Source organism: Trichosurus vulpecula, chromosome 2 (genome assembly GCF_011100635.1).
Source record: "Trichosurus vulpecula isolate mTriVul1 chromosome 2, mTriVul1.pri, whole genome shotgun sequence".
In the NCBI taxonomy this organism is placed as follows: Eukaryota; Metazoa; Chordata; class Mammalia; order Diprotodontia; family Phalangeridae; genus Trichosurus; species Trichosurus vulpecula.
This window is the reverse complement of record NC_050574.1, coordinates 233,569,918-233,820,144: the sequence shown is the minus strand read 5'-3', so window position 1 is coordinate 233,820,144 and position 250,227 is coordinate 233,569,918. Positions and strand designations below refer to the sequence as shown.

Genomic DNA, 250,227 nt, shown 5'->3' with positions numbered 1-250,227 from the left:
ATCACAGATTTGATTTAAAAAAATTAATAAGGAAAGAAAATAAATGAGGGCATAGACCAATATACACCTAGATTTGGGTAAAGCAGATTTCAAAGAGTTCAGAAAAAGATTAGTGGGAGCCCATGATAAGACTCTAAAAGGGAAGTTGATTCAATAGGAATAAGTTTTTCAAGAATGACATCCTTATAGCATAGTCAATTATTCTAATGGATGAAAAGGAGTGTCTAAAAAACCATTTTAGATACAAAAGCACTTGCTGAGAAGCTTGGGTTTTAAAAGAATACGTGCAAGGGATGAAAAATAAAGAGAAGAGAAAAAAGTGAAAAAAATGTCACTGTAAGAACAATGTCCAATGTCAGGAATACTAAAGTCAAGCAGTAGTTGAGATGAGAAGTGCTATAGACAATAATACATCTTGTCTGTACATAGTTGTTTGGGTGTTGTCTCCTCAATCAACAAATATTTATTAAGCTCCTACTATGTGCCAGGCACATAGTGCTGAGCACTGTGCTGAGCAATGGAGATACAAAAAAGAGGTAAAAGACAGTCCTGTCCTCAAGGAGCTTACAATCTAATGGTATAGAAAACATGCAAACAGATACATACAAAGAAAACCATATACAGGACAAATAAGACATGATTAACAGAGGGAAAACACTGGAATTAAGAGGGATTGGAGAAGGCCTTCAGTAGAAAATGGATTTTAGTTGGGACTTAAAGGAAACCAGGGAGGTCAGTAGCAGGAGTGGAAGAGGGAGAACATTCCAGGCCTGGGGAACATGCTGCTGCCTCATAGCCTAGCTCACCTTAGAATATCAGCTCCTGAGGGGAGGGAATATTTTTGCCTTTTTTTCTGTATCCTTAGTGCCTAGCACACAGTTCCTGATAGATAGTAAGCTCTTACTATATGCTTAGTGACTAGCAAAAAAAGTCTTTTTTTTTTTTCTTTTTAGCTATGTTAAAGGAAAAAGAGAGAGAGAAGAAAAGAATAGAACTATTGTTTTGGGTGGGGGGATGGAATGAAGATAATGGATGATGGAGAGATGGCAGAACTACTCAACTCCTATTTTGCTTTTATTCTTTCTACCACAGATAATGGTCTTCAAATTGGGAAGAGTATAGTAAAAATTGTTAATAGGAATCTGAAACCCAAGATAAGTGAGATATTATCTCTTCTTAGTGAGTCCAAGTCACTTGGGCTGAATCATTCCATCAATTAGTCAATATTAAGTACCTACTATGAGTCAGACACTCTACCAAGCACTGGTGATACAAAAAGAGATAAAAGGCAGTCACTGCCCTCAAGGAGTTTACAATCTAGTGGGAATTATATCCCTGATAATGAACAAATGTGCAAATGCAAATGCTGAAACTTTCAGTGGTATTTAAGGAATCCGGGTGAATGAGATAAGAAAGGTGCCACAGAACCAGGAAACAACATTTTCTTTCAATTTTAAAAAAGGAGGACAAAATGGCTTTTTGAAACTATGGACCCATCCAAGCATTCGTACTATAGGTGTTATTGGGAATGCCCCAATGTCCAAAGATCCAAGCCTTTGGTAAGACCAAATGTGTGGTCCCCTGTTTCCCATCACATACAACTTAACAAATGAATGTCGTTGAGCTGTGTCCAACTCTTCATAGCCCCATTTAAAATTTTCTTGGCAGAGATACTGGAATGGTTTGCCATTTTCTTCTCTAGCTCACTTTACAGATGAAGAAACTGAGGCAAACAGGGTTAAGTGACTTGCCCAGGGTCACACAGCTAATAAGTATCTAAGGTTGGATTTGAACTCAGCGCTTTACCCACAATGCCATCTAGTTGCCTCAACCAAATGAATGCTGGTTCCCTGATCCTCGGACTAGCGATTCCTACTGCCCCGGAAGGACAAGATTGGTTTCACAGTTTCAGTTCCTGGCTGCCTCATGCTACAGAAAACACAGGTACAGACACCGACTGGAACCTCAAATGGTAACAAAGACTTTCAGGAGACACAAAGAGAAATTAGAGAGCCTTTAAAGGAAGGGAAGCCCCTATGATCAAGATGCTACTTCTATCCATGGTAAGGAACCACTCCACATTCACTGCCTTGTCTCATGCTCTAAAACTATACTCTGCCAGTCAGACTCAGGGCAGCCAATGCCTAATTGTGGTGGGAAAGTACACTTGGATTCTTGACATTAATGCCAATAGAGCCCAAGCTTGGTCAGCTATGGGCTTGCTCTTATTTGCTGTCTAAGGGCTCTTTATTCAGATTCATTTTAGTGCTCTGCTATGACCCATTCTTCTGCATTCCTTCTACCCCTCTCTCTGTTCAAATGTTGAATTTCAGACTCTCTCAAGCCATCTCACCGTCCCCTGGACAGTTCAACAGATCACACAGAGAGCTACAAGAAGAATGTTGTCAAAAATATAATTTATGGATATGTAACATACCTTATAAAAAGCTATCTCTCCTCAGGTCAAATTTTGATATTTACCCTTTTCATCTTAGTCAGGAAAGCCAGCTACATTAAACAGTTACATTACTTTTAAGCATCTGTGATTTAGAACAGTATACAAAAACCAGATGGACCTGGTAAGGACCCTGATAAGTAAGCCCTAAGAAAACAGGCCCCAGATGTTGAATCTTACATATTTAAGTTTTGATTTGATAATGTATCATTATAAGCAGTCCAATAGCTACTGTATCATCAACTTCTGACTTCTCTCATTGCCCTTCATTTATTAGTCAGGTTGGCACAGCAGAAAGTATACCTAGTTTAGAGTCAAAAGGTCTGGGTTCAGAGTCAGAAGGCATGGGTACAAAATCCTGTCTCTGCCACAAAATTTGTGTCTGTTTAACTTTGGACAAGTCACTCAATCCTTCTGTGCCTCAGTTTCTTTATCTTTAAAATAAGAGCACTAGATGCTTTCTAAGGTCTCTTCCAGCTCTAAGTCTGTGATCCTATGACCTTAGGACTACCCTGGCTATATATGGAGAGGCTTTCCTGTAGAAGGTTGGTCAATAAGTGATGATATGTTTTGACTACAGCCACTCACGAAGACAATAAAATCATGAATCTTTTTGATAAACCGTTACATTAACAGCCATCTACAGCTTAAATCCTTAGTTTAAAATCTTGTGAACCTTTAGCATTATTATGGAACTGTTGGCAGGCATGCCTATACTAGCAAACTCCACATGTGGTTGTACTTGCCCATACCCAACTAGTCTCAACAATCTTCAATTCCAAGGCTACTAATAGTATCCTCACTCCTTGGGACACTTTCCTTTATCCGTCTCCAGGGAAGAGGGTGTGAAGGGATGGCTATGCTTGATTCAAGTGCCTTTGATGGAATTTTGCTGCCAGGTGGAAGCTAGGAACATAACAATCTCCCTTGTGTGCTCATCGAGCCCATATCCTTTTTAGTCCACAAAGCAGTATCATATTTCTAAGTACTGACAACTGGAGGGAACAGGAAAGGCCTTGTGGAGGGGGTGGCACTGGAGCTGACTTAAATGGAACTATGGATTCCGGGAGGGCAGAAATAAGGAGAGAGAGAATTCTCTGCACAAACCCTGTGCTCTAGTTTAACTTAGTCTAATCATTGGCTACCTAAAACATTGTCTAAATTCTCACCTCTTCTCCTTTGTTCATGCTATTTCCGCTGCTGAGAATATAATCCCTCCTCCTCTTGTCTAGGTCAACCTCTTCTTTCAATGATAGCAGTAGCTCACATTTATATGTGCCTCATGGTTTGCAAAATGTCTTCAATATGTTATCTCATTTGATCCTCATAACGATGCTGTAAATCAGGAGCTGTCATCACCCTCATTTTACAGGTGAGGAAGTTGAGGCCAAGACAGGCTAAGGGATTTGTCCAGTCACACAGTTAATAGATCTCTCAGATAGGATTTGGACCCAAGCCTTCCTGACTAAATCCAGCATTCTATGCGCTACACCACGAGAGGAACTCGTTTTAGCTTGTGGTAAACATATCATGTTCTTGCCAAATGTTAATCTTGGAATAATATTACCTATATGAATACATATACATGTATCATATTATATGAACACACATATATACAGATACACGTATTATGTATATGTATATATATGTAAATATACACGTATACATGGTTCTGATATATCTCTGCTCATCTTGAGATTCTCTGTATCACAAGAGCGGTTCAGAACCAGCTCCCTGATCATTTTGACACCAGACAGGGCAACGAGGGCCTCAGGAGTGCTGCGCTGTGGTTTTAGGGAAACTGATAAAGAACAACTCATCCTAAAACACCATCCCACTGGCCTACCCAAATACACGGAATTTAGTAGTGATTGTTTGCCCGATAATATCAAACAGCTTTTCAAACCCTAAGTCTCTCCCATTTTCCCTTGTTGATGAGTGGGCAGAGAAAGACAGTGGCAAGCTCAGAGAGCAAATTCCTTGTCTGCGCTATTAGTTTGGTCTCGTTTCTGCTCCCCTCGTATTAAGGTAGCTAGGTGATGCAATAGATAGAACGCTGGCCTTGGAGTCAGGAAGACCTGAGTTCAAATCCAGCCTCCGACACTTACTAGTTAGACGACCCTGAGCAAGCCATTTAACCACTGCCCGCCTCAATTTCCTCAACTGCCAAATGGGTATAATGATAGCACCTACCTCCCAGCATTGCTGCAAACTTTAAATACTGTAAGGGAGCTTTAGGGACTGGCTCACTGCCATAGGAAGCAGGGAGGCATCAGAGACAGGATTTGAACCCCAGTCCACTAACTGCAGGGTCAGAGCTCTTGCCATTGTACCATACTACATTGCACGCAGTAGGCTCTCACACAGTAGGTTTGCTGGTAAGGTATCAATGGCATGTTATCTATGCCTAATAATTAATGATGGGACTTTGATGTATTTTGTTTTTGAACTGCTCCTGTTACACAGAGAACTTTAAGAGGAGCAAGGATGGATCAAAACTATGTATACATAGACCCACACATACACGTACACACATATGCACACATGTGTGTATGTGTATACCTGTCTGTTTGTGTACATTTGTATCTTATCTACCTCTCTTATTGTTCAGTTGTTTCTCAGCAGCATCTGATTCTTTGGGATGCCATTTGGAGTTTTCTTGACAAAGATACTGGAGTGGTTTGCCATTTCCTTGTATAGCCCATTTTATAGATAAGGAACTGAGGCAAACAGGGATAAGTGACTTGCCCAGGGTCACACAGCTAGCAAGGGTCCGAGGCTAGACTTGAACTCAGGAAGACGAATCGTCCTGACTTCAGGCGCAGCACTCTATCCATTGCACCACCCACCTATATGTGTATATACACATGTTTACACATGTACACACATGTATGCACATGTACATATTTTATCCTATCACATCACATCATATCATGTTATATCAAGTCGTGTCATGTTGTGTCATGTTATATCATATTACATTATGTTATATTTATACTATATTATATTGTATTGTATTATATTGCATTATATTGCATTGTGTTGAGTTGCATTGCATTGTATTATAATATATCATATTGAATTGTATTATATCATATCATATCATTATTGGATTGTATTATATTGTATTATAATATCGTTTGGATATTGTTCTCACAAAGCAGCGAAAGCCAGAGACTAGCCAAGTGGAGAATAAAGTTCATTTGTTGTCTTATCCTAAATCAACGATTTTTTTTGTGGTAATAAAAAGTAATTACATTTAATAATAACTTCTCTAAGGGGTTTCTGTTCAAGAATTGAAATTCATTTAATTTGAAAAGGGACCAGTGTTTAATTTCTCAGGTTAGAATCAACAACTTTGACTTGGACCCTAAAGGAGGCTTCGAACAGCAGAAAGGAAATTTCTGTTTGTGTGTGCCATAAACATGCTGTGTGTCCCCTCAATAACCGTCCATGTATTTGGGAAATGTTCTGCCTTCAACACTCTAAGTGTTTTGAGTTTGAAAATTGGGTTGCAAGAGTCCATGCAGCTGTGCTTTTGAGAGTAGCCTCAGCCCAGTCCTTGATGATATTAATAGTCTTACGAAATTAGTGTTTTTCTTATATCCTATTAATGTTTAGTCCTTTAGCAATATCAAAAAAATGTGAGATAGAAAAGGGACTGTTTCTTTGAGAGGCTCATACGGAAACTTACGTGTTTCATGTTTATAGAGCACTTTGAAATCTTTAAAGCCCTAGTGTCAGTGATTATTCTTATTCTTAGTATTTCCTGTCTATATCTTTCATTCTTCAGTAACTTCCTTTTATTGAAATCTTACCTGTTCCAGACTTTTTTCATTCTGCTATTGTTTCACTTTTCTCTATTTGTTTCTTTCCTTATTGAACAGCTTTCAATCTGGAGAGGTAGGAAAAAGAAGGCTGAAAGCAAGACTTCTTTTTTCTTTTAGTTTTTAAAAATTTAATAGTATTTTATTTTTTCCAATTACATGTAAAGACAATTTTCAATATTCATTTTTTGAAAGACTTTGAGTTCCAAATTTTCTCCAAAATTTTCTCCTTCCCTTCTTCCTCTTCCCCCTCTCCAAGACAGTAAGCAATTTGGTATAAGTGATGCCTATGCCAGCATGTAAAACATTTATACATTAGTCATGTTATGAAGGAAGAAATAAAACAAAAGGAAAAAAATCATGAAAAAAAGAAAGAAAGTGAAAACAGTCTGCTTTGATCTGCATTCAGACTCCATCAGTTCTTTCTCTGAATGTGGATGGCATTTTCCGTCATGAGTCTTTTGGAATTGTCTTGAATCATTGTATGGCTGAGAGGAGCTAAGTCAAGCATAGTTGATCATCATACAAATGTCGCTGTTACTAGGTACAATGTTTTCCTGGTTCTGGAAAGCAAGACTTCCTATCATAGTGGCAGGTAGAAAAATATAGTTGTGAAAAATTTGCCCATTTTTATTACCAAACATTTACCCTACCTTGTCCCGAATATGTTTGCTCTTGTTCTAATTTTTCACATGCTCACCGTATCAGCAAGCATCCTGCTTTTCCCATTTGCTCAGGAAAAACTGAATATCATTTTCCACACTGCTGGGGAAACAGGCTATTAGAAACCTGAGAAATAATGTCCTTTTCATATAATAATAATAATAACAATGAGCATTGACATGGTTCTTACAATTTGCAGTGTTTCCTAGCAAATAAGAACTCGTGCTATCTGCTGGGGATACAAAGAAAGACAAACCCAGTTGTGTCAGGTGGATTATCATTATCATTACCATCTTACAGATGAGGAAGCTGAAGCTATTCGGGGAGGGAAACTGGTGGAGGGAAACTTTTCTTCCCTTTGCAAAATGAGATTGCTCGCACATTCTTTGAGGTCAAAGAAAGACATTAAGTTGAATAATTAACTTTGCTGCTGGATTTTCAATAATTTTTTTAAGAAGGTTGGAATCTTGCCTTCTCTGTGAAATGTTGAGTAAGAATTCCCTTAACATTTGGGTTATATTTTATACTTGGCTTTTTTTTTTTTTTTTGAATGAGCCACATCGTAGAAGAAGGACATTTGAAAGTAAGTTTTTTGGTGAATTAGCTTTTGTGTCTCTACTCAGCAAAGGCCATTCACAAATCTGTCTCAGAGGAGAAGCAGATTCATTCTGATATCTTAAAGCAGTTAATATCTCTTGATTAATAACAGTCCTACTGAGCCCTGGCTTAGCAGGTTTTGTGCACAAGTTGTGGTTAACTGTCTTCTGTGAGTTTGGTTACCATGATTTCATAGACCTGATGGACCACATTTGTATCTATATTCCTTTTAAAAAGGGTTCTGAAGTCACATATATCCTAGGAACACTGGTGTCACGGCATGTTGGAGTCAACTCTAGCCAGCTTGGGAAAACATGTTAAATTTTCATTGTGAGCAGTTGCACCTTAATTTGCAACCAATTTATTACTTTTTGATTCTCTAGACTTAACAGAGTTTTAAAAATGCAGATTAAACTTAAAAGTGTGTGAGCATACTCCCTGCCCTCCACCCCACTACCCCCCACCCCCAGGGACTGTTGTTAAACATTTACTAGCACACCTCTATAATTGCACTCTAAACATTGCTTGAGCTCAATAGGCACACAGTGGAAGGCTCAGTGAATGAAATCATTATCAGACAGAGGCCTGGTTACTGGAGGCTAAGAATAATAACTGATATTTATATACTTACATAGCACTTTAAGGTTAACAACATGTTGTACATTAATTTTCTCAGTGGTGTCAAACTCAAATAGAAATGGGGCCACCAAACTTTACATGAGAATCCCTGCAGGCTGGATATTGATTTAGAAAACCACATGTTAATATTCTCTATATTTTCCTGTATCTTCATTTACTGTGTTAAATATTTCCCCAATTACATTTTAATCTGGTTCTAGCATCACTTGGGAGTGTTGTATACCACATTATGTTCTTCCTCTCCAACCGCCCGGGTGTTTGACACCCCAGAGTTATCTAATTTGAGCCTCTCAACATCCCTGACTGGTGTTCTGAGAAGGTAATTGCTGATATGGCCACTGGTTCATGCTTCGATAGTCTAATTTGGGAGTGGGAGGTTCCAAAGGGATCCTAGTTATGACCACGCTTGCTACAACTACAGGGATAGGGTCCAGGAGCTTCTAAGTAAGTGCTGTGTTCCCAAGTAACCTCAGATACCTACCCCCCATCTTTCCCCACTGCCTCTCTTTCTCATCCACCATGTGGATTTTTCAGCGGAAGGGAGTTTTGGTGGGCTTAGGAATCCCATGTCCTGGGAAGGAATCTTGATATGGAGATGTGATAGTCAGCAGGGAATAAATATGGTGAGTAAGGGATATGGCCCAAGGTTACATATCCATATACATACAAACACACACACACATCCACATATACATGCATGTAATATATTTACACTTACAGAGGCATATGCATCTACACATATCTTTTTAAGGAATGTAAATACTAAAGATCAGACAACATTTATTTTTGAAATGAGTGATTTTGCCCCCTCTGATTGTTTTCTCCTTCATTAAACTATCAAGAAGAGAGAATGAGATAGCAAAGTGACTACACAGGCTAAATCGGGAAGTTTCATTTTTAGACATCAGAGGAGTGTTTTCCAACGGGAACATGGAAACGTGGATGACACTAGTTGCTATTTGACCCTACTCTGGCCTGCAAAGAATGAGCAGAGGCAATATTTTTAGCCCAAGCCGGGGTGGCTGTTACATGGTTGTGCATAGACAGACAGCTGGAGAGAAGGAAAGGAGATACCTAACAGGTGCACCATATTGCTGTCAACTGTGGCTAGAGGTGATCTTTCTCCAGTCTATATTAATAGCTCACTAGCACTTTGTGGTTATAAGAGGAAGTAGAGTATAGTGGAAAGAAAGCATAGGTTTTTGGAAGCAGGAGACCTGAATTCAAGTCCCAGTTCTGGCGTTCATTCGTTATATGACCCTGGATAGATCACCTCTGTGGCTCAGTTCCTTTATCTGTAAAATGAGAATAACCATCTTTGCATTACCTACATCATAGACTTGTTGTGAAAAATTGTTTTATTTTAAAAAATTCTCATAACAACTTTGTAAGAGTAATAATTAGTGATTACATTTATATCAAACTTTATAATTTATAAAATGCTTTCAGTGTTTTATCCTCATTTTACAGGTGAGGAAAAAGAGTCTCATGGAAGTTAAATGACCTGCCCAAGCTCTTACACTCTATGATCTTGGTAAAGGTTGCATAACTTTCTCTAAGCCTTCACTTCCTCATCTGTAAAATAGGAACAATATACTGAAAGTACTTTGTAAAGTGAAGAAGTGTTATATAAAAGCAAACAATTACTATTACTGAATCTCAGGTACTCTTTGACTATACCGTACTGTTTCTGTATATGAATTGATGCCCATCCATGAATGGAAGACAGTAGTATCATTATCATTATTATTAATAGTATCACTTACTAACTGTGTGACTCTGGATAAGTCACTTAGCCCTGTTTGGCTCAGTTCGTCATCTGTAAAATGATCTGGAGAAGGCAGTGGCAAACCGCTCCAGTATCTTTTCCAAGAAAACTCCAAAATGGCATCACAAAGAGTTGGACACAACTGAAAATGACTGTACAACACCACAAGTATCATTATGTGTTTGTATGTCACAATTGTCATGAGGGGCATTGACAATCACCTATGCACATAGAGTTATAATATTCTCATGCCGTATGAAACAGTTTATGGTAGTGAATTGCAATTATTGCGGTAAAGATTACATGTGGATTTCTATCACATTGCTTTAGAGATAAAATTGTCAATGATCTCTTTAAAAAAATACATTTTATCCATGCCTTTTGTCTTTACATCACAATCATTTCCCACCCCCATTCAGACTGAACCTTTCCTTGAGTAAAAACATTTGATTCAAAGATTGAGTTTGGTAATCTATATTATAGGGAGTTCTGGGTCATGGGGCCAACATGATGGAGGATTAGACATTTTCTCTGATCCTCCTGACCTTTCAGAATTCCTCCAAATAAGAATTATGTGCAAAATATAAAGTAATTGCAGCTGTTCCCTAGTGGTAGGCTGAGACACCAACGGTTCTAACCACATGATGAATGAACCGCAGAGAAGGCTACTCCATAATCCACTCCATTAGCACTCCTTCTCCTACAATCCCGTATGCCATGGCACAGCAGTACAATGGAACCCACAGGCTTGTACTCTGGCATCCACTAGGAACTTTCCTTACTGCTATTGCAGACTCTACCAGGATACTCTGCTGCTGCCCTCATCCCATCATATGTAGCAATAAGCAACAGAACTCACCTTTGGTTGTACAGAAGAGATGGAAACATAGGAAAGTGGAATCATGTAGGACTCAGACCAGTGAAAATGAATTTGCAAGCATGGAAGGAGGCTGAGACAACTTTGAGGGCCAGCCCTTGGGAGAATCTAGCATCAAAAAGGGAAGGAGTCAGAAAGTAAGTGATAGGAGAATATAAGGAGAAAAGACTTAAATCACCGAATATCTTGGGAGGAAAAAAATTCAGTTAATAATCTTGAGCACAAGCAGATAAATCAATAGGGAAGATATTAAAAACAGAAGGGAAGATGGCCAACAGGACAACTAAAGAAGTCCAAACATCTCTGAATAAATATCGCAAGACAAAAGAAAATTAATCAACACCTGATGAGGCAGAGGACCCTGTGGACTTTCAAGATAGCATAGAAAGACAATACGTTTTAATTTAATGGTTCAAGAGAGAAATAAAAATTGTGAAATCAGAACTTATAGAATGAACAGCAGAAATAATTGACTCTATAGGAAAACTGGAATCCATGATGATGAGTCTCTCTGAAGAAATGAGAGAGAGAGAGAGAGTAACCAGGAATACAAATCACAGAAGTGAAGGACCATCTGGAAGAAGAGGAAGAAAAAGCAGCAATCTTAACAGAAAGTGAATATTCTAAATGAATTATTCTATCCTCGTAGTCCCCCATACTTCTTCCTTTGAGGGAGGAGATACGCTTCCTCAATTCTTCTCCAGGATCTTTGCTGGTTTTTCCATTACCTGAGTAATAATTCACTTTAATGATCTTTTTTTAAATATTGTTTTAATTGTGTTTTAACTACTAATTCCCGTGGCCTTTACTCAGTCCTTATTCTTCCTGATATCTCCGTAGCTTTTGACACTGTCAACCATAGCTCCCTCCTGAACACTTGTCTCCTCTTTTGTTTTCTCAGCAGAGACAGTGTCAACGTGGACTTGGGGCAGAAAAGCCAGGATTCTAATCTTGCCTCATATACTTGCTAACTGTGGGATCCCAGCTAAGTCATTGAAATGGGAACCGCCATTTCCTCATCAGTGAAATAGAGATAACGTTAGCCACTACCCATCTTAGGATTGTTGTAGCCAGTGCTTTAAGCCTCCATATAAGGTCTGGTTGTTGTTATTGTTGTGACTTTTCCTACTTTCTCTCTGACTGTTCTCAGTTTCCTTTGCTGAATCTTCCTCCTCCTTAGGGCAGACATCCCCAAAGTCTCTTTTATCTCTGCACTTTCTCCCCTGATTATCTGATTAGCTCACATGAGTTTAATTATCTTTTCTATGAAGATAATTCCTAAATCTACATATCTGGCTCTCATATCTTCTGAAATCTGGTCCCATATTACCAATTGTCTGTTGTATGATTCCACATGACCGATTTTGTCTATTAAACATTTCCACCTGGAAGTTCTATAGACATTTTATATTCAACATATAAAAAATAGATCTCACTACATTTCCCTACCCCCCAAACCTGTCCCTTCTCCAAATTTCACCTCTTCTGTTGATGACACCGCCATCCTCCTAATAACCAAAATTTACAATTTCAGGGTCATTCTTGAGGCTATCCTCTCTGTCACTACTCACATCCGGTCATTTGCCCCTTGCTTTTTGATCCTGCATTCATATCAATCACATCTGTTCCTTTCTCTCCCCTCCACACAATTTCTATGTTAGGCCTTGGTCATTTCTCACCTAGAGTTGATTATTACAATAGCCTACTAATTGGTCATCTTCCTTCCCGAGGCTCCCATCTCTAAACCTTCTTCTGCACAGCTGCCAAATTCATATTACTCAAATAAGAATCTGGCCATGACACCTCCCTATTAAAAATCATTGTCTTTCTATTGATCCTAAAATAAAGTACAAAATCCTAAGCCCCTGCATTCATGGTCCTCCACAACTCAGTTCCCAGCAACTTTTCAGTCTTAGCTTATTTTACTTCCTCTTACATTTAGGGTTCTTTTCAAGTAGGTTGCTAGCTATTCTCCTTCATTATATTAAATTCCTTGACTTTGCAGAAATAGCTCCCCATCTCTTTTTTTTTTGAGGCAACTGGGGTTAACCCAGGCCATAGTCACAAAGCTAACAGAGACCAGATTTGAACTTAGGCCCTCCTAACTCTAGGGCTGTTGCTCTATCCACTGCACCACCTAGCTGCCCCCAAAACTGCCTCTGTTTTGACTATACTCCCTCTGTTCCTCTGCTTTACAGATTCTCCAGCTTCTGTCAAAACACATCTCAGCTTCCTCCTATCACACAAGGCTTTTCCTTATTCACTATACCACTCCCTATCCAAGTGTAAGACTCTTTCCTATTGAAATTATTTTGTATTACTTTGTATATATTTGAGATTCTATTTATTGGAGCACAAGCTTTATTATTTTGCTCCCTTCTCATGGAATGGAAAGTTCTTCAGGACAGGGAGTATTTTGTTTTTGAATTTGTACCCTAATGCCAGCACAATCCTTGCCACAGAGTAAGTGACTAATAAATGTACAATTAAATTGAACTAGTCATTGGTTGATTCAACTCCAAAGAAAAATTGGTTTTTAGAGTTGCAGTGGGATTTGGCACAACTTTTGAAAACATGTGTTTTTGGTTTGGGTAGGTTAGAAAGAGATGAAAACCTATGATTTAATTTGTGACATCTCCTTAAAGCATAGTTTTCTGCTGCATTTGGGGCCATCTCCAGTCACCCAGATGGCTCCAGAGGAGAGAGTGAGTCTGTAAACTTTGCCCAGCCCTCCTTCACTTAAAACCAATTCACTTGCAAGTCATCCTCCCTGATGTCATGGTCCTCTTTGAGAGTGAAGGACAAACAGCAACCTCTGTGAGTTTTCTGCAATTAACCATTCTCGTATCATCAGAGCCAATTGTTAAATTTTTACTATGAGCATTTATACCTCAGAAATTGGCAAACTCTATAAAATTAGGGCTTGATTTATTGTCTCGTTGAGTTTCTAGAGTTAAGAAAGTGATGGAGAAAATATTAATGATGCAGATTAAATTTAGAAGTGCAGTGTGTCCATGTTTCGTGTCCCCCTCCCTGAGAGCTGGATTGTTAGACATTTACCAGCACACCACTGCACTCAACTCTTTCAGACTTCAGGGGATGAAGACTGTAGGAGAAGAATCAGACGGACTTAGGCTGAATAAAGAAGAGAAAAAGGAAAGATTTGGAGGACCTGGGGAATTTTTCATAAGGCCAGAAATTAAATGGGGGTGGATGGAAATCTAGGAAGTTGATGGAGGAAAAAGAGAAATTGGACTAAAGAATAAAAAGCCTGGAGGAGGAAGAGAAGGAGGAGGAGGAGGAGAGGAAGAGCCAAGGAAATGAAGAATTCTAATAAAAGGAACTGAAGAAAAGGAGAAACAGCAGATGGAGAAGATGAAGGACTCAAGGTTAAGGTAAAAGAGAAAGGCTTGTGGAGAAGAAAGAAGAGTAGGTCTCAAGGAAGTTAGCAAGGTAAAATAAGGAAGACATGGCAAGAGATTAATAGGTCAAGAGAAAGGAAGTTGAGTGTGGCTATCAAACAAGGGGACAACAAGGTGAAGAAATAAGTAGTGTGCCACAAAAGTTCTTGAAGTGGGGGGGGTATTAGGGAAAATAGCAAATGACTGAGCAAGTACGGAAAGTCAGACCAAATTTACAGAGGCCATGCATAGCCTGTGTGGTTTATTATTTCTGCCATGGTTAAGGGACTTATCTATGCTCAAAGTGAAGGATGGTCTCTCCTCTAGAAGAAAAAGTAAAGGAACTAAAGAAGCACCTTCCTAATCTCTCCAGGATATCAGAGAAAATAAAGTATTCCTTTAAAAATAAATGGAAATAGAACTTTAATGTAAAAAGAAAGGGGCAAAAAGGATCTGAAAGAGAGGGGGCTACTGACCTGTGGCAGGACATTGGATGGTGTAAGAAAATGGCACAAAGGAGAAAGAGAGGATATACCTCTAAACCACTCAAAACTAAATAATAGTTTAGGCTTTCCTTGAAGAGGAGGGACACAGATCTTTTGAGGAGAAAGAAGCTGTTTTTTCTCTAAGGAATGATGAATGTTACCAGCTATGAAATCATCTAATAAAGAAGAGAAAAAAGAAGAGAAGGGTCACTGTGGTTGGTATATCGCTTTTGAAAAGTACCGAAATCACCGGCTTTTTTTTTTTTACTTAGTAACAATAGAGAGCTCTCTGATCCTCTCAAGGTATGTATCCAAGTAATAGAGTGCTTCCCAAAATGTGTCAAATGAAATGAGTAATACCCACTTCTGGTAATTCACTTGGGCACAAATGGTACTGCCAGATGGAATCTAGAAAGCATTGCTAAAGATCGTGAAATCTTGGGTAAGAAACTAAAGACCTAAAAGGTATGTGTGGTATTTACCGCTGCTGATAGAAGGCTAAGGTTTCAGAAGATAAAGACAGATTTAAGGAGGAACAGCTGGTTAGGAAGATCGTGTCTGAGAACAGCATTTGTATTTCTGGACCACCGCTTGAAATATAGGAATGACAGATTCCTGGCCAGAGATGGAGTATACTCAATAAGGGTTGGTAAGGATAGAGTATACTCAATGGAGGTTGGTATTAGTCTGCGGTCTTACAAATCTAACCAAATAGACTCTGAACTTAAAAGGAAGGGAAAGGGAAAGAAGTTTTTATGTGTTTGCACAAAGCAAGACATACTAGAGAATAGATGAAGAAGTAAGAATAGTAGTAAAGATGCACTGAAATTCACAGGAGACAAAATCCAAGAAAGGAGCCCACAACAGAACCCCATGGTTTCAGATGTCTATATACAAATTCAAAAAGTACGGGTAGTAATCAAAGTGAACTAGAGACTCTAACTTAAGGAGGGAAATTTGATTTCACAGGTACCATCAGGGCTTGGTAGCATGAGATCCATGGCCGAAATATGTCTCTGGGAGGGTATAACTTGTTCAAAAGGAACAATATAAGTAAAATGGGGTGGTGGAGTAATAATATTTATATAGCAATTCAAAGTTTGCAAGGCATTTACTTACCTTATTTCACTTGGTCCTCGTAACAACTCAGTAAGGTAGATGCAATTATGATCCTATTTTATAGATGGAAGGATTGAGGCTGGGAGAGGTTAAATGACTTGCCCAGTATCACATGACTAGTAAATATCTGAAGGTAGGATTTAAACTCAGGTCTTCCTGATTCTAGGTCTAGCAATCTATCCACCATACCATCTATTAAACACTTGAGGAAATACAGGAAACAGATGGGAGAAATATGCTGAAAGGCGTTTGGATGAAGTAGCGACAGTAGCAGCTAACATTTATGCAGCATTTACTGTGTGATTATATATATAGACACTGGACTAAGTGCTTTACAATGATCTCATTTGATCCTCAGAACAATGTTGGTAGGTAGGTGGCTGTTATTGTCTCCATTTTTCTGATGAGGAATATAAGGCAAAAATGGGTTAAGTGACTTGCCCAAGGTCACACAGTTAGGATATGTTTGAGGCTGTATTTGAACTCAGGCCTTCCTGACCAGCGCTCTGTCCACTGAGCCAACTAGTTGTCCTAGGTGAAGGGCAGCGGATGCATAGGCAATATTATCATCAATGTAAGACCTCTAGTGAGGGGGTGTCCCACTACTTCCCAATGCAGCCCGTTCGATGTTGTCACTCATACTTTTTACCCATCTACTCCCTCTTTTCTTCTAACTCTTGGAATCCCTGATTTCTTTCAAAGCTCAGTCGGCATGTCACCCCTACATGAGGCCTTTCCTGATCACCAGCCCCCTCAGCTGCTAATGTCTCCCCCAAAATATTATCTTATATTTATTTTGTGTATTCTCGTATGTGTGTATGTTGTCTTCTCTGACAGAATGTGAGCTCTTTGAGGGCAGAGACTTACATTTTTGTCTTTGTATCACCAGCTTGTTATTTGCTTAGTGTTACACTTGTGAATATGTTTTGTTTCAAACTCATGTAAGATTTTACATTTATCCCTATTAAACACTAATTTATTAGTTTCAGTTCAACAGTCTCACCTGTCAAAATCTTTCTGGATTCTGATTCAGTCATCCAACATGCATCCCACATGTCTCCCATTTTTGTAGCACCTGCAAATTTGAGAAGCCTATGACCTGCGCTTGTATCCAAGTCACTAATGAGAATGTTAAACACCACAGAGCCAAGCAGAGATTCCTGGTACACTCCATTATAAAGTTCCTTCCACGTTGAAATAGAAATGCCTACCGTGAATGCTGTCATTCAATCAGTTCTGAAAATCACATGAATCTACCAAAAAAAAACAAAACCAAAAACAAAAACAAACACCTCCTTCCCCAGAAAGTGGGGCATGTGTAATGGCTACAAGTAGATAATTGGCACTATCCGGTACATAATGGCTATAGCGTGGGGATTTGGGTTAATGGGGTTAGGCCTTCTGCTAGCAGTACAATTATGGATTTTAAACATGAGAGATTTGGAAGAAGACCAGGTGAAGAAGAAAATGACTTCAGTTGTTAATGACCATTTTTTAAGATGCATAAAGCAGGAAGAAGTAGCCAGATGAATTTGGAACATCTTGTCAGGTCCATTTCTGATTGTTCTCCTTGCTTACAATCTAACATCTGTGACCAATTCTGCCTTATGCTGTTTTTGCTGCCTGGTAATATACAGGGGAGCCCTAAGCACTGACTGCATGGGACTGAGATAGAATTTATTTCCTTACTCTCTCCCTCTTTCAACCCCTCCTCCTCATTCTTCACAAGCTTGCATGTTTACTATCTGAGGAACGTGCCAGCTAGCTCTTGTCTGGATTAAGCTTCAGGAATAAAAATAAACTTCATAGATAGGGCTTGGCAATTTGTACAGATGGGTTACACGTATTTCAGTGTCTAAAGAATAGGGGACTAAAAAATTCCAGGGTCTAAAGAATAAAATATAGTGTCATGAAATCATGGGCAATGCTGGAGATAGTGACTAGCCAGTGGGATTGGTCAGCAGCTTATAGCTACTGAGCTGGGTTCTTTAAAACAAAACAAAATGCAACATTATGGGCTAAATGGCCTGACCTATTGAACATAACAAAAATCAGTTAACCTGACAGAGAAGTGATAGATTTAAAACTGATTAAGTCATATATTTTTGGATATGGCCAATACGGAGATTTGTTTTGTTGGACTATCAATCTATATATTGAAGGATTTGTTTTTTGAGGTGTGCTTTTTCATTTGCTCAGTTGGGGATAGGGTAGGGTAGTGGGAGGTACAGATTAACAACCACCAAAAAAAGAAAAAACAACAAAGGACATTTGTTCTATGCTATGCCACATTTATTTCAGTATAATTTATTTTTGTGCAGGGGTGCTGCTCTGAATTAAAACTCGCATGTCGAACTACACTACCAAAGAGGAATGGTGAAAATAAATTACATCATCTTGCTACTAAAAAAATGTATTTCAATGCACTGACTTAAAGGGATAGGATTGCTATTGATAGTACTGGTATCAGGAATAAATGGAGAATATTTATTAGGAAAGAGAATGCTAAGTGCACAGGATTTAAAGTAGATACTATTTGTATTTTTTAATCACTACATTGCTAAGGCACATATGCTTCATAATAAAATAAATCAACAACTATTTTTAAGCCCTTACCATACATCAGGCATTGTGTTAAACTCTAAGGGTACAAAGGAAAATGTAGTCCCAACCCTCAAGGAGCTTATAATCACTTGTATACTTCCAAACATATAAATCACTGGTATTAACTCTACTTTACTATGGAAGTCATCTCATGGAAAAATGGATTAAGCTGTGTCCTGTGAGTGTCATAACAGAGCTGAACAATCTTGTTACCAGTCAGTTGGTATATATTTTTTCTTTGTGTGATGCTGGAGGCAAAAGGCTATGCTTGGGGAGCATCCCAAGTTGCTCTTCCTTCTCATTTTGGAGGTGGTAGCACATCTTAGGGGAGAGTGTTTTTGTATTTCAAGGTAAATGTGTATATTAAATGTTCCATTATTTCACCAAACTGACCTATTTCATGCAGTTCTTCACAAAGGACATTTCATCTCCTCCCTCCATGTTTGCTTGGAGTGTTCTCAATCCTTGCCTTTGCTTCTTAGAATCCATAGTTTCCTCCTAGACTCAGCTCAGTTACCACAGCCTACAGAAACTTCCTGACTTCCTAGTTGTTAGTGTTTCTGACCTCCTGAAATTTATTGTAGCAGGGGTCCAAGAGACCAATCAGGAGCTTCTGGTCATGCACATCTTTTAGCAAAGGGCCAGAGCACATATGCCACCAAAAGTAGCCTGACCATATGCTCAGGTCTGTGGGAAATACCCTTCCTCCACCTATATAATATTTTTTGAGATCAGGGACTGTTCATTTTTGTCTTTATATCTCTCTTTAGTGCCTAGCTCAGTCCCTGGCATATAGCAGATGCTTAATAAATGCCTGTTGATTTTAATTGAGTTGAAACTACAGAGGTTACTTTCTGTGAAGTCAGTCAGGTAGCATTTATTAAGCTCCAACTATGTACCAGACACTGTGCTAAGCACTGGGGATACAAAGAAAGGCAAAAGGCAGTCCCTGTTCTCAGGCAATTCACAGACCAAAGGGGAGACAGTATTCAAACAAACAACTAGGAATGAACAAGATATAGACAGGATAAATTGGAGGTAGTCTCAGAAGGAAGAAGGTACAAAGATGAAGGAGGACCAGGAAGGTTTTCTTGTAACAGTTCATGACAAAAAGTACTATTGCTTAAACCTGGGATGGGAGCCTAGAATGGAGCTGGGTTTGGCCAAGAGGATGCAGTCATATAGCTAAATAGGGGTAGGAGGTGTGAGAAAAAGAAGAGTGACTGGAAAAGAGGGCTTGAAGCATGACAATATGGTGGTCAAAAGCCGAATGTGATTTTGAGCAGAAAAGATAGGGGCCAGAGCCCCCCTAGGATAGTTCAGCCACTGAATATAATGGCACACTTTTTGAGGGATATTTTGGTTAGGGTTTTTGAGCTTTTTTTTTTCTTTTCTTTTTAAAACTATTATAAAGGATGTCTCAAGAGTATGGGGTGTAGGAAGGAGGAATACTTTGGGAAATGTAGATGATGTAAAAAGAAAATAAATCAATAAAAGAATGATAAAATCAATTAAATAAATAAAAATTAAAAAATCAATAAAAAGAATAGCTCAGGATTTTTTGTGCCATGTGCCCCTTTGGCAGTTTGGTTAAGCATATAGATGGAGCTCTTCTCAGAATAATGTTTTTAAATTTTATAAAATAAAACACACAGAATTACAAATTAAACTGATTTTGTTGAAATAGTTACCAAAATATTAAAAAAAATAAGTTCACAGAAAATATAGTTTACAGATCCCAGGCTTTGAATCCCTGCAGTAGATAAAGTCCAGAACAATGTATTCAGCATACATCTACAGAGAATTCAGGGTTTATTACATGAATCTGAGAGTTAAAGAGCCTGGTATTTCCCTAGGTGCCAGACCCCTTAGGAAGATTCCCAACTAACAGTGAGAAGGTAGCATTAAAGTGAGAATTGTTTTTTTTTTTTAATTAAATTCTGTTTTTTCAATTAACCAAATCTGTCTTCTCTCCTTTCTTCCTCTAACCCCAATTGAAAAAAGAAAAATAAAGCCCTTGTAACAAATATATATAGTTAAGCAAAACAAAATCTATCTATATCTATCTATATCTATCTATCTATCTATCTATCTATCTATCTATCTATCTATCTATCTATCATCCTGCATCCTGAGTCCATCACTCCTCTGTTAGGAGGTAGTTAGGATTCTTAGGTCAGGATTCTTCTAGTTGAAGTCAGAGGGGTGAACCTAGAACCCAATAGTTCCAGGAAAAACTTTTCTTCCTAAGATTCAGAGTTAGAAATTTCAGAGAGGCAGTGACTGAAATGTTAATGAAGTTCTGACCAAAGTCTGAGGATGAGACTCAGAACCTCTGTAGAACTTATTAAGAGGTGAAGGTGAGGGGCAGAAGGCAGGGAAGACTTACCAGGAAGAGAACCCAACCTTGGATGAAAAGGAGGATTAGAAGAAAGGGAAAATATGATTTAGACTTCTATAAGACAGTCAATACAGCTTAGAAACCTGAATAAGCAGATCCAACTGAGTAGTAACCAGTACTGCAGAACCCCCACACTGTGGATTCCTATCATTTCTTAGTATATGTTACTGTGCACGTGGGTTGTACAACATTGTAGGTAAGAAGAATGGGGACGGAAATTTTGGGATACCGGGGGCAGAGCTTATCAGGTGACTGCCCCCTTGTGGACCTCTGGGTAGTGAACCAAAGTAGATGTAGCATGGAAAATGGAGATGAAATGGTAACACCAGGAACTTATCAGAACACCAATTTTTATCAAAACATTAGTAGAAAAAAAAAGCTTGCTAGGTTTAGGTATACTTTCATTTTAAGGACCTTTTAATGAGAATATATATATTCTCTCTATATATATACATGTTTGCATATGCATATATATGTGTATATATATATATAATATATATATATACATATATATATATATTATATATATATATATAAAAGTATATATTATATACTTTTCTATTTGAATTAGTTTTCCAAAGTACTGAGATTTGAGAGATTATGTGAGTCTAATTATTTCTGGCATGTTGGTTTTATTCTATTTTTAAAACCACAAGAAAGTTATTAATAGAACAGTGCAAGAGATGGCTATCTGCAACTCTTATTTAAAACCATGGAATGGTAATAATTTCTATACATTCAAAAATTACAGATCAGGAAAAAAAAATCAATAATGATGCATTTTTTCAAACTGGTATAGCATACACCTCATCATAGATGATGATGATGATAACTTATGTTTATATCATATGTTATGGTTACAAAGTACTTAAATATACATTTAAACATTTATCGAGCATCTTCTTTGTGCAAAGTAGTTGGAATGAAAGATGAAAAAACCCAATCCCTGACCTCACAAGAGAGAGCCCCAGAAGAGAGGACATCTTAATGGTAGGAAGCTACGGTCTTCTTCCCCCTTCTCCCTTTTCCCTGTTCAGTGAAACGTATTTCTGTATTCAATTCTGTGTGTGTGTGTGTGTGTGTGTGTGTGTGTGTGTGTGTGTGTGTGTGTGTGTGTGACTAGTTTAGATGAGATTAAGGTTGAAGTGTCAGCTGCTACTCCACCCTTTCCATCTTATTTGTATAGATTTCTACTTGTGTACCCTCATTATGTAAGATAATTTTCCAAAGGTCAGAAGCCTGGGGCTTCTAAAGGATCGAGGGCAGTTGAACATGGACAGGACTGACATGGGGAAGAAGATCCTCACAGATGCCAGGGCCCTGGGACAAGGCCCCATCCTAATCATGGCTCTCAATGCTAGCATGGTATTTGATATGTCTACTTATTACTAAAAGATTCTTATTACTAAAGATTCTCTCAATAATGTGTGGGGTGGTGAGACCACCCAGGTACTCCAATAATTCACAGAGGCTTCTCAGGTAGGGACAGAAAAGGAATTAATCTTTATTTGAGAAATCTCGTGAGATTTGGATGTCACCTCCACTAGGACAGACTAGTGGAAGGAGGTGAATAATGAAAGGCAAGAGACCAATTTATATCCTAATGCAAAAAGATTCCCACCCACCACTATTCCTCCTCTCCATTGGCTGGGAGGCAGGCTTACAATCTAGGCGCGAAAAGTTAGACAAAGAACCAGGAAATCAAGCACAGCCAATCTAAGGTGCAGAGGAGGAATGAGGGAGGGGAGGGGTAGTCTTCCTGGATTTGGTAACAACTCTGTGCTAGTTGGGGGGGGGGAGAGAGAGAGAGAGTGAGTGAGAGAGAGAGAGAGAGAGAGGCACTTATTGCCCCAGGCCCTGAATTCCTGAAAGTTAGGTAATCACATTCCTGCAAGGTTAAATCCCAAGGTCTATTCCATCCTCTCACTGCCCCTGCTTATTCCAGAAATAATTTTTATCTTTTCTCTCTCTGTGAAGTCTTCACAAGAATTATCTCCCACTCAATAAATATCTTTTTTTTGTTCACACTAAATAGCATTTTCACGTTTATATTTGTGAAGGGTATTTAATAGAAAGAGCTTAAAAGTATGTACAAAAAGTGGTCTGAAGACTGAATGTAGTGATCAAAAACAACTCAAGGCTATTTCCTACAGAATACTTTATTTACAAACTGTTACTTTGTGCAGTCTCCAAGTAGAGAGCTATTTACGAAGAAGATAGATTAGTAAGAGCATTATGGCAGATGTACCAACCTCACAATGTTCTATCAACTGGACTGTTTTCAGGATCAGATTATTTGGGCTATAAATGCATCTTCACTTTTATTTCCTAACTAGTACACCAAAGCACAGTGAGACTTTATAAATCCTGTTGATAGTTTTCACTTATACTAGTAGTTTGGCATTAAGTCTGGAGATCCTCAAAGCATCACTAATAATTTTAATAAGGTACACAGGTGGGAAATTTACAGCTTAGAGGCCACATGTGGCCCTCTAGGTCCTCAGGTGCCACCCTTTGACTGAATCCAAATTTCCCAGAACAAATCCCCTTAATAAAAGGATTTGTTTTGTAAACCTTGGACTCAGGTAAGGCCCCACCCAGGTTCCCCACCCCTGATAGCAGCTGAGCAACTTTCCTAACTGAGGATTTTTCCCTAATGCATTTTTTTTTCCTTTCTGCCATCTTGATTCCCAACTCCTCCCTAAAGCCTTTTAAAGCAAACACCATGGTGACAGTATACATGTGCAAATACTGGAAAATGCAGTAGATGACCTGCTCCAAAGGAGCTTCACATCTACCACTGGACCTCACCCTCCAGGTGCCCAGGGTAGAGGGTAGCTTACAACAAAGGTGACTTTTAGTTATCATAGATCAGAACCTAAGCATGCTGAGGGTACTACTGGTGGTAAGGATGTCGTGAATGGGCAGGAGAGTAGGGCATTGCCTCCAGGCACTAAGAGACTAGGAGTGCCTGAAACAAGACATCTGAGTTTTTATTATCTAATCTCAACTAGGTTCTTACTCCCACTTGGTAATCCTCTTAGTTTTACATGATTGACTCTATAACACCCTTCATGGTGGTTATTCTAAATCTCTACCCTATTTAAGCCTCCCACTCTACCTCCTCCTTTCTCTTCATCCAGCTCAGGAGAAGGCTTCATCTCTTACTTTCTTGAAAAAATAGATGCCATTTGTAATGAGTTCCATCTTCTCTCCTATTGCATACCTCAAAATCTGTCTTCATCATCCCCATTCTCTCTCTTAGTTTTAGTCTCTAATGAAGATGTAAGCCTTCAGTTTGCCAAGGCCAATCCCTCTACTTGTCCTCTTGATCCCATGCCCTGCTATCTCCATAGGGAGTTTTTCCTCTTGATCTTTCCCTCTCTTTTTCTCATTTCAACCTCTTTCTATCCACTGACTTCTTCCCTAGCATCTCTAAACATACTCAGTTCTTCTGATACTTGAAAACCCTTCAATTGATTCTGTCATCACCCCAAGCTATAATCTAAATGTTCATGTGGACTATTTGTGCACATTCTGTGGTAGAACCTTCTGGACTTGTATTAGTCTGGTCAGCCACAATCAGACACACTGTACCTTGACTCAAACATGGTGAGGTCATTTTGGTCCTCTTTGAGAATGAAGGAAAACAACCAACCAACCAATTCTACATTTTTTCACACTTTCACAGCCAAACTTTTAGAAAAGCCATCTATCTCCCATTCTCTTCTCAACCAAACCCTTGCAACATGGCTTCTAGTCCTTTCCAACTGAAACTGCTCTCACCAAGGTAATCAACTATTTCTTAAATGCTAAATCTAAAGACCTTTTCTTGGTCTTCATATAAGGATGAGGGCTTTCTCTCTCATTCCAATTAATGTAGATTACTTAAGACACAGAAAGCTTGATTGAATTAATCAAGGGGTAAAATAAGTACAAACTAGTCTTTAATTGAGTTGATAAGAATAAAGTACTTTGAACATTGGACAGACAGATGCCACCTAGGAAACATCTTATAATTCAGGCAATGGCTGAAAGAATCAGACGCACTTTTGGGGCAATAGCCAGTGAAAATGCTCAGATTCAGGAGATTAAGTCTTTAGTGAGGAACACTAAGAAGACAGTGAGGTGAAGCAGCGGATAGAGTGATGGGCCTGGAGTCAGGCAGACCTAAGTTCAAATCTAGCCTCAGACACTTACTAGCTAAGTGCCTCTGGGAAAGTAACTTAATTTCTATCTGCTTCAATTTCCTCAACCTTATAATGAGGATAATAATAGTACCTACCTCTCAGAGTTGTTGTTGAGGATAAAATGAGATCATATTTGCAAAGCATTTAGCATAGTGCCTGACACATAGTAGGCTTTCGTCCTCCCTTCCTTTCTCCCTTCCTTCCTCTTCCCTCCTCCCTCCTTTCCTTTCTCTCTCACTACTTCCCTCTCTTCCTTCCTTTTCTCCTCCCTTCCTTCCTCCTTTACTTTTTTCCTCCCTCACTCCTTTCCTTTCTTCCTTCTTCCTGCTATATAGAAAAACAGCAAGCTAGTTCTCAGCCAGTCAAATATTGGTTGAATCCAGAAGTGAAGGTCAGTCAATAAACATTTACTAAGCATTTACTTTGTGTCAGGCACTGTGCTAACCACTGGGGATACAAAAAGAGGCAAAAACAGTCCTAGCCCTTAAGGAGCTTATAGTCTAGTGGGATATGGGAGAAGACAACATGCAAACAATTATATACAAACAAGATGTATCCAGGATAAATTGTAGTTAATCTCAGAGGGAAGGCACTAAGATTAAGGAGGACTTAGAAAGGCTTCTTGCAGAAGGTAGGACTTTAGCTGAGACCTGAAGATAGCCAGGGAAGCCAGGAGATGGAGATGAGAAGAATGTTCCAGACATAGAGGACAGCTGGTGAAAATGCTTGGGGTCAGGAGATGGAATGTCTTGTGTGAGGAGCAGCAAGAAGGCTGGTTGATGAATGGTAGATTATGAGGAGGGGGATGAGGTGTAGAAGCTTAGACACAAAATAGGGGAGAAATGAGGGATGATAGCTACCAGTGATGGATGGATCATGTAAGGGTTTTTGGAGGATGAGGAGACAAGGGCATGTTTTTGCAAGAAAACCTTCTGTAGACAGAAAGTGATTGAAATTAATGAGAGACTAGGGATAACAGAGGGGGAAGTCTGCTGGAGAAGATGGGATGGAATGGGGTCATTTGTGCATGTAGAGAGGATAGGCTTGACAAGGGAAAAGGTTACCTCTTCACATCACATAGTTGACTCATATTGTGTTTACAATCAACTAAAAAGCTCATATCTTTTTTTGGAGGAACTGTGGTCTATCAATACCTCCATTATCTAGCAGTAATGAAGCTACTATTTTGAACCAAAGTGTAAAAATAGGAATTTATCCCTATTAAATTTCATCTCATTAGGTTTGGCCCAGTGTCCTAGGTTGTGAAGATCTTTTTTAATCCTTCATTTAGTATGTGAGCTAATCTTCCCATCTGGAAAACTGATAAACAAACCTCTTATTCTTTTATTCAAATCATTGATAAAAATGTTAACTAGTACAAGGATGTGCCCAGAGCGCTAAGGCACTCCACAAGAGATTTCCTTCCAAATTGACATTAAGCCATTAATGACAACTCTTTGGATCCAGCCAGTTAATCAACTTAAAATCCACCAACTGGTATATCAGCTAATCCACATTTCTCCATGACATCCAAAGGAAAAATAGGAGAAACTTGGTCAGATTCTCTGCTAAAATCTAGGTAAACTACACTGAATCTCTTTAACTAACTAATGAGCTTAGTTTAATATGACCTTTTCTTGATGAAGTTTTGCTGGGTCTTTGTACTTGTTTCTTATTCTAGGTGGGTCACATGCCTCTCTTCGATCGTTAACAGTAGCTCAGTGGTCACATCTGTCAATTGTTTTAGTTCTCTGGGATATTCTTCTCAGCCTGGTAACTTGAACTCATCAAAGACAGCTAGGTATTCTCTTACTATATCCCTACATATCTTGGGTATCATCTCCCCATTAACCATTTTAGTTCTGTCTTTCCCATCCAAAAATAATTTAATTGTCAAAGAAGTAAAAGCAAAAGTTGAATAACCTCACCTTCTGTCCTTGATCATCATCATCTTATTAATTCCAAATAGCCATCCTATTTATTCTTGAGTCCTCATCTTTCCCCAGTGGAAGGCTAACTTCCACCACAAATTTTTATTTATTTTTACTAAGCTTTAGCACTTCTGATACTTATAAGACAATCCACACTTTTGCATTTGTTCTGTTATCAGAAACCATTTCCACCTTCTGTTACATGTCTTTTAAATAACGAAGTTGGTCCCCAAAATCCTTGTATATCCATATTAGTCTCTTTAGAGAGTACTTTTTTCCCCTTCTCATCTTTATTGTTTCTCTTCAGAACTTCATTCTTTAGAGCTTCCAGATGACTTTTCCCCACAATACTTTAGATAATGTCATTTCTTCTCTGAACACTTTGAAATCTGCTTTCCCAAAATCTAGGGTGTATGTCAAACTATGTCTATTCTCAACTCTGTCATAAATTCCAAGATAAAGAGGTCATTTCTCCACAAAGTTGCCATGGTTTCCACCTCAAAGATCAATTCCTCCCCATTGCTGAGATCTGGATTCAGAATAGAAGTTTCTTTCCCCAATTCATCCACTTTTTGAATGATGAAATTATCGTTAAGTTAAATTAAGAAAATGTTATTGTTTCTCTTTGAGGGTAGGTATAGTTTCAGCATATGTCATCAAGTCTTCCACCATGACTATACCATGCCAGACTGGTCTGTTTCTCAAACTTGTCTATTTCTTAATTCTGTCAAGGTGGCTTGTAGTATATTTCAATTCCAGTTTGTAGTATATGCCTTTTGCTTCTGCCTCCATTAATCTTCATCCAAGTACCTTTTATCGTGCTTTCCACCTCTCATTTTGTACGATACTTCCTCATAAGTATATCTCAGTATACAACGCTACTCCATACCCCTTTTTTCTATCCTGTTATAAAGTATACCCTTCTAACCTTATTGCAGTCAGGAGTACTATCTCACTATGTCTTAGTGATAGTTATAAAGACAAATTCCCAGCTCAAATCAGATCCCTAGTTCACTTAGTTTGGTACTCTTATTTTAAACATTTATATATAGAAATCTGAGTCTTATTGCTGGCTTCTTTCTCGAATTTTATTTCTTTTGAATATCTGGGTAGAGGCAGCTATTCTTCCTACTCTTATGCTGCTATCTATGCTTAGTTTTATGAATATACACTCTCTTTTTTCTTTTATTTTAAAGTGCATTTGATTGGATTTGCAAGATTTGCTATTACCCCTTGTTTCATGCATTCTATCCCTATCCAGGTGTCCATTATTCCTGTATATGAGTTATGGTTTCTAAGTCCATATCCCATTTTAAGACATTATCTTCTTAATATTACCCCAAATCTGCCTTTCTCTTCTGAAGCCCTTGCTTTTGCGAGTGATGCAAACCTCAACTGTATCTTGAAGGTCTTTAGTTTCTTTCCCGAGGCTTCCTAGCTTTGAAGATTGCTCATCAGTATCTTTTGTGTCCATATGAATGATCAAAAATGTGTTAGTTATCTGGGATAATCCAGATCTCAAGCCTAGAGAATTTGCATAAGATTCTCTTCATTAGTGGAGAGAATGATGATTCCACTATGTGTGCCTGTCTGATTCTCTTCCTGCTTGGAGAGGATGGAAAGCTGGCTTTCCCCTATATGTCTGCCTTTCAAAGTCTGTTCTGTTTCTCCATGAGTCTCTCCCAAAAGAGTCTTTTCTAAAAACAGGGAAGAAGAAGAATCTCTCTTCTCCAATTATCTCATGTTGACTCCATACCTCACACAATGTGACGGTCATCTTTTCCACCAATGAGGAAAGTCTTACGCAAATACATCAGGCTTGAGACCTGATTTACACTGGTTTGAGAAGTCTTATGGGGTTTTCTGTCACATCTTGGATATGGTACTACCAGAACAGCAGCAGATGTCATCATCATCATCATATTATTATTATTGTTGTTATTATATCAACAAATAACTGCCCCTTAGCAGGGAATCACCAACCACTTTTCTTCCTCCCCCCACTCATATTGGTTAATTCCTTACTAGAGAGCCCCAGTGAATTCACACTGCAGTTCCTTAGAAAAGAGATAGCTTCTTTGGAATATCCAACTCATTGCTCTTTGGCAGGTGAGGCAGTGTGATATAGTGGATGGAAAGCCGATCTTGGAGTCAGGAAGACCTGAGTTCCAGTGCTGCCTCTGACACACTGTGTGACCTTGGGCAAATTACTTAATATCTTGGTGCTCTAGGCAACTCTGTAAGACCATGAGTTGCTGAACTATAACGGTAGAGAAATTTTCATCTGAGAGTTCCTTAAAACAATGAAATTTCAGGTCTAAATCTTATCCTCATTTCTTTTTTCTTGCTCCAAGTGTTCAATCATCCTCCTTTCCTTTCACCCTTCAACCTCCTGACACAGGTCAGCATTCTACCTTTTCCTCATTAACATTGATAAGTCCTTCCTTTCCACCCCTCTGCCCCTCCCCTAAATATTTTTTAAGGCAACACTTCATTCTCTCTGATATTCTGGAGAGCAGAGAGATGTTCCTCAAGCCCCTTTCTCTTCTTAAAGAGAGGACCAACTTGCACTTTGTCCATAGAAAAATCACTTGTCTATGGCAGAAATATAACCATTTTACACACTTTGGGTTAGTTACTACAAAAGCTAGTCTCCTAGCTTTCATTCTGGTCAAAAATAAGCTTTTTTTTTTTTTTTGGTCATTCTTGCAAAGAGCTTACCTATATTATTAACGAGTCCTCAAATTTAAAATAATATATAACACCAGGGAAATAATACCAAAACACAGATCTCCATAAAGAAACTCAAAGAAAATAAGAAATATCTATTAAGCATCTGTCACCATTCTTAGCACAAAGAGAAAAGATTTGGGACAGGATTCTGGAATAGCAGCGTCGAGACCAGTAGGATGACTAGCTGAAAAAGGATTGTTTGGGATAATGCCCCCGGCTTGTATAGAAAACAAAGGCATTTATTCCAGCTGCAATTCCGACAAGTGGGCAGCTGTGAAACTACAAACTGAATAGAAATAAGTGGCACAGAAATGATACTCCAAGATCTAATGACCAGTGGAAATCTAGGTTTGGAGGCGGGGAGGGTGACATTTTAAAAGGTCACTATGGAATGATTCATGATTGCACAACATCATTTGCAGAGGAAAGCTAAGAGGTGGTGGCCAAGAGGTTTCATACCCTATTTTCCTTCATCTTGCACATGCTGGCAACGGACCCAAGAGAATGAATGAATTTACCTGGAGGAAACACGTAATGGAGGGGCATATTTGGATAGAGATCACGTAAATTACATGAATTGTAATTTATTGCATGCATTGTAATTATTTGGCAGGAAAAAGATAATGGAAAGGGAGAAATGTACCACTATTTGTTAAATGTGAAATAAGAATTAAAACTAGGAAAAAATAAGAGAAACTATAGAAATACTGAAAATATCCTCAAGCCTTTTATGCCTAAACTTGGTCATATTTTGCTTAATTCTACTACTTGCTAAATTTTTCTATTACATACTACATAGATGGATAAAAATTATTTGTATATTTAAAAATTAAAACTAGGGTTCTCAAGACATTAGTGTTTTTACACTATTTCTTATTCAATTCTATAGAAAGGTCATGATATAAAGCATTGAGTGCTTTTTGTTAAAATCAGGAAAGCTTGAGCAAGCATACTGGTACTGCGGCGAGTTCTCAATTTACAGTCAGAGCAACTGGCTTCACAGTATAACGCTTGCTGTGTGACACTGGACAAAATCCCTTAGTCTCTCTTGGCCATGATTCTGTATCTATAAAATAGGGGATGGTTTTTAAGGTCCTTCCTAGCTTTAAATCTATTATCCTATGATCAATACAGCCAATGCCACTAGAGAGATGTCTCAGGCATTTCCATAGACTTATTTACTAAGTCCCAAGTGGGTGGCCATATGTATTATTATATGTATTATTGGGGAAGCTAGGTGGTGCAGTGGATAGAGGGCCAAGTTTGGAGGTAGGAAGTCCTGAGTTCATAATCCAGCCTCAGACACTTAGCAGCTGTGTGACCCTGGGCAAGTCACTATGTATATCTCTAGATTACATAGATGTTTGTGTGTTGTTTCCCTGGTAGATGTGAGCTCCTTGAAGGCAGGGATTGTGTTTTTTTCTTCCTTGCTATCCCCAGCACTTAGCATAGCATCTGGTACGTAGTAAGTACTTAATGAATGCTTGTCAACTGACTTCTAGTTCTAATGTTGTATGATTCTGTAGTTCTACATTAGTTTCCTTCTTTGCAATTTATTTCTAATTCTTTGTATTACTTTATTATGCACAACATGGAACCTCAGTCTCCTTGACATTAATAAGAGGCACTTTCAGCATGTCCCAGTTCTGTATTAACTTGTCCTTAAACTAAAACAAACTAAGCCACACGACCAAGTGTTTCTAGTGCATACACGGGAAAGGTATAAAGGATAAATCCTCTGGTTAAACTTTTGCCATTCACATCTCTTTCTGTTGTAACTGAATGCCCTTGGAGTCTATGTTGAGGGAATGTTACTAATGAAAGTGACAGAAGACCTTATGACATTTCCAATAACTAGACTTTCTTGGACAAGGTTCAGGATGGAGCCATGTTATACCAAAGCATGCACCAAGATGAGTCATGTAAGAGCAAGGCCCAAGTGTAGACACAGAATGCATTCTAGGAGAGCACTGAAACAGATCGCCGATGTGCTTTAGAAGAAACTGCTTTTGAGAATCTAGCAATTAGGAAAGCTAGGATAATATGACTTGCCTTATTTCTGTCCTTAGCCATGTATTCTCTCCCCATCCCACCTTTACCTTAATGAAGTCAATGGAGATTTGGACATCTAGAAATCATGATGAATTAATTTATTTTGAAAGTTTTATCATGGGACTAGAAACAGTAATAATAGCTAGTATTTGCACTAGCACAGTGCTTTATATATCATCTCATTTGGTCCTAAAAACCCTGGGAAGTAGGTCTATTATTAGCCCTATTTTATAGGAAAGTGAGGTTGAAAGATTAAGTGACTTGTCCAAGATGACACAGCTAGTAAGTAACTAAGGGCAATTGTGTGGTGCAGCAGGCCTGGACTTGGGAAGGCTTGAGTTCAAATCTGGTCTCAGACACTAGTTGTATGATCCTGGACAGATCACTTAACTCTTATTTGCCTCAGTTTTCTCATCTGTAAAATGGAGATAATATCAGCACTTACCTCTCAGGGTTGTTATGAGTATCAAATGAGATAATATTTGTAAAGTGCTTAACACAGAGCCTGGCACATAGTAGGTGCTATATAAATGTCAGCTACTATAATAATAATAATAATGATAATAATTAACAATAATTATTAGTTTGAACTCAGATCTTTCTGACTCTAGGCCCACCACTCTATCCACGGTGCCACAGAAAGGGCTGATTCTGATAATCATTAGGGTAGAGACAAAATTTGAGCATTCATGTGACATTCTCCACTGATAGAGGGAGAACTCTCGGATAAGAATAGACTTCCTCAGGGATTGCCAACATTTCTCAGAAATCTAAGATTACTCTTGAATTCCATATGTGAAGTTAAATGCCATGGCTAAAAGCTCTCTGATCCAACCACAACTCATGAGTTTTCTGAAGTCTAATATACAATAATATGCTTAAAAGGTGAGTTACAGATATTTTATTTTATCCTTACAACAACCCTGGGAAGTAGGTATTGTTATTATTCCCTTTTACAGATGAGGAAACTGAGGCAGACACTGGTTAAATGATTTGCTTGTGGTCACACACTAAGTGTCTAAGAAAAGATCTGAACTCAGGTCTAGCTTGACTCCAGGTCCAGTGCTCTATCCAGTGAACCACCTAGCTGCCTCACTGGGAGTTGGTCACATAGCTAAGAGTGAGGAATAACTCATAGACAGCCCATGTGTTCTATTGCTATCCTTTAGATTTCAAGAGAATGCATGGAAAGAAGGCTCTCTGAACATTAGGCTCATCCCCTGTGGTGAATGCCCATATGGAAGGACAAGATGGGTTGCCATATGAATTGCTGGCAAGGATAATCATGTTGAAGAGAAATCACAGATCCATTAGAATATACCCGAGAAATGAATGAGAAATGGAAGCTAGAAAAACTGTGTTTGAATATACTTATATAGATATAAATAAGCTCTAAAAATCAAAAGATTAGAGAGAACCATAGGTTTAGAATCGGAAGGCACCTTAGAAGTCTTACGGTCTAACCCCCTTCCTTCATAGCTGAGGACCAAAGACATAAAGTGACTGGCTCAAGGTCACCCATGTGGTAATTAGGGTCTGAACCCCAGCCCTCAAAAGTCTGGTACTGTTTATCGTACCATGTGGCTTCTGGTACTTTAGGTAGATGCTCTAAGGAAGATTTATAGAAAGATATACATAGGATTAGTATGTATAGAAGGTATGCATGTATGCACACACATACACAAACATACATTATCCAATTAACCAAACATGGCTTCAGAATGAATATCAAATCTTAACAAGTTTCTTGCTGCAAAACAGTTCTTTTGATAAACTATTCACATACAGAAATCTCAGACCTTTTGATAGTTAATTCATTTAAAATTTATTGATTTTCCTGTGCTCTTACAAATGTAACATTCTCATATATACAACATTCATTAAAGAGGCACAATTCCTATTTTGAGGTGGCACAATTTTAAACATTTTTGCAGCGAATAGTCTTTTCTTAAGAAATTTCATTATGGGCTTTTTCCTTTTTTTAAAAAAGCTCCTTGAAATACCAGACCTCATTTAAGATTAGAATCCCATACCTCATTTTAAGATTGGCTCTGATTTTCCTTCTCAGAATGACCATAAATGCAAACCATTTGCCTATGATTATTGCCTTCCAGACATTTTGCACGCTTGTTGATAAGCTCAGTAACTTTGCAGTGGACCTGTTTCAGGTAAACTATTCTTCCACTATGCTTTCAGGGAAGTAGCCCACGTGGGTGAAGATCTGACGATGTAGCTTCTTTTATGAAGTTAACTCTCAGTGATTGAAACAATTGTGAGTAGACCTTCCTGCTCCATAGTTTCAGAGAAGGCCACCCTCCTTTCTGGGATCCCATTACAAATTTCTCCTATCAAGATAGGAGAAATGCAAGAAAAAGAAACATTGCAGAGAAAGAAAGGGGAGGCTGGAGCTGGGACTTGTATGTAGCAGTCTAGCAGGCTTATGGTGTCCCATAGGAACTCACTCTAGATTAGTGATCTGGGCCATCCTTTATCCAGAATTGAATAATACTGGGTTTTTTGTTTCATCATTTTTCAGTACTCCTTCATAAGCAACACTACTGAGATGTGCTACACAAGCATCTAGTGTCAATTTTTAGTTACTGGGGAAATGAGCTAATGAGGAGGAAAAACCTTTTGACATTTTTTGGGGTGATGAGCTTTTCTACAAAGGGTTTCTAATTCCTGGAGGGGGCCTTACCTGGTTTTGTATGGTATCCTCAGCTATGTACATATTGTTACTTAATAGAAAAACACTTTTGGATAATATTGACAATCAATTGCCAGATTTGCCCTAGAACCCTATAAGGTAATGGTAGGCATAATGTACCCCCTACCACTCCCCAATGATCAGTGAGCCAAAAATGGCTGAGCTTGGGACTGGGGTGAGGATGAATCCCGTCTGTTAAGCAGTGTCTCCCACCGTTCCCCACTGGTAAGCTCCAAAGGCATCCCTTCTACATAATCTTTCCCTAGTTAATTTTTGACTTTTCATAGCTTTTACTTGAGGTTTTCATACCTTATCTTTTCATTACTGGGTAATGTTAAGTATTTTTTCATTTGGCTAAAGAATACTGAGCTAGTGGAGGTGAGTATTATGTTTCTGATTAAGTGACTAGAACTTGCCAGGGGAAGAGGCCAGTGGAAATCCATACCCCAGTGTTAGGAGGACTGACCCAGGTCCATGCACTGCCAATAGTGCCCATTTCCAGCCCAAAATTAGTTTTAACCTCATTTCTTCCAAATGCAGAACAAATGCCGAGAAAAAGCAGAGGCAGTGCAGCAAACCCCACTGAGTAGAGCAGAAGGCAATCATGTCTTGCAAGAAATAAACAGAAGTTTGAGAATGTAACCAAACATGTCAGTGGCACAGCTATTCTCCTGATAATCATTACGAACACTGAAACCACAGATTCTCAAGAGCAAGAATTCTGGACTCACACTGCTCTTTCAGTGACTATTTCACTATGGGGGGTGGGGAGAGACAACACTTAACATCCTTTGTTCAGCACTGCAACCAGTTTGGATTCCAGAAGGATAGAATTTCATTGACATAGTCATTTTGAAAGGAAAGACTTGTGAAATTTAAGATTTAGACAGAATATAATTCAAGTTTTGTTGGGCCACCTTTGCTATCACTGATTGCTATTTCTCCTACATATTGCTACTTGGGGTGTGTGTGTGTGTTTGTACAGGAGATTTTGAAAGACAGCGTGTTTATAAACACATAACAATGACCTTACATGAACTATGATGTAACCATCTTAAAAATAATTGACTTAATTTTTTTCCAGGGTGTTATTTTAATTATTAAAGATCTATGGGGATGAGAATATATGAAATATAGTTAAAATGAAGAGAGGAAACCTACTGCAATAAAAGGAAGACTTAAAAAAACTCTGCGAGTTCATCTGCTTATTATAGTGGCTAAAATCACATGAAGAAATAGGCAGTATACACATTGGATTATACCTTCTTTTCTTGAGCTTCCATTTCCCTTTCCTTGCCCCATCCCCATACAAACAGTCAATGAAAAATAGTGATGAGAGGGACAGAATAGAAAGATGAATATAAACATTTTTATGTTACAGAAAAAAAATCTGCAGAAAACAAGACATAAAATCTCACCAGGTGCTCTATATTTGAAAATAGTGAGGTAACAAGTGCTCTATAACTGTACGGCATTATTTTTAGTCTGTGAAGAGTCTCTTTGCAATAGTTGCAGTGTTTTTTTTAAACCTACAAGCATGCATAAATATTGCATATTTTACAAAAGCGGAATGTCATATAAAAAAAAAAGGTAAAAGAGAGACATATAAGTGCATCCCTATCCCTTGAAAGAGAGTTCAGGAATTAGAGGGAATACAATTCAATTAATTGTATTGAAAGATAAGAGGATGTTGAACATTAAGGGGTAACTGCTTTTAGATACAAACCAAATTTGAGCTGGCTTATTCATTCGAGTAGCATGTGCTTAAAATGTTGGCTATATTGCATTTATCATACTATCTTGAACAAGGAATTCTCCCTTTATACTAAGTCTATACTTAGGAGAGCCAATACCACCTTTTCTAGAAGTGATACATTTTGTCATTTCTTCTAAATGGACCTAAGGACAAAAGGTTTGGGGCCAAACAAGGCCTTGAAGTTCTACATCAGAAATGGATGCTGTTATTACACTTACTCATCCAAGCTAGAAGTGAGCCAGGAATAATATAATATAGACTCAACATGGGTGCAAGCACTCTGTGGTGTTTGAAATGTTAGTTGAAAAAATTACAAAAGGAATTTAATGAAAAGAATTACAACAAGAGTGGGTTGCTAGCCTTCATAAGCAGTGCATTTCCTAAGCTAAAGGGCTGTTCTGAAGAAAGTACTTTGGTCCAAGGGCAACCTTTTCAATGAGAAAATCACTAATGCATGAAAACAGATTCCAGATTGTCTTATTAGATGTTCTGAACATAGATGTGACTTTTTATAACCCTTTAACATAATGGCTGTCTTGTGGAAATGACTCCACTTTTTGTACGCAGGCTGGACTACTTTAATAATCTACTTTTTATTTGAAACTCTATTTTGTGCTGGGCACTCTCCCCATCACCATCTGTGAAGGCAGGGGACTGGCAAAGAATGGACAATTAAAATCCATATAGTGATGGCCACATCAACTGCCTTTTAGCTAGCTAAAGATTGCTTCCTCTTCCTACTTTTAACTGGTTTGCTAAGCAAAAGGGATTTGTTAGTTTTTGTTTTCATTTCTCTTAACCATTTCTTGGTGGAGGAGCTACCAACTCAGTGAAATATCTGAGAGGAAGAAGTTAGAAGAATGATGAACAAGACATGTCTGATAATTCAAGAAATGGATAATTACCCTTTAGACTGAAGGTTCCTTAGTTAGGAGTGAAAGTCATTTTTAATAGAATGGGAGAGATAAAACAACTCTCAGTGATAACTTTGAAGATAGCTTAAGTGGTTAATGGGTTTTGGAAGAGAAAGCTCTTTATAGTTAGGAGCACATATAATTCTAGAGTACTATTTTAAATTATCATGTTTATAAAAATCAGAGTTTGATTAAAGATGCATTAGCATCTGCCTTGCCACTGTACTAAGGATCACTGGGCTTTTCCATTTACCCTCCTCTATGTGTTGTTTCTCTCTAGTAGGATGTGAACTCCTTGTGATCAGGGACTATCTTTTCTATTTGTATACCCAATGCATTGCACACTGTAAATTTTTAATAATGACTTTTCTTTCATTTATTCATAATTGTTTCAGAAATTATAACAAGGAATGTATTTTTCAATCTGTGGGAATAAATTCTTTTTAATGAAAAATGTCATTTTTAAGAGAACTGGCTTATTAGAGAGCAACTTCACATGCTAGGCAGGAACATTCATGCAACACAGTAATTTGTTTTTACTGTTGCTTCCTTGCTGGGCTGAAGCACTGACCCATCTTGCACATTCACAGCCACAGCTGCAGGGTCATAATCATTTGTTCTTGCTCTCCTTAATGACTAGAAATAATGAAAGGAGAGGTGGTGAACAAATCTTTGGGAAAACACAACACTACTGGTAAAGTCTTTTGTCAGCAGAGGTCTTCTAATAACAACATAGGCATATAGAGTGTTAACGACTCCAAAAACCAATTTAAGGTTTTAATCAAAACAACTATCTGATATTACTCTTCATTTCTGCTGTTAGATATAGTCTCAATTAAACTACTGTATAAAAAAATCTAAAGATAATAAATTTCATAGTCATTTAAGCACTGCACAAATAATATATGAAAAATAAACTACTGGGAAGTATAAATGCACAGACCAATTCTAGCATTTACAGTATTTAGTGTAATATTTTTTAAAAACTTTGTTGAAAATTTCAAATGATGAGGCCTAAACCTCAAAAGATTAAGTCATATAAGTTTTTGGGTGACTTTTTTTGAAGGGCATGAGGGAGCATCCGGACCTGGGATTTCATCGGTGAGTAGAATATCCAATATGGAAACTCCCTCCACTGATACAAATTGTAAACTACCTTGGAGAATTGTCTGGGGCTCTGAGATGTTAAATAACTTGTTCACAGTCATATAATTTGTATGTGTCAGAGGCCTGGTGAGTTTGGAAACTCTAAAATGGCATGCTTAGTTGACATATATTTTATTCCTCATATCCACAGTTCCAATTGGCAGCATCAAGTTAGCTTCTCCCTGATTTCAAATCGAAACCCACTTCCTAACAAATGATCTCTTTGACCCGTCTTAGAATCCACACCCTTGGTAGAAATGTTATTCTTTCTGACTCAATTCTACAATACAGTAAGCTTCTATTTATCTTTCTTATCCTTCCCAAAGTGCCTCCCCGCCTCCTCAAGCAATCTCCAAATTACTTTTCTACAACTGTGCCCTTAATAACCCCTTACCTCCTACAACACTTCCCCTGTGTTTGGACTGTGTTATGAGATACTTCAAAGAAATAGTACTCTTAAGGGCAGAAGAGAGAAGCTTCAAACACTAATTACAGCAAGTCAGGAGCTGTTTTTATGAGAAGAGGTCAAGAGGATTCTTTTAAAAGCATACGCCTTAGGAAGCTGTATGGACAGACAGAAGAGTGGGCTGAGCATGGAAGAAGGCATGTAATCCCGTGGGTGGAACCACCCACAGATGTGGAATGGGGATAATTGGAAAAGTGGGAAGGAGACAAATTCGTGTGGTTTAAGGGAGGTGCCAAAAATCTGATTATCTGCTAATTTAATATGGTCTGTATCCTTTATGAAAACCAATGCAAAGCTTTGCCCTTTCTATTTGCATTCCTATCAGATTAAACAGGAAGCCTGAATATGTGCCCTTTCTAACAATATTGACGAAACCGGTTAGACTACGAAAGATTGTATCCCTTTTACCCAAGCTTTCATTAGCTTTTTCTCTTTTTCCTCCTGATACAGGTGTTATCTAAAGAATGGAATATACATTTTTACTTCAAGCCTTGGCTTTTTTGTTGGGGGTGATAACTACTAGAATCACTATGAGCGATTAAACAAGTAAAATTTCAATGACCTTGTTATCAGTTAAAGATAACAGCTGTAGCCCGGTTACAGGGCTCTAACTAAGAATAAATATATGAGTGTATATGTAGGCATTCTGTAAGGAAATCTCTTGAGATTTTCATACAGGCGTTAATTTTGCCATTTACATGCAAAACAAACTGTGAATACTGATGCAAGTTGCCTGCATAACCCTCCCGTGTGGTAGTGGAAAAACAGGCCCTAAATTATGCAAAAACAGGTATGGCCACTTTTGGGGTAAGCGATGAATTCCTCATCCATTCTTCTTCCATTGCTGAAAAAGAAACAAAACCTTAAGTGCTTGAGAAATAAATGGCCATCTACCAACAAAAATCTTGTTTCCTCCCTGAAAAAAACTCAGAATCACTTAATGGAAAACATAAAACACAGTTTTGCATAGGACTCATTTAGACAACACAAATAAGCAGTTATTAATGCTAATAGGTAGGTGTTCTTCTTCCTGTCCCTACTGAAAATTATCTAGGGATCCTGGGTGAGGGAGTCAGGAGGTTGGCAAGCAATATGATGACAAATCCCAACTCTAAATCTATGTAATTAAATTTCCTCTGTGCCTTACATAAAAATGACAGTTAAGATTATAGTACTACAGAGCCCTGAAGGGCTCTTCACGCCCTTCGGGTTCTCCTTCAAAGGTTTCTTAACACTGATGCAAAGTATGCAAATTAGATTTTGTCCACTAAAGGAGCTCACTTCGATTTCAAGGCCAGCAGGGATCATTTCTCAGTGAAGGGTATTTTAGGATAGGAACTTCTTAACTAGCAACCTGGATGCAGCCTTCTATTTCTCTTCTGATGGATCCCAACCCTAGCATCCATCTCATCAAAGCCAACTGTGCAGCTTCTCCTTGTCACGTGATCACCTTTTATGCTCATTTATGGGATTGCTTTGACCCCCAGAATGGGAATCATATCATGCTTCAAAAAGATCTGTTCTTCACACCAGCCTAAGAGCACACATTTTAAAATGATTTATTTTACATCTTCACATTTCTTAAGGCATGAACAATGGCATATGGATGGAACAGGTTTCCCAAAGCATTGTGTTTGTTGTTGCTGTCACTGTTGTTTAACAAGGCCAGCACAAGCGCGTCACATCAAAGGACAGACAAACGTCAAGCCTGAACTGACCCACAGCTGTGACCTAGGAGTTTATAGTATATAATCATGGCTCTTCCAGGCAAATGACCAAATTCATGTTTTATACATTTATACATATTATTTTGAACTCTCGAGGTTGGCTTTAAGCACCAGGTACAGTTTTTTTTTTCTTTACAAACTCTTCGGACTTTGGATTACTTTTATCTGCTCCCTTTATTCTGCGTTTTGAGGGTGAGGACGTTTTAAGGAATATGGCTGCAGCAAAACAGAAAGGATCCCAAAGTGGTCAGGGGCCTGGTCTAATGCACTTTTGAAAGTCCATTATAAAGATGAATAGAAAAGCAAATGGTAAGTTTTCTGTAGACCCACAAACCACGCTTAGCTATAAGAAACATCATTGTGCATAGTTATTTATTCATTCAGAGTGTGATATGTGTACTCGGATCTACAGTCTTGGGTTACCACAGTACAGGGCTTTCTACTTTGCTAAAGCCAGGGTCCTTTCGAAGCTCCCAATAGGTGTCATTAGAAACCCAGGCTTCTCTTTGATTCGCATCAATGACTTTTCTGTGAAAACATAAAAAAATTCATATCAGATTCAATGAAACTCAGTTCTAAACATTTTTTAAGTGCCTGACATGTTACAAGACATTCAAACAGACCTTGATTCTCTTTTGCAGCCATGAGACTTATTAAAAATGATGTTATTGACTATAGGATATCTTACATAGCTTGGGCACTTAAAACAGTCTTGGCCAATTGTACTTTGCAAAGTCATGGCCACTACTGATTCAGATGTATTAGCATATCCCCACTGTGACTGGCCTCATAACTGTGTCAAAGGAAAAATAATTAATGTGGAAAACCATCTGGCTAATACTTCAAAGTGGATTTTTAAATTCTCATTTTCCGCTGGACTCCAGCTGGGTCCCAATATGACTCCAATATGCTAATGGGCTTATGATCTCATCAATATGGGCATTCCCTCCAATGATGCAGATAGCAGCCTAACCATGCCTGGTGATTTTATTCTACTTTGGTTCATGACTTCCTATAAATTTGCTACAAGGGGTCTACCTGATGTGCTGGTGGATTTCCTTGAAGTCTTTTAAAACTACAGCATATGAGTATTATCAAAGTTCCACAAATATGTTAGGGCTTTCTGTGCTATACGAATTACTACTCTTCCTCACTAATTTAGAATAATCTGGAGCAGGCAAAGGCAGATTGAGTTTATGATACAGCTGAATCTTTTAAAATCACAGGAGTACTGAAGCTAAAAGGGAAGTCAAGTCAATTAATCCAGTAATTTATTAAACTCCTAGCACATGTTAGACGCTGTGCTAAGTGCTGGGAATACAAAAAAAAGGTAAAAAAACCCAAACCAGTCCCTGCTCTCAAGGAGCTCACAGTTTAATGGGGGAGATAGATAAGATACATACAGGGGAAATCAGGAATAGTTTCAGAGCAGGCACCAGAATTAAGGAAGATTGGGAATTGTTTCTTATTTAGGTGAGACTTAAAGGAAGCCAGGGAAACCATGCAGTGGAGATAAGGAAAGAGAGCATTTCAGTTATGGGTGACAGCCAGTGAAAATGCTCCGAGTTGGGAAATGTCTTGTGCATGGAGAAACAAGGAGGAAAACTTGGAGACCATCTAGTCAGAAAGTAACATTTTATAAACAAGCACAACAAGGCCCAGAGAGGTGATATGATCTGCCCAGAGTTGCCAAGCTATCGAATACAATTTAAAATGAAAGGCATTTAAAAGGAGATTTTATCCTCTTTACAACATCTTTTTTTTTTTTTTGGTGGGGCTGGGGTGTGGGCCAGAGAGGGGCAGAGATGGGGAAGAAAGGAAGTTGTTTCTGAGCCTGTAATCTTATTCCTGAGTTTTGCCTGATGAGAAGGAAGGAAAAAATACTCCCAGAAATTCAAAAGACTCTGCTTTAAAGGAAGGTTGTACACAACAGAAGGGACTTCGCGCAGTCAGGATTTGCAAGTTATGCGTGTAGTAAGGGAGTAGAAAGAAACCAGCTGTGAACCCATCCTCAGACTCACTGCAGCTACCAACAAACGTGGAAGGAGTGCCAGGGGGAGGCCTAGGCAGGACAGGACTGTGACTTTTCATACACGTTTGCAGACCAAATTCTTGCTGAAGATTTTAGGTGAAGGTGAGTATACTGAAAAACCACATCTAAGTAAAAAATGAGATAACATTCTTTTTTTTTTTCCTCAGGTAATTTTTTCATGGTACATATGGGAATTCAAAGAGGCCTATGAAATTATGAAAATCATTTATAAATTATATTTTGATTTTTAAAAAACCATACCCAATCATTCTCCTTCTGGGTATATTGCAATAACAGAGATTTGAAAATCATTGTAAAGGATCTGACATCGTAGTGTGAAAGAAAAGTAGGACAAACAATAACTGCTTTTAGTTTAGGTGAGTGAACAATTAGTTAACTGGGTTTTTGATATCTTTTTACTCACTAATTCTCCTCTATATTCTGAAGCAAAAGAGGTCCACAAGCAAGAGAAAAGCAGTAGTTTGGGGCCATGTGTGTGTCAATTTAAGTCTAATACGGATGGAATCAGAATAAAAGAAAAATGTGATTTAAATTTGATTTGGTATCTAATGCCTTAATGACAGTTTTTAAAAACATCCTAATTTTTATAACACAATCAATCAGCCAACAAGTATTTTTAAGTGCCTACTACGTGCTAAGCACTGTGGTCTATTGTTGAATATTTCAAATAAAGAGGATCATAGAATTTAAAATTAGAATTAAATTATTGTTTATTTAGAACTAGAAAATTGTTAGAGTGCACTGAACCCAACTCCCTCATTTTGCTGAAAAGGAAACTGAAGCATTGATAGGCTAGGAGTGCTGCTCATGACATCAGAAGATCTCAATGAGAGTCCCAGATCGACAACCTAGGAGCAGTGTAATCTTGCTCATGTCACTTAATTTCCTGACTCTCAGTTTTCTCATTGGAATAACAGGGATGAGAACAGTCATATCACCTACCTCAGGGGATGTGAGAAAAAGGCTTTGTCAAAAAGACTTTTATGCAAATGTAAATGGTCACTATCATTATTATTGTTACTGAAAAACATGTCTATAAAGAATGAGTAACTTTGAACATATCCATTAGAGGTTAAAATGTTGTAAAGCACATAGCCATGAGATAACAGCTCTAATGTCTACATCAGCATAGTGTAAGGCACAAGGTCTTTGACCCTTCAGATTAATTACTGTATCTACAGTGATTTCTCTTTAAAAGGACATAAAACAATTGCCAATTTGTATGACAGAGAAACCCAGCAGTGATGATCATCCTATCATCGTTAATAATCATTGCCATCACAACAGAATGGATTTCAAAGACAGTTAGTCACAAAATCAATGAATGTTGGAGTTCGAAGGGCTGTCTAGCCCAATTGTTACATGAACAAGAATGCCCATCATAAGCAATGACAAGTGGTCATCCAGCCTTTCCTTGAAGACCTCCAATATAGGGGAAATCCCCTGCCTACTTGGGCAACCCATTCTACTTCTGGATGGTTCTAAAAGTGAAATGGACTGCATATTCATAATTCAAATATCAGGTCATGATGATGTTCTCTTGCTGAAAGCAGAATAGTTACAAATTTATTGGCAAAGATGGGTGAAGGGTGATACTTTTCTTACAGAGTATCTGATCCCTAAACAAGGCATCCTGGTAAGATCTCACTTTCCTTGGCTTTGCAAGGAAGTCATCAGCATCTTCCATAGGCAGAGTAAAGAAGAAGAAAAGAATAAGCCTCTGGCTTAGCATTTTCAGGATTAGTGAGTCCAAAGTATTCATGAACACTAGGATTTCTTCAGTGCTTCCTGAGCAGAAAGCAACATTTACACTCTTAATGGGCTTGATTCCTTTGCCTTTTTACATTCTCCTATTACCATAATGTTCTTATTTTTATTCACTAGTAGTTATCTTTTATGATAATGTTTTTCCCCTGAAAAACATTGGAAACTGGTTATAGAAATGGATTGACTTACTTAAAAAATTTTGGTATATGTTCCAGGTGATTTTCTTCCATGTATCGCCTTCTGGATCTCTGGAGCTCTTCTACTCTTTGCTTCTCAGCAGCTGCTGCTTCTAAATTCCCTTCTTCCAAAAACCTAAGCACAGAATGGTTCATGTTTCAGAAGACATATCACATTAGGTAGGAGTAAAATAATTTAATCCACAGCACAAAAGTAGTTATCCTCGTTAACATGAGTAGAAAACATTGCGGAATTCTAATTATTATACCCTGCGTTGTTCAGTCATTTCTAAGTTGTGTCCAACTCTTCATGACCCCATTTGGGTTTTTCTTGGCAAAGACACTGGAGTGGTTTGCTGTTTCCTTCTCCAACTAATTTTATAGATAAAGAACAGAGGCAAACACAGTTAAGTGACTTGCCCAGGGTGACACAGCTACTAAGTGTCTGAAGCCAGATTTGAACTCAGGGTAATGAGTCTTCCTGACTTCACGTCTGGCAGCAGATACACTGCACCACCTAACTGCCCCATTATACCCTTCAGTCTTAACAATTTCCTTATTGCTATTAATTTGGATATTGTATAATATATGACACCACACACACAGGATCAATGCTATTGGGAACTTTTTTATTGAGTCTTGTCTCATCATCTGCTCATCAAGGGATAAAAAAGTTGAACTTAAGCCCTGCAAAACTCAGTATTTCTTGGTAATGTCTCAAAACTCCTGAAATATGAACTAAATAAGTAATTCCTTCCTATGTAATCTAAATCCCACCCACTAAAATTTTTCCAGAGACCAGGAAAGAGCAATGTAGAAGAGTAAAATGAAGATTAAATTTGGTGTTGGAGGATCTGGGTTCAAATTCTACCTAACACTACCTGTGTGACCTTGGGCAAAGTATTTAACCTCCCTTGGCCTTAGTTTCCTCATCTATAAAATGAGGTGGTTGGACTAGATGACCTGAAGTCCCATTTAACTCTAAATATATGATCCTATAATCTTTCTTAACTAGCAAATGAGCGACTAAATTATCAATCTATTCTTCCCTTCCTCCAATAACTGAGTGGGGCCATTTCACCACGTGTTACCCATATAAAGATCTAAATAAGATAAATAGACAATTATTTACACTAAAATATAGTCTTGTTTCACAAAAACAATCACCACAAGATTTCTCTGAATAACGAGTTTCCCTGTGTATTTGTATTTGTTTTTGGATCAACTTAATGAAGATCAGAAAAAAAAAAAAAAAACAACCTTACAGCTAATTAAAAATTAGAAATTTTACTAGTTAGAAATAAAGATAAAGTATCTCAAAGTAAAACAAGTTTGGCTAATTTTGTGTAAGGTTGTGGGATCAGGTGATTTGATTTTTCAAAATTGGACTTTCCCATAATTTTCCAGGAATACTTCTACTATGAAATGCAAAACCACCTGAGCAGAATAACATTAAGGAATCAGGAATGATTTGGCCCTTACCAGACTCTTCTGCCTCTTTTAGGATTCTAGAACTTAAAAAAGGGGGGAAATTTGAATTGCCTGATGTAAAAATAGAAAGAAAGAATTCTGTTGGGAAATGCTTTAAAAATTTATTCTCTCATGTGAACATTGGAGGATACAAAGTCAAAAGGTAGTCTTCTCTTTGTTCTTATCAAAGTGCACTTGTTATATATACATGAGGTTGTGCTGAGCATCCACAGGTGCCATTATAGGGCAAGATAGCCAGCTGTTCTCCATCTCCACTGAGGCCTGACCAAGAGAAAATGAGCTTAATGTGCATCAGGAGATACTTCCGTGACAAAGTGAAGAGTTGGATGACTGCCAAAGGTTTTTAGACACTATAGTGGATTAATGAGGAACAATGAGGAATTGGTTATTTAAAATAAAAAAAGCATGGCAATCTTCTACCCATTGATGGACATTTGGGGTTATCACTATAAAGAAACCTATTGCATCCCTTTTATGTTGAATTAAATTTATGTGAGAAAAAAGAACTGATAGAAGCTGGGACATTTTTTCCTACATTCAAAATATACAGGAAAGAATAAGTTCTGTAAAAAAGGGTAGCAGGAAATGTGTTAAAAACTCTTGAGAGAATGATGGGCAAAACAAGGCAAAGTATATCTGAATATATGAGGAAGGAGAAATATGGGAACAAAATTGAGAGAATGAATAAAAATTCTAATGGGGGGCATTAAAAATGTTAAAATTTCAAAAATAAGGGCAAAGTATAAATATATAATGTAATATTTTGTAAAGGAAGTTACTGATAAATCTAGATATCGGGCAAGAAGCAATTACTAATGTAAGCACAATGACATTGCCTGAAGGCATCTAGAAAGAATGGTCAAGGATGATGAAACCTCCTCCAAGAAAACAAAGACATTAGTGGCACCCAGTGGTTTAACTGCTACAGCTGATTGAAGGCAAGGACTTCAGAAAAGGGAAGATTTGAAAAGCACAGTGAAGATGGTGTCTGATGATGGGATTGGGATTTCTGCACCACAGCTAAACAGATAAGAATGACAGGCTCCAGACTAGAGATGTCACCAACTTAAGCTGTTGAAAATGCATTTCCAGGACTCTTGCAAATCTAATCAAATGGGCTTTAAACTCAAAAGAGAATGGAGAGGAAAAAAATTGCCTTTGTATAGCCACTAAGCTATAAAGAGTAGCTGTAAGATAGGGAGAATAGCCCTGGGCATACCCCAAAATTCACATGAGTGAAGAAAAGAGCAAGCAGTGAAACCCATGGCTTCAGGTATCCATATACAGGTGCACAAAACATAGGTGACAAGTAAGGGGAAGTAGAAAGCCTAACACAAAGAGGCAAATTTGAATTTAAAGGGATCACTGAGATACGATGGTCTGGGACTCATGATGAGGAATATGCATCAGGAAGGATACACTTTTACTCAAAAGGAATGGCATAGATTAAAGGGGTGCAAAGTAGCATAGGTATTAAGATATATTCATGTGAGGAAAGACAAAAAAAGAGATGGTAATCATGGTGGAGAACATTTGGGCAAAGATGAATAGAAGCAAAAACAAGTAATATTGTCAGTAGTGTACACTTCTGATCACTGGCGGAGGAGGAAGAACATAAATGAGGCATTTGGAAAATAAATTATAAGCATTGCATGGACACATGATATAGTAACTATGTGACCCATGGCAAATCACTTAATGCTGTTTGCCTCAGTTTCCTCATCTGTAAAATGAGCTCTAGTATCTTTGCCAACAAAACTCCAAAAGGGGTCTTGAAGAGTTGGACATGACTGAAAAATGACTAAACAAACCTTTAGGAACAGCTAGGTGGTACAGTGGATAGAGCGCCAGGCCTGGAGTCAGGAAGATTCTTCCTGAGTTCAAACTGGGCCTCAGACACTAGCTATGTGACCATGGACAAGTTACATAACCCCTTTTGCCTCAGTTCCTCATCTGCAAAATGAGCTGGAGAAGGAAATAGCAAACCACTCCAGTAACTCTGCCAAGAAAACCCCAAATGGGGCCATGAAGACTTAGGCAAGACTGAAAAATGATTCAACAACAAAAATGACACAGTAGTGAAGGGAGACTTTGGTTAGTCAGAGCACTTCTCTACAAAAAGTAAAACAGCTAAGTATTTCTTGAATTAGCTTGATAATAACTTTATCCTTAAAATGGTGAAAATACCATTGAGAGGGAGACTTTCTGTTTTAGAGCTAGTTTTCAATGACAAGGAAGAAATGGTGGCAGAGATGGAAATGATGGGAACTTCATGAGGAAGGGACTAGTATATCTTCAAATTTGTGACAAAAGGAGAGGGAAGCAGGGAACAGATTAACATTCATCCTAGATTAGGGGAGAAAAGATTTCAAAGCTTTCAGACAAAGGATTGTTGGATCATACGTCTTAAGACACTAAAGGGGAAATCAGACTTGGATGAATGAGAAGCTCCTGCAAATGATATTCTGAAGAAACAGTTTTCATGAAGAAGAAAAGAAAGGTAGGGAGGAAATATGCATTTATCAAATGTCTATGTAGTAGGCATCATGCTAAATGTTTTACAAATACTGCATTACCTTATTTGATCCTGGGAGGTTAAGTGCTATTATCATCCCCATTTTACAGTTGAAGAAACTGAGGTAAACAGTTTAAATGATTTTCTTGAGGGTCACACAGCTAATTAGTGTTTGAGGCTGAATTTCAACCCAGGTCTTTGAGACTCCAGGCCCAGCACTCTATCCACTGTGCCACCCAACTGTTTAAAGATATTGATGTGGCCACCTAGGGAACTCATCACTCAACTTAGATATTAAAAACACGTGTATAGAAAATAGACATAGGGCAGGTAGTAGAGAATAAAACTGGGAGCTGGAGTACTAAGACTTACAATGAACTGATGATAAAAGCTAAAGACAACAGAAGGGACTTGGTCTTTTTTTTTTTAAGCTACATTGGTAAAAAGAGAATGATGAAGAGAATGAAGGAGAAGTAGTACCGATCACCTGAGTGATATGCTAAGAAGTGACTACGGAGGGCAGACAGAGCTGATTAACTTTATTTTGCTTCCATTTTTCTATCAAAAAGAATGTCATTTGCACTAGAAGGGACTGAAGAAAAATGGCTAAGAGGGAGTTGATAACCAAGGTAAGTTTGGAGATAATAACAGCTATCATTTACATAGCACTTACTATCTGCCAGTACTGTGCTAAGCACTTTTTGATTAAAACAGCTACTAGACTGGTAGATGGGGGATGGTGTAGATATAGTTCACTTAAAGTTTAGCAGTGTTTGTCTGACAGAGTTTCTGATGTTTCTCTTAAGGATAAGATGGAAATACACGGACTAGACAATAACACAATTAGGAGGATGCAGAACTGATTGAATTAGGGAGCCAGGACTAGTTTCCTAGTGGAGAAGCACAGGGACCTATCCTTCGTACTAGGCTGTTTCACATATCAATCAGTGATTTGGGATAAAGGAATAGATGCCATGCTTACCAAATTTACAGATGACACAAAGCTGGGAGGAATAGTTAATCACTGGATAACAAGAGTCAGGATCTAAAAAGACCTGGACAAGCTAAACCACTGAACTGAATCTAGCAAGATAATATTTAATATTTAATCAGGTCTTAGGCTTGGGTTCAAAAACCTCAACTTCACAAGTTCAATATAAGAGAAGGTTTGATTAACCAATGACTCTACAGAAAAAAGACCTGATGGTCTTAGTGACTGCAAGCTTGATACAAGCCAGAGTGGGATAGCAGTCAAAAATGCAAACATACTCTTAGGCTATACCTAAGAGTATATTAGGATCACGGAAGTGACTGTCCTTCACTACTATGCCCTGATCAGACTGCTTCTGTACTGCTGTCTTCAGTCCTGGGTACTACATTATATGAAGGACATTGTTAAGCTGGAAGGTAACTCAGAGCCATGAGGTCACTTCATGTGGGCATTAGTCATTGAAACTAGGCATGTTTAACTTGGAGAAGAGAACCACCTTCAAGTGTTTGAAGGTGGATTAGTGTTGTTCTGCTGAAGGCAGAAGAACAGCTAGAGCTATCCCAAAGCGGAATGAAATGTCTGCGCTTCTTGGCTTCTCCCTCACACACTCCCTCACACGGGAAAGGCTGAGTGACTATTTATCTAGGACACTATAGAGGGGAACTTTTAATGGATTTAGATTTGATGTCCTTTCTCTGATTCTTTGACTCTAAACCCTAGGGTCTTTCCACTTTACTATGCTTTTCTTTTTATTTTTTCCTAGGATTAAAAAAAAATACAAAAACAAACAAAAAAAGAGAAGCAAGGAAGCTTCAGTGGATATTTTTGCAAGTTAAACTAGAAATTTAGCATATTACAACAGAGAGCATTCTGTTTTGATTAGTTTGAGTACTGTCTTGCATATAGGAAGTATTCAAAATACATTTGCTGAAACAGTCAAGGGGAGAGAATAGTTTGGTAAGCTCTGGAGATCCTGTGATGGTTTTATCAAAATCATTTAAAAATGTTAAAACTCTTACCTTTGATCTGGCCGGAATCGAGCATCTGTTGGAGGAAGAAGTTCTTTCAGGACAGGATCTAATTCATTGAGTTCAATAGCAAACCTTGTAAAGCCATAGTAGAGTTCATAATTGGTTGGCATGGAACCTGAAAGAAATTCAACAAAATAAAATATTGCTGAGAAACATTAAGAAAAAAAAAAACCCAAACAAAAAAAAATTAAAGTGTCCAGGCGATTCATTGCTATACACAGCTGCTACTGAGTAATGCCATCACTTTATATAACCATGATTGAAGTCACTGAGTTGGAAGAGACCTCATCCTATGACTGAACTACTTCAATAAGGGATAAGCAGCCTCTGTCTGAAGACCTCCAGTGATTGGGGCCCCACTACTTCCCCAATTCAGCCAATTTCATTTCTGTATCTTTAATTTTTCCATACATAGAGCCTAAATTTGTGGCTCTATAACTTCTATCCTTTGTTTCTAGTTCTGTTCTTTGGAAGCAAGTGGAATATGTTGAATTCCTTTTTCACATGGGAGCTTTTCAAATGACTGAATTCAGCTATCATGGTCTGCCTAAATCTTCCCTTCTCCAGGTCAAATATCCCCTTCCTTCAACTAATCCTTGTATAGAACAGTTTTCAGTCCCCTCACCATCCTGTTAGTATTGCTTTGGATAAACTCCAGTTTGTCAAAGTCTTTCCTAAAATATGGAACCCAGAACTAAATACCAAACTCCAATGTGGTCTAATCCAGGTGAAATATAATGAGTCTCCCTCAATGTTAGGGCTTTCCCAATATGATTATCTCTATTTCTTGTATGGACTTAGTTGTTTGCATGTTGTCTCCCCCACTGGACTGAGAGTTCCTTAAGGGCAGGAACTATTTTTGACTTTGTATTCCCAGCAGTTAGCACAGGGGCTGGCACAGTGCATACGCTTAATAAATGCTTGTTAACTTGACTTGACAGACCTTATTCTGGACACTAAGCTTAGTGATTAATTCAATTAGGACATGTGAGATTGTGAGTCTCTTAAAAAGCCACTCAGGGAACTCGATTTTGTAATTTCATAATGATTATCCCAAAAGGAAGATTTTTAAAATATATTTTAATTATTTAATTTAAATTATATATTTAATTATATCAATAGACTGACAAAAATCCAGGTTTCCTTATACACTGTTTTAGAACGCACTGACTAAATTATTTCATCATGTTTCTTTTAAAATTCAATGTGTTTACAAAATGTCAATATAATTAGCTTTATAAAAAAAAAAGTTTGCTTGGCAATGTTATGGAGAAGCAAAAAACATGGCAATCTGTAAGAGCTTTGTATTGATACTTTAACTACTTTACCAACAGGAAATGTAAAGCTTACTAAGGACTCTTGTGAAATTTCACTGTCAATTTCAAAATTACTCAAATTGGTAAGCAAACCCATAAAGTTATGGATCCACTGTGAGAAAATAAGTAACAAACATACATTTCTTTCTTTTTTTTTTTTTTACTGGTACTTGATATCAGCACTATACAATTGAGTTACTCAGATTCTACAAGAATAATGAAGTTGTTTATAGTAACTAAATTTAACAGAACTATCTCTTACTAGAGTTGAAATAACAGGGTAAATTAGCGCTGAGTGTCAATTAGAGCAGCATGATTTTTGCTGTATTCTTGAAATGCAAATACTTTTTATCATAATAAGATCTTATATTTACATAGTTCCTTAAAGTTTATAAAGCATCTTATATGCGTTATCTCATTTGATTCTCACCACAACCCTGTGGGGTAGGTGGTAGTATTATTTCCATTTTACAGATAAGAAACTGAGGCTTCAGGAGATTAAGTAATTTGCCCTAGGCAGCTGGGTGTTTACAGCACTGGACCTAGAGTCAAGAAGACCTAAGTTCAAATCCAGCATTAGACACTTAATAGTTGTGTGATCTTGAGCAAGTCATTTAACCTGTCTGCCTCAGTTTCCACAACTGTAAAACTGGTATACACTAATATTTATCTCTCCCAGAGTTGTTGTGAGGATCAAATGATAAAATATTTGTAATGCCTAGCACATAACTGACACTTAACAAATATTTGTTTTCTTCTTTCCGTCCAATGACTATGCCAAAAATAAGCGAATGAGACATGTGTATTGCTAACTCCAAGTCTAGTCAACCAGGTCCTACTACCTCTTATTTTACAAAACCAAAATATATGAAAAAGCCTTTAGGGTAACACATATTTTTAGTTATCTAAATCATATTTTAAAATTAAACCACAAAAAGGAGCAAATTTGCATGAAGGTAAATAAACTTTGATTACATGCTAGAAAAGTCAATGGAAGGTTAGGGTGGGGAAGGAAGAAAAAAAACTATTTTGAAGTTTACTGTGTAAAGACTTTCAGTAAATTATCAATTTGATTGCTATATAATCAATAAGAGGATGCCTTTTCTAACTGCCTGCTGCCTGCCTGCTCACACAGCTGAGCTCACTAGGTCCACCACTACAGTCTTATTACCTATTTCCAGCTGGGGAGCATGGCAACCTTGGTTCCCTCCCTATCATACTCTCTGCGCAAGGTTTCAAATGTTTTCTTTACTCAACTCACCTACACCACTCCCTCCTAGAAGAGTCATATTTTCCTTTTACTTTACAAAAACCAAAAAACTGAGGCCATTCATCATAAGGTCTCTTTTCTTCCCTACTCCATATCTCAAAACCCTTCAACAGTATCATCTATTCTCTAATCCTCTATTCCAGTCTTAGAGGAAAAAATGGTCTGTGTCCCTCAAAGGCCACCCCCATTTGTACTCTTGATCCCCTTCCTTTCCATCTTCTGTTAGAGGCTGAGCCTTCAATTATCCTCTTTCTAATCTCCAATCTAACATGCTCATATCTTCCCTAACCTTTACTTGACCTTGTCATCTCCTCAAGCTATGATCTAATGTCTTTCCTCCTTTTTACAGCCAAACTCCCTGAAAATTCTATGTACATTTTATATCTATATAATTTATGTTCACTACTTCCACTTTTTCACCTCACTTTTCAACCTCTCTTAGGAGACACAGAGTATCATTATTTACCAAGAAGATATATATTCACTCAAGACTACCCAGAAATGACAAGGGCAAAGAAACATGGTAGAAAGCATTTGGTTGAAGAGTAACAGCGTTAGAAACAAGAGATTTTGACAGCCGAGTTTATTAATGACCACCTTGACGCAGGAAATGGACAAGGATTAGGAAATCAAACATAAGCCTGACATGGACACAGTCATCTGATACTTCTGTTATTTGAACATCTATTGGAACTCTCTCTGTGGCCCCAGTGGGATAGCTAAGGATAGTGGCGTCTGGCTTAAAATGATCAGTTCATCTTTCAAAATGTAGATAAATCAATGAAGGTGATTTTTATTTAGGATTTGGTCCTTACCAATAAGGGAAAAACTAATTGTCTAGACAGAAATGGTTGGAACCACTGGAAAAAGATAACAATCCCATTTTAGAATTTTTGTTACAGAAGGAGAGGAAAGTTGGATATAGTCAGACCTTCACTCACAATTTAGGGATAACAAATTTTTAAAAAACAGTTTTACTTTTCTTTGAATGTGTGTCAGTAAATTCTGGAAATATCCTATTCCTCTGAATTAAATCTATTCTTTTATGAAAGAAAAGAAGTAAAGTAGGAACACACAACACAGTGACCAACTCTGACAATGCCTACAACATTCTGCTCAAGTAGTCTCTTTCCCTTACATTTATACTATTTCACAGAAGTATAATGAGGAAATCAATTTGTAAACCTGATAAATAAATGTGAACAATTATTACTACTATTATTATTTGTTTGTTTGGCTTAAGAAAAGTTAGGATTTCTCTGTTAGGATCTAAAAACTTCTTCCCTCTCCCCACTTTCTCCTTCCCTTTCACTCCCTCCCCTGCCTCCCATTTATTTGGGCACTAATATATTAAAATTTATCATTTCCAAAATCTACAAAGCCTTGGAATTTACAAGACTACTTCTGCTGAACAATTTGTAAAGCTTCCTTAAAGAACTTAAAATGTTATGCAAATTTAAGTTAGTAAGTATCATCAAGATTTACTGGAAGCACTCAGTAATAGAGAAAAACATATTTTTATGTGACTAAAATAAGCCTTTGGTAAAATTATTAGGCGTTTTCAATTAGAATTCAGAAATAGGTAGGTAAATTTACAATAGAAAATAATTTATATCCTAATGTATCAAGGGCTTCCAATTATAGAATAATTTCCTGGGCCATTCTGGTCCTGCATTAGGTCCCAATGCATTTTCCTTCCCTTCCTCTTTCTTTTTCCCCTCTCTTAGACCCTGACTGTTTCACCCCATATTTTATCCTGTTGCTGTCCCCCATTCCCAATGCTTCTAGTCAAGATTACAGTACAGATTAGGGAGCAATACAGTAGCCAAACAAATCTCCACAGTGATGTCTAAACCTCTCATAACTAAAAGATGGTAAAGTTTTCTATGTATTAACATCCACAATAAGGAAACAGGGCAGTCTGAAGTAGGGCAAAATGAGTAAGAGCTGGAGTCATGGGACACCCAGGTCCATATACTATAGCTGATACCAACTAGCCATATGGCCACGGATATAACTCACTTCATATCCTAAAGCCTTAGTTCCCTCAACTGCAAAATCTCTCAAGATTGTTCTGAGGATTAAATGAGGTAATATAAGTGTCTCACGAAACTTAAACAGGTCCATAAATGCCAGTAATTATTAACAATAGGAAGCTAGGCAGCCACTTAACCTCTATACTCTTTACTATCCCCATGTATAAAATGGGAATAATAATCTCTGCCATTTACCAAGAATTTTAAGGTTTTTAGACCACTTTTTAGATATTATCTCATTTGAGTTCCAAGACTCACAACAACCTATGAAGGAAACACTATAAGTATTATCATCCTCTTGTTACAGATGAAGAAACTGAGGCTCAGAAAAATTAAGTGACTTGCCCCAAATCACACAGCTAGCAAGTGTTGAAGGTGGGATTGAAACACAGATCTATCAGATTCCAAGTCTGGCATCCTCATATGTAGACTCATTATTTCACAGAGTTTGTTGTGAGGAAACACCAAGTAAATGTGAGCTGTTATTATAAAAACTTACAAAAGTTACCTAAATATGTATCTGCACTTACTTTTGATTAGTTACATCTTTACATTTGAACATTAACAGAAAAAATAGTCAAGAGAAAGTATATTTGTCATGTGACAACATTACTTTATTTCTGTTGTTAAAGTAACCTTTCTTGCTCTCTCCTTTCAGTACTATGCAAAGGAGTATACCTGGGAAGGTCTCACCTGGCCTCCATATGCACTTTGCTGATGGTGGTACACCACAGTATAATCCTTCATGCCACTTTCCAAAGAGACGGTGAACCACCTTTCCTTCCTGATCGATGACAACCCCTTGGACTTCATTTACATTAGAATTCCAATAATTCACCTAGAAAAAAAAACAACCCCCCTCCAAGTTGTCATAGTGCCAGTTTCATTATACAGTGATATTAAAGCCAGAAGGCTCTGTTGAAAGCCTTTGTCAAAAAATATAGCCCATTCTAACAAAAGCTAAAGGAATTTACTTAGCTGAAAAATTCAATGCCTAGACCATTTCAAAAGATTATCAAGAAATGCTTGAAGCATCATTAACACAGTTCATTCCAAATGTTTGATGAATTAGAATGTGAAGGAGAAAAGAGGTAGGCCATTAGCTAAATGTACAGTTTAACATTAGTTTTTAATATATATATTTTTCTAAACACTTGAACAGTTTTCATTTTAGAACAGAAAAAAGACTAGCATAGAATGTTAGAGCTAGAAAAACCTTAGAAAACTTGTAATAAACTCTCCCCTATTTTAGGATTCATGATAGAGCTAGAAAGGATTTCAGGGTTATCCAGTTTAACCATTTCATTTAGTAGAAGAGGAAAATGAGCTTCAAGGAGGATGTCAATTAAAGAAACTGGGAATTAAAGAGGTATGACTTGCCCAGTAGAATTTAAGCTCTTTGAGGGCAGGTAATGTTTTAACTTAAAAAAAAAAATCTCTAAACCCCAGAGAGTACTTGGTATACAGTAGATGCTTCCTAAATGCTTGTTTAATTGAATTGTCTGTGGCCACCCAGTTGGCCTACAGCAAAGGTAGGATAATAACCCAGGTTCCAATTAGTGCAACATGTTATTTTATTCATTCACTGACAATTTATTGATCATACTTTAGGTAGGATCAGGTTGTGAAACAAATATGATATAGTTCCCATCTTATGAAACAAATATGATACAGTTTCTATCTTACAGGAATTGAGACCTATGTTAACGAATCGATTAATTATTCCTTATAGTCAAATACTTCCTCCATAGTTAGTAACAAGTTAATTTCAGTATTTGAAACTTAAAAAGGAGAAACAGATCCAGAAGCCATTTTCAAAGTATTTTGGTAAATAAGTGAATTGTATTAGATCCTTCTATCTAGGGCATACACCAGTATGCACACTCATTCACATAACAGAAAAAACAATGGATTAGGAATCAAGATAATTGGGTTTACCACTAACTTCCCATATGATCTTAAAGGAAAATCATTTGTATTTCTGGGCCTTAGCTGTCTCCTCTGTAAAATGAAAGAAATGAGCTAAAGGTCCCTTTCAAATCTAACAACTCGGGCCTTTGAACTGGTCATCCCCATACTTGGAATGCTTTTCCTCCTCATCTGCCACTCCTGGAGTTCTTAGCTTCCTCTGTGACTCAATTCAAGTGACACTTTCTGCAGGGGAACTTTCCTGTTCCCTAGAGCTGCTCCTGCCTTCCCATCCAAGGCCACTTTTATGTGTAAGGTGTTGTCTTCCTCATTCAAATATCAACTCCTTGAAAGCAGGAAGTGCTTCCCTTGTTTTTGTATTTCTAGAGCCTAGCACAGTGCTTAGCACACAGAAGGCGCTTAATAAGTACTTCTGGATTGTAAGAGACTATATTTGCAAAGCACCAGTTAACATCACTAAATCAAAACATAGCCTTGTTCTTTAGCTCTGGGTCCCCCACCAAACTGGAAAAATAAATAGTAATTTTAGAGTTATCTTAAGATAAAGAGAAGGTATATAAAATGAAAGGAAACCTTCATTTAGAGCTTGGGGCAAGGGATTGAGAAAAACATGAACTAAAATTAAGCTGAAACCTGTATGCCATATTGGAACCTGCCCAATAATTCTGAAATGCTGAAACAAATGGATGGAATATTCTCTGTATCGGGGTAGTGTTTTAAGTCTACATGTAGAAAAATACAATTTGTAACTGTGACATCCCAACCAGTAATTCCAATTCAGACAGAAGAAAGGGAAGAATGCCTTTGTGGGTATTTGGGTACTTCAGGCATTTGTCATTTTAATAACTTACCTTCCTGAGATCAAAGGTCTACTTTTCTGTTGATCAAATTTCCACATGGGTCATAACAGTTGAGATAAACTGATAGTAAGAGATTGGTAACTAGTATATACTTTATTTATTGCTACATTTAAGTGTCCTTAGAAGCTGATAATGATAAACTCAGTTATCGTAAATACGATCAGCTGAAAATGGATATTGGGGGAAAGTAAATCCACGCAAAAGCTATTTTTTAAAACAATTCAACCTACTCAAAACATTACATATTAAATGTTCTGTCTCTTCCTTAGGACGCATTTCATACTATTTTCCCTGACCACATTATTTACCTTGATAAATGTGAGTTTACAGATACAAATACTGCTCTTTGTATTTCTAATAGTGATTTCTCCATAATGCTCTATCCATCTCCTTCCACTGAGGATGTTATGGATGCATGTCGTGACTTTGTTCCATACGTAGTAATCTCCATACCTAGAAAGAGAGTTTATTACTGCTAAAACAATGAAACCCACAGATATCTCTACTTATACACCGAAGGTAAACCTAAAACTAGTCATCCAAAGCTCCTCTCCCCTTACTTTAATTCTTGCTACCTCCTCCTTGGAGGTTTTTAAGTAGTCACTTATTTTTCTGATAGCAGATTCTAAGTTTCTGATTCTGACCCATGAATACGTGAGATGAAAATGATTGTTTGGAAAGAATTAATGACCTTTCCAGATAATTCCACAAAGCTGTGGCAAATTCATTGGACTAATGGAACATTATCAGCTTTTCCCCCAAGAAATATATGGAGAAATATGTTTTTGTAGCTCTTTGAATTTATCTCACACATGAATCTGCATATGTTTACATAATTTAGTAAAAAGTCAGCAATTCCAAATTAAAATAAATGAATTAGCATAGTCTAATGCACATAATATGCCAGTGCATAGACTATGCATCACCATACACATTACACATTCTTGCTTTATATATTTATATCTATACAAAGTATTTCTATCTCAATGTATAAAATTAGCTACATAGACATATGTAGATATGAGTATATATATATATACACATGAATTTTTATCTATATGTAATTAGCTATACAGACATATACATATGTATATTTACATATATACATACATATATATACAGCTTTCTATTTATACATCTACAGTAAACTATATAAATGCCCACATACATAAATATACAAATACATGTACACACATATACACTTATGTGTGTGATTACACTGGTGTGGAAACTCTCTCCCTGATAGACATTGGTAACATATATGTAACTTAAAGTCTGAGTAACTGGGAGGTTAAGTGACTTACCCATTGTGACACAATTAGTATGTGTTAGGCGCAAAATTTGAAGCCAGGATGTCCTGAGTTTGACACTGGCCCTATGCATACTATGTTATCCTGTCTCTCATACAAATAAATGACACACACAGTGGGGAAGGGAGAAATAATGGAAGGGAGGAGAGAGAAAGGACAAAACTATACAAATGAATTATTCAAAGCCACTAGAAGGGGTAGTGCTGACAGGCATCTGTGGCAGCAGCTTGGTTTCCCTAGGCTGACTTCCAAAATAAGGAACAGTTCCTCAGAACTGTCCCCAGTGCATTTAGGGACAAGGGGGTCAAAACAGGACATATTCTTGGAGAAATGAGATTGATAGTAGGCTGGACTGGACACATTTCAATGCTACACAGTACATATTAACTCTTCTTTGGTTAATTTGGATGTGGTTATCTTTATCATAGAACACAAATTGCTCAGGATAGAAAGTTTTAATGCATATGCCTGTAGAGCCTCGAATTTCCAAAGTTCCCACAGTGCATTAACAAATATTTCTAAAGCACAGACCTGATCATGTCACTTCTCTGCTCAAAAAACCCCAGTGGCTCCCTTTTTATTCAAATGCAGCCTCCTCTCTTTGTCATTTAAAACCCTTCACAACCTGGATCCTACTTACCTATCCATAAATATTTCACATTACTCACTCCACTCACAGGCTCCACATTCCAGCCAAACAGGCCTATTTACTATTTGTTCCATGTATGTGACATCCCAACTTTTATCTATGTATCTTTGCTCAGGCTTTTCCCCATGCCTAAATTTTTTTCTTCCCAACTCAATTTCCTATGCCATGTCTTTTCTGGATGCCCCACACTGTATCCAAAATTACTTTCTGTTTACATTGTTTATTTTATATTTGTTTTTCTATGAACATGTTATTTTCTTAGAGTTTAATGAACCCTCAGAAGCACAGAACTGAGAGTTGGAAGAGATGTGAGCAGCCACTGGCCCCAACCCATTCATGGAAGGACTCCCCATTATACTTGAGTTGCTCTTTGAAAGCAGGCATTGTTATAATTTGTCTTTGCATCCATAGCACTTTGGATGTAATTAGCACTCAATAAATGCTTTTTTGAATTAACACTTTAAAATCAACTTAGGTCAACACCATAATATTTATATGACCTTTTAAGATTTTGCAAAGTACTTTTTGTTCCCTCCATGGATAGGGCCTGAATCTATGATTTTATTTGTATATGGAATTCCCAGATGAGGAAAGTCCTTCTACTAGTAGAGGTTGGTACTTCCCCTGTAACTTAACAATTTTAGAGATTCCCTAGAGCAGTGAGAATTTAAGTGATTTGCCCAGGGTCACATAGCCAGTATGTGAATTCCTGTCTTCCTTTATAACTTGGCCCCTGCCTATCTTTCCAGTCATCTTATACCTTACTTGTCTCCACATACTCTACAATCTAGTGACACTGAACTCCTTGCTGTGCCTTAAACACAACATAACCTACCTACTCTGGGCATTTTCTTTGGCTGGTTGTTCCCTGTGGGTGAACTGCTCTTCTTCCTCTCCAACTCCTGCCTTCACTGGCTTCCTTCAAGTCTCAGCTAAAATATTACTTTCTGCACGAAGCCTTTCTCAGTCCTTCTTAATCTTAGTAGTGCCTTTGCTCCAAGTGTATCTCCAATTTACTCTGTCTATATCTTGTTTGTATATAGTCATGTATATGTTATCTCCTCCATTATCTCCTCCGCTTCTTGAGAGCAGAGCAGAGACTGTCTTTTGCCTTTTCTTGTGTCCCCAGGGCTTAGCACAGTGCCTGGCAAATAGTAGGTGCTTAATACATGCTCCTTGACTTGACAGGACTTTCTGGCTCCCCATCCACTACACCATGCTGTCCTTCATACTACAATAATATCAGCAGAAGTTCCACATTAAAAGAAAAGTTCCCTTGACCCCAATAATGTTTAAAAGGGCTGTTCTTTAGAAAACCAGAGAGGAAGAGAGCAAGAAGAAAAAGGGGAACCTACTTTGGAAGTGTCACATTCAGTGTTCCCACAGGTAGGATTTCCATGGATTTCCCCCAGAATTTGTTTTTCCATCTTATATCTGAAAAAAAAAAGTGGAGGACAAAAGAGAAATAGACTCCGATTACAAGAATTTATTCTCTAGCTATTCTATGCGGTTAAACATGTGATGGGGATCCTGGAACGGTAGATGTCATTTTTGGAAACAATGAAAAAGTTACTTCTGATGAAGTCAAAGATATCAGATATTAAGGCAGCGAGTCTCCTGAAGATTACCTGAGCATGAAGAGATCAGATATGACTCTGAAAGATATAAATGACGCCCCTCTACAACGGATGTTTCATATTTCATCCCAACTAATAAAATGAAATAAAGCTGTGTACTATGAACAAGCAAATGTCAAGTGCTTTGAAGTAAACAGGGGCATATATGATAACTATAAGGTGGAAAGAATAAATATGCCATATATCACTTGTATAGTTAAAATGTTCATAATGTTATAATGCCATGTATTCGTATATATGAAATATATTCCTGAAGGACATGAGAACATAAATTTTATATTTGAGACTACAGATGCTAAAAGCTTATGAAGAAATGGAGTCAGATACATCCCGACAGATTAGATGATATACAGACTAATCAGGTAATATCTGGATGATGATTCTCTTTGCTCTTAGGAAATGGGTTATATTCTTATTGGTAAGTATTTCCCTCTTCTATTCTGGTAAAATAAAGAGACATTAGTTTAATCACAGAACTTCAGCATCTTTGCTGAATGTTAAGTATTCTCTGAAAAACATTTTGTTAATGCCCTGTGTTTCTTTTACCATGGGAATATTGCTTCAGGTTTGAGTGGTTTATATGAGCAATGCAACATCCTTTAGGATATTACAAATTATATATTACATACAGATGGCTCTATTCACAGGTAGTGGCCTAATTTGGGTATTGTTTTTCACAGGAATGGTAGGTTTTATAGTTCTGCCTAAAACTTGCTAACTGGGTCCAGATTAACCTTAATTAATCAGTGATCTTAATGCTTTACTTTAGCTTTACTCAACTTTATTTCTAGCTCTGACCTCTCTTTAGAGGCAACCAGGTGGCACAGTAGATAGAGTGCAGGGCCTGATGTCAGGAAGAACCGACTTCAAATCTGACCTCAGATACTAGCTATGTGACCTTGGACAAATCACTCAAATCTGTCTGCCTCAGTTTCCTCAACTGTAAAAATGGGTATAATAACAGCACCTACCTCCCAGGGTTGTTATGAAGATAAAATGAGATAATGTCAATAAAAGGTTTAGCCTAGTGCCTGGCACACAGTAGGCTCTATATAATGTTTGTGTCCTTCCTTCCCTTCAATCTGTAACATGTATCACTTTATATTACATTATCTAGGTATGTTCCATACACTTCCACCCCACTATAGGTACCATAAAGGCAGGGACTGTATGTCTCTTATCTAGACTTTTTATGCCCTCTAGGGTATTGTGCTCTTTACACAGTAGGTGATTAATGAATGTTTGATTAGAGTGACCTCAGAGATAAATTTAGATTGTCCTTACAAACGCTGAAACTATAATCACGATTATGCAAACAAGTAAAACAGTATTTAGAATGGATGTTGTAGTCTCTCCTTCGTGATTACAAAATCTTTGCGAACACTTTATCTTTAATCTTCAGCATCCCCCAGAAATAAAAGAAGGGGAATGGATTTAATAGTCTTCATTTTAAGGACACGAATACCAGGGATATAAAATGAATTGGCCAAAGTCATAATATCAACAGTGATGCCTCAACTGAGAGTACTGCTGCCTGCTAGCCTGCATTTCTTCCTAATTCAAAGTTGAAAATTCAATTACTTAAAACTGAACTCAATAGGAATTAGTAACATCCTCTGAGATCATGAGTTGGAACTCTACATAGAGTACATTTGGAGATGAGAAACTTTCTTCAATTGCTCATCAATGCGACCTTTAAGTTAAAAAAATAGTACAAACCTTGCCAAAACACAAAATTCTTTGATTCACAATGACAGGCAGAAATGGGTGGATGGTGGCTAACCTGGTTAAAAAAAAAGAAGAAAAAGAATGACACAGAATGTCTGGAAATTAAGACAAAAACACCCCCTTTTTTGCATCATAAGTAAACTAAGCATTCTTTTTAAATGACATTTCTCCCAATGGGATAAGAGATATTCAGTTCAGCTATACTTAAATGAAACAATTTAAAAACCTTTCTCTAAATTAATGGAGGTTTGCACACAATATTTTTAAGCATTAATAAGCAACATTTAAATGTACTTTATTTTGGGGGAGATTTTTTCCTGCATTACTCACACAGCTTTCTGGTTAAAGGACTTCTGTTCCATAAAACATTTACCCACCTGTGCAGAAGAGAACTGGATAAAAGGTAGATTTACCTGCTCTGAGAAAAAACGGAATCCCTTGTCTTCTCGAATGCACTCGTACGTCTCACCAAGCACAGGGTTGAATGGCTTACTTCCTGCTCTGAAGTAGGTAGCGCAGTATCCTGAAACTGCAAATGCAGCAATGAGAACCTGTTAAAACATTTGAGAAAGAAAAATAATGTAGGAGAGGTGTAGCCAGGTGAGTGCCCCCTCCACCCTCACTCTCTAAATGTCATGAAAAGCATCTCATTTTATGGTTTTTTCCTGTTGTTTGTTTGCAGTCTTCTTCCATGAGCAAAAGAAAAAAAAAGGGTCTAAACCTTGAATGTGACAAGAAAATGCCTGGGATACTTTGAGAAGTGCCTCGGGACGGAATGACCAAGACTAACGCTTACTTGGAACAAGGCTCCGTGATCATAGGGGGACAGCCTTAAGCAGATGAGGGGACTGTTTTCAACATTAGACTGGAGTAGAGCCCAGGCAAGGAGGAGATGAATTACTTGCCCAATCCAGGCCTAAAATCCTTGTGGCACTGACCAATAGTATTTCTTGGTTTTCAGGAGAAGGAGACAGAATATGTGGCTGGGCATGTCTTAAAACTGCACGGAATACAACTCCTTTATATACTAAGGAAACTTCCAAGCTGGGGTAAATTTATATAGAGTAAATCTTTCTCAAAAGGATATGAACCTACTTGGCCTTAGTTTCCTCAGGTATTAGAGAAGCCCTTACTTAGGTGGTTTGGCCTCCTTTTACTGGAAGGACCAGATCTCCAGAGGGAGTGTGTCTACATCTACAAAGAGGCAGACTACACTAAAACTAATAATAATGATGATGATGATGATGATGATGATGATAGCTAGCATTTATCTGATGCGTTAAAGTTTGCAAAATTATATCATTTGATTCTCACAACAATCCTGTGAGGTAGGTGCTATTATTATCCTCATTTTACAGAGAAGAAACTGAGGCTGAGAAAGCCTAAATGAATTGCTCACAGTCTCAAAGCTAGTAAATCATTGAAGCATAATTTGAATTCAGGTCTTCCCAACTCTACATCCCAGTACTTTCTCCATTGAACTACCTAGCTGTCTAGGTGCTGATGATTTTAAAAAACAAACACAGCCAACGAGGCTAAGTATTCTGGTCTAGTTAAGCCCTGTTCTGAAATTAGCCTGTGGGTTTTGTTTTGTTTTTGAGGGGCGCTGCCTCGTGGCGCCAAACATTACCATGCGCTCATACGGGTCATCAGTTTCGGAAGCCTTGTCCAAGAGCTCACTGTATTCAATTTCCTCACAGAGATGCTGCAGAGTGTTGAGGGGCTCATTCAATTCCACAGGCATAGAGACCTTAGATAGATCTTTGCCAATGTTGTTTCTCAAAATATTCCACAGATTAATGTTGCTAGTATCAGGGCATGGAGCTGGGAGGCAAGTTCGACGTCCATTTCGGAACGCACCTCCCGTAAGCTCTCCATTAAGGACTGGAAGAGAAAGACAAGAATCACAGACTGGAAGATATTTTGTTCTTACTTTTTTTTCCAAAGGCAGGCCCGATAAGTCATATTTTAAAATTATGCATAGGCTGTATTTATTAAGCCTTCATTATAATGTACTTTCTTAAGTACATTTAAGTAAACTTCATTATATCAACACATGGCTATTCATTAATGCACAAACAATCATGGGAGTATAATTTATTTACCAGGTGTTAAATATATGCAAATAACATTAAAACAGACTTTCAAGAAGCAAATTAAGTGGGTGGGAAAAAGAACCAGAACTATGCCGTTTTTAGTCATCGAAAACTTTTTACAGTAAAAGTATTCTGAGTGACTTTATAAGAACTTGAAGAGGAGTCATATTGAAGAAGGATTAAATTGGCTTGCAGTATGGTCCCAGTTTGGCAGAACCAGGAACAAAGTGCAGTAGTTGCGAAAACACAAATTTAGCCTTGAAGAAAACTTTTCAACTTAAAGCTATCCAAAGGTTAGGTTCTTTCTCATTGGAAGGTCCACAGGAAGAGGCCATATGAACTTTCTGTCACATAGGTTGTGGTAAGGGTTTTTTTTTTTTTCCCTGGGGCATGGGTTGGATTTTGTGGCTACTGAGTTGTCTTCCAAGTTTAAAATTCTGTGGTTCAGTAATATGCAGTTTACTGTTTGGACCAGCTACATTAACAGAACATAAAAATTAGAAATCAATGGGGAATCAGCTCTGAAAAGATAATTATGGAGAAAAACAATGTTTATATAGTTGGGAAAGTCATTATGGTAGCAAAGGCAAGTATATAGGTTATACAAATTGAGGGTTCACAGCACTACGTACTTTGCCGGGAAATGTTGTCTGCAACACTGGTATTGTCTTCAGATATATTATCACTCACATCACTGATGTAAGACTCATCATCTGAAGCCTAAGAAAGAAAAGGAGATGGAATTCAGAAAGTGGAAATAATTAAGCCTTTAAAAAGAACAGTCAAAACATTTGGAAGATGGGTACACATGGCTGAGATGATCTAAACCATTATTCTTAAAGGAAATGTAGTTAAGTCAATCTTCCCTTCTCTTTTCAAGAGAAAATGGATTAAGATGAAATGATTATCACCAGAAAGACATTAACAATGGAAAGACAGAAAAAACTGAGGCCATCTGTCACAAGCTGCCTTTTCTCCCAAACTCTGTACCTCAAATCCTCTTAATATTATTCTCCCAAATCGCTGTTTCATCTTTGATTTCCATCCTTTACCATTTCTTTCTGGAGCTTGTACCTTTGATCACTCCCTCTTCTTCCTAATTTCTGATCTGACTGGCTCTTTTTTTGGTTATACACAAAGATGTCCAGTTCTCCCCCATCCTTATAAAAAGAGCCTCACTTGACTACCCTGTCCACTTTAGCTATGGACTTCTATTTCCTCTCCCTTTTATAGCCTAACCTCATAGAAAAAGCTACCTTTAAGAATTGTGTCCACTTTTCTATCTCCAATTCACTTCTCAGTTCTTGTAATTTGGCTACCATTCTGCTGAAACTGCTCTTTCCAAAGTCACCAATGTTCTCTTTATTCTTAAACCAATTGCTTCTTCCCAATCTTCATTCTTCCTGACTTTTCCAGTATTTGACATTACATTTGTGCACTCCATCCTCCTTAGGGATTTGTGATACTGTTCTTAGTTTTTCCTCCTATTTCCCTAACTGATCCTTCATTGTCCCTTTGCAGAATCACTGCCCATGTCTTACCTCCTATTTGAAGATGTTTGCCTAGAATGTGAACTGAGCCTCTCTCTCTATCTGGTTCACTTATCTCATCAGCTTCCATATTTTCAGTTATCATCTATGCAGATTACCCCCCCACACACACCCTGCCCAATCCAAATCTATTTATTTAGCACTCATCTCTTTCCTGAATCCCACTCAGATACTGTATTTCCCTGCATAATTGTTGCAGATTTTATGACAATTTTTTTTCATAAAAAAGGTACAGTGTGACCATTATGTGAAGCTCTTTTTAATTAATTTTTAAAAATTGTGCTGGTATTATTTAAAAATCATTTATTACTAAACTGTCTCTGGTGCAAGATTAGGATGCATGAAATACTTGTGAATATACATTAAAAACTGAATACTGACAATGCATGAGATAAATGCATATCCATATGCCACAGGTGACTACATTACTGCTCTGTTTACCTTTTAAGCGGCATTACAAGCAGAATTTTACAGGCAGATGATTACATAATGAAAGGTTATAAACCAATTTTTGGACTGAAAGTGCACACACACACACACACACCAGGGTGGGACAATTACGTGGTGAAATATAGTACCTCCAACTATGCTGGACAGCTTCACTAAATGTCCCATCACAAACTCAGCATGTTCAAAAGAGAACTTATTCTCTTCTCCTCCTAACTTCTCTATTTCAAAGGCACCACAATCCCCATTGGCCAGGTTTATAATTTTGGGGCAACCCTAGACTCATCTTTCTCTGCTACCCTTATATCTAATCAGTTGCAAGTCTTTCCAGTTTCATCTCCACAATACCTCTCACATCTGTCTCCTTTCTTGACTCACATCACAATTACCCTAATTTAGGTCCTCAGAACATCTGGCCTAGACTACAACAGTCTCTTAGTCTCTCTGACTCAAGTTTCTCCCCTCTCCAATGCGCCTTCTTAACAGCTGCCAAAATGACTTCCCTAAAATATAGGTCTTTTCTAAAATTTTGTGTCAATCCTCTAGATGGTAAACTCCAGTGGCTTTAGGTTACCTCCAGGAGCAAATATAAACTCCTCTGTTTGGCCTTTCAGGTTCCTGTTACATGGACCAGGCTTCTTATGCATTGCACCACTGCACATCCTTCTTGTTCTAGCCTTTTTGGCTTATTTGCTTGATGCTTCATTTCCCACCTCACTGTTTCCTATGTCTAAAAAGTACTAGCACCCCATCTGCATCATTTACAAAGCTCAGCTCAGCATGACACCTACATGAGGGCTTTCCTAATCCCCTAAAATGCTAGTGCTTACACTGCAATTCTCTTTTATTTATTTGCATATATGCATATGGAGGGAGATGTATATATAAGTACGTAAATGCAGTTTCTCCCAAGATAGACTATAAGCTCCCAGCTGGCAGGGACTGTGTCATTTTTGGTCTTTGTATTCCCAGCACCTAGCACAGTGCTAGGCACTTATCAGACACAATGTATGTGGATTGGATTGAATTGACTTGTTGAGACCCCATGGTCCAAGAAAATTAGGTGTTTCCCAAAAAGACCTAGGGTTTTGAATACATATGGACACAAGTATATAAGGATCAATGAAAGAAGTAAAGTACACACACACACACACACACACACACACACACACACACACACTATACTTCAAAGATTCTTAACCTATTTGGGGAAAAAATGTTTTGGTCACAGAGAGCCTAAAATGGAAAAAAAAAAAGGTGATATTGTATGTTTCTGTTTATACATCACTAACTCTTTGTGTGACCTTGGGTACACTTCAGTCTCTGGGTCTCAGTTTCCTGACCTGAGAAGTTAGACCAATGTTCTCTAAATTTCCTCGCAGCTCTATCATTCTATGACTCCATATCAGATAGAGATGGACAGATATATAAATATAGATAAAATGGATGGATGAAACAAAGAGAAGAGAGAAAGAAAGGAATAAATATTTATAGTGCCTACTATGTGTCAGGCACTGTGCTAAGTGCTTTACAAATATTATCTCATTCAATTTAAGAAAGAAAGGAAAAGAAAGAAGGAAGAAATTGTCTATTATTTAACTATTTACCTAGCTACCTCCAGAAAAAAATGCTGCTCTATATCAATGTGTGGGATTTATATGAGTTCGGGAAAAATTTCTTTCCTAACCAAGAGAACCACGGAAAATGGCATACAAAATATGAGAATATATAAATTCAATAAGCACTCAATCTCTGTGGCCACAGTTGCTTATCACAGAAGCAGCAATAGCAGTAGTAGTTGGTGACAAGACTCAGATACATATGCATATAATATACATAAATACATGCAATCCTGGCCGAAAACCAAACCAATATGTTTAAGACATTTGTTTCAGGTTTATCCCACTTGTCACTAAACACATCTTAAAGGGCTCTGTAATGAGTGACACATGGAATTTCAAGGGTACAGAGACAAGTTTAGTTGGAATGAGTGGGAGGAACAATGAAAATTACATCGAGAAAACACTGCATTTTCTACTTATGAACAGGGAACATGCAGTTTTACAATCTTAAATGCCAAAACTTATTCATTTCCTCACTTGAAAACACTCATTAAGCACATGCTATGTGTAGCCTACTGTTTTAGGCACTAGAGTAGTTACTGACTTTAGATCAGTCTTCATTCCTCTGGAGGCTGCCCTCTGAGCTTCTACCCACTCCAGCTCTTCATCCTGGAGCTTACTCTAAGTACCCTTGGATTGGAGGACTCCACCCAGAACCTCCTTTTAAAGAGGGTAGCCAGACCAGCCTCGTCTTCCTTCCACTTCAAGCTACACGCTGGACTTTTTCTAACATTTGTCCTCACTCCTCACTGGGCAGCTTTGTTTCAACACCACCTTCCCACCCTATCCATGACCCAAGCCTACTTTTTTCAGTGCCTTTTATGATTGTCTTCCTCCAACAGAATATAAGCTCTGTGAGGATAGGGACAATTTTTCCATTTCAATTTGTATTCCCAGCACTTAGCACAGTGTCTAACACAACATAAACACTTAATAAATGCTTGTTGACTAACTACTGACTGCGATAAAACACAGCCTGTCTTCATAGGGTTTATAGTACAGTAAAAGTCGGGGGAAGCAACACGTACAGTGATAATATATAGTAATTTGGCTAATACAGTAGCCTATCCCACCTACTTGCCTATAAAGAAATAAGTTTAATTGGAATGTATGAGAGAAACAAAAACAATTATTTTAAGAAAGTACTAAATTTTCTATTCATAGTGAATGAAGAATGCATTTAAGCTCCATTGACAGAACCTTTGAGATCACCTCTACAATCAAAAGAGGCATCAGGAGGGCTTTGTGAAAACCAAGTTTTGCAATTACATGTGACAAAATTCATTCATTCATTCATACAAACATATTATTGAACAGCTATGACATGCAGAGCACTGTCTAGGCACTGGATTGGAAACGCAGTTTAGATAAGACAGAATTTGCCTTCATGGTCCTTATTATAATCTAGTGGGCTTAGTAAAGATGCATACAAAAATAGTCATATACAAAAATATACATATATATGAAAAATACTTAAAATACACCCCACCCCCCAAATAAAAATAAAAATGATCCATATGTATAAACATTTATAGCAGCTCTGTTTGTAGTGACAAAGAGCTGGAAACTAAGGACTGGATATTAACTGGAGAACCAAAGTATGGTATATGAATGTAACAGGACATTATTGTGCTATAAGAAATGATGAAAGGAGAGATTTTGGAAAAGCCACAGGATTCTTGTATGAACTGAGGCTGAGTGAAGTTAGCTGAATGAAGATCACAATGTATATACTAATAAGACCACTGTGAAGAAAAATAAATTTAAAAGAAGATCATTGATCAATGAAGTGGCCAACAATGAAATGACCAGCTACAATTCCAGAGTACCAGTGATGTAACATGGCATACGCTCCGTCAAAGAGAAGTGACAGCCTTAAGATGCAGAATGAAGCAAACAATATTTTTCCACACGGCCAATATGGAAATGGCCATGGGAAATCATTTTGTTTCACTATGAATTACTTGTTACAATGGGTTTGCTTTTTGTTTCACTATGAATTATTTGTTACAATGGGTTTTTCTTCTTTTTCTCCAATAAAGGAGTAGAGATAGGAGAGAGAAAGGAATAAGGTTCTTGGCTCTCTCCTTGTCCTCCGCACCCCCACCCCCAACCCCTGCCTCCACCCAAATAAGGAAGAATAGAAGGAATGTAAGCTCATTGAGAGTAGGGATTATTTCATCTTTTGCACTTGTATCCTTAGTGCCTAGTACCTAGGCGCCTGGCACACAGTAGGTGCTCAATAAATACTTGTTTGTAGATTGATTGATTGAAGGATTCACAGTTAAGTAGGGCAGTTTTGAAAGTTATATGTTGAATTTGGCATACACTTAAAAAGAAAAGCAAGCTGTCTGTATAGACATTTGTAGTCTCATGTATATCTTTCTTCTATTCTACAATGTACATGGAAATGCATATTTTATTTGGTGTTTCTTAAGTTAAAAAAATACAAAGAAAAAAGGAATTAGAAAGTTGCAAAAACGAAGTGTCCTTCAAATGTATAAGAAAGAATTTGGCCTGTTTTAAAGAAACTCAAACGTCACTTCACTAGGACCTCTACCACCTACTTAATGCTGAAATGTGATGGATTACTTCTAAGAACTAGTTATAATCACTTAGCATAAAGAGTGATTTGTTTTACCATATGGTAGTGGGTGGTGGTTTAAAGCAAAAAAAAAAAAAAGACAAAAACCAAAAACTCAAGCCCAACCCACCTTACATTATCTAACTATGCAAAAAGGATGCCAAATATCACAATCCTCTGTCAGCAGACTCAGTGCCAGTACATAATGTGGGCATAGGGTCAAGTACAGCCTCATGTGTTCTAGCTGTTCAAGAGCAACTTACTTGAGGCGGGGAAGTACACCAAAGTCATAATAAAGTGCCAGGGGGAGGTGTATTTAGGACCAGTTTGATAGAATGTAGGAAATAATCTAATCATAGAAAGGGAAGAGTTTTCTAATACTTCATTGATTTACTTGGTTGAACCAACTGCTAAGTTCAGTGGGGTCTTCAGAAAAAACCAAATAAGAGTGAAGTAAAGCATCCACAATTTGACCCCAACACCCCAGGGAAGCATCATATGACTCATAATACAGAGAGGAGTGAGTATAGGACTACCACAGAAGTCGAATTGATTCAACGAACATAAATCCAGGACCTACAATGAAAAGAGCATTTAACTCTGGAGTTAGAGGACCTAGGTTTAAATCTTGCTTTTACTAGTTGTGTAACCTTGGGCAAGTCACTTAAGTTCTCTAGGCCTCAGTTTGTTTATCTGTAATATGAGGGAATTGGACTAGATTGTGTCTAGAGGTACCTTCCAACTTGAGATATATGACACTAAGATGTGCTAGGTGCTGTGGATATAAAAATGGAGAGTAATAAAGCTCTGACTCTCAAGCATCTTCAAATCTTTTTTTAATTAAATTTTATTTTCAGCTCCAAACTCTTTCTCCTTCCCTCCTGTCCTGTGCATTAAGAAAGCAAAAACAAGCAAACAAAAAACATTAAAAATGTGTATAGTCAAGCAAGACAGATTTTTGCATTAACAGTTATGGACCTTAAAACCTAATAGGGAGGATAAAAAAGAAACACAAATAAACATGACACAAGAAAGAATGTGAGTCCAGTCGAGAGATGTTGAGGGACTGAACTATTATGGTGGAGATAAGGGGGCATCACATCAAGGGATGATATTGCAAAGGTAAAACCAAACAGTACTACCAACTAATTGGCTATTGGGGGTTAGAGATAATGAAAAGGCAAGGATCATTGAAGCTTGAGTGCCTGGGAGAATGCTTGCATTATCCTCAGAAGGTTGAAGGGAGCAGGAGACATATGAAGGCAGCTTGAGAAGAAATCGCGGTTAAAGTAAAGTTTATTTTAACAAAGGGGAGACCTGAGGATGTTTGTCAACAGAGGGCAAGGAGGCAATGGTGTGGAACAGACTAAAGATGAAAGAGGAAGAGAAGGAATGATGGATGCACCAAGGTCACAAGGGAGCTGGAGGAGAAAGGGACTGAGGGCATAAGCAGAAGTTTCAGCTTTGCCAAGAGGAGGGCTGCCTAGTTTTCTGAGACTGGAGGCAAGGAAGAGAGAGAATAGGAAAGGCAGAGAGCAGTTTTAATTAGATAATATTAAAAAGGCCTAAAGCAAAGATAGAAAGAAACCATCTCTTTTTCACCTCTTCTTCCTTCTATCCCTATCCTCCTCAGAGGAGAGTTTATAAACAGGATACACACAACTGGGAAAGGAAAGGCAATTCCCAAATTTAATCAAATTAATTAGGAAACACTTTGTTCCTCCTCTATTCTTACTCCTTTCCCCCCTTGGAAGGCAAGTAAACACCCTCCTCCCTGCCTTCCCCCATTCCCTTCCCCATCTCTCTGTTGCCATCTCTGTCTCTCTGTCTCTGTCTCTCTGTCCCTCCCTCTCCTTCCTCTCCACCTCAGGTAACAAATGAAGGGATGACTTTCAGTGGGAGAAGTGAAAGGATCATAAAGCTAGAAAACAAAGGTGAACCTTGCTCTTTGAGGGGTGTTTTGGGGCTCTCTCTTAAAAGACACGCTCTCTTGTTTGCTCATTTGTGCTCGGTGATCTTAGGGACTAGAGAGTTTTCAGTCTTCAGGATGTTGGAATTGAAAGGCTCATAAGTCTCCTTATATTAGAAAAAACATTGGTCTTAGAGTCAAGAGACTCAGGTTGGTCATTTACTAGATATGTGACCTTGGATGATAAGAAAATAACAGTAGCTGGTGTACTTTAAGGTTTATGAAGAACTTGCCTCTGGTTGTTTCTAAGAACTTCAAAGATGCTGTTGTAAAAGGGCGGCTTATAATCTGGTGTTGGGTGGTAGATCAATCATCATAACAACTGTGTGAAGCAGGTGCTACAGGCACAATTATCTCTATTTTACAGATGAGGAAACTGAGGCTCAAAAAGTTAAAGGGCATGTCCAAGGTCATACCTATGAGACAATGGATTCAAACTGACATCAAAATGCATGTTATCTAGTGATATATTAGTCACTATTTAGCCCTGTGATCTTGGTCACACTTCACTTTTCTAGGCTTCATCTGTAAAACAATGGAGATCCTACTAAATGCCTCCTACAGTGACTTCCAGCTCAACTTTCCTATGATTCTTAGTCAGAGTTTTTTTTTTTACTCTTTTCTCTTACTTCACTTTACCTGACCAGGAATTTCAATAAACTCCTAATTCCAGAAATGATCCATTAGGAACTTAGGAAGATACATGTGCCTGCCTATCTTTTTTGTGTATGTGTGTGTGTGCTTGGGAATTATTGTTACAATTTTATAGAGCTAAGTTCTTCATGCAAAGAACTTATCTGATAGATCACTATAGTTGTCTTTCAATTAAAAGTTTTAATTGCTTATGTAAGCAATATAAATTTGAATTCTGTGGTCTAGGAAATACAACACTATTTTCTGGAAGAAACCTTTATGTGAATTACTGGTTCTCCCTGTCAAGGTCAAAAGATTCCAAGATCTCAAGTTCACCATTAAGTATATAAATAAAACGTGTTCAAAGAAGGAGTCTTGTTTATATGGAATAGACAGGTCTGAAATTCCTATCACCGAGAGGGATAAATGGCACACATATTGGTCTCATTAATTATCCCAAATTTTAATGAACTCTAAGGATAACCTCACACAGATGTTTTCTCTTTATGAATTAATGAATGCAAAATAATTTATTAAAAACACTTAATGTGAGCAAAACAAGTGTTGAGCAATAGGGATACAAATGTCAGAAAGTAGTAGCGTCCCTACCATCCTAATGGATGTTATAGATAAGTGGTAGCCAGGGAAAATACTTGTGCTTTCAACAGAGGTACAACAGCAGTTCTAATCTGATGAACAAAAGTCCATATTAGGTGTTTTTTTCTCCAACTCAAGTTGGTAACTATTGATAGGCAAGATTACAAAGAGGTAACAGCCTCATCTCTTACCTCGTTTTCTGATGAGCTAGCTGAGAGAAGCACCTCCTGGGCATCAAAGAATTCTGAGACAGATTCAGACATAGAGAGCCGGCTCTCATTAGCAGCTTGCTGTGACAGAGGGAGACTGACATGGATTTGCTCCCCAGGCTACAAAGAAACAAAATGCAAAGGTGTCATCTGTTACAATATTTCAATGTTGGAACAACATTTAATACAGGTATGAGCTGGTGTGAATGAAGCACAGCAAATAACTAACCACATGTTTCTAGAAGAAAAAAAAAATCCAGTTTGGCAACAGACTGTATGATTGTTGCCTGGAGATTGGAGATGTCCAGGCAAATGTACCAGGATGGATCAGGCAAACACACCAGGATGTCGGAGTCTGAATTCTAGTCCTGAATGGCTTATTAGCAAAAGACTGGTCACTAGTCCAGTGAGTTTTTTTGGCCACAGAAACTCATGAATAAATCTACTAAGGCTTGGAAGGTTTATCGTCTGTGTCAGGGGGTGGAACACATAAACCCATGAAATCATAGATCCTTGGAGAATGGAAATACAACTTAACAGAGTGGTGAACTAGAACTCTCCTAATCTTCATTGCTAAGGTACTATATTTTACCAGTAACACTGGAAATATTTCTTTCCTCTTGATCTCAAGAATTCAAAAGTATTTGGCAAACTTCAGGTGGGGAATGAATTGATTTTCAACTTCTAGCCAACTAAGATGGGAATGAAATTTTGTTACAGGAGCAGGTAAAAGCTGATTGTACAAAACCCCCCTAAATTCTAATGCTTTGTTCTGTCACCACTGAAATTATGCCTGCTAGGCTAAGTCTGAGAGTGTTTATGGAAACTAGTGGGGACATCATTAAAAACAAATTCAATCTCAATAAAATTTTAAGATGGATGGAGGGATACAGAGGTACTGCTCAAATTGACAATTTTACCTAGATACCATTAAAATAGACACCAAATAATTCACTTCAAGTTTATTTTCATGTACGCAAAGCTAAATTTTCTAGGAAATTATTCATATTTGATTGATCTTAGAAAATTACAATGTGACACATCAAACATAAGTTATAAGAAAATTCTAATTAAGCATATTAAGTTTTCTGGACCAGACTTATGATTTCATTGACTTAGGGCACTTCTGGTGAGAAAATTCACTCTATCAAGGCAGACCCGCACTTGCTACATGACTTAAGAGTCTTAAAGCATTGCCCGGCTCAAGGTTAAGTGACTTACCCAAGATCACACAGACAGTATATGTCACAAGTAGGTCTAGGTCTTCCAGGCTAAGCTAGCTATGTACGCTGCCATGTTGCCTGCCCCTCCATATAGAAGAGTTATGATGTTAAATTACCCAAATGCAAAGACTGTGGGCAGATAGGGACAAAATATGATAATAATGGGCATGAGGAGACATGGAGCAAAAAAATTTGCAGGACAGTGGTTTGAGGACACAATGGATGACCAAAGAGAAGACAGCTTTACTTGTTAAGCAATTAGTTGATAATACTTGTTAATCAATATTTGTTAAGCAACTAATTGGTAAGGCACGTATCTCTACTTTCTCACTTTTTTAGGAAGGTAAATGTCTGCAGTGAAGGCCTTTGAATTAACTGAAACAATCTCCTTGCGATCACATACACATGGTCTTCCTTTTCTTTTTTTATTTCTGGGAAAGGGAAATCATGTAATGCACATTATGGATATGAAATCACAGGAAATGTCACTAAAAATCATGAATTTTAGATTGGTGCTAGATATTCTCCTCCCTTCTACTGTCTTCATTTCATGCCATCACAAAGTAGACCAGAAAAGTGTTTAAGGCACTATGCTTATGGAAATTTAATTTGAATCTTCAACTAAAAATGCCTGGTGAATACTTTAAAGAAAGGGTTATTGTGACAGATTAAAAAAAATCACAATTTGGGACAGAAATAGAGACAAAGAGGCCAATCACATTATCCAAACATCAATAAAGCAGACTTAGACAAAAGACAAAGGTCATGTAAGATGTCAAACACCAAGACTGTTTTTTCACTCTAAAGAAAACAAAATTGTCTGCTGTACAGATACTCAGATAAGTCATATTTTACTAACAGTAAGGGAACTGCTAAAAAAAAAAGAAAGAAAAAAATTAAGCCATGGATCTCAATATGCTAAATACTGCATAAATCCATCAAAGACCCAAGTCTTACCTCATCAGGGCTAGGAATAATATTGACACTGACAACCTGATCACAAATAACAGACTCTGAATGTATCCGGTTTAAGCGACTCCGTAGCTCAGCATTCTGGTTAAGTGCCTTAAAACAACAAAAATTATACATGTAATTTCATATTAGTAAACAGGCATACAATAGAGCAGACACGCAGGTGTGGCAGAGACTAACTTCTCAAAAAAGCAAGGGCAGCAAATTATATCACACTCTTTTCTCAAAAGCATGCTAGTGGTGAGAAGGAAATAAATGGCCTAATAAAGACATATTCATTCTTACATGATATGAGGAGATCTACTATTTAGTACTTAATGCCATTCAGTAAATGCCATACGGCCACCAGAAAGAATTTCTATAGCTCTAAAGAATGACCCATTTAAATCCTTTTCACCAGAAGATCTAGGCCCACTATTTTTAGGCCTATGCTACCACCACATATATATTATTTTTTTTTCCAGCTTCTTTCATGAATGAAGAGCATTAGAATGATCTACTGGCAGTGAAAGTCAGTTCCTTCAATTTCTGTGCCATTTTCCAAAACTTGGAAATTATTTGAGTGAAGGATGAATATCTTGGAACTGACTTTGGAATGAAATGAATAAAGAAACTGCCTCCATTTACTGAGGCGAGTTTCAGTCTATTTTAATGAGATGAGCAATGTTTCAGTAACATGAGATACTACAGCTCCAGGGTCACATTTAGAATACGTATGGTGATAAAATCATTGAAGGTCAGTCTGCGAGTAATAAGCTGCCTATTGTAAATACACAGCTATACCAGAAGATCAGAAGTTGCCTCTTTATTGAACACCGAAAATGCAGACAGCTGCTTTAAAGAACTTAACACAAAAATCTCAGTTGCCTTAATCTCAAATGATTTAGAATAATAAACCAAAAGGGACCTTAGAGATCATTTAAACTAATCTCATTTTATGAGGAAAATGGGGCCCAGAAAGTAAGTGATTTGCTGAGGTCACACAGAGGGACCAAGTGTAGTTAGATCAAGTTGTAGAAAGCAGGTTTCCAGATTCCCAGGACAGATGAGGGTGGGGGAAGGGAGTAAACATTTATATGGTGCATACTATGTGCACTGTGCTAAGCACTTTACAAATATTATCTCATTAATGCTCATGATAACCCTGTGAAGTAGGCACTGTTATTATCCCCATTTTATTCAGTTAAGGAAACTGAGGCAAACAAAGGTTAATCACTTGCCCAAGGTCTTACACCTAGGAAAGATCTCAGGCTGGATGGATAGATAGAAAAATAGATAGATCTATGGAAGGAAGAAAGGAAGGAAGGAAGGTAGAGAGGAGGGAGGGAGGAAGGGAAGAAGGGAAGGAAGGAAGGAAGGGAGGAAGGGCGAGCACTTATTAAGTGCTTACTATGTACCAGAAACAGTACTGGAGACACAACTGCAGACAAACAAGACAGCCTCTGCCCCCAAGAAATTTATAATCTAAGTAGAAAGATCTTTCTATATTACAGTTTGCAGCTTTCCTTCCAGGGTGTACCATTCAATGCTTTGGGACTTCATTGTAAAACTACCTGCTATTGCAAGGAGTTTGGTATAAAGTGGGACCCTATTTGGACTAGAATTTGAAGTCCAGGAGCCCTAGAGGAGCCCTAGAGTATGGGCCCCAAAGAGAGTTCCAAGCATTTTACAGTAACATTGCTATAGGTAGACACACATTTTCTGTTACAGGAAGATAGTTAATTAGGCTTTGTATTCTGGTTACCTGACTTTACTCCTCTGCCCTGGAAATGTGGGAAAGAGTTGACACAAAGCTATAAGTGGCCAGGTTGAGGGCATAAGGGTGGTGGTGCAGTCAGAGAGAAAAATATGACCAAGGAAGCCTGTGCCCCACTGTGCGAAAACTGATAAGACCTCGGATGAAAACAAAGTGGCTTGCTAAGATACGAGAAAATAAGCCACCATATTGATTTTTTGCACTTAAAAGGAATATAGAAAATTTAAAGGTGCCTGGTTTCCATATTCTTGGAACTTTGGCAAGTAAAAAAGGTCACTGTATTTTTCCTTAATTCAAGATAAAATAAATTTTCAGAAGAATTTTAATAGTACACTTCCCCAAAGAGCCTTTGGCCATTTTTCCTGGGAGTGAATCCCAGTTAGTTAGGACTTTAAAATATTCCCCATTCTCTCAATGACTTTTGTAATACTTATGAATAAGCTTGGATGTTCTTACTCCATTATAGTCTGGAACATACTAAAGTTGTTCTGTGTATTAAGATCGTTGCAGCCATCAGCTATACAAACATACACACACATTTACAGAAACATATCCATAGAAAGACAGCTGATAAAAGATATAGATATGTGGCCTGCATGTGTTTGTATACTTATATATACATGCAGAGTTATCTGCTCCCTAGGCAGGCCTCAAGTGGGCCTCTAACACATACTAGCTATGTGATCACTGAAAAGTCACTCAATCTCTCAATGTCTCAGGTAACTCACTAAAACTACAAGTTATAGATCTGCATCAGTGAAGAGAGTTTCTCTATTGGGAGGTACATGTACACAGACATCCCATCCTCCCCGCCCCCCGAATTGTGTGAAAAATGTGGTTTGGTGGCTATGAACTGAGACACTAGGGGTGATTAAAATCAATCTCCAGCCACCTATTATCCAAATGGATGAGGAGTCAGTTGTTCTTCAGTTCTACTGGAACAATATGGCTAGCAGCTGCATGACAGATTAAGATGAAACAGAAGGAAAAGTTTCCTGACAGCGGGAATCTTAAAACAAATACCAATCTTAAAGGAAGTTACAGAATCCTCTTCTTTGGAAGTTTTAAAGAGTGAGTTAAACTCTTATCTGTCCTCAGGGTAAATGAGGTCTTGCCCTGAAGATTAAGCATATTAGATAATCTCTCAAGGTCTCTTCCAGTAGCTAATGACTTGGATTTTGGAAAGGAATAACTATGTGGAAAATATTATTACTGATAACATATATGCAGCGGTAGAAGAATTGTTGTTTTTAGATAGCACAGAACACAAAAATAAACATACAGTCACAGGTCGGGCAATCTCAACAGCAGACAGCCCAGCATGCAAACAGCCCAGTTCTGAGTCATTCTTAGACTGTTACCTTATTTTGTCTTGATCACTTACCTCACAGAGAGCTGTGAGGCTCACTGATATCAAGTATTAAATGAAATGCTGCAAGCCTCATTTTACAGCTAACCTCCAGCACAAACTCTGTTATTGTCACTCACTTAGACAATGCCTAGGGTTTCACTAACATTTTGTCTTTTTACTACTGGTTCCCATGACTCACTTTAGCAACTCTATCCTCTCCCTTTGTTATATTTGAGAGAATGGTATTCTCAGAGAAGTGGTGTCTTAATGAATAGCTATCAAAACAAATCAAGAGAATGGGCTCCAGTAAATGAATGGAATAATGGAGAGGTTGATACCAAAAGTATAGTGTTAACTATACTGCTGGAAGTGGAAAAAAAAAAGAAAAAGGAAACTGTTTAATGCAATGTAACACAGTGGCAAGTAAGGAAAAACTATGGTGATGTCGTGGCTAACAGTATTGCTTTAAGAGACATGTAATTCTTAGGCTCATCATCTGATCAAGTAGCATGCCATTTACAAAGAAATAACCCTTTATTCAGCCCAAATCTTGAAAAGTATATTACAAACAGTCAAATGCTGCGCTGATAAACACAAATTCATTTAAACTATTAGGTTTGGTTTGCCTCTCCATTACGCATGTTCACAAATTCCCTCTTCTTAGGGCAGTCTGAACAAACACTCAATCACATCTTGCCTATGTAAACTTTACATGACCTATTAATTTTTCTATGGCCCTTCTCCTGAGGGTACAAACAAAGTTAATGTCACAACTGCTTCCTTGTCCTTAAAAAAGTTTTGTTCTGAAAGCACTGGAACAAACACAAATGCCCAAGTCAGAAAAGCTGAACCGGTGATCCCAGATTCTGTCCAGTCCCCCACTGCCCATGTCGCTGGCACATCTGCATACTTTCCGTCACTGGGGGAAGAAATACTGTACCTACATTTTACCCAGTAAAACTTGGTTTCTAAAAGTAAACACTTTAGTTAACGTAAGTCAGATGGGAGAGAGACGGCTTGAAATTTATAATAAAATGAATTTAAGGCAAAGTTTTCAAACTGAAACTTTTTGGATAAGAATATATTAAGTTTTAGTTCAAAGAAAGTACTTGAAGTGAAAGAATGAACTTGGGACCTCTAAAAATGAGCTATGACAAGCCATTTGCTGAGTTATTTTATTTTATTTTTAAAATACATATAAGATATCTAATGAAGAAAAAAAAAGATAGCTAATGAAGAATAGTACTTATGAAACTTGACTAAGTTCCAGGAAAACAGTACTTCTATGTGACTATGCTAAGAAATAATGACATCTGGAATGGCTTTTTCAGCCCCCCAGATCTGTTATGGGTACATTGACTTCAATGAAAAAGATGGTACTCATCATATTACTGACTTTTTTTTAGGGGGAGGGAGGAAGCAATCAGGGTTAAGTGACTTGCCCAGGGTCACATAGCTAGTAAGTGTCTGAGGCCAGAGGACTGACATTTTAATAATACTATTATAAATGCTGAGTCAGTTTTTTCCTCTTACATTTTCATGCAGAACTCCTATTGCTGTGCACAGGTCAGGATCTGTGGTCATTTATCCAGAATCAACTCACCTTGCAGTAAGCACAAGCTATGCATGAGTTCTGGAGTCAAAGATAAAACCAACTGCAGAGATTAAGATCAATTTATTGAACAGAGGGGCTAATGTCAAGAGGAATGCATTATTAATTATGCTAATCCAGTAGGACCAAGGGTGATTAAATCTTTCACATGGAGGGTTCTATTTTAAAGAGAACATGCAATATGACTGATTTGGAATTTAGTCATTTATAAAGAGACACCAATATAAAATGTCCTCTTCTCCAGGCATAAATCCAGGATCTAATTTAATATCAGCCAACATCTCTATCTCCATACACATAAGCCAATTTTAAACTTTCAAGAGTATAAGCAGCAACAGAGTGTTTGTGATAAATGTCCAAACATGCATAAATGTGGGCACATATACAAACACAAACAATGTGCATAGTCTTTAGCACATAGTAGGTATGTAGGAAGAATGTATAATGAATCCATTAAATATACACACTACTAGCTGTAGAAAAAACTTTTATAAAGAGATACTACCACAAAATATCCGGTTTGATGAGTGTAAATCCAAGATCTACTTTAATATTAAAAACATTTCTGATTCTCAAAATGCAAGCCAATTTCAGGAGGATAAATAACAGGTGTGTATGTGTGTATCAATATACCATATGTGTGTGTGTATATGTATCTGTATAAATCCACACATAGTAAATGGTCAATAAAATCTTTTCAAATGAGCTCATTTAAGTTATATTAGGAAAGGAATGCTTCTTAAAGTACATCCTTAGAGTGACCAAGGTTATAAACAGCTACTTGGGTATGGCAGGTAATACTTTTGCTGAATACATAATGAAGAATATTACATGTTCTTTACATGCTACATGTTTTATGCAGTGATCAAGAAGTTTGATAAATTGATGCTGCTACTACTACTCTCATGTTTTAGAAAGTATGTTCCTCACACAACTCATGAAATAGGCAATGCAGGATTTTTTTCCCCCATTTTATAGGAGACTGAAGCTCAGGGAGGTTAAGTGATTTGTCCACAGCCACATTGCTAATAAGAGGTAGGACTCAAACCCAGGTCTTCTTATTCCAAGACCAGTGGTTCTTCTATTACATCAAGTCAGGAGACCTTTGAAATACCTGAAAGCTTTGATAATTTGAAAATATATACCTATATAATTTTAGTAAAATATGCAGTTAAAAAAACTCTGTGGGGTTTAAATAAATTGCAGAGTACAGGACAGGAAAGATGGGGCTTGAATAATTTAAGGAAAAAAGATCTGAGACTATTAACTTAATATGAACCAATGGCATGATAAGTTTGCTTTAAAAGAAAAGCCATAAACTCAATGAATCCTAGACTGCTTTAATAAAAGACAATTTCTACCTGCCAGGAAAAAAATTTTTTTCTGCTGTACTCTGTTGTAGTGAAAAAAATACCCATTATGATCATTTCTTGGTGCTACATTTTAAGAGCTACAATGACAAACTAGGGTCATCACAGTTCTAGTCATAATAAAATTTTAGAATTCGTATAGGCATAAATATGTATTACTAAGATTTTATTCTATTATTATATTCTTATCCATCAGGACTTCTGGATGGAGAACTAAGATATTAAAGAAGATCTGAGGTGAAAAAAAAGTCAAACTGGGGAATTATGCCTGAAGATGAAAGACCAAAGGGAAAAATAGCTATCTTCAAGTCTTTCTAGAAGAGTTGTCTAGAAGAAGAAGGAGCAGACCCATTTTACTTTGTAAAGGTAGAACTAGAACTGATAGGTGAAAGTTGAAAGGAGACAGATTTAGGCTTAACATAAGAAAGACTTTTCTAAAATCTACAGCTGTTTAATAATATAGTGAGGTATCTTCTTTGGAAGTGATTTCCTTGTTACTGAATTTAATCAGTACCTCAATAACCATTTGTGACTAATATTGTAAAACTTCCCATTACATATAGCAGGAGAATAGATAAGACAACCTCTAAGGTCCTTGTGAATTATAAAAACCTATGATAATTGCTCTTTGGGCCATTCCAGTAGTAATTATCATAAGATCTTAGAATCTTCAAAGGCGTAAATATGTACTACACAGACTTTATCTGAACAATTATCAAGGCTTCTGGAAGCAGTATTTCCTTTTCAGAATGATAAAATGTAGCATTAGAACTCACAAATGGGAGTGCTTTAATTTTGGGAACATTCAAATACATTCTTGAATAATTTCTCAATTCTTTGAGGGAAAGATGGGCTCTAACCATTTTTTAAACAGACTATCATGAATATAATTGTCGATATTAAAAAAAAGAGTTTTGCTAAATATGGGAAAATTATTATGAAACTAACATATGGTCAATGAAGAATTTGGCCTGAAAAAGGGTCATATAAATAGAATAATGCTATATTATTTTTGCAGCTTTTTTTTTAAATGTTATTTGGAAAGATGAGCAAAGCCCTGGGAAAAGGGCTGGAGTCTGACACTGAATTTTTATTAATACTATTCTTGCCAGAATACCTTCTAAATCGAATCTTATGAGAATTTCTAACAACTATTTCTGAAATAGAGCACCTTGGACCTGCTCACACTAACATCACCACTCTCAATTAATGCATTTGATATAATCATCTTTGTTTAAAGGGAGTGTTCTTGCTGGCTCACCATTTCTCTCAATCATTGCTGTTATCATTACTCTTAATTCTTTATCAGATTTCTCTTATGTATCCTGCCTTTTAGTAACAATCACTGTTCATACTACTTTGGCTCCACCAGTGGAAGAGGGAACTGTGATATTTCCAGTGGCAGCAAAACAAAATTTTTCACTTGTTTGCAAGATGATTACTTGTCCCATCTCTCATACTCACTCTACAATCAAAATAGTCATCCTGACCATCAATTAAATAATGCCTGAGGATCTAGTGGCCATTTGCCTATAAGCATTCTAGGAGAAACCACAACAAATTAACACTTGTAAAAAAGGTTCCTATTCTGCGGATAGAAAGTTGGCTACGTTTACTGATCATGCTATAGAAGATCCTTTGAATTTGATGCTCAAAGCAGCAATGTGTAAATTAACTGACCACACTTCAATCCCATGTGCAGGGACAATAAAAAGGAGCCATAACCAAACCTACAAAATAAGCGATACTGCAGTGGCACCAAATATAATGATGTTTGTCCAAGTCTAAGTTTTACAGACCAAGTGGAAATATTCAAGCAGAATCTGATATGTATAGGAAGCCACTTACCCAGGATTTGTTTGCTCCATCGCTCTGATCCAAGGCACCAGGAAGTGAACAATATTTTACATAAACAATGGGTTCTCACATAAAGTTGCATAGCATTGAGTTCTCACAAGACTTAATTTAGGAGGGTAGATGGATGGGTCAAATGAAGAGAAGGATAAATAAAGGTATTCAGATGAAGTACTTCTGAATGGGGTGAAAAAGCTCAAAGTACAGACAGTCTAAAGGATTTCTGGCAGGACTTTCAAATTTAATATGCACAATAATGTGATGTAAGTAAATTTCATTACATAATGCATTTTGTTGTTTAGTCATGTCCAACTCTTTATGACCCCATTTGGGTTTTTCTTGGCAAACATACTGGGGGTGATTTGCCATTTCCTTCTCCAGCTCATTTTACAAATGAAGAACTGAGGCAATCAGGGTTAAGTGACTTGCACAGAGTCACACAGCTAGTAAGTATCTGAGGCCATATTTGAACTCAGGAAGAAGAGTCTTCCCGACTCCATATATTGACACTCCATCCACTGCGCCACCTAGCTGCCCCTAGGTATAATTCATATTTATCATATCACATAAAGTTGAGTCAGGAGATAGGGGATAATTTTCTAGGTAGAAGGGAAAGAAATTCTAAGAGAACAATGATAACTGGATGATCGAACAGAAAGAAAGAAAAGAATGATAGTTATTTTTTCAATGTATTAAAAATATACTAGCTGAGGTGGGGAAAGAATCTATAAGTGAACACTGCATTCAGCAGTGCTGATTGTACATGTTGAAATGGATAGATATTAAAAGCAGGGACTTTAGATCACACTAAAAGTAGCGACTACTCTAAATGACCTTAAGAAGGCAGGCAGGTAGCAGAATTGTAAAGGGCAAAAGGATAGTATACAACCAAGTAAGGTTTTATTTTTATGAAAACTTAGAGCTTGCTTTAACACTATTTGGAGAATGAGTGTGCTCTTCTCATTCATCTTTGACCATGGTAGCAGAATTGCAGATGAAGACACATTGTCACTGAATCACCTCACAAATACACCCATGATCTGCAGAATCTTTAGCAGGGATGCTTTTGCCCCCATGGCCCCTCTACACTCAGGGGCAATGTGGCATGCATTCAGAAACAAAGCAAGAACCTACCTGAGAAAGCGACTGTCTGAGTCTTGCCATCTGTGTGCTATGGCCTTGATTGTGATCTTGTTCAGAAACCATCTGTTTTAGCTTTTCTTTCTCAATAGCTATGCTGTTAAAAGCCGACTTCAAAAGGGAATGTACTGATGAGGAAGGGAAATGAAAGAAAAAAGAATACAGTGTTTTCAGAAAGTCCAGAAAATATATATGTGTGTGTGTGTGTATAAAAATTTTTAGCAGTGGCTACAAACTATACATTAGGACATCTAAGGGTTTCCTGTTGCTGTAGAGAGTACAATAATTCTTAATTGTATCAAAGATTACCTGGAAATAAGATGCTGCTTTTCTAGTTACTAGGAACCTTTTCCATTTCTTTTTTTTTTTTTTTGAGCGGGAGAAGGCAAGGCAATTGGGGTTAAGTGACTTGCCCAAGGTCACATAGCTAGTAAGTGTGTCAAGTGTCTGAGGCCGGATTTGAACTCAGGTCCCCCTGACTCCAGAGTTGGTGCTCTACTCACTGCACCACCTAGCTGCCCCTCTTTTCCATTTCTTTTGACTAATTAATAATCAAAAATGAATACAACCTAATTAAATGTTATCCTTGAAAGAGAATGTCAGAATATCTACATTTGAGAAGAAAAAGAATAACCAATGATGCAAAAAAGGGTTAATCAGAGAGGGAAATTTTAAAGTCTAGCATCAGATAAACTAAAAAAGGGGCTAAGTAATAAACAGTGATCAACATTCAATACTTAGAAATTATTTGGGAAGGGGAAGAGGTGGCAGAAATAAAGCTTTCACTACACTAGCTATGAATTGTTATGTGAATTCTATCATCAATCGCTGCCCACAGTCAGTCCATTAATTAGTCAATAAGCATTAAATGCCTACTATGTGCCAAGTGCTGTGCTAAGCATTGGGGATACAAAGAAAGTCATAAAAGTCCCTCCTTTCAAGGAGTCTAATGGGGGAGACACATGCAAACTACATACAAAAATGATGTATAGAGATCAAATGGGAGATGGTGGAGAGAAGAGACTAACATCGAGGAAAGGTTTTTTGTATTAGAGAAGACTTCTTGTAGATGATGGGATTTAAGCTGGGACTTGAACAAAGTCAGGAGGCAGAGGTGGGGAGAGTATTCCAGGCATGGGGAAGAGACACTGAAAATATGTCAGAGTCTGGAGATGGAGTGTCTCGTGTGAGGACCAGCAAGGAAGCCAGTGTCATTGGATGGGCAGGAAGGGAGCGGTGTAAGAAGATGGAAACATGGAAGAGTATGGGTTATGAAAGGTTTTGAATGTCAAACACATGATTTTATATTTGATCCTGGAGGGAAGAGCCTTTATCATTTTGTTTCGGAATAAAGAGCATCATGCTTTCAAGTAGGGAGACATCTCCAGTGGTTCTGTCTCAGGCAGGAGAACGAAATCAACCCCTGCCTTGCATAACTGATTTAGAACACGAAGGGGCTTGGTGAATGGAGTGCTTGTTTTAAATCAAAACAAAGCAAAAAATAAATTTAAAAAGCAATAGTAAAATCTATGGATTTCATTGATTTTGAAAAACCAATTGTTAAGGATCTCTGTCCCTTGTGAAATCTTACTCAGACTGAAACTGTGTCGATTAATAGCAAAACAGAATGTGGATTTAATTTGCTTGAGAATTCTCAAATATTTATTATTTAAAAAAATAAAGTAGTACTCAAGTAATTTGCTCATTAAAAAAAAGATGTTCTTAATTTTAATAATGTTTTAAACCTAAGGCTGTTGTGTGCTGTAAAAATGAAGTATAAAAACAAAAGAATGCCATTTTAAAAAATGGCAACAGCATCATATTCTCATCTTTAGCCAGGCATTGGTATTTTGCATCTGTTCACAGAGGTCTATTCCAGTGGTGATAAATCTCAGGTGAAGAAATAAGAGCTGTAGACCTTGATCCAAGAAGCAGCCTTAAAAACCAAATTAGCCCCCATTATTTTTTTAAGTAGTTATTTCTAGAGAATTCACCTAATCATCATGAGAATGTCTTACTTTCTAGGAAGGAGGATTTATAGACTTGCACTTGTGCCCTAGAAAGAAAATGTGTTGTTTCAATAGAGGCTTTGGAATTCTATTGAAACTGGGATTTACTGAGGGAGTCAGGATTTCAAAGAACTAGACAAAGCTTACTCAGAGCTCTAATTGTCTGTCATTCTCCCATAGCTATTGGTAAGATTCATCAACATTTACCAGGAATACCTGGACTGCTAAAGGCAAAAAACTGAGTGGTTTGGGCAGTCAGTCCATGCCACCACCATGAGTCAAAAACAGCACAGCTGAAAGAGAACAACACATCTGAGCCTCCAAGAGAAAAGTCATTGAGACCATGCTAAGAAAAAGTGCCTGGTTAGATGCTTTAACCATGGCATGAGGGTCAACCCTGGGCAAAGTTGTGAAGTCAGCAAATCTGCTCCCATTTCTGTGCTAATTCTGATCCTTTTAAAGAATTCTCCTCTATTCTTCACACTCCAACTTAGTCTTCTGAAGACCCTGCCACTTGTCTGTCCAGGGTCTGCATCCTTGGCATTGCACTGAGGTCTACCTCACCTAAGAGTGTCTCATTCTTTCAAATTATACCGACTTCTAGCCCAGCCTGAGAAAAGGAAAGTGAAAGGAAGTGATCTGGGGAGTTAATCCACAATCGGATGTTCCTGATAGCATCTTAATGTGGTTCCTCTAGGGAGAACTTGTGTTTTTTTCTTATTTTTTTTCTTATTTATTTAATATTTTTAGTTTTCAGCATTTTCACAAGAGTTTGAATTACAAATTTTCTCCCCATTTCTACCTTCCCCCCACTCCAAGATGGCATATATTCTGATTGCCCTGTTCCCCAGTCAGCCCTCCCTTCTGTCAACCCACTCCCCCCATTCCCTTTTCCCTTACTTTCTTCTAGGGCAAGATAGATGTTTATGCCCCATTGCCTGTATATCTTATTTCCTAGTTGCATGCAAAAACTTTTTTTTTTGTTTTTGAACATCTGTTTTTAAAACTTTGAGTTCCAAATTCTCTCCCCTCTTCCCTTCCCACCCACCCTCCTTAAGAAGGCAAGCAATTCAACATAGGTCACATGTGTATCATTATGTAAAACCCTTCTACAATACTCATGTGAAAAACTAACTATATTTTGCTCCTTTCTAGCCTATCCCCCTTTATTGAATTTTCTCCCTTGACCCTGTCCCTTTTCGAAAGTGTTTGTTTATGACTACTTCCTCCCCTTATCTGTCCTCCCTTCTATCATCCCCCCTTTTTTATCTTCTTCCTCCTTCTTTCCTGTGGGGTAAGATACCCAATTGAGTGTGTAGGGTATTCCCTCCTCAGGTCAAATCCATGAGAGCAAGATTCACTCATTCCCCCTCACCTGCCCCCTCTTCCCTTCCTACAGAACTGCTTTTTCTTGCCACTTTTATGTGAGATAATTTCCCTCATTCTATCTTTCCTTTTCTCCCTCTCTCAATATATTCCTCTCTCATCCCTTAATTTGATTTTATCTTTTTAGATATCATCCCTTCATATTCAACTCACTTTGTGCCTTCTCTCTCTCTCTCTCTCTCTCTCTCTCTCTCTCTCTCTATATATATATATATATATATATATATGTATATGTATGCACACACACATATAGATACATGTATATATATATATATTCCCTTCAGCTACCCTAATACTGACGTCTCATGAATTATACACATAATCTTTCCATGTAGGAATGTAAACAAAACAGTTCAACTTTAATAAGTGCCTTGTGTTTTCTCTTTCTTATTTACCTATTCATGCTTCTCTTGATTCTTGTGTTTGAAAGTCAAATTTTCTATTCAGCTCTGGTCTTTTCATTGAGAAAGTTTGAAAGTCCTCTATTTTACTGAAAGTCCATATTTTGCCTTGGAGCATCATACTCAGTTTTGCTGGGTAGATGATTCTTGGTTTTAATCCTAGCTCCATTGACCTCTGGAATATCATATTCCAAGCCCTTCTATCCCTTAATGTAGAAGCTGCTAGATCTTGGGTAATTCTGATCATGTTTCCACAGTACTCAAATTGTTTCTTTCTGTCTGCTTGCAGTATTTTCTCCTGGATCTGGGAGCTCTGGAATTTGGCAACAATATTCCTAGGAGTTTTCTTTTTGGGATCTTTTTCAGGAGGCAATTGGTAGATTCTTTCAATTTCTATTTTACCCTCTGGCTCTAGAAAGGGCAGTTCTCCTTGATAATTTCTTGAAAGATGATATCTAGGCTCTTTTTTTTGATCATGGCTTTCAAGTAGTCCAATAATTTTTAAATTATCTCTCCTGGATCTATTTTCCAGGTCAGTGGTTTTTCCAATGAGATATTTCACATTTTCTTCCACTTTTTCATTCCTTTGGTTCTGTTTTATAATATATTGATTTCTCATAAAGTCACTAGCTTCTACTTGCTCCAATCTCATTTTTAAGGTAGTATTTTCTTCAGTGGTCTTTTGGATCTCCTTTTCCATTTGACTAATTCTGCCTTTCAAGGCATTCTTCTCCTCATTGGCTTTTTGGAGCTCTTTTGCCATTTGAGTTAGTCTATTTTTTAAGGTGTTGTTTTCTTCAGTATTTTTTTGGGGGTCTCCTTTAGCAAGTTATTGACTTGTTTTTCATGGTTTTCTCGCATCACTCTCATTTCTCTTCCCAATTTTTCCTCTACTTCTCTAACTTGCTTTTCCAAATCCTTTTTGAGCTCTTCTATGGCCTGAGACCAATTCATGTTTTTCTTGGAGGCTTTTGATGTAGGCTGTTTGACTTTGTTGACTTCTTCTGGCTGTATGTTTTGGTCTTCTTTGTCACCAAAGAAACATTCCAAAGTCTGAGTCTGAATCTGAGTCCCTTTTTTCTGCCTGGCCATGTTCCCAGCCAACTACTTGACTCTTGAGTTTTTTGTTGGGGTATGACTGCTTGTAGAGTACAGAGTACTTTGTTCCAAGCTTGAGGGAATGCGCTGTTGTTTTCAGAGCTATTTCTACACAGCAAGCTTTGCCACACCAGCGCTCCTCCTCCCCCAAGAATCACCAACCCAGGGACTGGACTCAAACATTACGCAGGCTCTGCCCTCCTGCTCTGATCTGCCACTTAATTCCTCCCACCAGGTGGGCCTGGGGCGGGAAGCAACTGTAGCTGTAGTTCTGTAGCTCTACCACCCTGCTGCCCCCCGGCGTAGTGGCCAAACCTCAAACTCCTTTCACTCTATCCCTGCAGCTTTTCCCACTAACCTTCTCTGTTGTCTTTGGTGTTTGTGGGTTGAGAAGTCTGGTAACTGCCACAGCTCACTGATTCAGGGCGCTAGGGTCTGTTCCACCCGGCTCCCGGTCTGGTTGGTCCGGGTGCAGCCCAAGCTGGGCTCTGCTCCCCTCCTCTCTCAGTTCCATGCATGATAGACCTTACCCAGCAACCATCCAGGCTGTCCTGGGCTGGAGCCCTGCTTCCTTCTGCTATTTCATAGGTTCTGCAGTTCTAGAATTTGTTCAGAGCCATTTTTTATCCATGTTTGGAGGGTCCTGGGGGAGAGCCCTAGGCAAGTCCCTGCTTTCCAGCTGCCATCTTCGCTCCACCCCCGAGAACTTGTGTTTTTAAAAGAGGATGACTTGAGGCCAGCAGCATCTCCAAAGGAATGAACCTCTATAATGATTTATTTGTGCAATGGAAATATTACAAAGCTATATATGTATGAGATTTGGGGTATTTTCCATGTAATCCCTAATCATACTAAAGATGTGACTGCTTATTTACAGACTTATAAAATGCTAGATCCAACACCTAACAGAGTATTTTGTACTCGATAGGCATTTACTACAAATGAGATATTTGCAAAATGCTTAGCACAGTGCCTGGCACACAGCAGGCACTTAATTAATGCTAGTTACGGTCTCTAACCACTTCCTAAGTGCTTGTTGAATTAAATGGTATCTAGAAGGAACCTCAGTATTGTATATAAGTATAGGTGAATTTATTTTTCAGTCCCGTCCAACTTGTCATGACTCCATTTAGGGTTTTCTTGGCAAAGATACTAGTTTGCCATTTCCTTCTCCAGCTCAGTTTACAGATGAGGAAACCGAGGCAAACAGGGTTAAGTGACTTGCCCAAGGTCACACAGCTGAGCTGGTATGTGAGGCCAGATTTGAACTCAGGCCTTCCTGACTCTAGGTCCAGTGCTCTATTCACTGTGCCACCCAGCTGCCCTGCACATACATCAGGGCTGTCCAACGTTAGGTTTTTATTGAAACAATAGTCAATATATTTTGATTTGCCATTTTAGTAAGAGCTCTGGGGTACCTCAGCTTTGTTCACTAAAGCATTTATGTAAATTTCTATGCTTGTAGGTGGGCTGTATAAATCGCACTGTGGGCCGCATGTGGCCCACGGGCTGCATTTTGGACAGCCCTGATATACATGAGTTAGTACCTAATAAATAGCAACAGAGAATCATAGACTTGGAGCAGCCCCTTTATTACACATATGAGGAAATTGAGGCCAAGAGAACTGAAGTTAACTCTCTAATTTCTCACAGATTCTAAGAGGCAGAGGCTGGATCTGAAACCAGATCTTTGACTCCAAACCATAAATGAAAGACACTGAGATCAGTCAGATATTGATTTTAAAGTATCTGCTGGACTTCCCAGATTGACACTTGGTTCAATTAGAACTGAAGCCTTTGACGTTCATATTCCTGGGCTCATTTTCTTTTAGAGTTTTTCCCCCTAGGGTCCCTACCAGATCTTCCTGTGTTTTGGACAGGGTTCTAAACCATGTAATTAAGGCACTTGTCCCATAAAGATTTAATAGAGACAAAACAAATATTTCAGTTTTTCACTGTGTGTGAAAAATATCCCAAATTAATATAATACAACTACAATAAAAATGTATTTTCAACACAAGATGACTTCATTAAATATATTCCGTACTAGTAGAATATTAGTAGAATGAAATGTACCGTAGGCACATATATGTGACAACACATACATATGGTTTCTGACATGTCCATAGGGAAAAGGCATAAAAACAAAATGTCATTTTGTAAAACAACTAATTAATGTTGCCAGCATTCCTGCCTAAGATGAAAAGAGAAAATGGCAGATTTAATGGCAGAGCGGGGGCCCTTTACTGTCAGAAATATGAATTAACTGCCTTTGCCATTTGTGTTCCTTATATATGTGCTTCTATATTAGTACTCTCTATGTATATATACCTATGTCTGCCACTGCTTCCCAGTGTAATTATAAAAGAGCATAATCAAAGTTTGTGGAAATTTTCTGGCATTACAGTTCATGTTATGCCATTTCAATAAATGCCTTTGCCTTGAAAAAACAAAAGGGAGAGAGAAGAGGGAACAAAGGAACAATGAAGAAAAAGAGAGAGAGAAAAGAGAACGGAGAGAGTGGAGGGAGGGAGACAGACAGAGGTAGAGACAGAGAGAGACAGAGAGAGTAAGTTGGGAAAGGTATATTACAGATTTGCTGGTTACCTTTCTGAGCAATGAGACAAAATTCTTCTTGTAGCTTTGTGTAGTCTGTGGAAGTTTCCAGGGGGTCAGTCAGGTGGCTTGGGGGAGTCTGAAATTCAATATCTGCACAAAGGTTGGGGTTGGAGGAATGTAGCCGAACAGGAGACATTGTTGCACTGAAAGGAACCTGCATGGAGAATACAAGAATTAGGAAGGACACGTATCTCATCACGCCATCTTCTGACATGTATCAGATCAGACGTTTTTTGCACTCTATACAAAATACAAGCATTTTTTGTGGACGGCAAACTCTGAGGACAATTGTACTCTACAATTTTAAGGGTCACAGTACTTTTATGGATTGTGTTTCCATTACACCTCAGCATTTTAAAAACTATTAGATGGGAAATGAAGAGTGACTGCTGGGTGACAGCTAAGGAAAGGAATATGAGCACTGATTATCATTCACAGTGCGAGGCACAGAATCGAGTCAAGGGCATTTGGCCAAAAGCTGAGAAAAGGAAATGTGACACATCAGACCTCTACTTATAAAATCTGAATTAACAGTCACAGTATCAGGTTGTTATATGTGCTTGTTTCTCTTTAGGCCTTGAGAGAGGCCCCTATACCAAACTGGGTCTGTAGACTCAGGAACATATTAGCAATCTTCAAATCACTTGCCTTATAATGATAAGACAAAAAGAAAAAAAATTATTATGGTTGTCCATTGTGCGGGAACAGCATCCCAAACTCATATAATACAACTACAACAAATTATATATTTCAAACACAAGATGACTTCATCAAATATATTACACATGAATAGAATGAAATGCACTGCATTTAATCATACACACTATAGCCACACATATATTACTATACATACATACAGTTTCACATTGCAATACATTTTCCCAGGGGGCTAGCAGTGCTTCCATAAACAGATTGCCTCCTTGAGTTTACTGTCTCTTGGGCTGAACAAAAGCATACTTTCCCTTCCTTATAAGAGACCTCTTCCTATCACTCCAGATACCAATATTGCTCACTGAAGAGAAGCTTCCTCATAATTCCTAAAAACAAATCAAAACCTTTTGGAAGGCTGAACCACATATTTCTCTTTTCACCATATTATCTGTCAATCTTTGCCTAACTCTAATTGGGCAAAGGTCTCCAAGAGTTGGATTCTTATTCTTCTCCGCATGCAGAATTTCTTTAAATATTAAAAGGGAAGATGATTCACAAAGGACTTCCATCAACAGTCTGCCAAAACTAACTTCTATTTTTCTCTCTCTTTGTTTACATTTCCATTTAGAATCTAAAAAGAGGTCTCTCTGTTCCTTAGCTTTTCAAAAAGGATGTTAAATGTTGGCCTGATGATACTTGTCGTTTATCCTTCATTCTGGAAGAGGACCATTGACATCATGGGCAATGTTTTGACTTGCGCATGAATATTACTGGGGAGAAAACGTTTTGGATTTATTATTTCATTGGATTATGGCACTCTCTATGTGGAAAGTCTCCTCCCCCACCATGAAAATTTTCAATTCATTTGCAACTTATAGTCTCAAAGAATTGCCTGGGGGTACTTAGGAGTTAAGTGACTTCCTCTCATCACACAGATAGCATATGTTAGAGGTAGGACTTGAACCAGGGCTTCTATGATGCTTAGGCCAGTATTTCCTATACCATACTGCTTCTTATCTTCATTATATGTAAATATAACTTCTTTATTAACAAGCCAGGCAGTCTTTCAAAATTACTTTTTCACCTCTTTGAAGTACACAGTGCACTGAAGGATAATGAAGGAAGAACATGTATTTCAAATGGACATAAAATTGAAGTTTGTATTTTACACCAAATATGTCTTCTCTTTGCACCATCATCTGAATTTTCTTACTTTATTAATGTGAAATTTACAATGTAAATTTTAAGTAAAATATTAAATTAATATGGAGTATATTTTAACTTATAATTTATGTAAATTTAATTCTGTATTTGTAAATGTAAAATTTATATACCTTACTTAAGTTAGGCTACACTGTCAGAACATTTTACTATCTTCTTACCTATTTACAAGCCTTTAGTGGATGCATCACAGAATCACAGAATTAGGAGATGCTTCAGTCATGATGGAGTCCCTGCTATACCTGGCACTGGGACAAGAAGTCATCAAGTGGCCATCCAGTCTTTGCCTTAAGACCTCCAATAGGGCAGGGCCTACTACCTTAAGAGGCAGGCACAACTCACTCCACTGGGGAATAGCTCTAATTGTTAGGAAGCTTTCTACTGACATCAAGTTCAAATATATGTATTTCCAACCTCCACCCTTGTTCCCAGTTCTATCTTCCTGGGTCAGAAAAGAACAAGACAATCCTTCTTACACAGGAAAATTTTGTAAGTACTAGAAGACAGCTATCAGGTCTCTCCTGAGCCTTTCTTCTCCAGCTAAACATGTTTAGTTCCTGGAACTGATCCTCATATGACATAGACTTGAGGCCCCTTGCTATTCTGGTTGTTTTCCAGTTTATGAATGTCTTTCCTAAAATGTGGTGTGAGAAATTACTGGCCTGACTAGGGAAAAATGCAGTATTTATGTGGAACCTAATTATATATGTATGTATGTATGCATACATCTGTATGTGTATATGTACATATATATATATACATACATTTAAGTATAAATTATACCTACAGAGATAAAATTTAAACTTCATTTAATTACAGTGTTTGAGTACCTCTTTCAAGGTGAAACCATTTAGAGGGAACTTATTACTGACAGACTTGAAATGACTATCATTTAATTATAACAACAGGTACACGTTAATTTCAAAATTATTCATTTTAGTCTACTAAAGCATTTACAAAACAGATGGTGAAAAAAATGTCCTCTTACAATGTCCAATAAATTGTTTAATTTAATAATGAAATGCAAGTTTCGGCCAACTCAACTAAAAACCCAGATATGATACAGAAGACCATTACTCAATAGTTTAACTAATTAATCATCCTCCTAATAACACCTGGGCCTTTTTTTTTATTAATGCTAAAGGTTTTCCATACAAAAAACTTTTCATGGGACTAGCAACTGCCTTGTCAATTTATTGTGTTATGATGATCAAAAGCCACGAATAAGGGAATTAACCTCTAGAATATGTTAACCTCTACAATATGTTCTTAATATAATTGTTATAAATTCAGTTCATAAATTTAGTACTCTATATAAACTGGGAAAATGGAAGATTTCTGCTCCCTTGGTGAAAGAAATATTCTGCTTTATATTTTATGCCTTAAACAGCTTTTGTATTAAACTATTCAATTTATCATCACAATCTACTCCCACACAACCTAAGAACTTTCATCTTAGCTCATTGTCCTAAAACTCTAGATCCTATTTTAAATTGCAGTTTAGGAAGTTTGTCTCCTTCAATATATTTTGGCTTTTTATCTTGGACTTCTCTGTGCCTCATTTTAACATCTTTCCTTTAAGAAAGAAACTTGCTTAAAAAATGCCCAGAAAAATGCCTTTTATTCTTGCTTTTTATCCTTCTTAGATTTTATCTCTTGATGTGGTATCTCAATTTCTTTTACATTTAATGTTTTTTTTTCCCTTAGTAAGAGAAATTGAAGAAATCATCTGTTTATGAAAAAACTCAAAGGCAGGAGACACAGAAGAAAAAGCACAAGATTTGGACACTGAGACCCCAAGTTCGAACACAGGCTCTTCAACCTTCCATTTGCATCAAGTCCTATAACCTCACTTGATCTCAGTTTCCTCATCTTTAAAATGAGGCTACTGGACTAAGCAATCTCTAAAAGACCTTCCATTTCAAAACTGATGATGCTAATGCTTTTGTCCAATTTAGAGTTCCCATCTGAATTCATCTTCTCTTTTCCTCTATCCTTTTCACAGATGTTTCAAATAGCCTTGCCTTAATTAAAAAACAAAAACAAAAACCAACTAGACAGATCCTAGTCATGATAACAAGGTTTTTCTTAGGAAAACAGAGTTCAAATATAAAAGTTTTTGAAAACAATGTTATAGAAAACAATAATGTAATTTGAGGAAATGCCACTGGAAAAGGGTTGACATTCAAGTCTGCTTTTTCCTCCTAGATCTCAAGATGGGATAACAGCATTCTCCATAACATACATGCACATACATGTGTAATTATTGGCATACAAGAGGACAGACAGAGGAAGGTCATGCCATAATTATGCTGAAGAAAAAGAATGAGTTAAGGCTGACTCCATCACATAAAGGTGGAAAGGGCAACTTCAGGGTATCACAGTTTTACACTTTGTTTATACAATTTCCCATCCTTACAAAACTATCCCTTGAGTTTTAAATCCACTCACTGTTGTAGCCACTGCTGCTGCTAGCCTCTGCCGGCGCCGTGTGGTGCTGAATTGGCCCTTCGGAGGTGGCCCTTCCTGACAGTGAATGGAAGAAGAGAAGGGAGGAGATAACAAGGAATGGGAAAGGAGATAATGGGATATGGGAGGATGAAAGATGATCAGACAAGGGAGAGGGAGAGTCTTTAACTGAATTTTACTTTCACCAACCCTTAACATTAAGAAGAGCTTGACAGCATCCATGCTGGTGAGGATAACTCACTTATTCTCACTGCAAGATGGCCTAAAGGTCTCGTTTATTTGCTGAATAAACCCCTTCCCCCACCCTAGGATTTGAAGCATTATGAATTGATGTGTAAACTCTGAGATTAAACAAAAAAATTAAAAATAAATTTGAGTGTTATTTTCATTCCTTAATGTGATGTTATATGAAGTTAGAAGGTAAAGATGCTATGAAGTGCCTGAAGTTTCAATGGAGTTGATTTTAAAATCACACAACCTTAGATCAGCAACTGATTATAGTCTATCATGAATGGTCTCCTAGGAGCCTAAAGGATATTAGAAAGTTGGGGATGGGGAGATAAAAGGACTAGTCAAGAAAGATTCTTATTCTCTTTCTTACTACCTAAAAATATCCAGTACTTTATAATGAGATTTTCTGCAGTAGTAGTAGTTTTTCTAGGAAGAATAGGACAGATCCTGCAACATAACAAAATTCTTAGGTGCCCTTGTAAGATACCGAAATTTCTACAATATTAACTAAGGGAAAAACTGATTCATCCAAAGATTTTTCAGGGCACAGAGTCACATCATCAACTCTCCTCCATGTCAATAATTCATGCTTGAACTTCATAGTTGTAGAACCCTAAAACATTTCAACTGTGGAGTGACTGACCACTTCTTTTTCCCCTTTCTATTTTGACCAGAAATTGACCCTCTAATTACCTATGGCCCCTCCCAGCTATGAGAACTAATTCCATTCTGAATTTAAATAACCTTACTTCTTGGAGTGACCTGACAGATCATCTTCTCTGGGTTTTTAAACAAACAGAAAAAGATCAACCTATTTTATGCTATCTACTGTGATTATAGAATAAAGAAAAGTGACTATTAAAAAAAGTTACATATAAAGAATTTTAGCCTGATTTGAACTAAACCCTTTCACTTTCTCAAATAATTCCTGCTTGTGTCTATGTGTGTGTGTGTATGTATACACACACACACACAAAATTACACATATGTATACATATGCACATGTACATAGTTATATCCAGACAAAAATAATTTATTCTTCATATAAACTTCTTCATCTAGAATTCCCTCATACTTAAGTTATCAAAAAGGAGCAAAGAACTTTTTCTGACCTTATTCTGACAGTGTAATTTAAGCATCTATAAGACACAGAGGAGGTACAAATGAATCATTCACATCCAATCATTCACCTTCTACCGCTGATGAGCTCCTTCCATCACAACAGCTTCCTTTCCCAGTTACCTACCACATCTAGGTGTCTAGCATTCAATCCATGCTGCAAAATGTCAAACATTATCAACTCTATTTCACACTGGAGCTTTCTTCCAGGTTCTGTATTTCTGTGAACTATTAAAACATCCACAAATTGCAATCGTATGACAGTCTTGAGGTTTCATTAAAACAAGAAGTCAACTGTGGGAGACAGGAAGCATTTCTCCAAAAGCTCACTCCCACGGAACTTCCTAGGACAAATTCTGCTTTCCAATGACTCATGCGTACTTGGAACCATAGGGGCCCAGACTCCAAAAGGCTACTTGAAGAAATATGTATATTCACATACTTAACCTAACCAAAGAAGCCCCCTGCATTGAAGTAATTAGCATAATTTGATCCATTCAGAGAAGAGCACAATTCCCTAAATCACCCACGCGTACATTATATTCAAGTCCACATTGGCCCAAGTCTATTAATTTGAAATATAATGACATGCTTCATTAATTCACTCAAAATGGCTCCTGCCACAGCTATGCTAAATATAGTCCATTATAAATAAAGAACTTGAATATCCAGATGACCCTCAGAAAAAATAACAAACAATAGTGGAAGATGGAGGCTGTGATATGAACTACAGAATTACCTCAAATTAATGGATTTATGGAATAACATTAACCAATGTGACCTTGAAAGACAAAGGCCAGAATTTTAAGGATTAGACAGGGAAAAGGTGATAGAGACAGATTTTTCAATCCTTTAATGATTTTTACAACAGTTGATTAAAAGTGTATGATTTAATATCAGCCTTAGAAACATCTGGAAAAAATAGGTGAAGCAGAGTAGGGAAAAATAAATTATGCCTTTCTAGCAAACAACAAACTAAAATTTCTGAAAATCCATGTCTAACAAAACAAAAAGTGATGGCTCAATTTTGTCATTTCATTTCCTTAATTCCATCATTTTCCCATTTCCCACTTCACCTCTTCCACAATACAAACTTATATGGCCAAGAAGTAAGAATGGATCTTGATGCTTCTAAAGGAGTCTTAATGGTCTTCAAATACTAACAAGAATATCATGGCACTGTGGAAATGTACCCAATTCAGCAGTATTTCTCCCTTAATATGTAGTAGGTTTTACCATTCAGAGTAGAATTACAGATAATTGGCTGGATACTGCCTAAATCCCCCTCTTTTCAATTCTACCTGAAGAGTAAAATAAAGCTCTCACATTCAAATCTACATCATTTCTCCAACCCTTTTCAGTTACTGGTATAAAATTCTTTCACCATTTCTCTTAAGGACTACTTGACTAATTTTCAGCAACTTCCACTCAGCCCCAATCCCTTTTCTACCCATTAAGATGGCTAGGGGTAAATGAAGAAACTATCCTATCTTTAAAATTGTTCATTCTGAAGATTTATAATCCAAAACAAATCCGCATAATTTAACTTCTCTTCTTCATTTGAAACATGGCCTGTGACTAAGAGTGAGATATGCCTAATAGAAGAAAAAAACTAGGCACCTGTATTCACTTTTCATAACAAAACCCATGAACTACAAAAGAAATGTCAATAGCCCTTCCAGCACGGAAACCAGGCTGATTATATAGGGCTGTCAATCGAAAATCAGCTCTATTCAGCACATGATCTGTAAACAAGGCAGTCTGGAATGCAAGTTTGGGGTTTTTAAAAATGTATATTAATTTGGCATTTGCTTCTTTTGTTTGTTTAATGTTGATTCAGGAAATGCAGCCACTTTCTCAGCCAAGTAGTAGGTACATCCACGGTTGTTTTTATGTTTGTTTCTGGTTTTGAATCACAAAATGCTTCAAAAGCTCACAGGAAGTCAATCTGCCAGACCTCATCTTACACCATCTTCTCACTGGAAGATTTTTGTTTTTATAATAGGAATTTTACTAATAAAAGGGAAATCACACAAAAATCATACAACAAAGGAAACAGGTGGACTTTTCTGACAGAAGAAAATGGCTTTTTAGTACTTCAAAAGATTTATTTTCTATAAATCAGATTAGTAAGCAAGCAAAAGAATGTTAGTTATAAAATCAGAATTGGAAGAAAACATTAGAGAAGGATGATTTTGCTATTTGTAAGACAAACAACAATTTTGAAAAGGAATACTTTTTGATTTTTTATATTAATAATAAAAAAGAAATGCTAAATGACAAGCTTAATCATTCTTACAGAGTCAAATAGAACAATGAATTTGCTGATACAAGGTATCAAGCCTGATGAGTAAACGACTCTGTAGGGGTCCCTTATGATATAGAATGCTATGATTCCCTGGTGGCAAAGACTTTTTCTATTTTAAATATCTGTAAGCATTTATCTATATAAATAGATATTCAACATTTCCTCTAATAATGAGTAGATAACAATCGTTCAAGAGCCTCTTACTAAAAAAAAAATTAAAAACTATAGTTTTGTGTTCTCATTTTATTATAGTTCCTAAGAACTTAAATATAAATGTCTACAGTTGAATTTATTTTTTGATTACCAAGACTCTGAAGGTCCAAAAGGCCATGATGGAATGAAAGAAAAGTCCATACTAACTACAGAATAAACAAATGTGATCACTTTGGATAAATGAAAGTTTAAAACAAGCTTTAAGATTAGATTATTGATATTAAAACTAACCAAATTCACAAAAGTTTCTTGCAGCAAGAAATAAAAGAACTGACTCAAGCATAATTGAAAAATGTGCTCATAACAGAAAGGTACCTTCTATGGTGCTCTGCTGCTTTAGAAAGCCAAAGGAAAACTAATCTATAGAGAAAAATTCAGCTTATTTTGTGCTCAACATGAATTCCCAATATGTATATTAACATCGATTTTCCTTTATTATATTACCTTGATAACATTTGAGATTTATATAGAATTACCAAGATGACCACATATACAAAAAAACAAAAAACAAAACAACCCACCAAACTTTGGTCCTAATGCATGGGGAAAAGGAGTCATGTATAATAGCAATTGAGGACCTGAATGATTGGAAGGAGGGTGGTGGCCTTGATGGAAAAAGAAAAACTCAAAATGGAGGTGGGTGTGGGAAGAAAAAGTCAAAGAATGAACCACATTATAGGGATCCAAAAACTTAAAAAAATTTGGACCTCTACTTCTTGGGATAATATCCTTTAAAAGAGGCTTGAATGTAACTGTATGTGAGATTCTTTTAAAAAATTGACATTTGTTTGGGATACTTTATGTTAGTCTATATAACTGGATGTCCCATAGCATTGGATACAAAGTTATAGGCTACCTCACCTGGCTGTGAACACTAGCTGACATGTTAAACTGATATCATTAAGGAGAAGGAGGAAAAAAAATAACATGAATTCAGTACCTGAAGTTGTATTTTTGCATCTTTGCTGACGCTTTTTGTTCTCCACCGTCTTGTGACTCGCTTGTCTTTCTTTGAAATATCTACACAGTTAGCCTACATTACACAAATAGTTAAAAGCAACAGAGTGCTATTAAGTTCACACAGATGACACAGGTATAGACAAAGAAAGCACAGTAAGTTAGTAAAGAATCGTTGTGTTAGATACTTATACACAAAACAACAAGGAGAGAATACCAACTCTGGTGCCCACTGGGCAGAAATCATAGAGCCCAAAACTTAATAGCAAATATTTGCTACTAGGCAAACCGGGCACAGTATTTATTACAGAAGGATACTAATTCTCTTTCTGCATGAAGATATAGTTACCTCTGAGACTTTGCAAATTATATTCCCATATCAATCACTGCTAATGTAACACAGCATAGCTATCCTTTTCTTCTAGATAATTTCAGTCAGCAATAGATTGTTTCAACATTTAGTTTCACAGTCTAATTATCATTGAATCATATTAAGATCTAGAGGGGACTTAAAGATTCCAAATGCCAAATTACTCCACTTTATAGTTGTCTTCACATATTCATTTACCTATTCACGAAAAGGCCATTGAAATACTATAAGAAAAATCTATGATGCATTTACCTGCATATCAGTGAAGTTTGGTGCTGACTGAGTTCTTTGCAGTATTTCCAAATTTTGAAGAAGTTTGCTAAGTTCCACAAGGTTTGATTGGCAGTGTGCGAGATCTAATGAAAATAAGAAATCAAGATGTATTAGCACTGGGGAGGTGAGAGAACACCCAGGGTTTGGAGGGGAAGTCATGCCAATGGAAATGCCAAACGGCAGCATCTGAAGGCAAATTCAAGTGAGGGAGAAATGTGAACTGGCAGTTTCTCTAACAAGCTATAGGAATCACAGAAATATATATTACTGCAAACTATTCCACAATTAAAATCAAGCCTGGATCATAGGAGGTCATCAGGATTGAGTACCTCTGAAACCTCAGAAAACAACTTGAGCATGTGATTACTTTTTAAAATAATTTCTGTTGAGGTCTTTTGTTTTTCCACTACCTCCTTCCCTCCTCCTCCACTCTGAGAGAGCTATCTCTTATAATCAAGAATTAAGGGAGGCAAAAACCCCCGTTCCTCAAAAATAACCAACATATAAAAAAAAAAGTCACTTATGTGCAGCATTCTACACCCATACTCCCACACTTGTGCAGAGAAGCAGGGGAAGTTGTCTTCTCCCATCTGTTTTTAGGGGACAAATCTGACTATTTGAACTTTGCAGCATTCAATTTGGATTGTTTTTATTGTAGGCATACCTACTTTAATGAATGAGAAAATGGCAGAAAAATTCTCAAGGTTTTGGTAAAACAAATCAAGTTGAGTAATCCACGATGCTTCATCCTCCAGTAAGACTTCTTCTTCTACTACTACGACTGATGCTGCTGCTGTGGCTACTGGACCTCTCTACAATGCTTTTCATACATTTGTTCCTCAATGACAACCCTATCAGCTGTCCAAATGTCCATGACAGTGGACTAGCATGTGGGTGAAATCAAGTGCAGCTTCATAAAAGGATGGACTGGAAGGCAAAGGGTTAAGACAACCTTATTCTGCCCATGTTTTGGTCTTGGAAGAAAGAAGGAAGGAAATCAGCATTTACTAAGCACCTACTATTTTTGGCAGGCACTTTGCTAAGTGTTTTTAAAATATTATCTCATTAGATCCTTACAACAATCCTGGGAAGTAGGTGCTATGAATGTCCCCATTTTATAGTTGATCAAAGAAATGGAGGCACACAAAGGTAAAGTGACTTGCCCAGGGTCACACAGGTAGCAAGTGTGCAAGGCCAAATTTGAACTTAGGTTTTTCTGACTCAATCCATGTTGCCAGCTAGCTGCCAAACAAGTATTTATTAAATGCCTACTATGTGCCAGGCACGGTGCTAAATGCTTTATAAATATCTCATTTGATCCACTTGAGGCAGTTATTTATTATGATTATCTCCATTTAACAACCTAGGAATTGTGACAAATAGAGATTAAGTGACCTGCCCTGGGTCACACACTTACTTGGAGCTTGTTGCTTAAAAAAAAAAAAAAAGGTGATACACACACACACACACACACACACACACACACACACACAATATGACTGTGTGAGTACACATTCCAAGGACATTATGCAAAGCAGTACAGGATTATCTGGTGCTTACTAGTGATAACCTATTTAAAGGGACAGTCTCAGGGAAGGCTTTGTATCAATCATCTTTTTCTCTTTTCAGAATTAATTTTAATTTTGAATGATCAAGGTTGTACTGACTAAGTGACAGGAGGCTGTTCCAGAAGAGAGATCCAGTTAATTAGAGGTTTTAAAATAGTGAAAGTCATTATTACAGTGCTTTTATTGATTTGGATTTTCTTAGGTTCACACTTCAGCTCCATAACTTATTACTTGTATGAGTTTTAGCAGTTTACTCATATCCTATGAATTTATTTTATTCAGCTGGTAATATCAGGGGATTGGACTTAATGGTCTCTAAGGTTCAACTTATAGCTATGATCCTGTGATTTAAAAAACAGTGCATTCAAAAACAAACTAATATCCACCTTGCTGATTTTTTAACCCAGTGCTAAGATTTTTAAAATCTCATTTTTAAACAGGTAGCTTAACAATTAACTTAATTAGTCTCGTCATATTCTTTTTGCATTTCAAGAAGAGTCTTTTAAACATTAATTTTATGACATCTCAAGGCCATGACAAGTCAAGCTCTTTTCTAATCATCAACTGGTCATTTGTGTCCAGAACTGTGCTACATATGCAAAACTAACAGGTAAAAGTTTCCTAAGGGTTTACTGGATTATCATAAGGTCTGCCTTTAAGGCTTCCCTCTGATAGGAAGAAAACAGTAAGTATCTATCAAAGCTGAAACCTGCCCTCAAATAAACTGCTTATTTTCTAGTTTACAGTATCTTCCCACTAATGTGAACTACAACAATAAAGGCATAGGATGAAGAGATTGCCAAAGTGTTGGGAATCCCATTATTGAAATAAACATTTAAGACACAAAGGTAACTTCCAAGTGTTAGTGTATCAAGAATAAAAACATCAAACTAGAGTGGGTAAGGGGACAAAGGGTCTCTTTGGATATTGATAAGCATAGGAAAATGGAAAATAAAATAAAGAATATCTCATAAAAGTTGTTCACACAATTAAATACAGTCTAGAATACAGAGACATCAGCACTGACTTACTCCATTATTAAACATTTAGAACATGCCTTCGGGCCACTGAAGTTTAATAGTAATTACTTTTCTGCATGCAAATTATTAACACCCAACCAGAGAATATGTCTATGGAAAGCTCTGTTAACATACAGAACAATTTTGGTTTTTCCTGGCTAGTTTGCCTAAATTATATACACACACACTATTTAAACACTCAAAAACTAACTAATTTCAATTATCTACTGAATGCCAAAGGCATCCACTTTCACACTAATGTAGAAAGCAAAAAAATTTTTTATAGCAATGCATAATTTTAAAAATCTATATCTAGATTTCTAAATTGGGTCTGGTTTAGCTTGCAACATCTGTGGGAAAGCCCTAGACACTTAATGAGAGAGAACTCAAATGCGGACAAGGGTTTTGCATTCTATTTGCATCAGGACTCTCTTGATAGAAGATATATTCCATTTGTAAGAAATTTTATTATCGGAAACCATATTTGAGTGATGACATCAGGGGAGTCCTTCAATCTTTCTGGGCTTTAGTCTCTTCATTGATCAAATGAAGAGTTAAACCTAAATCTTTAGGGAGCAAACTAAGATGCTATCATTCTACTCCAATTTCTGTCATCTCTTAAAGAAACATAACAAGACCATGAAGTCCTTGTGGACTGAGACCCTATTTAATGGAGCTGAAAGGCCAGGGTTTGAGACTAGGCTCTAAACTTTACTAGCTGTGTGACCATGACCACTTAACTTCTTAGCCTCAATTTCCCTCTCTGTAAGATGGGTATACTACTACTTGTTATATCTAGTTCATCAGATGGCTTCTTATTGTTTGATACCTGAAATGTGCTATGTATACAGGAGGTATGCCATAAACACTTGGTACTCAATCTAGTGATTATTCTTTAGACACAAAGTGGTGCCATCATGACAGTACAGAAATGTAGTCTGTGGCTTATAATTGCTAAAACAATAACTAGGTTCTTCCAGAGGGTACAAGGCAAGAGATTAATATCAGAACTTCCATTCTAGAGAAAAGTACACATGATTTAACATAAAAGAAATGAATGTTCCAGTCCTTGCTCTGTCAAAAATTATTTTTTATTTTGGGGCAAATAACTTCTTTGTACTACAATTCCTCATCAGCAAAAAGGAGGATGATACTTGGCCCAGTCAAGTCATAGTGTTGTTGGCAAGAGGAAATCAGATAAGAAATGTGAAAATAGTCTAAAAAGCATAAAGCATTATTTAAATGTGTATATATGGATAAAAATATGGATATATTTAAAATCGATTCAGAGATGGTCCAAATTTAGTTACTTTGATGAAGATTCACACTGCTTTTCACTTTTACCAAATGAATTATGGAGAACAAGAAATTTCTTGCAGAATAAGCCAATGAAAGGGAGAGACTGAAGATACCCCAAAGTGGAGAGACATTTGGAGTTAGAAGGAACCATCATTCCATGCCCAATGGATGAATTTCTTTTATAATATCTTTAAGCTCTGCTTGAGCAACTCCAGTGACCAGAAACTCACTTTATCTTTCTTTGACATAACTACTTTTCAAATGTTAGGTAGGATGTGATCACTATATTTAGAATAATCTTCAGATCCTTCAACTCATCATGTCATGCTAACACATTAGCAATTTCTCTCAGTTTCACGCCAGCCACAAATCTGATGTCTACCTTTTACCCACTTTGATATGTATAAGTTCAGGGGCATAGGTTGGAATCCTACTGTGACTCAAGAGACTTCGCTCCAAGTTGATCTCAATTCATTAATCAACAGTCTTTAAGTTATTCAGCTAGAGATAAAGGGCATGATACGATACTGAACTTTAGGGCAGGACTTGAAAAAGCACAAAGGCCAACTTGGGAATAAAGCTCTTCCCTGACCCTTAAGAGAATGAAAGTAGAAAAAGCTATTTCAATACCAAAAACACAGGTGAGGGAGCTCACATTCAGTCACCTCAGTCTTCTCAGGAAAAGAAGAGATGAAATGATCTCTTCTGTGTGGAGAGGGTAGGATTAGGGGCTGCTTGACATTATTGGAGAGGCAAAAGTTTGAAATCGAAGTTAAGATATGTCATAGAATAAACAAGAGATGGCTAAAAGGATTGCGCCAAAGGCCTGGTTGAAATGAAAATATAGATTTATAATATATAAAAGAGCATTAGTTCTGTGACTTTCTCCAGCAACATCCTCTATGCCAGGTACAAAACAGGGAAAGTAGGTGGTGAGTCATTCGGCAGCCTGGATTGGTAAAATGGCAGGGGGAGAAAAGATGATGACCTGATAGAGGCCAGAGTGTCAGTGAGGACAAATTTGATGAGGCTAATCATGGAGTTCAGCCCACCTTCGGGTTCAAGTTCTTCCAGAAGGGAGTAGACAGATTGGGTAAAATGGAAGGACTGGAGTGAATGGAGGTCACAGGGCAAAAGTTGAGAAGGTGTGAGGGAGTGAAAGAGTTAACAGGGGGATTGTGATCAGAGAGGAGATCAGATCTATTAAGTAAAGAGAAAGAATTTGTAAATACCCTGAGAACAAGGATTGTTTCTTCTGCAACCCCTTCAATACCTTATCAACAATGAATGTTTGTTGAAATGAGAGAGGAATTGTGTAGTGGAAAGAGCACTGGATTTGGAGTCAGAAAGAAGGCCTGGATTTAGATCCTGACTTTTATCATTTATTGCTCATATGACCTTGGGCAGGTCACCTGACCTGTCTGGGTCGCAGTTTCCTCATCTGTAAAGTAAGTAAACAAAGGAAATCACTAGTCCCCAAAGTTCAGTCCATTGATTTTCTATGGCTTGTTATCAAAGACCACTGACCTTCTGCACATCTGTCCATTTCTTCAGAGTCCTGTAACCAAGCTGCTACTTTACTCTGGCCAGTGGTGCATGTTGCAGGGAGGCTATTACTGCATGGTATAGGTGGCTGCCATGGGAAACTGTTCTGTGGTACCTGACATTCATGAAATAGACAACATTTATAAGCAATAGTACTGATAAATAAATGAGAGAAGTTACTGAAGAGAGTAAGTTTAAGTGATATGACATACAACAGTATCTTCTATCTTTCTTGCATATTTGTAAAATAAGACAGAACCCTCTTTCACAGAGGTCCTGCCATGTATTGAGCACATATACTGAAATTCACAAGTAACAGTATAAAGAATGTCATCAAAATATGAAACATCGCCCTATGAGGTTATTTGCAAAATGGCAGTGAAGGTAAAAAAAATCGGAACCACAGTACCAGCAAACTAAACTGCAAGGTTCTTAAGGGTACAGCAGCAAGCATGTGTCCCCCCATTTGTATAAACCAGTTTCCTGAATCTTAGAAACCACACAATACAGTGACAAGAAGACTACAGGCCAAGGTCCTCTGTTCAAATTCCAGTTCTCCCACTGAACACCCTGTGTGACTTCAGATTGTAGAGCTCCTCTGGAAAATAGACTAGGTGGTCTTCTAAGATCTCTTTCAGAACTATGGTCTCCAAAACTTTAACCTAACTTGGTGACTACTGAAATTTGCTAGGTTTCTAGTCACAACTGGGCAATCAACTGGAGGTAATGGGGAACTAGGTGGAGGAGAGAGAAAGACAGAGAGAGAGAGAGACACAAAGAGAGAGACAGACAGAGCCATAAAAAGAGAGATACAGGGACAGAGAGAGAGAGAAAAATAGGCATAATGAGAAGCAGAGATGGAAAGAAAGAAAAAGAGACAATGAAAGAGAGGAGAGGCTGAGAAAGAACGGCTAAGACAGATATAGAGGCAGAGAGAGAGAGAGAGAGACAGAGTCAGAGACAGAGAGAGAATGAATGAAAATTCCATAAGTATTTTGTCTACAGGTGATCTCTGCATGGCTTGTGGTTTATGTACACTAGAAAAAATATTTTAAGGGGCAGTCTTAGAATATAACACTACATCCAACACATCTTCCATTATCAGGACATTGTATGGAATAAATAATCTGCATGAAGTAGCTTTTTAAAAATAGGTGCTAAGGCACCCTGTGGAAAGGACTGAACCATGTTTTCAAAAAAGCGGTAGCCATTTAAAATCCATCTTTGACTCTAATATTCAATTACAATAGATCACTCCTCTTCTAAATCATCATGAACTCAATGAAGTGCATGCTTAGCAAACTCCAGCTTATTTATTATCCACAGAGGGCCACAAACCAATTATCATTTCCGAGACTCATAATTTGATACTTAGGATGTAAGCAGAGTGATAAATAGCTCTTTTCCTTTTTTTTTATTACATTCTGATAAATGCAATGGAAATATTTCACTAAGCTAAAGCATAGAAGTATTTCACTGGAAACTAGAATAATGGTTCTCCTATAGAAGTCATATAGTTTTCTTATTCCGAGCCCAAAAAAGTAGAATGAAACTGATTTCAAGTCATTTTTCTCTTGAATCACCAGGGTAGCAACAGTAGTAGTAATGAAGGCACCCTGCCTTTGGTGTCATCCCATACCAAAGATAGAGGCAGAAATAGAAAAAAAAATCACTGATGACACAACTATTAAGCTTTTATATTTAGAAAAATCCATCTGTGGCTGAATTATTTTTCAGGAATTTGGGTTAAATCAGGACGTTTATTCCAAACCTTGGTCTAAAAAATAGAAAGAGGAGCACATAAGCTTAGGGGTTCAATGAATATTTCTTGTGATGAGTATCGTTCTATTAAGTCTACTGCTCTGAATTCCTAACAGCCTTCCCACAGGATATTTTTCATCATAGCAACAGTTCATTTTAAACTTGACCCAATACCCACATGCTTTAAAAGGGAATTAACAAAAGAAGCCCAGGTCCTGGCTGATAGTGATAATGAAGTTATATAAAGTTTGAGACATTTTGGGGAATTTGAGATGTAAATTAAACAAATCTATTCAAGCCACAAATGTAATATGACAATGTATCTGTCCTGTGGCATGGATGGTCTTGTGACTTTTCTAATAATGATGATGATAGCTACTATTAATATGACGCTTTATGATTTACATGCTGTCTAATTAAAACTCTCAACAACCATGGAAAGGGGCAGAGAGGAGGTAAGTGACTTGCCCAGAGTCACACAGCTAATTAGTGGGAATTAGCTGTTAAAAGATCATTGGTAACCTTGGAGAATACTGTTTCAGGAAGGCAGTGAGGTTAGAAATGAAAACAGAAAATGTTAAAAAATGAGTCAGATAATCAATATCGTATCACTTGTCAAGGAATGGGGAAGGGAAAGGACAGAGAGAATTCAGAACTCAAAGCAAAAAAAGAATGTTAAAATGTTTTTAAATTTTAGAATGTAATTAGGAAAGTTAATAAAACAAAAATATATTTAAAAATAAAAAAAAATATTTTGAAAAAGCAAGGAGTCGAAGGTGGGGAATTTGAGGCAACAAAAGTGGATGACTCCATGTTTGATTGGGAAAGAGAGTGAAGGGTTTTTAAGGATAGAAGAGGCCTGGACATGCTATGCAGGGAATGCAAGGGTATGTTGGTAATATTATACAACCAACTCTCTGAAAAAAAAATGTACCTATGATACACTTTTAAATTTAAATATTAATGAATTATTAATAATTTCTCCATCACTTTCTTAAGGCCAAACAATCAGCAAAACAATAACTCAAGCACTGCTTTGTAGCATTTGCTGATTTTTGAGGTTTAAATGCTCATAATAAAAATTAACAATTTGCTCTCAGGAGGCAGTTTTAACTGTCTCTAGTTTAGGAATGTTTTATTCGATTTAGAAAGAAAGGGAGAGAAAATAAGAAAAGAAAGGGGAAGAAGAGAGTAAATAGAGATAGGAGATAGAGAGAATGTGGAGAGGAAAGAAAGGGAGAGAGAGGAATAGTTAAAAGAGGAGAAAGAGAAAAGGAGAGAAACAGGGAAAGTGATATAGATACAGATGGAAGGTAAAAGAGAGGGAGAAAGAGAGGAAGATAGAGAGGAAGAGAGGTCAAAGGGGCAAGTTTCCAGGGGAGACAGAAAGGGATAGGTACAAGAAAGTGTAGACTTTGGCAAGAACAAGGGCTATCACTCTTGCAGAGAGGAAAGAAAAGGAGAGAGCAGGTGAAAACATGGAAAGTTTTGAAGTTTAGAGTAAGAAGAAAATGAAGTTCATGAGAGACAGCATCTATTTTCTCAGAAAAGTAGGAAGCCAAGTCCTCTGCTGTGAGAGAGGGAGGAGGAAGTGTTGGTAAAGATTTGAAGAAACAAATCTGAACAGCTGCTACAGGAAATAGAATACACAGTTAATCAGTGAAAAATAAAACACAGCTAGCTGCCTTGAGGGTTGAGGTGAGATAATATCACATTTAAAACTAGTTGGCATGGTTGCATGTCTTAAGCTATCCATGGAAATATGTAAGTCAGTTTACAGTCAGACATTAAACATTTATTAACCACCTACTATGTGCCAGGAGCTGAGTAGGCACTAGAATGGGAGAAAATGTTGCTGACGGTGGACTATTTAGACATTGTAGCTGAAGCCTAATAATGATAGGTCATGTTTTGGAAATTACACCCATAAATGAAGTTCTTTGGGTCAAATATTTGAGGTTTTTGCCGGCTTTCCAGAATTTTGGCAAAACCACCCAAAGTTAGGAGTTATTTATTTAAAAAAAAGTGGCATTAATTTTCTTTTCATTTCAATCTATTATTGTGACTGATTTTGCTGGCATATAATTCCTACTGTCCTTGACTGACTCGGATTTTAGATTAGGAAGTTGATTTTCATTTTCTAGTACTTTATGATTTGTTTCATCTTTGTGTAAAAGTTTAGAATAATTGAAAGAATGCTGGTCTTGGAGTTAGGAGAACTGGCTTAAAATTGTGGCTCTAACAATCTCAATTTATATCATCTTGGGTAAATCACAACCTCTGAGCCTTGTTATTCTTATCTGTAAAACAAGACTGATAATACGTGCACTTCCTATCTCACAATGTTCTCGTGAGATGCTTTGCAAACTACAAAGCACTACATATGTATGGGTAATTTTTATGCCTTGTGTCATTTTCTAAGCAAATTCAGGGCTGGTTTCCACAAAAGTTAGGCTCACCTTTCCATCCATAACTGCAACATTAGCAGCTGGCGAAGATTCTGTTGTGGAGGTTGAAGGAAATATGTGAAAGCTTGCATCCCTTGGTGACCTTACAATTTCATTCTGACGGTATAATCGGTGGTGGCGGAGTTTAGAGACCCAACCATCAAACCAGTCCTGGGATTTCACCTAAAACAAAGGTGAAAAGAGAAGGGGTTCATTCATTCATTACTTCAGTTTAACCTGAGGAAGATGTGCAATTTCCCAAAAAGAAGTAGAAGAAAATTCTATTTAGAGACAGCTTACCTTTAGATGATAGATGTGCTCTTCAGTGTCAAGGTCTATCCGCCGAGCTTTCTTTTTAATTGACATAACTGATAAGCCAACATCAATGCTCCCATGGACCTTGCCTTTTTGAATCTGAAATCCAAAGACATGTAAGTAGATTGGAAAAATAATCTAATTAGATACATTTCTATATCTAATTTTAAAAAAAGAGTTCAGTAGCCTTTCACACTTTTAAAGAAAATGAGAACACTACTTCTGTTCTAGGGAAAGAAAATCAAAATCTCTCTCAATCTGAGGAAACTGAAGATGGTTTCCCCATCCCCCTTTTAATAAACAAGCCAATCTATGTGCTATCAATTTATGCGATATAACCTATAAGGTCGATTCTTTATAACTCTAGGTCTGAAGTTAAGAGTTGTCATTTTTTTCTTTTCATATAAGAAACAAATTAATTTAATAGATTGGCTTCAAGACAGGGCCATCAAAGAGATGAGGTCTTTGTGTGTTCTTTAGTCTCTAGTTATCTCCATTAATCTGCTAGAGAAATGGAGAGTCAAGAGCAAGATCTGATGGGTGGTGTCAGGAAATATCAAGAGCCTTGCCTTTTGTTTAGCATCTTCGTTATGCTTTTTTGCTTATTCTTCCTCTTTTTCTCCTATTCTGTTACTTCATTTATTTAAAAACATTAAGCAATTACTACATCCAGAAGATGAATAGTTTAAATGGGGATGTTGGGGAATAAGATACAAACTGATGAAAATGATAATATCCAAACCCTTCCCCCCATATCCTCTTCTTGCCTCCAACCTCTTCTTCCTCTCTGGAATCTGCCTCATACTTCAATAATTAATGACTGTCTCTGAGGACAAAAATAAAATTGTCCTCCCCAAAAGAAAATGCCACAATGGTTCATTTCTTTTCAGTATAAACCTTACTTTTGCTTTTTTGAATTTTGAGGACATCTTTTATAGCTTGTAGTTTGTTGCCTATTTGATCAGGTCTTGAGAAGAGGGATTACTTAAAACAATAAAAATGACACAGAGCAGCATGGGCTCTGGTTCAAATGATTTTGCTCAGCCATGTGGTAGGCCTGGTGACCTTGGAGAGGTCACTTAACCTCTATAGGGTAAGTTTTCAAAATTAAAACTGGGACACTATCTGCCCTACCTAGCTCCATAGAGTTGTTGAGATACCAAAATTAGATAGCAGATATATAGAAGTGATCTGAAAACTCTAAAATGTCATACAGATATGAAACTATTATTAAGTAAATAAAATATTTTAATCTCACCCATGATAACAGTAGGAAGATTATATTTTCAGCATATTACACTACATACTACACATATTACAGTTTTCAATGGCATATCGCAAAACTGAATTCTGATTTTTCCAGTAACAAGTCTGAAATTTTGTACTACCTTTGCTATAAACAGTAGTTCTGTTGCTTTATCAAATCTAAAATTACACCACAGGTGAACAAATGAATAAAACTGGTAACTGCAGGCTGAGAATTATAATGCAATGACATTTAGTCATATCAAAAAGGACTCTAAACCAACCTTTGCAAAATGTCCTATGATTTACTTACATCAAGTGGTGCTTTTGAATACTTCAACATTCCATTATCCAGGACAAAAAACCGCTGTGAGAATCAAATAATTCACTATTAGTATCTGGGAACAAACTGAATTACAATAAATATTTACAAACGTGGGTTTAGCCTTTCTTGACATTCAGCATTTTCATAGTCAGTGAATTTAACCAAAATAAAACACATTTCCTTAATGTACTTGGGATGTGTCTGTCACACCAAACAATTAGGAAGTTTCTTGTTTTATTCTATCTTTGCCACTGACTAAGCACACCTGCCTACTAGGTTCATAATCTGACAATGGAGGCCACTTATCATGGCTTCACCAGTGAGGGCATCTCAGTGCCTGTCTTGCATTTAAGACTTTCCTCATTAACAGAGTTGGGATTTCTTTTTGATAGTGAGAAATGACAGAAAAGAAAATTTCATGACATTTCTTGCTTAGTCACAACCTTTGTCAGGTATGAGAGATATTCTAGGTTAAGTGTCAGGAAAATTCTGCAAGGGGCTATCTTATAACATTTAAATTTTTTTCTTACTCTGGCAGATTTAACTGAATTCCACAGGGAACTAGAGAAAGCATTGATGTGGACAAACCAAAGCTGATGGGTTTGTCAATGCACCAATGAGCCATTAAAAGGTAAAAAAATAGTGACCTGGAACAAAACACTTCACCTCTCTATAGCTTAGTTTCTTTTTTTGCAATTAAATAGGGATAATACTTTCCAGATAATATTAAGAATAAAAATTTACATAGTTTGGCAAGGACATAAAAATAGACTTTTGGGTATTCGTCTCAATCGTATCCTCGCTGTTCAGTGGTCCCTCGGTTCTCAGCGGTCCTGTCAATTACAGCCCCACAAAAATAGGTAATCTCTCTTTCTTTCCATACCTTTACAGTTCCAAGCCAAACAAGTAACTCTTGGTACGTAGTAAAACAATGAATCCCGTGCCTTTCTCTTGTAAGCTGTCGATGCCAGGGAGCCTTTCTGTTTGCAGCAAAAAGTTTTCTCCTATGGAAAATTACTATCTGATTTAGTAACCCTTAGCAATAGAAAAGGCAGGTTGATTCTAATGGTCCTCAACATATAACTCAAGAAATGCTAATGTAATGCCTTTGTTACAAAATCTGGAGAATGTAGACCTGTGAGGCCAAATCTGAGGAGGAAAGATTCATGCTGGGGGAAAAAAAAAACTATTCCAAATTAAGTTTAAAAGGCATTTAAGTGAGTAGCTCACAGTTCATGTGCCACATGGCTTGGCTTAGGTCAGAATAAAAATATGATTTATTTAGAGCACATTAGAGATAGAAATGAGAAAATTGATTCTGGACCTCTACTATTTATGCAGAGAAATTTTCCACAGCATACTCTGGAAAGAGTCATAGTTGACTCAGAGCCAGTTCGATGAAATCATAGACTTCGTAAGAAAAATTAAATTTAGTGACTCATATGTAACTTGGTTTCTAGGCCCCCTATTCTCTCATACTATTTCCATCTGGGGAACAGAAGAGAGTGGCAAGGTCACAGAAAAGGATACAAAGGCTTATAGTGGAAGATTTATGGAATGATTGAGGTGGATTGAGAGAAAAACAGGCTCCTGACAGAGTATGGCCAATGGCACTAACAGCCCAGCAAAGAGAAGGAAGAAGATTCTGTTGGGTCTTGGGTAGCAATCAGAATGCAGGGAAAATGGCATGTGGAGTAGGGAAAGAACACACAGATCAAAGTCTCCTTGATTTGTAGTTTATTTTGGCACCAGAGGACCTGGGTTCAAGTTCCAGCTCTGACAATTAGTCATCACCTGTATAAATTCAGACAAGTCCTTTTGTCTGTCTGAAATTCAGTTAATCTGTCAAATTAGGGCACTGGATTCAATGACCTTCCAGTTCTAAAACTCTAAAACTCCAAATAGTGACAGATGTTATTATCTGCAGGTCTTTTAATTCAGAATAACACATTAAATACTCTGGCTGTAAAAGTGACAGACATGGGTAAAAAAAAAATACTTTAAGAATTCCTTAAAAGCCTATTCCAGGATGCTATCTGGGGTCCATTACAGGAATTACACAAAAGATGTTCAAAAGAAAATTATTTTTCCTTTCCCCTGTACTATGAATCACAGAGCTCGGGCAATGTTAGGAATGCTTAAGGTTAATTGCTTACTATACAAAAATTAGAAAATTTTCCCCCCATAATAAGCACTAGAAACCTCTCTTCTATACCTCAGGTTAGCTAGATATCATCTAAAGCAGTGGCTCTCAAACTTTTTTCATCTTGAGACCCTCAAAAATTCTTAAAATTATTTTAAACAAAAGGCTTTGGTTTATGTGAGTTATATTCATCAATACCGATCATATTAGAAATTAAAATAGGTCATTTAAAATGATTTGTAGATATAACATATTTTTCTGAAAAATAACTGTTTTTTTGTAAAATAAAAAAAAAACTCAGTGACAATGGCACTGTTTTACATATTTTCACAAATCTCTTCCATGTCTGGCTTAATGGAAAGAAAGCTAGATTCTCAGATATGCTTTTGCATTTCATCTGTTGGGATACGTTTTTTCAGCATGTGAAGAAAATCTGGCCTTACGCAGATGTGCAGTTAAAAAGGAAGGAGTATTTTAACAGGCAAATAACACCTTAGTATTACTATGAAAATAGTTTTGATCTTGCCAATCCCCTGGAAAAATCTCAGGGATCCCCAGGGGCCTGCAGACTCCATGTTGAGAATTGCTGGTTTAAAGGATCTTAAATAATCCATTACCATGAATATCTCTTTACCTTACTCCATGATTTTAGTCTGTATATATTGGTGAAGAAAAGATGAACAAAGGAAATTCTATCCAGTCAATCAACTAATAAAGATTGGGATTGAATTGAGGTAAAGGGAGTGCTGGTGTATATACAATCAAAGCATATATGCTTGAAATCTGAAGGGGTTTGTGAATTTAGAAGGGGAAAAAACACATTTTTATATCAATATAATTTGTTTCCCTTGTAAACTTACGCATTTTATTTTATGCACTTAAAAACATTATTAGGAGAAGGGGTCCTTAGGCTTCATTCGCCTGTGAAAGAGATCCATGACACAAAAGAAGGTTAAGAACCCCAGGACAAGAAGGCCTTGGGGGAGACGGAGAAGTCCATATTGATTAAGGGTGTTCTCTACGATGCATCCAAATATAAGGTCATTCACCGAAGTTCTCAGAATTAAACACATACAGTGATTATGACAGCCCCAATGGTTAACAACAGGCCTTGAAAATTACGTGTCTTCACACAAATGACACTCACTATTATATGAACATTGTAGATATATTGTGACAAGTATAGTGAATAAAATAACTCTTCTACTACCAGTGATATTAATGATGATCTATACACACAGACAGTGAGAGTTTCACCTTGTGCCAGCCTTTTAAAGGCCATTTTCTTTTCTTCAGCATAAATCCTTCATGTTTATCTGGCTTCTGGACATTAGTCTGGCCTATTTTCAGGCCCTCTATGATTTCCCAGCTGTCGGCCTCCTGATAGAAAAGCAAGAAAGAAACAATTAGATTGTAGTCAATGTTTACAACGAAACTACACCTAATAGGACACAATCTCTTTATGACACATTTTGAGGAGTCAAGTTCCCCAGTACAAATGGCAGAGATGAAAGTCACTTGTATAACAGAAGCATGTATACCCCAGAGCAAGGTTGTAAGCCATCAGACACATGCAGCTAAGGTGAGTCAAGTAAAGAAGGTTGTATTAACAGAGTTTTATGAAATATTTCACAATATTTTATGAAAAATACATCTTTAAAAAACATTTTCTAAACCAAAAAGAAATTAGCAAGAAGACTGATATTGTTTTACATATTTTTGCAAATCTCTGGCTTCATAAAAGAAATCTGAATTCTCAGGTCTTCATTAGGTACCTAGTACTATGGGCTAAGCCCTGGGGATACAAAGAAAGGCAAAAAGACAACCCCTAGATCTTAAAGAGCTCACATTCTAACAAGGAGATATAATGCAAGTAGCCACCCTGTACAAACAAGACATCAGGAAGATAAGTGGAAGACAATCCGTGGCGGAGAGAAGGATCAGGAAGTTTCCTTAGCCCAGGAGGCCAAGGAAGCCAGTAGATAAAGATGAGGATGGAGAAAATTCCAGGCATGGGCAATAGCTAGTGGATAAGTTGGATTTGGAGATAAAAGTTTCTTGTCTGAGGAATATCGATGAGGCAAGAGTCACTGGCCTATAGAGTATGTTAGGTACGCAGTGGGGAGGAGGGAGATATAAGGTATAAGAAGACTAGGAAGTAGAGGGTGGCAGGTTATGAAGGACTTTAAATACCAAAGGGATTTTTTTTTTTTTTTGCAGTGGGAAGGCAGGGCAATTGAGGTTAAGTGACTTGCCCAAGGTCACACAGCTAGTACACATCAAGTGCCTGAGGCCAAATTTGAACTCAGATCTTCCTGACTCCAGGGCCAGTTCTCTACTCACTGCGCCACCTAGCTGACCCCAAAGGGAGGATTTTATATTTGATCCTGGAGGTAATAGTGGACTTTCTTAAGTAAGGGTCAGACCTGCACTGTAGGAAGATCACTTTGGCAGCTGAGTGAAGGATGGACTGGAGTGAAGACAGATTTGAGGCAATAGTCTAGGTATGAGATGTTAAGGGCCCTCACAGGGGAGGTAGTTGTGTGAATAGAAAAGGACATATTGGAGAAGTAATGAGACTTGGAAACAGATTGGTTATAGGGGGACATTGGGGTGGGAAAGAGAGAGGAGCAAAGGATGAAACCTAGGTGGGCAAGCCTGGGTAAATGAGGATGGTGGTACCCTCAACAGTAATAGGGAAGTTTGGTTTTAGACATGTTGCGTTTAAGGCATCTATAGGACATCTAGTTCAAGATGCCGTAATGGCAAACACCCTGGCACACCCAGGATGGCTGCTAGTGCAGGTTCTTTTAACTGCTTTACTAGGAAAGCAACTTAAAAGGGGTCAAGGATACAGAGAAGAGAAATAAAGACCAATAGACAGGGCTCTACTGTCTGAATCAAAGCTTTATATCCACCACTGAATCAAGAGAGTCTTTACCTCTGAGCAGTTGAGGAGCTCTGAACATACCGCCACTCAGAGTCTTGACCAGGGAACTGTAACATCTTTCTCATAAGCAAGCCCCCAAAGCAAAAACTCACCTCTCAGAATATATACTCTTTAGGCTCAGTTCCTAATTAGAAATTAACAAAAGGTATGTAAGCCTTCCTACAAGCAAGCTTCCCTTAATGGGCTCCACATGAGACCTACTGATGGGTGGAGAAGATCTTATTCCCCATTAACATTACAGATGCCTAACAGGCAAAGACTGGAGGTCAAGAGAGAGGTTAGAACTGGACAAGTAAATTTGAGAATCATCAGCATAAAGAAGATAATTAGATAATTAGTTGATAAGATCACCAAGTGAAACAGGATAGAAGAGAAGATGGCTCATGGTTAGGTGGCATGACCTACATAAAGATCCATTAAAGGAGACTTAGAAGAATCAAAGAAGTAGGAGGAGAACCTCAATTTTTATTTTCAGCAAAATACGATGTAAGGTTCTCAGATGAGAAGGTGGTGGAGGAGAAACTATAAGAGAAGGGATGAAGAGGTTTGGAAAAGCTACTTGTGATGAGTGGGATAGTAAATTGATTAAGGAGGTGTACAAGGACTGCCTTGCTCTATGAAGGCCCCATTGAGATGATATAACATAAATTTGTGGTGGATCCAGTTGGCATGGCTTCATGATTTTCTCCAGCACCATTGTGCAGCATGTATGAAGATATAAAGACAGAACATGGTGGGAGTAAACCAAGACTGGAAAGACTGGAGATAGGATATAAGGTAAGGGATTCGAAAGAAGAAGAGAGTGTGAAATTGAACTGGTTCACTAGGGGGTCAGGATGGGGAAAGTAGTGCAGGGGTAGTGCCTGGGAAAGAACTAAAGGGTCAAGAGATTGGAAGTTACAGTGAGGATGAGGAACAGGATTTGGGGATTTTGGATTTCGAGGCAGAGGGAGAGGTAGAATTACAACAGATTGTGATAAGAGAATTTCAGAGTCCATAAACATGGAAATGGAGATTTGTGTGTGACAGAAAGACAAGGATATGACCCTCTTTGTGTGTGGCTGAGGTGAGGTAGAGGAGTAGGTCACAGGAAATAAAGTGTTTGAGAGGGTATCAACATGTGTGCTGAAGTGCCCTAGTAAGAGGGCAGGAATTGGGAGCCAGGCACTGAACTCTCTGAGGAAAGAAGGGCAGTGTCCTGGAGACTGGTACACCACAGCTACCAGAATTTTGATTGGGGAGTAGAAATGGACTGAGTGAAGCCCAAAGGAGGAGAGGTTACTAAGTGATAGAGGTAGAGGGAGACCCTGGAAGTGGCAATGGGAGAATGAACAGTCTTCCAATTCACCCACATCAACCAATGAGTCAGAAAGGATGACTGAATATGCAACCAGTGCTGGAAAAGATGGTACTGGAGGCTTCATCATCAGGAATGAGAAGGGTCTCAGTAAGAATATGAAAGGAGTGTGAAAGGAAAAGATTTAAGATGAAAGCAAGTTTGTTACCTATGAAGCACCTTTTCCAGAGAACACAATGGAAAGAATGAGTAGCTCTAGGGAATTAGAGATTTGGATTGAGGGGGTGGGAATTAGGGAGAGAACACTGGGGGTGGGGTGGGGGTGGCCGGTGGAGAATAGGTTTGTGATAGCCAGGAAATCAGGATTACTGGGATGGGAAAGGTTTAATTGAGTGGGAGTTTGTTAATCACTGCTAAATGAGGGCTGGTGGTTGTTAAGACAAAGAGCTTGGTTTTAAGGCGGGGTCTGCTCAGTGTTAGGCAGGGGTTACTGTGGGGAGCTGATACAGTTTTCTCTCCCATGACAGCAGGCAAATCAAGCTAGAAGACAGGCTGAAAGAGCAGGAAGGAATGATGTATCTCTAATCTCCTGCAGACTGAAGGGTCTCTTGCAGGTAAGGAAGCCACATGGCCAGAAGATGAATATGTTATAATGAGACTGGTGGGAACAGGCCACATTATGAGGATCTTTAAAAGTCAGAGGATTCTATGTGATTGTGGAGACGATAGGAAGTCACCGGAGTTTATTGGAGGGAGTGTGTGATATGTTCAGACCTGTGCCTTAGGAAGACCACTTCGATGGTTGAGAGAAGAATGGACTAAGTGGGGAAGAGAGATAAAGCAAGGAGACCAACCAGAAAGCTGCTGTAGTAGTTCAGGCATGAAGTGATAAGGGCCTGCACCATAGCGGTAGTGAAGAGGTTAGGGGTGCTGACATGTTTTTTAAGAAAGAATGCCATGGCAGAATTGCCTGGAATGAATCTATACACTTAAGCCTTCTCTTAGTCAAGTGGCAAAAAAGTTTATTGCAATGTTTTAGCAAGAGCAGGCAAGGGTCCTTAGGGAAACCTGCATGATAGTAAGGATGGAGCTGAGGCTTATGTGGAAAAGGGATGAGGGAAAGGATGCCAAGGATTCTAATTAGGTAATCTAGGGGTCCGGTTGTCTTTTGGGAGCAGGCACCTATAATCTATGGATGAGAAAATGCAGGGAGTCTGCAGAGATAACTTTGTTGGTACCAGACATTGAGGGAGTTGTCAGAGGCATGAACCCTGGGGATCTGGAATGAGGGAGAGACCTTGGATCGGGCAGCCCTGTGTCTGTTCTGATAAGAGAATGTGTTCTGCAACAAGAGAAAATTTTCTCACAGGGTAAAAGCCTACTGAGAAATTGGGAGTCTTCCAGAGCCATGATCTTAGAGCTGAGGCCTGAGGACCCCATCAGAGCAGGGTCAGAGAAGAGAAGGGCTTGTGTGGCAGAAGTGATGAGAAGGCAGAACTGACAGGTCTTGGTGATAGAGTGAATGCAGATGTTGGGGGATGAGGAGGAAGAGAGCGCCATCTCACTTAGTATGCCTGGGTGATGGGGAGGGGGGGGGATGGCAGTATCAAAAGTGACAGTGAGGTTAGGAAGAGGGGAGGGCTTCCTTTTTTTTTTTGGTAAGGGGGGGAACCCAGGAGAGTCACAGAAGCTAAAATGAAACCTATTAAGTTAAAAAAAAATAGAAAAAACAACTATGACCCACCAGAATTTCATTGGAACCAGGCCACTGAAGTTCAGGGTGTCTCAAAAATCTTAGGACAGCAAGATTTTTGGAGCACCCTGTGCAATGGGATTGAGACAATTTTAGAAATATATTCTCTAGGCTCCTGATCACTGTGTAGAGCTGTGCCTTGAAGTTTTGATCTGGGCTTCTTTCCTAGAAGAAAAGTGTTCATTTGGTCTCCAGAATTTGGGTTTTGCTCTAGGAATGGAGTAAAGATACGAACACAGCATATTTGAAGTGTTTGTGATGTACCTCTTGGTAGAATAAAAAGGTATCTCATTATCAGGGTGGTCATGTGCCTATGAATATAGGCAGCTAGTTGGTGTAAGTGGACAGAATGCCAGGTCTGGAGTCAGGAAGACTCCTCTTTCTGAGTTCAAATGTGGCTTCAGACACTTACTAGCTATATGACCCTGGGCAAGTCATTTAACCCTGCTTGCCTCAGTTTCCTCATCTGTCAAATGAGCTGAAGAAGGAAATGGCAAACCACTCTATCTTTGCCAAGAAAACCTCAAATGGGGTCACAAAATCAGACATGACTGAACAACAAATGATGTTCTGCTTATTACACACTCACTCACTTACCACACCCTTGATCTTAAAGTTGAGTCCTAACACATTCTAGGATACTTATACACCTGAGAGCAATCAATGGATTGCAAGTCAGGAGACCAGGGTCATAAGACCCACAAGGTGTAGAACCGTGAAGCAATTAACCTACACCAACGAAATCTAGGTTCATAACTAGGTATGAGGATTAATAGATGAATACCTCAACAATTTTTCATTTGCCATTCGTGGTACATAGTGCTTATTTTCAAATGCTTTGTTAACTTTAAACTGCCATAGAAATATGAGCTATTAGGAATGGCGTCTGGATCTGTGATTTCATTGGTGTAGGGAAGAAAATCTAACAGAAAATCCTTTCACGGATGCAAATCAGATTATCTGTAATGCCTGGGGTATTGAGAAATTAAATGACTTGCCCAGAGTCACCTAGTTAGTGTCAGAGGTGGGATTAGAAACCAGGATTTCCTGTGTCCCAGACAGACAGGTCCTTTATAAGCCACACTGTCTCCTAAACTACTACAAAGCAAGCTCTTTTTGGAGACCAGCCTTAGATATAATTCAGTCTAGCACCCTAGAATCTCCGTATTTTCTCTACCAAAGCATTAAGCCTTCCAGGGATGCTATGTGCCTGCCCAAAACTATGTACCAGAAATTTGCAGTTTTTATTAAGATTGTATGATAAGAATATACTGGACATATAGATCATCTGAATAGTAGGAACATGTGACAATTACTAATAACATATTGGCAAAAGTGCTTTGAAAAGCAAAAGGTACCACACTGATAGAAAGTGGCCATGATCATTATTACACAGCCCATTTCTTTGTGTGGGGGAATTCTTTAAAGGAACTAATAAAAAAATGTAAAGGAAGGAGGCTTAGGAGTACCAGATCTTAAACTATGCTACAAGGCAGTAATTATCAAAATTGTCTGGTACTGGCTAAGAAATAGAAAGGTAGATAAGTGGAACAGAGTACACACATAATTTACAGCTGCAAATGAACACAATAACCTTGCTTTTGACAAGTGTAAAGACTTAAGTTTTGAGGATTAGAATTCATTATTTGGTAAAAATTATTGGGAAAACTGGAAAGCAGTGTGGCAGAAATTGGGCATAGAGCAATATTTTACACTATTTACCAAGATAAGGTCAAAATGGATATATGATCTCAATATGAAGAAGGATATTAACAAGAAAATTTGAAGAACATGGAACATATTACCTATCAAACTTATACACAAGCAAATAATTTATGAATAAACAAGAACTAGAGAGCAGCAGGAGGATGATTTCAAGTACATTAAATTAAAAAAATTTTTGTGCAAATGAAACAAATGTAGGCAAGATCAGAAGGAAAGCAGAAAATTGGGAAAAATTTGAAAATATGCAATTTTAAATGCTCACAGACCACAAGAAAGGTCAGAAAAAATTGAGAGGGAGCGATAGAATACTTCTATCTTTGGGTTTGTCTTCTATTTAGCTAAATACACCCACTATTCTCTATTCTGGGACATCTTTTTGATCTTTTCTTCTGAACTCTAGCATAATCCATTTCTTTGGGCTATGTCCCCACATGTGTATCTTCAGAGACAATCTAGCTCAAGAAACATTAACTGTATTTTCTGAGGTCTTTATTTCCAAAGACGCATGTATAGTATATTTCTTTTGAGGAAAAGAACATTTTTCTTTTAGACAACATCTTTTAAGTCTGGTAGGTCACCTCTCGTCTCCCCCTTGTGTGAAAAAGAATGCTTTTTATAACTTGTGCCAAATGGAAATACTTAATAATAAATAGAAATGCTTTTTAGGTTTCAGCTAATTAAACTCTGAGCATAATATCAGTATGTCCCTATAGAGCTATAGCTAATGATTTCTATCATACTGGTTTCTTCTTTACAAGGCTAGCTGCAGAGGAAAAGAAACATTTGTCTCAAAAGGTGGAAGAGCCACAACATTTTTCTTAAGATTAAGTCTGGTTTATTCCAGTAGTTTTGAGCCTTAATACTATTCTCCATGAATGCAGTATTTCTGAAGACTAGCAAGAGAAATAGCAAACAATCCAAATATAGTCTTAAGAATTAAACAAGTTGTCAACCTGACAGAGGCAAAGAATAAAACAAGACAGGAAAAGTTGGTCTTAATTTGAAATGGATGATACTGTCACAAATAACAATTCCTAATAAAAGAGGAGAAAGCATTAACACTGCATGGTAAGAGCACAAGATTATGGAACCAACAGTCAGTCCTCAACATTCTAATTTCAAATTTGGGCCCCTAAATTTGGCTTAGGCTGGCTCTATATGTTAGAAGCACTATCTGATAAAGGGACATTTTAGTTTGCAATTATTTTCATCAGAACCCACAAATTTCCCATACTTTGCTTCCTAGAATAAAAAATTTGTCAAAAGGCCTAATTTGACAATGGCCTCTAGGTGCAAAAATGCAACATGGAACTTAAAGGTGTTTAGAGCTCTAAGAGTTTAAAGAAGTTTTATATGACATACAACAAAGCCTAGAACTTATAAAAACTTTAGAATAAAATTGCCCTTGTGTCAAAACACTGCAGTGGTCTCTACAGGTTTTGAAAGTAAGCCATCATGGGTACGAGAAAATAAATTTAAGAAGAATATAACCACATCTTCCAACACTTTATTTGAGATACATGAACAAAAAAGTAACTGATTTTATGCAGCAAAAATTATGAGCATACTCAAATAGAAAATAGGAGTAATGTTATATATCAATACATTTATTATAAATAAATGATGCCCATGAGAAAGAAAAATTCATATCAATTACTAACAATCTCCCCTTATACTGTTATCCCTTCCACATTGTGGTTCCCTCCCCAAATACTGTTATCCCTTCCACATTGTGGTTTCAATTCACCACAGGCTGGCATAAAAAATTAAATGGGAATTTTCGGGGAGTTTTGCGGAAGCCACAGGTGACATGCAAAGGCCAGCTAATGACACAGAAAGTTTAGAAATTCAGAAATGCATAAAATGTGTGTATAGTATAATGTCAACATATTTTACCTTTTAATACCATAATAATTCATACTTCTTCTCTGGTACAATGGGAGGGCCAAAAAATTTTGCATGGATTTACCAGATCGCAGAGCCACTATACCCCTAACCCCTGAATTATGAAAGGGATAACTGTACACACATGCATAGTCTAGTTGATAGAGAAAAAATATTTTGGTAGGAGTCAAAGGGAATTAGAAAAAGGAAAGAGAAAGGATTGTTGTGATTATATAACATTATATTCATTACAATTATATAATCATATTTTAATTAATATATCAATAAACTGGCATTAGGAAACAACTTGGCAATATTTTAAAAATAATTCCCTTATGTTGGTCTTTCCATCTTTATGTATTTTTCCAGTGATATCATAGTAAGTATCTATGGCACTGAGCTACCCAAGAATCTTGAAAAAAAAAATTGACCCAGAAGCAACCACAGACCATATTGTTAGGCAGAGAAGAATGACTTAGGGTTGCACTTCTCAAACTTTTTGGTCTCAGGACCCCTTTACATGCGTAAGAATTACTGAGGTTTGTGGTGATATATCTTTACCATAATAGAAATTAAAACTGATAAATTTTAGAATATTTATTTATTCACTCATAAATAATAAACCTATTACATGTTAACATGGGCTTTCAAAAGAAAAAATAACTATATTTTCCAAAACAGAAAAAAAATCAGTGAGAAGAATGGCATTTTTTACATATTTTTGCAAATCTCTTTAATGCCTTATTTAATAGAAGACAGCTGGATTTTCATATTTTCTTCTGCCTTCAATCTATTGAAATATGTTGTTTAGGTTGAAGAAAATTAAGAAAATCCACCTCATCCATACAGGTAGTTGGAAAAAGAAGAAGTATTTTAATAGGCAAGTGATCTCCTAGACTCCCTGAAATCTTCTCAGGGATATCGAGGAGTTTTCAGATCACAGTTTGAGAACTGCTGGCTTAGGGATACGGTGTCCAACAGAAGTTCTGATTGCCAAGCAGTGTATGAATTATATATGGTATTTCTCTTGGCAGCTCCCCATGAGTTAATAAACTGATTGAGATGAAAACTTGTACTTCTCCATAGGCTCTTGTGCTAGCAATAAAGCTACAAGCCCAACCCTTATAACACTGAATCGTAGCCCTTCATATTCATATTCATTCATTCATTTCATTCATTCATATATATCCATTTTACCCTCCCTGGTATAAGTGACATCTTCAGATCACAGATCCAGAGCTGGAAGAGATCTTATAGGTCATCTGGTCCAATTTCCTAATTTTTATAGATGAGAAAACAGGCCCACAAAAGGAAAATGATTCTTTTCATTTAAGTAGCAATGATGTTTGCCCATCCAATCTCTGCAATGGAAAATGGCATAAGTATCTACTACCTTTTTTTTTTTTTGTCTTTTGACAAAACAAAATTTGGAGCCTTTGCAAATCCCTCCCAAATGGTCTCTATTGAGTCTTGTTATTCAGGGCATCATAACCCTCCTACACTGAGAAAAGGAGGAGGTTGAAGGTTGCTCTTGCCTTGGGCTTCATAGTTTGCTTAGTTGTGACTAGTATACAAATTCCACACATTTTGAACACTCCCCAAACAAGCATGCTTCAGAAATAACCATAAACCCTCACTGACCTTAGCGAGTGAGACAGGTTCAGTTTCTAGCAACTGCCTGCTTGCAGATGGCTCATTACCAGCAGAAGCATTCCTCTCTAAAACGTGGACACTCTAAAAACAAAGTGAGAGTAAAGCCAAAGTTAAGGGTCCAATCTCTGATGTGCATTCTGTGGATTAGAAATAACAGAATAAATGTGCAATCATGAAGGCAGAGGGGAAAAAAAAAGGAAACAATGTGAAATGTGATAAATTCCCCAATGGACCAGAGTTGGGGCGTCAACCACTCAAGTATCCAAATAGTATCAGATGCTCCCTTCTCTTCTGTTTCTGCTGTGATGCTGCAGTGATGCTTCCATCACTCAGCTGACTTCAGATTTGCTAGGACACAAATGACATGACAATCAGTACTAAGTTACAGAAGTAATTTGGCCTAGAAATGTGTAGTTTTGTTTCTGCCAGTCCCAGGCATATACTGCAAAATGTTTTATAACCAGCTCTCTGAGGGGGAAAAGATGTACCAAAACAATGACAGACATAATACAATAAGCCAACACAAGATTTGTAGCCTTCTTGGATGTCCAAGGTGAGAATGCTCACACCAAAAATTGAACAATCTTGAGTTGGTATGAGCTGGTGCCCATTCAGCACACCTCTGAGTCCAGTCCAGAAATAACTAAGCAATGGGAGATTTTAGAAGTTTAATAAACACAAGTCTCTACAGGACTTTCTGAGGAAGAATATGGATGTCGAATAACACTTATATAGCACTTTAAAGTTTAAAAAGCACATAACATAAATTATTTCATTCGATCCTCACAATAGCTCTGTGAGCAAGGTGCTATTATTATCCCCATTTTACAGATGAAGAAACTGAGACAGAAAGAGGTTAAGTGACTTGCCCAAGGTCACACAGTTACTAAATGTCTGAGGTAGGACTTGAACTGAGATCCAATTAGCTCCAATTCCACCACTCTATCCATTTTAACACTGAGCTGCCTGGTAAGAAGGTATAAATTTATAATAACCAAAAGAAAAGTCAAAAGGAAGAAATAGTTTAATAAGCCATTCCAAGTCATCCAAAAATCCAGAAAGTACCACATTGTCGTCGCCGTTGTCAAACAATGTTATGTTGTGTACCACAGCAGTTTGGCACTTCCTATCCTCAGGAATGATTTTTAGTGGTGGGCATTAAAGATATGATTTCATATTTTTTATATTATACATCACATTGTGTTGCTATGCAACAAAAATTACATGTAGGCTCTAGGTCACAAGGAAAATCAGTCTCAAAACAAGGGGGATAATAAACAGTTGCTTTGGAAGTCTGCAAAAATATCAATTGCTGCTAATTGGATGTTTTCCATTCATATAGTTTAGCAATAAGGTGGAGATATTAAATACAAGTTTTATGAATTGCAGGTGATTTTCATTCTCCAATTTGTCAAGGACACAAAAGAAATAAGAATTAGTTGAAGTTTACTCAGATTCTTGAGGGTAAAAGTATTAGGAGATGGTAGTTTGGCTCCAAGGGTAACTAACACTTCTCATCAGCTGGGGCTCCTTTTCCTTTTAAGAAGAGATACTCACTCCCAGGTGGATAGTCTCACTTGGAATGACAAACACCACCAGATGTTACTTTAGTAAGCCTGAAGCAAATGGGCACCATGGAGTGATGCATTAGACATGGCTTTTTGAACCCTTATGTGGTTCCAAATGAGAAAACTGCTCTTAAAAGCTAGATTAATATTAAGGTTTTAGCATGATTCATTTGTCAGTTGAATATGGAATTTGAATGGCATCCCTTAGCCAAAATAAGTCAGCTGAATGTAAGACTGAATCTCTTCTATTGAGACTATATTCTCAGGAATTGAAACATGGAGCTTAAATGTAGATGTGGATTCCCCGCCTTGAACATACAAAATGTTAGCAAGGTATCTGTCCTAAAGGAAACATGGAGAAAGCAAAAACACACCTGACATTTAATTATGTTTACTGAACATAATTTAATTTGATTTACAGGCTTTCCAAGCCTTTTCAACCCATCTGCACCATTAACCCTATCCCTAAAGGAATGGAAAATTTTGGTGCGGAGTACCATTATCCAGTTAAAGCAACACTTGGCACTCTCTCCCTTTAAAAAAAAAAAAACATGTGAAGTACACTTTCTTTGAACAACTTTTCTTCTTGTAAAATTTCCTGTGGCTATGTCTTTCACTTATGGCCCCCAGGCCAAGAGGTCTATTCTATTCATCAATTGGTGAAGTTGTAGTAGACAAGAATTCTGGGCAATTTCCCTTAGAAGAAAAATGTAGTTTCTTTTGAGTGGTTGAATTTTGTTTTCCCTAGCAAGAGATCTTCACCCACTTCCCAAATCCCTCAAGAAAAAGAGCACAGTCAGAAAAGTAAAATCTGGGAAGAAATTTCACATTAGCAAAACAGCAGAAAGAGAGATTATTACTCAAGAAAAAAGAACACTGGTTTAGGGAAAGGAATCACTTAATGTGCAAGTCAAATCACAGAAATAATTTGCTGCAATAAAATGAATTTATGCATATCAACTGGGCTAAATGAATTTGACCTCTGGAGTGACAAATCAATATGCTTAAGAGTTGCTGGAATGGAACTGGTCAAATTAACAAACTCTTTTCACTCAAAGCTCACAGACTAATACCAATTACATAAAGGAAGAAGAGTCATTTCTCATTCTATTTTCCCCCCGTCAGATACAGCATAATACATATTTTAACATGGCTAAAAACCTAGCCCTAGAATATGGTTGATTTACAAAAATAGAAAAGCATGAAATTCTGAATTCTTAGAATGAGAAATGAACATTTATGATCAACATTGATAATTAACTAAGCATATATTTCAATATAAAACTGACAATATACTTAAAACAATTAGATGAAACCCAATAAGGTAAACATAACATTTCAAAACCCAACTGTTTAAATTATTTTTGGATCCATAATACAAATCAGGAGTTCTTATACAAAATTAAGAGCCTTAGAAGGTTTCAGAGTTTTGCTTTGTGAATTGTTAGGTTCCAACCAGTAGGAGCAAATATTTAAAGCAAAACTATGACATCATAAATTCAACTGTCACAAAAGGAAGTTTTCAAAAATGACCTTAATCAAAAGCCTACCTGGAGTAGTCAACAGGCACAGAAACACTGTCATTCGTTCTACTTTTCAAATGAACCATCATCTACTTAAATATTTTTTCATGTAAGCTATTATCAGCTAACTAGCTAACATTTTTAGACTCCTGAAAGGTATATGTAGTAACAGAAAAGCTGATGGTATTATGTTCCCTATTCTCTGCCTTACCAGTTTTTAATGATATTCTAAAAAATCTAAGAATCTATGTCCAGGCCTTGAGTAGGCCTTCTAACAACTATGCCTACCCATTCACTTCTGATGTATTGGTTCTTTTTAAATCTCTGCTACAAGGGATAGCTTGGGGTGGAGGTCAGTGGTGATGGGGAGTTAAGAGGGAAAAGGAGGAATAAGTTGTAAAAATGGAAGGTATAGTTAAAACAAAATGAAATTACAACAAAATAAATAAATTACATCTCTTCAAGAGATAGTTCATTGGAGTGGGAGAAATAAAATCTGTATTATTTATGTACCTGGGTTCAAGTCTCAGGTAATTAATTGTGTGACCTTTAACCCCTTGAGGACTCTCTTTACTTATCTGTTAAATGATAAGGGTTGGACTAGATGACTTCCTTTTAGTTGTAAAATTCTATGATTCAAAGAGGTTATTATATCAATACTTTTCCAAGGAAAGAAAACAGCCATGACTAGGCAGCAGAAATGCAGCATAAGATGAGGCATTCCATCAGTCAGCCAGGCATGAAATAAGCATGAAAAGGTGTTTGATGGTCCACTGACATACACCTGAGGAAGAATAAATAGAGTTAGAAATAATTGGAGAAATTCACTTTGCATGGCAATGTGACATAGATGGTGGATCCAGATAATGGTTACCTCTTATAACATCCACCAATGCATAGAATTATGAATTGATGCTTTGAATAATAAAAGAGGAAAATTTAAAAACCATCCCCACAACATCTTGGGAATGGAAGAAACACCATTGCTTGAAATATTGCACTATGACTTTCTTTGTTTCTTCCTATATAATAATGGATGCTTCTTGGGCAAGTTATTTTAACCTGTCTGTGAAGAAGTCTGGGGTGCTGGGACCCCCAGAATGCCAAGGCAGTGTCACCTGGAATGAATTTGTACACTCAAGCCTCCTCTTAGTCAAGTGGCAAAGTTTACTGTAAGACTTTAGCAAAAGTAGATGAGGGTCCTTAGGAAACCCGGGAGATAGCAACGATGGTGCAGTGGCTTATATGGAAAAAGGGACAAGGGAAAGGATGCCAAGTATGCTAATTAGGTAATCTAAGGGTCCAGGTGTCTTTTGGGAGCAGGCACCTATGATCTATGGATGGGAAAATGCAGGGAATCTGCAGAGATAACTTTGTTGATATCAGACACTGAGGGAATTGTCAGAAGCATGGACCTTTGGGGATCTGGAGCCAAGAGAGTCTTTGGGTCAGCTCCCTATATCTGCTCCAATAAAGGAATTACAGAGACAGACCTGCAACAAGGGAACATTTTCGAACAGGGCTAGGGCCTACTGAGAAATTGGGAGGCTTCCAGAGACATGATCTCAGGCCTGGGGCCTGAGCACCCATCATTAGGGTCTCAACTTCCTCACTTATAAAAACGAGGGGGCTGGAGTAGATGGCCTTTAAGTCTCTTAAAGTTCTAGATCAGTGATTCTATGATTCATGATCTGTTTAATCTTCAGTGTCCTTAAACACTTGGATTTTATGTTGAAATAAAAGCCAGTGAAATCTCATGAAATTTGTCAATCTGCCACAGGCATCTAAAGCCAATACACTTGACCATTTTAAAAAAAGTAAGAATAAAGCTGTATCTTGCTTAATCACTTAGATAACAATAACTGTGGTAGATAAAACACTAGTTCTGGTGAGACGAGATTGGGGTTTAAGACCTGACTCCACCAAGACGAGCTGTGCATAACTGACCTTCTCTTTCCTCCTAAGCTAACTATAAATGGGTATAATAATGATTCTAGTATCCATTTAATAGGTTAGCATCAAAGCACTATATGAAGTTAAGCTATTGTTACTGATTATAAAATGAAAAACTATATTAACTTCCAATTCTTTTGAAAAAAAATTATTTGGGGAATGGAACTCTATTCATAACAGATATTTAGGAAAATTCCTTAATCAGTATTAATGTAGTATGAAGCTATACAACAAAGATTTCAAACAACATTTTCATTGATACTGCCCCTCCCCAAACCTTCTGTCTAACTGGGCAGGACAGGATTTCTGGTGATTTTTTTTCTTTAATAAATCCAATGAAAATAATTTTGCAGTCTGTAACATTGGATGTCTGCTAGATTGGCATCAGAGGGCTTGGGTTCAAAGATTTGCTGTCACTCCCTGTCACCTTTGTTATAGACAAGTTTTTTTTTGTTGTTGTTGTTTTTTTTTTTAGCCTTCCTGGGTCTCAGTATGAGGGGGTTAGAGGAGGTGGAGTTCTGGTTTGTAAGGCTAGTCCCTCATTGGTTGTTTCTTCTTTTCTGGTTGCTGTTCCTACAAGAGGGACATACTCTTTATTGACAGGCAGATGGTGTTACTTTAATTATGGCTCCCTGGCCCAAATAGCTAGGTTCCCCATAGATGGGGTTAGCTAACGAAATTTAGCATAGCTTTTGATTCATATTAATTCTGACTGCTTAAAACTTCTCAGAAGACCCTAATACATCCTTCGAATTTCCCTATGTCCTCTAAGCAGAGAATCAGAGATAGACTCAGAGATAGATACCCAAGGAAGATAGTCCCAAGAGATATTTAAAAAAATTACAAAGACAAATAAGAGACATGATAAAAAAAAAGTGTCATAAGAAAGACAAATCCACACATGAGAGATATAGGCAGAAGGGTATGTGGGAGAGAGAGTTATAAAGTAGTCTAATTTCCAGTTTTTGTGAAACTCCATGATTCTTTTTCACAGAATAAAATTTCTCTCCACTTGACTTGCTTCAAACTCCTTTCAACAGATATCTAACTGTTAAGAGCTTTCTGATTAATTTATGTGGAATATCTGGTTGCCTACTTGATCTTGGAGTACCAAAAATCTCAGATTTGCCAGATAATTTCTGAAAACATAATTAAACAGAACTTAACATGCTTTAAAAGATACATAAAATGGTTTCACCAGAGAGCCCTTTTTGGTGAACAAGTGAGGCTCATATCAGACATACTTAGAGAAATTATGCTGCCCTTATGTTTATATTCTAATTTTAATTACATTTATCTTTTTAGATGTGTTATTTCCCCCATTAAACTATAAGATCCTTAAAGCAAGGGACCATATGTTCTTTTAGCATCTCCCCCAGTGCCTATGATAATGCGTTGAATAACAAATATTTGAAGCAGTCATAAAATATTTTTAATCATCAACTCTCTAATAAGGAAATGAGCTCTTTTCATGAGAACTAATTCTCTTCATGTGATACACTTTCATTTTAAATCCCCACCCCCTTACTCTACAATTGCAAGGTAATTGTCAAAATTATTTAAAATTTGGTTTGCTTTTTAAAAATAGTATTGCTATATATGCAGTGAGGAAACAAACAGAAAATCAATACAGTCCTGCTCTCAAAAGGCTCACTTTCTAATAGGAGAAATAACCCATGTGAGAATTCAGCTGAAAAGTGGCTGGCAAGGACCAGGAGTCCAAAGTGAATGGTGAGGTCTGGTGGCCATGAAATATCACTTAGTAATTCTATTGGTTCTTCTGATATGCTAATTGCTTGGATTATGATGTTGATCACCACCAAATGCATCAAATTTAAGTGCCTCAAAGTCTTCTACTACTTTGCTTCTGATCAACAATTTCATTTTTCCCCTTTAAACATACTGTGTTCATTCACCTTGCCACTTCCCCTACACCACACAGTTAAATCAATTTCATACCATTTCATCCTCCTAGAATAAACTCTTCTCCTTCCTCTCCACTAATCTATATTCTTCATTTACTTCAAAAACAACTCAAATGTCTCCTGCTCTCAGAAAATTTTTATGATGTCAGTCAATAGTTTTTACATGTCTATTCTATGTTTTCTGATAGAATATACTGGATTTTTGTATTATACTGTATTACTGTACTTTGAATCACAGTCTGCCACTGTTTTATTACTATGTAAATTAGTTCTTCAGTTTATTCACAGATGTGAGTTTACTCTCCCTAACTAGACCATAAGCTTCTTAAAATAGAGGCACTTTCTTCTTGGGTTTTTTTTTTTGGTACTCTCTCAAGAATGCCAAGTCTAGTATTTTGCACAGTGGAGGTCCTCAGTAAATATTACTGAATTTGATTCTTTATTCCGTTGATATGTTGAGCTAGTTTTGCATAACTGCTTTTTTTAAAAAAATTGTTTTCAAATTACATTGAAGACACTTTTTAACATTCCTTTTTCTTTTTTTAAGTAAGATTTTGAGTTCCAAATATTTCTCCCTCCCTCCCCTTCTCTGGATAGCAAACAGTCTGATGTAGGTTATACATTAAACTGCTTTAAAAAAAAAGTTCTTTTTTAATCTTTTGTCATAAGGGCTGGCTTCCTATGGGTGTGAAAGGGAAGAAGACCACATTAGAAATGAAGGTGATATTAAAAAACAAAATATACTAATAAAAATTGAAAGGTAAACATGAAAATAGAGTATGGACAATTCAGACATTTCCCCTTTTGTTTGAATTTCATGTAAACCAGGCTGGTTATTATTCCAATTTATGTCAACAAGGCTATATAAATTTTTAGCAGTAATATCTTAATAAGTGATAAACTGAGGATGATCACTTACAAAAGTCTTTCTATGTATCTCTTTATACATCACTCGTAGACTAAAACTGTTAGAACCGGTAGGGAGCTTGGAAAATCTGGTTCAACTCTATTTTAGAGAATAGCCTAATATGTTAAATGTCCTTTTTCATGTGTATTGTTTCAGTATATATTATTTTCCATATTCATCTAACCCTACCTATATTTTGTCTCTCTTCTTCCTCTTCAAAAATCGAACTTTAAAAGGGAAAAAGACGCACACGTACAAAAATATTTATAGAAGCTCTTTTTACGGTGGCAAATAATTGGAAATTGATGGGATGCCCATCAATTGGGGAATAGCTGAACAAATTGTGTTATATGGTTGTGATGGAATACTATTGTGTAATAGGAAATGATGAGGAGGTGGATTTCAGAAAAACCTAGAAAGATTTAGATGAACTCATACTGAGTGAGGTGAACAGAACCAGGAGAACATTGTACATAGAACACCAACATTGTGCTGTGATTGACTATGAATTACTTAGCTTTTCCCAGCAATACAAAGATCCAAGACAATTCCAAAAGACTCATGATGGAAATGCTATTACATCCAGAGAAAGAACTGATAGAGTCTGAATGCAGATCAAAGCATACTAGTTTTAATTTTTTTGTAGTTTTTTCCATTTGTTCTGTTCTTTATTTCACAACATGACTAATACGGAAATATGTTTTACATGATAGCAGATATATATATAACCTATATCAAATTGCTTACCGTCTTAGGGAGGAGGGAGAAAATTTGGAATTCAAAATCTTATAAAAAATGAATGTTAAAAATTCTCTTTACATGTAATTGGAAAAAAATAAAACTATTAAAAAAAACATAACTTTTTTTCCCCCATGTCCCCAAACCTATTCTTCCTCCCAACATTCCTCCCACTGGGGAAGGTATAGTTTAACATAGTTAGCCAGGTTCATAGCAATAGAGTCATCCTTAAGCTTATTCCTCTCCCTCACTCTCTAAATATCCAATCAGTTGCCAAATCTCCTAACAGCTGTCGCTTCTTTATCCTTCTCTCCACTTACATGGACACCACCCTAGTTTAGACCTTCATCACCTCTTGCTGGAATACTTTCTAATTGGTCTTCCTACTTCAAATCTCTCCCCTCTTCAACCCATTCTAGAAACAACTGCCAAAATAATCTTCCTAAGGCATACGTTATACTCCTGCTTAAAAACAACAAACAAAAACAAAATTAACAATAATAACCAAACAACAACAACAAAACCCAACTTCTTGATAGTTTCCTATCACCCCTAGGATAAAATAAAAATTCCTCAATCTGGAATGTAAATATCCCTCCGATAGAGTTCTAACCTACTCTTTGGCATCATTTGTACTTCATACATTGTATTTATTAGACAAAAAAAGGACTACTTGTTTTTCCCTTAAAGTGAACATTTCATTTCCCACTTATGCGCATTTAACCTATTTCTGGGATGCACCCCCTCCTCAACTCCAGCTTTGGAATCCATATTTCCTTCAAAGGCTCAGCTGAGCTGCCACCTTTCCTCTGAGATGCTCCCTAACTGACTTCTTAGTGCTTTCTCCACCTCTTCTAGGAGCTTCCCTGACTCCATACCCTGTAACGTACCTTTTGGGGTTCTTGCAGCATTCTCACAGTAGATTACAAGCTACTTGAGAGCAGAGATTGTTTTGTTTTTTGTCTTTTTACCCCCAGCATGCTCCACAGTATGTTATACACAATCTACATTTGAAAAAATGCTTCCTGACTTGAAATAATTCTATTTCTCTTCCTTCTCCTCTTTCTTTTCACTTTTTCTTGTTCCATTAAATGACCAAAAACTGAAAGTAAGGTTTCTTTTGGTTATTTGCTGTATTTGTTGTATCATGTCTTATGATATCTATTCTTTATTTAAGAAAGCTGACTGGAATATTTATTCAAAACATTAAAAAAAGAAATAAAATTGCTTTTAATTTATGTGGAGCCAGAGGGGGGAAAGTTTCCAAGCTTGATTTTATGTTATTCTCCATCTCCACAGAATACATCAGTTATTCAAGTCTTATTTGATGGTAATGTAGGATTTGTGCTAATACTTCATAAGATAATTCTAAATATGAGAATTACTCCAAGTAAATATTTCTAAAACATCATTTAAGTCTGCTCACATTTAATATCAAAACCACATAAACTTTTTAAAATTAATCTTTAAAACCTTTATTTCTCCAATAACTGCTTTCATTCTTTTATTTTATCATTCATTTAAATATTTACTAAGTTCCTCCTAAGTGTACAAGGGCACTAGGTGGCACCGTGAATTGAGTGACAGCTTGGAGTCAAGAAGAGTTGTCTTCCTGGGTTCAAATCTGGTCTCAGACACTCACTAGCTGTGGGACCTTGGGCAAATCACTTAACCGTTTGTCTCAGTTTCCTCATCTGTAAAATGAGATGGAGAAGGAAATAGCAAACCACTCCAGTATCTTTGAGAAGAAAACCTTAAATGGGGTCACAAAGAGTCAGACAGGACTGAACAACACTATATGTACTACATTGTGTGGCAGAATATAAGATTTAAAAATGGGCAAAATAAGACTTTTGTTTTTAAAGAGTTCACAAACTATTGGTAGTCAGTGGATAAAGAGCTAGCCTCAGAACCAGGAAAACCTGTATTCAAGTCCTAACTCTGACATATACTGGCTATAAGACCTTGGCCAAAACACTTAAATTCCAAGTGTTCTAGGCAACCTAAGACTGTAAGTTACTGAAAAGTGACTATTCCCTCTACGCTATGACTTTGGTGTTTTAATACCATTGGATGAGACGCCGCCCCCCCCCCCCCCGTTTTTCTATTTTTTCCCCTGTTGTTGATATCTCCCATAGCCATATCTAGCAAGGTATCTTACACATTGTAGACATTGAAGAAAACTTGAATGATGGACTCTCTGTCCCAATCTTTACATAAGAGAAATAAAGATAATTTAGACACAATGGTAAAAGTATTTAGCCAAGAGCTGCTTCTAGGTGCTGGTTCACTTTTAGACAATTTTTTGGATGCTTAAAATCATTTCTTAAAATCAAATCTCTTCTGGAGAACTGGCTTAAAGCCATAATCTACAGTTTGTTGTTGTTCAATCAAGTCTGACTCTTTGTGACCACACTTGTGATTTTCTTGGCAAAGATAAACAGTAGTTTGCTATTTCCCTTTCCTGCTCATTTTATAGATGAGGAAACTGAGGCAAACAAAGTTTAGTGATTTGTCCAAGGTCACACGGCTAGTAAGTGTCTAAGGCTGTATTTGAACTAAGGTTTTCCCAACTCCATCCACTGTGCTGCCTAGCCGCCCATAATATAAGGTAGGGGGCTATCAAACCAAATTGTAGCCAACAGAAACACAGTTGGGTCAATATATATCAAAATCTTCATATATCTGTCTGTTTTCAAGTAGCACAACCTTGGGGAAAAGTTTCCTTATATTGAATTTAAGTCCCTTGTGCTGCAGGTTCATTCCATTCTCTGCTGTTGTGTTGCCTGTAGTTACCACCCGTCATATTGTTACCCTTTTGCCCCTTCTCCATCTTTTTATTAAGTGACTTGCCTCCAAATTAGTATAACAGTTCCAGATCATGACCAACTCTTTTTAAAATAACAGCTGTATTTTCTTTTGATGCCACCCAATATAATTAATAAGCTTTCATGTGTAATTGCATATACTTACAGTAAAACATGTCATTTAATCCCACTTCATTATCCTATTATTCCAATATTTTAGTAAATATTTTACAAGTATCATTTTTGCTTTTACCTTAGAAACACGGGAACATAATACTAAACAACAAAGAAAAATATTGTTTAATATTTATATCAGAGATTCTTAATCTTTGTTGTGCCATGGACCCCTCTGGCAACCTATGGGTCTCTTCTAAGATTGTTTTAAAATGCATAATATAAAATACATGTTATTACAAAAGAAACCAATCACACAGAAATACAGGTGTCAAAAAAAGTTTACAAAGCCAAGTTCATCCTAGACCCTAGGTTAAGAATCCCTGGTTTATACTGATTTTCCCTCATTAAAGCTATGTAGTATAGAGACATATAGGTCAGCACTGTAGGAAATTAGAAAACATCAAACTCTCTTAGAAAACAGAAAAATATGTCATTAAGACCCCTCCTTTCAAATTTAGTCTCCTCAAAGTGAAGAGAGCTATCTGACTTCTAGGATGGTTAGACACTCCTGACTGAAATTAAAGAGTACTCACATGTCATTTCTTTCCCCCATAGAGAGAAAAGAGCTGCATGTTCACTTTGAAGACCTAAGTTCTAGAAAATATTTTACAGGATCCTTTTAATCTTATGAATCTTGCTCCTACCAGATTGTTGCACACTGATCTCAATTCCTTGTCATCAGCAAGCAGAAATCTGCCACCACCTTCCCTTCGTAGGTAAAGATGTGGGGTAAACAGGCACACAATGGGAAACTTAAGAACAAAACTGCTTAATGTAACTAAGAACACGACTCTCAAAGAGAGGGTTTCTAGGTAGGAAGGATTAAAGTTCAAGAGAAAATAAATATGTTAAACATGTTGTCTTAGTTTGGCAGCACCATCATTTATTTATTTTCACTTCATTTCGAAGGCTAGAATGGGGCTTTCAGGACTATTTCCTGATGTCCCTGAAATAATGATTTCAATAGAAGCTCTTCTTTTACAAAATAGCAGATATTATAATTATTTGCGATACCTTTGAGAATAAGGTCAAAGACTTTCTAGTTTTTCTTCTGCTAGTGCTTTTTAAAAAAAAAAAAAAAGAAAAAAAAACACCAAGGTATTTTTACAGAGTACAAATTGAAAGGGGGGAGAGAATTAAAAAAAAAACAAAACCTCTTGTAAATTAGTCAGAAACATCCAAAACTTTTCTTTCCTGATTCTTAAAAAGCTGATTCTTGTCATTGCTTCTGTAGCCAGTTATCCTTTCCTTATACTTAGAAATGATGCTTTGAGAATAAGGACCAAAATCATGCCAAAAAATGCATGAAATCAAATTATGTGAATGTGTTAGAGGAACTTTATTTTCTATAATTTGTACACATCTAATATAGGGAATTAATAGAATAAAAGATTATATAAATATAAATGATAAGTGATCAGCTTAAAGCAGTTATTTCTTCTTCCCCAGTATCACAATTAGTTTCCCAAATAAAAGAATGTCATTCATTTTGCAAGAGTTAAAATGCAGTCTGCCAGGTTTTATTCTGGGCTTAGATGTGACAACATCCTAAAAGTTCAAGGGCAATCAGTATGCTGACAATCGTGCCATCCAAAGCACTATAGGACTCCAATATATCCCAGGGTCCTGAACCACCTTTTCTCAAGGACACACACACAAGGTAAAGCTCTGCAGGATTCCCACATGTGATGTGTCAGAGGCCGCCTATCATAGTCCCTCCTGCCCTTTCTGGAAGAAATGAGTCAACATTGCACTGTTACTCTGCCAATCCCATAATATTAGCAACCGACGCCACCACCGCTACTGCAGGAGCAGATGTACCAAAATTGCTGAGAAAGCAAATGTCCTCACTGGATATAAATAACCTGAGTTCACTTGACAGAAGGCCATCAAGAGTGTGGTATAATGAAAAGAACACCGGATCTAGGGTCAGAGGACCTGGTTTCAAATCCAGGTTTATCATTACCTTGTGACCCTGGGCAAGTCACCTGTCTTCCCCCATTTTCAGTCTCCTCATCTCAACAATGGGGAAGTTGGACTGTATGGCCTCAGAGGTTCCTCCCAACTCTATATCTATGATCCTATAAATGGCACTACAGCTTCTAGGCTACCAGAAATAATGTACAGCAGAAGAAATGAGGAGGGAGGAAGAGATTAGCTTGGTATCAAAAATATGAACCGTATTCATTTGGGGAAGAGGGGCAGGAGCTAGGTCTGGAAAAGAAACAACCACTGTTTTCTTTAAAGTCAGAATGATCTTGCAAAGTGAAGTGAGCAAAACCAGGAGAACACTGTGCACATTAACAGAAATACTATACGATGAACTGTGAATGACTCGGCTGTTCTCATGAATACGATGATCCAAGATAATTCCAATGGGCTCACAATGAAAAATGCTACCCACCTTTAGAGAAAGAACTGGTGGAGTCTCAATGAAGGCTGAAGCATACTTTTTAAACTTTATTTTTGTTTTGGGTCTTTTTTTTTTTTTTGCCTGTGCTTTCTTTTACAACATGGCTAATGTGGAAATAAGGTTTGCATAACTTCACATGTAGAATATACATCCAATTGCTTGTCTTCTCAAGGAAGATGATGGGGATGGAGGGTGGGAGAGAATTGGGATCTCAAAATTATAAAAAACAAATGTTAAAAATTTTTACATATCATTAGAAAAAATGAAATATTATTCCAAAGATTAAAAAAACCCTCAAAGAATAAAGCTATAATCATCTAGGAAGATGGCAGGATGATTCTGTGTATCATGTAGACCTACCTACTTAGGTTCCATCAAAGTGGGGAAAGTGGAAAATCCCATAAAGAGGAGTTAAAAGAAGTCTATATGGCAGAAATGTCAAACAATTATGAGAGGAAAATATGAGTAGCCAAGCATGGCCCTCCCTTGACTTTACAGGATTATGATGAATCTAATAGATATTACTAAAATTTAATTTGATTTCTTAAAAACTCTTCATAGTAAGAAATATCACTTGAGTCCACCTGCAATACAGAATGTCCTAGGAAGTTAAGGTTGATCTCAAAGGACTTAGTCTAAAACCTTTTCAGTTAACAGACAAGAAAATTGAGCACAGGGGAATAACTGGCTTGCCTAAGTTCATACAACTAATTAGTGACAAGGCCAGGCCTAGGACTTGACCAGGGATCTCCTAACATTAGAGCTCTGATCATTTCCCATGATCCATGTGACCACTATCTAGACTAGACTCAAGTGGTTTAAGACAAATGACAAACAACTTTTCAACATCTTGGTCTAGGGCTAGGGTTGTAAATTATTCCAAAGGGCTTAAAATACACAGTAAACACAGAAGTTCAGAGTAGCTGGTATCTAAATGGTGGGAAAAGCAAGATTTTGACTTATTTTTAATAGAAACGAAGGAGAATAGCTGCTTTATCTGAATTACTATTTTTTTGACCTTAGGAATTTTATCCTTTTTACATTTTGTTATTAGTAGTATATTTTATTGCATTTTATAGTTCACAAGTATCTAACTGAATTCTCATCTCTAGCCTGAATCACTAGTCTAGCCTAGGTTGAACTTAGCTAAGAATAATAACAGAAAGATAACAGAACTATTCAATGTGCACCTGTTTTCTTTGCGAGAGACAAAAATGACAAAACCTCGAGTTGAAAGGCACCTCAGAGGCCATTTATTCCAAATGATGCCAGAATAAGACCTCTTCTCTCTATAGCTTAAGTATAAAAGTAGTTGTCTTGCCTTGGCTCGAAGACTGCCAGTGAGGGAGAATTGATTACCTCCAAAAGTAGATGATTATGCTTCGGGATAAATCTTGTCAGGAAATTTTAACTTATATCAAGTCCAAATTTGCTTCTTTTCTACTTTTTACCCACTGCTCCTAATTTCTGTTTCTTGGGGCCAAGCAGAATGGGTCAAATTTCTCTTTAAAAAAAAATAATGACTTTGTTTTTTTACACTGTAATCATTTATTTCTCTAGAGACATTCCATCCCCCACAAAATGCCTCCACCTACCTATCTTGTAATAAAGAAAAACAGTCAAGAAAAACTAAAAAATGGACCACCTGGGCATGTCTGCCACATTTAGTAACCATAGTTGACTGACCTCTGGGTTCAACATTAGTCATTGCATTTATTATGAGTTCAGGTGCCTTTTTGTGTTGTTTTTATTAACATTACTGTAGCAATTATGTATATTATTCTACTTGTTCTGGTGACCTCATTCTGTATCAGTTCATACATGTTTTTCCACGTTTCTCAGAATTCCTCATACTTATTAGCTTAATTTGCAATCATATTCCATAATTCTTCACCTGATGGACATCCACTTTGTTTCCAGTTCTTTTGCAAACAAAAAAAAGTGCTGCTATGAATATTTTAGTATATATAGGATCGAGTCTACTCCCTCTCCCAAGGGATATTCCTTCAAAAACTTGAAGACAGCTATCATGTAGATACAGTAGAAAAAGCACCAAGTTTTTTTTTTTTTTACAACATTCTTAATTTAATATAGATGCATTTCTTTGAAAATGAACTGTATATAACAGAGACCCTTATTTGCTTATTTTTGTTGTTCAGTCATTGAGTGGCGTCCAACTCTTTGTGACCCCATAGACCACAGCACACCAGGTCTTTCTAGCCTCCATTATCTCCCAAAGTCTGTCCAGGTTCATGTTCATTGTTTCCATGGTACTATCTGTCTGTCTCATCCACTGCTGTCTCCTTCTCCTTTTGCCTTCAATCTTTCCCAACATCAGGGTCTTTTTCAATGAGTCGTTTCTTCTCATGTAGCCAAAGTATTGAAGCTTCACCCTCAGTATTTGCCCTTCCAATGAGTATTGACTGAATTGATCTCCTTGTGGTTTAAAAGACTCTCAAAAAATCTTCACCACCACACCTTGAAAGCCTCAATTGCTGCAGTGCTCAGCTTTCTTTATAGTCTAACAGCCATACGTTACTACTGGAAAAACCATAGCTTTGATTATACAGACCTTTGTTGGCAAGGTGATATCTCTGCTTTTTAGTACGCTATCCAGATTTGCCACAGCTTTCCTTCCAAGTAGCAAGCATCTTATGATTTCGTGGCTGCAGTTGTCATCTGCAGTGATCTTTGAACCCAAGAATATAAAATCTGACACGGCTTCCATTTCTTCTCTCTCTACTTGCCAAGAAATCATGGGACCAGTTGCCAAGATCTTGGGGTGGTTTTTTTCTTTTTTTATGTTAAGCTTCAAGCTAACTTTTACATTCTCCTTTTTCACCCTTATCAAGAGGCTTCTTATCAGTTCGACCTTGCTGGCAATCTTCAAGCCAAGGCGGTGATCTGGTAGATTATATTTGCTTATATTAGCCTCTTGTAAATTGTTTGTTGATGATTAAGTGCAAAAGAAAATTTAAAAACAAAGACACACTAATGATGATTATGATAGCATTTATGTAATGCCTCCAATGTGCCAGGCACTTAGGGCTTTATAAGTATTATTTCATTTAATTATTAAAAATTAATTTAAATGAAGAACACTGATCCCAGAGTGAGAGATCTTGTGTTCAAATGTTGTCTCTGATGATTAGTCTGTGTGATCTAGGACAAGTTGCTTAAACTTTTGGGACCTCAGTTTTCTAAACTGTAAAATGAGAGAGTTGGATGAGATGACCTCTGAGGTGACTTTTAGCTCTCTATCTATGATCCTATACCTCCCCCAAGCCTTCTCTTCTCCACGCTAAACATTCCCAATTCCTTCAACAATTTCTTCTCATCTTTGGATGAGAAGAAAACCAAAATAGCAAATAAAGAGTTTAAATCAAATATGAGTAAGTAGATAAGAGAGCATATAGTTGTCATTGATGAGATGACATCATTAATCCCAGAGGAATTATGTAACAAGATAATGCAGGAATAGGGGCAGCAAGGTAGTACAGTAGATAGAGCACTGGCTGGGAGTCAGGAAGACCTGAGTTCAAATCCAGCCTCAGAAACTTACTAGTTGTGTGACCCTGGACAAGTCATCTCACCCTGTTTGCCTCAGTTTCCCTATCTTTAAAATGAGAAGCAGAAAGAAATGGCAAACTACTCTAGTTTCTTTGCCAAGAAAACCCCAAATGGGATCATGAAAAGTTGGACATGACTGAAACAAGTGAACAACACAAATGCTCCTGGAGTAATGGAAGCCTCAGAGTTGATGCAGGTGGGGGAGGAAGCTGGTTCCTTTGGCTTCTGTATATTGAAGGTAAAAGTTTCGTTTCAGACAATACAACATAATATATTTAGCCCCTGCTTTCTGCAAATCACCAAGCAAGGCACTGGGGGAGCTAAAAAAAAATGTTGTGAATGATAACTCTATTCCAATATAATGGGTTTCTTTCATAATCCTCTTTATTTTATTTAATGCCTTTAAGAACATTCTTCTGAGAAAGGAATCATAGGTGTCGTCAGTCTTCTGCCAAAGGGGTCCAACACACACACACACACACACACAGACCTTTCATATAGATTTTTAACTACTTCATAACTACTCTGTGAAACAGAAAGTGGAAATATTATTAATTTCATTAGACAGATGAAAAATCTGAGGTCCAGAAAGGTTCCAAGTATCTTGTCCATAGTCACAGCACATTAAGTCAGAACTTAATCAGAAGATCCTATTCTGGTTTCGTATTTACACTTTTAAAAGCCAGGAGAAACTAGAGAAGCTTCAGGGAAGAGGAAGGGTACCACGAGAAGTTAAAGGCAATGACTGCAGCCATTTGGTTGAAGGACAAGAATGCCCGAAGTCTTGATATGGAGGGTATCATAGACTCTTTGGGCCTCAGTTTCCCTACCCGCAAATGAGAGGACTGGGTGAGATGATCTCTAAGGTGACTTTCAGCTTTTACAGTCTGACTTTAGAAAGATGCTGTACAAATGATCATTTGTCCACTACCACCTACCTACCCTAAGACTGTTCTATTGCAATCTTGACCAGTAATCAAGATGGTTTGGGCTGATGGCAGGGGGATCATCTGACCTTGTATCTCTTCCAAACCACCTCTTTTTTTTTTAACTAACTCAAGGAGAATTATGCCTGAGATTACACTATTTTGCTGTGCACAGTTCAGTTACTATCAACCTCCACCAATTTTTCCTCACAAATGAACATGTCTCCTTTCATCTTCCTCTCCCTTCAACACTTTTGTGCAGTTCAATCAGGAAATTACTTTTCTCTCCATTTCTTTATTCCAGTTTTGATGGGGGAAAAATGACCCTAATCATGGCTGACAAGCATGAGAACAGTGCTATTGATACACTAGTATCAAGGAAAATGAAAGCTCTAATTTTTAGGTGAAAACAGACAAAGAAGTAGTGTCAGTGGATTCAAAATTTCTTGAAAATACTCAGAAATCACCTTCAGAATCTTGGCAAGTCTAATTGGATGTTTCCCTTAAACATCAGCAATAGTAGAAGTAGTCATTTAGGAAATGAGATTGTGCAGTGGACAGGATGCTGGTCCTAGAATCAGGTTCAAATCCGGCCTCAGACACTTGACACACTTACTAGCTGTGTGACCTTGGGCAAGTCACTTCACCTCAATTGCCCTGCCTTCCCCCCTCCAAAAAAATAATAAAAGAAATAATATTTGTAAAGGGCTTAGCACAGTGCCTGGCACATAGTAGGCACTATATAAATGCTAGCTGTCATTGTTATTATTGATTTTTAAAATCTCTTATTGAATGTTGTTTTGTTTTTTATTTTCAAATAACAAATAGAATAACATTATTTAACATAATTCTTCATTGCAAATCTATAGTATGTTCAGCTCCATCATGGCTTAAAAAGACAGTTTATGAACTAACCAGGGATCTGATCCCTTAGTATAACATTGTTTCTCTAAGAAAATTTGTAATCTGGGAAAATGTAATATTAACAAATTTCCTGTCCATTCCAAGAGCTATACCCCACTAACCAAATCAACCTCCTTTTCCCATAACCAGTCACTTTCAATCTGTGCCAGATTATTCCGTCACTGGGCTAATATTTAAATGGATTCTAAGAAGGTATTAAGTGTTTGTAAATTGAGAGGGACAGAAACAGAAATGTACAAGGAGAACCGTTAACAACCTTGACTTTTCTAAAGTGAGACAGACCTTTTAAATCTGCTGTGTTGCAATCATCTGTTTATAATGGACTTGGAGACTATAGCCCTTTTTTCATTTCAATGTTCTATCCTTATGGCTTAAGAAGTGCTTTGAAAAATAAACACTTGTTATGTTCCTCCCCAAATTATCCAAACACAAATAGAAAAATAAAAGTATAACTTTTTTTTTAACACTGTCAAGCTAAAGGCAGATAGGTGGTACATTGCATAGAGCACTGGACTGGGAGTCAGGAATACCTGATTTCAAATCTAGCCTCAGATACTTCATAGCTGTGTGACCTTGGGCAAGTAATTTTAGCTGTCTGCCTCAGTTTTCTCATCTGTAAAAAAGGAATAATAATAATAATAATATCTACCAGTTGTGAGGATTTTATTTGTAACGTACTTTGTAAACCTTAAAATGTCATATCAATATTAGCTATTATTATCCACATAATTATTATCATTATTTAAAACTTTTCTTAAAATTAGAAACTTATTCTCAATCGTGTTCAATTGAAAGGATCTAGGTTGTTGTTTTTTTTTTTTTTAATCTCAACACTTTGGACAGCTGCCTCAGTAAATGGGAACATTCTGACCCTTCCACGAAGCTGGCTTTAGAAACGGGAGCTGATCTACCATCCTATGAAAATGTGAAGTTGGCTCCATGGAACTGAAAAGTTCACTAATATTACCCCACATTCCCAGATATATGGGGATAATTTTCTATAGTATTCTCTTTGCCTTCCCCATCTTCCATGTCAGGAAAAAAGAGTTCCCAGGACCAGGTATAATCTTGCTGGGTAGAGTTAAGAAATGGTGAGGCTTGTTGCTTTCTTATCTATCAAATGGAAATTATAAAGCTGACCTATCTTATTAATGATTATGAATGTTAATGATGATGATTAATGATATGAAGAGCTACATCCTGTAACTCCTAAAGATGCCTCACTCTGAGTTTCCAAATGCCAAGCCAAGAGAATGCAATCTACATCAAATAACATTAAGTTAGGAAGGTTCTGCATAAAATCCCAGGAAAGGAATTTGTGCCTGTCAGAGGACCAGTATAGCCCATTTTGGAGACTCTCATTACCCAAAAGTGGTCATCAGGTTTATACGTATATATATATACATACACAATGTTGAGGGACTGCGGTCTACATTTGTGAAGGAATAATGCCAGGGCAGCTAGGTGGAGCAATGCATAGAGTGCTGGGCCTGGGGTCAGGAAGACTCATCTTCTTGAGTTCAAATCTGAGCTCAGACAAGTAAGTACTAGCTGTATGACCCTGGGAAACTCACTTCACTATTTACCTCAGTTTCCTCATCTGTAAAATTAGCAGGAGAAGAAAATGGCAAGCCACTCCACTATCTCTCCCAAGAAAACCCTTCATGAACAGTCAGACATGACTGAAAAACTACTGAACAAAATCCCCTAACCACCCTAATTCTGAACCCTAACATCCTCTAATCCTATCACTTAATAACGATCAGTTATACAGCACTTTTCAGATTTGCAAAGTGCTTTACATGTGTCATTTTATTTGATACTCCCAACAACCCTATGATGTAGGGTCTACTATTCCCACCATTCTACTGATGAAGAAACCGAAGCTGAGAGAAGTTAAATGACATGCCCAGGTCACAGAGCTAGTAAGGATCTGAAACAGGATTCAAACTCAGGTTGTTTTGACTCCAAGTCCAGCATTTCATCCACTGTGCCTTAAAAAAAAATCAGGTTCCATTAATGGTAGGGGATTATCCAGTGATGACATTGCAGGTTTTTTGAAGAGAAGAACAGAATCTTTCTCCTTGGGCCTCTGGGATGTTGCTGGTTCTCCCCTCTATCTGCTTTCTTTTCTTTCTTTTTGGCTGGCGTCTCCTCTTCCTTATCCTTAAAGATATTTTTCCCAAAGGTTTTGTCTTTGCCATTTTGTGCTTTTGTCCACAAAAAGTTTCCTCCTAAAAGACCTTGTCCACTGTTAATGATTTTATATCTCAGCTCAATGTGACCCCCAAATCTCTCAACTACTGACTTCTCTCCTGAACACCAGCCCCCAATCTTCTACGATTTTATGGACACATACATGGATTCAAAATCTCTGAAATGGAAAGCTTTATTTTTCACACTGAGCCAGCTAGCCTTCCTTATCTATTGACACCACTGTTCTCCCTACCAATCTTCAAAACTGTTCCTCTTCAGAACTCGTTCTACTCCCTGCCCCTTGCCCATTAGTCAGCCACTAAGTGTCCTCCTTTTCAATCCCACTGACTTCTTCATCCTTAGTACCTTACATGTCTCTTCTAGACTAGTCTAAAACATTTACCTCTCCATCCATATTGTCACAAATACAAACCAATCCTGAATATAGGCTGCTACCCCGCAATGAGAAAAACACACCTATTTGCATCTGTATGTATGCAAATATATACATGTATATGTACAGTGTGTGAATCTATTTCTAGATTTACCTCACAGGGTTACTGTGAGTCTCAAGTTAGATAATACATTTATGAACCAATGCAAATTTTAAAGTGTTATATGTTTAGTTATAAAGTGGTAAATATTAAGTAATTTAACCTCTACATATATTTCCTCAACAAAAATAATGGGCCAATGCAACGGGACCCAGTTATTATCTGGAATATGCTTGCAATTCCAACACTAAAAATTTCACAGAGACAAGGAATTTAATATTCTTCAGAACTTTGGTCTTTAAGTGATGATCAGTTATTATGCTTTCCTATTTCTTGGCCTATTATTGAAAAGCCCACTACCATATTAGTAGAATTTATTGATAGTTTTCAATTTTGTATTAACTCTAAAGTCACAAGGCCACATTATGACTGCTTCTTATTTGTGTCCTTGCCAAAAAGACTTGGGCCAAGATGTTGCCAAAACCCAAGGGAAGAGTACCCAAGATGCCACAAGAATTGCTACAGTCAATATTCTCACTTTTCATCTCTTGGCAAGAGATTATCTACTATGGTGGTACCTAGGAGAGTTTCAGTAATAATAAGGTTTGTTTACTGCTTCATTTGTTAAGGAATAGCCTAAGCAGATGTCTACTCAGCCCCTTCCTTTCCTATTTGAAATTTCAACAAGTATGTTTCTTGTAGCTGATGAGTAATAGTTGATTTTATAGGAAAAGCCTCATTTGTGAGCTGTTGGTTAAAAAAAAGACATTTTGGACTTGAATTAAATGCAAATGATAATTGCTAATGTATTCAACTTGGCAAGTACTAAATAGAGCACATCCTGGAAAACAATTTCTTGGTCTCCTCAATTGCAGGAAAAAAAATAAAGAAATAGGAAGAGCCCTGGATCCCTATTTTTTTTCCATTAACATCTTTCATTAATTGGGCTACAGGAAATAATGTCAGGAAGAACAGTAAGGTAAAATGCCATGCATCTGGCAAAATGTTTTATTTTTTCTGTCTACAAGAGAAATGGAAGAGAAAAAGAATTATATCATAGAAATTCCTCAATGAAAATTAGACTAATCTGCAGATTTTAAAAATCAACATGCTTTCTAACTTTGGGACAGTAATCAATAAACAATTATTTACTGAGTATCTGTTGTGAATAAGACACTGTGCTGGTGAGAATACACAGAATTATATGGCACAATCTCTGCTTTCAAGGAGTTTATAATCTAGTTGGGGAGATGAAACACACCATAAGAAGTAACATATGGAATTGCTATGCTCAGAATCTGGAAGATTTAGGGTCAAATCCCCTGACTATTGCTGCCTATATGATCCTGGGCAAGTGGCTTACCTTCTCTAAGCCTCAGTTTCCCTATCTGTAAAACAGAGATAATACCTGTAATAACTGTCTCATAGGGCTGTTGTGAGACCCAAATAAAACACTAACATCTGTGCTTTGCACACTTTAAGATATCATATAAATGTTGAATTATTCTTCTTAATTATCCTCATCAATATCTATTATTTCTTATTCTTACCCATTTAAAGTTTGCTAATAGGTTAAGATCACTTCAGTCCCACGATTTCTAATCATTTGCTTTACCACACAAGCCCACATGGTAGAGAGGCAGCTGGGTGTAGTGGCTACAGAGCCACCTTCAATGACAGATGAAGATTCATGTCCTCCTTGGACATGTACTGGCTGGATGACACTGGCCAAGTCACTTAACCCCTCAGTGTTATGTATCTCTAGGCAAATTTCATAAGACTGGAAGTTGCAGAGAAAACACAAACCTGCATTGGCAGAAGTAATTTTCTCACCTGCCACTTCCCTACGCCAATGAAATCAAAGGCCTAGTTCCTATGCACATCTCTAAAACTGGTATTATATAGTCTTATGTTATGAATTGCCTTTTCATTTTTATTTTTTTGGACAGGCAGTATCTGAAAACGAATGGGTCAATTTAGCCTGGGAATGTCAGTGAAGGCTTCCTTGAAAAGACAGGCAGGAATTAAGGAGAAAATACAGCATTCCATGCAAGGGAGAACAATTAGTAAGAGCAAAAAGATGACGAAGTACAGGGTATTCCTCAGGGAGGAAAGCAGGGGAGATTAATGGTATATAAGGATGGACAATTTGGGACAGGCTGTAGGAGACTTTGAATACTAAGCTAAGGAATGTTGACTTTATTCTATGAGTTATAGGGAATTCTTTAAATCTATTGAGCAAAGGGCTGACATGAGAAAAACCATAATTTAGAAAGATTAATTAGTTGTTGACAGACTAAAATAGATTGGAAGACAAAGTTAGTAACAGACCTTTATCAAATGTCCTGCAGATTTGGGGCAGGAATCAATCAATATACCACTATGACTCCTTTTTAGTTCTTTCCTTCCTATTTCTCCTTTCCTTTTTAGGGCAGAACCAGAGAGGGACGGTTCTCTTGGTGGGAAGGGGCAGTCAATGAAGAATAAAAATAAATAAAAGTGCAAAAATAAAACATTACAATAAAAGCAAAAAAGCAATGAATGATAGATGTTATTGTTATGCTGTCCCTAACACCAAAGTTCTCACCTTATTTTATTTCCCCAAACATAAAGTCTCTTCAGATGGAGGGATGGAAAGCTCCAGCAAAAAAAAAAAACCAAAGGACACAAAAACAAGTGGCCAGAAAGGAGGTGAGGTTAATTCAGAGTCCAAGAATATGGAGGGCTGCATATGTTGAGATTTCTTTTGGTTATTTTTTTTATGTTAGTACCATTCCTTTACTTCAAATTGACATAAGCAAAGCAACAAACAAATCCAAGCATTTGTCCTAGTATATTTAATGTATTTTAAATCTCTTTGCTAAACAGAATTTAGCTGTCCCTTTAGTATCCTATGACAGAGGTCAGTAATGGTAAAACACTAAAGTGCAGCTCAAGAGAACAAGAGATAGTGTGACATCATCCTGGCATCAAACTCTCTAGTCTGGGCTTTCAGTGAACAGTTAATGGAACTCTCCAAGGGGCAGGTTGGATGACAGAAGGAATTGGAGATACCTGGGTCCTAGTATTTCCAATGTGACATACGATTTCTGGCGTGTGTGTGTTTGTTTCTATTCTGGTACTATGGGCTACTCAAAGATTCTACTCTCTAGGAGGACTCTTGGATGGTCCAAATTTGGCTACACCAAGATACAAATTCATACTGTAGATTGTCCGTTAGTGACTACTGCCTTAGAATCTAGTGGATTAGGATCTTGCTACCTAAAATAGGAAGACCTACAAGAATGTCAACGGAAATTGATGTACATTTTAAATTTATGAAAGGGAAAACAATACACGGACAAAAATAATTATGATCATAATAATAGCTAACATTTATATTGTGCCGCAAGGTTCGCAAAGCACTTTGCGTACATTTTCTCATTTGATACTTACAATAAACCTGTGAAGTACATACTATTATTATTCTTATTTTACAGATGGGAAAACTGTGGCTAAGTTGCTCAGGGTCACACAACTAGTAAGTGTCTGAGGCAGGATTTGAACTCAGATCTTCCTGACTCCAAATCTAACACTTTCTCCCTTACATCACACTTACCTGCCTTGTATAAGAGGCATCACATAAGAGAAAAAACAAATAAGAATGAATATACAAAGAATTCTAATGAGGACTTGGAAGGAGATACTGAAAAAATGTGATGATCCTTGATGTATTGTAAATAATTTAAATATAAGTAGTTAATTAGACAAGTTTAACTGTATCATTATTCAATATCAAGTTTCAATGAACTAAATTTAATTTAAAATTTTTTTTAAATTTATTTAATATTTTTAGTTTTCAGCATTGATTTTCACAAGAGTTTAAATTACAAATTTTCTCCCTGTTTCTACCCTCCCCCCCACTCCAAGATGGCATATATTCGCCACTGACATGCTAAGTACCCCTGAGGCAAAAAGGCCACACATTTTGCTTCCATATGCATACCAGTAAAGTAGTCCTATAAATAAAAAAATCTTGTGCAACTGATCAAATGAGACTATGAACATTTTCTCTCAGGACCAAGTAATGCAAGCCAACTGGATGAACCTTCACTAATTTACCTCAAATTTGGTTGCTTTGAATTCCTGTTACCATGCTTAGACTCTTAATTTAGGAACTTTTATTATCACAAAGTCCAAACAAATTTTTTTTTTAATGATGAAAAGTTTATTTTGCTGCTTGCCTAGAAGCAAAGCTGGTGAAAATTACTATAAGTAAAAAAATAAATATAATTTAAATCAATGGGCATTCCACTCAAAATAAAAAAAAAACTGAATAAAAAATAGTATACATAAATAAAAATCCATCCAAAGCACAAAAATGCTATCTGGCACATTTTAAGAGAAAATCCATGGAAAATAAAATTTGTAGATGACAGTAATATAACACACAAACTTTTTAAAATTAAAAGATAATACACGTTTTCAACTTTAAGCCTACTTAAGTTTCTCTAAAACATATTGCTTATCTTGCTAATTAGCACTGCTACACACAAACCAATGAATCCAACTTTATCAATGGAGAGACCTACAGTGATAAGTACGGAAATATCCTGAGGTTTTGATTTTTATAAAACAAGGTTTCTCATATTTAAATAGTAAACAATTTGATATGTTTCACTTATTAATAAGAAATCTAACTAGGGCATTTTGCTGGCTCTCCTATAATTTTCTGGTTCACTCAGGCAATAAATTATGTAAAAATCCTAAGGAAAAGGCTTTGTGCTTCTCTTATATATAAATGTGGACCTTTAATCTTTCAAACTAGAATTTTAAAGAGAGATGATGTTGAATTTTAGAGAGAGTACTGTTAATTTTGTAAAGCAGGGTCTACTTAAGTGAATGCTGGTTTTCTCCAATTTTCTGCTCCATTTAAAAATCACTTTTTGCCTCCAACTATAGACAGAAAACAACTACTCTGGGAATAAACTTGATAATAATTCTTGGGATTTTTACAAGTCCAAACAAATATTAAACAGAAGTCAGCATGTACAGGACTATACACTCTTGTGGGAGAATGTTCCCTTCCAGTGTAGAAAATCTTTCACTCCTCTTTCTGCAAGTGAAGAAAATGATAACAATACTATAAAGATTCTGTCCCTTCTTCAACCTTCAGATCCCCAGTTCTTGATACATATAAATAGATCATGGTTTCCACACTTCCACATCATCATCCATCTCCTTCCTATAGCCCAGGTTCTGAAAGAGGAGAGGTAAATGTGGTGAGTCCTTGTCATCTATGCCATGGTTGGGAGGCATCTATGAAAAACGATGAATTTTCCTACTGAATATCAGATGTGGCTACAGGAATAAAGACAGTTATTTGAGCAAAAGAGATATCAAGAACACAGTCCTGAAAGCAGAGAAACAGGAGACACCAAGGGAGCCACAGACAGATGAGGTGTTTTCCCAAAATCCATTTATCATATAGAAAATTAGCACTATATTAGCATATGTACAAAAACAGTGTCTCAGATTGTCCTCTTACCTGCCTACTTTCCCTTTGGGAGGACGATGAAGAGGAGGCACTTCTATGGCTTGGAGTGGAGGTTCTGTGAGCAGGTGATATGCCCTTTTCCTCTGAACTCATGGTTGCAGTGAGAATCTAGTCCCAAGCACCAAAGACCATCCCAATCTAGTCTCAATCTCACATAGGAGGAAAGAAGTGGATAATTTTTCAGTCTTATTCCATTTCGCAGACCAGGTTTGACTTAAAAGGTTGTGGTGGACTTTGAGGGTAGCCAAATCACCTAAAGGTAAAAACAAAACAACCCCTGCATAAGTAAGTACATATGTGAAGCGAAGTTCAATTTCTTAAAATGACTCTAAACAATCAATCAACAAGTATTGATTAAGCACATATTGTGTGCTAGATTCATATTATGTCCTAGATTCTAAGATACACATGAATTAGGAGATAAAATACAAAAACAATGAGACAATTTCTACTCTTAAGGAGCTTATAGTCTAATGGGGAGAAAATAAGTACATATAAAAAGTATGTACAGAATAAATATACAATTAATAAACACAAATATATACAAAATAGTTAAATATTAGGTGGTTTGGGAAAGAGATTGTGAGCATGGGGGCGGGGGGGGGGGGCGTGGCACGGGAATTGTAAATATTTCATGACAAAAAGGTGGTACCTGAGCTGCATCTTAAAGAAAGAGTGGAATTTTATAAAAATGTCACATGTGAGGAACAAAGGGAAGGCCAATGTTGCTAAATTATAGAGTGTGGGAGGAAGAGTAATGTCCAATAAAGCTAGAAAAGTAAGTTGGGCCCAGGTTATACAGGACTTTAAGAGAATTTCTATTTTATCGGAAGCAATGGAAAGCCATCGGGGTGGCTTGAGGATGGGAGTCACATGGTTAGATCTACATTTAATAATGATAGTAGCATTTATATAGTACCTACAATGCGATAGGCACTGTGCTAAGTGCCTTCCAAATTTTACCTCATCTGATCCTCACAACAACCCTAGGAGGTAAGAACTATTATGATTCTCATTTTACAGTTGAAGAAACTGAGATAAGCAGAGTTAAAGTGACTTGCCCAAGGACACACAGTTAGTAGGTGCCTGATACTGAATGTGAACTCAGGTCTTCTTGACTCTAGGTTCAGCGCTCTATACCCTGTGCCACCTAGCTGCCCCTGTTTAAGGAAAATTACTTTGTATAGAATGGACTGGAGGGATGAGAGACTTGAAACATGGAGACCAATTAGGTGTGAAGGTAGAAGAGGAAAGATTTGGCAACTGATTGATATGTAGGAATAGGAAAGTGAAGGTTCCAGGACAATACTGAAATGACACTAGAAGGATAGTGATGCCTTTGGTGGAAATAGGGAAGTCTAGGAGAGGGGAAGGCTTAAAGGGAAAGATAATCAGTTGGCTTTTAGAAATGTTAGTTTAAGAATACTTTGGGATATAATAGTTTGAAATCTCTAATAGGCAATTGTTTATGTGGGACTGAAGCTCAGGGGAGAAACCAGGACTGGATGTATAGATCTGGGAGGGAACTACATAGAGATATTTAAAGATATTTTAAGTTGAATCCACAGAATCTGATGAGGTTACCAGGAGACAGAATATAGAGGAAGAAAAGAACAGCTCTTGGGACTGAATAGTGGGGAACACTCACAGGTAGGGGGTGTTAGACAAATGATACACAGGAGGCACTGGAGGTTCTGGACTCCAACCTCTAACAGGTTCATTTTTGATCTGGTCAGACAAGGAAAAGAGCTTCAAAAAGGTTAATAATAAGCTTTATTTTAGTCTAGTCTTCTCTAACACAGTATTGCTCATAACGGAAGCACTACAAACTCCTACAGCATTTCCAAATCACCCTTCTCTCTGGGGCCGGTGAGAAGTGGGGCAACTACCATTATGTCTCAATGGGGTCAATCGAGACAGGCACAACTTGTGCATTCAACCCTAACTCCCCTCAAGCCTCAATGGGGGCTAGACGACCCAAACACAGATTCTTCCCTCCCAAGCCTTGAGAGGGGCCGATCAAGGCACATAGCATTCTAGCTTGTGCATTCAACCACAAAGGTTCCCCAGCTCACTAACCACTGACCACCTGCTTTATAGGGCAACAACAGCCTCACAGGTTTCACCTCATCCCTATATCTTACTGGACAGTCACAGTGGATGTTTACAGTTTCAGCATACATATTTATATTATTTATCCTTATATAATGCTGCACAAGTGTGATGGAGATGTTTTGAACCATGAGCCTGGGAACTCATATCTAATACCTAGGAAACAGATTGTTATGGCCACGGATCCTAGGAAAGTGAGGTTGTTATGGCTATAGATCCAGGGAAACTGAACTCTAAGAAATAATAACAAAAATCCACTTTACACACACTAAAATCCACCTTACTTACACTAAAATTCACCTTACTGACAGGGGGTGTGATATAGAAAGTGAATCAGCAAAAGAGAGTGTTATAAAGTGTTATAAGGAGGGTTCATAAAGGTAGGAGAAGAACTCAGAGAGGGTGAAGATTCTAGGAAAGGTAGAATGACTGAGGATACAATCATAGACCAGATCACTTTTCTATTTGGGATATTAGATATTTTCTATTGGGATGTTAGAGTTATTTGTCTTTTTCTATCACACAATGAAAAGACTTTGCTTATTAGCAAGCTTTGCCACTACATTTTGAATTCTAATCCTAAGAAAATTGGTCACCAGCTTCTTCTTCCAACGATTTTATTTCATTTGCCCATCCTATCATTCACTAAGTCACTAAGCCTTTGGCTGCACTTTAACTCATGTGACCTGGATGAATTCACATCCCCACCTGGTTAATTTCACCACACCACCTGGTCAAACTGAATAGAAATTAGCAATATTTGCAAAGGAATGAATGCAAAGGGCAGGCTGTCTGTTTTCCTCAGAGACAGAGTACCACAGAATATGCACACCGAGGATGAGTTTTATACCAAATCTTCACAAGCTCCCCCTAAATGCTGCCATACTGGTATGCACCTACACTTTGACAGATGTGCTCTGGAACCTTTGGTAATTACAGGCAACTTACTGAAACATGGACAATAGCAACTTCATTTTTCATTAGGTTACACTGCAAGGGAGGTTTTCAGTGTAAATGATAAGGTTAAAAGTGCATGGGACACACTCATGAAGAGAAATTGAGATATCATAACAGTGGCACAGGTGTGTGCATGGATGCCTAATAAGATTTTAAAAGTGAGAAATGCTTATTTAAAATAAAAGGTAGTAAAAAGTAGTCATCTGCAAAAATCTTTGACCCCAAAACAGTGAAAAATTAAGTGACTTTCAAATTTGACTTCATTTTTTTTCAATAAAATGCCAAGACAAGCTTCTTAACCTCATTTAAATAGCCCTATTCTTCTAAAACAGTGTTGAACTACCATATATGCTTATTGATGCTGGGAAGGAAGGAAAATTGGTAGGGATGAATGTAAATCCAACCTTAGTTCTAAAAAAAAAACCAATGGGACTCTAAGAGAGGAAAAAATTACAGGCATCCAACATGGGCAGTTGAATGGGGCGAGAGTGGATAGGGTACTGGGACTGGACCCATGAGTTCAAATTTGGCCTTAAATACTTACCAGTTGTTTGCACTGGGCAAGTCACTTAATATCTGTTTGCCTCACTTCCCTCAACTGTAAAATGGAGATCATAGCAGCACTGACCTCCCAGGGTTGTTGGGAGGATCAAAATAGGGAATATTTGTAAAGCGATTAGCATGCTACCTTGCATATAGTGGTACTTAATAAATGCTAGTTCCCTTCCCTTCACTTCCCTAGGCCATTACTCCCACCTGGAATTACCCAAATTCTTTGATTGGAGGTCTAGCAGAGAGGCAGCAGAAACTGAACCCCAAGTTCCATGGAAACAATGGCATCATACTGCAATCATTGCTTCCCCATTCAAATGCATTATCAGGCAAAGCAGTTATAACAAACATTTTCTGCATATACTATAATATAGGAAATCAAAGTTAAAGGACCAAAAGGAAGAGCACCACATCCAGGAGGTCAAATACATAAAAGGACAAGCTTTAAAAGTAACAGCAGGGGCCAAATGCATGAATCACTATCTGTATCAAGCCAAGACCTTGGAATCTATGTCATGGTATGCACTATGAAAAAAAATGCCCAAGTTGGAAAGAAAACATGTCACTCTCTTTTCCACTTGGATAAGAAATATTTGATCAAGGAACCAAATTTTGATATTTTAGAAGGAAAAAGGAGCAAGGGTCGGAAGTCACAGATAGATTTGCTTGAAACAAGAATGGGTTTCTTCAGGAGGGAATGCTTTCCCTCTCAATGAAGGCAAAAGATACTGCCCCCTTTGGCGGAATGTGGGAGCATTATCAACACTTAGGTAGATATTTAGGCATCAGTTTTGTCAAGGTGGCTCCTTTCCAGCTCAGAGATCCTCTCATTTTCCTGTGCCAGACAGTGAGAATCTATTCTTGCTAGAGAAGGTAATAAGCAGTAACTGAAGTTTTCTGGGAAATAGATGATATAGTTGTAGCAGAGGGCAAAAAGAAAAAAGTTGGAATGAATTCATCTGAGGTCCGGAGCAGTGGGTTCAGATAGCTTCTGTCAACCACTTTACAGATAAAGGAAGGAAAACATGGTTATAGCTTAAATGTTACCAGGTAAAGTGATGGTTGATGGCGAGATGGTGAGATGAACTAATGGGCATAGAAAGTCTAATTCTTTAATAATGACAAGGGACTAAAGATGAAAGAGTGAGGTAAGGGAGAAGAGCAGAGAAAATAGGATAAAATGTAAAGAGGAACATTAAGGGTGTATGAAACAAATACATATAAATACACAAATACAAAGTAATTGGAGAGAAAGTGGTAATAGGTGGTTGAAGGGGTTGGTTCATGATAGGTCTCAAACTTGAGATTTGAAGGAAACTAGTAATTCTAAGAGGCAAAGTTGAAGGGACAGTGCATTCCAGGTCCCGGGCATGGAGGTCAACCTTTGCAAAGGCAGAGACGCAAGAGGGAGTTGAGTCAGTCGTGTGTGAAAGAACAGCAAGGCCCATTTGGCTGGACCACCAGCCAAACTTCTAGCTGTGTACTGGGAACTGAAGTAGAGCAGAGATCCAAGAAGATAGATCCCAGGTAGTGTTGCTCAGGCCCATTCAAGTTCAGAAGATACTATTCCCAGTTTACCAGCCCAACATCCATTTCTAAGCTGTTTTTTTTTTCAGACTTGGCTTAAACCTTGAATCCTGATTTATACCTGTATTCTGTAACCTTTGACCTCTTGACTAATTAGACCTCTGAACTATCTCAGGCTCTTCACTCCATTGCTTTAACTCTGCCTGTGTCCTCTATCTATCTGGTTTGAACCCAATCTTGGACTTAGAACCTTGCCTATGTCCTGGAATTCTTCCTTTGCTCACTGGACTCTAACCTCTGATTCACCTTCAGAGTTCTGTTGACCATTTATCTTTGGCCCAACTCCTAGTCTTATCCTGGCTGGAGGCCACCCATGACCCAGCACCAACAGAAGGCTGAATATGCTAATATGCCTGGCAGAAGCAAGCTATGTGTTGTCCACACAGGTTCATGGTGCCAGGGAATTAAGCTGTTTTAAAAAAAATTGGGACTTTTTTTATTAGAGCTATTGGTTTAAAAAACTGAGATTTAACTAGCAGTTAGTCTTTAACAAACATTTATTAAGTGCCTACTATGTGCCAGGCACTGTACTATATAGTTTGCTGACCCCTGAACTAGACTATCTAACCTTTGAACCTGAATCTGCAACTGGTTTTTGGATCCCATCTTCTACCACTTGGAGGACCTCATTTGTCCATTCTTTCACAAAGCATTTTTATGTACTGTGCTAGGTGCTAAGGATACAAAGGAAAAGATAAGGCAGTCAGTGCTCCCAAAGAGTTTCTTATTCTATTGGATGTAATGGGTAGCCAGCCCCTAATCAGGAAGTTCCCCTAATGGGCCTCCTGCCCAGATTCTTTTGCTGAAATCCTTTGCTGTTATTCTGGAGATCAGAGCAGTTGGAGTCTCAGTGTTTTGGTTTTCTCCAATGCTAGCTTCCCACACTGTTCTCTAGTTCAGCAGATGCTTTGGCCAAGAGGCCAACCAAACAGACAAGTATTGGAATCATGGAGGGAGGGGGAGAGTAAGTAATAAGCATGTAAGTTTGCTTTGCTAGCCTGGGATAAGCTTAGAACACTTAAACTGTCTTCTAGGTGGTTCTTATTTTCCTTTCCCTTCTATAGCAATTAGCTTTGTATGCTAATATATCCTGCTTCAGGTTCTCTTTCCTTTGCTACTACATTTATTAAGCACCTACCATGTGCCAGGCACTAAGCCAAATTCTGGGGATACAGAAAGAGGCAAAAACCAGTCCCTGCCATCAAGAAGCTTACAATCTAATGGGAGACGCAACATGCAAATAAAAATACGTAAAAGAAGCAGATCTTTTTCTGCTGGGACCTAGATTCATTTTCTTGGTGTCAAGTAGAAAAATTTTTCTGGATGAATCCCTGATGCAACCAGCGTCCCTTGGATTCTATCTGCAGAAAAGTTTCTTGACTTTTTTCCCTTTCTCAGGATTTTTTGGTAATTTGTGTAGCAAAGTTTGTGTGTTTTTCTTTGATTTTGTCCTCTACACAGTTCTTCCATTCTTGATAAGCACTGCCTGAGTTTCCAGCTCTGTTGATTATGTTCAATTTATCCTGTATATAGCTTGTTTGTATATAATTGTTTGCCTGTGGTCTCCCTTGTTAGACCATGAGTTCCTTGAGGGCAGGGACTGTCTTTTACCTTTCCCTGTATCTCTAGCACCTAACACAGTGCATAATAAAATGAATTAGATCAGTGAAGTCATCCAAATTGTGATCTAAAAAGCAGTTATAGACTTTAGGTTCAAGGATCAGACAGTCTATTCCAGGGGTCAACAAACTATGGCACTGTGAGCTAAGAATGTTTTTTACATTTGAAAATAAAACAAAATTTTATTTAAAAGTACAAAAACCATCTTAGATCCAAGACTAGACAAAGGCAGGTAGCAGGCCAGATTTAACATACAGACCATAGTTTGCTGAAATCCAGTGCAGTCACTTGTTTTAAGTGGCTAGAGATTGGGAGGGTTTGAGGTGGGAAGGGGTAGTTTCTCTTGAATAATTGTGATCTTCTCCTTGAAGATGGTTATCTCTTTCCCCACCCTCCAGTTATCTTTTCCTAATTGACCTCACATAGGTCAAATGAAACAGTGCAAATCATAGGCCCTAAACTTGAGCCAGTTCCAGTATAAATTTTGCATATTAATGAAATCCCTTCAGGTCTGGAGGTTAAAACCAAAACAAAACTGTCCTCAAGGTGTTTTTAATGAATGTATCATTAATGTTATGATTACCATTTTAACTGCATTTTTAAAAAAATTAGTGAAAAAAGTAGAAAGAATTGCTGCACACTGAAAAGACCAATAAATGACTAGTAGTTCAATGACTAGAAACAGTAATCCTTTTTCACAGGAGAGTTTGCATTTGTTCCAACACAATGAAAAAAGTAGGAATTTCCTGATATTTCTGCTGAATCACAGATCAATCTAAACAAAATTATCCTTTGGGAAAATCAAAATGCAAGGGTTTTTAAAGCTCTTTAGTTGGCCCTGAGATTAAGCTATATTTAGTCTGGGCAAAAGGGAATAACAACCTGACACTGGATAGACCACAGTCTAATCCTTTTGTTAAGTCAAGATATTCTAATAAGTGTAAGTACTGTTTCTGAAGCCAAGCATGGTGCCAGCAAAGTGGAATGTAAGAATTGCCTCAGATTCAGATATGAAGTACTTTATATTCTGGTCCAAAATATTTTTCACTGAGTCGCTGCCACTTGAGCCAACAGTGTGGTGGTTTGTGATGTGTTCAAATGCCCCCAAGGGATCAGGTTGAAACAACCAAACTCATTAAACTGCTCTCAATTTGGAAGCAAATTCTATCCTGTTTTCACCCTCAGCCAACACTTTTTTTTTTCTCTGAAGGGTATAACAATGGGACCAGCCCTATTCACATGCAAGTGCCAACATCTTGGAACTGATTCTACTTAACAGCCTTTACAAGCCAACACACCTTGTAAGGGCAACATTTCTTGCAGCAAAATGTGGAAAAATGTTAGCCACATCACTGGGATTAGTAGAGCATTAGCAAAATGAAGGCACCAACCTTCACCCCAGCACAGCCATGGCAACACAAAAAATCCTTTTATTTTTGAAGACCAAAAGTGTGACCCAGGACATCAATCAATCAACCTACAAGCATTTATTAAGCCATTACAAAATGCCAGGTATATTGTTGCTAAGCACCATGGATACAAAGAAAGGCAAAATAGTCCCTTCCCTCAAGGACCCTACATTCTAATAATAGTGACAACCCCTCTTCTTAGCAACTAAGTGCATAGTAAAATGTTTGTTAATTGAAATCTACACATGGACAAATTTAAACATATTTTATGTCAAGTACTTTAGATGGAATATTGGCAGTTTGTTGAAAATAACAATTTTATGGGTGTTGACATATTTATTCCTAAAAAGCCTAATAAATATCAGGAATTACAACTTTATATCTTGGACAAATAGCTAAGAAAAATAATCTCTTGGTGATTTGTATAGTTGCCAATAATGGGTCTGCCAAAGCCTACAAAAAATTAAGGTTAAGATCACCCAAAGAGCAGCAGTGGAGAGGTGCACAGAGGGCACTTGAGTAGGCTGCAGCACATTAATAACTTAAAATCGAACCAGAGAAATGATACAGAGGTATAAAGGGGCACATATAAGATTGAAGATAACCTTAGAGAGAAGACACTAGTAGCTGTTGGAGACGAAGAAAAGTATACTGCTGAAGATGGCATTGAGATGAGTTTTTAAGGAAGGAAGCCAGGAATTCTAAGTGGTAGAGGTGAGTAGGGAGACATTCCAGGCATAGGGTACAGTCATTGCAAGGGGATGGAAATGAAGGATGAAGAATCATATGTGAGAGACAGCAAATAAGTCAATATAGTTGGATAGTATGAGTACGTGGAGAGAAATAAGGAGTAAGAAGACTCTTGGAAGGTTAGAAAGAGATCAGGTTGTGATGAGTTTTAAATGCAAAATAAAGGAATTTATAATTGATCTTGGAAGAAATAAGGAGTAACTAGAGTTTACTGGGTGGAGGGAGGGGGTGATGTACTCATACACCCTTTAGGAAAAGTATTTTAGCAGCTATGTGCAGTATGAATTGCATAGGAAGAGACTTTAAGAAAGCAGAACACATTCTGTCCAATAGCTTTATTTCAGTACACAATATAAAGCTAAGAGTATCTTAAGTCAGCATTATCTTTTTACTACATAAAAGTTCAATCCAGTTATGCTTTATTACTACGCGGTTGGTGGCAATGCATTCTTCAAGAATTGCTGGGCTATAAGAGATACATACAGATCAGTCACTTCTACCTAAGAACATATTTTCAGAGATTACTTAAGCAATATTCTAAACCAAAGAAAAAATATGGATTTTTTAAAAAATCCAACTGCGTGGTAATTACTCCACTTGACAAGAGGCACTTTGTGACTGAAAACAGCATCACTGCTAGCCACAAACCTCTAACTGTCCTGTCTCCTTTTTCCTCATTGAATGGGTTCACCACTCCTGTTGCTAGGTTCTAACACATTCTTGCATTTCTGCTGGGTAGCATGAAGTTCATATTTATGATTCAGAGATATAATCAACAAGAAATTCCACAGGGAAGACTATGTGGATATGGTCTCCACTATGTATGCTCCATGAATCTTCCATAATAAGAAGAAAATTAAGAAAAAGCTAGAATTTATATAATGTTCAAAGTCTGCAAAGTAAAATATACATATATGCACACACATATGTATATAGCTGTATAAAATTTTATTTGATTCTCACAACCACCCTGTAAGATAGGTGCTATTATGATTTGCCCAGGGTTACATGGCTATTAGTATCTTAGCAGGATTTGACTTTACATCCAACACTCTACTTTACCATGCCATTAAGCTACCTAAATCCTGCATGACTACAAAGGAGTATAAGGGTTACAGTATCTTAATCAACATCATTTGAAAAGGTCACCTGTGAGAAGCCTTAATCAATGATACTTCTTAAAAGCTAATGACATACTTGAAGCTTGGGCTCGGTAACCTATGTTAACACACCACAAGGAGGGCACATAGATCAGTTTTCAGGAGAAAACTTGCTAATTAATAAGCAGGCATTCCATTTTGTTTTGTTGTTTAGTCATTTTCAGCTGTGTTCAACTCTCTGTGATCCCATTTGCAGTTTTCTTGGCAAAGATACTGGAATGTTTTGCCATTTCCTTCTCCAGCTCATTTTACAGATGAGGAAACTGAGGCAAACAGGGTTAAGTGAATAGCCAGGCATCTGATTAAGAACCTATTATATGCTAGGCACTGTGTTGGGGGTTAAGGTTGTATCCTTAGTTCTCAAAAATGGCTAAGAATCCTTGCCATGAAGAAGTTAACATTTTATCTGGGGAGATGACATATATACACAAAGACATATAAAATATGAAAGATTGGGGGTGGGGGAAGGTGGGTGAATTGGGGGTGGACACTAGCAGCTAGAGGATCCATAAAACCCTCAGGAAAAGTAGTTTTGAGCTGAGCTTTGAAAAACACTAGGGATTCTATTATCTCTAATTTCTCTCATATGTTTCTTGAATGTATATAGTTGTTGGCACATCATCTCCTCTATCAGGCTGTAAGCTCCTCCAGATCCCAGACTGTCTTTTGCCTTTCTTCGTATCTCTAGTGCTTAGCAGAGAGTGGCACACAGCATGCTTGCAAACTGACTTAGGGAATTCCACTAACATTCTCCTCCTCCTTTTAGATCCTAGTCCCCAGGGCTTTCTCAAGTCACAGTCTGAGTTCACATAGCCCAGCCAGTGAGTCATCATGATTAACTTTCTTACCTCTCTCCTGTACCTCAAAATGGTGGAAGGACTGGGGTTAGAACCTTAGAACTAAATTTTCAAAGACTACCAAATCCCCTCTTTGAATCAAGTCATTGCAATTTACACATAGCTGCAAAGTGTAATACATGCTGGCAATTATATAGCATCATAATTAAGGTTATATTGAACTTCAAGAGAATATACTCCACATTTGAAAGGAGGTCATCAATAAAGGATTTAGGATAAGAATGCTCAGGAGAAGAGAAAAAGAATAATGAATTTGGAGTAAGGAGAGCTAGGTTAGAATTCTGTCTTAGAACTATTTGTATAACAATGCACAAGGCAAATAGCCCCACAGGGCTTCAGTTTCCTTCTCTGCAAAATGGAGATAGTAATGCTAGACTACGTTATCTCAAGGTGTTATAGCAAGGAGAAAAGCACGTTATAAATCCTAAAGTATGATGGGAATGGGAGTTATCATTACTAATAAAGCAAATTAGTGTTTATTGATTGCCTACTATTTACCTAGCACTGTGCTAGAAACTATACTGTGCAAAAGTAGTAAGAAGACGTGATCTGGTCTTTACTCATGTCGGCTTATCTGTGATGTCATCAGTGTGGGTACTCTTTTCACAACCCATACCTCATCCTGTGGGGTGCATCTCCCCCATAAATCCTCCCAAAGTCATCTGCCCAATATACTGATGAACCTTTCACGATTTCTTTCAATACTTCCTGTGTCCTAGAGCCACAATCAATGTGTCCAGCTAATATCTCTGACTCTTGTTAAATGACCAGCTTGCCTCCTTTTCCAATCTTTGATGTTATATCTTAGACCACTTCTTCCATTCAAGTCATCTCTTGTAAAGCAAAACCATAATAGGGAGAGTTCTATGCTACCTTGGCTATTTTTAGATCTGCCTGAATTTGTACATTAGGGAAGCTGTGCCAAGATAATGGCAGAGGAAGAAGAGTCCTGGAAACTTTGCAACTAAGGTTTAGCAAATGGATATAAAATATATTCCATACATATGTTTATGGCATCATTTAATTTTCTCTTTTTATTTTCTTTAACCAAAGTATACGGATACTTCTGTCTGAGTTCCTCAGAAGCAACAAAGACCAGAAAAAGGTTGGATTTTCCTTTCCTTTTCATTACCCACAGACAAAAAGACCAACAGAGTAGCCCACAAAGGTTCTCCATTTAATAAGGAACATGCAGACAATACAATTTCCTGCCACTACATGAGTTAATACGAACATACAAGGACACACAGGGGAGGAAAGAACACGATAGGATCTTAAGACTTTCCTGGCATTGAAAGTTCCCCAGGGTAAAACCTTTGTGAAACTCTGTCAACAAATTCACACAATTGCCCTGTGGCAATGATTTAGCTGAAGCAGAAATTCGACAGTCCATATATCCAAAGTAAGTATGGCAGATGCTATATGCCTATAGGCTTATATTCTCTCTCATATGATAATAAGAGCAAATATTAGCAGCACCTCAAAGTTATAAAGCATTTTCAGGCTTACACATCACTCTTCTGCCAAGAGCCCTGTAAGATAGAGAATGAAAGTTCCTTTTCCCCTGTTTTACAGGTGAGAAAGGTGCGGGCTCAGGGAAATAGAATCATGTGACTAGTAAATGTAGAGTCTAGCATTTGGACTTAAAAAACTAACTACACACACACACACACACACACACACACACACAAAAGATCACAAAAATTCTAGGATCTATTGGCCCAAAATGAGTCAATGATGTAATGTGACAGACAAAAAAGCTAATGAAATTAGGCTGCATTATTATTATGCAGATTATGTAAGACAATAGTCCTTTGGTACTTTGCCCTAATCAGACCATATCCAAAATGTGATATTCAGTTTGGATGGTCACATTTTATTATTATTTACTTAAAATTTTTAGTTTTCAGCATTGATTTCCACAAGATTTTGAATTACAAATTTTCTCCCCATTTCTAGCCTCCCCCCCACTCCAAGATGGCATATATTCCGATTGCTCCATTCCCCAATCAGCCCTCCCTTCTGTCACCCCACTCCCTCCCATCCCCTTTTCCCTTACTTTCTTATAGGGCAAGATAGATTTCTATGCCCCATTGCCTGTATATCTTATTTCCTAGTTTCATGCAAAACCTTTTTTTTGAACATCTGTTTTTAAAACTTTGAGTTCCAAATTCTCTCCCCTCTTCCCTCCCCACTCACCCTCCCTTAGAAGGCAGGCAATTCAACATAGGTCACACGCATATCATCATTTAAAACCCTTCCACAATACTCATGTTGTGAAAGACTATTTTGCTCTCTCCTATCCTGTCCCCCTTAATTCAATTTTCTCTCTTGACCCTGTCCCTTTTCAACAGTGTTTGCTTTTGATTACCTCTTCCCCCATTTGCCCTCCCTTCTATCGTCCCCACTTTTTATCCCCTTCCTCCTTATTTCCTGTGGGGCAAGATAACCAATTGTTGAGTGTGTATGTTGTTCCTTCAAGTCAAATCTGATGAGAGCAAGATTCGCTCATTTCCCCTTACCTGCCCCCTCTTCCCTTCCAACAGAACTGCTTTTTCTTGCCACTTTTATGTGAGATAATTTCCCTCATTCTATCTTTCCCTTTCTCCCTCTCTCAATATATTCCTCTCTCATCCCTTAATTTGATTTTATCTTTTTAGATATCATCCCTTCATATTCAACTCACCCTGTGGCCTTCTCTCTCTCTCTCTCTCTCTGTCTCTCTCTCTCTCTCTCTCTCTCCATACATATATATATATATATATATATATATATATATATATATATATATATATATATACATATATATATGTATACACACACATATACATACATACATATATACATGTATATGTATATTCCCTTCAGCTACCCTAATACTGATGTCTCATGAATTATACACATCATCTTTCCGTGTAGGAATGTAAACAAAACAGTTCAACATTAATAAGTCCCTTGTGTTTTCTCTTTCTTATTTACCTATTCATGCTGCTCTTGATTCTTGTGTTTGAAAGTCAAATTTTCTATTCAGGTCTGGTCTTTACACTGAGAAAGCTTGAAAGTCCTCTATTTTATTGAAAATTCATATTTTGCCTTGGAGCATGATACTCAGTTTTGCTGGGTAGGTGATTCTTGGTTTTAATCCTAGCTCCATTGACCTCCGGAATATCATATTCCAAGCCCTTTGATCCCTTAACGTAGAAGCTGCTAGATCTTGTGTTTCCTGATTGTGTTTCCACAATACTCAAATTGTTTCTTTCTTGGCTGCTTGCAATATTTTCTCCTTGATCTGGGATCTCTGGAATTTGGCAACAACATTCCTAGGAGTTTTCTTTTTGGGATCTTTTTCAGGAGGCAATTGGTAGATTCTTTCAATTTCTATTTTACCCTCTGGCTCTAGAATATCAGGGCAGTTCTCCTTGATAATTTCTTTGAAAGATGATATCTAGACTCTTTTTTTGATCATGGCTTTCAGGTAGTCCAATAATTTTTAAATTATCTCTCCTGGATCTATTTTCCAGGTCAGTGGTTTTTCTAATGAGATATTGGACACTGTCTTCCATTTTTTCATTCCTTTGGTTCTGTTTTATAGTATCTTGATTTCTCATAAAATCACTAGCTTCCACTTGCTCCAATCTCATTTTTAAGGTAGTATTTTCTTCAGTGGTCTTTTGGATCTCCTTCTCCCATTTGGCTAATTCTGCCTTTCAAGGCACTCTTCTCCTCACTGGCTTTTTGGAGCTCTTTTGCCATTTGAGTTAGTCTATTTTTTAAGGTGTTGTTTTCTTCAGTATTTTTTTGGGTCTCTCTTAGCAAGTTATTGACTTGTTTTTCATGGTTTTCTTGCATCACTCTCATTTCTCTTCCCAATTTTTCCTCTACTTCTCTAACTTGCTTTTCCAAATCCTTTTTGAGCTCTTCCATGGCCTGAGACCAATTCATGTTTTTCTTGGAGGCTTTTGATGTAGGCTGTTTGACTTTGTTGACTTCTTCTGGCTGTATGTTTTGGTCTTCTTTGTCACCAAAAAAAGATTCCAAAATCTGAGTCTGAATCTGAGACCATTTTCGCTGTCTGTTCATGTTCCCAGCCAACTACTTGACCCTTGAGCTTTTTGTTGGGGTATGACTGCTTGTAGACTAGAGAGTACTTTGTCCCAAGCTTGAGGGGCTGTGCTGCTATTCTCAGAGATACTTCTACACAGCAAGTTCTGCCACACCAGTGCTCCTTCTCCCCCAAGAACCGTCAACTAGGATTGCCGCCCAGATCCAGGCAGGTCAAAGCAGGCTTTGCACTCCTGCTCTAATCCTGCACTTAATTCCTCCCACCAGGTGGGCCTGGGGCTGGAAGCAACTGCCACTGTAGCTCTGGAAGCAGCCTCAGAGCTGCACCACCTCCACCACCCTGTGGTGGTAGCTGACGGTGAACTCCTTTCACTCTGTCCCAGCAGCTTTTCCCACTAACCTTCTCAGTTGTCTTTGGCATTTGTGGGTTGAGAAGTCTGGTAACTGCCACAGCTCAATGATTCAGGGCCCTACAGCCTGTTCCGCCCGGCTCCCGATCTGGTTGGTCTTGGCGTGGCCCATGCTGGGCTCTGCTCCACTCCGCTCCCAGCTCTGTGCAATAGGCCCTTCCCAGCGACCATCCAGGCTGTCCTGGGCTGGAGCCCTGCTTCCCTTTGCTATTTCATGGGTTCTACAGCTCTAGAATTTGTTCAGAGCCATTTTTATACATGTTTGGAGGGACCTGGTGGGGAGCAAGTCCCTGCTTTCCAGCTGCCATCTTGGCTCCACCCCCCTGGAATGCCACATTTTAGAAGGAATACTTATAAATTAGAAAGTGTCCAGAGAAGTGCAATTAGGATAATGAAGGGCCTTGAAACCATGATGTATGAGATGATTTGAGTTCAAATCCAACCTCAGACACTTACTGTTTGACCCTGAGTAAGGTACTTAATCTCCGTCTGCCTCAGTTTCCTCATGCGTAAAATGGGATAATAATGGCACCCACCTCCCAGGGTTATCATGAAGCTCAAATGAGATAATATTTATAAAGCACTTAGCACAGTGCCTGGCACATATCAGGCTCTTAATAAATTCCTCCCTCCCACCCACCTTCCTTCCTTCTTTCCTTCCTTCCATCTGAAAGGCTGCAAATCTTAAACTGATAGAAGGTGCTTCCTCGCTGAGGGTTCCCTACTCCAGTAAAAGCACATACCAAAACCAAAAATAAAAGAATGAATAAATAAATGGATGAAAGGAAGGGAAGGGAGGCGAAAGGAATGAGCATATAAATGGCACCTACCATTTGCTAAGTACTTTTCATAAATGCTGTATTATATTCTTACAAGAACCCTGTGAGATATGTGCTATTATCCCCCATTTTAGAGGTAAGGAAACTGCAGAAAGCAGAAGTTAAGTGACTTGCCCAGGGTCATGTAGCCAGTAAATATTTGAGATCAAATACCAAATCGGGTCTTCCTGACTTCAGGCCCACCACCCTATCCATTGCACAACATTGGCCTAAATAGATGGATACATGGATGGATAGTTGAATGAGTGAATAAATAGATAACTAAACGAATAGATGAAGACTATAGTATCATGTATTACCTTTATGAATATGCTAGTTAATAGCAATAATGTCACTCTCAAAATAAAAGCTAATGAGTCATTCAGTTAAGGGTCACCAATTCAGGTGTTACCAAATAACTACCTGCCCAGCCAACTGCATAGCCAAGAATCAGGAATACTGGCACCCAGCATGATGGTATGGCAAATGCAGTTTTCTTCAGATATTTCATAACCTTGCAATACACCCCAAATTAAACTATAATCACAAATGGCTCAAATAGCCACTTCTCCCACTTTTAGACTCAATAAAAATCTATAATGGAGTAGATTTGCATGAGATCCGCAAACATACAGTAGAGTGCCAAATACCAGATTAGCTAAATTGTTGGGCGGAGGACCTAAGTTCAAATGGACTATGCTTCAAAACAAAATATATATATACATAAAAGAAAACACAAGGAACCGGTCTGCAGGAGGCAGGGAACCAAACAAACATCCTGGATGACACAGTTTAGTGGGACCACAAACTTGTTCAATATGTGCAGAATTAATTGTCTAATATTTGCTCCTGATGTTTTGAGCAAAGGGGCAAGCACAAGGCCCTTACATCAGTTAAGAATATAATTTATTACACTAGTCAACTATCAGAAAACAACTACCCTAATGTTAGTTTCGTAGGTGTGAAGATAACAAAAAATAGTCTGAAAGATTTTGCAGTTCTTCAGTTTCCTATTTATTCAACGTTGAGCTGGGGAGGAAGAGCTTACAGAGTTCAACTTTCCCAAGGGAACACACAAGAGTGTTGATGGCACTCAAGAGGCCAGGGAGAATTCTTAGGTTCTGCTCTCCGAAAGCACCCAAGTAGTGGTGCCCTTAGAGTGGCATTAACTCTTGGGGGCATTAACTACCGTACTCATAAAGGTAATGCATGACACTGCAGTCTACTTGTCCTGAAAGAGTTAATGTACTTCCCCAAGTGACTAACTTTGGGTTTATTAACAGCCCCAGCTGAAAAGATAAGGGCTTTCCTGGCATTTCCCTGGAAAGGCACTGCCCTCAAATTTCAATAATGCAAAAAGTTTGTTAACATGCTTTAGAGAAATTAAAAATTTATTCCCCAAGAAGACCAATAAAAAAACCAAAAAAAAAAAACTACCAACATTTCTGACTAGTTAAGGGTGTCTTCCTAGAGACTAATTTTTTTGGCATATTTAATGCTTAGAAGATGGATGATATATAAATACAAAATAAAACAATTATCCCTGAGTATAGTTCTTTGGATGAATTGATGAGGTTATAAAAACAAAATCAGAGATGAAAATTGCCAAGAAAAAAAAAAAGAATATCAGAGCTTTATGTAGCTAGATATCAACAAGTTAAGTAATATGGATGAATAGATTGAAAAAGAACTGAGATTCCAGTAATGATCCTTACTTACATTGTGTGACTCTGGAAAAGTCATTTTAGACCTCACTTGGCTTGCCCACTTTCCTGGATTATTCTGACAATTAAATATGGGCATAAAATCATGTGAAAAGTACTTAGCACTATACAAATAAAACATTATTGTTAGTCAGACAGAAATTCTTCTTCAGCACTTCAAAAGATCTCTAGTCTCTCTCCAATGCTACAGAGTCATCCTAAGTGTTCTACTCTGGCCATCCTTCTGGTAATGAATTTTTCTGAAGTGAGGATTGTCCTCAGAAGACAGACATACATAGTTTGTTGCTGGGCCTGCATATGAAGACTTTCCAACTTGGTGTTAACACCAGCCAGAAACTGTACTGGGCTGACTTAACTTTGAAGAACTTAGGGGTCATCCCTATTCATGATCCCTTCACCTCAAGAGGCAAGAGAGTAATGCTTGAGAAAAGGAAGACAAGAGATACAAAATTAAGTCCTTTAGCAAACTGCTACATTACTAAAGATACTGTGACTAATAACAAAAAGCCGAAGATTCCTGTTAAAGTCGATCAATCAAAAAGCATTTATTAAGTACTATGCTCCAGTACTGTGCAAGGCATTGGACACATAAGGAAAATCTTATCTTCTAGTGAGGAAAACAACATATATTTAAATTAGTACCTACAAGATAAATTCGGAGTAGGTGAAAGGTAACCTTGCTGGACACAGAAGGCAATAGCAGCTGTAGGCAGCTGAGCCCTAGATGGTGGGAAGTAGGAAGCAAGAGTAATAAAAGTAAGATTTAGAAGGACACATCTTTTATAGAATAGGAAAACTATATGCTTTTCCCATAAGATGAAAGTACCTTGTATTTTTCTTTATTCAAGTTTCATACACTATTACAGAGATATATTTTTATTTTTTTAAGGAGAGTTACTCTAAAGAAAGAAAAAGGGGTTAAAACAGATGAAAAATGGCCAAGTCTTTTTCTTTTGTGAATGTTTGAAAGTGATATAGCAGAAACTACACAGTGAAATGTTTTGTTTTGTTTTTCCCATTTTATTCAAGGCCATTTTCAAGAGTGGTTCTAAGGAGATTGGTGCTTTAAGGCAAGAAAAATACAACATAAATGGGGTTAGCACTAAAAATATTACTTGGGAATTTAGGAATTTATTTTCCATTTTGGCTATGATGACCAAATCTCCTTTGCAATCTTCCATCATAAATAGCCTGTCTCAATCCTTCTCAGCTTCATTCTTTTCCCTTTACAAACTTGACATCACTTTGGAGCTCACAGGATAGACTTGGCACAGTCCCATATCTGGCATAGTCCTCACTTGTCACATGGCATAATGTCCTCATGGTACTGAGAGGAGCCTGGTACATGCAATGTAGATCATTGGTATACTCCTCCTCTTCTTCCTACTTTTCTTTGGCACTGCCTGCCAGCCCAGCACCATTCTCTTCATGTGCCTGGTTCTGTTCTGCTAATAATGCACCCCCACCCCAACAAATTAATCACGCATTAATGAGGACATCAGGCTCTTCTCTAAATAAGCAAAAAATTGTTCCTGCCAACAGGGACCCAATGACTATAGCACTGGCTTCCTGAACTGTTTTGTTTTGTTTTTTTACTTTTCTTCCCTTCTTTCTCCTTAACCCATTTGTTTCTCTTAAAATAAGAATATGAAATGCAAACTTCAGTTTTCTTTCCTGTTATACCTTTTTTTTCTTCCTTCTCCTTTAAACAGTCCTACATTTGGGAAGTTTAAGAGATAGGTCTACATAGAATGCTTAGAATCCTTGAGTCAACACAATCAGTGAACTTGTTTTATTTGAAAGAAGGGTATAGTAGGCAGAGTACTGGATTTGGACATATGAGATCTGTGTTCAGATGCTGCCTATACTTCTCAGTGCCTGTTTGACCTTAGGTAAGCTGCTTCCTCTTTCTGGGCCTCAGTCTCCTCATTTGTAAAATGAAGGTGTTTGTACTATGTTACCTCTGTTGTGGGGTTTTCTTGGCAAAAATCCAGTAGCGGTCTGTCATTTCCTTCTCCAGCTCATTTTAAAGATGAAGAAACTGAGGCAAAGAAGGTTAAGTGACTTGCTCAGGGTCATACAGCTACTAGTGGTGTCTAAGATCACATTTGAACTCAGGTCTTCCTGACTGAGGGTCCTATCCACTGTGCCAATATTACCTCTAAAGTCCCTTAATCTCTAAAGCAGTATAAAGATAAAAATGTGCAAAAATATAAATATGGTGTATTTATGTTATTATATACAATAATTATTTATATATAAATATAGAAACTTCATTATATTAAATTTGGAAATGGGTAATGGCTAAATGAATTATTTATATTAATGTCGAAATAATGAAATGAACAGTTTCAGCAGAAATGAAGAAGATCTCAATGAACTCATGCAGAGTACGGTGAACTGAACTAGGAGAACAATATATACAAAGACAATAACATCGGAGAGACAATCAACTGTGGTCAATGTAATGATTAAAACATGAATTCAGAGGACCAAAGTTGAAACATGCCACCCACCTCCTGCTGGAATGGTGATAAAGTTAAAATGCAGAAAGAGACATACATTTTCAAGCATGGTTAATGTGCGAATTTGTATTACTGGACTATGCATACTTACAAGAAGGTTTTGTTTTTCCAGTTTTTGTCCAATGCACAGGAAGTGATGGGTGGTGGGGGAAGGGAGTATGTGTGGAAATGACAAATACATGTAAAAATAAACTTGTTTTTTTAAAAACCCCTCTCATGTAGATGGGAGGCATAGTGGATAGAACTCTGGAATTGGAGTCAGGAAAATCTAATTTTAAATTCTCCTCAGACATTTAACTATCTGTGGGATCCAAGACATTACTTACACTCTCTGATTCAGTGCCTGCATCATTGCACTGAATGAAGAGCACTTTCTTCCCTGGGTTTGCTATGAAGAGTAAATGAAATAATACATAAACTGCTCTGTAAACTTTAAAGTACTTTATAAATGTTAGTTATTATTATTATGATAATTCTATTATATTCCTTAGAACCAGAATTTCCCTAACTTCAAGTTCCCACTAAATAAGCTATCCAAAGATACAGTATTTGACCCAAGGTCACCCCAACTGTAAGAGGAAAGGGAAGGGGAAAATAAAGGCAACTGGAAAAGGGAGAGGAAAATCCTAGGAGAAGGAGGCATATTCTTTGCACTGAGATCACCAACCACCATCATTAAAAAGCAAAGTTTTTTAATGATGAATTTTATTTTATAATTAGTAAAATATTTTTAATTAAAGGAAATTTTGAAATCGGCAGTCAACAATAAGTTTTCAGGTTTCTATATTCAGCCATTTTTCCTATCAAAGCTATTTCTAAAAACTATACACTGCTGCTAAACTTTGGAAAATGATCTATAGGATCTTATCAAAAAGATTCCTTTGGGTTTAACACCAGAATTCTCTAAAACTTTTGAAGACAATTTCTTTAGTAATCATTGCTTCTGAATCAGACATTTGTCAGCCATTCCTTACCAGCCAACCAGAATCTCAGCTTATAAGTAGAGAAGAAAGCAAGGTGGAAGGCTTTATTAAGAAACATACATTTGAAGTCAGTAACATACTATTGGCGGAGCTGTGAATTGGTCCACCCATTCTGGGTATCCCTTGGTATAAGTAAAAAAAAACAACAAAATTGTCTCAGACACTTTGATCCAGTGACTCCACTAACAGGCACATACTTCAAGAGCATTAAAGACAAAAAGGACCACTATGCACCAAATATTCATAACAGCATTTTTGGAGGGAACAAAGAACTGGAAATAAAGCAGGAGCCTATCAATTGTGGAATGGGTGAAGGAAAATGCAGCTTAAAACTCCACTTGCCACAAAAATTAAATATATTTATAGTAAATTTGACAAGTGCATGATTGTATAAATAAAATATACTTTCAAATGTCCTAAAAAGATATTCTATAAAGTTGGATAATCAATACCTTTTTTTATCTCCTAGTCTAACAAAATGACTTTAGATCAAGAAAACATATTTTCTGTGTGGTACTCTTCAAATTATGCCCACTCATTACAAAGATGCCATGTGTATTTGTGAGAGAGTATGCCCCAGGTTTACACTGAGGAAATGTCTTCTAGCTACTCATTTTTACTGTGCCATTTTAATAAATGCTTTTCCTAAGAGCTGATTGTGTCTACTGACTGATTATTAAAGGGAGGCACACCAGAGGGCTTCCTCAGCAATAATGTGTACAATGCAGCATCACAGGATAGCCCTAGAATCTGTGAGTATAATAGCTACCCTCTGGGGGCCCTACCCTATGCAAGGACATATTGGGAGAATATTCCAGAGGATAAATAAGATTTCTTTTTTAATTACAAAAGGAAATTTTGAAATTGGCAGTCTTAACAATAAGTCTTCAGGTACAAAACAACAATAACCCAAGCATTTATTTAGTTAGTGACAAAAGAGGGTCAGTCACCCATCTTTGCATAATTTCTAAATTTGATACACAAAAGAATTATTTCTCCAGACATCTCTTTGGCATCTAAAAGTTTAGTTCTTCCAAAAAGTAAACTGTGTTGAGTTAGATTACTGCTGGCAGCAAAGCTTGGTGTTTTCGTTTAGATTTCAAAGTCAATGAAGTAAATGTCAAAGAAGCCTCAAGAATTTGTCAGAAGAAATTAAACTAATGAATCTCTAACTATATTATTATGAGAAAAGAGAGATGGAAAAACTCATAAATGCTGGCTTGAATCTTCCTACGTATATACAAGGGAAGGGATTATTGTTAGGGCACATGTAGAATGGGCAGAAAAGGAAATTTTTCTAAGTCTAGATGAGAATTTGCAATAGCTGAAAAGACCTATGCAGTTTCTTTGGTCTCTCTAGGTCCAGAAGGTTCACTTGATGTAGCAAATCTCTATTCTGGACCAGCCTCCTATTGTAACATTCCTACAATACTCCTGGAAACCACCATGCCCCCATGCTTACATTCCCCTACTATTTCCAGGTTTCTCATCTTCTTTAGCCAAACACTCATAGTGAGATGAGAAATTAACATGACACACCTGATTGGGAACACATTTTTTTCCCTATAAAACTCATGATGTTTGCTGTCTTACATGAGTTCTCTGTTGTGGAAGAACCCAAGATAGACAAAACAGACTAAGTGGTGAACAGCCTCATACAGGTGACTATGAAAAGTCCAAGAGCAGACCCTCTAAAGGACCATCACCAAGCCCACCTCCTTTTTACTCTTACTATAGCCTAAAGACAATCGGACCAGAGGCTCCCCATTGCTGTTTGTATCCTCCATTGATGCCCTTGTCCCCAGGACAAGGACTCTCTCTGGCATTCCTTCTTAGCCCTGGTACCTTCCCATATGTGAGATAAAATGTATGCCATGGAAAAGACCTATCACTTTACACATTACTGGTCTGTCTGATTCTTTTATCAAGTCTCATAACTACTGGTAAGATTGAATTACACATTATGAAGATCTACAAGAAGGAAAAGAGAAAGACAATTTACTTTAAGGTGATTTTCAAGAACACCCGTGAACTAGTGATGTGCTAGAGCCAGCTTGTACCAGCTTGAAAAAGCTGACTGTTAAATTATGAGTGTGAGCATTTACATCTGAAAATGCAGTTTGATTGTTTCATTGATTGTCTAGACTTAAAAATTGATGGAAAAAATGTTAATAAGGAAGATTAAACTTAAAAGTGTGTCATGTTGACATTTTTTAACTTGGGGACAGAAAAACATCACATAATGTTACTTCTTCCAGTTGTCAAGACTCAGTTTTGCTGTGTAATATAACGTCAGTGCCTTTTGTGACAAACACAAAGCACTTGCCAGAAAGGACCCTATTTTAGTGAATCAAAAAAGGATGACCAAAAAAGCAAGAGTTGTGATCGGTGAGAGTGATGGCATATTTGGTCCCTGTTATCCCTATCAGACTTCATGTCCTCTATGATTTTCCAGCCTCCTCCCCCGCCTTTTTAAAATGTTTACAGCTTCAGTTTTATTGATGTCTCTTGCTTTTTAATTATATGCATTTACAGATTGTGACAACTAAATGGTTAAATGCAAAACACACTCTTTCCAGACTCCAATCACCTTTCTTCTGGACCATTCCCTGCCTGGGATGGAATTAAAAAAAAAACACACTGAATTTAAATTATCCACAGAGCTAGAGATTTGGTATATTTGCATCTCTCTGTCAAAAGAACACTGAGATTAATGTGAAATCAAAGCTAAAGTTAAAGGGAAAATAAAAAGTATTGTCTCAACAGCATGGGATAAATGCATTATTTTGGCAGAAAGGAAAAGAAATCTGCATTTAAAAAAAACCACAACAACCCGGCTGATTCCTGTCACTCAAAAAGAAGCAATGTAATGGGAGTGGAAAGGACACTGGGTTTGGAATCAAATAACCTGTGTTCAGATCCTGCCTTTGGTATGTACTACTGACATGACTGAGAAAATCATTACCCTTCTCTGGTCCTCAATTTCCTCTCAGGTTCTTATGATGATGCTCTGACCTCTGAAGATTCTTCTAGCTCAGAATCCTATGATTAGAAGAAGGCTGCATCTACATTTAACAACTCTTGTTCACACTACATCTCTTCACCTTTTTTCTCCCATCTACACATGCTACAGGCATTATGAACAGTTAAGCTTCTTCATTCTGGCACACAGCTCTTTCTTTCTTTTTTTTAAACTATAGAATGTTTTTTTTTTTTACAATTGGTCTAAGTATTCCAAAGGACTTCAGTAAGAGCAAGAGTTTCCTGGATTCAATCACATAAAAACATAATGCTAACTTCTGTAACAATTAATATCTAAAATATAAATAGATCTCAACACATACCACACAAAGTAGTTAAATACAAGGTAGTCTGAGAAAGAGATAGCTAGCAATTGTTGAGGGGTTCAGAAAAAAAAAACCTTCATGAAAACACAGGTGATCAAGAGAACAATTTATACAATAATGACATTATAAAATCAAACAACTTTAAAAATGTTAAGAACCATGATAATACAATGACCATTCATGGTTCCAAAAGATCAATAATGAAATATGCTATCCATTGCAGATAGGTGATGGATTTAGGGTACAAAATTCACATGCATATATCTACATCTATCTGTGTATGTGTGTGTGTGTGCGCGCACGTGCGTGTTTGTGTACACACACTCAATTCTTTTTGAATACAGGCATTGAGGAAATTTGTTTTATTTAACCTTGCATATATGTGGTAAGAATTTTTTTTCTTCTCTTTTTTCAATAGAGTAGGAAGAATGGGAGAGAGAGAAAATGGATTTCTGTGAATTTAAGAAACAGGTGTACATGGGGAGATGATACAGATATGAAATATTGCATGCACTTTCAGATGAGGTCACTGTAATATTAACTTAACCGTTTTGTTATATAAAAGATCTATCAAGGCATGGGAGTAACTTGTAAATATTTGTAATTACAGATAATACGACTTTTAAAAAAGAAGCAGATTGTGTCTGAACTGTATCTTAAGGGAAGGGAGGGTTGAAGAAAGCCAAGGACAGGAGAAAAGGATGAGATAAGTAAAGAGTAGTGACATGATGGGGCAGAGGACGTGAATGCCAGAAAGGTAAGTTGGAATTAGGCTGTGAACAGCAGTAAAGTATTTGCATTTCCTGTTTTTGGTATGTCCGCACAATCAAAAACTACTTTCAACTCTTTCTAATGTAATCAATCCCCAATTCCGCAAATGTTTTGGAAACAGATTTGTGTCCTTTTTCTTTCTCTTAGCTTTAATTTGATAGTAGAACCAACTCCAGGATATTTGATCTTCCATTCTTCTTTAGGAATTCAAAGATAGTGGGGGGCGGAGCCAAGATGGAGGCTGAAAAGCAGGGACTAGCGTGAGCTTGCCACTGAGTCCCTCCAAAAACCTATAAAAATGGCTCTGAACCAATTCCAGAACTGCAGAACCCACAAAAGAGCAGAGGGAAGAAGGGCTCCAGCCCAGGACAGCCTGGATGGTCTCTGGGTGAGGTCTATCCCGCATGGAGCTGGGAACGGAGGGGAGCGGAGTGGAGCAGAGACCAGCGTGGGCAGAACGGACCAACCAGACCAGGAGCCAGGCGGAGTGTGCCCTAGAGCCCTGAATCAGTGAGCTGCAGCAGTTACCAGACTTCTCAACCCACAAACACCAAAGACAACAGAGAAGGTTAGTGGAAAAAGCTGTGGGAGTAGAAGGAGTTAGCAGCTCGGCTACCGCCCCGGGGCAACGGAGGTGGGACAGCTACAGCTGCAGTTGCTTCTGGCCCCAGGCCCACCTGGTGGGAGGAATTAAGTGGCGGATCAGAGCAGGAGTGCACAGCCTGCTGAAGATCTAAGCCCAGTCCAGGTTGGGGGTTCTTGGGGAGGAGAAATGCTGGTGTGGCAGAGCTGGTGCATCCCCCCAAACGTGGAACATAGAACTCTTTAGTCTACAAGCAGTCATACCCCGCTGAAAAACTCAAGGGTCAAGTTAGTTGGTTGGGAATATGGCCAGGCAGTGAAAACGTACCCAGATTCAGTCTCGGACTCTGGAATCCTTCTTTGGTGACAAAGAAGACCAAAACATACAGCCAGAAGAAGTCAACAAAGTCATAGAGCTTACAACAAAAGCCTCCAAGAAAAACATTAACTGGTCTCAGGCCATGGAAGAGCTCAAAAAGGATTTGGAAAAGCAAGTTAGAGAAGTAGAGGAAAAATTGGGAAGAGAAATGAGAAGGATGCGAGAAAACCATGAAAAACAAGTCAATGACTTGCTAAAGGAGACCTAAAAAAATGCTGAAAAATACACTGAAGAAAACAACACCTTAAAAAATAGACTAACTCAAATGGCAAAAGAGCTCCAAAAAGCCAATGAGGAGAAAAATGCCTTGAAAGGCAGAATTAACCAAATGGAAAAGGAGGTCCAAGAGACCATTGAAGAAAATACCACCTTAAAAATTAGATTGGAGCAAGTGGAAGCTAGTGGCTTTATGAGAAATCAAGATATTATAAAACAGAACCAAAGGAATGAAAAAATGGAAGAGAATGTGAAATATCTCATTGGAAAAACCACTGACCTGGAAAATAGATCCAGGAGAGATAATTTAAAAATTATTGGACTCCCTGAAAGCCACGATCAAAAAAAGAGCCTAGATATCATCTTTCAATAAATTATCAAGGAGAACTACCCTGATATTCTAGAGCCACAGGGCAAAATAGAAATTGAAAGAATCCACAGATCACCTCCTCAAATAGATCCCAAAAAGAAATCTCCTAGAAATATTGTTGCTAAATTCCAGAGCTCCCAGATCAAGGAGAAAATACTGCAAGCAGCCAGAAAGAAACAATTTGAGTATTGTGGAAACCTAATCAGAATAACCCAAGATCTGGCAGCTTCTACATTAAGAGATCGAAGGGCTTGGAATACGATATTCCAGAGGATTAAAACCAAGAATCACCTACCCAGCAAAACTGAGTATCATGCTCCAAGGCAAAATATGGATTTTCAATAAAATAGAGGACTTTCAAGCTTTCTCCGTGAAAAGACCAGAGCTGAATAGAAAATTTGACTTTCAAACACAAGAATCAAGAGAAGCATGGAAAGGTAATCAAGAAAAAGAAATTGCAAGGAACTTACTAAGGTTGAACTGTTTTGTTTACATTCCTACATGGAAAGATGATGTGTGTGATTCATGAGACCTCAGTATTAGGATAGCTGAAGGGAATATTTGTGTGTATATATATATATATATATATATATATATATATACGTTTATGTATATATATGTATATGTGAGTGTGTATGTATGTATATATGTATGTGTATATATATATATAGACAGAAAGAGAGAGAGAGAGAGGGCACACGGTGAGGTGAAGATGAAGGGAAGATATCTAAAAGAAATAAAATAAAATTAAGCGATGAGAGAGGAATATATTGAGAGAGGGAGATAGGGAGAGATAGAATGGGGTAAATTATCTCACATAAAAGTGGCAAGAAAAGGCAGTTCTGTAGGAAGGGAAGAGAAGTCAGGTGAGGTGATTTGACCTGAGGAGGGAATACCATACATACTCAATTGGGTAACTTACCCCACAGGAAAAAAGGAGGAAGAAGATAAAAAAAAAGGGGGGGGATGGTAGAAGGGAGGGAAGATGGGGGTGGAGGTAATCAAAAACAAACACATTCGAAAGCAGACAGGGTTAAGGGAGAAAATTCAATAAAGGGGGATAGGTTAGGAAGGAGCAAAATATAGGATGAGTATTGTGGAAGGGTTATACATAACGATACGCATGTGGCCTATGTTGAATTGCTTGACTTCTTAGGGAGGGTGGGTGGGAAGGGAAGAAGGGAGAGAATTTGGAACTCAAAGTTTTAAAAACAGATGTTCAAAAACAAAAAAAAAAGTTTTTGCATGCAACTAGAAAATAAGATACACAAGCAATAGGGTGTAGAAATTTATCTTGCCCAACAAGAAAGAAAGGGAAAAGGGGATGAGAGGGGAGTAGGGTGACAGAAAGGAGGGCTGACTGGGGAACAGGGCAGCCAGAATATACGCCATCTTGGAGGGGGGGGTAGAAATGGGGAGAAAATTTGTAATTCAAACTCTTGTGAAAATCAATGCTGAAAACTAAATATATTAAATAAAAAACAATTTAAAAAAAAGGAATTCAAAGATATTGCATATTATTGACCTAGGAGATCTCATGAAAATAAAAGCAGAGTGATATGAGAGGGCTAAGTAAGGAGAAATGAAAATGTAGCTTTGACTGTCCTATTTTTTTCTTCACTTGAAAACATGGATGGCATTGAGGCATGGAAAATGTTTTTAAGCCACAACCACTTGTAAGAAACAAAACAGTTGATTCAGAAAACAATTCCAACATTGCTTTTCAGGATTCTTTCCCCTCCACACACCCACACCTCATCTTTTGAGTTGTACTAGTAAGTAATAAATTTTGCTAAATTCTTGGTTGTAGAGGAGCTGGAGAAAAAGTAATGTAGAACACAAATCATTTGTAGTGCTTTCTTGAAGTGTTTCATGCCCCAAATTCTCCAGTTCTATAAGAAGGCTTTACTGAGTATAAAACAGAAAGATCTTTTTGTTGATATAGGTCATTGTCCTATAGATTTAAGACAGGGAAAATATTTCAATAAAGGATTTAATTAGTGTGAACTCATCCTCTTCCAATGTGGATTGCAAGCCCTCTGAGCTTTAACAGAATAAATAGCTATACTAAAAAAATCCATCTCCCTGCAACTAACCTTATGAGAAGGCAGGACATAACCAACTGACCAACCTTAGGATCAGCCTTCTCTGCACTTAGCTAGTGTAGCCCTTGGACAACAGAAATATGGCCTGTCTCTAGGCCTGCCTCAAGTCCTCAAACTGTAGAGCCTGCCAGAAGCTAGCATTGTATTGGTTTGGCCTTCAAAAACCCAGTCATCATTATACTGAGAAAAGAGCCTAAGGGGAGAAAGGAGTGTTTATGTAGCACCTACCAGGAGCTGGGTCATGTGCTATTTGCTTTTTACAAATATTATCTAATTTGATCCTTACAACAACCCTACAAAGTAGGTGCTATTATTATCCCTGTTTTACAGTTGAGGAAAATAAGACAGATGGTGTTTGAAGCCATATTGGAACTCAGTCTTCCTGACTCCATGACCAGCACTCTATCTGCCATGTCACCGACTGCCTACTGATACATTTCATTCTAGTACCATAACTATATATCACCAAAAGTTCTGTGGAAGTAGGTTGCTTACGATTGTGGTGATGAAAGAGAAAAAATCTCAGCACTGTCATGTTTTCTTCTCAATGAGGAAGGACCACGAAAGGTATCTTGAATGTTTCCTAATTCAGTTGAATGTGTGCCATTTTTAACCAATGGGTTTAAAAAAAAACCACACTCAAATTACTCAGCACAAACAAGACCTATGTCATGGAAGAAGCCAGTGATCTGAGATTGCAATCTTCCCAGTCTGGAAAGAATCACATTAGCTACACATGACTTATTTAGGTCCCAAATTTTATCATATCACTAAACACAAGCAGCAGCTCGCCTAACAGACTGCTTAGAGAGAGTAATGCTTGAAGCCTCTTATTTATGAAAAGTCTTTCCTCTTCATTGGCACATTTGCCAGGTGTTGGTCAAAGTCACCCCCAACAAATTATCCCCAACAAACTAGTTACTTAAGAGGGCTCCTTAAAATGTCTTTGGGAATTACCCTTCCATCACTGAAGGATAACTGAACCAAGGATAACTATCGTCATGCAGCTAAGCTAAGCATGGTTGATTTAGTCTTTCAATTGCAACCACTTCTTATACACTGACTATATAAAGATCACGGTACTGTGATGTATGGGTGTAACAAAAGAGATACTAGCTTCATGAAAACACAGCCGCTGTCACATTGGAGTTTAACAAGGGAGATATAGCACATGCACCCCAGTTCTGTCACTTCTTAGCTGTGAACTTAAGACAAATGATTTGGCCTCCCTGGGCCCCTGGTTCTTCAACTATAAAATGAAGGGAATGGATTAACTCTCTTCAATTCTAAATCTATGATTCTAAGATAAATAGGAAGTAATTCAGGTGAAGAAGAGAACAGTAAGAATGTAGAAGAGGTACAAAATTCTGTGTAAGACCTAAGGGAGGAAAGAGAATTTCCTATGGAAGGAAATTAGAAGTAGGAATTGAGTTGAGCCTTGAAGGGTGGGAAATAGAGAGCGAAGGGAGAGGGAGTGATTCTGAGTAGTTCATTCAGGAAGAAAACAACCAGTAACCATCAGCCCCATACAATAAATCCTAATACCATCTGCTAGGATTCCTTCAACTGACTCTACTTATGCTCTACACATGTATTATTGGCCATACTTCTGCTTTAAGGAAAATATGTAATGGGAGCTACAGGAAGAAAGATTTTGTCAGTAGGTAAGTATGAATTTCCTAATAATTAGAACTGTTCAAAAGTAGAATGGGGGTATTTCCAAAGATTGTGAGTGCTTTCTCACTGGAGATCTTAGGTGATGAATGAGTACTTGCCAGATTTAGGAGCATGGATTTAGAACAGTAAGAAACTTCTGAGGTTATCCAAGCCAATTCCTTCATTTTTCAGTTGAGGCAAGTAAATTACCCAATGTTCTCTGATTCCAAATGAAGTACTTTGTTGTAGATGAGATTACTGTCTATGTGTAGTTTGTGCTACCTGGCTTCTGGGGTGCCTTCTAATTCTTGAGATTCTCTGAACAAAATATCTATTTACTTATCAAGGAGGTCAGTTGGAGAAAATACATACTGAAAAATAATTTAAATAGCAATAGATTCAGCATGCTGAGAACTCTCTCTGGATAATTCACTTATCCAGATAATGCAAAATACTCTATTTTCTCCTTAGCCTATTACTTTACTTTGGTCGTGGCTCCATGGCCCCCCTTCCCACCATGGTATTGTGGATGCCATCAAATGTTCACTACTCTACAAAGGACTTTAAGAGGTCATCCAGTCCAGCACTTCAACTGTGGGTCTCAAAAATTTGCCAACAGTAAAAGGTTTCTGAATGCGCCATAACCAAAAATTATTCAAAATAAAACACATAATGAATCTGAGGTGTTTCTGGCAGCACAGTGCTTGCCAGCATTGCTTCATGGAAACTTCACTGAAGCCTTGGTTCTGAACACAAAGCATGCTCACTTTGCACTATGTACGCCCTCAAGCCAACAAACACCACCTCTAATTCCCAATTCAGAGCTTTTCCCACTGTACCATACTCTTTTCTTGACAGCATCTTCCAATACTAGATTAGAAATTAGGAAACCTGTATCAGCAACACTGTATGATGATCAGCTATGAATGACTCAGCTCTCCTCAGCAACACAATGATCCAAGAGAAGTACAAAGGACTAACGAAGGAAAATGCTATCCATATCCAAAGAACTGATGGACTCTGAATGCAGATCAAAGCATATTTTTTCCCTTACTTCATTCTTTCTTGTGGTTTTTCAAATCTGTTTCCTCTTTCACAACTGTGACTAATATGGAAATATTTTTTACATTATAGTGCATGTATAAACTGTATAAACTGCCTACCATTTTCAGAAGAGGGAAGGGGAGGGAGAGAAGGATGGAGAAAAATTTAGAACTCAAAATCTTGTAAAAAAGAATGCTAAAAATTTTCTCCATATGTAACTGGGGAAAAAATAAAATACTATAATTTAAAAAAAGAAGTTAGGAAACCTGAATTCTGATCTCTGATCTGTGCCCATGCATAGCAAAATAACCTAGATGATCTCTGATACTCCTTTCACCTCTAAAGTTCTATGATTATAACCTTCTCCCCCATCTGTCACCCTCTGTAAATCCAGGACTTCCATAGCTTAATATTTCAAGGTCCTAGAAGTTTAATTTCCCTTTTAAAGGGCTACTTGCAATGTCTAATAGAACCAGGTTACAAAATTCTCTTCAGTAGACCTCACCATCTTGTACTCTAATCCCAAAATTCCTTAACCTCTAGGTATGACAGGATATAAAAATGATTACAGTACATAAGGGGGCAGCTAGATGGCCCAGTGAATAAAGGGCCAGCCCTGAAGTCAGGAAGACTCATCTTCCTGAGTTCAAATCCAGCCTGAGACACTTAATAGCTGTGGGACCCAGGGCAATTCACTTAACCCTGTTTGCCTCAGTTTCCTTATCTGCAAAATGAGCCAAAGAAAATAGCAAACCAGTCCAGTATCTTTGCCAAGAAAATCCCAAATGGTCACAACTGAAAAATGAACAGCAGCAGTATAAGCAAATTCAATGGGGTTTTATAAAGGCTATTCCTACCGATAAAAGATTTGTCATTCGCATTTTATATTCTCTTACCAGGACCCCTTGTGAACACCTGTAACTGGTGAACATATTTGCTGCGTTCAAGATTGTGGTTCCATGGGTCAGTACCCATAGACAGGGACAAAAGCCAAGCTAACTGGCCTTGTTGGGGTCTAAGTCTCTGATCTCAGCCTAATCTTTAAGTTACCTAACCTAACTCCATGGTATGTTAATTGATTAACCTCCTCTTCAGTAGTCTCTCCATCAAATTTTTAAGTATTTTCAGTAGGGCACAGGAGCTAAAAGTATCAGCTAAGCCTATCTCCAGGGTATACAGCAAGCACACTAAAACAATCTCTTTGAGTTGAAAAAAATGCAAAGTTTTCCTTCCCAGGGCAGCAAATCAATGAGCAACCTTACTGCTTACAAAGTGCCAATTATGAGGAAAAAGTGCTAAGTAGGAAACTGGGAAGGAAGGTAAAAACAGAATGACTCAGCTTTCATTCCACCTTCGATTCAATAATATATTTGCAAACCTGGCTTGATTGTGTGTCTCAGGGCAAATGAATGCTGGGCATTGGTAAAAAGCTGGACTTGGTGATCTATAAGGTCACTCTGGCAATAAACACTATGACTCAACAACCCTTCAAACTCTGACATACTATGGTCCTACAATAAGCACCAAGTGTGACCTTCTATCTTAACAGAACAGAGTTGTGAAATAAATGTAGCTCTTGCTACATCACTGGGGGACATAATGAGGGACTAAATTTGCATTATTAAACCCAAGAAGATGTAACAAAATGATTTGGGAAATTTAGGCAATCCGTTCAATTAACAAAAAGAAGAAATAAGAAGACAAGAAATCTACTTGGGCCTTTGTCTATTTAGAGAGGTCACAACTCTGTAGGTAATTTCTTTTTTTACTCACCAAGTAAAATTATAGGAAAAACTATCTGTCAGTACAAGAAATACTTTTTTTTTCCTTTAGTGAGCTGTAACCATAAAGAGAGGGAAATTAAATAATAGGCATGGGCCATCTCCCATAATCTAGCTTTAGCCATTCCTTCTACAGGCATGTTCTAGGGAGGAACTATTGTACCATAAGCTAACATGATTTTTCCCTCACTGCTCTCTGAGCTCTGCTCCTAACACTCCAGACTGCTTTTTCTAATCAGTCTCCAGCAATCTTCTCATCCTGGAAAATGCCTCCATCACTAGGCTAAAGCAGCTTTCTAACCCTGGAACTTCGCTCTACTCCTAAAACCCTCTCACCGTCGAAGATCCCTCTTCCTCTGCAGGGCCTCCTACTAATTGGTAAGTTACTCCTAGAACTTCCATTGGAGGAAATGACCAGGCCACCTACGCTCATCCCTTTATTCCTTCATTCTCATCTCCTGAACCTCAGGACTTCTTTCTCCGCCATGACCCCATGTGAGTCCCTTCTTCCTTCACCTCCTGTTTTTCAGTTTTCTTTGATATGTTGTCTTTTCCTATCCAAATGTAAGGACTCCCTTTCTCTCTCTCTTTCTTTCTTTCTTTCTTTCGCTTATATTTATATTTTCAGTGCTCAGCACAATGCCTGGCACAGTCATTAATTAATGAATGTTTTTTTGACATAACCTAAGTGTAAAGGTTCCAGAAGCATTATCTGTGAATAGTGTGTTTCTGGGACCTTAGAGGCCTTTTCGGTACACAGTGTTAATATCTTTTGTTAAATAAGAGGACTCCTCTCCTAGACTATATACTGAGACATCTGAGTCAGTACCTAAGGGCCCTTCAAACACAGGGCAGCAAACTTTTACTAGCTACTCATGTCGTTCTGGCTTTACTGGATAATGAAGAAATCCTCCATTTTTTTTTCTGGTTGTGTAGAATTACACCCCAGACCAAAGCTTGAACTGATGTCGAGATGCTTATCATAGCGAAATCTGAATTTAGGATTTTAGGATTTCTAGTTTTAACAAGTAGCAAGACGTTAGACTCAAGTAAATTTGTGAATTAATCACAGGTATCATGAAATCATTTTTGTTCAAATCCCTCTTCAAAGTTTTTTAAGTGGTATTGTAACTAAATTATTTACTCTACAACAAAATATAAATTTGGTCCCATTTTAATTACACTGAAATTCACCACAAGAACATAACTATGGCCTTGTTCTTTGACCAACAACCCCTGATAACTGATAACATACCCAAAGTGTTCTGAAGCAATGAGACAGCGGATGTAAATAAGCAATCCTACGTGTCACAGAGCTTCATTAAAATTCTATAATTAAAAATATTTGCAGAGAGCCTTCATAACTAGTAAGCAAACTAAATTCTGCAAAATCAACAGGCATTTATTAAGCATTTGCTCTGTGCCAGACACTGTGCTATGCTCTGAGGATATAAAGACAAAAGCAAAAACACAGTCATTACCCTCATGGAGCTAATATACTAATGGGGGGAATTATGTAAATAACTGTTACAAATAAGACCTACACAAGACCTAGGGGAGAAGAGGAAGGCCTCCAACAAAAGGTTGGGTGGGAGCTGAATTCTGAAGAATGTCAGAGAAGGTATTAGGTGGAGGTCAGAAGGGAGAGAAAGCATTCTAAACATGGTAGACAACCACTGCAAAGGCATGAGTCTGAGGCCTGAAGAAGAACCAGTAGGCCAGTAAACCTGAATCACATAGTATGTGACAGGGAGGGAAGTGAAGACAGACTGAAAAGGTAGGAAGCACACAGGTTGGGATGGACTTTAAATGTCATACAGAAACTTCCTTGGAAGCAAAGATCATATTGAATTCCTCACAATCACCAGTGTAGTCCTTCTGTGGAATAGGGGAATGCAATAAATGTTGCTTCCATAGTGGACTCCCTAATTTGATCTAGCTCGTGCTTTTATCAAAAGAAACCTGATGGTCAATGGGAGAATTTTTTTTGCTTGACTATAATGATTTGTAACAGGTTTCTCCCCTGCTCTTTATTTTATTAATGGTGGAAGGGTGGGAGGAGAGAACATACATTTGAAAATAAAATAAAATTGAATTAAAAAATAAACGTAATACAGAAAACTTTATATCTGATCCTAGAGACATTGGAGTTTATTGAGCAGGGGGTGGGAGAGAGAGGCATGGTTAGACTCAAACTTTAGGAAAATCATATGGCAGCTGAGAGGAGAATGGATTGGATTGGGGAGAGATTTGAGACTAGGAGAACAATGAGAGCGTTCTAGTTCAGATAAGAGAGTATGAGGGCCTGAACTAGGGTGGTGGATTAAATGAGTAGAGACAAGGCGCCAAGACTTGAGAGCTGATTGGATATATGGAGTAAACACAGAGGAAGAGTAGAGGCTGAATGAAACCTGAGTGCCTGGGAGGATACTAGTGACCTCAACAGGAATAGAAAAGTTGGAGAATGTTCTAGTGAAACTATGATGAGTTCTGTTTTGGTCATGTTGAGTTTAAAATGCCCACGGGACATCCAGTTTGAGATGTCCACGAGGTATCAGCAGGTGATTTGGGAGGGCTTAGGAGGGAGATAGTAGGGCTGGACACACACACACACACACACACACACACACACACACACACACACACACACACACACACCTGAGTATGAGTAGAGATACACACACATGCACACATGATATAAAATCAACACAGAAAAGATAACTGAACCTATGGAAGCTGATGAGCTCCCCAAGTGAGAAGGCATAGAAAGAAAAGAACAAAATGAATAAAGAAACAGCAAAGGAGAGAGACTTGGGTGCAGGTCACAAGACAGGAACAAGAGGAGAACCAAGAAAGAACTATCTCAAAAACCTAGGGGAAGGACATTTTGAAGAACATTGCCCATTTAGATGGAAAAGCTAATGTTTCCATTTACCTTTAAAAAAAAATGATTCATCACCAAGCAACCAACAATAGAAATTAATTCAAAACCTCCTTTCTACTACTGTCCCGAGGTCCTCTCCAGTCCTCCTGATCTATATCTTGCCACTAGACCCAGACAGCTGGGGAGGAGACAGGCTGGTAACCTCGCACAACCCTGCCTCACTTAAATCCAATTCACCTGCAAGCCATGGCATCGCCCTCCTGATATCATGGTCCTCTTCAAGAATGGAAGACAAACATAACAACTCCTGCATAAGCCATGAGGAAACTTCCTCTATCTCTTTATACTATAGTACCAAAGGATTATTTCAATGACTATCTCTAACAGGAGGCAGCATAGTGCAGCAGCAAAAATACTGTATTTAGAAATCAGGTGACTGGGGTTCAACTCCTGACTCTGCCATTTAACACCTGCATGACTAAGGCAAATCATTTACCTTTCCTGGGCTTCAGTTTCCTCCTCTGTAAAAACAGGTGTTGCACTTAAAGTGTCTTTTTGCTCAAAACCTATGCTCTCTTAAAATCTGAACTTCAAACCATCACAGCACAAGCATGAACAACAGAATGTAAATTCATGCTTGATATGTGAAATAGGAGTTCTAGTGCCAGTAAAGAGAGAAAACTAATAAACCAAACCAAATTAAAACAGCAGCAGCAGCAGCTACAACAATAACAGAACCCTTAACATCAGGCCATCTGAGACTGTGATTTCTTAAAAAGGCAAAAATAAACACATCCTGGTCCGTCCGGCACTCAGACTTGATGCTCTTTTCAGAAAATGGACCACATGGCCCAGCTGAGTCTAAATGCTGTCTCTTCCATGGTTTCTAAATGATTTTGTTCAGTGTTCTTCTGCTGACTGAGGTATTTATTGGCTCAGGCTCACACAGCAAAAACTGACTCCAATGCCCTCGGATAACCTCTCTTGGGCTATTTTGATATTTACCTTCTCTTGCCAGGCCACAGAGACGTTGTCCAGGGAGTCTGTTGTGCTGTGTACAAGGCTGACTCTTCTAGGCCCGCTGAGCTCACAAACTGTGTGGCATGAATTAATTTTAAATACAAACACCTTCGTATCAAATAATCTTCCTAAAGTAGCTATTTGGATGCGACAGGCCTTGGTCTCAACAACAGAAAGCTGGACTGGGCAACCAAAGTGTTGTGAATTTTCTCGCATTTGTGTTGTGTGCTCTAGCTGAGATGGCTTTCTCATCACTCCATCTTATTAAAAATGAGAAGAACATTCAGTCCCCGGAATTGGCCTCTGCTGGTTCTTGGATTACCAGAGAAGCACCTGAATCCAGAGAACAGACAGCATGAAACTCTTTAAGTGTTCTTCAGTTAGACAGGTTATTATTCAGCTTTTGAAAAAATGTAATTCATCAGGGCACAAATTCTTCTTCCACATGCAGAACAAGGTCAAGAAGAGAGTGCTGAGCTCAATTTACAAATGAGGCAAATATTGTCACGGCATTCTAAACTGTGTAACATTTCTAAATAATGGAAGAGCACAGTGAAAAATTACAGGTCTTGCACATTTTGTTTTGTTTTCATGTGGAGCTTAACAGAACACTGGCCACGTTTCTCTTCTGAATATGTCTCCTCTACCAGCTCATAAACATTTAGTTGAGCATTTAGTTATTGTAAACATAAAATCATTTCTGTCGATCCTGTTTCTGAGCAGTACTATGGGATTCTAGGTATTCGTTTCTGGTCCTACCATACCTTACTCATTCATTTGAAAGTGGAAATATCTTACACTAAATTTGGCATATTGGAATTTATTGGTGAAGCATTTGGATAGATGACAGTGGCAAAAAAAAGATGGGAATTCATTGTAAATGATTAGCATGTTAAACAATTCTATACATTATATTTCAGTAGTTATCTATTCCATTGGAATTAAATACTTTATTTGTTGTGAAAACAAAGATTTTTAGTCCTTCAAGAGCAGCTAAGGCCAAACTCCATATATTTGGGTAGCTTCTTCAAGTATTCATTGGGGTTATAATATATTCATAGCATGTGAACGATGATAGCATTTGCCTCAAAATGAACAGGGGAAAAAAAAACTAAACAGGATATGCCTATCAATTGACTAAATAAACTGTGGCACACAAATTTAATGGAATGTCAATGCACCAAAAATAATGAATATGATGGAAGGGGAAAGAAGGGAACACTGCCTACTATGTGCCAGCATTGTGCTAAGCACTTTAATGCATAATCTCATTTGATCTTAACTAAGACAAACAGGGGTTGTGACTTGCCAGGGTCACACAGCAAATAAGTGTATGAGACTGGATTTGAACTCAGGTCTTTCTGACTCCAGGGCCAGTGCTCTAACAAATGATTCACTTAGCTGCCTCTGAGTAACTGAGTAATTCAGAGAAACCTAGGAAGGTTTTTTGAATGGAAACAGAGTAAAGTTAGCAACACAAAGAAAACAATGTAGCATAGCTGAAAAAAATTTATTAAAAAACAAAATTAATATGACCACAATACTGTAAATGAAAAGAAATGAGGTCAAAACTATATAATAGTAATTACAGATCTTGGTTCTGGAGAGGAACGGAAGAAGCAAATCTCTCTCCTTTCCTTGGGGACACGTGGGATTTTTGGGTGCAAAATGTTGTATACTCTGTCAGATACGATCAGCACTGTGTTAATTGATTTTGCTTAACCTTGTTTTTTTTTTTAAACAAAGGTAGGATCACTTGGTGGGAGTGGGGTAAATAGGGGAAGAATAGGCGTAGATACATCCTGAAATGATTGTGATGCAAAACCCAAAATGTATCAGTGTCTTCAAATAAAATTAAGATGTGTAGAAGCCATCAGTGTTAAATCTGTAATGTGATTAGCCTTGTGTCTTTGGATATCCAAGCCAAAATAATGTTTAAAATCTTCATTTTCAAAAATAATGAACTATGAGCCAACCTAACATCTTGAGCAACATTTTCTTCAAAGCTATTTCTTTCAACTACTAACTTGTTTTGCCTATGAAATACCATGTGTATCCCCAATAGATAAATGTCTCAGAGTAAGAAATCCAAACTAAAAACAGCCATATAAAAAAAGGCTCCAAATCAATAATAATTAAAGATGTGTAAAATTAAAGCAACTCTGAAGCTCCACCTCACAACTATCAAATTAGCCAAGCTGACCAAAAAGAAGGAAGATGATATTTGTTGAAGGGGCTTTGATAAGGCAAACTCACTGGTGCACCATTGGACGGGTTGTGAATTAGTGCAAACATTGTGGAAAGAACTTGGAACTATGCCCACAATTACTAAATTGTACCTACTTTTTGACTCAGCTATACCACTACTAGGGCTATACTGCAAAGAAATAAAAGAAAGAAGAAAAGGTCTCAATATATTCACAGCAGCTCTCTTTGTCATAGCAAAGAACTGGGAGCTAAAGAAGCACCCATCAATTCAGGAATGCTGAAACTAATTAGGGTATATGAATGTAATAGAATATAATCGTAACATGAGGAATGACAAAAAGGATAGTTTCAAAGAAACCTACAAGACTTCTATGAACTGATAAAGAAAGGAGCAGAACCAGGAAAATAACATAATATGTGTACAATAATAACAACACTGTAAAGACACACAGTTTTAAAAGATTTAGGAACTATGACCAATGTAATGACCAATTCTGACTCCAGGGGGCCAATGGAGCAGTGTGCTATCCTGCCTCCTGCAGAAAGGATATCCTCAAGGTACGCTATGAGACATACATTTTTGGAAATGACAAATGACAGGATTTGTTTTGACTAAGTAAATTTTTCTTTTTGTTGTTGTTGTGGGGTAAGCAGGGTATTGGGGATGGGGAAGAGGAGCTAGTGATAGTCAATAATAAAAGAGAAAAAAAGAAAAGATGTTCATTAAAACATGTTTTTATTGCATAGAAGAGGACTAAAGGAATTTTAGAAGGAAAGAGACAAGCATGACAGCTTTGAAAGTAAAACGCAAAATTTATTATTTCTGTATATTTTAAAAAGCAAGGGGTACATAATAAAATCAGTGGTTTTACACATCATCCTCTTTTTATGTTTCATTTTGTGGAAATATACTTTTTTTTATATTCATTAAATTCAGAATAAAAATGTAATTTAAAGGAAAGGGGGGGGGAAATAAATACTATGTATAAGTCATTGTGATATTTATCCACAGGTTTCAAAAAATGCTGCTTGGAAATGGAAAAGTTCAAATAGCTCAGTAGTCTCTTCTGATGCTTCTATTATAGCTAAATGCAGTTCCTGAAAACCTGGCTGCTCACATCTGTTAATTCTTTTAAGTTTACAAAGCGCTTCCCTCACAGAAACCCTGAGAAGTAGGTATTATTTCCATTTCTATAGATGAGAAAACTGAGGCTTTGAAAGGTTAAATGACCTGTCATAGGTCACATAGATAGTGCTAGAGATAAGAGTTGATCTCTGATATTTTAGCTTCCTCTAGCATTCTCTCCAATATAGCACAGGTAACTGAAGGGTCCAAGTGAAAGTAACTTAGCCCTGGGCTTTTGAATGAGAAAGCAATAATTTCAACATGGATCCCTCCAGCAGGGACCAATCTCTTCCAGATAAAGGAATATACTGGGCATTGGTGAGTAGAACAGATGTCGAGGTTGGGGAGGGGGTAGAATAACAAGACATCCACTGATAGGTCTATGTACAACTTAAATTATCCAAAAATATACTAGATATTGGAAGATTCAAGGAAAAGCAAGCTCTCAGATAATATACAACTTAATTTGAAAGTTTCTTAAACATTTTTAAAAATTTTAATATAAATCCTACCTATCCATATCCAAGACCCAGTTCAAATCCTACTTCTTCATCTATCCATCTTCATCAAGCAGAATATCTCGAAATGATCTCTCCTTCCTCTGAGCTCTTCCTTTCTATACTAGTCAGTGGATAATCAACTATGTACTGCCACATATGACATCTTTCTAGTTATGTCTTGAACTGCTATAGTAATAACTCACATTTATATAGTGCTGTTATTTATATTGAAAGCTTAAATTTCAAGGAAGGTAGCTAAGTGGTTCAGTGAATAGAGCAGTGAACCTGGAATAGGAAGAGCTAAGTTCAAATCTGGCCTCAGATACTACCTGTATGGCCCTGGTCAAGTCATTTAACCTCTGTTTGCCTCAGTTTCCCCACGTGTAAAATGGGGATAATAATAGCACCTACTTCCCAGGGCTGTTCTGAGGATCAAATAAGATAATAATCGGAAAGCGCTTAGCACAGTACTTGGCACAGAGTAAGCACTATACAAATGTTAGTTATTATTAAATTATTAAAAGTTTTGCTGTGTTTAGACTGCAAGCTCCCTAAAAATAGTTTTATACTAATTTTTTAAAATTTTTATGGTGGCCGACACTGTATATAACATACATTCATTGATTTGATTTAATGTTTTACCAGCTTAATTTTATACATATGCATACATGAAAGAGAACACACTTCTAAACATTACATTCTACTTCTAAACATTCTAAACATTGTATTACTGACAAATACAGATTTAAATTATACTCAAATATTAAATTCACCAATATTTATGTAAGAGAAAGGGAAGGAGAGGACAGAAGAGATAGAGAGAGGGAGAATAGGAGAAGGGTAGGCAGGGAGCATACCATAACGTATTATTGACAAAAAGATTTAAATTGTATTAAAATATTAAATTCAAAAATATTTATGGAAGAGAAGGAGAAGGAGACGTGTAGAAAGGGGAAAGACACTGGGGGAGGGGGAAGTAGGGAACATACTACATTGTATTACTGACAGAAAGAAGATTAAATTAAACTTGGCATGACACTTCAGAAATGGTGCCAATCTCTGCACTATAGCTCCCTCCCTCCACAGTGAATCATACTGCAGTACCTTCACAGACCTCAGGTTTCCCAGCCAGTATATTTCTTTATCTACAAAAGATAGAACTGACGGTCCCACACCCTTGTGCGTACATCTATAAAGCACCTATATCTACATGCCACCTACCATCAAAGAGCCCAGAAATAGCCTAGTTTATTTTAAGATGTGATCTATCATTATCCTGATGGCAGGACCTTGAATCATAGAGTAAGGAGAAGAGAACCATGGCATGCAGACATATAGAAATCATCTCAAAGAGAGAGAAAGGCCATGATACAAAAAACCTAGCCTCTCTTTGATATCTCTAGTTGCCCAGGAAGAAGACAAAAAACATCATTTCCTCTGACTGTGTCCACAGCTACTGTTAGCGTCTGTACCTGAGTCTCTGCTGATCCTATGATGTGGCAATATGCAATGAAAGCAATTGTGAGTCCTGAATGCAGAGTGCTAGACTGGACTTACTGCCCAATTCTCTATGAAAAAGAGCAGATTTCATCTTTTTCACAGGGAATGGGCCACTGCTGATAGGGAAAGAGAAAATCCTGCTGATGAAAATGAGCTCAGCTCTCTTATGCAGTGTCAGACGTTCCTTTCCATCCTATGGCACATGACAGAGAACATTCAAAGACATGCTCATCCAAAGGCCTTTGAGTTGTTTCTTTTCCATGGTCCTCTGCTGTGTAGCCTATTCACATAAGCTGAGTTCCAAGTGACTCCTAAAACTACCCACTATTATTACTTGAAGTCCCAGACTCCCCCTAGGCTCCAAATATCAAGCCCTGCTTCAGGTAATTTACCTCTATGTTCAGTTCCATTCTAATCTATTGCATTGATGACTCATAGATGAACAAGCCTTGGACAGCAAACAAAGCATCATACCAAGGCAGGAACCACCTGCTCCTCTCCAACAGCTGTGCTCACTTGTACAGGGAGCAGACTGGTCAATAATCAACCCAGTGGTTTAATCATATAAGAGCAACTCTTTTTATTCCAGAGGGCTTCTATATCATTCAGTACCCATTCATTCTTCCCTAGGTCCTCCATGAACCAGTTTTCTCCATGTACTCTGCAATCCAGCAACACAGCCTTCCTCATGTTCGTTAGATGGAACACTCCATCTTCCAACTGGGCATTTTCACTGGTTTTTCCTTTTACTTAAACTCCCTCTCTTCTCATCTCTGTGTCCTGACTTCTTTCAAATCTCAGAAAAATGCCTTTCCCAGTCCTTCTTAAATTTAATGCCTTCCCTCTGAGATTATCTCCAACTTTTCTTGTATATAGCTTGTTTGTTCAAAGTTGTTTTCACGTTGTCTCCCCCATTAGACTTAGCTCCTCTAGGGCAGAGACTGTTTCTTTTGTTTTCTTTGCATTCCCAACCCTTGGCACAGTGCCTGATACATTGTAGCTGCTTAATAAATGCTTGTTGACTAGACTGAGGAAACAGTCAACAACACAACAACCTTGTGAGATATGTGGTACAAATACCATTACCATTTTTCAGATGAGAAAACTAAGGCATAGAGAAATGAATTGATAACTTTGATGTGGTAGAGCTAGGATTTCTGATACTAATTCTAGTTTGTTTTTTTTTAATACTACACTTGTCTCTCTTCTAGTATGAAATGGACTTTATAAGAAGTCACAGAATTTCCTAGATTGGCTCAAATCAGTGCTCTGTACGAAGTAACTGCTAAATCCATATTTCAATGAGCACCTAAATAACAAGCATTTATTAAGAGCCCACTATGTGCCTAAGTTCTGGAGATACAAAGTCATAAACGAAATAGCCCCTTCATTCAGGGAGCTTACATTCAAAGGAGGTAAATGAATAAATTATAATTCAGCTTAAAGAGAGGTTTTCCAATGAAAACAGAATTGGGGTTTGAATGTTGCCCAGGTCTTCACATGCCCTTTAAAAAACAATATAAGGATGACTTCACCTGTATGGCTGGTATCATATTGCTTACCAGTTCAATGGGTTGGATGGGTGGTACTAGAGGGATAGACAGAATTTGGAACTCAAAATTTTTTAAAAAAGAATTTTTTTTTAAAAAGCACAAAAATATGAAGAAAAACCAAAGAAAATAAAAATAAATCAAAATATTGACAAAGCTAAAATTTAAAATAGACAAAATGAAGGAAGAATACAGAAAAAAATTAACATTTTATAATGCAACTGAATCAGCAAAAATGAAAAAAGAAACAAGATAGCCAAGGAATCTCAAGACATCTTCAAATGACTGAAAGATAGTCAAATAAATTAAGCATAAATTAATAGTAGTAAGACAATTATAAGGCCATATCAAATAAGAACTTGAGGGAAAAAATTTTTTTAAATATAGGAGGAACTCAAACTAGATTCAAAAGATCCTAAAACGATTTGGAAGAAATAATGGAGAAAATAAATGGTCCACATGTGAAATAGATCATAGGACCATAGATCTAGAGATGAAAGGCACTTCAAAGGCCATTTAGCCCAACCCCTCCTTTTACAGATGAGGATACTGAGGCTTAGAGGTTAAATTACTTGAGAAAACCTGAAAGGATCAGGAGAATCAGCCAATAGGAGACTCACTATATTTAAAAAAAATTAGATTTGTAGCCAAAGCAAATCAACTGGAAATAAAGACTGAGAAAAATCACTGAATTTTGAAAAGAATTGGAAAACTGAATTAAGTAGCAGATAAATACTACAGATGATACTAGAAAATTTAGAAAAACAAAAGAATTTGAACAAATATTAAAATAAAGCTTCTTAGAACTAGCAAGAACAAGTTGTGACCTAGAAAAAGAAAGAATTCACATAACCCCAACAAAGAACCTGACATGTAACCACAAACTTAGTAAGTTAAACTCTTACAGTATTAATAACACACACACAAAAATACTTTGAACTGTCAGGGAAAAGGTAGAAAGTATCTATTAAGGAATGTTAATGAGAATCATAGCTAACTTTCTAAAGGGATCATCACAGATACTGGAAAAAATATGAAAAAATAAATAATCACAAACCATGAAACCAGGATTATCTTAGAAATACTTACATTTTGTTTTAGTGTAAGAGATAGGCATCTGAAGAGCCAGAAATGGACAGAAAGACACAATCCGCTTCAAGAATGTTTGGGGGATTGTGGTTTTGTTTTGGGGGTTTTATTTTATTTTATTTTTTTAAAAACCAAGCACTCCAGAAAAAATTCAGACTTCTCAATTAGAGATAAAACTGTTACAAACAAGGGCTAAATCACTAAATGTTTCAGATTGGTATTTTAAAGAAATGGGGAAAAAGGTGAGAACAAAGAGGAAGAGGGAAAAAAACAGAAGCTTCAATCTTTGATAAAGAGGAAGTCTACTAAAATATCTACATAGTTATTAATATATTACAAGAACTTTGTGTAGTGTAGTTTTGTTAAGTATGTGTTAATAACAGAAATACAAAAAGCAAATCGTATGTTTCCTTCAATGTTGTTTGTTCAGTCAATTTTCAGCTGTGACCCCCATTTGGGGTGTTCTTGGCAAAGATGCTGGAGTGGTTTGCTATTTCCTTCTCCATGTCATTTTACATACAGGAAACTGAGGCAAACAGGGTTAAGTGATTTGCCAAGTGTCACACAGCAGTAAGTGTCTAAGGCCAGATTTGAACTCAGGAAGATGAGTCTTCAAGACTCCAGGCCCAGCACTCTATCTATTGCCACCTAGCTACCCTATATTCCCTTCAAACAACAATTATAAAGTGTTATAAAAATGGATTAAGCTCTCCAATAAAAAAAAACAAACAAACTAGAAGTGAAGCAAATATTTGTGTCAGCTCTGGGGGTAACAGTTTTACTCAAATAAAAGAAAGAAATTATTTGAGTCAAAATTGATGAGTTTGATCATATAGAGATTAAAAGATTTAGTACAACAAAAAAGCAGTATCTCCAAAATTAAAAGAAGATAATGAGACTGGAGGAAAAATACTGACAGTAAATACATCAGCGAAAGGTCTGATATCCTGATTTTTAAAAGAACTATCTGAAAGTCAAATATACTCTACCCACCTAAGGAACTGTCAAAGGATGTGAACAAGTTCAAGTTTTGAAGGAGAAAACTGTTAATAAACTACATGAAAAGAGGCCCCCAAAGTTGCAAAAAAGAGAGAGTAAAAGAAATCAACACTACTTCAAGACATCACCATACACCCACTAAAACAGTGAAAATTAGGACAAAAAAAAGTAATTTAAAATTGGTGAGGCTGCAGGGGAAAACAGGCAATAGGCTATATTGCTTGCAGGACTCAGATGGCATTGCAAACAGCCTGAAGAGTAGCCTGGTGATATACCATGGGAGTCACAAAGTTCATCTTTCTTAATGACCCAGCAATTCCTTTCCTAGAAGTATGCTACCCTCAAAAAAACCATAAAAAAGAAACAAAGTTTACTTTTGGTACAAAAATCTCTTTCTATTTTTCTTTTGTAAGAAAAAAAAACAGTAATATTTACATCAAATGATTGAAAAATGACTGAATAAGTTACGGCATGTTAATGAAGCCAAACACATGGCCAGCCAAACCAGATTAAAATGTAAATGAGAAATATTTTATAAAATAAAACATAGATGGGGCATACCTCAGAAACATTGTGGGCTCCAGACCACCACAATAAAACAAATATTGCAGTAAAGTGAATATCACAATAAAGTTAGTTATGAATTTTTTGGTTTCCCAATGTGTATAAAAATTATGTTTACACTATGTGTCTATTAAGTGTGCAATAGTATTATATCTAAGAAAGCAATGTATATATCTTAAATGAAAAGTACTTTCTTGCTAAAAAAAAAAAGTTGACCATTATCTGAGCCTTCAGTGACTCAATTTTTTTGCTGATGGAGGGTCTTGCCTTGATGTTGATAGTTGTTGACTGATCGGGTGGCGGCTGCTGAAGGGTGGGGTGACTGTGGCAATTTCTTCAAATAAGACAGCAATGAAGTTTGCTAAATTGATTGACTCTTCATTTCACTTGAACACTTAGAGGCCATTATAGGGTTATTAATTGGCCTAATTTCAATATTGTCATATCTCCAAATAGGGAGACCCAAGGAAAGGGAAAGAGCTGGGAACAGTCAGTTGGTGGAGCAGTCAGAACACACAGCATTTATCAATTAAGTTCATCCTATTTAATGGTGCAGCTTGTGGTGCCCCAAAGAAATGACAACAGTAACATCAAACATCACTGATCACAGATCGCCATAACATATAAACAATAATGTAAAAGTTTAAAATGTTGTGAGAATTACCAAAATGTGACAGAGACGCAATGGGAGCACACGCTGTCAGGAAAACGGCACCAATAGGGTTGCTCGACCTAGGGTTGCCACAAACCTTTGATTTGTAAAAATTAAAATGAAAAGTGCAACAAAAGAGAAAATATGCCTATAATGTTTACTTGTGGCTTTCTAAGTCAACACGCAGCCCACAGGAATCCATTTCTATTTCAATTTGACACAAGTGTTATAATGGACAGAGAAGCCTGTCTTCAAGCCAGGAATTCATGGGTTCCCTTTCTGACAATTACAGTCTATGTAACCCTAATCAGCACCTGAAGCAATTCTTTAACAGAGGGTGTCCCAATAGTCTTGGTGCAGTTTTAAGCTTTAATAGCAGAGATGATGAAGATCTGCATAGATAAAGCTGTTTTCATCAAGAAGCTCCCAAATTAATGTCAGGTCTGATGTCTATCCCTATCCCTAGATCCCCTAACGTAACCAAATAACATACTTTAACAAGTATGAATACAAATGTAACAAGTATTAAATACAAATATGGAAAGACCTATACAAAGTAATATCTATCAGCACCAGCAGCACCACAACTGAATACACATGGATAACAACTATGCATTAAAACAAAGAAGAAATAAAGTTCAGATTCACATAAAAAGGGACCTACAGTTTCATTTTTCTATTCAGTATTTGATCCTATGCTATTAAATGAAAAGGGTTCTTATAAGATTCTATTCCTCATTTTTCAGTTTACTTGGTTTTCCATCTTTACTGATGGTTAGGACATTTCTATTTTAAGGGGACAAAGCATGTCTGTTGTTGTTCAGTCGTTTTTAGTCATATCTGACTCTCTGTGACTCCATTTGGGGTTTTCTTGGCAAAGATACTGGAGTAGCTTGCCATTTCCTTCTCTAGCTCCTTTTGCACATGAGGAAAATGAGGCAAACATAATCAAGTGACTTGCCTAAGGTCACAGGGCTAGTAAGTGTCTGAGCCAGATTTGAACTAAGGAAAATGAATCTTCCTGACTCTGCCCCTGGTACTCGGATCCGCTATACCACCTAGCCACCCAAAGTATGCTACAGAAACATATACTATGAAATTGAACAGCAGTGTGCAGCAGTGATATGGATAGAGCTAGCCTCAAAGCCAGCCTGGAGTCCTTCTTCTGACACATGCTGTCTGGAAAGTCACCTTGTACTCTCAAGACGGTAGCTAGTTGTATAAAACTCAACAGAAACCGATCCCAAGGGAAAAGGGGAACCCATATAGACTTAGAAAATCTCAAATTAATATCATCTATGTTGTATTGTAATTTTTATTTATTTTAATAAACATTTCCCAATTACATTTTAATCTGGTTCTAGCTTTACTGGAACTGCCAGCCACTTGCTGCATGGAGTTTGACACATCTGGTTGCGGCAACATTCTAAGACTTCAAGGCCTAGGGAGGTGCTAAGCTGCTTTAGTAGAGGGAGTTTACTCACCAGGAAGAGTTCCCTGTACCAGTGAAATCACAAGTCTAGTCTCCCTCCATTCCTTAGACCATTAATATGCCCAAGGAGCAGTTCTGTCTTTTTCTTTTCATGGAAAGAATAGGACATAAATCCTATTCTGCTGCTATTTCACATTACATAGCTTGTATTTATTTATGACGTTTCCTCTCTATTAGTCAACCTAGCTCCTTTTCTCTCTGAATAGTCTTTATCAGAGGATCGGAGCACTTTAGAGCACTTTACAGTATCATGTACCATCTTGTTTAACATATATTTGTGCTACTCTTCTTCCCCTTAGGCTGTAAGTTCCACAAAGACAGGAGATAGCCATGTCATACTTCTTTTATGTCTTCCACACTGGTTGGTACGAAAGCACAATGAAAAAACCTCAGCTCAAACTCTACCTCACCCACTTACCAGCGGTGTGACCCTGGGCAATTCATCTGACCTCTCTGTTTTCTCCTCTGTAAAATGGGGATGATAATACTTACCTCACAGTGTTGTTGTAAGGATTAACTGAGATAACATACAAAGTGCTTTTTCTTTTTTTTAAATTTAAGATAGTTACATGGAGCAGTGGAGAGAGCACTGGACCTGAAGTCAGAAAGATCTGAGTTTAAATCATGTAACTTCATTTTTCTCATTTGTAAGACTAGGATAATAATAGCTCCTACCTCCCCCTTAGTTATTGTGAGAAAAAAAATGAGATAATATTTGTAAAGTGTTTTGCAGCCTTTAAAGTGCTATATAAATGCTAGCTATTATTATCCAATTTACAATCAATCGACCAATAAGAATTCAATGAGCACCTACTATGTGTTTCTTAGCCAAAGTCCATGCACTCAAGGAAGTTACAAACTAGCTGAGAAGAAAATAATACACATGAAACAACAGTACAAACTGTACCACTAGCACAGGACAATTCTTGTTATATTCAACTTTTAAAAAATTTAACAGCCACATAAAACCCAGCACTTAGTACAATGCCTAGCATGTAATAAATGTTTATTGACTGACTTAGTAGTAGGCCATAGGTTGTAGGAGATAAGAATGCTAGAATGGAATTCAGGAAGATATCTGAGTTCAGATTCTGCCTCAGACACTTAGCTGTGTCACCCTGACGAAGTCACTTGGCCTCTCTCTAAGTTTCCTCATCTGTAAAATGGGGATAATAATAGCACCTAGATAACATTTGTAAACACTTTGCAATCTCTCAAATGCTCTATAGATCTTAGTTGGTATCACTATGACTAGTGGATACAGTGCTAGATTTGGAATCCGGAAAGTCTCAGTGCAAATACTTCCTCTAACCCCTACACACTGCATACCCTGGTCAAACTATTTAAACATAAGCTCTCTGAGACTCAGTTTGCTCCTCTGCAAAATGGCGATAATTCCTTTGGTATCTAACACAGAGGATTGAGAGGCTGAAACGAGAACGCAGACCTAAAGCACTTTGCAAACCTTAAAACCCCTCTGAATGTCAGTCATTATTGCTATTGTTACTAAAATGGATGAGCCTTTCTTTAGTGCTTTGTCAGAGAAGTTGCTGAAGGGGTAGTCAGCTGCCTCCTTAGTCAAGCTTGATGACCATACCGTTGGGCATATTTAGTAGAGACAAAAAATCAAGGCAATTTAGGAGAGCATACATCAAATAAGGGCCTTAGGATGTCACTTCACTCTGGTTGGAGGTTTCAGTGCTGGCAGGGTGGCTGAAAGTATCTGGTGTAAAAAACCGACTGACATCTCTTGGAGGAGCTGTAGGCCACAGAAGTGTCCCCAGGGCCATGGCATCTACTGCCACCCAAGAGGAAATGTCTTAATAAAAAGGAACTGAATATTGAAGGGTCACCACTTGAACATGTCTGTCCCTTATCTATGTGTAAAAGGTTCAGGATTGAGAAATCTTACATCCAGAAGTAACCATAAAAAGGAGTACAGAATTTTTTTCCTGTTTTGAGTGACAGATGTTTGCAGTCACTATGGAAGAATTTAAACAGATTCTCTACATGTGCAGCTTGTTGACTTTCCTATGACCAAGAAACATGTGGGTGAACAGAAGGGCTGCCACAGACGAAAAGGTATGTGTTCATTTTACCTGAAAAGACAGCAAATTGAGGCGCCCTCAAGGAAGATGAGTCAAGTTAAATTTAGTATTTTCCTTGCAAAAAAAAGCTCAGTAAATTTCACAGGTCATATAAAAGCTGTATTGGTAGTTCAATAAACTGATTATATCTGTGTGTCTTCCTAATATGCAGTGTATATAGCACTGGGTCTGGAGTCTGAAAGACCAGCATTCAAATCCAGCCTCAGACACTTACTAGCTGTGTAACTCTGAGCAAATCACCGAACACCTTGGGGTCTCAATTTCCTCATCTGTAAAGTGAGGTTGGGTTGTATGACTGAACAAATTGCGGTCCATGAAGATAATGGAGTATTACCATGCTGAGAATGGATGCGTGTGATGAACACAGAGAAGCACAGAAAGATCTAATGAACTGATTCAGAGTGAAGTAAGCAAGTCCAAGAAAACAGTGTACACAGTAACTACAATATAAATGGAAAGAAGAGCTACACACGAAAAAAAAAATCAAAAGTAAATGTAACAAAATTATAAAGATCAAGTGGGACTCAAATGAAGAGATGTTAGAGGACACCCCCAACCCACCCTTCCTAGAGATGGGAGGTCCACAAGTGTTATATATTGCACATGTTTTTGAACTTTTTCAATGTACTGATCATTTATGCCAATTTTTTTTCTCTCTAAAAAAATACTATTTGTTATAGGGGATGGCTCTCTGGAAAGGAAGGGATATTTGGGATAATTCTAGTGATATAAAAAAAGGAAATATCAATAACAAGTTATTTTACAAAGAAAGGTATGTAAAAAAAAAGAGGAGTCTGAATTTGGTGGCTTCTAAGGTCCTTCTCAGCTCTAAATCTATGATTTGTTGATTGGAAAAAGATTAGGTATGGTATTATGGAAAGGAAAAGACTACCTAAGTTAAACACAAAGGGAAGGAGATGAGCTTCCTGCTGAAAGGACTGTTAGTAATCTTCCTGTTCTTGGGGCTTTTCTGGGAACCTGGAGAACTGCAAAGAATAGGAAAGTGGGAGTCAAGGAACCTGGTTTCTGGGTCATGGCTCACTCCAGCTCCCTGGGATTCTATTTCCTCACCTGTAAATGGAGAGGTTGGATAAGATGTCCCCCATCATCTCTTCCAACTTCAGAAACTCTCTAAGTTGATGGATCATGGGATCTAGTCAGCAAGTCAACTGAACAAGCATTTATTAAGTGCTTACTTATGTTCCAGGCCTAGATCCAGAGCCCAGGCCATCTACTCAACCAGATGAAGAATGAGAGGTCCAGGAAAGATGTGTCCAAACACATTTACATGGGGAAAAATCATTCCCTTCTTCCTTTTCCAGGTATTTGCCTAGCACAGTGCCCAGCACCTGGCATGTAGTAGGCGTTTAATAATTACTTCTTGACTGGGTTTTTTTTAAGGAAGCATCTTCTACTAGAAGAAAAATGCTATTGATATTATTTACCTCAAAAATATATTCAGTCCAGGACAGAAAACAATTTGTAAAGTGCATTTTTGTAAATAAATGTTTGTGTTTCCATCAACTATCAATATAATTGGACATACATATATAATAGATTAAGCGGCAAACTTTTGGCAAAGATTTAGTTTCAAAATGTCCAGGTCAGGGGAATGTTGGATGTTTTTGAAGCATTTTCAGTACTCTGCCACGCTACAAACTTCAGGACTTTACTCCTTATCTTTCACATCTACTCCTGTCCCTCATCTTCCTCCACCTCAGACTTCCTCTAAATTATTAGCATTTTCTCACAGTTGAAATTTCTGCAAAATGAAGAACTCTTCATTCATTTATCTTATTTTCCCCATGAGGCGGCAGTTACTGAGAATCAGATAGTTAAATATGTTTTGCCTAGTATCATATAGTGAAATGGTGACATAGGCAAGAGAACCTGAGAGCTTGTGCCCCTCTCCTCTGACTTTAAGCTGCTGGATCACATAACACATACCAGGTCATGGCCCTGCAGGGAAGCTGTGTGATACCTTCTGAAATATCAGAACCTTCTGAACCTTTTGACCTTGTATTAGGAGACTTCTGAACCAAATGTGTTCACCTTTTTTCCTCTTAAAAATTTATCAGTCAAGTTTAAGGAAACCAACACAGTAATATTTTTACATATTTATATGTTTTGGGTCTTAGAGATTATTTCCATTTTAAAATACCTGAGTTATTCTGAACTAGAATAATGAAATACACATTTGCTTTAATACCTCATAGCTAGCCCTGTAGTTAGAGAAAAGTTCCATTTCCAAAGCCAAATGGAATCAACTTTTCTAGTGTTTACTCTAGAAAGTGAACAACAAAAAAAAAAGTTCAGACACTTAGAATATTGAAACTAAGAGTACAATGGCCTAGTGTTTAATAAATACAAAGATGCCAGCTATTGGGTCAATATTTCATTACTTGACAAAAAGTATATAGGAAAACTGGAAAGCAATTTGGCAGAAACTAGACATAGGACCAACACCTCATGCCATATACCAAAATAAGTACCAAATGAGTATGTGACATCATAAACAAATTAGAGAACGAAGGAAGAAATTTCATGTCAGATCCAGGGATAACGAGAGAGTTTATGACCAAGCAAGAGATAGAGAAGGTCGCAGAAGGTAAAATGGAAAATTTGATTACATAAAATTCAAAAGGCTTTGTACAAACAAAACCAGTACAGCTAAAATTAGAAGGTAAGCAGGAAATTGGAGGAAAGTCTTTGTAGTAATTTCCTCTGATAAAAGTCTCATTTCAAGATATATAGTGAACGAATTCAAATTGACATTCCCCAGTTGAGAAATGGTCAAAGGAAATGGAAACATAAATTTTCAGAGGAAGAAATTCAAGCTATTCAAATTATAGAAATGCAAATTAAAACAATTCTGAGGTTCCACCTTACACTTATCTGATTGGCAAAATTGACAAAAGAGAAAAGTGGCTAATTGTGGAGAGGCTGGAGGAAAAGATACATATTAACGTACTGTTGATGGAACTGTGGACTGTATGGCCATTCTGGAAAGCAATTTGGAATTATGTCCAAAAAGCTACTAAATAATACATACCTTTGACCCAGCAATACTGCTATGATGTCTATACCTCAAAAAGATAAAAAGAGGAAAAGCACCTATATATAAAAAAATGTTTATAGTAGCTCTTTCTCTGGTGGCTAAGAAAGGATTAGAAACTAAGAGTATGCCCATCAACTGATAAATGACTGATCAAAATTCTATATGAATATGATGGAAATATACTATATGAATATGTACCTTATGAATATGATGGAATACTATTTTGTTACAAGAAATCATGAATGGACAGTTTCAAAAGAAACCTAGGAAGACCAGTATGAACTGATGCAGTATGAAGGAAGTAGTACCAGGAGAACAATTTATACATTAATAATGATATTTCAAAGATGACTCTGATCAATGCAACAGCCAGTACAATTCAAACAGACACATGAAGATACATGTCACCCACCTCCTGATTCAGAGGTGATGGACTCAAGAGTGCAGACTAAGACATTTTTCTCTGGACATGATGAAAGTGTGAACTCATTTTGCTTGATTATATGTCCTTGTAATGGGGGCTTTGTTTTTCTTGCTTTCTCAAAAGGGTAAGAGAGAGGTGGGGGAGAAAGTAGATTTTCATTGGTTGAAAAAAATAAAGTTTGATTTTAAAAATGAAATAATGGAGGTGAAAGAGTGTTGTAAAGTACATAGTGGTAATCAAATTAAAGATCTATATCAGAGTTGCATATGTAACTACAAGTTCCCAAAGAACATTAAACCTTTCCTATTTAAAATGATATGTACTATGTGCTGAGTATCAGCTCGTACCATCTGAGGATTGTCTCTCAGTGGCCCAAGCTCTTGCTCTGGTTATTTGCTTGACACAACCCAAGTTGGTGGTAAATTCACATATGTGTTAATGGATTTAATCATTCAATAACAACATCAAATCTATAGTCCAATAAACCCTTTTCAAATATACACCTCAATGAGTTAGGAAAGTCAAATACCAACAAAAGACCCAAAATTGCCTTAATATTCAGCGATCATCAGCCTGAATGATTGGCTTGACATATTTAATAATATCAATTTTTTTCTTTATCACTATGCATTTTCTTTTTCTTGGGGTTTGTTTTGTTTTGGTCCACAACTTCCTTAAACAATGCAGGGTGAGACAGCTGGGCTGTGTCAAAGTCACAGGTCTTCCTAACTCCAAGGCTACCTTGGTACTATGTGTAGCAGGCTACACTGTCTTTCTTATGCACATTTATAGAATAATATCAACAGTTTTGGCTTTGTCATAGCTCTGCCATTTACAAAGTTCATTCACATACCTTGTCTTATTTCCTTTTTATGCCACCATCCCCACCACAGGGTCACCTACTTAAAGTTTTCTAACATAAATCATGTCAGATCACATGAAGTGTTATTAAAGTGTTACCTATGTTCTCTCTTGCTCTTGGGATAGGGATAGAGTTGGATATGGGAGTTCACCAGTGAGGAGCTTCTTCTGCTTCAATGCAGATCTTCACCTTCTTAACAACTTAGTCTTTGAGAGATGGCAGGAGCACCAAGAGGTTAAATGATTTGCCCAGAGTCACCCAGAGGAAGGAGCTGAACCCAGGTCTTTGTGACTATGCACTAAGGTGGATGATACTGCTCCCTGGGGGGGGGGAGGGGTGGTGCTAGAACGATCCAGGGGGGAAGTTGTAGCCTCCGGTACAACTGGAGGGCACCGAATAAAAATGAGGGGACAGTAGAAGCATAAGGAAAGAAAAGAGAAGAAAAATTCGAAAAACCATCACTGAATTTTGAAAAGAATTGGAAAACTGAATTAAGTAGCAGATAAATACTACAGATGATACTAGAAAATTTAGAAAAACAAAAGAATTTGAACAAATATTAAAATAAAGCTTCTTAGAACTAGCAAGAACAAGTTGTGACCTAGAAAAAGAAAGAATTCACATAACCCCAACAAAGAACCTGACATGTAACCACAAACTTAGTAAGTTAAACTCTTACAGTATTAATAACACACACACAAAAATACTTTGAACTGTCAGGGAAAAGGTAGAAAGTATCTATTAAGGAATGTTAATGAGAATCATAGCTAACTTTCTAAAGGGATCATCACAGATACTGGAAAAAATATGAAAAAATATGAAAAAATAAATAATCACAAACCATGAAACCAGGATTATCTTAGAAATACTTACATTTTGTTTTAGTGTAAGAGATAGGCATCTGAAGAGCCAGAAATGGACAGAAAGACACAATCCGCTTCAAGAATGTTTGGGGGATTGTGGTTTTGTTTTGGGGGTTTTATTTTATTTTATTTATTTTATTTTTTTAAAACCAAGCACTCCAGAAAAAATTCAGACTTCTCAATTAGAGATAAAACTGTTACAAACAAGGGCTAAATCACTAAATGTTTCAGATTGGTATTTTAAAGAAATGGGGAAAAAGGTGAGAACAAAGAGGAAGAGGGAAAAAAACAGAAGCTTCAATCTTTGATAAAGAGGAAGTCTACTAAAATATCTACATAGTTATTAATATATTACAAGAACTTTGTGTAGTGTAGTTTTGTTAAGTATGTGTTAATAACAGAAATACAAAAAGCAAATCGTATGTTTCCTTCAATGTTGTTTGTTCAGTCAATTTTCAGCTGTGACCCCCATTTGGGGTGTTCTTGGCAAAGATGCTGGAGTGGTTTGCTATTTCCTTCTCCATGTCATTTTACATACAGGAAACTGAGGCAAACAGGGTTAAGTGATTTGCCAAGTGTCACACAGCAGTAAGTGTCTAAGGCCAGATTTGAACTCAGGAAGATGAGTCTTCAAGACTCCAGGCCCAGCACTCTATCTATTGCCACCTAGCTACCCTATATTCCCTTCAAACAACAATTATAAAGTGTTATAAAAATGGATTAAGCTCTCCAATAAAAAAAACAAACAAACTAGAAGTGAAGCAAATATTTGTGTCAGCTCTGGGGGTAACAGTTTTACTCAAATAAAAGAAAGAAATTATTTGAGTCAAAATTGATGAGTTTGATCATATAGAGATTAAAAGATTTAGTACAACAAAAAAGCAGTATCTCCAAAATTAAAAGAAGATAATGAGACTGGAGGAAAAATACTGACAGTAAATACATCAGCGAAAGGTCTGATATCCTGATTTTTAAAAGAACTATCTGAAAGTCAAATATACTCTACCCACCTAAGGAACTGTCAAAGGATGTGAACAAGTTCAAGTTTTGAAGGAGAAAACTGTTAATAAACTACATGAAAAGAGGCCCCCAAAGTTGCAAAAAAGAGAGAGTAAAAGAAATCAACACTACTTCAAGACATCACCATACACCCACTAAAACAGTGAAAATTAGGACAAAAAAAAGTAATTTAAAATTGGTGAGGCTGCAGGGGAAAACAGGCAATAGGCTATATTGCTTGCAGGACTCAGATGGCATTGCAAACAGCCTGAAGAGTAGCCTGGTGATATACCATGGGAGTCACAAAGTTCATCTTTCTTAATGACCCAGCAATTCCTTTCCTAGAAGTATGCTACCCTCAAAAAAACCATAAAAAAGAAACAAAGTTTACTTTTGGTACAAAAATCTCTTTCTATTTTTCTTTTGTAAGAAAAAAAACAGTAATATTTACATCAAATGATTGAAAAATGACTGAATAAGTTACGGCATGTTAATGAAGCCAAACACATGGCCAGCCAAACCAGATTAAAATGTAAATGAGAAATATTTTATAAAATAAAACATAGATGGGGCATACCTCAGAAACATTGTGGGCTCCAGACCACCACAATAAAACAAATATTGCAGTAAAGTGAATATCACAATAAAGTTAGTTATGAATTTTTTGGTTTCCCAATGTGTATAAAAATTATGTTTACACTATGTGTCTATTAAGTGTGCAATAGTATTATATCTAAGAAAGCAATGTATATATCTTAAATGAAAAGTACTTTCTTGCTAAAAAAAAAAAGTTGACCATTATCTGAGCCTTCAGTGACTCAATTTTTTTGCTGATGGAGGGTCTTGCCTTGATGTTGATAGTTGTTGACTGATCGGGTGGCGGCTGCTGAAGGGTGGGGTGACTGTGGCAATTTCTTCAAATAAGACAGCAATGAAGTTTGCTAAATTGATTGACTCTTCATTTCACTTGAACACTTAGAGGCCATTATAGGGTTATTAATTGGCCTAATTTCAATATTGTCATATCTCCAAATAGGGAGACCCAAGGAAAGGGAAAGAGCTGGGAACAGTCAGTTGGTGGAGCAGTCAGAACACACAGCATTTATCAATTAAGTTCATCCTATTTAATGGTGCAGCTTGTGGTGCCCCAAAGAAATGACAACAGTAACATCAAACATCACTGATCACAGATCGCCATAACATATAAACAATAATGTAAAAGTTTAAAATGTTGTGAGAATTACCAAAATGTGACAGAGACGCAATGGGAGCACACGCTGTCAGGAAAACGGCACCAATAGGGTTGCTCGACCTAGGGTTGCCACAAACCTTTGATTTGTAAAAATTAAAATGAAAAGTGCAACAAAAGAGAAAATATGCCTATAATGTTTACTTGTGGCTTTCTAAGTCAACACGCAGCCCACAGGAATCCATTTCTATTTCAATTTGACACAAGTGTTATAATGGACAGAGAAGCCTGTCTTCAAGCCAGGAATTCATGGGTTCCCTTTCTGACAATTACAGTCTATGTAACCCTAATCAGCACCTGAAGCAATTCTTTAACAGAGGGTGTCCCAATAGTCTTGGTGCAGTTTTAAGCTTTAATAGCAGAGATGATGAAGATCTGCATAGATAAAGCTGTTTTCATCAAGAAGCTCCCAAATTAATGTCAGGTCTGATGTCTATCCCTATCCCTAGATCCCCTAACGTAACCAAATAACATACTTTAACAAGTATGAATACAAATGTAACAAGTATTAAATACAAATATGGAAAGACCTATACAAAGTAATATCTATCAGCACCAGCAGCACCACAACTGAATACACATGGATAACAACTATGCATTAAAACAAAGAAGAAAATAAAGTTCAGATTCACATAAAAAGGGACCTACAGTTTCATTTTTCTATTCAGTATTTGATCCTATGCTATTAAATGAAAAGGGTTCTTATAAGATTCTATTCCTCATTTTTCAGTTTACTTGGTTTTCCATCTTTACTGATGGTTAGGACATTTCTATTTTAAGGGGACAAAGCATGTCTGTTGTTGTTCAGTCGTTTTTAGTCATATCTGACTCTCTGTGACTCCATTTGGGGTTTTCTTGGCAAAGATACTGGAGTAGCTTGCCATTTCCTTCTCTAGCTCCTTTTGCACATGAGGAAAATGAGGCAAACATAATCAAGTGACTTGCCTAAGGTCACAGGGCTAGTAAGTGTCTGAGCCAGATTTGAACTAAGGAAAATGAATCTTCCTGACTCTGCCCCTGGTACTCGGATCCGCTATACCACCTAGCCACCCAAAGTATGCTACAGAAACATATACTATGAAATTGAACAGCAGTGTGCAGCAGTGATATGGATAGAGCTAGCCTCAAAGCCAGCCTGGAGTCCTTCTTCTGACACATGCTGTCTGGAAAGTCACCTTGTACTCTCAAGACGGTAGCTAGTTGTATAAAACTCAACAGAAACCGATCCCAAGGGAAAAGGGGAACCCATATAGACTTAGAAAATCTCAAATTAATATCATCTATGTTGTATTGTAATTTTTATTTATTTTAATAAACATTTCCCAATTACATTTTAATCTGGTTCTAGCTTTACTGGAACTGCCAGCCACTTGCTGCATGGAGTTTGACACATCTGGTTGCGGCAACATTCTAAGACTTCAAGGCCTAGGGAGGTGCTAAGCTGCTTTAGTAGAGGGAGTTTACTCACCAGGAAGAGTTCCCTGTACCAGTGAAATCACAAGTCTAGTCTCCCTCCATTCCTTAGACCATTAATATGCCCAAGGAGCAGTTCTGTCTTTTTCTTTTCATGGAAAGAATAGGACATAAATCCTATTCTGCTGCTATTTCACATTACATAGCTTGTATTTATTTATGACGTTTCCTCTCTATTAGTCAACCTAGCTCCTTTTCTCTCTGAATAGTCTTTATCAGAGGATCGGAGCACTTTAGAGCACTTTACAGTATCATGTACCATCTTGTTTAACATATATTTGTGCTACTCTTCTTCCCCTTAGGCTGTAAGTTCCACAAAGACAGGAGATAGCCATGTCATACTTCTTTTATGTCTTCCACACTGGTTGGTACGAAAGCACAATGAAAAAACCTCAGCTCAAACTCTACCTCACCCACTTACCAGCGGTGTGACCCTGGGCAATTCATCTGACCTCTCTGTTTTCTCCTCTGTAAAATGGGGATGATAATACTTACCTCACAGTGTTGTTGTAAGGATTAACTGAGATAACATACAAAGTGCTTTTTCTTTTTTTTAAATTTAAGATAGTTACATGGAGCAGTGGAGAGAGCACTGGACCTGAAGTCAGAAAGATCTGAGTTTAAATCATGTAACTTCATTTTTCTCATTTGTAAGACTAGGATAATAATAGCTCCTACCTCCCCCTTAGTTATTGTGAGAAAAAAAATGAGATAATATTTGTAAAGTGTTTTGCAGCCTTTAAAGTGCTATATAAATGCTAGCTATTATTATCCAATTTACAATCAATCGACCAATAAGAATTCAATGAGCACCTACTATGTGTTTCTTAGCCAAAGTCCATGCACTCAAGGAAGTTACAAACTAGCTGAGAAGAAAATAATACACATGAAACAACAGTACAAACTGTACCACTAGCACAGGACAATTCTTGTTATATTCAACTTTTAAAAAATTTAACAGCCACATAAAACCCAGCACTTAGTACAATGCCTAGCATGTAATAAAATGTTTATTGACTGACTTAGTAGTAGGCCATAGGTTGTAGGAGATAAGAATGCTAGAATGGAATTCAGGAAGATATCTGAGTTCAGATTCTGCCTCAGACACTTAGCTGTGTCACCCTGACGAAGTCACTTGGCCTCTCTCTAAGTTTCCTCATCTGTAAAATGGGGATAATAATAGCACCTAGATAACATTTGTAAACACTTTGCAATCTCTCAAATGCTCTATAGATCTTAGTTGGTATCACTATGACTAGTGGATACAGTGCTAGATTTGGAATCCGGAAAGTCTCAGTGCAAATACTTCCTCTAACCCCTACACACTGCATACCCTGGTCAAACTATTTAAACATAAGCTCTCTGAGACTCAGTTTGCTCCTCTGCAAAATGGCGATAATTCCTTTGGTATCTAACACAGAGGATTGAGAGGCTGAAACGAGAACGCAGACCTAAAGCACTTTGCAAACCTTAAAACCCCTCTGAATGTCAGTCATTATTGCTATTGTTACTAAAATGGATGAGCCTTTCTTTAGTGCTTTGTCAGAGAAGTTGCTGAAGGGGTAGTCAGCTGCCTCCTTAGTCAAGCTTGATGACCATACCGTTGGGCATATTTAGTAGAGACAAAAAATCAAGGCAATTTAGGAGAGCATACATCAAATAAGGGCCTTAGGATGTCACTTCACTCTGGTTGGAGGTTTCAGTGCTGGCAGGGTGGCTGAAAGTATCTGGTGTAAAAAACCGACTGACATCTCTTGGAGGAGCTGTAGGCCACAGAAGTGTCCCCAGGGCCATGGCATCTACTGCCACCCAAGAGGAAATGTCTTAATAAAAAGGAACTGAATATTGAAGGGTCACCACTTGAACATGTCTGTCCCTTATCTATGTGTAAAAGGTTCAGGATTGAGAAATCTTACATCCAGAAGTAACCATAAAAAGGAGTACAGAATTTTTTTCCTGTTTTGAGTGACAGATGTTTGCAGTCACTATGGAAGAATTTAAACAGATTCTCTACATGTGCAGCTTGTTGACTTTCCTATGACCAAGAAACATGTGGGTGAACAGAAGGGCTGCCACAGACGAAAAGGTATGTGTTCATTTTACCTGAAAAGACAGCAAATTGAGGCGCCCTCAAGGAAGATGAGTCAAGTTAAATTTAGTATTTTCCTTGCAAAAAAAAGCTCAGTAAATTTCACAGGTCATATAAAAGCTGTATTGGTAGTTCAATAAACTGATTATATCTGTGTGTCTTCCTAATATGCAGTGTATATAGCACTGGGTCTGGAGTCTGAAAGACCAGCATTCAAATCCAGCCTCAGACACTTACTAGCTGTGTAACTCTGAGCAAATCACCGAACACCTTGGGGTCTCAATTTCCTCATCTGTAAAGTGAGGTTGGGTTGTATGACTGAACAAATTGCGGTCCATGAAGATAATGGAGTATTACCATGCTGAGAATGGATGCGTGTGATGAACACAGAGAAGCACAGAAAGATCTAATGAACTGATTCAGAGTGAAGTAAGCAAGTCCAAGAAAACAGTGTACACAGTAACTACAATATAAATGGAAAGAAGAGCTACACACGAAAAAAAAAATCAAAAGTAAATGTAACAAAATTATAAAGATCAAGTGGGACTCAAATGAAGAGATGTTAGAGGACACCCCCAACCCACCCTTCCTAGAGATGGGAGGTCCACAAGTGTTATATATTGCACATGTTTTTGAACTTTTTCAATGTACTGATCATTTATGCCAATTTTTTTTCTCTCTAAAAAAATACTATTTGTTATAGGGGATGGCTCTCTGGAAAGGAAGGGATATTTGGGATAATTCTAGTGATATAAAAAAAGGAAATATCAATAACAAGTTATTTTACAAAGAAAGGTATGTAAAAAAAAGAGGAGTCTGAATTTGGTGGCTTCTAAGGTCCTTCTCAGCTCTAAATCTATGATTTGTTGATTGGAAAAAGATTAGGTATGGTATTATGGAAAGGAAAAGACTACCTAAGTTAAACACAAAGGGAAGGAGATGAGCTTCCTGCTGAAAGGACTGTTAGTAATCTTCCTGTTCTTGGGGCTTTTCTGGGAACCTGGAGAACTGCAAAGAATAGGAAAGTGGGAGTCAAGGAACCTGGTTTCTGGGTCATGGCTCACTCCAGCTCCCTGGGATTCTATTTCCTCACCTGTAAATGGAGAGGTTGGATAAGATGTCCCCCATCATCTCTTCCAACTTCAGAAACTCTCTAAGTTGATGGATCATGGGATCTAGTCAGCAAGTCAACTGAACAAGCATTTATTAAGTGCTTACTTATGTTCCAGGCCTAGATCCAGAGCCCAGGCCATCTACTCAACCAGATGAAGAATGAGAGGTCCAGGAAAGATGTGTCCAAACACATTTACATGGGGAAAAATCATTCCCTTCTTCCTTTTCCAGGTATTTGCCTAGCACAGTGCCCAGCACCTGGCATGTAGTAGGCGTTTAATAATTACTTCTTGACTGGTTTTTTTTTAAGGAAGCATCTTCTACTAGAAGAAAAATGCTATTGATATTATTTACCTCAAAAATATATTCAGTCCAGGACAGAAAACAATTTGTAAAGTGCATTTTTGTAAATAAATGTTTGTGTTTCCATCAACTATCAATATAATTGGACATACATATATAATAGATTAAGCGGCAAACTTTTGGCAAAGATTTAGTTTCAAAAATGTCCAGGTCAGGGGAATGTTGGATGTTTTTGAAGCATTTTCAGTACTCTGCCACGCTACAAACTTCAGGACTTTACTCCTTATCTTTCACATCTACTCCTGTCCCTCATCTTCCTCCACCTCAGACTTCCTCTAAATTATTAGCATTTTCTCACAGTTGAAATTTCTGCAAAATGAAGAACTCTTCATTCATTTATCTTATTTTCCCCATGAGGCGGCAGTTACTGAGAATCAGATAGTTAAATATGTTTTGCCTAGTATCATATAGTGAAATGGTGACATAGGCAAGAGAACCTGAGAGCTTGTGCCCCTCTCCTCTGACTTTAAGCTGCTGGATCACATAACACATACCAGGTCATGGCCCTGCAGGGAAGCTGTGTGATACCTTCTGAAATATCAGAACCTTCTGAACCTTTTGACCTTGTATTAGGAGACTTCTGAACCAAATGTGTTCACCTTTTTTCCTCTTAAAAATTTATCAGTCAAGTTTAAGGAAACCAACACAGTAATATTTTTACATATTTATATGTTTTGGGTCTTAGAGATTATTTCCATTTTAAAATACCTGAGTTATTCTGAACTAGAATAATGAAATACACATTTGCTTTAATACCTCATAGCTAGCCCTGTAGTTAGAGAAAAGTTCCATTTCCAAAGCCAAATGGAATCAACTTTTCTAGTGTTTACTCTAGAAAGTGAACAACAAAAAAAAAAGTTCAGACACTTAGAATATTGAAACTAAGAGTACAATGGCCTAGTGTTTAATAAATACAAAGATGCCAGCTATTGGGTCAATATTTCATTACTTGACAAAAAGTATATAGGAAAACTGGAAAGCAATTTGGCAGAAACTAGACATAGGACCAACACCTCATGCCATATACCAAAATAAGTACCAAATGAGTATGTGACATCATAAACAAATTAGAGAACGAAGGAAGAAATTTCATGTCAGATCCAGGGATAACGAGAGAGTTTATGACCAAGCAAGAGATAGAGAAGGTCGCAGAAGGTAAAATGGAAAATTTGATTACATAAAATTCAAAAGGCTTTGTACAAACAAAACCAGTACAGCTAAAATTAGAAGGTAAGCAGGAAATTGGAGGAAAGTCTTTGTAGTAATTTCCTCTGATAAAAGTCTCATTTCAAGATATATAGTGAACGAATTCAAATTGACATTCCCCAGTTGAGAAATGGTCAAAGGAAATGGAAACATAAATTTTCAGAGGAAGAAATTCAAGCTATTCAAATTATAGAAATGCAAATTAAAACAATTCTGAGGTTCCACCTTACACTTATCTGATTGGCAAAATTGACAAAAGAGAAAAGTGGCTAATTGTGGAGAGGCTGGAGGAAAAGATACATATTAACGTACTGTTGATGGAACTGTGGACTGTATGGCCATTCTGGAAAGCAATTTGGAATTATGTCCAAAAAGCTACTAAATAATACATACCTTTGACCCAGCAATACTGCTATGATGTCTATACCTCAAAAAGATAAAAAGAGGAAAAGCACCTATATATAAAAAAATGTTTATAGTAGCTCTTTCTCTGGTGGCTAAGAAAGGATTAGAAACTAAGAGTATGCCCATCAACTGATAAATGACTGATCAAAATTCTATATGAATATGATGGAAATATACTATATGAATATGTACCTTATGAATATGATGGAATACTATTTTGTTACAAGAAATCATGAATGGACAGTTTCAAAAGAAACCTAGGAAGACCAGTATGAACTGATGCAGTATGAAGGAAGTAGTACCAGGAGAACAATTTATACATTAATAATGATATTTCAAAGATGACTCTGATCAATGCAACAGCCAGTACAATTCAAACAGACACATGAAGATACATGTCACCCACCTCCTGATTCAGAGGTGATGGACTCAAGAGTGCAGACTAAGACATTTTTCTCTGGACATGATGAAAGTGTGAACTCATTTTGCTTGATTATATGTCCTTGTAATGGGGGCTTTGTTTTTCTTGCTTTCTCAAAAGGGTAAGAGAGAGGTGGGGGAGAAAGTAGATTTTCATTGGTTGAAAAAAATAAAGTTTGATTTTAAAAATGAAATAATGGAGGTGAAAGAGTGTTGTAAAGTACATAGTGGTAATCAAATTAAAGATCTATATCAGAGTTGCATATGTAACTACAAGTTCCCAAAGAACATTAAACCTTTCCTATTTAAAATGATATGTACTATGTGCTGAGTATCAGCTCGTACCATCTGAGGATTGTCTCTCAGTGGCCCAAGCTCTTGCTCTGGTTATTTGCTTGACACAACCCAAGTTGGTGGTAAATTCACATATGTGTTAATGGATTTAATCATTCAATAACAACATCAAATCTATAGTCCAATAAACCCTTTTCAAATATACACCTCAATGAGTTAGGAAAGTCAAATACCAACAAAAGACCCAAAATTGCCTTAATATTCAGCGATCATCAGCCTGAATGATTGGCTTGACATATTTAATAATATCAATTTTTTTCTTTATCACTATGCATTTTCTTTTTCTTGGGGTTTGTTTTGTTTTGGTCCACAACTTCCTTAAACAATGCAGGGTGAGACAGCTGGGCTGTGTCAAAGTCACAGGTCTTCCTAACTCCAAGGCTACCTTGGTACTATGTGTAGCAGGCTACACTGTCTTTCTTATGCACATTTATAGAATAATATCAACAGTTTTGGCTTTGTCATAGCTCTGCCATTTACAAAGTTCATTCACATACCTTGTCTTATTTCCTTTTTATGCCACCATCCCCACCACAGGGTCACCTACTTAAAGTTTTCTAACATAAATCATGTCAGATCACATGAAGTGTTATTAAAGTGTTACCTATGTTCTCTCTTGCTCTTGGGATAGGGATAGAGTTGGATATGGGAGTTCACCAGTGAGGAGCTTCTTCTGCTTCAATGCAGATCTTCACCTTCTTAACAACTTAGTCTTTGAGAGATGGCAGGAGCACCAAGAGGTTAAATGATTTGCCCAGAGTCACCCAGAGGAAGGAGCTGAACCCAGGTCTTTGTGACTATGCACTAAGGTGGATGATACTGCTCCCTGGGGGGGGGGGGGGTGGTGCTAGAACGATCCAGGGGGGAAGTTGTAGCCTCCGGTACAACTGGAGGGCACCGAATAAAAATGAGGGGACAGTAGAAGCATAAGGAAAGAAAAGAGAAGAAAAATTCGAAAAACCATTCATACATTTCAGTTGTGTAACAGAGTTAAAGTTGTAGTGTTTACATTCTTTTCCAAATAAACACACAAAATACAAATTATAACCTATCAGTGGCCAAGTCCACCAACAGGTCTTAACAAGCAAGTGTTGGCAGGTGAGCATATTGCTCATTGTTGGGAAGTCCAGCATGCATCCTCAGGAATATGTGCATGTAATGACTCGTTTATAATACGATACTATATGGTTATATGATGCAATATTGCATCGTCAAAATTTCAATGCAGGAAAACCCCACAAATTTACAATAAATCATTAAATTTAAGATATGTCATTTTTAAAAAAAAGTTGTATTTTTTTTGAAATGATGCAAATTAAAAAAAAACATTAAAGGATTAAAGAAGGTAGATTTCTAGCAGGTGCACTGAGTAATTTTTTTTAAAAGGGGGCAGTAGGCCAAATAAGTTTGAAAACCTCTACATTGTGGCCTCTATTTATTGTTAAGTATTAGAAAAACAAGGAAGTAATCAAAAGCACTAATAAATGAATGTAGTTAATCACCTTGCATTTTCTCTCCGTGTTATCCAATACCTTGTAATACAGTGTTCTCATGCTGAACCATAATTAGCCAGCTCAGAACTACCCATTTCAAAGGATATAATTATAGTCAGTGTCTAAAATCTCTGGGCCAGGGAGATAGTGAGAGTGTTTTACACCTGCTATGAAGAAGAATTAACCAAACTAATCTACCAAAGTATCAATTTCAAGGGACTCAATTAAAGTATTAACTAAGAGCTCCCATTAAGATTCCCCCATTGTCAGCTCATACTAGAAGTCTATGTTCTCCAGAGTTCAGGAGTTCTACTTTATGGATCTCCAAATAACTCATCTCCTTACTATCGTTCTGAAAATTGAACAGTAAAATACTAAAATACCTATATATAACTTCCATTTTCTCCTGTTATCCCCTGAAATCAGACACAGATTAACCAAATGAAATAATATTTATAAAGTGCTTAGCACAGTTCTGGGCACACAGTAGGCACTATATAAATGCTTATTTCTTTCCCTTCGCCCTTTCCTAATCTTTTTGTAATATGACTGATGCCATTCCTACCAGCAAACCAGTGGTATACCAATTGAAGTTCTAAGGTATGTCAAGATACTATTAGGAGCTAAGGTCAAGCAAGAAAGCTTGTGCCCTGAGCTTGCCATAACAACACTCCTTTGCGCTCACCCTCTGGATGATCTCAGCCACAGCAAAATACTAGAATTGTTTCATATAATTATTGTATTGCTTTGACCAGCACCAGGTGTTCTCTGAGCTCAGACAAGTTGTACCCATGTTCCGGTCATGAAGGCCTGTTATGAATCAAACTTGTCTCTTGTTGCTGTTACCCCTCATTGTCAAGGCTGTAGCTCGCTGCATAGCCATTGGTATAAGTATTGAGATTTGCCTTCACTGCCTCAGGTTCCCCAGCACGTGTCTAATCTGCCTCCTTGCTTGCAAGTTGTTTTCCTCACTTTGAAATTAAACTTCTCTTTGATTCCTGACTCTCCTGTCTCTAGCCTGCTCTGTTTGTCTCTGGCCACCCACAGGTTAGAGGCTAGTTCAGTCTGGTTGACAGGTACTATACAAAAGCAGTGTTAACCCATAAAGTAAAGACCGAATGTACGTGGATAAATGACAACATGATCAGAAAGTGAGAAGCATTTACTACTTTCTTTCAATAACAAAAGGTACCGTTTCCTTCTCATAAACCAAAATTCAAGGTTTCATTAGCCCATGTATTTCTTTCCTTGGCTGGAACAATCCATGGAAATTTTAATAGGAGGAAACTGGCTGTTCAGGGTAAAAAGTGCTGATTCAGACTTGATACAAACAAGCAAAAGCAACTGACCCAAGGTCAAATTGCTTTTGAGCTCTCCTATTTCAGATTGGTCAACAAAGGCATTGCAGGTACCCTGGCAACAGCTCAATGTAAACTTCCTTTATGAATGACAACAGCACCCTGACCATGGTGACAATGAGGCTTGGGAGAGCCCTCTTTAACTGAACTTATCCTGACGTTTACTGCTGTTCTTAAAAACTTCCCTTACATGAAATACTATGTCAACTCACACATTTCTCTCAAAACCATCAATTAAGGTACATTTGTCATTCTTTCTACCTATTATCTTTCTCTAACCTAAAATAGATACAGAGTGTGTGTGTGTGTGTGTGTGTGTGTGTGTGTGTGTGTGTGAGAGAGAGAGAGAGAGAGAGAGAGAGAGAGAAAGAGAAAGAGAGAGAGAGAGGAAGGAAAAGAGGGAGACAGAGAGAGAGAGTTCTCATGTCTTTGAGAGAGAAAAAATACATTCGTATCAAACCGACACTGTAGTTCCTACTGAGTTTTTAAAAAGTTATAATTAAGCCCATGTTCTAAGTAGAGTAGCTTTAAGCACTATTTTCATCACTTCTAGCTTATTGAAAAAATAGAAACAAGCCCATTAAAAATTAAATGGCTATCTTGAGCTTTATGTATCAGCACTTGACTGGAAAATCCATCTCAACAACAGTTAACATTTAATAAGAAAGACTCCAAAAAATTTCAAGCAGACAGGGTCACAGGACTTAGAGCTAATAAGGAACTTCAGTATCATCTAATCCACCTCTTCATTTTAAAATTAAGGGAACTGGGGCTCAGAAACATTAGCTGACCTGCCCAAGGTCACACAGGTAGCAAGGGAGGTAGGGATTGGATTATAGGTCCTCTGATTGCAGATTCTGTGTTCTCTTCAACACGGTACAGTGGAAAAAGAACTGACTTGGGAATCAAAGGACTCAGACACTGCTCTGTTACCACCTGTGTGACCTGGAGCAGCACATAACCTCTCAGTTCTGGGGTCTCAGTTTCTTTATCTGTAAAATAACAGGGTTGGACTAAATGCCTTTAAGGTCGTACTGAGGTGTGGGATATACCACCAATAAGTAAATAATCTAAACAAACCCTATTTGGGGCAGCTAGGTGGCACAGTGGATAGGAAGATGACTCTAGGCCTGGCAGTCTAAGTTCAAATCCAGTGTCAGACATTTACTAGCTGTGTGACTCTGGGCAAGGGTTTGCCTCAATTTCCTCATGTATAAAATGAGCTGGAGAAGGGGAGAGCAAACCACTACAGTATCTTTGCCAAGAAAACTCCAAATAGGAAAGAAATGACAGAACAACAACAGCAACAAGAAGTTATGATATTAAAGAAAGTTCCACTTATTCCTAACGTTTTGGCAGCTAGATGGCACAGCAGATAGAGGGCCTGGTCTGGAGTCAGGATGACCTGAATGTAAATAAGGCCTCAGTCAATTACTAGCTGTGTGATCCTGGGTAAGTCACTTAACTGTCTGCCTCAGTTTCCACATCTGTAAAGTAAGATGGAGAAGGAAATGGCGAACCACTCCAGTTGTTTTGCCAAAAAATCCCTAAATAGATCAGACACAACTGAAAAAAACTGAACAACAACAAAAACCATCACCACCATCCTCATGCTTCCAAATGAACTGATTTCAATTACTGGCAAGACTTTCACAATAGCAAGATTAGGTTTAGCTGGTCAATATCCAGTTATCTACATTAACAGAAGAAGTAGTGACATTGATAACCTATAACCATGGATAATCCAAACATTACCATAAATTTGGCTTGAGTGGAATGTCCTGACTTCTGTAGCCTATTTAATTTGATACAAACCACTCAGCCTGGTATTTCAGGGCCTCCATAATCTGGCTCCAACCCATCTGTCCAGCTTTATTTCAATTCTGTTCTCCCTTACTCATTCAGAGGAAACAGCATTTCTTGCAGTCCCCTGATCCCATTCTGCCTTCATGCATTCCTGTAGGCTACCTACCCTCCATGCCTAGAAGACACTCCCCATCTTTGACTCCACCTACTGACATCCTGTTCTGGCTTCCAGTCCCACATCAGGTAGCCTTCTCCGGATTTCCCAGATAAAAAGGAACTCTCCCTCCTCAACTTCTTATAGCCCTTTTCCTTTCCCTTTTTGGGTATCTTACTTATTTATATACAAATCTCACTCTCCCATTAGTTTTTAATAACAATAACTGATATGTATGTAGTGCTTTAAAGTTTACAAAGTGGTTTACATTCACAGCCTTCTCCGATCCTCACAATAACTGTGTTAGGTGGGTACTACAGGTATTACTATTCCCATTTTCCAGATAAGGAACCTGAGACTGCAGAGAGCTTAAGTGACTTGTCCATGGTCATTCTACAACTAGTTATGGGTCAGACTCACTCTAAGCCCAGAATTCTTTCCACTAGACCAGGCTGCCTCTCTTTAGTCACAAGGGGTGCATAGCTTTTCATCTCTGCACCTATATGTCCTAGCACAGGTCTGTACACAGTAAGTACTGAACAACTGTGGGCTTGAAAGGCATTGGGGGGGTGGGTGCGGGGGTGGGAGGAATGTTTTTGTTTTTTTTTACTCAAACTGACACTGAAAGTAGCTTGAGTACATCCTGCCTGATAGGACAGCAGAATGAAGTGGATCACTTCAGAGGTGAGTCTGGACGGTAGGGGGAACCTGGCCTGGGGCAGAAGACTTTCATACCTCATCCATATGCAGACATTCCAGCATTATTTATCATATAAAAGCATAGTAGCAAGCAATCTAATATATCTCAACAGGAATCAGTTCCACTCTGAAACTAGAAAGCTATCTATGTGCTACCCAAAGGAATTGGCGACCAACTTTTCTTTTCATGCCTGACTAAAGGAAACAGTCTCTGAAGCACTGCTCCTTCTTCAGCTGCCGTTTTAAGGTTCCTGCTAAGCTGTGCGGAGTTGGTTAGCAGAATCCCCCCGTACAGTGGTATATGGCCCCAACCAAAGCTGGCTGCAGATGCACAGGCAGGGAATGCACTGTGACTTTGCAGTATTTTAACCTTCTTCTCTCATCTCCCTACACAAGTCATGGCAGTCCACGGAAAAGGCCAGGACTTCTCTGGTTTTGGGGTTTTTTTTTTCTCCCATGTATTAAGGCAAATGAACATTTCAGTAAGTGATTTTAAAACACTACATTCTCATTCAAAATTATCTTGAAAAAAGGACCTATATTAGAGAAACTCTCTTGTATTAATCCTACCTTAGAACACTGAGGCTAATAGTATCACAGGATGAGAGGGAAGAACTCTCTTCTTGCAGTCCAACTTCTTCTCAGAGCTGGTGCAGGCTCCCCTCCTCTGGTCTCTCTATATCCTGGGATTTAGGGATTCTATGCAACTCCCTGGTGACATCTTTACATCACCGCTACAGAAACGACAAGCTCTCCTTTCCATACACCCTGCCAGGCAGCTCTGACAGCTAAATGACCGCGGTGAGTGTGTGTGTGTGTGTGTGTGTGTGTGTGTTTTCAGGGATGCCTGGGTAAAGGCATTTGAACTCTGTTTATAGAATTACAACAAAAACAAAGCGATTAAAACTGCCCATTTCTTATTCCTTTGCTATTTTCAAACACATTACACAATATTCCTGCAAACCATGTGGGTTCCGATCAATAGGCATGTGTCAAGCTCAACCTCTGCCTCCAGCCGGCACTCCCTATTAGCCAAACCTGAGCATCTAATTCCCCCCAGTTCTCAAAACACAATACTCAAGCTAATTTCTAAGCCCCTAACATTCACTTCATCTGCACCACTCCCCAAGTCACTATTTTATATGCCTGGGAGACCCAAAATAGCTCTTGTTCTCTCTGCCTTATTCTCTCCCCCTCTTTCCTGAAGGGTTACTACAGCTCTTTCTGAACATCATATTCACAAAGTTCCTCTTTTCCTTATTCATTCCCTCCCACCAGCCAAGTTATAGCTCCTCTCTCTCACTGGAAAGGGAAAATGTTCCCCATTGGCTTAAGGGTAATAACTACAAGAGACAAGACCTTATAAGACTAGCCACATATCTAAACTATGCACCTAGAATCATGATTTGCAAGAACCTTTGACATACATACTAATCACTGGGCCAAGGTCAAATTACAGTTTGCTGTTATTATCATGATTTGAATAGATTATCTCAAGCATAATAGAGTACATGATCTTCAAGGTCCCTTCTAAAATTATTTGAGTTGAATTATAAAGGAAAACACTCCAAGACTAGGTAGAAAGTAGTAGGCAGAGGGAGGAACACATAAGGAAAAGCAGCTCCATTGTAGGGCTGGGAAGTTGAATCACTGCTTTCTCACCCCACCCACAATACTCCAAGTGCTTCTTCCTGCTCACCTCAGTTTATGAATGCTTCCACTGAAACACAGATCAACTTCACATCTTGGTGTAAAGGCAAAAGCAAAGTGAAACTATCGGTGCTGGAGATGCCTTGAGAAAACTGTGCTATCTCAGCATAATGCATCTGGAATCAAAGCCAGCCCTAGGCTCAGAATCCTGGGAATTCCACAGAGAGGCAAGCAACGGTACACATCTCAAAAAGCCACTTCCTCAAAGACATACTTTTCCAGCATGCTGCAGCAAGGACGAACTCTAGCGAACTCTGCATCACCAATGTCAAGTAAATGGTACTGAAGTGGAAAGAATCAGGAGTGAGGAAAACTGGTCCCCAGTCTTGCTGAGTGACCTTGAACAACTTCCTAAGCAGACTGCACTCTCAAGGGCAAGTCACAACCTCTCTGAGACTCAGTTTCTTCATATGAAGAATAAATTGAGGTAAACCTGATGACGGCTAATGTGAGGTCTTTCTAGTTCTATGGCTCTATGAGGCTTACAGTTTAAAATAAAAGTTTTTATTGATGGTTTTTATTTTAACACCACCATAATTTTCACTGTTGTTGTTCCCATTCCTTTCCAAGAGCCATCTTTGATGTCAAATAGAATTGTAAAAGACAAACAAGAAAAAAGAGAGGAAGAAAACCAGGATAACTGAAGAGTTCATTGAAAAATTCAAAACCTATGTGCAATATACAATACTTGTGGACTTCTCATTTCTGCAAAGGGGCAGCACGAGGTTGTGCTCTCACATCTCTTCCTCCTAGCCAGGCTTATTCTTTATAATTTTTAAACAATCACTTTTGATTTATAGAGAAGAAAAATCAGCATAAACGATCAATATATTGAAGAAGTCTGAAAATATGAACAATATATAATATTTGTGAATGTCCCGTCTCAGCAAAAGAATGGGCATGTGGGTGTCTTCCCACAGTTTTCCTTTCAAGCCATGCTTGTTCTTAATAATTTTGTAATATTCACCTTTGGGTTTTTTTTGTAGTTTCCTTTCCATTTACATTTTTGTTGTCATTGTTTATTTTTTCTTGGCTTTGCTTACTTCACTCTGCATCATTTCATACAGAGTTTACATTTTCTCTGTATTCATTACATTGGTCATTTCTTATAGCACAACAATATTCTACTACATTCATGTACCACATTTTGTTTAGCCGTTTTGCAATCAATGGGCATCTCCTTTGTTTCCAATTTTTTGCTACCACAAAAAGTGCTTCTATAAATATTTTGGTATATTTTAAGACTTTCTTCTTATCCATTGCTTCCTTGGGCTCTGGGCCAATGGGTACAGGCATCAGCTTATTTGCATAATTCTAAATTGCTTCCTAAAATAGTCTTATCATTTTCCAGTTCTATCAACAATACACTAGTTTGCCTGTTTTCTCATGACTCTTCAACATTCCTATCTTTTTGTCCTCTTTGACAATTTACAGGATGAAGTCTATGAATTACTAGTAAATCTGTACCCACCAATAACATCTGAAGAAGGAATGGTTTATTCCTAGAATAAACAGATTTCACAAAAGGAAGCAAGTCTGAATCAGCTCCCACTTCTTCAAAAGCAATTCTTTCTACACAAACAAAAGGTCCTTCCCCATAAAACCCTCATTGATTAGCACTGGAACATAACTCTTCCTTTCCCTACAACTCTTAGTTGTTTTTTCCTTACCTTTCTACACATTTCATAGTTATGTTATCTAGCCATCAGTTAAGATTTTCCCTTCCCCTACAGAAAGCAGAGAGGTGCAGTGGAAAGAGTACCAGCTCCGGAAGTAAAAGGACCTGGATTCAAAACACATCATGCCCATGAGGATAATGTTAGACAAGTTGGCAAGCCATTTATCATCACTGAACTCTGGCTTTCTCATCTGCATAATAAAAGTGTTGGACTAGATAGATAGCCAATGAACATCTGCTTGACATCTATCAAACTGCAAAACATTCACCAATATTTAATTCAGGGGTCCCCAACTTGGAGAAACTACTCCCACTCTTTACTTAAAAGTGTAATGGAAAAAGGAACTGGTAGTCTCCCGCATTTCAAACTTAGTAGCATCTGGTCATATCGTCATCGCTTCCAGAAATGTCCAAAGGGTACAGAAAGAGGGTATGGCCAGAAAGTAAGAGCTGTCCACCCTAATCAATAATAATATTAGTTATAGCTCCCATGTATATACAGCTTTAAGATTTGGAATGTATTTTACACTTATGATCTCATTTGGTTCACAGAGAAGTCTTGTAAGGTGACATTATCACCCTTATTTTGCAGATCAGAAAACTGAGGGGGGGGGAGGTTAAGTGGCTTGCCCAGGGTCACACATCATAAGTGTTTCAAGTGATATTGAAACCAGTGTTCCAGACTCCAAGTCTAGTGCTTTATTCATTACACTATGCTTCCTCTCTGCCACCATATCAGTCTAACCCACCTATGTATTACCATATATTAAAAAGAAATGAAGCCAAATGATACTAAGTGGTTGGGACTCCGAATATTTAAGTCCGCATGGAGAGGTGACATCACGGTACACAGATATTGCCCTTGGAGTCAGAAGGACCTAGGTTTAAGTCTAACTTCTGACATATACTTTGCTCACCATACAACCTTGGTAAGTCACATAACTTCTCAAGGCCCCAGGCATCTTTCTAAGATTGTAATTGCAGCATGAGTGCCCATCCCATAAGCAGAGGGACTTCCCTTAGCCAGAATTCCCTACACTAGTGAAACCAAAGGTCCAGTTTAAAATAAAAAGTCCCCATTAATAGAAGAAAAGGTAAATATTTCTTTGACCCTATTGAGCCAGAGATGCTGAAATTAACCATAATGGATGCAATACGCCTCTCTGCAATCAACCTCTAAGTGTACTTCTTAAGGGGTACAGCATTACCCAAAGTGATTTGTGATTTGTAGTGCGTAAGATCTATGACTAAGACAGAGTCATTTTATAGAGACTACAAATTAATATACAAAGACTGAACTTGGGAGCCCAATCTGACCCTGGCGGATAAGTGATCCAAAGCTGATGTCTCTAAGGATCACAGGATTGTATGATTCTAAATCTCTTCTTAAGAAAGAGCCAACCAGGCCATCTAACTTACTTTTAATTACTTAATTGCAATGATATCAAGAAGGATGAGTATTAACCAAAGTAACTGCCCTATGACTTTCTCTTTTAGCTTAATAGTACCTAAATAATATTTTTAAATGGATGATGATGATGATGATAGCTGGCATTTACATAGTATTTTAAGATTTGCAAAGTGCTTCACATGTTGTCTCATGCAATATGAGGCATTTCAAGCAAATGTTTGGATTTAACAAGTAGAATCACATGCCCCCCCACCAAAGCCTAAAATAATGTCCACTGGCAAAGTGAAATTTCAAAGGAGGATAACTGAGTAAGACATGAGCAACAGATAACGAAACTAACATCTTTGGTAGGTGCTTTGCTGGGAATTTAAGCTTCCAAAGAACAAACTGACAAAATTAGTGAACTTTGAGACATGTTCCATTCTGCTCAGAGACCAGCATCTCAGAGAGGAAGCAATACAGCTCTACATATCATGGGCATGGGGAAAGACACTGCCTCACCATTATTCTGACAAGGGCAATGCACTAGAGGAGCAATAAGGAAATAGGCTCCATTTCCTGCCAGTGCCTAAGAAGAAACTGTCTCCATCCCAGTAATATGGAATTTAAATCAACCCTGTCTTTCTGTGGCTTCAATGCTGCAGGCATAATTGTTCGTGATAAGAAAGAACAAGCTACTGTTGGAGTAGAGAGGAGCAGTTCTGAGGCTTAAAGAACCCTGACACCAGAACACGCAATAGCATGACAGATTATCATGATTGAGATGCTATTATGAGGAGAGTCAGCTTACTCTTTGGTGACTGGGATGAGAATCCCACCCCCAACTTGGGTTCCGCAGGGTGGAAAAAAAGGAAATAGTACGGAGATGGTTAATGAGATTTCTTCACAGGAGAGAAAATAAACACTGATTATTTCTCCTCTAGAAAGGCACAAGAAAAACAAACCCAAGGAATAATAGGATTAGTAGATAAAAAAACCTGTCATTTAGATTACATTTCTCATGTTTAGACTAGTAGATGGCTTACTTAAATAGTATAAGGATCTTTGATTTCACCAAGCATAGGTATTTTATGACTTGCTGAGACTGAAAAAAATTTATTGCCTAGAAGCCAAGCCTCTGGTAAGGATCTCAGAAATGAGTTGGGCTGATCCTCCAATAAAAACATGGGTCCTGTAGGCTTGTAGTCCAAGTAGTTTCAGTTTGTTAGGTCCTTCTACAGCTTGTATTATGCTATATGTACCCTGCAAAAGTTCAGCTTAACTGCCCTGCAGTGATGAAGCAAAAAAATAAATGAGACCTGAGTAAAGGAATAGGGTCTATTTACTATATTTAAATGGTTAAACATTTAGCTTATTTAAGCCTTTGAACTGAGGACATGCCCACCATCCTTTTGGATTAATTAACAAATTTACATTCTCCCTCCACACTGATGTAAGTTCACTCTTTCCTGCTCCACTCATCCAACCTTTTCTCATACAAAGAAAAGATATGACTCAATAACTCTATTATAAATAGGCATGTTAATTGAGTTACTCCTAACATGTGAAATGACTAAGGGCTTTGAGATAGAGAATTTGCCTTCAACCTGCTAAAAGCAGCTAAAAACTGAGGCTCTTAAGAACTTGCCTTTTATAAAATGCCAGGTTTCAAGGCAAAGACCTTGCTTTGTAAAGGAAATTTCATTTAAAACATTTTACTGGCAGTGAGAGGGGGCGGAGCCAAGATGGCAGAGTAGAGACAGGGACTCGCCTGAGTTCTCCTCCAAATCCCTCCAAATACCTTTAAAAAAGGACTCTAAACAAATTCTAGAGGCAGAACCCACAAAAAGATGGAGTGAAACAAATTTCCAGCCCAAGACAACTTACAAGGTCAGCAGGAAAGGTGTGTTGCACCAGGCTGAGAGGAGTGCAATCTGGAACAAGCTGCGCCAGCACAGAGCCAGAGCAGGCCTTGGGGCAACCAAACTGCTGGCAGCTGTGGTGGTTTCCAGGCCTCTTGTCCCATAGACACCAGGGACAACTTAGAAGTCAGCAGGAAGCATCTGTCACACCAAGGTAGGAGTGGAACGCAGTCCAGCTTGGGCCCCACCAGCACAGCCTAGCCCCAGCTGGTCAGGAGCAGGCCTTGAGAATAATTGAATCAGCAGCAGCAGCTACTTCCAGGGCTCTCAGCCAACAGATGGTAAAGGGGTCAAACAACTGGTCAGAAGGCGATTACAGGAGTCTCTTTGCTAGCAGAGGCAGGACTCTGTTGCTTTGCCCACACCTGAATCTGGGGTCCCAGCACTGGGCGCAGTCCCACTGCAAGGAGGATCACCAGTATAGCAGAGCTTGCAGCAGCAGTGGAGAGCGGACCCTCCTCACAGTTCCAGGGCAGAAAAGAGTGCTTGTAGTTGCTCACAGGCCAGAAGAGGAGTAAACACCTCTCTTTAGATCATATCACCTTGGAAAAATTGAAAACTTACAGGTCCCTAGAAGTATCTCTGAAAACAGCTGCACAAAACCCCCTGAAGTTCACCCTCCACCCTGGAAGCAGAGAACAATAATTGAACCATCCCTACCTTTCATTGCTTCTGGAAAAGACCTGTCAATTGCCCATTGTTACCCCCCCCCATTGCAGTAACTTCGCAGATGAAAATACAGTAAGATTGCAGAGGGCAGAGGCTACCTCACCTTTGTATTTGTATGCCTAGAGCTTAGTGCAGCGCCTAACACATAGCAAACCTTGGTAAATTTTTTCATTCATTCAGTCAGTCAGTCATTTATTCATATAGTCTCCCTGAAGACTCAGTTCACATGCCTTTCTGGGTCCCAGCACCAGAAGCAGCTAGTTCCTTCTCTAAGGCTTCCTTCCATCTGCACTTTTGCATCAATTTACGTGTAGTTATCCTACCTACTGGAATGTAAACTCCTCGCTAGGCAATAATTGTTTTGTTTTGTTTTTTAATTTTAATTTGTATCCCTAGTGCTTAGCACAGTGCCTTGCATACCCTTTACTATACCCCAGCTCTTTATCCTAAAGAATCACTCCAACCTTGGAATTCACAAATTGGAAGGACTCTGTCACCCTGCCCCTCTGGGGCTCCTCTCTCAGACTGGATGTGTCTTTCCAGAATATCCATATGTGGAGGGTATCCCAGGTCAGCCATGTCTCATTCCTTTCCAGGCTGCTCTCTAAACATCCTCTACCATGACCTCTCTGTCCCCTCAAACCTTTTCAGCTTCCTTGCATGTTTTGCCTTCTCCAACTAGAAAGTAAGCTCCTTGAGGGCAGGGACTGTCTTTCTTTCTACTTGAATTTGTATTACCAGCACATAGCACAGTGCTTGCAACATAGTAAGAACTTAATAAATGCTATTTCACACTAAGCCTTTACTAAATGTTTGTTGATCGACATTACTTTCTTTTCAATGTGCCATATTTTTAAAAACTTCTGAACATTTAAGATCTGGATAATTGCCTTAAAATCCTTTACCACAATAGATGTGGCAAAAACAATTTATGGTACTGAGCCTTAGCATCCACCCATTAACAAAGTTGATGGAATTTTAAAATATAACTATTTACATGTATTTTAACATTACGTAAGTAGAGTATCTGATATACTGGCAATCAGTAGAGCAATTGATATATTGATATACAATTAAGCATGTCAAGTTAGGACATCATGGACTAGGACCCATTGTAAACCACAAAACACTATTCTCTTTTTGTCCTGTTTAGTAAGTGCAGGACTTGGCTGGCTGCTACTCCTTACTTACTCCTTCTTAGCTACAAGTACATCGTGACTTCTCCTGGACCTTTCCTGCTTCCCATCTCAGTCACTATCTCAGTCACTCTCCATCACTACCTAGCCTCACTTCATCAGAGCCTTCCTCTTTGCTAAGATCAACTCTTCAACTTTTCCTTTAATCACATCCCCTCTTGTTCCTTTCAGTAATTTGTTCCATCTATTATCTACAATTTTCACTCTTCCCCTGACTCCAGCCCCTTTTCAGCTACCTATAATCACATTTCAATTTTCTCCATTCTTACAAAGATTTCTTTTGGCCTTGACATCCTTTCAAGCTATCAAGTAGTTAGGAGAGAATGCTGGACCTGGATTCAGGAAGACTGAGTTCAAATCTTGCCCCAGATATGGCCTAGTTGTGTGACCTTGGGCAAATCACTTAATCTCTGCTTGCCTTAGTTTCCTCATCTTTAAAATGGGAATAATTATAGCAACCTAATCTCCTAGGGTTGTGGTGAGGATCAAATGTGATAATATTGGTAAAGTACTTCAGAAGCTCTAAAGTGCTATGTAAATGTTGTTATTGTCATCTTATAGTTTTCCTTCCTTTCACTAAAATCCTAGAGTCATCTACACTTGCTACTTCTCACTTCCTCATCATTCAGTCACTTTAAACCCTCTGGAAATATGGCGTCTGAATCCACCCCTGAACAGAAAATGCTCTCTCAAAGGTAACCAATGATCTGGAATTTTCATTGACCTTTTATTAATCCTTATCTTCCTTGATCTTTCTTCTGCTATTGAAATTGTTAACAATTTCCTCCTAAAGAAGTCAACCTCTTCTTCCTTGGTTTCATTGACAGTTTTCTCTTAGTTCTCTTCCTACCTGTTTGACCACTCCTCCTCAGCTTCCTTCACTGAAGCCACAGTGATTTCTTACCTACTAGCAATGCATGTCCTTGAAGGGCAATATTCTGGGTCCTCTTATACTTTCTCTTCGGTTTCTCTTGAATTTGATTATCATTTCTATGTTGCTTACTCCCAGATCTATAAATTCATTCCTAATTCTTCTCCTGAACGCCAGTCCTACAGCACCAAATGTCTAATCTGCATTTCTGCCTTAATGTCTCATTAGAATCTCAAATATAGTATATCCAAAGTGGAATTTATCACTACCCCCATTCCCTAATCTAGCCTCTCTCTAAATATTTCTATTTCTGTTGAGGGCACCATCATCTTTTCAGTCAACCAAGTCAACTGGTTCCTCTTCGTCACAGCCAATTTCCTTTCAATTGCCAAGTTCCATCAGTTCCATAGCACCTTTGATCTTTTACCAGGCCTATCAAAGTATCCTCCTAACTGGTTATAGGTATCTAGTGGTGCAGTAGAAGGCATCTAGTCGGGAGTCAGCAAGATCTGAGTTCAAATGTAGCCTCAAACACTTCTTACCTGTGTGACCCCGGGCAAGTCACTTAACCTCAGTTTCCTCTACTGAGGGATAAATAATAGCAGTATTGTTGTAAAGATCAAATGAGATACTACTTGCAAAAAAAAAAAGTGCCACATAGTAAGATACTATAAAATGCTTATTCTCTTCCCTTTCCCTGGTCTCCTTGCTATTCCTTTCTCCAATCTGTCCTTTCCATAATTGCCAAAATAACCTTCTGAAGGCATGGGTCTGACCAAATCACTCAGCCTAACATGTAAGGCCAACCATAGTGTCTACAGCCTTATTTCACATTATTCCTCTTCTTGCAGTCTACATTCCAGTCACGTTGGCCTGCATGATGTTTCCTAAACCATCCATCTCCCATCTCAATGCTAAGAATATAATCCCTTATCTTTACTTTACCAATTCCTTGCCTTTCCTCAAGATCTGGCTCAGATACTGACATTTCATGAACATATTCCTGATTCCCTCCACTCCTTTCCAGTTTTCTCCCTTCTCTTTCTGATAGCTTCTTCACAGCTGCTGGGCTTCTATCCCCACCACTCAACCTTTGCTCTTGAAGCTGCTCTCTCCAGTGTGGTCAATGATCTATTTAGTGCTAAACCTAACGACCTTTTCTCAGTATTCATACTTCTTGATGTAAACATTTGACATTGTGACCACTCCCTCTTTCTGGATATCCTCTCCTCTATGTTTTCAGGACACTTCTCTCTCCTGATTCTCCTCCTGCTTCTCTGATCAATCTTACTCAGTGACTCTTTGTAAAGTGAACAATTCTATTCTCAAAAGGGTTCTCGAGTCCCTCCCTCTGAGTACTTTCTTTTAATGATTCCCATAGAACCTCCAATGGATTCAACTACCCTCTCTATGCACATTAACCACCAAATCTATATAACCAGTCTTCACCTATCTCTCCTGAGCACCAGTTCTAAAACTCCAGAACTGCCTCTAGGACAGCTCCACTTGGATGTAGCATAGGCTTCTGAAATTCAATATATCTAAAAATGAACTCATTATCTTTTCCCCTAAATCTACCATTCAACTGTATTTGCTATTTGCTAACTGTAAAATGGGGATAATAATAAGAACACCTACCTCCCAGGATCGTTGTACGGATCAGATGAAATATTTGCAAAGTATTTAGCACAGTGCCCAGTACACAGTAGATGCTATATAAATGATCATTTCCCCCCAATCCAATCCCTATCCAATCAGTTGCAATTTCTTATCAATTATATTTCCCTAACACCTCACCTCCCCTCCTTTTTTTCTTTTGGCCAATCATACCACTACTTATACCTAAGTGAGGCCCTACAAGGCATTCTACTGCAATAGACTCTAATGGTCTCCAATCATCTTTCTCCCCTCTCACATCTGTCCTCCATACAGCCACCAAACTGATACTCCTACAGTATCTCTTAACATCTCTTAAAGTCTCACAACATCTTTCCTTTGCTCAAGAAGCTTTAGTGGCTTCCTTTTGTCTCTAGCATCAGATAACTCCTATTTGGCTTTTGAAGCCCTTCACAGTTCTTTGCTAGCCTATCTTTCCTGGCTGACTACACAGTACCCCCTCTCTCAAACACACTACAATCCAGCCAAAGTGATCCAGTCAGCAATTGTCACCTTTGCTTTTGGAGGTGATGCTCCATGTCTAAAATGACCTCCCTACTCCTCTGTGCCTCACCTAGTACCCCTCTGTCAGTTCAAATAGTACCCCTCAGGTAGCCTTTCCTGAATCCCCCACTATTAGTCTCACCACTATCACCAATTCACTTTGTATTTTACTTCATGTATCTTTTATTTACTTATTTGTGAAGATTTTATAACCTTCCCCACCCCCATCCCAGGACGATGTAAGCAGCTTGAGGACAAGGTCTCTCTCATTTTTGTATTTGAATCCACAAAACCTGGCACATTGCCTCACATCTACTAGATACTTAACAAAAGCTTGTTTGAGTCTTTCATTCATTTATTTTCTACCCACTATTATACTAATCTGTCTTCATGTCCTATCCATCACACCCACACTGCACCTGTCCTCCCTCTGCCCCCATATAATGTAAGTTCTTTGAGGCAAAGGACTGTTTCATTCTGGGTTCTGGAGATCTACTATCTCATTTAGTAGCCATTAATAAACATTCTTTGAATTGAATTGGTTATTCCTAACAGTTAACTTGGCTTATAGGGAATGCCCAACTTTTACCTATTCCAGCTCCCTAAAGACAATATACTATAATTTAGTTGCTCTGAAGGAATTTTACTACTATATGCTGCAGGAAAAAAAAAAAAAACAGGGTGGTTACCATAGCAACCAAAGGAAAAATTCAAAGTCACATAAGTCTTTTAAGACAATCACAGTCTCACACACCTGTTCACAGCGAGCTGTATGGCTCCCTTCTCTTTCTCCTCAAACCCCCTTCTTCTATATTTTATCCTAGAGTCAGCCAGCTAGATATTACCACAGCAAGTGGTTTCCAGCTAATGAAGTCAATTTGGCAAAGCTAAAGGTACTTTGGCTCTTCTAGAATCAACTTCTCAACTTTTATTTCTTGGTCTAAAGGTACAAGAGAGTTTCCTAACTTTGAAATAGTTTTTACAGTTCTTCTACGTATGTCTTCTTCACTTCTTAGCCATGGAATTGGCAAGAGTCATGTCTTCTCCCCAATGACTTGGTCGAGAAAGGCCTGTCCTTTTCTTACCTTCCCAAGAATTCTCCCCTGCTGGGTTTCCAATTTGTCTGACCTGATTACCTTATTCCCTCTCTTCTAGACCTTCCTGAAGGCTCCTTGTATTTTACCCTTGACTTGTTCTTTCTAATGGACTGAAGTGTCTCCTCTAGCAAGTCACAAAGAAGTATAATGCCCACTTACCATACAATTGGCTCTTCTACCCTTTGGCCTTAGACTAGTCTAGAGGCTCCCTTACTTCAATAGGCCATTGGCCTGCCCTTAGGAACCAGGCAGTCTATGATATCACCTTTTTCTCCACTGATAACTGTTATATCTCTAAAGAGTTGTATGTCTCATGTGCAAAGATAGTTGATTTCATTTTTATTATTTCATTTGAGGCTACCATGTTTAGCACCTTCTCATTCTTCTTTATGGAGTATATTCATGGTATATAAGAATGAGGCTTCTGAGCATTTTATAAACCTTTGGTTAATTTCTTTTTAATAAAAAATTACATTTTCCAACATAGTTTTCACCATTTGCTCCCATGACCACCTTCACACTGGAGTCTAGGCAGTCTTAGAATTTTCTTACTTCAGTATCTACAGAGGAACAGTATGAATACATTGCCTATAGTCTTCTTCATGGAGGTCCGTTTGGTAGATATCACAATGATTGGTAGTCTCCCCAAATGATATTTCTCATTACTTTGGGCATCTTGCCGAAATCAATTCTACCAGCTTCTTTAGGGCTTGAAAGGACCTCAGAGGGGCAGCTAGGTGATGTAGTGGATAGAACACTGGCCCCTGGAGTCCGGAGAACCTGAATTTAAATCCAGCTTCAGGAACTTACCAGCTGTGTGACCCTGAACAAGTCACTTAACCCTGTTTGACCTCTCCCCCTCCAAAAACAAGAAAGGACCTCAGGGTCATCTAGTCCAACCCCTTTATTTTATGAAAGTGGACACTGAGGTCCATAGTGGTAAAGTGACTTGTCCAAGGTCCCCAAATTATATGATCATAGGATCATAGATGGAGAGATGGAAAGGTCTTCAGAGGCTACCTAGTCCAGCCTCTTCATTTAGTATGTGTGGAAACTGAGGCCCTGAAGTGCTAAATGACTTGCCCAAGGTCACAAAGGGATGTCAGAGGTGAGATTTGAATCCAGGTCCTCAGACTCCAAATCCAGGGCTCTTTTCACTGTACCATGCTACCTCATTTCCATTTAGTTTCAAAGCCTTTTGATTTTCTTTTCATTTACAAGCAGGAGCAGAATATGGAAGCTGTTTAGTTCCTCCAGTTGTAAATCAATCCATTAGGTACCAGCATGTTAATTTAACTTTTGGTACACTGTGTTTCTAGATGGCTGAAGACAAAAAATTCTTAGTACCCTCTGGTTCCTTCCACTCTATGAAGTAGAAAGATGCTACAAAGGAATGAAGACCACTTGGCATCTAAATCATTTGCAGGACAATTCTTGGATGACTAGCCTCTCTGAACTTAGGTAGGATGGTATCTAGACAAAAGAGGTATATCTATCATCAGTCTTGTCCTTGAAGATATTCCAGCTTGGTAGGTGTGGTCAATGCTTGTGCTTACCTGGCAAAACCCTCAAAACTCAGGGTCACCTCTATGTCACAAAAGAGCATTCATTATCACATTTTTAAAATTACCTATCAATTATATGGTACATACTATATAAAACATTTCCTTTCCCCAATAAGGGCAGAGCCTAGATTCATATGTTTATAGGTCTAATATTTGACCTAATAACAGTCAGAATAGGGAAGAGTAAATTTAAAACTTGTTAATTAGGTTTCTGTTTATACTTCTATTCCTATAGTTAATTATTTAAGTAGTCTTTGTCTTCACAGTGTCATTTATAACCTAACGTTTATTTGCATTTCACATGGCTAATATTTCATAATATTTCTCTATCACATTCAATCAATGCTTTCATGTGCCAACATCATGATTAATATTTAGCCATAAGAAAAATGTAAACAAAAACATAATCCATAAATTTTCCAATCAATCTGTTCTACTGTAGCAGGTAGACTTTAGTCCTCACAAGTATGCTTTTAAAAAATTCAACTAAACCATTTTCTTGAAATTTAAAAAAAAAATAAAAAAGAAACATCATTCATTCCCAGAAGGGCTGGTCTTAGAGTCTTAGGAAGACCTGGGTTCCACCTCTGACATAATGTCTATGTCATGAAATGTCTCAATACTTTAAGCAACTCCATAAGACTTAAGCTATTGAGAAAGTACTAGCTATTACAGAAGAGGCAGCTATCTCTGTGAGTGCCTTGTATCAGTGAAATCTCAGATTCAGTCCCCATCCCTGTCTTTCTCAAAGAACTTATCAGATGTCTTCTGCATGCACAGTAATGCATGCATGCACTATATTATTAGTTGTTGTGGAAGAGAGAACATGGACTAAATGATAGCTGTGGAAATAGAGTGGAAAGTCAGATCTAAGAAGCATTGTGGAAAAGAAAAAGGCAAAATGAGATGCACTTTTGGGCAGAGTAAGTAAGGGGATTTGTTTTGTTTGGCTTGCATATTTGTAACAGGTTTTATTTTTTTCTCTCTCTTTTTTTTTTTTTGGAGAGGCGGAGGGAATGAAAGAAAAGAAATGCTTGTTAATTTTTTAAAATGAGCCTTGTTAGCTAAAAATGGGGGCAAAGAAAAGTGAAAACTTTAAGATTTCTGGTCTGGGAGACAGAAATAATATTTGTACCATTAGCAGAAATGGAGAAGTTGGGAAATAATTTGAAAGATGGAGGTAAGAATGTGAAGATTTCAGTTTTCACTATCCTCAGTTTACTATATGAGTACACGTCTAGATAGGTAGACTATGGCTGGCTGTTGACATTGATATAGTGCTCTGTTGTTTCAAAAGTCCTGTTCTCCTTATAACCCCTGTGAAGCAGATGCCCCTCATGAGGCTTTGCAACATTAAGTGGCTTGCTTGTGATCACAAGTCTAGTAAGTGATAGAGGTAGCCAGGTGGCACAATGGATAGGGCTCTAGGCCTGGATTTAGGAAGACTTGAGGAGCACCCCCTTTCTGAGGTCTGTTGTATCAGTTTGTAAAGTACTAAGCATAATGTCTAGTACACAGTAGGCACTTAATAAATGCTTATTTCCATCCTTCAATCCAGCTTCAAACCCAGGTGATCTGACTGCCAGGCCAGTGCTCTTTCTACCACAAACCATGTCTACTGTTTACATAGTCCTAGAGATAGGGTTGATGAACACAAACAAGTAGATATTTTAGCATCTATTGCACATGTAATAGTGTTACGTTAGGCGATGTGGGAGATAAGACTGAGGGCAAAGAAGTGGATCCCACACTTTACAATTAAATTAGGAAAGTATGAATTGGGGGTGGGGTAGAAACAGACCATCACCACATGCTAGACTGTTAAGTGTCATAGGAATTCAGAGGAAGATCAAGATCTGTATGTCATTTGATTAACAGTATTGTCCTGGTCACACAACTACAGCTTCTCTGATACCTGCTTGGAAAAAAAAAAAAAGCCATTCTGGCATTTGTTAGAGAACTATACTGGAGGCTGCTAGATTACCTGGATGGCATCCCTGAAGTTAAGAGATTTTAAGACAGGTTTGAATGAAAATACATTTATTAAACACTTAGTATATACCAAGCACTGGTGAAACAAAGATAAAGCAAAAATAGCTCCTCTCCTGAGGAAGCTTACATAGTAACAAGGTAGGTGGAAAGTGCTGGTCAAGAAGAACAACTTTGGTGCAGAAAAGTAAGTGGCTGGTGAATGGGACTGAGAATATACTATTAGATACATAGATAAAACACTTATTTAGCACTTACTATGGGCCGGGCACCCTACTTAAGCACTGGGAATGTAAACACAAACAAAAAGAAATTTAATCTCTCCCCTTAAGTAGCTTAAATTATATTGGGGGAGGGGGAGACAGCTCATAAAAAAGCTACAAAATGGGGGAGGGGGGTGAGGAAAGTAAAAGGGCAAATTGGAAAAGTAGTCCAGAGATTTAGGGGCCTGGGCTGAGGTAATCATGGATAGCATAGTTACTTCCTCAAATGGAGGTTCTGGGGAAGAACTCACCAGTCAGAGGAGGAAGCCATATGGATGGAGGTCCTCCAAAGTGGAGATATAGAAATAATCCAAGGAATCAAGATCTGAGCCAAGTTTGAAGTCACACTCCATGCAGAATAATGACAGAAATGTGGCAACAAGGAAAGCTGGTAAAGACTGGGGTGAGGAAGCAATATCCAAAGAGTAGGGATTGAAGTGAAGAATTATGACTGAGGCTTTCCTAAAATATTGGAGTGGGAGAGGCAGAACAGACACCCCCAATGTGAAAGCAACAATGATGGATGGCAATGTATCTTGTTGGCTCTCTCCTCCCATCCAAACAGGACAAATATATATTTCCCTCAGGCCTTACCTTTCTCTACCCGGGTCCCCTTTCTTTTCTCACTTCTGAAGCTCAAAATTTAATCAGACATATCCAGTTGGGCAATTAGCTCACATTCAGCCTAAGGGAAATACAATGGTCCGAGGGTTCCTGTTGACACTATGTTATGGAGTTTAAATCAGACCAAAAAATATTAATACAATCACAATAGCTCAGCACCCCAAGTTGGAAAAATCTCCAACATTCAGAAAGGTTTGTATCTTTCCTCATTTAAGTTCTGTGTATTTCCAGCTAATTCTTGACTTTTTTAAATATGTAGGGTAAAATTGGAATGCTTAGGTAAAAGAACCAAGCAGAATTATGTTACAGTGTCTATTACTGGCTTTGGTTGCTGTTGCTGTTCAATTGTTCAGTCCGATTCTTAATGGCCTCATGGACCATAGCACACCAGGCCCTTCTATCAACCACCACCTCCCAAAAGTCTGTCCACGCTCGTGTTCATAGGTTCCATGACACTATCTACCCATCTCATCCTCTGCCATTCCCTTTTCTTTTTGTCTTCAACCTTTCCCAACATCAGGGTCTTTTCTAGTGAATCCTGTCTTCTCATTATGTAGCCAAAGTATGTAAGTTTCATCTTCAGTATTTGTCCTTCCAGTGAACAGTATGAATTAATTTTTTTAAGTATTGACTAATTTGATCTCCTTGCTGTCCAAGGAACTCTCAAAAGTCTTCTCTAGCACCCCAATTCGAAAATATTGATTCTGCAGTATTCAGCTTTCCTCACAGTCCAACTCTCATAGCCATACATTGCTAATGGAAAAACCATAGCTCTGACTATATGGACCTTTGTTGGGAAGGTGATGTCTTTGCTTTTTATCATGTTGTTCAGATTTGCCATAGCTTTCCTTCCAAGGAGCAAATTTAGGGGAGAATAAAGGAGAGACACAGACATACCAGATAAACTTTCTCTACCTTAGCTCTACTTTATACTCACTTGAGGCTCTAAAGGGCCCCACATTTGCCCTGAATTCTCCTTTGCTCTTATCATGTTCTCCTTTACATCATAGTTATTTGTGCATGTACAGACACACACACACACACACACACACACACAGAGCGTACCATAAGATCATTAGAGATGAACAGGCCTTCTCTTTTTACAACTAAGACCTAGAGTCTGGCTCTTGATAGCAAATTCTGTGTCATATCCACATTTAAAAAACAAAAAACAAAAAAAAAAACTTTTAGGTATATTAGCAGGTGTTTGCACCCAGGTGTGTATGCCCTATTATATCACAGATATGTAGGAATACTTAAGATTAAGCAAATATAAGGTTCTTCTCCTTATGTGCAAGTTAGTTCCACTGAAATACTTTTGAGTCATGAGGCAACTTATCAGCTGTCTTCTTCATCCAGATGGACATGATTCTTTATGAAGCATCCAGAATTGATCAAGGAAGAAATATGAATAACCAAAGAAATCCTGAGTCTTAAGAATGGACAGATGAGGAAATGGTGCAAGAAGAATCTATAATTTCATTGACTGACAAAGTCCTATGAATTGGAGCACTCAGCTGATGTGAGTCAGCTTCTGATTCAGGGAACATTATGTAGCAGGAGGAACAGGAAACTCTGAGAGATAAGGAGGCTAGGAAACGGATGGCCACATAGAATGGGAACATTTCATTCCTGGAGAAGTTACTGACTTTTCTCAAGACCCAACTCAAGGCCCCTCTCCTCCATGAAACTCTCTCTTATCTTGCTAGCTGAAAGAGAGCCCTTTCTTTTTCTCAGATTTCACATAGCACTCTGGTCTGAGTTCTACCTCAGCATATTCTCCTTTATATCAGAGTTATTTGTACATGTGGGTCTCAAGATGCTCCCCCCAGACAGTACCATAAGATCTTTAGAGATGACTAGGACCTTAGCAATCATCTTCTAGTGTAATACTCTCATTTCACAACTGAGAGCTACAGAGGTTGAGAGACTGGCCCTTGAGAGCAAAGTCTGTGTCACATCTAACACTCTGACCACTATACTATCTAAAACAGACATTTAAGCATTTATTGAACTGTCAAACATTTTCACAATTGCAAAAAAAAAAGTAGCTGTATGTTGTTATCAATAAGTTGTGTTTTATTTTCAGTCAAGAAGAAAAATTTAAAGAATCATGGTCCTAGAACTTGCCTAAACAAGGAAGTGAGGCATCTGTCCCCAGCTGTATTGCATTCAAAGAGCAGCTATCACCTGGTGGTACCCACCAGCAACTGCATGCACACCTGGGCCAAGGCAGGTTACCAGGCCAGAATTCACAGAGCCACTCCTTATATGGCTACCATACATTTCTCCCTTACCCCAGTTGAAAAAGATCCTTATTATCTGTGATAAGGTAGAGCTCGGTGGAAAAATTAATCTTTATACAGATGCTCTAGCCTTTACTATGGTAACTGAATGCTGATTTTTTTTATGGTAATGTAGATAACATCTGTTATTTACCACTTTTTAAGAAAAAAGAGATTTTCACTGGGAATGTAGCAAACACTTTTTTCTTATTACTACTACATAGAAATGTAAAAGTTCATAAATCTTAAACATCCTAGACTAAAATTTTTATATAAGGCATGTCTCTGTAGGGGTTTAAAATTAAATTGTTAAACAAGTTTTAGAAATCATGAAATAAGTGATAGTCCCCTCTGAATAGTAAACAGTGAGATATCATATGGAACCATGAAGCTAAACTTTCCAAAAACAGTTTATTTTTCCAGTGTATAAGGATTCTGAAGACCTCACGATATTTCCACTATTATGAAGGGGGAGAGTTAGTATGGTTCTTTAGAAATACATCATTCAATAAAGAATAACAACACACACACACACACACACACAGAGATTACATATGTATATCTAAGTACTGTATATATGTATACGGGCAGCTAGGTGGCACAGCGGATAGACTGCTGGGCCTAAAGTAAGAAAGACTCATCTTCTAAGTTCAAATCCAACTTCAGATGCCTATAGCTATGTGACCCTGGGCAAGTCCTGTTTGCCACAGCTTCTTCATGTGTGAAATGAGATGGGAGAGGAAATGGCAAACCACTCCAACATTTCTGCCAAGAAAACCGCAAAAGAGGTCACAAAAGAGTTGGACATGACTGAAAAACTGACTGAACAAGGCCAACATGTATGTATATAGTGATTTGAGGCTTATAAACCTCTTTATTCACAACAAACCTGTGAGGCAGGTAAAAAAAAAGGTGACTAAGGCTCAGACATGTTCACTCCTGGATACTTTCTCCTCTCTGGTTTTTCCTGGCACTCCTCTCTCATGGTTTTCTTCCTACTCATAAGACTGTTTTGTTTTGTTTTTTTAGACTTCTTTTCTGGATCTTCACTGAGGTCATGACTACTAACCATGGGCATCCCTTAAGGCTCTATCATGGGTTCTCTTCTACCTCTAGATTCAAGAGTTCCCAAGGATTCAACTACAATCTTTATGCAGCTCTATATATCCAGCTCTAACTTCTCTCCTGAGCTACAGTTACATGTCAGCAATTGCTCTTTGGATATCTCAAAATAGATATCCCATGCAATCTGAAACTCAACAAGTGAAAAATAGAACTCATTATCTATGTCACCAAACCCTCCCCTCTTCTGAACTTCCCTATCAAAGGTACCATTATTCTCCCAAGTCAAACAAACTTAAAATCTCAGTGTCATCTTCAACTTTCCACTAAAATCTGCCCCTTAATAACTACTTGTTATCAAATTGTCATTTTTATCTTTTACAACATTTCTCATATATGGCCCCTTTCTCTTACAAACTCACTACCATTGCCTAGGCTTTCATCACCTTGTGCCTTGACTATTTCAATAGCCTTCTAATTGCTTTCCCTGCCTCAAGTCTCTCCAATCCCTCCTCTTGGCTGCCGAAGAGATTCCCCTAGAGTATAGATCTGGCCATGTTACACTCATACTCAATAAACTCAACAAAATAAAAGTGATTTGGTGATATTACCTCCAGGATCAAATGTAAAATGCTCTGTTTGGTGTTCAAAGCCCTTTATAAATCTACCTACCCCTCACAGCTTTTCAAGTCTTCTTAGACTTCACTCACATTCAAGCATTCTAATATCCAGCTACACTGGACTACTTGCTGCTCTTTACACACCATACTCCATTCCCAAGTCCATACATATGTGCTGTCTGCCCCCCAGGTTAAGAATGCTTTCCCTTTTCACCACTGCCTCCTCACTTCCCTGGCTTCCTTTAAGACTCATCTCAAATCTTACCTTCTGTGAGAGGTCTTTCCAAAGTTCCCTCCTAAACCTCTCCCCACCCCACCCCAGTGCCTTCTCTCTGAGACTACCTTGCATTTATCTTGCACATATCTCATCTTTATAGTTATTTGCATGGTGTCTTTCCTATCAGAATGTGAGACTCTTGAGGTCAGGAAATGTTTGCCTTTCTTTATGTGCTTAGCACCATGCTGGGCACACAGTAAATCCTTTATAAATGCTTGTTGACTGACTGACTGGAGATCAGGAATGTTAAGTGACTTGCTGGTGTTTAGACAGATAATGTGTGTCAGAGCCAGAGATTCAAACTCAAATGTCCTGATTGCCAAGCCCAGCACTCCTTCTACTGTTACACAAAATTGATAGTGTAGCTCAACCTCCCCCTCCCCCCAAAATATAATAATTATATATTCTTAATTTTGTATCCAAGAAAGATGAGTTGAAATTACAGTGAAGTAGAACATACATTCCATTTCACTATTCATGCCCTGTCAATAGACTATTCTGGTCAGGGTTCCCCAACTCTCTGAGCTCATCCAATCCTTCCATCAGATCCCCTGAACACTTACCATTGTTAGGATAATGGCATAGAAAAGGGGATGTGTGTGTGTGTCTGTGTGAGCGAGAAATTTGATGGGAAAATAGAGTCCTCTCTAAGAAGATTTAGCAGACATAGTACTGAGATAGAACAGCTACATCTTTCTCATCTTCTTTGTTTCTATGGTTATTCTAGAATATTAATTCTGAAAATGAAATCATATTATTGGAATCTCACTGGCAGTGAAGCATTTTGGTAAGATCAGTTTCCTAAATAAGTCCCACCTAAAAGTGTAATAGAAATTAAACAGTTAAAATTTAAACTTTTAAAAAGACGCCCACCATATA

At 37.7% G+C, this 250,227-nt stretch overlaps 1 protein-coding gene across 3 annotated transcripts; it reads right to left on the bottom strand.

Annotated features, from left to right (window-relative positions):
* Positions 1–40,241: 40,241 nt before the first annotated feature.
* On the bottom strand, positions 40,242–228,695 carry OSBPL6 (oxysterol binding protein like 6). 3 transcript variants are annotated; one of them, XM_036745639.1, is made up of 24 exons: positions 228,541–228,695; positions 156,105–156,366; positions 128,445–128,537; positions 118,452–118,574; positions 115,040–115,093; positions 113,467–113,580; positions 113,179–113,349; positions 108,941–109,073; positions 103,507–103,610; positions 102,868–102,960; positions 93,704–93,869; positions 86,197–86,330; positions 77,105–77,212; positions 74,907–75,044; positions 65,946–66,033; positions 64,848–65,101; positions 63,631–63,768; positions 63,209–63,272; positions 61,208–61,286; positions 58,202–58,346; positions 55,798–55,942; positions 50,471–50,597; positions 44,468–44,590; positions 40,242–40,986 (listed from the first exon to the last, which is right to left on the bottom strand). In XM_036745639.1, exons 2-24 carry the CDS (start codon positions 156,204–156,206, stop codon positions 40,878–40,880), a joined length of 2,805 nt encoding a protein of 934 aa, XP_036601534.1. In that variant the 5' UTR covers positions 156,207–156,366; positions 228,541–228,695; the 3' UTR covers positions 40,242–40,877. The 3 variants fall into 3 exon arrangements, with proteins under 3 accessions (XP_036601534.1, XP_036601536.1, XP_036601535.1); XM_036745641.1 differs by lacking the exon at positions 228,541–228,695 and adding an exon at positions 98,039–98,113 and having other exon boundaries at positions 156,105–156,221; XM_036745640.1 differs by lacking the exon at positions 102,868–102,960.
* Positions 228,696–250,227: the final 21,532 nt, after the last annotated feature.

Bases quoted from the DNA above. Each gene is read 5' to 3' on its own strand.
- OSBPL6 (XM_036745641.1), bottom strand. From the start codon at position 156,206: ATGAGTTCAGAGGAAAAGGGCATATCACCTGCTCACAGAACCTCCACT. The intron at 75,045-77,104 runs GTAAGACTTGGG...GTTTCTTTGTAG, and splicing joins TTATTCCTAGCCCTGATGAG to CCTGGGGAGCAAATCCATGT. The intron at 50,598-55,797 runs GTGAGACCTTCC...AATTTCTTTCAG, and splicing joins AAAGTGCATATGGAGGCCAG to GTTCCATGCCAACCAATTAT.